Source organism: Sus scrofa, chromosome 13 (assembly GCF_054392235.1).
Source record: "Sus scrofa isolate SSC_HxYL_T2T_F1_AM1 chromosome 13, Sscrofa_HxYL_maternal_Yorkshire_Landrace_v2.0, whole genome shotgun sequence".
NCBI lineage: Eukaryota > Metazoa > Chordata > Mammalia > Artiodactyla > Suidae > Sus > Sus scrofa.
In genome coordinates, this window is record NC_139395.1 from 195,107,559 (window position 1) to 195,395,916 (window position 288,358).

At 37.6% G+C, this 288,358-nt stretch overlaps 2 protein-coding genes and 1 long non-coding RNA gene across 17 annotated transcripts; all 3 read right to left on the reverse strand.

Moving 5' to 3' along the window:
* Window positions 1-9,564: 9,564 nt before the first annotated feature.
* LOC146397825 (uncharacterized) lies at window positions 9,565-235,744 on the reverse strand. 15 transcript variants are annotated; one of them, XR_014825001.1, is made up of 6 exons: window positions 234,609-234,985; window positions 233,398-233,505; window positions 216,873-216,959; window positions 193,753-193,854; window positions 163,017-163,208; window positions 148,762-151,683 (listed from the first exon to the last, which is right to left on the reverse strand). XR_014825001.1 is itself a non-coding variant. In XM_084991725.1 (5 exons), exons 1-5 carry the CDS (start codon window positions 234,983-234,985, stop codon window positions 151,623-151,625), a joined length of 735 nt encoding a protein of 244 aa, XP_084847851.1. In that variant the 3' UTR covers window positions 148,762-151,622. The 15 variants fall into 15 exon arrangements, 9 of the variants coding, with proteins under 9 accessions (XP_084847857.1, XP_084847856.1, XP_084847853.1 ...); XR_014825003.1 differs by lacking the exon at window positions 233,398-233,505; XR_014825002.1 differs by lacking the exon at window positions 193,753-193,854 and having other exon boundaries at window positions 216,878-216,959.
* Window positions 144,426-151,596, reverse strand: NRIP1 (nuclear receptor interacting protein 1). The gene has a single exon (XM_084991723.1). It carries the CDS (start codon window positions 151,368-151,370, stop codon window positions 147,900-147,902), a length of 3,471 nt encoding a protein of 1,156 aa, XP_084847849.1. The 5' UTR covers window positions 151,371-151,596; the 3' UTR covers window positions 144,426-147,899.
* Window positions 175,575-181,265, reverse strand: LOC146397826 (uncharacterized). Its single transcript, XR_014825007.1, has 2 exons — window positions 178,836-181,265; window positions 175,575-178,619 (listed from the first exon to the last, which is right to left on the reverse strand). It is a non-coding gene; the product is annotated as an uncharacterized LOC146397826 (long non-coding RNA).
* Window positions 235,745-288,358: the final 52,614 nt, after the last annotated feature.

Sequence of the window (288,358 nt, forward strand, 5' to 3'; positions counted from 1 at the left end):
ATGTGATTCAACAAAAGCAGTTTTAAGAGAGAAGTTCATTGCTATATAGGCTGACTTCAAAAAATAGGAAAAATCTCAAATAAACAATCCAAGTTTATACCTAAAGGAACAGAAATAGAAGAACAAAAAAGTCCAAATTTAGTAGAAAGAAAGAAATAATAAAGTCAGATTGGAAATAAGTGAATTAGAGATGCACCTTCTATAATTTTAAGTCTATTTCCACGTCCATATTTTACTTTGCCTCCAGTGTTATCATTCCACATGTGTACCATCCTATGTTAAAGTCTACTCCTGGAGGCATTCCCATTGTGGCTCAATGGAAATGAATCTGACTAACATCCATGAGGATACAGGTTCAATCCCTGGCCTCACTCAGTCGGTTAAGGATCTGGAGTTGCTATGAATTGTGATGTAGACCACAGACACATGGCTTGGATTTCACATTGCCGTGGCTGTGGTGTAGACCAGCAGCTAAAACTCTGATTCAACTCCTATCCTGGGAACTTCCATATGCTGTGGGTGCAGCCCTAAAAAAATAAAAGACAAAAAAAAAGTAAAATAAAAAATATCTACTCCTGGAATGTCTTTATTATCCCAAGTAAATCCTACTAACACCTATTTCCCCCACTTTCCACCTTAGACAGAAGGCAAAATGATCTCCTCTAACCCTTTTTACTAAACATTCTCAACTGATCCTTGATACTACAAAATACAGTTCTCACTTTCCCGTTCCTTTATATTAAATAATGAATAATAAATTATAAATATATAATTTATATTTATATAAATTACATTTATATTTTGATAGAAACTATATTTATAATTTGTTTATATTTTATGAAGTATATTTATTATTTAAACTTACATTTTAAAATTATGCTTTTTTTGGTTCCAGATTATAAACATATTTTATCAGGTTTTTGCCTCTTAATTACTTGGAATCTAGATCATCACCATATACCAAGAGGCATTTAACAAGCAACATGCAAATCATTCATTATCTACTAAATTTAATAAACACAAATAGCCAAGCTGATTAAACAAAACACTAATGAATTATCTTCTTCAACATTGGTGCTTTCTTTAACTCTATGTTCTAAACTTTTTATTGTCTGTCTTTATTTGAGACACATCTCTGATTGATAAGTGAGCAATCCTTTATCTTTTGGTGACAAAATCAAATAAACTACATGACAACCTGAACAATAAGGCAAAAATTGATCTTTAAAGCTGCCAAAAAAACCCCAAATCAACAAGAAATGTTCAATTTAGTCATTAACAGTGGACAAGGCCATCACACCCAGGTCAAAAATTCAACTACATTTGATCTAATGACCAAGAGGTCATTTTTTTCCTTTTGCCATTTGCTAACTTCTATTCATTCAGCCTCCCTTAACTCAATTTTTAAGATTACTTTCAGACAGTGACAATGATAACATAGCACTTATTGATTTGGAAAATATTTCCAACTTAGAAAAGAGCTATAACACATTTTTATTTGCTTTGCTTTTAATAGACAAGGGGCTAAGACATAAAATCATATTTTACAAGTGTAAACTCCTCATATTTTCAGTAACAAATGAAAATATTGCCTCCTTATTTGCTGATAGCGTTAAAGGAGAAGGCAAATAAAATGGTTCGTACAAGCATCTGAGCTCATCATTCAATAGAATCCATAAGAATGATAGATCATGTGCTACAATGATTATTTTTGAAGAGCTGAACATGGTAATATTATAAGATCAGCCTTATTCAGACTTTGTGACTGATGATTCAAAAAAAGGCCAGAAACAAGCTTGGAATGACCTCTCAAAAGTTAGGTGCTCTGAGAATTTTGTAGCAACTGCAACTTTTTATTCTTAAAAAAATTTTTTTTCAAAGCCCGCATAAAGAAGTTTTGAAAAAAATATGAAAGTTCAAATGAATGCTTCCCCTGTAAAACCAAAATTAGACAAAACAACAAAATTAAAACCTGGAGAAAAGACATCATAGCACAAAGCTAAAACAGGATGGCTGAAGGTTGATTCTGACAGACTGCCACTGCCTGGGGTCAAATTGTAGCTCTATCTAGCTCCTGCTAGCTGAACAGCTAGGAAAAGTTTCATAACCACTTGTGCCTCCTTTCTCTTAAGTGACAAATAGGAATAATAGTACTACTTCAAAAACGTCTGTGTTAATATAAGTACAGCTATCTTAGAACAGGGCTGGGCACATAGGAAGTACTACATGTGATGATGTTGATGATGACAACAATGATGATGGCTGATGAGCCTTCCTGTCATTAGTGCGTTTTCTAAAAGCATCGCCACATTAGTTTTTGTTTCTTTCATTGAAGTTCTTAGCCCTTAAGCCAAAAGAGGTAAGTAGATGCTTGTTTTCTGATACTCCTAAGATGAGACCTATTTCAGTAAAGAATTCTTTTTAGAAGAGCAGTTGAAATTCCCAAAAAGATGACTCCTCCAGGAGAAAATAATGGTCTTCAACATAAAATTTAAATTAATAAAAAGGAAATCTCAAAATATTAAGTGTACTCTGATGATGTCTGAAAATTAAAATAATTGCTAAAGATATCCATCTCTAATATGGTAATTATTGTCTGAAATGAGTGCTAATTATAGATCAGAGGAGCCTAAAAAAGACAATAAGTATTCTATTATACATTACTAATTTGGTTGAATAGGGTTGGCAGTATTTGTATGCATATTGTGCAAAGGGAACACATTGCAAGTGTATTTCTATAGCTATGTTACCCATTTTGCTGTTGCATGTCTAATGAACAAGGGGGTTCCACTCTATTATTAGCCTGCAGGACTGGCATTTGCTTCACAAAATAATAAGATACCCACTCTACTAATCAGCTCATTTACTACCGGCACATATATTAAAATACTGCCAACATGGAATGACGTATTATAGCAGCCAGTATTACAGTATTTTAAACACTCTAGGTATGAGATATAAAATGGTCAATTAGCAGTGCCCTGGTAACAAATCTTTTTTGAACAAAAAACATTTCAAAACCATTTCCATGATGTTCTAATGTTTCAAGCACATTAGCCAAATACTCCTACCATGTAAGTATTCCTCCACTAGGATGGACTGGTTCAGGAAATTTCAAAACATCATTTTAAGGAAAACATTCCTGTTTTTCCCTAATCTTACATGCTTTGCTTTCAAAGATTTCTGGCAACAGGTGCTAATAAGATAGCTATTATCGCAATCAACTACAGTTTATATATATTTAATACTAGATATTAGAGAATATAGGATAGTATGTAGAACATACTCTCATTATTAGTAGTTTTCTATTATTTTCTTGAGGGTCTGTTGCCATTAGGAAAGATTAGTTGACAGAAATCACAATACTCTCTAACGTCATGTTTGCTATAGCTTTCCACACACATCAAATGCTACAAGCCTCCTGGGGATGAAAACATATTTGGAAACATGGATGAGTGCTTAATTTGGTGACTTTTCACTTAACACTCCTCAACAGAACCACTCTGCACTGATTATTTCTTTTTTTTTAATTTTTTATATAATGATTTTTATTTTTTCTATTATAGCAGATTTACAATGGTCTGTCGATTTTCCATTGTACAGCATGGTGACCCAGTTACACACACGTGTATATATTCTTTTTTCTCACATTATCATGCTCTATCAAAAGTGACTAGACAGAGTTCCCAGTGATACACCACAGGATCTCATTGCTAATCCATTTCAAAGGCAATAGTCTGCATCTATTAACCCCAAGCTCCCCATCCATCTGACTCCCTCCCCATCACTCTTGGCAACCACAAGTCTGTTTTGCAAGTCCATGATTTTCTTTTCTGTGGAAAGGTTCACTTGTGCCATGTATTAGATTCCAGATATAAGTGATATCATATGGTATTTGTCTTTCTCTTTCTGACTTTCTTCACTCAGTATGAGAGTCTCTAGTTCCATCCATGTTGCTGCAAATGGCATTTTTGTTCTTTTTATAGCTGAGTAGTATTCCATTGTGTATCTATACTACATCTTCATAATCTAATCATCTGTTGTTGGACATTTGGGTTTTTTCCTTGTCTTGGCTATTGTGAATAGCGCTGCAATGAACATGCAGGTGCATGTGTCTTTTTCAAGGAAAATTTTGTCTAGATGTATGCCCAAGAGTGGGATTGCTGGGTCATATTGTAGTTCTATGCAGCGTTTTCTAAGGTACCTCCATACTGTTCTCCACAGTGGTTGTACCATCTTACATTCCCACCAACAGTGCAGGAGGTTTCCCTTTTCTCCACACCCCCTCCAGCATTTATTTGTGGACTTATTAATAATGGTCATTCGGACTAGTGTAAGATGGTATCTCATGGTAGTTTTGATTTGCATTTCTCTAATAATCAATGATGTTGAGCATTGTTTCAAGTGCTTGTTGGCCATCTATATATCTTCCTTGGAGAAATGTCTATTCAGGTCTTTTGCCCATTTTTCAATTGGGTTGTTGGCTTTTTTGCTGTTGAGTTGTATAAGTTGTTTGTATGTTTTAGAGATTAAGCCCTTTTCAGTTGCATCATTTGGAACTATTTTCTCCCATTCTGTAAATTGTCTTTTTTTTTTTTTTTTTCTTTTTGGTTTCCTTTGCTGTGCAAAAGCTTGTCAGTTTGACTAGGTCCCATTGGTTTATTTTTGCTTTCATTTCTGTTGCTTTGGGTGACTGACCTGAGAGAATGTTTGTAAGGTTGATGTCAGAGAATGTTTTGCCTATGTTCCCTTCCAGGAGTTTGATGGTGCACTGATTATTTCTTATGTTATTCTATTTAGAAATGACTTCTCTACCACAATTTACATTGAAAAAAGATCATGACGACAAGGAAAATTTATGTGTTTCCAAAACACATTATTTAATCATTTTTCTCCAAGGTACAGGCTAATTATTGTTTCCTTCTGGAATAGTCTTCTTATTAAAAACAATTTTAGATATGTAGAAGTATTGTTTAATACATAAATTATGATAGGATTTCTGTGAAGATGTTAAGTTACCTGTATGAGAACCACTGTTTCAGGTTTTTCAGGGATCTGAGAATCCTACTTTGAAGAAAAATTCTGAATAAAACATGATGGCCAAGATCACTCCAGCTAAATAAAAACTGAAGCAATTATCTCCTACAGACAGCCTTTGAAAGAAATAATTTTTATTCCATTCTCCAGATGACTTATGTAAAAATGATGTTTGGAGTTTGATTCAACTAGAAAACCCTCACCTTTCCTTCAGCTATTTGATTATATAGACTTGACCTTAGATATAACATAAGAAATAAAGACTTCATACAAATGAAACCAAATTAACACGTGACCATCTAGTGTTTCCAATTCTAATAATGATTTCTTGGGCAACCAGATTTTACTTCACTTTACTTCATTGTTGATAAGGAAAATAGTTATCAGTAATATATTAATAAAATATCTTTAAAATCATATATCTGACTGTTTCAGGTAAAGTTTATGCTATGTAAGTTCAAATTTTACTGCCTTTTTAATAATTTGTAAATCATGTTGACACTTTTAAGAAAAATGTCCATATTATCTAAGTCCAAATTTTACTGCTTTATTATTTCTATTATGTATTTTGGAAATGGAAATCTTTTGACCTTAAGTAACCAAGTAATAAAATAAAGTAGTAAAAGAAATTGAAAAGCCATGCATGTGATTCTTTATTTCAAACTATTAAAATGAAAGTCAGAAAAAAAAATTGATGGCTTACATTCATAACAATTAGAAAAAGGAAAAAAATCCCTCTTTATAGTGAAAGTGTATAGCCAGATCAGTATGAATAAAAATGAATAACTTCTGTTTGGTCAAGGTAATGGGTAATATAGTTGTACTGATATTTTTAATAGCTTAGCCCAGATGGCACTACCTTTCTTTGTCTGTCTTATGTGAGAAATTACTTAGATATTTACTAAACTTATTTCCAAAAAGAGTGCTTATTATTCTGGAAACACCATTTTAAAAACACTGCATCATAAAGAAAAATAGGAAAAGATAATGTCTTCCACCTTTGAAATCTAGCATTTTAATGTTAAAATTATCTCCTTTTTCCTGTATTCATGGTAACACAAATACAGGCATATTTCAGAGATATTGTGGGTTTGGGTCCAGACCACTGCAACAAAATGGATATCAAAATAAAGTGAGTCACACAAATTTTGTGGTTTCCCAGTGCATATAAAAGTTATGTTTACACTACATTATAGTCTATTAAGTGTGCAAGAGCATTATGTATTAAAAATTGTTTATACCTTAATTAAAATCACTATTGATAAACAAATGCTAACCATCATCTGAACCTTCATAGGGTGTTAACATTTTGGTTGGTGGAGGGTCTTGCCTTAATGCTAATGATTGTTAACTGATCAGGGTGAAGGTTGCTGAAGGCTGGGGTGCCTGGGGTGACTTCTCAAAATACGATAACTATGAAGTTTGCCCATCAATTGACTCTTCCTTTTACAGGTGATCCTCTGTAGTATATAGTGTTGTTTGATAGCATCTTACACATAGTAGAACTTCTTTCAAAATTGGAGTCATTCTCAGAGAGATGGGATTAGGATGGCGGAATAGAAGGACTGGAGCTCAACTTCTCTCCTAAAAACAACAAAATTCACAACTGAAGGCTGAGCGTTCTTCACCCAAATGGACCAGAAACCTTAAAAAAGATATCGTACTCCAGAAGAAAAAGAGGAGGCCACATCAAGAGGTAGGGGGGCAGATTTCATGATATAAACAACACCATACCTCCTGGGTGGGGAGCCCCACAGACTGGAAACTGATTCACAAAGACACACCTACAAGAGTGAGAGTTCTGAGCCCCACATCAAACTCTCATGTGTGGGGATCTGGCACTGGGAGAAAAAGCCCCTGGAGCATCTGGATTTGAAGGCCAGTGGGGCTTGTGCACAGGTACTCCACGGGACTGGGGGAAACAGAGACCCCATTCTTAAAAGGCACACACAGACTTTCATGTGCACTGGTCCCAGGGCAAAGCAAAGTCTCCATAGGAATCTAGGTCAAACCTGACTACAGTTCTTGGAGGACATCCTGGGAACACAGGGGTGAACATGGCTTGTTGTGAGGGAAGGACATTGAAAGCAAAGCTCTCGGGAATATTCAGCAGCCTGCCTTTCTCTGGAGGTGGCCATTTGGGGAAAATCTGGCCCCACCCATCAGTCAGCACCGAGAAGCCCCAGGGCAAACAACAATCCAGGTAGGATCACAGCCCTGCCCATCAGTAAACAGGCTACCTAGAGACCCCTCAGGCACACAGCTGCCTCTAAACCCATCCAGAGACTAAGCCCCACCCACCAGAGGGATTAGAATCAGCTTCACCTACCAGTGGGCAGGCATCAGCCCCTCCCATCAAGAAGCCTACAGCAAGCCCCCCATAGCGACTTCAGCCACAGGGGGACAGACACCAGAAGTAAGAGAGGCTACACCTCTATTATCTGTAAAAAGTTCACCACACCAAAAACTTATAAAAATGAAAAGACAGAGGACTATAACTCAGATGAGGGAGAAAGGAAAAACCCCAGAAAATCAACTAAGCGATGAGGAGATTCTCAGCCTCTAGGAAAAAGACTTTAGCCTGTTGATGCTGAAGATGATGCAAGACATTGGAAATAAACTGGAGGCAAAGATGGATAACTTACAGGAAACACTGACCAAAGAGATACAAGATAGAAAACTTAAACAAGAAGAGGTGCAAAATACAATAACTGAAATAAAAAATTCACTAGAAGCAGCTAACAGCAGAATACTGGAGGCAGAAGAACAAATAAGCGAGGTGGAGGACAGATTAGTGGAAATTACAGATGCAGAACAGAAAAGAGAAAAAAGATTGAAAAGAAATGAAGAGAGTCTCAGAGAATTCTGGGATGTTAAATGCACCAACATCCGTATTATAGGGGTGCCGGAAGGAGAAGAGAGAGAGAAGGAGACACAAAATTGGAGTCATTCTCTTTCTGACTTACTTCACTCAGTGTGAGCGTCTCTAGTTCCATCCAGGTTGCAGAAAATGGCATTATTTCATTCTTTTTATGGCCTTGTAGTACTCCATTGTGTATATATACCACATTTTTCTAATCCAATCATCTGTTGATGGACAAATACCATATGATATCACTTATATCTGGAATCTAATATATGGCACAAATGAACCTTTCCACAGAAAAGAAAATCATGGACTTGCAGGATAGACTTGTTGCCAAGGGGAGCGGGAGGGAGTGGGGTGGATTGGGAGCTTGGGGTTAACAGATGCAGACTATTGCCTTTGGAATGGATTAGCAATGAGATCCTGCTATGTAGCACTGGGAGCTATGTCTACTCACTTTTGATGGAGCATGATAATGTGAGAAAATAGAATGTGTACATGTATGTGTACCTGGCTCACCATGCTGTATGTAGCAAAAAAAATTTTGTATTGGGGAAATAATTAAAAAAAAAAAAATTGGTGTCAATCCTCTCAAACCCTGACACTGCTTTATCAATTAAGTTTATGTAATATTTTAAATCCTTAGTTGTCATTTCAACAATCTTCACAGCACCTTCACCAACAGTAGATTCCAACTCAAGAAACCATTTTTTTTTGCTCACATATAAGAATAAAATCTGCATCTATTAAAGTTTTATCAAGAGATTGCAACAATTCACATCTCCAAACACCACTTCTCATTCTAGGTCTCTTGCTATTTCTACCACATCTGCAGTTACTTCTTCCACTGAAATTTTGAACTCCTTTAAGTCATACATGAGAGTTGGAGTTGACTTCTTTTAAACTCCTGTAAATTTAACTCTTTCCAATGAATTACAAATGCATTTAGTGACATTAGTATGGTGAATACTTTCCAGAAGATTTTTTAATTTACTTTGCTCATCAGAGGAAACACTATCTATAGCAGCCTTATGAAATGTATTTCTTAAATAACAACACTATTTCTTATAAATATATTAAGAAATGTATCTCTTAAATAATAAGACAATTATAATAAGAATGCATAATTTGATTTTCAAATCAAAATTATTCCTTGATCCATGGGCTGCAGAATGGATGTTGTGTTAGCAGACATGAAAACATTAATCTTATTGCACATCTCCATCAGAGCTCTTGCATGATCAGGTGCATTATCAATAAATAGTCATGTTTTTATTTTTATTTTTGTCCACACCACCAGTATGCATAAGTTCCTAGGCCAGAGATAAAATCTACACCACAGCAGCAACCCAAGCCACCGCAGTGTCTACAGAGTATCCTTAACCCACTGAGCCACATGGAAACTCCTCAATATTTTGAAAGGAACCTTTTAATTCTGAGCATTAGATCTCAACAGTAGGCTTAGAATATTCAGTAATCCATAATTGTAAAAAAAAAAAAAAGTTTTCTGTCATCCATGCTTTGTTATTCCACTAATAGAGCACAAGCACAGTAGACCTAGCTTTATTCTTAACAGCCTTAGGATTTTCAGAATCATAAATCAGCGCTGGCTTCAACTTAAAAGTCACAAGTTATATTAGCATCTAACCAGAGAGTCACCCTGTCTTTTGAAGCTTTATTTTTTTTTGTTTGCTTGTTTGTTTTCATCTTGAATGAGATGTTTATTTATTTTTTATTACTCAATTAATTCATTACATTTATAGTTGTACAATGATCATGAAAATCCAATTTTATAGAATTTACATCCCATAACCCCAGCACATCCCCCACCCCCCAAACTGTCTCCTTTGGAAACCATAGGTTTTTCAAAGTCTGTGAGTCAGTATCTGTTCTGCAAAGAAGTTTATTGTGTCCTTTTTTCAGATTCCACATATCAATGATAGCATTTGATATTGGTGTCTCATTGTCTGACTGACTTCAGTTAGCATGATAACTTCTAGGTTCATCCATGTTGCTAAAAATGCCAGTATTTTGCTCCTTTTAATGGCTGAGTAATATTCCATTGTGTATATGTACCACATCTTCTTTATCCACTACTCCGTCAATGGACATTTAGGTTGTTTCCATGTCTTGGCTATTGCAAATAGTGCTGCAATGAACATTGGAGTACATGTGTCTTTGCAGGTCATGATTTTCTCTGGATAGATGCCCAGGAGTGGGATTGCTGGATCAAATGGTGGTTCTATTTTTAGTTTTCTGAGGAATCTCCATACTGTTTCCCATCAGCCAATTTACATTCCCATCAACAATGTAATAATATTCCTTTTTCTCCACACCTTCTCCAGCACTTATTGTTTGTAGACTTTGATGATGATGGCCATTCTGGCTGGTGTAAGGTGGTGCCTCATAGTGGTTTTGATTTGCATTTCTCTAATGATGAGTGATGTTGAACATCTTTTCATGTGTTTTTTGGCCATCTGTATGTCTTCTTTGGAGAATTGTCTGTTTAGATCTTCTGCCCATTTTTTGATGGGGTTGTTTGCTTTTTAGGTATTGAGCAGTAGGAGGTGTTCATATATAGTCAGGCATTGACTCCTTCTCTCTGGCTATGAAAGTCCTAGATAACATCTTCTTCCAATAGAAAGCTGTTTCATTTACATTGAAAATCTATTGTTCAGTGTAGATGACTTTATTAATGATCTGAGCTAGATCTTCTAGAAACATGCCACAGCTTCTATATTGGCACTTGCTGATCACCTTGCACTTTTATGTTATGGAGATCACTTTCCTTGAACCTCATGAACCAATCTCTGATAGCTACAGGAAGTAACCTTTGCTTTACTTCTGCAGCTTCCTTATCTCTGTCAGTATTCAGAGAACTAAAAACAGTTAGGGCCTTGATTTAGATAAGGCTTTGGGTTAAGTGAATATTGTGGCTGATTTGATCTTCTATCCAGACACTTCAACTTTCTTACCATTTATGTGTTCATTAGAGCAGCACTTTTAATTTCCTTCAAGATCTTTTCCTTTGCATTCTCAACTTGGCTAACCATTTGGCGCAAAAGGCCTAGCTTTGGACTTATTTCAGCTTTTGAAATGCCTTTGTGACTAAGTTTAATTGTTTCTAGCTTTTGATTTAAAGTGAGAGACAGCAACCCTTCCTTTCCCTTGAATACTTAGAGGCCATGGTAGGGTTATTAAATGGCCTAATTTCAATATTGTTGTGTCTCAGGGAATAAGGAAGCCTGAGGAAAGAGAGAGAGACAGGGAAGAGCCAGTCAGTGAAGCAGTCAGAACATACACATTTGGCATTTAAGATCATCATCTTAAATAGGAGTTGTTGGTGATGTCCCCAGATAATTAAAACAGATCACCATAACACATAATAATAATAAAAAGACAAAAAAAATAAAAAGGTTTACAATATTGTGAGAATAACCAAAATGACACAGAGACATGAAGCAAGCAAATGCTGTTGGAAAAACATGACCCCAATAGCCTTTCTCAACACAAAGTTGCCACAAATTTTCAATTTATTTTTTTTTTAAAGTGATCATTGGTGATGCTCAGTAAAGAGAAGTGCAATAAAGTGAAGTAGGGTCTGCCCTAAAAAAATTTCATTTGACAGAAATCAAATAAGAACTTGAAGTAACATGCCAGACAGTGTCAAATAACATTTTGGAAAGAAAACAACAATTTAAAAAATGCAGAAACCTTTTACCCAATAAATTCTTAGCATTTTAACAAAAGACTTTGTTATTGGAATTCATACCTTATTTTAACAATTACCATGCTATCTGCTAATCACTGCTAAGGATAAAATTGGTAAGGACAAAAATGACACCTATTCCTATGAAAATACAGTTGGTCCTTGAATAACATGGGTTTGAATTGCATGGGTCCTCTTATACACAGTTTTTTTTTCAATAAGTATGTAGTGCAGTACTATACAGCCCAATGCTTGGTTGAATCCATGGATGTGGAAGCACAGATACAGAGGTTAATGCCTCTAAACCCCATGTTGTTCAAGGGGTTTAAAAGTATGATACTTTTGTTAATATTACTTATTACATGTTAAATCAAATAAAATAATACTTACCCTGAGAAATAGCCTCTAAAATATAAAACTATCTCCTCCAAATCTATTTGTGCTCTGTGCTGTTAGCTCTCTGTACAAGTCTAATCTATGTTCAAGCTTATTTAAACATATCAAACTTTTCAGAATTTAAATATGAAGTGGTAGTTTGGAGGTCACCTTCTTACTCAAGTTTTCCTACTAGCAAACCTAATTTCAAGCAGACAATAAAGGCAGGCCTGAAAGAGAAGCCTCCCAAAGAAAGAATTTCTAGCCTACCCTCTACCAAATCCTTCTCACTAGAGTAAACAAGCCACCAAAGAAAGGCAACACCCCTAAAATATTATTTAGCTTTTGTGTTGGATTCCAGGGTATTATTGATATTTGTTCAGAGTTGCAGGCCATATTTCCCCTGTATTGATTTCCATTATTACATCTATTTTATGCTATTATTTTAAAGCTTATATTTATAGAAGAAAATCTGAGGTACTTACTAGCAGACCAAACTCCTAAGCTCAATATATTTTTATCTTCTATGTATTTATGGTCAGAGACTGGTCTTCAGTTTAAAAGTAAAAGAGTCAAATAAGGCAAAGCATCAAAAAAATACTGCAACTCAATTTAGGCTTTAGTCTAGAAGGCCAAGGGAGAATTTTTGTCCTCTCAATAAAGTTTACTTTCTCTGACTATTTCCTTTACTGAATGAAAATGTAGTCTGGAGCATTCTTTGAACATACCTAAATAAATTAGTAAATTGAGTCAATCATCCATAAGAGATAAAACAAGCATTACTGTAATTGATATTAATCATATCTACTGCAATATGGAAATGTAGCTGGGAATGCCATTTGTCATTTGAGTTTGCTACTGGTGCTTTTAGAGAACCCATGAATTTCTAAACTTAAAGGCAGTAAGAATGCCTGAAAAATGTTGGCATTGCCATTAGCTACATTCTAGCTGACTTAGATATTACAAATCTTCTGAATTTAAGAAGGACCATATCCTATAAACCTATTCTAAGTTGAAACCATACTGAGTTGAAAATTCAACTTACCTAACCATCCAAATATTGCTTAGATTAACCTACCTTATATGTAGTCGAAACACATTAGCCTACAGTTGGGCAGTCACCTAACACAAAGCTTATTTTATAATAAAGTGTTGAATATCTCATGTACCTAACTGAAAACCATATTGAAAATTTAAAAAAGTTACAGAAGGCTGTCAATGTTGATCGTTTACCCTTGTGATCATGTGGCTGACTGGGAGCTGCAGCTCATCACCGCTGCTTAGCATCATGAGAAAGAATTGTACTGTATATCATTAGCCCAGGAAAAAAAAAATCAAAATTCAAACTTCAAAGTACAGTTTCTATTGAATTCATATCATTTTCATATTACTGTAAAGTTGAAAAATCTTAAGGTGAACCATTGTGGGTTAGGGACCATCTGCACAGGCTAAAAGCCATTCTTACCACATCTCATAAATAAAGCTGTGGGTGATTCCATCATAGCCCTTTGGTTAAGCACAATTAGATGAACTAGATGGATTTTTATGCCTTGTAGTACATTAACAACTGATGAATTGAGGTTCTTCATTTGCATATAAGTCTGTTTTTGTAGATGAGCCCTTTAAGATGCTTGAATAAAGACTCAAATTTTTTAAATGATTTTTATTTTTTCCATTATAGCTGGTTTATGGTGTTCTGTCAATTTTGTACTATACAGCAAGTTGACCCAGTCACACATACATATGTGAGAAAAAAGAATGTATATATGCACGTGGACTCAAATTTTTAAACCAAAACACAATTATCTATGTCAAAGAAAGTTTGACTATGTGAATGAGACAAAACAGAAACCACTGGGGGTTAAAGGAATGCTTTAAAACTAGAATAAGAGAACTGTGTATCTTTCACATATTATAAAAATATAACTTCAGGAACATCCATCTCTCTCTGGTTTTGCAATTTTAAGTTTTAGGTAAAAAAAACTCTGAGTCATATCTTTCTCTCTTTCTATCACAGAGATATAGCTCATGTGATGTGGCAAGATGAAGGCTGTTAAGGCAGCTGCTCAAAGTAAAAGATCTCTAAAAAGCAATAGCTTCAGCGGTATCAAGTCTTCCTTGTGAAGCCAGATTCAGACAGATGAGCCAAAGTCATAGATGCATCTTCTTCCTCTCATACAAATGAAAAGAAAAACACTGGGGGGAAAAACACAGTAAAATCAACATCAGGCCTTCCAAGTCAACTTAACTATTTCAGCACAAGTTATTAAATTTTATGTAATGGATTTATCCCCAAATTATATACTCCTATAAAGTGAGCATCTTTGATAACAGATATTGTTACTTAACTTATGCTTATCTTCAGTCTCAAATATATGGGTATTTAATGTCACCATTTTGTTCAATAAATGGATTCTCCTGTATAAGTACAAAGCATCAAATTATAACCTGCTTGCTTATATATATATATATATATATATATATATATGTTAGGGTTGCATCTACGGCAAATGGAAGTTCCTAGGCTAGGGGTCAAATCAGAGATACAGATACTGGCCTATGCCATAGGCACAGCAACGTGGGATCTAAGCCATGTCTGTAACCTATACCACAGCTCAGGGCAATGCTGGATCCTTAACCCTCTAAGTGAGGCCAGGGATTGAACCTGCATCCTCATGGATCCTAGTTGGGTTCATTACTGCTGAGCAATGGGAGCTCCCTGCTTGCTCTTCTCATCAGAGGCAGCTCTACTGTGAAGTGATCTAAATAGTTAGCCCCCAGGGACTCCATAGATGAAATTTCAAAGTAACACAGTCAATTTTACTCTCACCTTATAAAATTAAAAAAGAAATTTAGTTTTTCTAATGTTTGATAGAACGCATATTTTGTTCCTTCTACTAGAATTTAAAGTAACAAGATAAACAAGAGTATCACCCAAGCAAGAGTATTTTGTTGGGACTCTCACCAACTCTAGACTTACCTTTATTTCAAGTAGATAATTTTTGAGAAAAATGATTAGGCTAAACTCAAATGACTAGTATATCCAGATATATTTATCAGAGCTGTGAATTTCAGTTCAGAATTTTGTCATTTTTATTTCACTCATCAAATTCTTTATGACTGAATCAATTCACTTACATCATATGTATAAATGATGGCTTGAAAAAACCAAAAAAGACAAAAACACTCATATTATTCAACCCAATGATCCAATTCCTGAAAATTTATCCTATGGAAATAACATTAAAAACAGCAGCAAAATAAGCACATGTTTCTACATGTTTTCAAAAATTTTCTATATTCGCTATATGACATATTTTGTAGTAATTACAATTATGAAAAAGTGTATATTATTATATGCAGTAAGCAAAAGATAATATTTGAGGTTGCTGTTTATATTTGCTTATCTTTCAATGCTGCCCGGTGGTGTTCCCTTGACCTTTCTTAGGAACTGCTCACACATTAGTCACCAATAATTTCCTAATTGTTAAATTCCGTGCCACTATCAATCTGTTATTTTGATTAACTTCAAAGAGGGGAAGAATGAACTCAACCTTCTTTATCATCATCCTCCATTCTTCCACTTCCCCTCCCTACTACTTATACTTTGATCCCCTTCCAACACTAGTTGGAAATTTGGGATCCTTCCCTTTTCTACTAAAATTTATCTCCTAAATATTTGTTGGAATCCTTAGTTTCATCTCTTGCCTCCAGCTGCCTTGTTCAGGCCCTCATGATCTCCTCCCTACACTACTGCAATTGCCTCCTGACTCTTCTCTTTGCTCCCAGTTCATCCCCAGTCTACCTCATCCCCCACCTTCCTACCATGCCCTTTCGAAAGTGTATTTCTCATCATATTGCTTTCTCTTTAAAATCATTGATGCTTTCAAATTAAGATAAGCTCAAAAAGCTCATATAGCATGTAGAGACTTTCCTGCATCTTTCCTTTTCTCAACAGCCTTATTTCTCAGTTCTCTGGGCTCCCATTTATACTTGCATCTCCCCTCAGTTCTGTACCCATTGATCCCTGCCAGCAATGTCTTTCTAACCTCATCTGCCCCACTGACTCACTCAGGCCTCCTTTTACTATTCTAGAGCATTCTTCACATACTTCTAATTTAACTATTTACATATGCATCTCTTCCAGCATATCTTGACTCCTCTAATCAGGTATTGCATCATATTCATTTTTTATTCCCAACTATATTATAACCTGTGGTACTATATTATAGCCCTTGGTATTTACGCATACATGTAGGCAAAGATTAGAAGTAAATGTGGGAAAATAAAAGCTAATTTCTGATAACTGAATTTAAAGTATTTTTCCTCTTGTTAGTTATTTTATGAAAGTATTACTATAACAGAAATCTTTAAAATCCATAGTAAACAACCACTATAGAAATTTCCATTGATGAATAAATGCTGATAGCAATAGTCTCATTGCTTTCGGTACTGGTAAATTCTGCCTGTATTAGTGCAAAATAAGTACAGTTGTTTGAGAAAACTTTTAGGCCAAATAGAGTTCCTGTACAAAGAATGATTGGTCCAAAGTCACAATATTCAAAATCATCCCAGATAGTGGAATCTTGGGGGCTTATTCTTATTTAAAATGGACAAGCAATTTCTAAAAGGTTAGCTTAAGGTGTCAGTCCTAAGTGTGTATATGCAGTTCTGTCCACATGCAGAATATAAAATTGCAAATGGGAATGAAATGCTCATCAATCAAACATCAAATACCATCAGAATCCTGAAAACATTTTGCATTTCCAATTATGCTATATCACTTTACATATCCCAAGATCCCTAGCAGATAAAACAACTTTTTATGAGAGAGAATAAAATATCATGCTTTCTCAGACTATTTCTTAGGATATGAAGTAGAGAAGAAAAGCAAGAGTGTGCGATCGGAGATAATCTCTTTTTAATCTACCATGATTAGTCATGCATCTCAACTGATGCTACTTTAAGAATACTCTTTGTCCTTTATTTTTAGCTAAAGTTACAGTGGAAAAAATTCCATTATTATTGATACATCATAACATATAAGAGTAAGAATCTAAATATTTATAATGTTTTACTGCTTACTAGAAAAATTACATGATATCAGTAAATTCTCTCTATGCTGGCTGAAATTCTCCCATGGTAGCCTCAGAAGCTTAGAACTATATAAGACAACAGAGCTCATCTAGTGCTTCCAATGTTTTTTCATATCCTACTACTTAGAAAATGTAATATTTAAGCTGGATACCATGGGAAGAGAGTTACTACATGGTGGACCATCAGAGCACTACTCTTAAATCCTAGGCATCAAAATCTCAGGAGTTTACCAAAAGAGCTACAAATCTGGTAATGTAATTTCAACTGTAGTAAAAATTTTAGTGGTTTGGGGGGAGGATGGTGCTCAAATTTTTAAAAAAATTCTGCCTCAGAAACTATATAAAATTAATAACAAGTTTCAGCCCCACAGTACTTAAAATATCACCTTTCATTTCAAAAATTTTTTTTCTCATTTGTGTTTTCTCTTAATTTTTTTTTTTTTTATTATGGCTGTGAGGGTTTAAGCAGCCTGCAGCCTTGGTCTGGCCAGTGGTCCCTAGATTGGAGAATGTGTGCGGTTGTGCCTTAAGATTAGCACAAATCTGTCTGGGTTTCACCTCTTTCCCAATCCCTGCTCTCCTCTTCTTTCCTCCTTTGACCTTGGATCCAGGACAGGACTCAGAACCTGTATTATCATTCCTCAGTCCTCTCTCCAGATCTCTCTGTACCCCACAGGAAGCTGTCCCCTGCAGCAGCTGTCCTGGCACCCTCTAGACTCTAACTTCACCTTGGTACATTCATGGGAAACTAGAGTGTACTTCTCTTTTTAAATCTTGCCTCTGACTGGCAGGGAGGATGACTTCTTTGTTCCTCCTCATCCTTAAGACCTACAGCAGTCTTCTCTTTGATCTTCCTTCTTTTCTGTTTATCCTGTTGGTGCTATTCTGAGAGCGAGTCATCATTCAAGTTTTTAGATGATTTAGATGAGGGAGTCTGAGGCCCACAACTTTTCTCCCAGAGCTTTCTGGTGGCTTCATCCACGTTCTGTGAGGCCTGAGGGGGGCGGTAGCTGGAAACGTGGATCACTCAGATAGTTCTTCCCTTGACCCTAACCCTAAAAGTGGTCCACTCGGATAGATCTTCCCATTAAGATTGTCAATGGCCAAAACCATATTCCTCTGGTCCTCATAGCAGATAAAGCAGAATCCTTTAGACTTCGCTGTCTTCCTGTCCCACACGAGATTAATGTTAACAGTCTCACTCCCGGGAAGATCCAGGTGCTATCTTTGTACTGGGAATGCCATGATGCTTTAGCTATCCTAGCACCATCAGCATCCCATTCGTTCAGTTTGTTAACCAGCTGCACCTTGGTGAATGGGTTCATCTCCCAGGCCTGGGGCACCACAAAAGCATGCCCAGGTGCCTGGACAAAGCTCATTTCCGGTGGACCCAGGGGAGTGCAGCTTCCAGTGAAAAGCTTCAGGGCAAGGACCACATCCCTTCCCTGCTCTCCCCACATGCCCTCAGCTACCATTTAAGTTTGCACTTTTCATGGTACCTTATTCACCCTGAAGAAGTGTACTACTCCTCACTAGGCTGAAAGCTCGAATATAGTCCAGTTTAAAAACAGATGATTAGGTTGATACAAAGTCTTCTGCTCCAAAAAGATGTCTGAGTTTGGAAGACGTAAACTTCTATTTCATTGCTCTTTCCTTATAATAAATCCTTTCGAGAGCTGAAAGTACTAGCCTCACTTGGGCTAAATTATTTTTTAATGATTTTTATTTTTTTCCCTTAGAGCTGATTTAGTGTTCTGTAATTTTCTACAGCACAGCAATGTGACTCAGTCACAGAGACACATATACAATGCTTTTTCTCACATTACCATGCTCCATGATAAGTGACTAGATATAATTCCCAGTTCTATACAGCAGGATCTCACTGCTTATCCATTCCAAAGGCAATAGTTTGCATCTATTAACCCCAAATTCCCAGTCTATCTCACACCCTCCCCTGCTCCTATGGCAACCACAAGGCTATTCTCCATGTACTTAAATTTCTATTCTGTGGAAAGGTTCATTTGTACCATACATTAGATTCCAGATATAAGTGATATCATATGGTATTTGTCTTACATTGAAGTCTTTAAGCCATTTTGAGTTTATTTTTGTGCATGGTGTGAGGGTGTGTTCCACTTTCATTGATTTACATGTGGCTGTCCAGTTTTCCCAGCAACCCCTGCTGAAAAGACTGTCTTTTTCCCATTTTATATTCTTGCCTCCTTTGTCAAAGATTAAGTGAACATAGGTGTCTGGGTTAATTTCTGGGTTCTCTATTCTGCTCCATCAGTCTGTATGTCTGTTTTGGAACCAGTGCCACACTGTCTTGATGACTGTGGCTTTGTAATATTGCCTGAAGTCTGGGAGAGTTATGCCTCCTGCTTGGTTTTTGTTCCTCGGGATTGCTTTGGCAGTTCTGGGTCTTCTGTGGTTCCACATGCATTTTTTGGATTGTTTGTTCTAGTTCTGTGAAAAATGCCACGGGTAATTTGAGAGGGATTGCACTGAATCTGTAGATTGCTTTGGGTAGTATGGCCATCTTTATGATTTAATTCTTCCAACCCAGGAGCATGGAATAGCTTTCCATTTCTTTCAATCCTGTTTAATTGCCTTGATTAATGTTTTATAGTTCTCAACATACAAGTTTTTCACCTCCTTGGTCAGGTGTATTCCTAGCTATTTGATTTTTTGTGGTGCAATTTGCAAAGGTGTTGTATTTTTATATTCCTTTTCTAATATTTCATTGCCAGTATACAGAAATGCAACCAATTTCTGAATGTTAATCTTATATCCTGCTGCTTTGCTGAATTTGTTGATCAGTTTGAGCAGTTTTTGTGTTGAGTCCTTAGGGTTTTCTGCATATAGTATGATGTCATCTGCATGGTATGACAATTTTACCTCTTCTCTTCCAATTTAGATAGCTTTTATTTCCTGTGTTTGTCTGATTGCTGTGGCTAGTATTTCCAATACTATATTGAATAACCGTGGTGGGAGTGGGCATCTCTGTCTTGTTCCAGATTTCAGCTTTTCTCCATTGAGTATTATATTTGCTGTGGGTTTGTCATGAATGGCATTTATTATATTAAGGAATGTCCTTTTTTTTTTTTTTTTTTTTTTTTTTTTTTTGCTATTTCTTGGGCCGCTCCTGCGGCATATGGAAGTTCCCAGGCTAGGGGTCGAATCAGAGCTGTAGCCACCGGCCTATGCCAGAGCCACAGCAATGCGGGATCCAAGCCGTGTCTGCAACCTACACCACAGCTCATGGTAATGCTGGATCCTTAACCCACTGAGCAATGGCAGGGATCGAAACCACAACCTCATGGTTCCCAGTTGGCTTCGTTAACCACTGCGCCACGACAGGAATTCCAGGAATGTCCCTTTTAAACCCACTGTTGTAAGAGTTTTTATCATGAATGGATGCTGGATTTGTCAAAGGCTTTTCTGCATCTATTGAGATAATCATGTGGTTTTTGACTTTACTTTTTTTTAATGTGGTGTATGATGTTGATTGACTTGCCTATGTTGAAGCATCCTGTGAGCCTGGGATGAATCCCACCTGGTCGTGGTGTATGATCTTTTTTATGTTGTTGGATTTGGTCGGGTAAAATTTGGTTGAGAATTTTTGCATCTATATTCATCAATGATATTGGCCTATAGTTTTCTTTTTTGGTACTATCTCTACAGATACTGCAAAAATACAAAAAACCATAAGAGAATACTGTGAACAGTTACATGCGAACAAATTTGACAACCTAGAAGAAATGTACAACTTTCTAGAGACTTATAACCCACCAAAACTGAATCAAGAAGAAACAGATCAACTGAACAGACCAATCACTAGAAATGAAATTGAATATGTAATAAAAAACACTCCCTGCAAACAAAAGTCCAGGACCAGACAGCTTCACAGGTGAATTCTACCAAACATACAATGAAGAACTATACCCATCCTTCTTAAACTTTTCCAAAATTTTGAAGAAGGAGGAACACACCCAAAGACATTCCATGAAGCCACCATCACTCTAATACCAAAGCTCGGGCAACTTCTGATCATTTATTGGAGGACCTGGAAGAGGGTCTGAACATTTATCTCAGTGAAGAGGAATTTTTCCCAGGGTTCATCTGGCTTGTTGTATAAATAACCTATAGCTATAGATGGAAGGGTTGATGATGGTTTTGGATTTAATGTTTGTTCTAAATATGATTTCTGCTTTTCAATTTTATAAAGATGATATTCTAGACTAGTAATAATACTTTTGTCCTTCATTCAATTTGATTGTCCCATAGAACCAATAGGACATGTCCAGTAGGACATGATAGCTCTTTGCTCTATAAAAATCCTTTCAAATGTGAAAGCTTTTCCAAATCAAAAGATATGTCATCAGCCATTTGTTGATTTGGGGTGGCCAAAGATATATCTTCCAAAATGTGGCTCAAAACCTATGAGTCTTATGGCTTAACTATGGACAAGAGGCATCTGCTAAAAGGATGCAGAGAATGAAGCCCCCATTATCCAAAGTCACTTCCCAAAGACAGCCATAAAGAAAAAGACTTAGATAAACTCAAGAGCTGGAAATGGCTTGTAAGATACCAACTGCAAGTGGGATGCCCAGTCTACTCACATTTCTTTCCAGCCAACTACAAATTCTAAGAACCTCCCAATGTAATGGTTAGCCACCTCTTAGTGAAGACCCTGTAGATGGAAAGCCAGAGAGAGAATGCTCTCATTAGATCCAAGTGGAGCTATCAGGACACAAAATAGACAAATAGAACACACTAGCTTTCTCTGGAAGAAAAATGACTTATAGCAAGGGTACTCAAACCAAGACAAAAAATTCCAAAGTACTAGTCCTCCAAATTTTCTCCTGCTAATCTAAATTTTGTAAGAAGAAGACAAGAAGACACTCATTTCTTTTTCCTTATTTAAAATGAGAGTGATAATACTATTACTATAAATTTATTAAAGATAATGAGCTAAATGAGAATGAAAGAACTTGGGATAGTGTTCGATACATAGTAGGGATTCATTAAATTTCAGTTGAATTTAAATCTAGTTGAACTCAAGTTTTCATGACGGCCATGAACTAAACCCATTATATATTCTCCCTGTTTCCATCCATTTCTTGCCTTAATTTTAAGTTTTCTTTTTCATTATAGCAGGATGGAATAGTGTGCTCTTTTTTTTTTTTTGCTTAACATTATCTGATATGTATTTATACTACATTTATACCACGATACCCCTTTTAAGGTCACTATACCATGTTGTCACTAAAAATCAGTCAAGTGGAATCACATAGTCATTTGCAAGGGCTAGTTATTTGTTTGGCAAGGTGGAAGCTTATACTTTTAGACTGTAAATTAATGGCTGAGTTAATCTTCCTTTTTTAATTAGGAAAAGACAACTAAGCGTAAATGTTGATTAAACAGACAATGGTACTGAATGCAGTATATAGATAATGTATATTACACAAATTACTTAGCCTATGTCTCTTCATGATGAGTAAAGAGAAAATGAAGGTGATTATCTGAAATATATAGGCACAAAGTTTAACAAAACAAAGTTAAACTCAATTATATCTGTGAATTTTTGCAGGGATTATCTGTCTAATTGCTTCAATAATCTACTTAGCTTCTTAAAATTTCATAGTTGTTTCAGTCATTAAAAATGATTATTTTCCCCTTCATTATTTTATATGTGTAAATATTGAGATGATAAATGACGAAGGGTAACTACTAAGCTCTTCTTAGGAAGTACTGAGAATAAAGGCAAAATACAAAAACAAAGTTTAAAATACTCATTATTTTGGGTGGGACTTTTCTTGTTCTTTGTCATTATTTCTTATTCTTAGGACATATCTTAGAGAATCAGCATCCAAATTAATTACTATAGGGTGCAAATTCACCTGCTGTTCCTCCAAATAAGTTATTTTAGAGCAAAACCAATGTTGAAATCAAGACTTTATCAGGTTAAAAGGCAGCTTAAATCCAGTGATGAAAGTGTTGTCTCTCATTTGCACTTTCTATCAGCTCAAATTTAGGTATTTGTGAACCTCTAGAAATATTTGCTTTTTCCCTTATCTTCCTGCTGGTCGTATGGTCAAAGAAGAAAGGGGTATAATGTTTACTGTCTAAATGCCAAACATTAATTAAATCATTTAATGGGTACAGCCACTAAAGAACAGGAATAAAAAGGGGACATTTCATTCCTGGCCAAGAATAAGCTAGCTTGCACTCCATCCATTTGGTATTCTGCTCCATTTGGTATGGACTCTTCTCCTCTGGCTTTCACTGTTATGTTCAGATATCTAATGCATTTTTCAGTTTGCCTTTGGAGCCAGCCTGTGAGGGTATGGATTTACATTCATTTCCAAAGATCACAGCCTCTTGTTACAGAGAACACTGTTATTACTCTGAAAAGCAGCAGTCAATCCTAGAAATACACAAGTGTCACTTGAAATTTAAGCTCTTAAATAAGAAGGTGGACATCTGATCATATCTTTTGTTCACCTTATACTTCCACAATCTGGAAATTTGGAGAAAATTTTCTTAGCAAGTAATGAAACAATTACACAGTAAAATAAAACCTCATTAATTTACCCTCCATTGAATAAAAGATATAAAAAAAACTTAGCTGAACTGTTAAGTCATCAATGTGGTAAAATACAAACTTGTAAGAGTTTAGAAAGTATGACTAAAGTTTCCTTCCATGAACACTATCTTTGGAGGGATTTGGCAAAATTTCTAAGAAAATGAAATAGTGTACAATATTCTAAAGAATTTGTCATTCTTATCTGTTCATTACTTGTGGGTTGAAATTTCCAAGCCAGTCTTAATCAGTTCATATTATAAAGGAATTTATTGTACATTCCATTTTCGGCCAGGGACACTCTTTTCCCAGATACTCATGTGACCTGCTTCTTTATTTTTTTGATAACTCTCCACTCAAATATCTCTGGATCAAATAGTATCCATGCTCTTCCCAGGGCACATTCTAGCTTCCACCATATCTTATTTTTTTCTCCTTAGCGCCTACAACTTATTTTTCACATGGTGTATTTATTTGTTTATTGCCTCTTATTTTCCACTAAGATATAAACTTTATGAGATCAGGGACTTTACCGGTTTTCTTAATTCTTTGTTCCCAATGCCTATAGCAGTTCCTGGCACATAGAAAATACACAATAAATATTTGTGGAGTGAAGGAACAAATGGAATTTTCTTGACTCATGCAAGAAAAAAATGACTAAAGAAAAGACATAAATTGATAACTAACTGGTAGAATATTAGCACAGAAAAAGGCTCTTTCTATTTGTGCCTGATATTCTCAAATCTATCTGTTGTTTGTTTTTGCTGGGTTTGAAATGTAGGCATTCAGCCAGGAGGCTGCATGCTGACTAATGAGATAGAGATACAGATCGAGCCTAGCAATATTCATATACTCTATATGCATTCATTTTTCTCTGGTGACATTTTAATATATTTTGGTGAAGATATTCCCAAGATAATGAAGATATGTCAAGTGAGCATTGAAAGTGATGAGTCTTTTTTCCCATTTTCAAAGACAAATACAGGTATGTAATATATGCAGAGCGTTGAAAGTAAGGAAAGAAATGAAGGAATCTGAAGTAATGAAAAGAAATTAAAGCTCTCCAGTAATGAAAAGGAAGGCCAAACTGGAAACATAAATCTCTAGACTCATAGTGGATTTATACTTATGTGGAGTGAGTGGACCAATGGATTTCCTGATGGGATTAATTTTGAAAAAAAATTGTCATTTCCACTGCCAAATAGAGTTCAAGGTTTAGTGAAAATTTCATCTTCGGTCTAATCACAAGAGCCAAATTCTGGTCCTATACCTTCTGATATGAGGAGTTAACTAATTCTTGAGCTTATTTGTGAGATTCTAAGAATAATTTCAAGGAGGATGGTCTCAGTTAAGGTGAGATCTTTGTGTATTTGCATTAGGTCCTATGCTATACACTGGAACTTCTGTGTAAGATGACATTAACAGACTAAAGATAACTCAAGCCTGCTTTCAACTCTGTCCAAATGATCAAGAAAGATATCAACTCACTTATAATGCAGCCCCAATAATCAAACCCTAAGTTATGAGCTGGTTTTAGCAGAGACTCGGAATAGCAAGTCAAAGGAGAATCTAGACAGATCATTTTCAAGCAGCACCAAATATAAATCAGTTCAGAGAGGGATCACCAGTTTGGTGGACTGGGCTTTAAAGAACAACTATCATTAATCAATTTTTTTAAATTGTCCATGTTAAAGTAAATCAAATTAGAGTTTGATTTAATCCTCTAATATAGGCTATATAACACCAAACTTAGGGCAAATAGTTCACATAGTTTGTACCTGAGGGTACTGATCTTTCAAATGGATTCAGCTATTTCATTGGGAGGATGGGGGATCTTTCTGAATGGTAAGTTTGGCGGCATTAGCTAATACAAATAATGCTCACATGGTGTAGGTCATCCTACTTCGGTCTGCTATACATTGCATTCCATGTATTAGAGTAAAATTTGACTTCAGTCTTTTTACAAAAATTTAGGGGTTGGGCTGTTTAATTCCATCACTAATAAGCTGATTTCCAATTCTTCAGGTTGGAGTAGGTGAATATTCATAGCAGTAGAGAAATAAATATGGAAGTCAGGAGTCCCCATTGTGGCTCAGTGGGTTACAAACCCAACTAGCATCCATAAGAATGCAGGTTTGATCCCTGGCCTTGCTCAAAGGGTTAAGGATCTGGCATTGCCCTGAGCTGTGGTGTGGGTTGCAGATGTCGCTTGGATCTGGCATTGCTGTGGTTGTAGCTGGCAGCTCCAGCTCCAACTTGACCCCTAGCCTGGGAACATCCATATGCTGTGGGTGTGCCCATAAAAAGCAAAAAAAGAAAAAAAAGTAAGCCAAAGAATATATGTAAAGACAGATGTGCAGAACTACATAATGGTGGTTGTGAAACTGAGATTCAGATCAAGAAGGGGATCTCTTGGTGCTATTCCAGATGGCAACAGCCACTTAGATGGTCTTCTGTTGACAAATTGTCTATTCTATCCTCTGAGGGAAGGCACTAAAAACACACAGTTGAGTCAACAGGTTTTTTGAAACTCAGTAGATAAAGCTGTCACACTCAGGAGGAATATATTTTAAGTTTAACAAGATTGTTATAAATCATGTCACCTCCTTGAGAGAGCTTCTTTGTGTTTTTATGCCTGAAAGTTTTTCAGTCATTTTTGTAGCTGTACCCAGGCTTCAATATTTGTTTATAGAAACTAGTACAAATTGATGGAGGAAGATGTCTTGTTTCAAGTTCCAGCTAATATTTCCATTTGCTCTAGTCTGAATTCTCCCAAAGTGGTCCACTTTTAAAAGCAAATAGAGGGCATGAAGTAAAATAATAAATCATGATCTGAACTACAATATACATTCAAAGAGCTTATTATTTTATCAAAAGAGTGGAACTTTTGCCAAGATAAATAGAATGTGTTTTCCACATGACATTTGATCAGTACAATGCTGTTTCTTTTTTAAGTTAAAATTAATTTAGTTTCATTGTTATTAAAATGAAATATGCAGAATGCAGAATGGAAAACAAAATAGAATTAGGTCTCAATAAACTTCCAACATGTCTTTCTCTAACAGTTGCATATGAAAAGGGGGGAAAATGCAATATAAAGGCTTGTTTTCCAGAAATACATCTGTTATTTTTGTTTGAATTAAGCTCAATGTTCTAAAGGTTATAGATACTCTACAGTAATTAGCACCATCATGGGAAGTGTTGTCACTTTTGTGTATTAGACTCCCCCAATTATACAAGTATAGAATTTCAAAATGATCTCTTTTATCAGATCTGTGACTAAATTTCTTGCTTGTATTATAATATCAGCAAAGTAATATTGCATTGTCAATGTGCTTGCTCTGAAACACAGATAAAATAAGGGATTGGTTTTACTTATTTTACATCAAATTGCTATTTTTCCCTATGTCACATATATAGATTTTGGAGAGAGTGATCACCAAATTGTTACCAAATGTCTATAAACTCTATCAATTTATATACCTTAGGGAAATTAGTTTCCTTGTAATTAATAAGAAAATTAGATTCCCTTCCCCAAAGGTAGACCAACGAATTTTAAGTACTTTTAAATACTGCGTAAGTATCACAACATGTTTCATACATCATTTTCCCCTCTGTTCCTTAGAAACAGTGATCTAGAAATATTTAATTGCATGGCATAGGGTAAGAGGTATTTTACATTGAGGTTATAACTGTCCTTTAACTTACAATTAATGTGACAAATTTAAGATTCATGTTTTTCAAGCTTTGCTCTTGTAGCATTTCTAAAAACTAAGTTTGAAACAAACCAAAGAAGAAAACCAAGTGGTTTTTATACATGAACCAAAGCTACTCAAATTAGGCTCTTATACTGATTATAAATTCTGAATGAGTAAAGAGTATTTGAAAATTCACAAGATTCTCTAGGATCCAGGCTGTGAGCTTCATTAGCATCAGTGCTACTTCATTGGTGGTTCTGGTCACTGTCAGGGATTGCCATTGGTTCCTTCATCTTGTGGTAATGATGATAGCTAAAGTAAGTATACACTTGGTATGTGCTGAATGCTTTTCCTAAATTAACCTGTTCAATTATAACAATAAACTTTTTATAGTAGGCACCCTTATCTCCATCTGACAGATGAGAGTGAAGTAACATACTCTGCAATGCTGAGGAAGTAAGTGGCAGATCTGAACCCAGGCATGCTTACCTCTGAGCTTCTAACCTACCCCAGGAAGTCAGTCAGCAGATGAGGTTTGCTTTCTGACTGTCATAAAGGGCAAACTTCACAAAGGAAGGCCAGGGCTCAGGCTCTGCAGTAATAGTAGCAAGCCCTCAGATGGCACTCACCTTATACCAAGCACTTTACATATATCAATCAATCTCCCTAACACCCTTAAGAGTAAGGTGATCTTTTTGTTTTTACTTCATATTTATGGAAACTGAGATACAAAAAGATGAAACTGGTTGCCTATGACTTCACTATAGTGGCAGAGGAAGGCTTTGAACTCAGGTGGTCTGATTCTGGAGACCATTTTCTTTGCTATTACGGGATAACATATCAGGTTTTGGAAATTTAAAATCTTAAGTAATTTATAGGCAAAATTCAGTTTATGGCAGTCAAGTACAGGTGAAGGGGTAAGAAACATATAAAGTATATTTTAAAAATTCAAATTCAATAAAACAGAAGAAATGCATCAAAAACATCGATGACAGTAATTCATGGGTGCTCTACAGTTTAATCTACATCGACCCTCTTATTTTAGTACTTGTTACAGGTTAAGCTGTTTTCCCCATAAATTCATATGTTGAAGTCCTAACCCTAAATACCTCAAAATGTGATGTCCTAATGTGACCTACTTGGAGTTAGGAACTTAACAGAGATAATGATGTTAAAATGTGCTTATTAGGGTGGACCCTAATCCAAAATGACTGTTGTAAGACAAGGAAATTTGGACAGATACACACTTTGAGGGGAGATAACATGAAGAGATACAGAGAGCAGAGAACCATTTCCAAGCCATAGAGAGACTATGGAACACAGGTTTCCTCAAGCCTTCAGAAGGAACCAAGCTTGCTGGTAATATTATCTCTCCATTGTAGTCCCCAGAACTGTGATAAAATAAATTTCTGTTGTTTAGAAGTCCCTGTTGTGGTTTAACATGTTAAGAACCCAACATAGAGTCAGTGAGAATGTGGATTCAATCCCCAGACTCGCTCAGTGGGTTAAGGATCCAGCATTGCCACAAGCTGTGATATAGCTTGCAGATGTGGCTCGGCTCTGGTGTTCCCATGGCTGTGGTATAGGCAGGTAGTTACTGCTCTGATTCAACTCCTAGCCCAGGAAATTCCATATGCCGCAGGTGTGGCCATAAAAAAAAGGAAAAAAATAATTTAAAGCCACTAAGTTTGTAGTTCTTTGTTGCAGCAGCCTTAGCAAACTAATACAGTACTCAGATTATAATTAGCAGAAAAATATTTCAAAAAGCTTTAGCCAAAATACAGAATTTAAAGAAGGATACTGGGGCACTTCATAGATTCCTGGAAAGTCTGAACAACCAAGCCCCAGCCTACAGAGACCGGAGAGCTCCAGGAATTCAGGCAGCATCTCCCGTCTCATTCTTTCTGTCCTACTGGCTACATCACCTCTCATTCCTCTCTCTTTCTTTCAGACAGACCACTTTTTCACATACATGACTGCACTAAAGCCTACAAAGTATTCAGGTCCCACAAACTAACAAATTCTTATTAATATCAAGTATAAATCTCAATTCCAAACCCACAGGAGAATCTGAAAGATCTGATGTAGGTCAAGTGCCTATCCCTGCTTCAATCGGCTACAGTCAGGGAGGCAGGGATGCATAGTGTACACGTGGTTTTGAGGGAAGCAAGACCCTATTATGAATGTTACGGTCTTTAGGTATGTTTGCCTTTATGGACTCCATTATCCCTAAACAAAATTATTAAAAATTATGTTTTATAATTACATTGATGTAAAGATTTTTTTTTGGCCATACCCACAGCATATGGAAGTTCCCAGGCCAGGGATTGAACTTGTGCCACAGCAGTGACCCAAGTCACTGGACAATGCTGGATCCTTAACACACTGAGCCACAAGAGAACTCCTAAAGATGTTACTATACACTAAAGCATTTCTTTGACATGGAATTTATTTTTCTTCTGATTTTAAAGAACTAAGATATTTTCATAGGGCTCAAAAAGTATTGTGGCCCCAGGTTCTGGGCCTGCTGTTCCTAATATGACTTCTTTTGGTGAAGCAGACTTTGTAGACAAGAGGGAGTATGTATGGGAGTTCCCGTCGTGGCTCAGCGGTTAACGAATCCGACTAGGAACTATGAGGTGGCAGGTTCAATCCTTGGCCTTGCTCAGTGGGTTAGGGATCCGGCGTTGCAGTGAGCTGTGGTGTAGGCCGCAGATGCACCTCGGATCCTGCATTGATGTGGCTGTGGCGTAGACCAGTAGCTAACCGCTCCAATTGGACCCCTAGCCTGGGAACCTCCACATGCCGCGGAAGCAGCCCAAGAGATGGCAAAAAAAAAAAAAAAAAAAAAAAAGAGGGAATATGTATGTATAGCTACACATTCCTAATTAGCTAGGCTTTTCAAAGTCTTTTCCCTTCACTTTTTCAATGAGAACCTGTAATTTGTGTTGTTGTTAATGATGATGCAAGTAACATCAATGCTGGGAGGATATTTTTCCTTGTGTGTTCTTCCATTTAGTGCCACTCATATTTGTAATTGAAAGTTGTTGACTTCCAACTTCTGACTCCCATATGGTCTCAAGGGTATATAATAACCTGGATTCTTATGATAGAAAAGACTTCTGGTAAATTATTTAAGCTCCTGGACAGAGCTGAGTAAGTCTTTTCAAATCCCTTCTCCAATACACAGGGTTATATTTTATCAGCTCTATCCATGATAACATCTCACTGAAGCATATGCCATTAGTCCATCTTTCATAAGTAATATAAATCAAGAAGTCCACTTATTCACTAGAAATACATATATCTTGCCTTTTAGATGACATTTAATTATGGGTCAAGTTGGACAACCGTAGAATGTAAAGAAATTTGCTAGAGGCATGAAGGAGCTTCTAAGATTTATTCGACTTCTCTATTATGTGCCACTTTTGAGCCCTTTCATCTGTGCTAGCAATAATGATAGAAATGAAGTAACAAAAGCAATGTGACAAGTGTGTAATTATCTTCTGGGTTTCAAATCTAATAGGTTGGTCTTAGGACTGGGTCAAGTATAAGGATTATACCTAAGTGACTAATTCACAGAACTTTCAAGTGGGACTACCATCATCTGCCTGAAATACCCAGTGAAGCACAGCTTTGTGGGGAAAGTATCACAGTTCTTATAGACGTGTGGGTTACAGAATTAGTAGTAGTTTCACAGAAATTGGGTGGCCTATTTTGAGAAATCAAATCAAACTAAGACTCTGCAAAATGCCACAAGCCACTTACTGGAGTCATCGCATATGTTAGTTGGTATCAGTTACTCATTGACACTTTAGGCTGTACATATGCCTGTGATGCCATCACATTCATCCTGGGAACTGCCATCTTGGAGAGCAAAGGATCACTCTCTTCATCAACAAAATATATATGAAAAAGTAGAGCATTAGCATTGGCTTGGGAGTTTTTTCAATCTGGAAACCTGATGAGTAGATGATGGTTAATTTCCCCTGTCAACTTAACTACACTACGAGGTGCCCAGATATTTGGTCAAATGTTATTTGGGTGTGTCTATGAATGTGTCTTTCGATGAGAGTAAAAATTAAATTGGTAGAATAAATAAATCAGATTTCCTGCCTAATGTTGGTGGCCCTTATCCAATCCACTGAATATCTGAACAGACAAAAAGGATGACTCTCCTTCAGTAAGAGGGAACTCCTTCTGCCTGACTCATTTGAGGTGGAACATCAGTCTTTTCTGGTCTTCTGCCTGAACTGAAACATCACCTTGGGTCTTGAGCCTGTTAGCTTTCACACTGAACCTACACCAACTACACGATCAGCTCTTCTAAGTCTTCGGTTGCCAACTGCAGTTCTTGGAATTTAGCTTCTGTAACCACGGGAGCAAATTAAATATATAAATCCTTTACTATCTATCTATATAGTTACATCCTATTGGTTCTATTTCTCTGGAGAATCCTAATAAAATCCGTACATATTAAATTAAAGCTCAGTCTAAGTTTCTTCCTTGCAACATATCAAATATTTCCTCTTAATAATTTAGCGAGGGAAGGATCAAGATGGTGGAGGAGTAAGACATCATGCTTGCCTTCTCCCACAAACACATCAAAAAAACACATCTACATGTAAAACGATTCACACAGAACATCAACTGAATGCTGGCAGAAGAACTTCAACCTCCAAAAAGGGCAAGAAACTCTTGACATAACTGAGTAAAACAAAAGAGAGAGAAAGAGAGAAAAGGAATCAAGGGGGACTAGCATTCCTGAGAGGGAGCTGTGAAAAAGAAAAGGAACCCACATCCTGGGCAGCACCTAACCTATGGGGAGATCAGCCAAGATGGAGGGACCTCAAAGTCACTGAGAAAAGCACAGCAGCTGGACTGAGGAGGGCAAAGCAGAGTGAGAGATGCACAGATCATCTGAACCATGGGCCCAGACACCACAGCCTGAGATGCTTGGGTGGGGGCTAGGCACTGAGACTCAGGCTCCAGAGGTCAGTTCCAGGGAGAGGACTAGGGCTGACTGTGTGGGAATAGCCTGAGGGGCTAAGGAGTGGTGTGCCATTGTTGGGGGAATGGTGTGCTATGGGCTGGGGACTGGAATGCCACAGCATAGGGAAGTGGAGGGGAGGTCTGGGCCCATAGAAGCAAGGCATCATTTTTGGGGAGTGTGAGGGGAGGAGGGGAGGACTGCCATAGGAATCTCCCTATGCACCTTAGGCTCTCAGAGGGTGCTGCGCCTCTGGCGCAGTCTGTGGGTAGTGAGAAGCCACTAGCTCAGGCTACAGGAGACCAGGTGCTTCTTGTGTGGGCTAAGGGCAGCAGAAACTAAGTGCGACATAGTGCCTCTTGCATAATCTATAGGCAGCAGAGACACATTGCAGTGGTCATCTCAGAGGTCAGAGGGAGGCATGGCCTGCCACCACTGGGGACCAGTGAGTGGGTTCCACCTGTGGCCCAAATCACCTCAGGGATTGGCCAAAAAAGATAAGAGGGAACTGCAACTGAGCACCACCTGTTGTTGCTCTCACTCCACTGGGAACACACCCACCCTGTTGCCACCAATGCCAAATGCTCTGGGCACTGCCCAGACATTTGATCACTGTTCCTTCCCAAGACCCTGCAACTAGGGGCAGCTGGTGCAGCACCCCCTGCATGGGCTAAGTGGGACAGGGTGCTTCTTGCATGGTCTATAGTTGGCAGGGGCAAACCAAAGCAGTTGTCTCTGACTTCAGAGGTGGGTGTGGCCCACCACTACTAGGGAGTCCATGAACAGGCACCACTTACAGACCCAATCATCTCAGAGGGCAGCTCAGAGGAGGCCATTGAACCTGTTGTTGGTCTCGCACCCCTGGGAACACACCCACCCTATTGCTGCCATGGCCAAATTCTCCAGGCAGTGCCCATATGCTTGATTGCTGTTACTTCCCAGGACCCTGCAAAGAGGAGCAGCTTGTGCAACACCTACTGCATGGGCTAAGTGGTATGGGGTGCTTCTTGCATGGTCTGCAGGTGGCAGGGGCAAACCACCACAGTTATTTCTGATGCCAGAGGTGGACATGGCCTGCCACCACTAGGGGTCCCTGAACAGGCACCACTTGTGGCCCCAATCATCTCAGGGCACACAGAGGAGGGCATTTTGACTGAGCACCACCTGTTGTTGCTCTCACTGTCCTGGGAGCATACCTTCTCTGCTGCTGCCACTGCCAAATGCTCTGGGCAGTGCCCACATACTTGATCTCTGTCACTTCCCAGGATCTTGCAACTAGGAGCAGCCTGTTCATCACCTCCTGTGTGGGATAAGCAGGAGGAGGTGCTTCTTGAATGGTCTACAGGTGGTGGGGGCAAACTATCACAGTTATCACTGACCCTATAGGTAGGTGTGGCCCACTACAACTAGGGGTCCCTGAACAGGTACCACTTGTGACCCCAATCACCTCAGAGGTGGGCATTTAGATCGAACACTACTGTTGTTGCTCTCACTCCCCTGGGAACTTACACACCCGCTGCCACTGCCAAATGCTCTGGGCACCTTGTAACTCTGCCTAAGGCTCATTACAACTTCCGAGGGCTCTGCAACTGGGAGTAGTCTGCACCACCTTCCTGCAGGTCCTTGCTGCTGTTAAGAGTCCAGCAACCAGGCACTGACTACTAGACCTACCCATTGCCTCCTTCTCCCTGGAAACACACTCAGCACCCTGGAGATAACAGCCTGCTCACACAGAAGAAAGAGACAGCAAATATGCAAACTCCCATGCCAAAAATAAATAGATACACCTGACAAAACACAAAGGGGTGCTCTTGCATAGAAGTAGCCCTCCAGTACTACAGTTTGGCTTCTGTAAACTCACAGAAAAAGAAAAACATAAGCAAGATGAAGATGCTCAGGAATGATTCCCAGTTAAAAGAACAGAAGAATTTACCTGAAGCAGCAAACAATGAAAAAGACCACTGCAGTGTGACAGACACTGAGTCCAAAAGGGAGATAATGAAAATACTGAAGGAATTAAGAATGCATATCAGGGAATTAAAAATTGATTTGAACAAAATACAGATTCCTTTAGAAAGGAACTAGAAAATGTAAGGAGGAAGGTGGAAAAATTAGAAAATTAATTTTCAGGGACACAAACTGAAGGTAATAAAGAGCAGAAGGAATAATGCAGAAGAAAAAAATAGTGACCTGCAGGATAGAATAACGGAAATAACACAATCAGGAGAGAAGATAGAAAACCAAATGAAAAAACATGAAAGCAAAATAAGATATCTATGAGGTAATATAAAAGTAGGGCAATCTATGCATAATAGGAATTCCATAGAGAGAAGAAAAGAAAAGGTGATTGAAAATATATTTGAAGAAATTATGGCTGAAAACTTTCCAAATCTAAAGGAAACTTATATCAAGATACAGGAAGCACAGAGTTCCCCAAACATGTTGACCCCAAATAGGACCACACCAAAACATATTATAATAAAAATGCAAAAGTTAAAGATAAAGAGAGGATTCTAAAGGCAGCAAGAGAAAAACAAAGTATTAATTATAAGGGAACCCCCATAAGGCTATCAGCTGATTTCTCTACAGAAACACTACAAGTCAGAAGAGAGTGGCAAGATATATTTAAAGTTCTGAAAGGAAAAAAAAATGCAGGCTAGAATACTCTGTCCAGCAAGAATATCATTTAAAATAGAAAGGGAAATAAAGAATTTCTCCAACAAACAAAAGCTAACAACAATACTAAATCTATTCTAAAAGAAATACTGAAAGGGCTTCTCTAAGTAGAAAAAGAAGTGAGAAGAAACAGGATGAAGGAAACCACAATTGGAAAGCAATCACCTAAGTAAGCCAGCATACAGATCTAAGAGTGGAAAAAAAAAAAACAAAAAAAAACCAAAAACTACTATAATAGAGATGATAAACACAAGGAACAGTAAAAGGACAAACATGAAGATGTTGAAAAAGGACTTCAAAATCATAGAACGTGGGGAAGGAAAGTAAGAAAATCTAGACTTTTTTTTTTTTTTTTTTTTTTTTTTAATAATGTGTTCAAACCTATACAGCTATCAGGCTAAAGCAAGCAGATACAGGAAGGGATTAGCATACTTATAAAACAGGGCTACCACAAATCAAAACCAAACATTACATTCACAAAAACTAAAGAGAAAACTACACAAGCATAAAATAAATGGAAATCATCCAACATAACAAAGAAAGGCAGAAAGGACAAACAGAATCAACTGGAAAACCAGTTTAAAATGGCAATAAATACATATTTATCAATAAGTACATTAAAAGTCAATGGACTGAATGTCCCAATCAAAAGACACAGAGTGGGAGATTGGATAAAAAATCAAAAACTTACGATCTGCTGTCTACAAGAGACCCATCTTAGGGCAAAAGACACAAACAGATCAAAAGTGAGGGGATGGGAAAATATATTTCATGCCAATGGACAAGACAGGAAAGAGGGAGTTGCAATACTTATATCAGACAAATAGATTTTAAAATGAAGGCCATAAAGAAAAACAAAGGACGCTATTTAATGGTAAAAGGATCCATTCAAGAAGAGGATAGTACAATGGTCAATATATATATGCCCCTAATATAGAAGCACCCAGATAGCTACAACAAATACTAGTGGATATAAAAGGAGAAATTGATGGGAATATAATCAGAGTAGGAGACTTTAACACACCGTTCACATCAATGGACAGATCTTTTAAACAGAAAATCAATAAGGCAACAGAGATTCTAAATGACACAATAGAACATTTAGACTTAATTGATATTTTCAGGATGTTATATCCAAACAAAATTGGAATATACATTCTTCTCAAGTACACATGGAACATTCCCAAGAATTGATCACATACTGGGGCACAAAGCTAACCTCAACAAATTTAAGAGTACAGAAATTATTTCAAGTATCTTCTCTGACCACAATGGCATGAAACTAGAAATCAACCACAGGAAAGTAAATGAGAAAAAAACTAACTACATGAAGACTAAACAACATGCTACTAAAAAACCAATGGGTCAATGAGGAAATCAAGAAGGAAATTAAAAAATACTTTGAGACAAATAATAATGAAGACACAACAATTCAAAATCTATGGGATGCTGAAAAAGCAGTGCTTAGAGGGCAATTCATAGCTACAGAGGCCTTCCTCAAAAAAGAAGAAAAATCTCAAATCAATAACTTAATCCACCACCTAAATGAATTAGAAAAAGAAGAACAAACAAAACCTAAAATTGCAGAAGGAAGGAAATCAGAGAGAAGATCAATAAAATAGAGATTCAGGAAAAAAAAATAGAAAAAAAACTAATAAAATCCAGAGTTCTTTCTTTGAAAAGGTAAAGAAAATTCACAAGCTTCTGGCCAGACTCACCAAAAAGAGGAGAGAAAAAAACCTAAATAAACAAAATAAGGAGTGAAAAAGGAGAAATCACAGTGGATACTGCAGAAATACAAAAAATCATAGGAGAATACTATGAACAATTATATGCCAACCAATTTGACAACCTAGAAAAATGGACAATTTCTAGAGACTTAAAGCCTGCCAAAACTGAATCAAGAAGAAATAGATCAACTGGACAGACCAATCATTAGAAGTGAAATTGAATATGTAATAAAATCATTCCCTACAAATAAACATCCAGGACCAGATGGCTTCACAGGAGAATTCTACCAAACATACTAAGAGTTCACAAATAGCAAATGCTGGAGGGGTTGTGGAGAAAAGGGAACCCTCCTGCACTGTTGGTGGGAATAGAAGCTGGTACAAACACTGTTGAGAACATTATGGAGGTACCTTAGAAAACTATGCATAGAACTACCATATGACCCAGAAATCCCACTCTTGGGCATATATCCAGACAAAACTTTCCTTGAAAAAGACACATGCATCCGTATATTCATTACAGCACTATTCACAATAGCCAAGACATGTAAACAACCCAAATGTCCAAAAACATATGATTGGATTAAGAAGTTGCGGTATTTATACACAATGGAATACTACGCAGCCATAAAAAAGAACAAAATAATGCCATTTGCAGCAACATGGATGGAACTAGAGACTCTCATACTGAGTGAAGTAAGTCAGAAAGGGAAAGACAAATACCATATGATATCACCTATATCTGTAATTTAATATATGGCACAAGTGAAACTTTACACAGAAAAGAAAATCATGGACTTGTAGAATAGACTTGTGGTTGCTGAGGGGGAGGGAGTGGGATGGATTGGGACCTTGGGGTTAATAGATGCAGACTATTGCCTTTGGAATGGATTAGCAATGAGATCCTGCAGCATAGCACTGGGAACTCTGTCTAGTCACTTATGATGGAGCATTATAATGTGAGAAAAAAGAATGTATACATGTATGTTAATTGGGTCACCATGCTGTACAGTACGAAAAACACTCCCAAAGACATTTTATGGCACCACCATCACCCTAATACCAAAACCAGACAAAGATAGCACCAAAAAAGAAAACTATAGGCCAATATCTTTGATGAATATAGACGCAAAAATTCTCAACCAAATCCAACAACATATAAAAAAGATCATACACCACGACCAGGTGGGATTCATCCCACATTCACAAGGATGGTTCAACATGGGCAAATCAATCAACATCAGACACCACATTAAAAAAAGTAAAGTCAAAAACCACATGATCATCTCAATAGATGCAGAAAAAGCCTTTGACAAGTCCAGCATCCATTCATGTTAAAAACTCTTACCACAGTGGGTTTAAAAGGGACATTTCTTAACATAATAAGTCATTTAAGACAAGCCCACACCAAATATAATACTCAATGGAGAAAAGCTGAAAAAGCCTTCCCACTAAAATCTGGAACAAGACAGAGATGCCCACTCCCACCACGGTTATTCAATATAGTATTGGAAGTCCTAGCCACAGCAATCAGACAAACACAGGAAATAAAAAGTATCTAAATTGGAAGAGAAGAGGTAAAATTGTCACTCCACGCAGATGACATGATACTATATACAGAAAACCCTAAGGACTCAACACAAAAACTGCTCAAACTGATCAACAAATTCAGCAAAGTAGGAGTTCCCATCATGGTGCAGTGGTTAAGGAATACAACTAGGAACCATGAGATTGCGGGTTCAGCCCCTGGCCTTGCTCAGTGGGTTAAGGATCTGGGGTGCCATGAGCTGTGGTGTAGGTTGCAGACACGGCTTGGATCCCACATTACTGTGGTTCTGGTGTAGGCCAGCGGCTATAGCTTCAATTCGACCCCTAGCCTGGGAACCTCTGCATGCAGCGAGAGCGGCACAAGAAAAGGCCAAAAAAAAAAAAAAATTAGCAAAATAGCAGGATACAAAATTAACATTCAGAAATTGGTTGCATTTCTGTATACTGGCAATGAAATATTAGAAAAGGAATATAAAAATGCAACACCTTTGCAAATTGCACCCCAAAAAATCAAATAGCTAGGAATACACCTGACCAAGGAGGTGAAAAACTTGTATGTTGAGAACTATAAAACATTAATCAAGGCAATTAAACAGGATTGAAAGAAATGGAAAGCTATTCCATGCTCCTGGGTTGGAAGAATTAAATCATAAAGATGGCCATACTACCCAAAGCAATCTACAGATTCAGTGCAATCCCTCTCAAATTACCTGTGGCATTTTTCACAGAACTAGAACAAACAATCCAAAAAATGCATGTGGAACCACAGAAGACCCAGAACTGCCAAAGCAATCCCGAGGAACAAAAACCAAGCAGGAGGCATAACTCTCCCAGATTTCAGGCAATATTACAAAGCCACAGTCATCAAGACAGTGTGGCACTGGTTCCAAAACAGACATACAGACCGATGGAGCAGAATAGAGAACCCAGAAATTAACCCAGACACCTATGTTCACTTAATCTTTGACAAAGGAGGCAAGAATATAAAATGGGAAAAAGACAGTCTTTTCAGCAGGGGGTGCTGGGTAAACTGGACAGCCACATGTAAATCAATGAAAGTGGAACACACCCTCACACCATGCACAAAAATAAACTCAAATGGCTTAAAGACTTCAACATAAGACAAGACACCATCAAACTCCTAGAAGAGAGCATAGGCAAAACATTCTCTGACATCAACCTTACAAATGTTTTCTTAGGCCAGTCTCCCAAGGCAACAGAAATAAAAGTAAAAATAAACCAATTGGATCAAATCAAAATGACAAGCTTTTCACAGCAAAGGAAATCTTTAAAAAAATAAATAAATAAAAATAAAACCAAAAAGACAATCTATGGAATCAGAGAAAATAGTTTCAAATGATGCAACTAACAAGGGCTTAATCTCTAAAATATACAAGCAACTTATACAACTCAACAGCAAAAAAACCAACAACCCAATTGAAAAAGAAGAAAATGACCTAAATAGACATTTCTCCAAAGAAGATATAAAGATGGCCAACAGGCATATGAAAAAATTCTCAACATCACTAATTACTAGAGATACACAAATCAAAACTACTGTGAGTTACCACTTCACTCCAGTCAGAATTGCCACCATTAACAAGTCAACAAATAACAAATTCTAGAGAGGGTGTGGAGAAAAGGGTACCTCCTACACTGGGTGGGAATGTAAATTGGTATAACCACTATGGAAAGTACCTCAGAAATTGTATAACCATTATGGAAGTACCTCAGAAAACTAAATATAGAACTACCACATAACCCAGAAATCCCACTCTTGAGCATATATCCGGATAAAATTTTCATTGAAAAATATATTTGCACCCATATGTTCATTGCCAGCGCTATTCACAATAGCCAAGACATGTAAACAACCTAATTATCCATTGACGGATGAATGGATTAAGAAGATGTGGTATATATGCACAATGGAATACTACTTGGCCATAAAAAAGAACAAAATAATGCCATTTCCAGCAACATGGATAGAACTAGAGACTCTCATACTAAATGAAGTAAGTCAGAAAGAGAAAGACAAATACCATATGATATCACTTATATCTGGAATCTAATATATGGCACAAAGGAATATTTACACAGAAAAGAAACTCACAGATTGGAGAACTGGCTTGTGGTTGCCAAGGGGGTGGGGGGGAGTCTGGAGTTAGCAGATTCAAACTATTGCTTTTGGAGTGCATTGCATTGCTATACAATGATATCCTGCTGCATAGCACAGGGAACTATATCTAGTCACTTATGATGGAACATGATGGAGAATAATATGAGAAAAAGACTGTATGTATAGGTATGACTGGGTTACTTTGCTGTACAGTAGAAATTGACAGAACACTGTAAATCAACTATAACAGAAAAAATAAAAATCATATAAAAATTTTTAAAAATTGGCCAAATTTTAGCTTGATATTCAGAGGTTTATGGAAGATATTTTATAAGCTTTCCCTACAAATGCTAACTGGGCTAAGGTAGAACTATGTACTCAGAAGGAGGAAATACATCCTAAAATCTTCATCAAATGATTTATATAAACATTCCAAAGATACACAGTTCTAAATTCAGGAGTTCCAGAGAGTAGAAACAGTTTGATTTTTGCCTTAGTTGGAAATCTTCTTCCTGATGTGTGAAAGAAAAAAATTCAAATTAATACTATTTGATGGGCAGGTCAACCCCTTAGTTGAGGGGCTGACACCCAACTCTTTGAAAATAGCTTACAAGAAAGCAATAAAAAGAAGGAATTAAAATCAATCTTCATAGAAGTTGAGTCTTTGTGGGAACATAAATAATAACTCTTGAAGCAATAATGCTCACTCATATTTCTTAACAGCCACAAAGCCTTCCCCATATATCTGAAGATACTTGCAGATACTGTGAAAAGCCAGGACCTTGGAAAAAGGACTATCCTGAACTTAGGAGAAAGGAAAACTTAAAAAATAATTGCCTTGAACCTCAGCTTCCTCAATCAGGCTCCTCTGAGCCTTCTTCTCAACTAGGTCTCAATCTTAGCCTATAAAACTTCGGACTCCCAACAGAAAGGGTGTCTTCTCCCTCTTCTTCCGTGTTTACTTTTAAAAAATAACAAGTAGAGCTTATAAATTAAAGAAATATAGAAATATATTTAAAACTCTCAGAAATATAGAAACAAACTCAAATGTTTCTGAAGTTCACATGGTTTGGTGAAATATTTAAATAAGACAAGTTTGGTAGTATTGGTTTACTAAAAATATGTTCAGAACTGTCAGCACTAAATATATGCAGAAATACAATTCTTATTCTATTTAGATTTACTAGTCAAGTAGGCTTATGTTTTGTTTATTAGATGTTTAAGATTATAAAACTTACATATTTGATTTTAATCAAATTGAATAATTGTTCTGAAAGAGTACTTTTTCAGCAACAATTGTGTTTTATATGCTTTGAAGTAGTTTCCAAAATATTTTTGGTAAATCGAAACCTTAAAATTTATACTAAGGTAAATGATCCTAATATCCACTGAATATTTACAACATTGCTAATAAACATTAATTACTAAACATAAGATTGAGATTATGTATTTTTGACTTCTTATTTTTACAAAGACTAAATATACTTGGATCTATTAATAAATGTTTTCATTTTGTCATACTGAGATATTTTACTATAAAGAAGCATATGCCTCTAGGAATCATGAAATAGTATATTCAAAAATTTACCAATCTGTTAAACAATGCTGGTTTGTAACAGACAGTTCACATTGCCTACTTCCTCTTTTTCTCTTAAAATTGAGGTTACTAAGGGTTAAAAATTGTAATTAATATACATAGATAAAACTAAGAATAATAAGATAGGTGAAAAAAACTCTATGCAAAGTATTTAAAGGATGTAGAATATTTTTATTAGAGAAAAAAGGAGGGAGTTCCCATTGTGGCTCAGTGGGTTAAGAACCCGACTAGTATGCATGAGGATGTGGGTTTGATACTGGGCCTTGCTCAGTGGGTTAAGGATACAGCATTGCTCTGAACTGTGGTGTAGGTCATAGACATGGCTCAGAGGCAGCTGCAACTCTGATCTGACCCCTGGCCTGGGAACTTCCATATGCCCCAGGTGCATCCCTGAAAAACAAAAAACAAAAAAATATAAAATACAAAATAAAAAAAGGTGAGTAATCTTGCCCTAAAGTAGTTTTTTAGAGCTTTTTAAGCAGTCACTTCAGTGTGAGAAAAAGGAATAAAGGACAAAAACATGAATGGAAATAGAAAGTTATGAAAGTTTGGCAGAAAAGACTAAGAGAAAGAAGAAAGCAAGAGAGAATATCTCATGCAGTTAAACTGGCTAAAGATTTGAATGGATTTATTATAAGGAGCTTTACTATCAGTGTACCAGTGTATAACACGAGTTTGATTTCCTGTAGAAGTTAAAATGACAAAATTTTCTTGGATTACTGGTCTGCCCTTTATAAGAGGTTGTAAAAGGTTTTCCTTTACCATTTGAATCCTTCACCTAGGAGCAAAGATTCTGTGTCTTATCAGAATAATTTCTTGTGCTTTATGTTGTCTTTATCATATCGTAAATAAAGGGAATTAAATCTTCTCAAGATCTCTAAATGTAAAGAGAGCTAAGTTGTTTGTTTTAATAATCATATTGCCTCCTATACTTTGTTTAAAATTATTTTATTATTACTGTAATAGATTATTATTTCATATTGCTCTGTGATCCTCTTTAATCAAGTGTCCAAACTTTTTGACATTTTTGATAACTTTCCCAAATCAAATCCTAAATAAAGTCTTACTGACCTTGGATTGACTTTGAGATTTCCCAGAAGGCCTTTTGAAAAATTCAAAAGGATTTTTTTTCTTACCTTGTAAAAAGAGAGATGTTAAACTAATTAGGTTTATTTGATAAGCTAAATTGCATGGGAAGCATTATCAAATAAGTAGAGATACTTAAACTTCCTATGTTTTATTGATACGTATATACGTTATGACTGTATTTCAGAAATTATATAAAGTTTCTAGAAATTTGACAATATCCTTACTGTCCATGATATGTCTTGGTATCATGCCTCATACTTCCAGTTATCATCTTAAAAATTGTGTGTGACAAAGTCATTCAAAGTTCCTTTTCAATTGCATTATAACAAACTCTCATCAGATCTTTAGCCAGCCAGTCATTTTAAGCCTCTTGTGATTCACAGATAATTTTGTTGACTTTGATTCTTTTCTGAAAGCTTTTATATTCTCTACTGGCCAAAGTGCTTCATCAACATTTTTGTTGTCGGAGACTCATGGAAAGGGCTATGACAGGTACTCTGAGGTACAAATTTCTGATGGCATTACTTAAATAATTTTAAGATCATACAATGAACTAAGGATTTCCACAACTAATGGAAAAGCTAATGAGTTCGTAAAACCACTAACCCAAGATCAAGCAGAATAACGATTAATTGTGTGGAACAGAAAGAACTGATGAAGAAGGATTATGGTCTCTTTTAGGACTTTTTCTCAGAATATTATTGCTTCTTTAATGTTCTGTTTTCTTAATGTAAAGAATTTTGTCTTTTCTCTTAAGCTGTCTATCCACAATAATTTAATAGATTATACCTTTGTAAGTAAAAAGGAAGCATTTATCTTTTATCATTACCTAATCCCTCCAGAATGTAGAAACTCTGGCGATATTGTAATTTTCATAAGTTCAATAAGAATATTTTCTCCTTGTAATAGGACATAATTGAAAACATTGGCTATTTACTAAGGTTTTGACTGAAATATCATATTTGAGGCTGATGTACATAGTATCAGTTATAACCAGACAGTTTTAAGAAACTAGGTTGATTTTATAAAGCCAGTGCTTACAAAGTCCTCTTGGAAAACTCTGGTGTTGTACCTGATTTATTTACAAATAAGTAAGGATGGTCGCTTCCTGATAGGCTAAGGAAATGTAGAATATTTGGGGAAACTCAAGAAGAGATAAATTCATCCAACTGTATAGCTACTTCAAATGAAGTCTAACGGTAAGTTAGTGGCTTGACTTCCAAATTCAAGAGGTTTTCTAAGTTCAATCTGAAAATCCTTATAAAAATTCCAGCAAAGAAAACTTAAAAAGACCAATGTAGTCAATTTTCATTCTTACCACACTTATGTAAATGACCAGGCCAATTTTAGGAGACTAGACTTATTTCATAAATGAGTAATTTTTGCTTTGACCATCTTTGATCAAAATTGGGGTGACTATAGAGGAAAAAAATGTATGTGTCAATAAAATCTAAAATATATCCGTGTAGATTATCAGATTCTTGTAGGTTATCCAATTCATTATCATTGAGCAGTTTTTGCCTCTTTCTGAACTGGATCTTGCAATCTTGTATATTTTGTTGGCAATTAATGTTTACAGTTTTTCTCCTACCCACATTACTTGGCATCACTGAGGAATAAAACTGCCCATTCCCCTAAGTACTGCAAGCTGAAGCTGGATGACTTAATACAAAAGATTTATCATCATAATAGTGTGGATCACTTGTAAATTTTGCTAGAACACCTGTATCTTCCATACTCTGCTCCAGGAAGTAGCCGTGACTGTGACACTGCCAATGCCATCCTCACTATGCCATCTAAAGATGCTTTGAATGGAAAAACAAAAGGAAACAAAACCCCTAGGCTTATAGCATATTCTAATCATTGCTTTTATTTTTCTTTTGTCTCCATAAAAATATCCCGCATTAGGTGCATAGTATCTTACACCGTACAAAGGCCTAACTTTGGCAGGTGCTAATCCCCACTCGCACAACTACTTCTTGAAATGAGATACAACTATTTAACTGGATGAAGTACTCCCAGGTCTAGAAGACTGGTTTAATGGTATATGAGGCAATAAAACAATTCATTTGATTTATGAAACTTATGGGAAGTTTCAGACAGGGGACTGGACGGATCCAGAATATAACAATGTGTAGAATTTTTTTCTGAACTTCCCTTATCTGTGGAAAGAGATTTCTCCCCTAAAGAATTCAACTATCATATACTCCTTCTCTGGGGGTAGTTTTATGGCCATGGAGAAGACAGAAAATGACCACTCCCACCCGCATAAACAAACATTATTGCAAACTTTCTTATCTCCCATTTGTCTTCCTAAGACTCTATTTATCTTTCCTAAAGAAACCCAATTGTGGAAGTTCCCATTGTGGCTCAGTGGTTAATGAATCTGACTAGGAACCATGAGGTTGGGGGTTCCATCCCTGGCCTTGCTCAGTGGGTTAAGGATCCGGTTTTGCCATGAGCCATGGTATAGATCATAGACACAGTTTGGATCTGGCATTGCTGTGGCTATGGCGTAGCCCGGCGGCTCCTATTAGACCCCTAGCCTGGGAATATCCATATGCCACAGGTGTGGGCCTAGGAAAAAAAAAAGAAACCCAATTGTTCCTGCCATAGAAGTCTTTTCCCTTTTAAGTTAGAAATATAAGTACCTAACACTAGCCATTTACCTAAGTGAATAGAGAAAAATTCACCCCCACACACACCAACCCCTGCCACAGGCAACAAACATTTAGTTCTACAAAAGGAATAGGTCCAAAAGAGTTAAATGTAGTAAATGCATGAGAATGCCCACTGGAAGGGGACAAAGGGACAAAAGAACAGAAGAGAAAGGTCAGTAGAAACAAAGCACTCTTTGGTTTGTATTAAAACAAGCCCATAAACTAATTGTTACATAAATAAATATGGCAGGCTAGGACTCGGTAACCTAAAATCAATTCTTTTATCTTATATAGATCATTGAAAAGTAAACATTGGAATGAGAACTTATGTTAGCCCAAATAGTGTTTAGGAAATAGGATTCTCATTTATTAAACACAAGTAATTAATTTGTATTTAATTCCTTTCAAAAGAATAGAATGGAAAAAAAAGCATAAATGTTCCTTATCATCCTAACATGATCAGAATGAAATTCCCCATGCAAACTAGGACTTTATGATTTCATACTCAGACTAAATCTTATATGAAGATGACTATGACCTCTTGGAAAGAACTATGAACACGGAATAAGAAACCTTGGTCCTCATCTCCACAGTACATATCTACATCTTGTCCTATTTTTTAAGGCACATTGCCACTGTGAATGGCTTTGTAGAGCCCACCCAATGAAACGGACATGTTAGGCATCCAAAGCTGATAAATCAAAATCCCTGAAGAAAAAGCAATTACTGTGACCTAGAAGCCACAAAATATGGGTGTTTCACACATTCCTACCCCATTATTGCATCTACACACATACACAAATCACACTGAATATGTCGCTTCCTAAGGTTGGAAGACAGGCCAATTTACCTACAGGCCAAGAAGTAGCTCTGGATGGAGTAATTTGAAAAACCTCTGAGATATTTTCCTCCAAAAAATTTATCCCCAGATTTGCTTTACCACCTGTTAAACTTCTCTTTGGGGTCAAACACCTGTGTTCAGATTAAATGACAATGTAATTAAGAAAACATTTATCCTAGTGCTAATCACATTGCACATCCCAAGTAAATGTTTGCAGAAAAACTGAGCTATACTTTCAAATAAATGCCCTAAACAGTCACAGAGTCATCATTTTATGACCACTTCATAAGCAGTGTTAACTGTATAATTCTCTTCCCCATTCCTTTAGGCATGTGGAGAAGTTCAAGCTCTGTTACCATTCTCTCTACTTATCCTACTCCACTGCCACATAACGCTTGATCCATCAGTAATCCTGTCTTTATCTTGTATTTTCAATCCCTTGTTTTACACTGGCTTTTCTCTCAGGCCATAATTATGGTCAAGTCTCTTACATCCTAAAATGATCCACATTTGGCCCTGACTGATCTTTTAATGACTACCCTATCTTCACCCTTCAAGTCAAAGTATTCTTTAAAGAAGAGTCTGTACACAGAATCCTCCTTCTCTAAACAAGTCTCTCTTCCAATACTTTAATCTGACTTCACCCTTACAACTAACCAAAAAATGTAACCTAAAAAGCTACCACACACTTCTTAGTTGCTAATTTCAGGAGCCACTGTTAAAGTCATATTATTTTATTTCTTTTATTATTTTTGTTTAATAATATCTAGCATCCAAAAACTCACTTGGCTTCAATTACACAAAACCCTCCCTGTTTCCTCTTCTTTCTTATCTTTCTTTCCCAGATTGTCTTTCTGAATTTGCTTTCATCTTTCTCCCTTTAATTGTTGCTGTTCTTTGCTGGGTTGCTGTTCTTTGCTGGGTTACCTTCTCTTCTCGGTCTGCATACTTGCCTCGGTGATCTCAACCATCTTTATAGTTTCAATTTACCTGTGTTCTCAAATATCTCTCTCTAACACTAGCCACTCTCCTGACTTCCTGTAAAATAGCCACAACTGCTTCTTGACTGTCCATAGAAACTTCAAACTCAACATGCTCAATGTGGACCATTTATCTAAATATTCTCATCTGCTAGGAATTTAAGTTATGTCCATTACCAAAAAACTCCCCAAGATTTGTCCATTCTAAGTCATCAATGTCTTGAATATGTGTCCACCTCCATCTCCCCCACTCTCTCTTAGCTCTTGTCTTCGACAACTATGATGCCCTAAAATTCATTCTTTTGGCTCCTAAATCATCCTTCTCCTGACCACACCCCTTTACCCGTAGGAAAAAATTCAGAAACCTTGTCTTAGCAAACTCACTCAGACTTCTAGTTTGGCATAGTCAGCAAACCAGTAACATTTATAACCTAGTAGAAAAAAATAAATTTTAAATTTTTTGGAAAGTGGTAGAGACTATGTGTTTGGGGCATATATTCGGTACACAAGGAGCATGAAAAAAGGAGTAAATAATTTTTCTCAGTGATATATTAGGAAAAATTATATATTAGGAAAAGACTCATAGGCAAAATGATACTATACTCAAATCTTGAAAGAGAAAGAGAGTGAAGCAGAATACGTTTTGGAAAGCCCTGTGCTCTAGAGAAATCCAATTATTTGAATTTTCTTGTATGTTCCCTGCTCTCTCATACTTGTACCTACACATATTGCTCCTATGTCTTCTGCCTCAAATATATGACTCACTTTTCTAAACCATCTCAAATGTCACCTATCATGTGAACTCCTCTATGGTCTTCCTAAAGACTAAATCCCTTTCTTCTACCTGATCCACAGCTTGCTCATATCTCTATTCTGTGGTTATTTGCTCCCTCTTTAATTATTTGAAGATAGGAGTTATGCAGTTTTCATCTGCGCATCTTTATTTCTGGCATATAACAATCATAGGTTATTATCAGTTGACTGGTTATCATTTACAAAGTGTTTGATATATATTATCTTTAATTTTCACAAAGATCCTTAAGTGTAGACTATTATCATGCTAATAAGTGACAAAACTAAGGGTCAGAGGGCCACCTCTGCCCAACTGGATACATTTGGTAAGTTGTTAAGCCAAGGTTAATACTTAGATGTCAGTCAGTCTCCAAAGCTTATGTCCTTATAAATGAATTACAGTATTTTCTTAATGGGTCCTGAAGAAATGTCGAAAGAATAAATGGAGGAATTAATATGTGAATGGTTGAATGTATGATCTTCTGGAGTTAAAGCGATAAAAATTTAGGACAAGTCTCATACTTATCAGCTTCCTTTCTTATATGAGACATTGTCTAAACCCACAAAACTTCATTTGCAGTCTTGCTGCATATACCCTAATCATCTGTCCTGATCTGCTTGTATCTTGAACTGTAACTACTGCATAAAAAATCAGGATTTTTTTTTTAATGAGTGCCTTCCTATCATAAGATTTCACTTGATAAAAATTATATCATGGTAGCTGAGCATTACATTTATCTGCAGATTAAAAAGCTTTTTTTGTCCAGACAGGAAAAAAACCAAATAAATAAAATGTGGTTATTTCTATAATTCATCTTTAGAAATATACTCTTACTCATTAGAGATAATGTACATATTTTGTTATAATTCCTTCAGGTGAAGTTATACAATAAGTAGAGTGTATTATAAAAATACCCAAATAGGAAAATCTTATTTTGCAGTTATTCGATGTTTACCTTGTCTGGAAAATCTAGAAACCAGAAACTTGAGAATAAGACATAATTATCAGTTTTATGCATTTTGTACATATCTTTCATAAGCAAGTTCTGCAATTTGGTTTTTTTATTATTTTAAATTTTCTATTATAGTTGATTTACAATGTTCTATCAATGTATGCTGACAGCAAAGTGACCCAGTTATACATAAATGTACATTCTTTTTTCACATTATCCTCCATCATGTTTTTTAATTATCAGTTATTTATTGAGCATCTATTCTGTGTTCAGCCCTATACGCCAAAGAAGATTTAAGACAAAATAAGTCTTAAATAAGACAAATTAAGACAAAATAAGATTTAAGCAAAATAAGTCACACCACTTGCCCTAAGGACACAACAGAGTTTAAAAAAAAAAATCCCAAGCCCTTGGACAGAGTCTGAGAGTGGACAATATGCTAAGAGTTCAGGGCAGGTAGAGATACCTATGACCTGAGGTGACCATAATTGACAGAGAAATGTGTAAGAAAGTGACTTAGAGTATTTTCTCCAAAGAGAGTAGATGTTGCTAAAAACCAACTTGGATAAAGCCCCAGAATCACATGTGTTCACTGGGATGCACAGAAGAGTTGCTATTTCTGATTTCTCTGACTCCTGGGAACCCCTTCCCATGATTCAGAGAGGGTTGATTATGAAACAAATATACTCATAGTTCAAGGTCACAGGGCAAGCATGATCATCACTATAAGGGGAATTCCTTGAGAAAAAGCCACAGTTCAATCTCTCCATGACAGAACCAGCAGAGCTCTCTGTGCTTGAGACTCTTTTTAATTCCAAATATCTGAGCCACAATCAATAGCGGGAGCACAAGGGGCTTGTGGCTGGACTGGTTTATGTGACAGGTCACACATTAGATACCTAATTGATGTGGCTTCTTGGGATGTTGCGATGCCATTGACACATGCCACTTCCTGTTACTACTAGGCTTAATGGTTCATCTTTTGATTTCTGCCTCACTCCCAGCACAACAATTTTTATAGTTTATAACCTTATAAAGTTGAGACTAGTTGAACCTGCTAAATAGCTCATTTAAGATCCTCAAACCCCCATGTTAATGAACAATGATGTTCTGCTATTAGCTTCCAGTAGCTTCTTCATTACTCAGTATATACTAGGTTATTCTGTAGTAACACATAAACCCCTAAACCCAAGGATATGGTAAGTTACGTGTCCCCAATGATATCCATATTCTAATCCCCAGAACCTGTAAATGTGGCCTTGTATGCAAAAGAGATTTTGCAGATTGAGTTAAAATTTTTGAGATAGTGAAATTACACAGGATTATCTGGATGGGACTAATGTATTCACAACGGTTCCTTAAAATAAGTGAAGGCAGGAGGCTCAGAGTCAAAGAAGGGAATGGGAAGATGGAAGCAGAAAAGAGAGAGATAAAAAGAGAGAGAGAGACAGACAGAAACAGAGACAGATTTGAAGATGCCATGCTGATAACTTTGAAGATGAAGGACCCACAAGGCAAGGAATGTAGGCACTTTCTAGAATCTCGAAAAGATAAGGACACAGATTTTCCCCAAAAGCCTCTAGTAGGAATGCAGCCTTGACAAAACTGTGATTTTAGGACTTCTGACCTCTGGAAGTGTAAGATAATAAATTTTTATTGCTTTAAGACACTTAGTTTGAGGTAATTTGTTATCGATGCAATAGAAAAGTCAGACAAAGGGTCTTAATATTTTTAAAAAGTTATCAGTTCAGGCACCCTGCACATCCTTCAATGGGTAGTGCAGGGGCTTTTGTTTATTTCCTCAGTCAAGGATTCAGGTTGCTGGAGACTTCATCATTTGGAAGTCATCAGTTGCCTCAGCAAGGGGGAAGAGAGTGAAAATTTCAGACCCATTCTTTTACACTTTGGTCTAGAAAGTAACACATGGCACTTCTGTTTATGTTCCTTTGGCCAGAAAATCATATGATCCTACCTAACTGAAAATTAGTTGGGAAATGTAAGCTTTCATGAGCCTGGAGGGAAAGAATTGGTCACTGGTGGGCACTATGAAAGTCTGCCTCTGCCTTACATGAGGGAGTTGATGAAAATCCTGGTCAATAACAGTGAAGAGAAATTTTTCTAACCTGAGCCAATCTAGAGTCTACTCTTTCCTAGTTCAGAGTCTGCTCTTCTGTGACAGTTTGTGTTGGGATAACCAGCACCTTATATCATCAGAACCTATATTGCTAATTACAGAGAATTCTCAATATCTGAAATTGTTCACATGTTGATGTTACATTAAAAAAAAACTTTATTAACTCTCTGTAGCTCTAGCTATTGCAAAGCTATGCACAACTGAGAATCTGAGAAATTTATTTCTCCATATTGTATGAAATACCAGCTGCAAGGGCAAATCATGCTGGGCATGGCACCTATTTATTAGTGGTACTTTCTGTATCTTTATTTGACCTACGTTGGAGCAGAGCAATAAAATACAACCCATTCTTTCCTTTCATAGAAGAGAACAACTCACAGGTAGAATGAATCCTGAAAACAGAACCCTCGTGCAATATTGAACACCTCACATTTTCACTGATGCCGCTAGAGTTCTCTAGAACCGAATGCTTAATTACTTCATGCAAATTTTAGGTATATTATGTTCTTAATTGGTTGTGATATTAAATATGCATGAGTAAGTGTCATATATAAGAAAAACCATACACACACACACACACATATGAAAGGGAGGCAACATAAGACAGTAACAGCTGGGTCACTATATGATCAGCATTCTTCTAAGAAGCCTCTTAATAATCCCTCCCTTTTGTATAATTTCACATCTTTGTGTGAACTCCTCTCATTAAATGTGGACTAGACCTAGTGACTTGCTTCCTGTGAGCAGAATATAGCAAAAGTGATGGGATATCATTTGAATGATTAGATTACAACAGCCTGGCTTTCCTCCCACTCTGCAGATTCTCTCTCTGGCTGGCTTTGGTGAAGCAAGCTCCCCTGTTGAATGATTAGATTACAACAGCCTGGCTTTCCTCCCACTCTGCAGATTCTCTCTCTGGCTGGCTTTGGTGAAGCAAGCTCCCCTGTTGAAGAGGACCATTTCTCAAGGAACAGAGGCTGGCTTCTGGCCAGTAGTTAGTGCAGAAATTAAGACCTCTGTCCAAGTCTGCAAGGAATTGAACTCTGCCAACAACCACATGATGCACCTGGGAGTTGATCCTTCCTCAATTGAGCCTCAGGATTAGACCGCAGCCACGGATGACACCATGATAGAGCCTATGAGATATGTTGAGCAGAGAGCCTAGTTAACCTGCTCATAGATTCCTCACCCACAGAAATTATAAGATACTGGAGTCCCCATCATGGCGCAGCAGAAACGAATCCAACTAGGAACCATGAGGTTGCGGGTTCAATCCCTGGCCTCACTCAGTGGGTTAAGGAGCAGGCATTGCTGTGAGCTGTGGTGTAGGTCACAGACACGGCTCAGATCTGGTGTTGCTGTAGTTGTGGCATAGGCCGGCAGCTGTAGCTCTGATTAGACCCCTAGCCTGGGAACTTCCATATGCCGTGGGTGAGACCCTAAAAAGACAAAAAGACCAAAAAAAAGAAAAAGAAAAAAAGAAATTGTAAGATACTAAGTGTGTGTTGTCTTAAGCCATTAAGTTAGATAATGTAACATGAGGCTCTTGTTTGTTGGAAGAACTCAATAATTTATAACTAGGAACAGTGACATCAATATTGTCTCGTCTGAATTTTGGTGACAGAAAAGCATAGGTCTTTAAACTTTTAGGCATATTTCTTCTTTCCTCACACTATTTTTTTCACATATTTTTCTTTGAAACCCTTTGAACTTTGTCACAGACATAAAAAATAACTTAAACTCACAGAGAGGAGGACTAGAGAAATCAACTTATTTCAGAACATAAATATAGATTTATTGTGTCCAACTAATGACACTCTAATATTGGCAGAAAGGTGCACACTCAATAAGTAAATGAAAATCAGAGTGAATTAATTCCAGTGTTATATGTTTCCAGTGCTGGTTCTTAAAGGCAAGTCAGCATCAGAAGAAATAAAAATTCATTTAGGAAATAGTAATCATCTCCTATCTCCAAGATCAAAAAAAGAAAAAAATATTGGACATAATTACTAGATCAAGGTAAATAAAATAAGATATATGTTTAATTAAAGGAAATCTTATTAAAGAAGAGGAAACCATTCCAAATCAACACTTCTTAATCCAAATACATTGCCACTGGCAAGGTATAATTCAGTAAAAAGCTCTATTTTGGATCCAAAAATTTGACTTAAAATTGAAAAGAACCTTCCTGTCCCACATGGTGACACCCTTACTTGTATTCCAGAGTAGCATTTCCTCTAGTTCCAAAGTTTAGGATTTTATTTCCAAGAGTTTTTGGGAGGTCAAGAATTAAAATAATTGTTACATTTGAAAGTTATATATGAAAGACAGTAATTTGAAATGCAACTTGATATCAATTGGAAACTAGTCCAGTCTCTAGAGGACAGTTATAATGTTCTTCACAGTGCTAACCCCTTAAGCATCCAGTGCAACTTACAAATTCATCACACTATGTGAAGCTCTTCCATTGCATGAGAGAATCAATTCACATGAATGACAATTTCTGAAATACAATATATAGCTTAACCTTTACAAAAATCTTTAACTCTGAATATAATACTAATCAAGCCAATTCCAGGCAATACTTGTTTTTTGTTGCTGTTATTTTTGTTTGTTTTTCCTTTTTTGGCCATACGCGTGGCAGGCAGAATATCCCAAGCTAGGGATCAAACCCATACCAGAGAGCAACCCATGCTGCTGCAGTAAAAATACCAGACCCTTAATCCATTGAGCCACAAGAGAACTCCTAGGCAACATTTTTTATCGTGCTGTTATCTGGAACTATCTGGTAAGATCTGATGAGTTTGTCAATAACTAGGTGTTTGGGCTTTTACAGAAATGAGGATTAGAATTCTCAACTCTATAAATTCTGAGGAGGTTAGTTGCTTTATAAAGTTGGGAAAAATATAAATCCTCAACCTCAGTTGTCTTACCTCTGAAATGGGTAATCTGGAACAAATGATTCAGTATCAATTTGCTACTGCTGTAAACAAACTACCCCAAATTAATGGCTAAAGACAACAGCCTTTCTCAACCATTGGATTGGCTGATCTCAGCTAGTTCACTCAAGCATCTGCTGTCAGCTGGCTGATCAGTTGTGGTTAGCTTAGCTGATCTTGATGGCATCACTGGGAAAACTCAGCTCTCACTCATTGGTCCTTCTTTGGACTCCTCATCTATCTCTCACTCAGGCTAGCCAGGACATGTATTTCTGGGTACATAAAAGGGAGCAGAAATGTAGAAGGATGTACCAGATTTTTGCTTGCATCATTTTGTCTATTATCCCATTGACCAAAGAAAATCACAGAGCCGAGTTGGATAAAGATGGGAGGCTGCTACCAAAAGGCATGGGAACAATTGTCTACGGAAAATCGAAGCCATTAATAGAACCAATGTATCATATTCTCTAAGGTTCTTTTTCAGCATATAATTGATTGAGTATCCATCCTGGTGCAGTGGAAACAAATCCAACTAGTATCCATGACGACACAGGTTTGATCCCTGGCCTTCCTCCATGGGTTGGAGATCTGGCGTTGCCATGAGCTAGGATGTAGGTCACAGAGGCGGCTCAGACCCCAGCTGTGGCTGGGGTGTAGGCTGGCAGCTGCAGCTTCAATCTGACCCCTAGCCTGGGAATTTCCATATGCCATGAGTGTGGCCCTTTAAAAGAAAAAGGCTAATAAATAAATAAATAAACAAACAAATAAATAAATAATTGACTGAGTATAGGGTTTGGGGGGTATTTTTTTAAGAAGTCTCCAGCACAAAATACTGAGAAATATATTGAGGGTCAAGAGGGAATACAGAAGAAAGACAACCAGATACTGCTTCTTTGACAGTAAGTCTCTGTAATTAGACATGAGTGGCCTGTACCTGAAAAAAAGATTAGACACGTTTTAATTAAAAGTTAGTGCCATACTGATCTACCTTTCATTCATTTTCCTTTTAATATCTTTCCATCTAAGGTTTTCAAAACAATATAATAATTAGGCAAGAAAAATTCAAAGGATGACTAAGTTCAATGAACACATGATCCATACATTAACTTTCACTTCTCATTCATAGAAGTAAAAGAAATTTAAAAAAGGAAAAGTGAAAGAGTATTTTTTTAAAGAAAGAATATTAGGGGCTTTATTTTTGCACATTTCCTTTAATGCTCATCAGCGTCTCCTTTACAATATCAAAAGGCATCTTTTCCGTGGGGTAGTGGTACTGATAGATACTGAGGAGAAATTTTGACCGAGGAAGTGGCACTGTGATGTCATTCCCAGGGACTCTTTTATAAACCACAACTAGATAAAAGAAGTCTTCCCTTATTGACCTCTTCCTTTAGGACCAGAGAGAGAATCTGTTAAATTTCAGGCTCAAATTATGCCCATAGACAGTCCAAAAATCTAAGGTTATAAGTCATAATCTTGGCCACTGATTAAATCATCCAGTAATTAAAAAAAAATGCATTTCTTTCTTGTTTTGAAGGATAACCCTGAGAGCTAAGGTATGGTAGAGGACAAAACTATACACATCCATATAAATCACAGTTATGTTTTAATAATAGCCATGATATCTCTGCTTCCAATCCCTCTCTCTTCTTTCCTCTCAAGTAGATCCCAAGATTTTCAACAAACACAATTACAGCAGTGTTTAGACCTTACTCATACAAATGATGTAAGGCAATATCCAACTCTATAATCCCAATTTTCTAAGAATTCCTTAATCTGGTTAAAAGCTGTTACCAATTTTATTGATTCATAAAAAGTTAATTGAATCAATCACTATGTCATGATGAGAAATCTGAAGTTCCCCTGTGGCTCAGTGGGTTAAGAATCCAGCACTGTCACTAGCAGTGGCTCAGGTCACTGCTGTGGCATGGGATCAATTCCTGACCCAGGAACTTTTACATGCGGTGGGTACGGCTAAACAAAACAAAACAAAAGGTGAGAAATCTTATAATTTGGTTTTCAAAGAATTTATCTAACTAATCCTGTGGGTGAGGAAGGTATGATCAATCTATAGCTGGACTTTGCATGTTCAAAATATCTTGAAGTTTCATATTTTACCTTAGAAATCATTTGAATTTTATATTCTGCATTGTAACATGGCCCTAATAGGTTAGCATTTAAGTATTTGAAATTTTTTGACCGTGAAGTTACTTATCTTCTTTTATTCCAAACGCCCATGTAAATTGGCCCAGTAGGAGGAAGGTGAAAGCTCATCCTTTAGTTTTAGTAACCCATGTCCCAGTTTGAGAAACATGACACTAAGTCCGTCTGTTCTGCCTTATCTATGCTTATTACCCTGACAGTCGAAGTTTCATTTTCTCAAATTTAGAACAAAATCCTAACTAAATTTTGTATATTGGGTATTTAACTTGGAATAACTGACATCAAAGTCCTTATGGATATCTTTCTTGACTCCTCTGTCAGAACCCAATTCTTATTGGAAAAATTATGAGGCCAGTTTAAATTTATCTTGAGATTTCACTTGAATAACAGAAAATGCCACAGCTTTGCCTTCCAATTCATTATCTGGTGAATTGCTATACACTATCATTAAAGTTATTGAGCCTACATTTATTAAATGGGCCCAAAAAAAGATAAGGAGGAGGTAAAAACTTTATGCAAATCAAACAGGAGGAGAAGATAGTTTGGAGCTAGGTACCCAAGTGGGTCAGAAGCTGCTGGTTAGTTCTAGAGGTCTTTCATACACTCTCAAATTCCTGTGAAAACATAACACTCTCTTAAAATGTCATAGTACATGGCCACTCATTAACTTTTATACTGCTATTCAAACCCATCATTTCAGAAAATCCTTCCTAAATGGTTCAGGGTGAAACTAGGTTTTTCTAACTACCATTTAAATCATCAAACCAGAATATACTTTCTGGCTCTTAATTTAATTTTAATTTATATCGGGTGGGAAGCCTCATCATCCAAATCTCCCCACCCCACCAGGAGGTTTTCAAAGATAGAATTTTAATTGGGGGGGAGGGGGGAGAGGAGGAACCAGGAGTGGCCAATCCAGGCAGCAGGAATCACGTCATAGATGTTGAGAAAGAACAGTGGTGAGAAGGTAAATGGCAGAGGAAAATAAACTAAAGAGAAGAAAAGCATGCTTTGTTTATACTTTATTCCTTACTTATAAAACTTAAGAATAAACTATTTTCAGTTTAGGGCTTAATTTAAACGACGAAACTAAAAGAAGCCCCCTACTGGCCGCTCTAATTTCTACCCTATTTCCTCGGGGGCGCGCGGGGGGGGGGGGGGGAGCGTGAGAATGATCTCTTTCTTCTCTTTCTTTACCTATATTTAAGACATAATTTAACCTTCTGTCATAACTTTTGATGTATCATATCTCTCTCCAATTGAAATAAATGCACTCATACCAACATCAGTTCCCAAAAGCAATTTGGTAACTCGTCTCCTCGATCTTTGGGAAAAAATTAGTCTTTTAAAATACATATTTTGTTTTAAAATTGCACTTAAAACACATAGCAGATTTATATTTGTTATATGTACTTTATCAGAGCATAAAAGTTTGTGTTAATTATCTCAAATTCATAGAGGTCTAAAAATAAATCAGAATTTTATTCAAAATCACTTACAATAACAGTCTTTTGTCTTGTTCTAGAGAATTAAGGGTAGTATGCATAGCAAAAGTTCCAGGATATATTTGTTTCATTCTGTAACCTGAATCTATGATGAAGTCACCCCATAAACTTACTCTTTAGAAAATAGAACTACTTGGGGCAGCATGACCCAAGTTATACAGGAATGTAAATTAAAATGATTAAATATTTCTCTCTTTCCATAAAATATTTCTCTCTTTCCATAAAAAAATATTTTACTACGTTGCATACTATAATAACCTCTCATGTCCAACATAGGGATATTAACATCTATCATATATAATTAAGTACTCAAAGCCTATTTGTAAAGCAAAAGCAGCAGAAGAAATGACATCAACTTGCATTTAGTTACATTTTCTAAAGAAAGCATGATTAACAAAATAGAAGTATTCTCACAGAGAGTGTGTGCCCTATGTCAGGGACAGTTAGAACCAACTACATATAACAATTTATCTTCATTTTGCTCTAGTATCCACCAAATGGAATGTTTGGGGGGGGGTGTAAAGTGCAGAGAGATTGACAGCTTCTTTGGTATTGACTTGGCCTTTATCCAAGCTTTCTCTTACTTGATTGACCCCTTCCTCATTTCTGCTGTCACTGACTTTGAAGAGGTGCGTGACTGAGCCATTTCACATCCTCTCTGTTGGACCAGGGATAAGTCAGCTACTCAGAGCCCGGTTCATGAGTCAATTTTAAGAATGTTGCTCTTCTACATAGTACTTTGACCTCTCAGAGTTGGTGGTGTGAGCATAAATGTTGCCAGGACATGGTCTTTTCCTGAGATAGAGTCCAGTCAACAACTTTATGACAGTCTTTCTGGATTAAGCTTTGCCTAATAACCTGTAAGTTGGTCATGAGGCAGTCAGGGGGTTGGAAATGTATCGCTTGAGTAGGTTTTCAGATTGATAAAAAGAGGGTAAGCAACTGTGTCATCCAGAAGATTCCAAGGTCCAGGGGCCATGTAGGGGCAAGTACAGGAGTTCCCTTCCTAAGTCCAAGAGGCACTCCCACCAACCGAAGCCCAGTGGGGCAGCCTCCCTAAACTAAATCTAGAAGACCATAACCTGCTCAGCTAAAAGCCAAATGAAAAGGCAAGGTTGCCCAAGAGTCATGAGCCAACTGGATAATGTCTATGGCTGCAACACACTGTAATAGAAGATGCTTTGTGGCCTCATGGCCCAGTGGGAAAGGACATCAGGAGAAAGTGTGGGGGTCAACCAGAATCTGTGCATTAAATCAGGGAGGATTTGGTTGGACCTCCAGTTTAGATAGACTAATGACCTCTCTATGACTTTCGTTGTTTCGTTAATTTGTTTATAAAAACCAAAGTTCTTTCTCTGGCCTCACTGCACCCCTGCTCTTTAAACTGCTGGGCAGTCAATGCAACCTTCCATTGCATAGACGCTCCTGACGGGGGCAATATTGAACCTGGTCAGGGGATGGCTTTCCTCTCCCTGGCTGTGGCTTCCCAGTGCAGGACACCATGGCCTTCACAGACAGGACTTCACTGTCCTTAAAAGGAAAAAGGCCAGGACACTTGAAATTTAGCCTGAGCCAGTGAAGTGACCCCTGAGAAGCACTAGGTACGTCTTTAACGGTTCCTGTTTACTTTCCTGAGGAGAGATTATGAGAAGGAAATAAGCTAATATTTTGAAGTGTTTTCATAACACAAGTTATCACTGAAACCAAACACTGTTACGAATCAAACAACCCTAAAGTGAAGTACAATTCTGATATCCATTAAATGGATTAAAACCTTTCTTAATAAATAATAAAACGCATTCTATTTGTCTTTCAGAGGGTATATATACTGTACATACTGAGAAATATTTAATGTAGGCCGTTTGCTTGGCAGAGGAAACCTTAAACTTATCAGGTGTGTTCGTTATACTGGAAAGTTTTGAAGGGACATAGAATTTTAGTGAAACAGCTATTTACTTAATCGCAGGAAAAACAAATGATTTTCTAAACTCTGAAGGAAAAACAGATATATTAAGTTATAAAGTATAAATGCCTTTCTCACTTCAGATCTCATCTTACAGCACATTGGCTACCTTAGTCACTGTGTAATATTAGAAATCTTGGGAATAGAAAAAAATTTTTTTTATATACATGTATACAAATACATATGTACATATGTAAGACTGTATAAAAAAAATCTAATAAACCTCTATCAGGCTCAGTGTTTTAATATTGACTGGAATAGCTTAGGAGCTATAATAATTAGTATAATTATAATAAGAAATGCATCCTGATTTACTAAAATTTTAATAGCTATATATATACACACACATACATATATACATAAATAGGGAGAATGCCACATAACAATTGAATTATACAGCTGTAAGCCAAGGAATACCAATGATTGCCGGCAAACCATCAGAGCTAGGAAGATACAAGGAAGGGTTGCTATTTCTATTTCTATTTCTATTTATTTGTACATATATATATATATATTTCTATTTATTTATGGTTTCTTTTATGGTTGCTACGGTCTGAAAGTTTGTGTCTGCCCTCCAGCCCCCCAAACTCATATGTTGAAATCCTAACCACCTAAACTGATAGTGTTATTGTGAGTAGATGTGGACTTTAAGGGTTTGTTTTAGTGGGAAGCTACAAAGATACACAGATGTGACGTCTCAAAGTGTTTAATAGATTAAATACGATTCCAATAAACTTTTAAAAATGAATTAATCCAACAAACTGATTTTTTAAATTATATAGACGCGAATTGCTGAAATAGTTTTGAGTAATAGCTTTGAATAACGGGAGAGGACATTTTTCATAGTAGCAGATACATTCAAAAGATACAGTAGCTAAAATAGTATGCCAGAATAGATAGATAATTCAATGGAATGGAAAAAAATATCTCTGCAAAAGACTCAAATATTTATAAAACTATACTAAATAATAAAGTAGGAATTGCAAATTATTGGGGAAATGTGTTATTCAATAAATTGTGCTAGGAAAATTGGTTCAGTATTTTGGGACAAAGCATATAGTGAAATAAATGCCGAATGAACTCAATAGATAGATGTAGCAAAATGGCAAGATGAGAAAATAGTTATTTATGTAAAATTACCATGAGAGACCTTAAATATGAATCCAAAAAAAGAAATTGCAAGGCAATATTTTGCAGTGTGGTTTATTAACTATTTCATTTAGAATCAGCTGGGTAACTTGCTAAAAATCATTGCCAGGGCCACACCAAAGGATTATTGAATAATATTTCCTGATGGTGAGGCCCACAAATCTGTGTTTTAATGAACACGCTAGGAGATTCTAATGCACATTAAGTTCAAGAATCACTGCTAGGCAGGATAATATTGATAGATACAAAGGTGTGAAAATTTCTATAAAATAATAAGTACACAAAATCAGGAGTCAAAAGAAAATCTAGGAAAATAAATTTAAATGTCATATAGCAAAGAGTGAAATAATACTAAATAACAGAAAAACAAATGACTAAGAAAACTGTGACACCACCAAAAGAAAAGTGGGGAAAGGATGGGAACAGGCAATTCCAAATAGAAGAGGAAAAGCTGAATAAGCTCACACACACACACACACACACACACCCAGTCAATTCTCACTTTGCAAAATAAAACCAGATTCAGACTCCTTTACAAATTGAGAAAGATGTTTTTAAGGGTAATGACTAGTGTTGGCAAGTGAACTTGTCCCTCTTGAATATCATGTAAGAGTTTCGTGTGACACAATTTTGCTGGAGAGCTATTCAGCAATATAAATCAAGTATCTAAAAATTATTGACATCTTCTGACCCAGTAATTTTTCTCTTTGGGAATTATTCTGAGAAAATAATCAGATCTGGTACCAAATATTTATGCACAAGGATGAATAAATAAAAGCAAGGATTAACTGATGATCTTATGTACAGCAATGAAAAATGAAAACAAATCTCCTCAAAGTTATCTAACTTGGAAAATGTTCATGACATAATTTAAGGTACAAAAATAACAGGACACATAGCATTTATCAAATATATGATTCCAAGATTATAAAAAATATATATATAAATATACATTTTATATGAATTTAGAAAAGGTACTGGGAAAATATGATTCCCAGAAAATTTTAATAATAGATGATAATTTCAATTTTCTTCTCCATTTTCCAATTTTTCTGCAAAGGAAATATGTTACTTTATTGATTAAAAATTAAGGAAGAAATGCTTAATATATTTCCTCAAGCAATATTGACATATTAAAATATTTTTGAAGTTTTCATCTGGAAGTATATTCAGGACTGTTTAAGCCATAAACACACACATACATGAAACTGACCTCATTTTTTTAATTAGTGCCTTTGGGGGCTCAAACATTCAGGTAGTGCTATGACTAAATTGTGTCCTTCAAAAATTCGTATATTGAAATCCTAACCCCTACAGTTGCTGTGTTTGGAGACAGAGTCTTTAGGAAGAAATTAAGGTCAAATGAGGCCACAAGAGCAGGGACCTAATCTAAGAGGACAGGTGGCCTTTTAAGAAGAGGAATAGATCTCTCTCTCTCTTTCTCCACTGGAGCTCAAATACCAAGAGAAAGCCTTGTGAGCTCACAGTTAAATGGCAGCTCCTACAAGCCAAAAGAAGAGGCCTCAAAATGAAACCTACCTTAGTGGTACCTTGACCTTAGACTTTCCAGCTTCCAGATGGGTGAGAAATTCTATTGTTCAAGCCACTCAGTCTATCGCACTTTATTATGGCAGCCTGAGCAGACTAATACAAGTAGTTTTATCAATCTTATCATCCTGCTTATTTTAAAACAAGTCAGTTTGCAAGATTCAAATCTATTTACCAAGAAACATGATACAGTGCTTCTGTGGTGAGTAACAGAAATAGACTAAAAAAAAAAGGAAACTTTCATGAGAGAATCATCTTGCAAAGGGAGGGACTAATTAGAAGGGAACACCATTCCTTTGGGTATGTTCTATTTGCTTATTAAACAATCTTGTCACACTCCACATGGGAGCATATTTAAAGAGGATCAAAGTCACTGCTGGGTTTTAAATTTTTCCTAATGACTCCACTGATTTATTGAATCTTTGAATTCTGATTATTGGATTTAGGTTGATTCCAAATAAATTTAACAATTCTACATATATATTTAAACTTGCATTGGAGTAGGTAGAAGAAAAAAGATTTTAAACAGGTAAGTTTTATTTTTTATTTATTTATTTTTTTCTTTTTAGGGCCATACCCATGGCATATGGAGGTTCCCAGGCTAGGGGTCCAATCGCAGCTGTAGCTGCTAGTCTACACCACAGCCCACAGCAGTGCAAAATAGGAGCCAGGTCTGTGACCTACACCACCACTCATGGCAACCCACTCAGTGGATCCTTAACCCACTGAGCATGGCCAGGGATCAAACCTGTGCCCTCATGGATGCCAGTTAGGTTCGTTAATCACTGAGCCACGACAGGAACTCTAAACAGGTAAATTTTAGATCTAAGCTGTCTTTTAAAATTGCCATCACCAGAAAGAAATATCTCAGCATTTAAAATGTGCATTTTTAATGTATGTTTTTATTATTTTATTTTACAGAAAAGGGAAAGATTTTATTTCTACTGTATGATATACTTCATGTGAGAATAAATAAACTCCTCATCAGGCCTCCATCTACTCCTTAGGAGAAACATGAAAGACGTTTTAAAAGTTGGATGGCTACCTTCTCGCCTAACCTTTCCAAACAGTCCCTTTTTTTCTGACTGTTTCATTGAAAATGAAAACTGGACCAATGGATAAATATATGCACACAGAGATGCACATCTGCAGGTGCTTTATATGTATTAATATAAATTCATATTAGATATGTGTGTATATACTATGCCATACCTATATATATATGTATATATATATATATATATATATATATATATAATTTTTATCTGTTTGGTTTTGGGGACCAAGTATCTATTCACTTTTCAGAAAGCATTTATTTCTTTATTATATATATATATTTTTTTTAGAGTCATACCCACAACATATGGAAGTTCCCAGGCTAGGGGAAAAGTCGGAGCTACAGCTGCTGACCTAAACAATAGCCACTGAAGGCAGGATCCAAGCAGCCTCTGGGACCTACACCACAACTCACCGCAACAGTGGATCTTTAACCCACTGAGCAAGGCCAGGGATCAAACCCGCATCCTCATGGATCCTAGTCGGGTTCATTAACTGCTGAGCCACGAAGGGAACTCCAGGAAGCATTTATTTTTGGAAAAGCATGTAGAACAGCACAGCTCAGTTTGGACTAGCTACTTTACAAATGGCCAATAGCCACATATGCATAGCAGATACACTATTAGCACATATCTACAAGAAAGACATAAATGCATGTTTATTGTATTGTATTTGTAGTTTTCTGTAGGTTTTAAATTTTTCAAAATAAATAGTTGGAGGGAAAAGACATGTAGAAATACTTCCAGTCATGTTCATCCTGCTCCAGTCTACTCTTTCTAATCCCCATGGGAGCATGTTTAATGCACCAGCATTTTTGCTTTTTGAGCAGTGGTTATCCCCTCAGGACCATATTATGGTCTTTCTATTCTTTGCATAGTTTCACAGCACTTAAAAAAAATGATGTCACACGTAATAAGCAAACTAACCACTGGTGACACTAAAATGTGAAAGGGGTCCTTGGCATGGCTCAAAAAGTCCTGTGTGTAATTTTTAAATCAGTGCTGCAATTTGTGGTCCAGCAAGCAAGATGGCCTCTTGCTTGATTGCTCTGCCAATAAGAACTCGTCATTCTTGTCATGAACTAGAATCACGGCTTCCCCCTTCCAGTTCTGGGAGGCAGAGTTTTCTCTGACCTCGTCTGTCTCCTCTGACAAGGAGACAAATTTTAGCTTGTCCAAGAAAAGATAACCCCTGCTGCTCCTTGCTTGGAAGGGAAAACACATTCTCCTTCCTAGGAGAGATTGAAAGTAGAGTTGAGTACAAAAGAGTATGTAAAGAGTCTTCATTTTTAAATGATGTCCCTTTCATTTTTAGGACGAATGCAGCCTTGCCTTGAGGGATAGTGACAACAGGCTGAATTTCCCCTTCTTGCTCAATGGGTCACATATTTTGACAACAGCATCTTCTCAGTAATGAGAAATCAATTCTAATTTCCCCTATTTACTTAATAAAAATATAGGCTGCTTATTGATAGAACTGTCACTTTGTGTGTGTGTGTGTGCGTGTGCGTGATCCAGAATGCTGAAGTTTGAGGGATAGAAAGACACATAGAGAAACAGATTTTACTGGGGGGGGGGGGGAATCTATAGCGGTAATGCAGCTACCCTAATTTGAATGGAACAAAGCCATCTTGTACTTCTTGTTCTTTTCAAGTGCCTTTCTGGCAGACCTGAGTTCTCACAGTCCTGGAGAATCATTAGAGAAAACTTTGCGATTGTTTTAGAACTTTAAAACCTTTGCTAGATTTGCCTCTAAATATCACAGAGGTCCTTGTAGAAGAGGATGTGAGGATATCTTGTTAAGTCAGCTATCAGCTCCATAGCCAGACTTTTAAGACAAAAGTTAACAACGAAAACTTATTTTGGTTCCTCAAATGAAGGAAGGAAGAAAAGCACTTTGTTCCTGATTCATAAAAAATGTTGTTTAAATATAAAGAAAACTTTAATTTGGGGGTGGATATAAACAGTGTTACTGCGTCTTTAACTTGTATTCATATTCTCAACCAAGAATATGGAAAATGTATGTCTATATGTATATATTTAGTTCCAAACTTAGCATTTAAAGGCAGTCTTTGCACGCTATTTATATCTTTTTAAGTTGAATATAATATTTATTCAGATTTTTTTTTTCTTATTCAATCTTCAATGAAGAAAAATACCATTTTCTTCCTGGGGAAGCAGAGATTTCACAATGACTTTAATAAAATCAGTTTCACCACTAGATATAGAATATTTCCCTAAGGGTCACAGAAAGCTGAAGTTGATTTTTGTCTTCATCAAAGCAGACAAGTTGCTAAAGGAAAAAATAGGTATGAGAATACTTCCCACTAACTGAACCAGAAGAGAGGAATGAATGAGATGAACTTTACATACTAACACGCATAGAGTCCTTTTCTCCTCCTCTATCTCTTGCTCTGCTGTCTCCTCCACACCATCCGCTATTGCAGACACACTAAGTTACCACAGCTCTGATGAGAAATACTGAAACTTGAAGATAAAAAAATTTGAAACATGCAAACATAGTATTATTCAACATCTTTGCAGATGATTTTATTACCTTAAGGCTTCATGGTTTCTTTGTCTCCTCTCTCTTTTTCACTTATCTGCGTGCGTTTAGCTATGGGCTTGGATCTCTCTCGCACACATTCACCTAGAGAGGCATACACATGGATACCTGGTGTGGATGTCTTACTGAAGTGAGTAAAGTGAAAGGCCTGGATCCATTAAATCAATATCGTTTCCTGATATCGAAAATAAACAATAGGGGAGAGCAATTTAAATGAATATGAGGATTCTACCCAAACCTAGTACACTTGATCCTTGAACCACATGGGTTTGAACTGTATAGGTACACTCGTACTTGGATTTGTTTTTGTTTTTTTTTTTCTTCAGTAAATATGTACTACAGTGCTACACAAGCCACATTGGTTGAATCTGTGGATGCAGAACCTTGGGAAGGGGGACTGTGAAGTTATACTCAGAGTTTTACGGGAAGGAGTTCAGTCTCCCCTAACTCCACATAGGTTAAGGGTCACTGTAATGAGGAGACACATAAGAAGCTTTCTTTTATCACTTCCTCATGCCAAAAACAGAAATGGGAAGTATGGCACATGTGAAAAAAAAATTTTAAACATAATGGTTCCAGTTTCAAATTTCATCCCAATAAATGTAGATATAACAACTTTCATCTAGTTCTTTACTCTGGATACCAAATTCCAAAGATTCAAAGTCTTAAGTTTTTTCTGAATAAAAATATTTTTTCTCCCTTAGGGCTAAGCCCTATGGGTAAGTAAAGAACTTGTAAAACTGGTTTCACCAGCAGACTCTAAAACCTTCATGCCCTATTTACCACATTAGAAGAAAGCAATGTTCTCTTTTTTTCTCATTCTTGTTTTAGCCTGAACACATGGCTTTTTCTGAAGCCGTGCCAGGTTCAGGTCAGATACTGTTAGGGCAGTACGACTGTGGGTTACTGCATACACTCGCCCCATGGTTTCACCTGTGAGAGACTCTTAAAGTTTCTATCTGACCCTGTTTTCAAGTGAAGGTGTCTGTGTGAGCACTTCTGGAAGATATTAAGTAGTTGCATCATCAACAAGTGTTGGTGATGCTTATCTCTCTATTTCTCTGGATTCTAGCATCAAGACTTTTTGAGATGACCCACTAAGATAAAATCTAAGTGACAAGAGTTACAGAAAAAAAGGACACAATTTGATTAGAAAAGACTTAAAATGTGGAGGTTGCTTTCTGCAATATGTGTCCTTGGTGACTATTTGGGGGGTTTTTTGTTTGTTTTTTGTTTTTTGTCTTTTTAGAGTCATACCCGCAGCATATGGGTGTTCCCAAGTTAGAGGTCTAATCGGAGCTGTTGCTGCCAGCCTACACCACAGCCACAGCAACACCAGATCCGAGCCTCTTCTGCAACCTGCACCACAGCTCACGGCAATGCCAGATCCTTAACCCACTGAGCGAGGCCAGGGATCGAACCCGCAACGTCATGGTTCCTAGTCAGATTTGTTTCCCTGTGCCAAGACAGGAACTCCCAGGGTGACTGTTCTTACAGTGATTATTTTGGTCTCCTGGCTAAATTCTTGGTGTTTGACTCACTGTAGTGAATAGCGAATCAAACACAAAGAATTTAGAATTCATTAGCTGGTGCTAGCTAATGAGCTGAGAATATTCAATAAAGACTTTGTGTAAGGACTTCCTGTTGTGGCTCAGCAGGTTAAGAACCTGACAGAGTCTCCATGAGGATGAGGGTTCAATCCCTGGCCTCACTCAGTGTATTAAGAATCAGGCATTGCCAAAAGCTGAGCCGTGTAGGTCACAACTGTAAAAATAACTTGAGGAAAGATTAAATGATTGTCTTAAAAAAAAATTAAGTAAGAAAAAAAGGGAGGGTGTCCTCGTTCAATTTTTAAAATGTTTTTAATCTACTCTTATTTCTGAGGAAGTGAAGACATCTCTGTAGTTCAACCCTTGCCTCCACACTTCCTCCTCCACCCTTGGCCTACCTCTCTTTCATTCTTCTCTCCTGTCTCCTAAGCTTCTGCCTTGTCATCAAATAGATGACAGAAAGGAGGCACACAGTCAGGGCTTGATACTTTTCAGTCTCATCATCAGCCGCAACTTAAATGCTCTTAAAATTTTTTCCTAGTAAAATCAAGTGGCCGTCTATATTAAGTAAGTAGACTAAAGTACTGAATAAGTAGCCCTGAAAATGGAGTTGAAATAAAATACAAATGGATATATCTCTCAAGTAACAATCTGAGTGGGAAGGGAGATGGTGGGAAGGCTCTGCTCCACTCAGTCATGCAAAACTCCAATCCAGAATGAGGCCAGTCCTTCCCTCTTCAACATGTGTCCGTCTTGACATCACCCCTGGGAAACGAAAAAACAAGCAAACAAACAAAATCCAAATACTATAGAAGTGAACCTGCAGTGTTTCGAAGCAAGTCTCGAATGGCATCTTTAACTCTTGCTCATACTTCGTGGGAGAGAACTTAGTCATGGCCACAGCCAGCTGCAGAGGGAGCAGGAAAACAAAGTCCATGGTTGGGCAGCTTTGTCCCAGTAATGACACTTTCTTACGATGGAAGCAATGGGGCACAGATTTTGGTAGACAACTTGCAATTTGCACCACATACTTTTTGTTGTTGTTGTTTGTTTATATAATGATTTTTTTTTCCATTATAGCTGGTTTACAACGTTCTGTCAATTTTCTACTGTACAGCATGGTGACACAGTGATCCACACATGTATACATTCTTTTTTCTCACATTATCATGCTCCATCATAATGGAGACTAGACATAGTTCCCAGTGCTACACAGTAGGATCTCATTGCTAATCCATTCCAAGGCAATAATCCCACTCCCTCCCCCTCCCCCTTGGTAACCACAAGTCTATTCTCCAGGTCCATGATTTTCTTTTCTGTGGAAAGGTTCATTTGTGCCATATATTAGATTCCAGATATGTGATATCATATGGTATTTGTCTTTCTATTTCTGACTAACTTCACTCAGTATGAGAGTCTCTAGTTCCATCCATGTTACTACAAATGGCATTATTTTGTTTTTTTTTTTTTATTACCATTTCTGACACCCACCACTTACTTAATAAGAACATGAGGATAAGATGTGGGTTCAAGAATTGATTGTACTGGGTCCTTTTCAGAACAAATTATTCCTATGGCTTACATTAGTCATCTGCAATGGGAATGTACTTGCTTGATCAAGAGTTAGAGTCTTCTTCTGAATTAGTATATACTTCTATTTCATAGATGAGTTATGAAAGTAAAATGAGAAACCATATCTGAAAGCTCTTCGGAAAAGCTAAAAGTGTTTTACAGTTCTACAGTGTTAGAAATTTAATTGTTCCATCATTGTTCAAATCAAGAAGTTAGTTTGGACCTATGAATTCAGTGCCCAATATGTCCATAGTCAAATAAAACACAATGACTAACAGGTAAATGGAAAAAGCAATCAACCTTCAAGCAGAGTCCAAACAGAAAATATATAAGTAAGGTAGAAAATATTCAATAGCTAAGCTAGAACCCTTTTGTTGACAATGGGTCTGAAAAATAAAGGCAGATTTAACACTATAGACAGCCAATTTTATTTAATCATTCAGGGTCACACTCAATGAACACCAAAACTGACTACCATGGATGCAACTAGAGATTCTCCTACAACCTAAATATGGCACAAATGAACCTATCTACAAGTCAGAAACAGACTCACAGACATGGAGAACAGACATATGGTTGCCAAGGGGATTGGAGGAAGTGGGATGGACTAGGAGTTTGGGGTTAGTACATGCAAACTACGGCATTTTCAATAGGTAAGCAATAAGGTCCAACTGAAGAGCACAGGGAACTATATCCAATCTCCTGTGATAGCACATGATGGAAGATAACAAGAGAAAAAGAATGTGTAAACATATATGTTTGGGTCGCTTTGCTGCACAGCAGAAAAAAATTAAAAATTAAAAAATAAAATCAAAAAAATGACTGCTGGTAAGACTGAAGTTTGAAGGATCAATGAAATTTGAAGGCAAAATATAGTATAGAATCCTAGAGAATGTTAAACCTTCAGTGAATGAACCCTGGTTAGAAAGTGTTCAGAGAAGCCTTAAGTTTTGTTCAGGGAGTATGGACAAATCAAAGTAGGAGGATAAACAAGAGGCAGAGCAGATTCCTTCAGTGTGATCACACAAAAATGAAAGTCATGGCAGAATATAATATATTAGTTAGACCCAGTTTTTTAAAATGTTAAAATAAGAAGAGAGAACTCCATGCCCAATTCCACATAACAACTCGGATCAATATTCTGATATGTCATGGAAAGAGGCCAGCTAAGGTTAGGTAATGGCAGTGCCCTGACCCACTGACCTTAGTGTGGCCTTAGAGAGTCAACGTTTTGCCATTAAATGTCAGATCAATTCCCAATGATTTAAACATTACTCAGAAGTCTCTGGTTTCCTGGAATCTTTAATTTAAAAAAAAAAAAAAAAAAAAAAACAACTTCAAACACTACCATTTTCAAGAGCCTGAGGAATTATTACTTACAACATTAGCTTAACCATCTTGCTTGCTCAGTTGTTAACAGTCTTGTCTCAACGGCTTTCTCGCATTTATAAAGCAGTGCCTATATTATTTGTCTATATTATTATTATCTTAAATATATGTTTATCTCTATCTTTTTATGCTCAAGAAATAACTTTTCTCTTTGGGATTCTTACAAACAATCTACCATAGACTCAGATTTACTCTTATACTGCAATCACATATGAAAAGGTTTTTCTCCCTTTTGGTCAAGGACTGCCCATGTTTAATTTATCTTTTATCCATACAAGGCCTGATACCTTGCCTTTGGTAAGTATTCAGTGTTTACATAAATTAGTAAAATTTTAGCTCAACTCTACCTCCCTCAACTCAACAGAATTCCAGGGAGGTAAAAGGGAGCCCATTCCTATGTTCATAGGGGAACTTAATTTTCTTCTTAGGAGTAAAGTGGACCAGTCTCTAGCCCTCCACAAGGAGAATCAAATCTGGTTGTCAAGACTCCATAAAATGTCAGAGCTTCTCTGGGAGAAATGGCCTCTGCCTAGCAGTCCTGGATAAATAGGCATTTAGCAGTGATAATTCCAAACCTGCACTTTTATATAACAGGGATCACCAAAGATTCCTGTGTCCAGGGACTGACATATCTTTCTGATGGGCATGATACATGTTATTTGCATGACCGATTCAATGACTAAATGAGCCAACAATTGCCATCCCGAGATACCAACAAATTTCCACCTGGCTTCTGGCTGCTTGATGGTGTCACTTCCATTAGGTGTGACAAGTTGTAATCTAAAATAACACCTAATTTAGATCCTCATCCACTTTCAGAACTGCTGGGGAAAAAAAGGGGGGAGATTTCAGCTCCTTGCACTCCCAGCCTCCCCCTCCATCATACCTGCCTCATAATGATTGCTGACTTGTCTGCCAAAGTTCCATTAAGGGCTCTGGAGCTCCTGGCACTTGCCTGGTTACCCTACTAAAGGTAATCACCAAAGATGACCTATTCTTGCCATCTGGGTGCATCAAACCAAAGGACAAATATCAGACATATGAAGATATATTTTATCGAAATACATAAAGGAAGAAAACAGGGAATAGGGATTTTTCTGCTGGTGTGATTTTCCACTTTTTTTAAAGTTTTTCAGACAACTCAATTATGCCAAAAGAGTAATTGTTATATTAAAGTATGACTGATTTACAGTGTTGTGCCAATTTCTGCTATACAGCATGGTGACCCAGTCATACATATATATACATTCTTTTTCTCATACTATCTTCCATCATGTTCTATCCCAAGACATTGGATATAGTTCCCTGTGCTGTTACCTCTAGAATGGATAAACAATGAGGTCCTACTGTGCAAAAGAGGTACTGTTGCCATGGACAACAGACACCCAGAGAGAGTCCATCAGCCTTCAGCTGCCTCCTGAATCAAGCTCTTGTTTTGTTAGCTGAGTTGAGGTTGTGGGGTGTGGTTAGAATCAGCAAAGTGCCCACTCTCCTCCCTCTGACCTTGGGTGTGGCTGGGACAACTCAGAAATTTGGTGTGGGACTTGGCTAGACTCTCCTACCTGCAGGGAGGATTCTTGGGCCTGACTTTAGGAGCGTCCTCACTGCAGATAATTCACATACTGACTCATTTGGCACTGGTTCTCAGCACTGCTTAACTCTGTTTTTCTATTGCCTTAAGGTACAGATGCTTTAAAACAGGAAAAAAAAAAAAGGACAATGAAGTAAATTTTTTTAAGGAAGAATTATCATCATTGCCCTGAACTGAGCTACCTGTAATTTGCTGTAGCCCATCACTGAGAGTAATGGCATAAACTTCTTTTTTACATTTCTCAAGAGCAATATTTCTTATTTGCATTGTGTAGTTTTCCATTGTAGGTAGTAGCTGGCAGACAAAACCCAGTCCTTTATGTCTTTCCTTTCTAGATGTCGATTAAAGTGTCGGGGAGGCAATATGGCTTGTCTCATGGTGACAGTCCTGCTTTCCTGGGTGACCTGTGACCTCCTTTCTCAGGAGATCTTGAGGTTAACATCACCGCTCACTGGACAATCTACACAGGAAGGAATGTATTCAAGACTAGAAAACGTGGGAGGAATTTAGTGAAGGAACAGGGCTTACTGAGCACAGAAAAACCACTGGGTACTTTTGCCCACCAAAAACCCCAATAAATAGTTATTTGCAGCTCACTGGTCAGCAACTCCAATCACCTGTTCAGACATATTCACATTAGTGCAATCCCTTGCTCAAATAGTACTCACTTGCCTTGGCTGGCCCTCGGAGAAGGGAGAAGGACTAGAAAATGTTGTAAAGCAGAAGTAAATTAGTGTAAAGCAGCTGAGAATGGCTGAGGCGATGGGTGAGTAAACATCTGTGATGTGACAGCAGTCAATTACATCTATAGCCACTTTGACCAGGCAGTGACCCCAGACCCACTACTACCAGACCGAACAGACAGGCCTCCAGCCAGACCGCCATTGCATCTCCCCTCCCCTCCTGCTGCCTCTGCATGAAGGTTTGGGCCAAAGCCTCCAGTCACATCTCTCTTGTTTCTTGGGTCCAGGAAATGAGACCATCATTGCTCACCCCAGTCCAAACTTGCTTTATCTCAGAGTTCAGTATCAGCTCGGTCCTTTGTCACCACGCTGCTGGGAGGATCTCTTTTGTACAAGAAAAGAAGGACAGAATGTTGGAAGGGAACTCTCCTTGACAGATGGGAATGAGAGTGGTGTGAGTAACTAACTGGAGGCAATAAAGGTGTTAGCGAATCGCAGGAGGGAAGAGCGGACCAGGATGACTGACTCTTCCACACGCTGCGTGTTGCACCAGTGCCAGGGAGAGTTGCCTATCTCAGCTTCAGTGTTAAGAGCATGTGGCTCCCGCAGATTCACAATACATGCATCGGCTTTCTCAGCATCACAAGCACTGGCGGGGTCCTCATCCACCTGACGGGGCTACCATCTCTTTGCCACCCTCCTTTCCAAAGCCTGTTCTCCTGGTCATCCCTCCTTTCTTTGTCCTAGTTCTTTTGTTCTTCTCCCCTCTGTTCTTCACATCTCTCTACATGATTTCCTCCTCTTCCTTTGGGATTTTTGTCTTAAAGTAAGGAGAGTCTCATCATCACGGTCAAGCCAGTGTCATGTAACCAATTACCCTCAAATCTAGCTCTATCCTCCATGTTAAGAAAACCCAGCTGTTGCTAAGAATGGTGTATCTATACAGTGTTTGTGTATGAATCATAGCAAGAATTCTTAAGGCAAGAAGACTACTGAACCAAAAACTGTCATAACACAAAAGATCTTGGATGATTATTACCTCCCCCCAACTACATTCCATTTGACAACCAAGCAAATCACGACTTGGAAAAGTTAAATGTGTTCCTGAGGTTATACCAACCATCAGAGTGAAGGGGTCACTTAGGACCTAGGCTTCTGAATTCCCTATTTTATGAATTTTAACATAAAAGTAAAAGCTACGGATCCTCTAGACCTCTATGCTGCATCCCTCTACTACAGAAGCAAACACAGCGAAAGAATCAGGGATGCTCTTTTGTTCTCCTGTTAAGTGTCTAACCTCAAGGAAGTCACTCACCTCCCTGGTTCTTGGTACTCCCTTTCACAGCTGAGGAGCCTGGACAGATCATATAGTTACTTCTAGTTCCAAAATTCAATGACCCTTTAAGCTTAACTCCTTTCACCAGAATACCTGTCATTTCTAGGTAAATGGTGTTCTCAGTCCTTTCTGCTAAAAGAGGTTAAGTAAATAAAAAGGAAAGATCGGGCTCTGCTTTTGGCCTAAATTATAACTTCATGACCAAGGATGAAAGAAGTTAATAGCAATAAGAAAGCTTCCAGAGTCTACCATTTACAATTTAAATACTTTACTTGGGAGGTTAAAAGTTCAAAGTTGAGTCATAGTCTGAGGTGGCTCTGCTCTTTCTTTTTAATTATCTGAGGTCAGGAAGTTAATAATACCAGAAATCCCCAGTGGAGACCTCTTGTGCACTGTGTGAACTTTAAACTTGCTCATTTTTTTTTTAAGGGTAAAAAGTTCAGTAAAAACACAGTGGACTTTTCCTCTGAGCCTCCACCCATTCATCCCCCAAGGTCAAAAGTTGAACTGTAAAACAGAAACCCTTGTTCTCTGATCCACATTTAAACAGATCACTTATTAAAAGGTAAACATTCCAAATGCAAGCCAAGATCCAAAGTGAATCTGTTCAATAAAAATAAAAATATTGTAATAAAATGTCTTTGATCTTTATCACTTGACTTGGAATTGAACATCAGAACTTATTTTTTTGAATCTCAGAGAAAGAGCAGTCGGTAAAGCTTTTTCCTAACCTATCTCTGCCCTGAGATTGGCTTATCTGGAAAAGTTAGATCTAAGATATTTTTTAAATAATTGTGTTTACAGTCTCATCTTAAGGCAATTTTTACAATGAATTCTACATGATTTATATTTGTTTTTTTTGCTCAAAAACAGTTCAACGGTTTAAATCAGAAAGATTTAAAGGACTGTGGAATTAAGAGGTTTGCTGAAAATGAAGAGGGATGTGGAGAAAATAGAGAAATGGATGAATGAACACAATGAACCTCCTGGGAATAAGGAATGGACTATATTTGAAAACTTCAAATGTTAAAGTTCAAAAATGGAGCCATGAGAACAGTGGTAGAGCCCTAAATATGTACAGTTGACCCTCCATCTCTGCAGGTTCCACATCTTCAGATTCAACCAACCATAGATCAAAAATATTCAGAAAAAAAAAATTCCTGAAAGCCCCATAGATGCCAAGGGATGGCTACATTTAATAAGGATAAGACTAGCTTTCTTAAAATAAAAATGGCAAATTTAAGAAGTATGGAAGAGCCAACTAAATACTAACCTAATCCAATCAATTTGCTTAGAAAAACTCCCTGAATCACCATTAGACTGTTATGGTATGTACCCCCAAAGTGTCCTTTTCTAATAAAGTAAATAATATATGTGTCTACTTTTTTTCAATGTATACTCTTTGAGAATGCTTTTCCTTAAAAAAAAATAATAAATAAAAAGTCCATTCTGTGAATGAACGTTTGTTCCAAAAATCTTTTAAGAAATCACCTGTGTCATAATTTATCCAAATATTTTTCTACCTTAATAATTTTTGGACAGCTTAATGAGAAAAGTAGAGAAAATAGTGAGAACCTTGAAATAAAGGTTTACAATGAACACATGCATAATAAAGACTTTTCACTGATGTCAGTTAAGTTCTTCGACTTTCTGATTAATTTTAACACAAACTAAAACTAGAAGATACAGCTCTGAAGAAATTGTGACCTAGACCCATTTACACTTGAAGTAATTTTCACAACATCCTCTGGGACTCCTGGATGCAGCTGGATGACCCAGACCCAGGAATGACAAGCCAGGAAGGAAGCGGGGAGAACACATGGGGCTACTTCCTCTTCTTAGGACTCCCCTCTCAACAGCTGTAAAGAAGGGTGGAAATTCCTTATGAGTCAAATTGTGACTTCAAAGTCAAGGATGCAATCTGAGAGACGTGATCATATTGATTAGGATGTTGACCAAAAGGAAGTCACTGCATTTAGAAGAGTCTCCAGGGAAAATCAGGTATTACATCAGGAGGTGAATGGCATCTGGACACTGCTCAGACACTTAAGCTGTTATATTCATGAGAATGACTTCTGGTTTCAATTCATCTTGTGAATATATTCCCATGAATATTTATGTTTCTTTTTTTATTTTTAAGTCACCACATTATATTTGAGCTAGTTGTTTTCAACCTTCTGTCTGACTGAATTCTGTATTTTTTTTTTTTCCTTTCTTGAAAACCACTTCATTTCATAAGAGCCTATTATATGGCCAGCCCATATCGTGTTCTGGGCAGACCTACCCTCAATGTTCTCATATGATAGAAATCAAATTAGATCCACATAAAATCAACCATACACAACCCTGTGAGGCATGCATGACAAGTGGTATGAACAAAGTGCCACGAGAATCCTGGGTCTCTGCCAGGTTTTTTCAAGCCCCCTTGCCTAACACATTCCAATCCCTCTCTCTGAAACAACACACCTGTCCTGATCCCTGGACCCTGTATTCTGCCTCAATATGCTCTTCCTTCACACCTCATCTCCCTCTCCTTCTCTAAGTGCAAGTGTCCCTTCCACAGCAATCTGGGCAAGGAGTGACATCGGAGTAGCTATCTCACTATATTGTAATGTGTAGTTAATTTTGCTGCCTCCAACAATCAATTCCAATCAAATTGAGAGAGAGAACTCTTATGGAATTCCTTGGGAGATCCTTCTTTAAAAATACAGAATGAAACTTGACAGGAACAGGATTCAATGTATACCTTAATGGATGGCAAAGATGAGCTGAAACTCAACAAGGACTATGAAAGACTGAACTCACACAGTCCTTCCAGCTTTCTGGAGACCACAAGCATAGCAGATTTCAACTTTGACTGCGTTTCAGTATCATCTGGAAAATTTGAGGTATCCTTGACGTCTGGGTCTCAGCTTTAGAAATTTTGAATTAATGGACTGAGGTAATATAGGGTCATTAGGGTATTAAAATGCTCCTGGGGGATTCCTGTGACAATGAGAACTTAAGAATAAAGTCCATTGTTCAGGAAGATGCTATTAAATGCATCCAGAAACCACCAAAGGCATTGAGAGTCACAAATGGACTGTCAATTTAAGGATAAATTATTTTCATAATTCTCTTGAAGAGTAAGTTATTCTCCCATCTAAACTGATTTAGCAATCTTCTATTATGCTCAGGATAAAATCAAACATTTTGGGCAGCCAGTACATTACACCAGCCTCTCTATGAAATGGTTTCATTTTTTTTCTTTTTCCTGATTAATATTGTGTGTGCTTGAGTTAAGCAAAAGTACTTGCTGTTCCCTGAGTGTGCCATGCAAACCATTCCCATATCTCCCTATGCATCTGCTTTTAGGAATATTTTTCCACTTAGTCCTCCAGGTAATTCATATTTAAACTTTAAGAACTAACTAAGGCTAGTTCTTCCCTGAATGCCTTTACTAGTCCCACTGGTTTTATTAAGTTCTTCTGTTCTGTAATGTACACAACTTCATTCACTGCTCGGTTGTAGCAGTTAGTACATAGGCTGACACTAGCTCTCTATTTGCTACTGACATTGGATTGTTTTAGATTCCCAAGAGCAGAAAGCGTGTCATTTTTCTGGACCCACTTCCCCCAGGATCCAGCACAGTGTTTGACATATGGTAAGTGCTATGTGAGTGACTGCTGAATGAATGAATAGAAAGACAGAGGGACACTAGAAAGATGACCATATAAATAACTCTATCTATTTAACATCTGGAAAGACTCTCATGATACTCATCACTGAGGATAGAATAACTTCCTGTTAGATTTACTCCATATTCATCTTTCAAAGGTTGGAGGCCCACAAGGCTGAACCAGTTATAGAAGTAAAAGACTCTAGGCCAGGGCAAGCAGCCCCCCCCCCAAAAAAAGGATTACAATAATGATTTTCTTGGGTATGTCCAGATTTTCCAGATAAAGAAATGTAAGTGGGAGGTCCCATTGTGGCACAGCGGAAACGAATCTGAATAGTAACCCTGAGGTTTTGGGTTCGATCCCTGACCTGGCTCAGTGAGTTGGGGATCTGGCATTGCCTTGAGCTATGGTGTAGGTTGCATACATAGATCAGATCCTGAGTTGCTGTGGCTGTGGCTACACCAGCAGCTGTAGCTCCAATTTGACCCTTAGCTTGGGAACCTCCATATGTTGCAGGTATGGCCCTAAAAAAATAAAAAAGAAAGGAAGAAAAGAAACAAGCAAAATACTGAGTCATGTAGTCCTGTAGTATTTAAAAACTGTGACCTTTCTAGGAGGTTGCTTAGTCCTGAGCCACATCACTTTCCATTTTTTCTTTCCTCCCCTCATGTTGGCCTTGGGTTCTTCTTCATAGAATCTTAATTAGTATAGATGCATTTGCTCCTTCTCTTCCAAAGTGGGTTCCAACAGAAACTAAAGTATAAGTTCATAGCTTCCTAAAGCTAAAAGAAATTTTAGGGATCATCTCATGCAGCCTCTCCATTTTGCAGACTTAGAGGCATTTGGGAGAGCTTTAGGAAATGTCCAATCTATGGCAATTACCTGTGTAACTGGGTAGGTCTGAGCCTCGTTGGCATAGGAGGACCAGTGAGGTCAGATAAACCTGAACATTCAAATCATTTAGGAAATTGGGTCCCCTCTTAGAGCTTCTCTATTTCCACTAAGTTCCAGGGTATATGTTCTTTGTCCCTGGCCCCTTCCCTAAGGCCCCATGCTCACAGGGTCCTGCTCTGGTCCCCTCTCTGAGCATAGTCCTACCTGTGTACTACCCACTTCTATAGCAGTACTCCTAGGCTACCGCACAGGAGTCTTTTTTTTGGGGGGAAAGGGAGTGGTCGAGGAGGTAGGAGGAAAGGTGGGAGTGGGGGAAGGAAGCATGTTGAGAAACATAAAAATAAACTCTTCCCCAGCTTTGTTATTGGTAAGCCAGAGGACTATGATCCAGTGCTCTAGAATTTGACTCTAAAATCATATCTTGATTCCAAAACCTGTTTCTGCCACTAGCTATCTCTTTGCCATCAGCAAGATATGAAACCTTTTTTCTTCTTTAATAAGGTAGAAATTATAATTCCTTCTTCATAAGATTATTGTAAGGATTAAATAGAAAACTATCATAATATATCAAGTGCTTAGTATGATGCCAGAAGTTGGTAAGCACTCATCAAATGGTATAAATATTACTATACTCATCTTCATTATTCCTATCACCATCACATTATTTATTCATTGATGTCCTCTCCTTAGAGCACCAAGAGTGTTGTTCTCCTGATGTACCAAGTAGTGTCGTTTCTAAACATTGCAAGAAGAATTTCTACTCCCATGAAGTTTAGACATCAACCCAAGCCTAAAATACAATGTTTAATTAAAATATTAATACTAGTTACATTCCTACAAAAGGATTGAGGAAGCAAACATCTTCCCATTCCCAATATAGAAGCTTTCAAAGTTGGTACTGCAAAAGATTTCAAGGGCTCTGACCCAGCTAAGTATTAAGCATTCATGGTTACCCTCTTGTTATTAACTGAAAAAAGAAAAATAAATTTAAGACAGGGAACCTACCTGCTTTATATAAATAACTTGTATGAGCAATCATTCAAGTTGCCTTTTAATTGCAAATAGATAGGGATGAATTCATCCTCCAAGCAAATTAAGGGTCCTTAGATCAGATAAGGATGTCCTATATTGAAATAAGTGGTAAGATTGCCCCCAAAGTTATTAGTCTCATAGTCCCAATCACAGGGGAAAGATTTTACTAGCTCGGCCTTAGGATAAGATTTGGAAGGCCCAGCTTAGTTCAGACATCTTAAACCACTTGTGGGATTAGCCCAGACTGTAGCCCAGACTGGTAAAAAATCTGACTACTTGATTTACATATTTTTATATTATGTATACTTGATTATATATATATTTGACTGACTACTTATATAATTTATTAATCAGAGTCCATGAATTATCTTCGTAATGACCGGCCCATCCAGAAAATAAGTTTTAACAGTCAAATGAATACATTCGAAGCAGCTATAGACTCTCAAAGCCCTCATCCTTCACTCTACCCATGCTGAATGAGATCAACCTTCGAGACTGAGAACACCAGATATAACCAACAAGGAGTGAATATCCAAATTGTATAAAGAAATCACACAACTCAATATCAAAAAAACCCAAACAATCCCATTGAAAAACTGGCAGAGAACCTGGATAGACATTCTTCAAAGACGACATACAGATGGCCAACAGACACATGAAAAGATGCTCAAGTGATTAATCATCAGGGAAATGCAAATCAAAGCTATACTGAGATATTACCTTATGCCTGTCAGAATGGCTACTATCAACAAGTGAAGAAATAACAAGTACGGGGAAGGGCATGGAAAAAGGGAATACTTGTGCACCATTTGTGGGAATGTAAATGGGTACATCCTCTATAGAAAACAGTATGGAGATTCCTCAAGAAAAATGTGAAAATAAGACTACCATACAATCCAGCAGTTTCACTATTGGGTATTTATCCAAAGAAAACAAAAACACTAATTTGAAAAAATATATGCACCCCTTGGTCCATTGAAGCATTATTTGCAATAACCAAGACATAGGAGCAATCTAAATGCCTTCCATCCACAGATAAGTGGATAAAGAAGACACACATACACACACACACACACAGGAATATTACTCAGACAGAAAAAGAATAAAATTGTGCCATTTGCACCAATATCAACAGACTTGGAGGATATTAGGGCTAAGTGAAATAGATTAGACAGAAAAAGACAAGTATTGTATGATCTCATTTATATGAGGAATCTAAAAAATAAGCAATCAAATAAACAAAACAAAGCAGAAACAGGCTTATAGACAAAGAAAACAAATTTGTAGTTGCCAGATGAGAGATGGGTGAATGACTGGGTGAAATAGATGAAGGGAATTAAGAGAGACAAACTTATAAAATAAAGAAGTCACAAGCATGTAATATACAGCATAAGGAATACAGTCTATAATATTATAATAATTTTGTTTGGTGACAGATGGTTACTGGACAGGTTGTGGTGATTATTTTGTACTGTATTTGATTGTTAGATCACTATGTTATATACCTGAAACTAACATAATATTGTACATCAACTACAATAAAAAAAAAAAAAGAAAAGAAAAAAAAAGACTGAAGACACTATGCTCCATCTAATCAAAGACCTCATGCTAAGGGAGAGAGTTGAAAATGGACACAGGTTAAAATAAAATAGACATAGGTTAAAAAAAAAAAATGTGTAGTTCCTGTCATGGCTCAGTGGTTAATGAACCCAACTAGTATCCATGAGGACACGGGTTCAATACCTGGCTTCGATCAGTGGTTAGGATCCAGCATGACAGTGAGCTGTGGTGTAGGTTGCAGACATAGCTTATATCCTGTGTTGCTGTGACTGTGGCATAGGCCAGAGGCTACAGCTCCGATTAGACCCCTAGCCTGGTAACTTCCATATGCTGCAGGTGTGGCCTTAAAAAGAAAAAAAAAAAAAAACTATATCTATACCTAATCTATATCTATAGCTAGACACAGATAGCTATGTATGACTTCTTTTTGTGAGCTTCCAGGCCTCCATGGGGCAAAATTCTTGATTTGATGCCAAAATATTTGTCTTACCAGAAAGAACTACTAAGTAGAATGATTTGCCCAGGAGTATACATGATCACCATGGAGTGGAGAAGAAATGTCCTCTTATCATCCAAATAATTATTTAAACCTCTATCATTTTACTCAGGATATTAATGATGAAATTATTAGAAAAACTCTGTACCTATCAGTACCATAAATAATGGCTTTTCCATGCATTATTTTCTTTTTTTGTTGTTGTTGTCTTTTTGCTATTTCTTAGGCTGCTCCCGCGGCATATGGAGATTCCCAGGCCAGGGGTCTAATTGGAGCCTTAGCCACCGGCCTACGCCAGAACCACAGCAACACAGGATCCGAGCCTCATCTGCAACCTACACCACAGCTCACTGCAACGCCGGATCGTTAACCCACTGAGCAAGGGCAGGGACGGAACCCGCAACCTCATGGTTCCTAGTCGGATTTGTTAACCACTGTGCCACGACGGGAACTCCTCCATGCATTATTTTTGTCTTCTTTTAAGTTTAAATGTTTCTCCCAAGTTTTCTTTGATCAAAGCCTGTGTTTGATAATATTGTGAAATACATCTGATTTCCCATTCATATCTGTATTGTGTTTTTTCTTTCTCACTGTGACATTGCACTATCCTTTATCTCCTGACATCAGCTTTGTGACAGGTGGCATTTGATACTATGACTAATCTAACATCCACTGAGTCAAGGGTAATAATACAGTTCTAACAGTTGTTATACACTTACAATGTGTCAGGCACTTACTAGGCATATTACATTTATTAAGTCATAATGTAAAAGATGTATTAATTATACTAACAAACTTGAAGAAGAGATAACTTTATTATTCCCATTCTATAAATGAGAACACCACAGGGTACTACTGAGAAGTAACAGGACCAAAATCCAAAACCAGATAATCTAGCTTTGTGATACAAAATTGACCAGTCGTGGCTATTTGTATTTTTTTTAATTTTATTGAAGTACAGCTGATTTACAATGTTGTATTAATTTCTGCTATGCAGCAAAGTGATTCAGTTATACATGTGTATTCTTGTTCATATTCTTTTCCATTATGGTTTATCATAGGATATTGAATATAATTCCTTGTGCTATAAAGTAGGACCTTGTTGTTTACCCATCCAATATACAATAATTTGCATCCACTAATCCCAAACTCTCAATCCTTCGTATTTCACCAAGACTATTTGGAAAGAAGTAGTAAAAGTATGTGAATTGAAAAGTTACAGAATCATAGGGTCTGAGGGCCAAAGGGAGCTTAAATATCCTCCAGTTCTTCTCACCCAAAACATCGATCCAAGAATGTAATTGTTCATTAAAAACAGATAATCAGGAGAAAAGACCTGAATACATCAAACAAAATAGAAACAGACTCACGGACATAGAAAATAAACTTATCATTAACAAAAGGGAAAGGTGGGAGGAGGGATATATTAGGAGTTTGGGAGGAACATATACACGCTGCTATATATAAAATAATCAATAAAGACCTGCTGTATAACACAGGGAACTCTACTCAATATTCTGTAATGATCTATACGGGGGAAGAATCTCAGAAAGAATGGATATATGTATATGAATAATTGATTCACTTTCCTGTACACCTGAAACTAACTAACACAGCATTGGAAATCAACTTCAATATGAAATAATTGTTTTAAAAAGTAAAAAGAACAACAACAGAAAAAAAGAAAAAGAAAATAGCCCAAACAAATGATGGAATAGAATCACTTCCAAAAGAAAGTTAAAGTGTTGGAGAATAAAAAGCAGACTTCTGGAGCAGAAATCCAGCTTGGCCAGATACTAGACTCACCGGCATATAAACCACTGGATGATGTTGAAGGGGGTCAGGAGGTAATGATAACGTAAGAGAAACACAAGGGCCCAGAGGGGTTTTGTTTGGTTCTCTGGCAGCACTTGACTCTAGGAAACGATGGGGAAATTCTCATTTCTGAGAACAGTTTTCACAGGAAAGGCAGAGATTAGAGTTTCCAGTGAAGAAGGCATGCTGCAATCGAAGAAAGCAAAGTGCAATGAAGCACTCAGGCCAGATGGCATTTATCTGAAGGTTCTGAAGGAAATAAGGTGTAAAACAGAAGAGATGGATGAGGGTGCATATTATGTAAAAACAGCAACTGTTCTTGAAAATTGACCAGTTTCTAACACAGCGTCAATTTTTGTTGTTGTTGTTTTTAAAAAGGAACCAAGAGAGATGAACAAGTGGAATTTGGACAGGTGAACTTTGTCTTTGTGTTAGGATACCATTTGGGGGAAAAAAAAATCTGAAGATAGTACCAAATAACACCTGGGCGCTGAACTTGACCAGCTCCCATCAACTCTACAGTAATGGGGATTTCCATGTCTCTGACCTGAAAATGGCTAAAGACTGGTAGAGCAACCATGCATTTGCCATTTTAAAAGTTTTGAGAATGAAGAAACAAAGGCTTGCTTGGATCTAAAATTAGCTAAAAAAATTAGAATTGTTTGGAGTCTGTGCTTAGGTCAAAGAAGAGAGATGAGCTACAGCGTGCCTGGAATCTAGTGTTGAGAGAAAAATATAATTTCATATCCATTTTGTAAAAAAATTCGGAGGTCAGTGTGAGCCACAAGCAATCGACTATCACATGACCGACACTGTGTGGGACCAGCAGCAAAAACAGATATGGTAAGGACATGATTGTATGAGCATCTTCACTAACACTTATTGATTGAGTGCTCACTATGTGGCAGGCACACTGCTCAGTGTTCGAGATCCATTATCTCAATTATTTTTGGTCTGTGAGTGATAGCATAACCTACTTCAGAAACATCTGTTATCTCAGAAAGCAGAATGTCCTAAGGGTATCAACCATGGTTAGAGGTCAGCTGAGTTCCAAACAAAACTCATTTAAAATGTTCCAAAGAAAACGTGGTCTCCTTTTGGCAACCTGAGCGATGCCACCAGGATTGTAAAGGAAGCCAAGGATGGAATCTGTTCTCTGTCCTTCAATCCCTGGACCGGCCAGGAGCTTTTATCTTCTAAACCACCAGTTAGGTTGACATTGATTTCAAACTCCACCCGAATCACCAGCTCCAAGACTAGAGAGTTCATGCTGCTTTTTTATTTCCTGGTCCTTAAACCCACTTCCTTACCCGTCTGTCCCTTACTAATTATATCTGTCTTGTGTTTGTTTGTTTCCTGATTCCACTGGCTCAGTCTCTTCCCGTGGCCTTCATCTCTGTTGCCCATCTGGGATTTTAGACCCCTTGGGTCAAGCTTTGTCTGAAACACTCCCAGGCCTTGGTCTACAACCTCCTGCCACTCAACCCAGTGCTGACAGACAGCACAATCTGGAGCCCATAAAGATTAGAGCTGTTCTATTGGTCAATGACCCTTCCCAATTAAAATACTTAGTTCAGGGTTCTTCACACAATGCTTAAAGTTCAATAGTCTTGTTGACTGAATTTACAGCCTGTGCTGTAACATGAACTGCAGACCAAAGTCCAAATTACAACACATGACCTCTATGGCAAGAAAAAGTAAAAAAAAATAATAATAATAGAACAACCTTGGACAGACGCCAGATGATGCTGGACCCATGAGAAACTCCAGAGAGAGAAAAATGCACTAAACAGAAAGAGCAGTACACACACATTGAAGCCTTGCTCTCTGATCTTCTGTAAACTATGATTGCTCCCCTTCATAAAATTATAAGCCTATACAGAGCAGAGTACAATGAAAATGTCAAATGTGAGGTGCCTACCTTCCCCATCATTCCTGCCACCAAGGATCTTGCAGGAGTTGAGCTTTCATGTGAGCCTCCCTCTGTGGCCAAGCACTGATAATAGTCTTCAGTACCAAAAAGCCACGAGGAGCAAAGTATGAAGCTTTGCCAAATGCACGTCACATCTGGTCAGTTACTGGGAGATTCTTTCTGCATTTTGCATTTTATATATAAATTATGCTAAACAATCTCTCTTTTTCATCACCCAAGTCTGGTTTCTTCCCAGGCTAAGTCTGTCTCTAGCTTTTCAAGGCCCTTACTTTTCCTCTTGGTTTCTCTAAGCAACAGTTCTCTCTAATGCCTGGTGCAATGGTTAGTTTCTGCATCAGCTTGGCTAGACTAGAGTACCTTGTTATTCAAATGCCAATCTAGGTATTGCTCTGAAGGTATTTTGTAGATGTGGTTAATATCTATGATCAGTTGACATTAAGTAAAGGTGATTATCCTCAACAACTTGGAGTGGTGGGGAGAGTGTGAGGGGGGACCCCATCCAATCAGTTGAAAGGCCTTAAGGGCAAAACTAAGGTCTCCCTGAGGAAGAATAAATCCTGTCTCCTGACTGCAATTACTAGCTGCAGGCCAAAAGTTTTCAACCTGCCAACCTAGCCCACCCTACAGATTTTGAATTTACCAGCCCCTAAAATCACAAAAGCCAATCATTGAAATAAATCTCTTTAAAATAAAATCATATATATGATTCTATATATTTTTCTATGTATTATATGTTTCTACATATACATTTATAAGTTCCCTTATTTGTAAATATCAGAGTTCCAGCCGCAAAAATAAGTTATCCCCAATATTTCAATTGAATAGACTTTAATAAGAGAACCATGAAACAGAAGTGTGAGCAGGGTTAAGGAAACAATGCAGGGAAGGTTAGGCACAGAGACTAGCACCTGAGGCCGAAGGGGTAAAGGGAGGGCGAGCTTTGTCACAGCCCAGTGAAAGCTGGAGCCTTGAGCAGCGTCTCCTCAGAGCCTCCCTGTGTCTGGGAAGGAGGCAACAGGAAGGAGAGAAGGAGCAGGGAAGAAAGCTCTGATCTCTCTCTCTTCTTGCTCCCTAATCTCATTTCCAATGAGTCAGCCCCCAGGTGGTAGAACTCAAACAGAAGCCAGCCAGGAAGGGAGCCTGGGAAAAGCTGTTATCAGGAATCAGATTCCGGGCACAGACTGAGGAAAGAGGGGAGAATGTATCGTGGGTGGGGAGGAGGCCAAGCAGAAAAAAATCCATCATAGCCTGTTTCTCCTAAGGCTCAAACTAGAGGTTCATACCGGTTTCCAGCTTTCACCAAAGACTCTTTTTATTTTAACTTCTTACCTGATAATTTACCATATCCAATTAATCCTTGTTGTTTTTCTTTTTCAATCGTATTATTTTTCCCTGGCCCCAAGTCTCACTTTTATATTATTTAGTTACATTAGCAATAACCCAGAATTTAATTGCTTTCCCTACATTATTTATGTCTTCTATCAAGCCCTTCCTGAACAAGCAAACCCAATTTTAGTTGATTAATAAAGATATATATCTCCATTTACAGGGAAAATATAGACAAGGATGTTTTAAAAAATAATCTGTATATGTACAGTAGGCTTGGGGCTAAATATTTAATACTCATCAGATTATAACCCACCATAACTTGGAGCACATAAAGTGTGTATTCCAAAATATATGTGTTTAATGGAATAATATTCTTTCCTTTAGGAATGGTCATCTTTATAAGATACAAAAAAAGTTGATATCTCTCTCTCTCTCTCTTTTTTTTTTTTTTTTTTTTTTGGTCTTTTTTTGAGGGCTGCACCCACAGCATATGGAGACTCCCAGGCTAGGGGTCTAATTGGAGCTGTAGCAGCCAGCCTACACCAGAGCCACAGCAACACCAGATAGAAGCCACATCTGTGACCTACACCACAGCTCATGGTAACGCAGGATCCTGAACCCACTGAGCAAGGCCAGGGATTGAACCCACCCTCATAGTTCCTAGTCGGATTCCTTTCTGCTGCACCATGATGGGAACTCCAAAAGTTGATTTCTTATATCTCATTCATATGGTCAAAGAGAGAAAAGAGCCTATTATATATAATAAAGGGGTTAAATAGTAGACACTTTCAGGGCTCTCTATCCCACCTTCTCATGTGGAAATTGCCTTTCTTCTTCATCCTATGGGGTTATCATAGACTGTTCTAGGGCAACAGTGGATAAGCCCATAGTAAACACTAGACTCAAGATGACCTTGTCATAATCCTTACCCCAGACCTCATCTTCCTAGCCAAAAACTTATAAATCCAAGTTGGGTGTCTGATACAAATGGGAAACTGGAATACAACTTAGGGAATATTTCTTCTAGAACTGGCAGTCATTCTTTGGGTGCTTGAACTATGATGTGTAAAACTAAGAGGCCAACTATCAGTAACCACATTTCCAGTCATGGAGGATAGAAAAGAGGAGGCAGTAACAGAGAAAGGAAAAAAATAAAGCATAACACAGAAAATCAAAGAGGCAAGAGTCTCACAGAGTCCTGATGGTGCTCTGGCCTCTATTTCCAGTTCTGCATCAAGTCCAGCTACATTCCTACTCTTGGGTCTTCTAAATTCTCTACTTTGCCTAAAATAGTTTTAGTTAGATTCTGTCACATGTGAGCCAAAGATTTCTAATGAAAAAAAAAAAATCCCCACCATTTAAACTCATCAAATGGAATACTAAGCCTCAAAGAGATCAATAGACTTGCCTAGAACATGTAGAAAGTAACTTGTGAAAGAAAAGTTCAAACCACACTTACTCATTTCTTGCCAATGACTCTGACTGACTAATTTTCTATTTCTACAATGTTGTCTTCAGTGGCAGGAAAGCTTAAACCCATCTTTCCCATTGGGCTTTATTTACACTAAGAACAACAGTGAACTTTAAATGATTCTAAAGCATTGGAATCCTAGGTGGAACAGAACACAATTATATTAAATCCTCATTTTAAAAGCTAAGTGAGTCATATTTCTCCAACAACCCTTTGAAATGGGATGAACACATTATGAAATCTAAAAGAACATCCATTACTTAAGCAAACACAGCATGATCAGCCCCGTCACAAAACAACTAGTGTGATTGTTTCAGATGCTCTCAGCCATTGTAGGGACAGAAAGGATTGCTATCAACCCCAGTTTCCATTTCTCCTTTGAATTTTCTACAATCTGTAAAATGTCAGTATCTGCTCCATTTAAAGGAAACATAAATCTAGTAAATAAGAACATATATGGATTAAGAAAGAGTCCAACTCAATTAACAGAACACTGCAAATCAACTATAACAGAAAAAATAAAAATCTTAAAAAAATTTAGAAAAGAGTCTAACTCATCTGTTCCTTTTTTAGCACCTATAGGGGAAAGACCAAAGGACAAAGTACTGAGCACAATGGCCATAGATGAGTAAAGTGTACAAATACACTAAGATTACTAAGAAGGGACTCCCAATACTAAGAGCTTCTTCGTGTATAGAATAGTATATAGCATTATGCCTAAGAAGTTGAGTTTAGAGCCAGAATGCTAGATTTCCAGTGTCCAATCTGCCACTTACCATAGGTGATATTAGGCAAATGATTTCTCTGTGTGCCTCAGTTTCTTAAGCTGTAAAACAGAAATGAAAACAGGGCTCCCACAAGTTGTAGATGAGAATAGTAGATGAGTTAATAGATTTTATGCCCTTGGAACAAAACCTGCCAAATAGTAAGCACTTAATAGATGTTAGCATTTACTATTAAGAGGTCATGAATCACTTAGTTTTGTAGCTTCAAATAAAGCACGCACGCATACACACACACACACATAAAAACCCTGTTGGTTATTTAAATGAAAGAAAACATAAATTAACAGAGTAAATTTTAATTAAAGAAGCTAATGGCATAGTATAGATCAGCTGGGAAAATGAGTTTACGTCACACATTATTTCTAATATTGTTCCACATAAAACAGTAGGACCTCATTAGATACCCACATTTAAAGGGAACATTAAAAAATATGTAATGTAGTCTGCTTAACACTGCTCTTTAAAATTATTATTATTCAAAGTGATTGTTAGTTTAAGGGACCTGTGTGAATGATTTTCTCAAAGAAATCAATAACCTGTTTGTTCAGTCCCTGGAGATCACTGGGTCATAGCAACTACCAGTATTCAGATGTTTGGGAACTGTTCAGGGAAAAGGCAGCAGCTTTGAAGTATCCTCAAGTCTGAGAAGGGCATGTAGAAATAATTAATCATAAACAAGTCATTAAAATTATAAGTGTATTCTGAAATAGATTCTTGATTAAGAACAAATGCCTCATTAATCTGGAACATATTGACTCAAGAACACAAGTAAAGTCAAAGAGAGTAATGACTGACATGACATGGAATACAACATGCTGTGTGGTCCCATCTCAACAGCTTGAGAAGAACAGACTCCCCCAAAGGTCACTAGATGCCATGGACCGAATAGGAAACATGATGTCACCCAGTGATGCAAAGCTAAACTTTCAAAAATCTAGATAACAGAACATTGTGTGCCAGCATCACTGAAACTTTTCTATCTATAGATTCTGAGTGCATCCCATTGATTTCAGGATGAAAATAAGTCCAAACCCAAGATCTAAAAAATGTAAATAATAGATTATTTATTATTTATATAGTACATTATTTATAATTTATTTATTAATGTTTATATACATAAAATAATAAGGCATCTGATTTTAAAGAAACTTAGTGTTCTTCTCTACTTCCATCTCCCAAGATTTAGTTAAATATGTAAATAGAAGTTAAAAATAACACAAATAGGAGTTCCCGTCGTCGCTCAGTGGTTATCGAATCCCACTAGGAACCATGAGATTGCGGGCTCCATCCCTGGCCTTGCTCAGTGTGTTAAGGATCCGGCATTGCCGTGAGCTGTGGTGTAGGTTGCAGATGCGGCTGGGATCCTGTGTTGCTGTGGCTCTGGCATAGGCTGGCAGCTACAGCTCCAATTAGACCCTAGCCTGGGAACATCCCTACGCCACAAGAGTGGCCCAAGAAAATGGCAAAAAGACAAAAAAAATAACTAAATAAATAAAATAACACAAATAGTTGCATTTCTTAAAGGAGCACATGGTACTTATGAAATAAACCAATAGAACCTGATCAACATGAGACGCATATAAAAAATCACATACATAAGTTTAAAAAGAGATCAGGGAGTTCCCATTGTGGTGCAGTGGAAACGAATCCGACTAGTATCCATGAGGATGAGGGTTTGATCCCTGGACTTGTTCAGTGGGTCAGGGATCCAGTGTTGCCATGAGCTGTGGTGTACGTTGCAGGCATGGCTCAGGTCCTGAGTTGTTGCGGCTGTGGTGTAGGCCAGCAGCTACAGCTCCTATTGGACCCCTAGCCTGGGAACCTCCATAAGCCAAGGGTGCGGGCCTAAAAAGCAAAAAAAAAAATGAAATAAAATAAAATAAAAACAGTTCAGACGTTAACAGTCGTATGAGGACAACTGTGCCATTTTAAAAGACTAAATCTTGTTGGGAAACAATGGTTAAAATATACCACATATTCTTCTGTAAAGCTTTAGAATTTTATCTTCGAGTCCATGAAGAAAGGGACTTTTTTGGTCTCAATCACTACAATATTCTCAGAACAGTGCTTAGGCCATAATCAATATTCCATATGTGTTTGACGAATAAAGAACTTCAGACAAGGCTGAAACCGTAACTTGGATATGTATGCTGTGATCTGTACTTTTAACCATCAGCCTGAGGACCTTACCTTCTGCAACCAGCCACTTTACCCACGGCCTCTCACACCTTTCCCACACTCGGCATGATTTCCTCAGACATGTCTCCTTACAGTAAAGAGAAAGGAAATATCGTAAAGGACTATAGTAGTTTGAGGTGACTATTTTGTGCAAAAGGCTTCCCAAATGCCATTTTCTACAGTATGGTACAAAAAAGTTATGATAATTTTTCCAAGGCCAGAATAAACTCTTGTGAAGTCAATACAAATTTGCTATGATTTCCAGGTAGAATATTATTATTATCCTTATTTAAATCAGATACCTCATTTTTAGACTTCAAAACAAGGAACGACATTTTTTTAGAAAGCAAAAACAGTGGCATGACAAGAAGGAAGAGACTTACCACAGTAAGCGACTGGACTCAGACTTCATTTTTAGTGATATTTAAACTCCATCTTTCCCAAGGGTTTAATCTTGAAAGCAAGGTGGGTAGAGAGCCAGCACAAGAACGTTTCCTATTCAGTGCATGTACAGACATCTTGTGCTAGAGTATAAATTATGATAGTTCCTGTTCATGAGAAACCAACAATCCAGTTATAGGGACAAGTCTAGTAATCAGGAAACATGATTCTATACTGCCTTATATTCTCTTAAGTATTAAATTATGTAGACCAAATTCTAAATGGCCTAGAGATGAGGGATAATTCCAGGATCTTGCATGGCATCCAGCGTTTATTAGACACGAAATAAATACTCGATGAGTCACTGAAAGCTTGAATGAGTGAATGAATGAATAAATGCTTTTAGGAGTAAATCCTGTTTAGAATCCTGGCAGATGATCCAGCACTTGGTTGTGTTTTCACAAAGGACATTTCAATTTTTCCTACCTCTCCATCTTCTTGAACATGACAGAAACTATGTCACCCTTGTATTGAAATGACAGAAAAGTAGAAAATCCAATTGGCCTCCTGATAATATTGGTGGTCTTAAAGGCTCATGTTACCATGACTCCTGTGGCCTGACCAATCAGAATCTCCTGGTTAGGAGTTCATTCTAAGAGACTCAAAGGGTTGTGATCAATCAATGAACTGTTTGCACTGGAGCCCGAGGCAGTGCAAGATCAAGGCCAGGGCAGCCATCTGAGGCCCTGTGGAAAAATAAGCAAAAGAAGCCAGTAGAGATGAGAAAGAACTAGAATAAAAGCAGATTTAAAAGCAAAGTCCAGAAAAACATGGTCCTTGAAAGTGAGACAACTTGAGAGAGGAAAGCTCTGTTTTGAAAGAAGGGCTGACTCAGTCCTGTAGTTTCAGTGTCCAGTTTTTGCTGGATTCCTCTTTCCCTCATTTGAATTAAACTACTTTGGGTCAGTTTCTATTCCTTATGACTAAAGGAGCCCAATTTAAACACTTATCTTTCAGTCATGTATTCTTTTTTTCCCATTGCAATTTTCTAATATCGCCTTTCCCTAGCTTTAGATAAAATAAACATTACTTTGAAGTCTTCTTCTTAAAGTCTTTTTAACTATTTGGTTACACTATGAGAGTTCACATACTTTCATGAGATTTCACAGCAATTCCAAGAGAAAAGATGAATCAATTATTCCTGAGTTTATATTCTGCTAGAATTTTTTTTTGTTGCTGTTGTTTGCTTTTTTTTCAGGGCCACACCTGCAGCATATGGAAGTTCCCAGGCTACAGGTCAAATCAGAGCTACAGCTGGCAGCCTACACCACAGCCACAACAATGCCAGATCTGAGCTAAGTCTGTGATCTACAGCATAGCTCATGGCAATGCCATATCCTTAATCCACTGAGCAAGGCCAGGGATCAAACCAGCATCCTTATGGATACTAGCCAGGTTCATAACCTGATGAGCCATGACAGGAACTGCCTTGAATTTTTAAATTCAAAAATTTAAATTGTTATAAACCACACTAAGCATACAAGAATACTATCTATAGCTTTGAAAATGTTTGGGGCTGGCAACAGAAGTATTTATTAAAACCAAGTATTTCATCTGGCTTATAATGCTTTTGTGTGAATTTAGAAAATTTAGTATTTATCCAAGGCCCAAGCACCACCGGAAAAGTTTTTAAAAAGAATGTATTATCTAGGTGTTCATGTCCACAGTGATAGGGTGGGATTGAACAGAATTTTTTTCCACGTAGTTAATCAAACTGCCCACATTTTTTTTTAAAAGTGCTTTGTGAAAACAGCTTAGGGGCTTCACTGTTTGAAAGTTAACCCCTGGTATGCATTTGGCTGTCGGATGGTTTCAGAGAGCTGTTTTGTTTAATTTGTATATCTCAGTCCTCCGAATGATCTAAATGATCTGAAGCTATTTGCTGCAGGACACTCAAACCTTCATCCCCAGAGTGCTTGGAGCTAGACCTATCAGGGTAAGGCTGGTGTGGGAGGAGCCACCCTAAACTCTGCTGCTGGTGGCTTACTATACTTTGCTTCTGGAAGTTCTCATTCAGAAAAGGTGCCAGGTTACATGCTCAGTGAGAAGATAGAGCCTAGAGGACTTACTTACACCCAGAGTGTCTGGGTGAGAACAAGAAACCTCTGAGAGTGTGACCTATGACCAGTCAGGCTTAAGAGAAGCCCAGGCTAAAAGGAAGTGAAATTGTAAGTGATCTTTTGTAATTGTAAGTGACCTCACCACCTATAGGAGATAGAAGGCTAAAAGTCTTGTTCTTGGAACACTTGTTCTATGAGGATTTAGCAAAATAGCTGGAGAAGTAGCTTATTAGGTTTCCTGCTGGGACTGGAGCCGTAAGACAGAAAACAACCCCCTCCCGCCCCCTCTACCCCCTGCAAAGGAAAAGTAGATTGAGGGACTCATGCTATCCTTGAAATATTTATGTGCATAGACAGAACTCAAATCACATCTATAATTTTCCTTCTACCACATCAGATATGGCCTAGAAAGAGGTAAATTTGTAGGAGTTCCCGCTGTGGTACAGTGGGTTAAAAATCCGACTGCAGCCGCTTGATATGCATTCAGTCCCCACCCTGGTGCAGTGGGTTAAAGGATCCAGTGTTGCTACAGCTGCAGTGTAGGTCACAGGGGCACATCATTTTCAATCCCTGCTCTGGGAACTTCCATATGCTGTGGGTACAGACGTTTAAAAAAAAAAAGTAAATGTATAAAAGTTCTAGAAGAAAACATTGAAAAAAAGTTGAACTATGAAAAAGTATTGTGTCTGGAAATGCAAACCTAATTCCCAACTGAGACCAATGGATCTACCACATGTTTCTGGTTTCAAACCATATGTCACTGGAAGTGAAACAGGGAGATTTTAAAAAGCATCTTCCCTTGTCTTAAATATTTGCATTTTGACAGATTTGCAGTTTGTTCTTTTTTGTTCCCCATGTAATGGACCCAACATTCTCTTCCTCTTTCTTTATTTATCAAACCCCAATGTCCTCAGGTCTCACATTGCAGCTGGAATGAAGGTACATTAATATCTTCATACAATCTTACAGGCTTCGCTCTGCTACGTGCTTTTAAAGAACCTTAAGCCCTCAAGAGTTTTCCTACCACCCTAGAAATTTGGGCACTTTCCAGTGTCTTCAGTGTTGAGAAGACAACTGGCTGGGCTGGTTCAGACTCTCCTGGCTTTTTGTCAGGTCCATGGGTCATCTGGGTGCCTGCCTATCTGAGGCCACTGATCTTTAAGAAGAATATTGCTTTTTCCAGCACAGCTGCGGGTGTCCCTAATACTGCACAGCACTGGGGTGCCATCCCAGCAGTCTTTCCTTTGGTCTTCCCTGCTGGCATAAATTGGGAAGATATTTCTAATTCACAAGAGCACAGAGCAATCCATGGCCCCCACCCCATCCAGGAAAGAGAGGCCACATCATTCTCTATATTTTCTTCATTCTCATCTTCCAAAGCTTCTCAGGTCTTCAGACACAAAATTTCCTCCTTTCTGCTCCTTCCTCCAAATGTAAATCAGACTTGCAAATATACGCCTGCCAGGGGGGATTGCTGAACCCCAAATGTTGTCCTCAGTTTAGGCTTAGAAAAGACCACAAGCCATATCTCCATTTGCTCCTTTGGAACTCCAGACTGCAATAGTTAATAAGGATGAGATGCAGAGTCACCTTTACACCCTCATCTTTTGTATTTTCAGTAAGACGGATATCATGGTTCTTTCTGGCTAGCCAAAAAAATTTGAATGGAAATATCCTGAACTGAGGGCAAGACTTTGTGCCAGCTATGTAAAATGACAGGTGATATTGTTCACAGGAAGTAAGGACAAGCAAAGATTTTACGTCTTGTCCAATAGATGGAACAGGCAGGGATAGAAAGCAGGAAAACGATAGAACAAACTCCAGTTGTGACCTCCACGGAGAGAATTAATAGGTGTTGTACATTAAGGAGGTAGCCTGAAGTGGTTTATAACTGCAACAAGATGTAATCTATTTTACCAGTGTAATTTTATGTCACCCAGAATTACGCATGGAATATTCTGTACAGAACTTGAAAGTGGAAAAATTGAGTTTTCGACAGAAATGTTGAGTTGATCCACTGATTCCAAGTGTTCTACCCAATAGTGAGAAGACTTGGGAGTGACTCAGGACAAGGAGCGACTCAACGGCAGGCTTGCAAACTGGCAGCTAAAACAGGGAAAAAATGGAAGTAGATGTTTGAATGAAGGAATTACAATAGCCTAAAAGGAAAAATAAAAAAGGAAAATGATGACCCCCTCCCTGAATTAAGAAAAATTAAATTTAGAGCATGGTATGCATCCTCTATAAATCTGCAATTATCACAGCAAAGAGGAAAATAGTTTTTAAATTAGGCACTTAGAAAATATTTGGACTATTTTTTTCAAACTAGAGGCAAATCTCTCCTCTAAATATAGAATCTTCTGAGTGCATTCTGGTTTTCATCATGCTAGAAATGTGAGACTTACATATTATTTTTAGCTGCAAAGTTCTGCCCAATTGAATAGAGATTTGATTGACATCTTAAACACAAATGTGCACATCAGGCTCCATTGCTTTCACGGAGTCTGAATCAGTGCTGTTCCTTTTTTCAAAGTCAATACCTATGGATGTTTCACAATATTATCATGGCCAACTTACAAAAGAGAACATGTCTTTTCCAAATTCCGTGTGTGTGTGTGTGTGTGTGCATTTATGTTTCTGCACGCACGTGCATGTTCAAGTACACTAACTAGTAAGGTTAACCAGCAGTCTTTGCTCTACAAACATTCTCAAGAAAGAAATGTACTACTAGGAAAATTATAAGATATAAACTAGCATGAGGTTTAAAAAAAACAGAATTTACACATCCAAGTTTACATGCTGCTTTTAAAGTATCCATTTGGGAGGATGCATACTTACTCTAATAAGGTTGCCATTTCTCCAAACATTTTTTTAAGTTCCTTTTTGAAAATGGCTTTCACTGTCTGTGCCACATTTTCTGAATATTCAAATGGTAATGTATCTTCATCTCTGAGTATAAATTTGATTTAGAAATAAGCAAAAGTCAGAAGTAAATCCTAAAAACAGAACAAGCAATTAAATTAGGCAATATCGTAAAGATAAAGTGAAAATTGGAAAAACTTTTGTCTGGATATATCCTTTTGGATAGGTTTACCTTTGTGAGCTAGTTTTTTGAGAATTTTGTTGCCTTCCCTTTCAAAACCAGTAGTATCCCGAATCTGCCCCTGACAAATACACATACATTTGTGTATGTGCGTTTTATTACATCATGAAAGCAAAGAACCTACAGAGTTCAATCATTTACATTTAGCAGGGAAAAAAAGTGTTGCTCCAGATATGATCTACCACTGATAACTAAGTAAAATACTTACAACTAATGCAAACATACAGTTTTTTCAAAGATACATCAAAACATAAGCTTTCTTTTAGCTAAGTCTTTCCATCATTTATGTAAAGGTCCACTCTGCAAGATTTTTGACAGGAATTTTACCAATGTTTAGATGATCATATTATTTCTTAAGGATTTTTCTCCTTTGAAAATATTGTTTTATAACCACTCCTATGCTATTCAGCTCTAAGGCTATTAATCTTTGTATATTATTTTCCTATGATCTGTATGGGAAATTTTTGATACCAAATGCCATAAAATATTTTGGTTTAATTTTGTTTGTTTTTGCTTTTTAGGGCTATACCTGCAGCATATGTAAGTTCCTAGGCTAGGGGTCGAATCAGAGCTGTAGCTGCCAGCCTATGCCACAGCCAAGGCAACGTGGGATGCTAGCCGCATCTGTAAACTACACCACAGCTCATGGCAACACCAGATCCTTAACCCACTAAGCAAGGCCAGGGATCAAGCCCACATCCTCATGGATACTGGTCGGGTTTTTTACCACTGAGCCACAATGGGACCTCTCTGGTTTAAACTTTAGAACTTGAATTTATATAAAACTATTCTACTAACTTTTCTATTATATCAACTCAGCCAAACTTCTTTACTCAAAATGTTTCTCCCTCCCTGTGCTCAGAAGCAGAATGCGGATTTGGGTGTTTTGCAGCTTCTAAAATAATTATGCAATATGATATCAGGCTATAGAATGCAGGTTGCCAATCCTTAAGGCTAGAGAGACCCTAGGAGGTACATTCTACTGTCCTCCAACCCTACTGCTAAAGCTTGAGTCTTATGTCTCTCCTAAGTATTTAACTTGCTTTCTAAAACATAGACTGTGTTTCGAAAGTCAAATCATACCAATGCCAAAGATGGCAGGAGTGCTACAATTGTAATACATGAAAATGTGCAGTGGCGTGAGGGGTCAAAGGCTAACAGAAACTGTCATGGCTGCAATAAAGTGGTAGACTTATGAGCTAAGTTTTCCTTCTTTCATAATTATATTTAATTTACTTATTTTTGTCAAAAGACATAAAAGGAGATCATTTCTCTGAGATATAGTCTCTAGAGCCAGAGTTGCTTTACTTCAGCATTATTGGCATTTATGTCTGAATAATTCATGGCTGGCAGTGGGGTGTTTAGCAATAACCAGGCCTTTGCTCACTGGACACCATTAATAGCCCTTCCCCTACGTGTGATAGCCATAAATGATACCAGATATGGTTAAGTGCCCATGGGGAACAAAATCTTTCCTGCCCACCACTCCTCCTTCTCCTGAGAACATTGCTTTAGAGGAACCATTTCAACATTTACAGTAAGTTTCTGACAATAAGAAACTTTCAGAAGAGGGGTCACATCATATCACTTATTATTCGTATTAATTTAGTGTTTTCCTAAGCAGTTTAAGGCCAAAGCAATATATCCTAATCCATGTAACATAAATTCTTATCAACTATTTTCCTTTCTTACATTCTTTTAAAACTGATATTGGAGTTCCTGTTGTGGTTCAGCAGGTTATGAACCCAACTAGTATCCATGAGGACGCAGGTTCGATCCCTGGCCTCAATCAGTGGGTTAAGGATATGGCATTGCCTTGAGCTGTGGTGTAGGTCACAAACACAGCTTGGATCTGGTATTGTTGTGGCTCTATGGCATAGGCTGGCAGCTGCCCCTAACCTGGGAATTTCCATATGCTGCAGGTGTGGCTGTAAAACGAAAATTAAACTTAAAATTCAAAAAAAAAAAAAAATAGTGAAACTATGTTCCTATGATTGCCCAAAATGTTCACAAGAAAAACACAGTTTATAGACAATAAAAATGTTAATATGACCAAATATAGCACATACTAACATTATAAAGGATATTGTCTCAAATATCTGCAGCATTTCATGGCCGCAAAAGTTGCTGAAGAGTAAACGGGTCAAAATTACCTTCAGTGAAAGAGTACCCAAAATACTTAGGATTACCATAGGCCAGGCCAAAGCAAGCAAAGCTCATTAGATTTGTGAGCACTCCCTTGAAGTGGTTAAAGTATCACCAGTCAGATGGCATTTGCAAGAAACATAGGTCTGGGTTAACCAAGCGAGCACCTAGCAAGACTTCAAATGCTCCGAGAACAAGCCTGATTCTGTACATTATGCTAGCAAAAGTCTCAGGTCTATTCTTGCCCAGCCCTGGGATTTTGGCAGGCAAGCAACAAATAACACAAACTTCAAATTTCACTCTGAGAAGTAGCAGGCTTTACGGAACATAAAACTAAGTCCAGCGCAAAGCAAACCTTGAATAATAAACAAACTCTGATGGAAAAGAATAAAGGAGTCCAGCATCGCCTTCCAATTTCCTTGGCAACCGGATAAGCAAGCAGAAAGCATCAACCAGTTGAAAAACTCCCATATAGGCGCACTTGATGCTCACAAATTCCTGAATAATAAAGATGATAATCAGACTGAGTGACAAAGTACAGATAAACCCACTCCAGCTTTGCAAGTACAAAACCAGTTATTCTACTCTCGATGTTTCAATAAGTAGAATTTTCCATGTATCATCAAGGCCACAGTGAACTGTGCGAAAGTTTACAGAGTCTAAGGAAGGGGAAACTGCCCTAACAGCACGTGGGTCATCTAAGTTTGTGACCCCTGACAAACTCCAAGTCCCTGAGAAGATGGCAAAAGGAGAATGCGGCTTTAGAAATAGGAGCATACAGCACATGCATGTGAGTGTAAGCTATGCAGTTTTTGCATTCCGGCTACTTCCAAAGCTAGCTAGGAGAGGCTGGTAAATCACACTGAGCTGGGAAAGCATAGCAAAACTCAGGATGTTTTGTTTTGTTTTGTTTTTTAAGGCCACAGCTGTGGTATATGGAAATTACTGGGGATAGGGGTCCAATCAGAGCTGCAAGTGCCGGCCTACACCAGAGCCATGGCAACGCCAGGTCTGAGCTATATCTGTAGCCTACACCACAGCTCAGGGCAATTCCGGATCCTTAACCCACTGAGTGAGGTCAGGGATCGAACCTGCATCCTCATGGACACTATAATGGGTTCTTAAACCACTAGCCACAACAGGAACTCCAGGATATTTTGATCGCCACATCTCCATTTGCTTCAGCTGTTCTCTCTGCGCCATCTGAATCACAATCACATTTTATTTGCAGATGCGACATGGAAATCTTTCCTCCAAGTCCTAATACTTCTTTTCCAAATAGTATTTACTGTCATGTGGCATTCTTTTTTTTACTAATTGTCCTTGAGGGCAGCATATTTCATAACCCCCGAAGAACATGCTGATCCAAAACAGAACTTATAAGTAATGATGATCAGGCACATCAAAAAGCTGAAAGTTTGGAGTTCCCATTGTGGCTCAGTGGTGAGGACCCCAACTAGTATCCATGAGGATGCGGGTTCGATCCCTGCCCTCAGGCAGTAGGTTATGGATCCAGTATTGCTGGGAGCTGTGGTGCAGGCTGACACCTACAGCTCAGATTAGACCCCTAGCCTGGGAACCTTTATATGCCATGGGTGTGAGGATAGGGGAAAAAAAAAAAAAGCTGAAAGAGCAGGCTGAGGGAAGAGGTAGGAGTTAGAAAGAGAGAGTAATAGATTAGATAAAACAATTAAAACAAGGAGGAAAAGAAGTCATTTTTATGTATGAAGTAGGAGAGGGAAGTTATTTCCGCAGGCTTTGGGGGAAGCAGATTTCCCACACAAAAGACAGGGCAGAAGATTGAAAAACCCATCCAGATTGCTCTGCAATCCTCAGAGATTCTAAAACTGAAGGCATCAAAGGCAGTGTTAAAAGCTACTACCTCCCTCATATGTAGTTATGAGGTTCTTTTCCTCATAAGTAAATTACATTGTCTTTAGTCCTGCAGTGCGTGGCTAAAAAAGCAAGTCATTTTTAATGGCTGAGAAGAAATTAGCTCCACAATAAGGGACAACTTGATAAAAATAATGAAATAATAATCATCATGTAGCCAACAGCATGATGTTTCTTTGGGCTTGCACTGAGCATTAAATTCTAACACATACCCCAACCCCCAGAACCAGTCTGTGAATATTGCACTCCTCCTCTCGTCCATCCTTCCATCCTTACCACTATCACCCTTCACACAAAAGGCTTTTCACCCTCTTCCTCCAGGCACTTCAAATATCTCCAGGATAAGAAATTGGAAACAGATGCCTGTGGCCAAAAAGCACAGAACTTTGCCGATAAATTCTTCTGAAATCACACAAATGAAAGTCCAGGAAAGCAGGAATGCACATTTCATATTTTAACAGCCACAGCCTGAGATCTCAGGTTCGACATAAATTATTTTCTTATTAAGTCCTAATCTGGTCATTTTAAGCAACCAAAGACCCAGGCCCAGCTTGATAATCCCATCACCATCCCACTTTTGAAAAATGCCATTTCCTTATTTGAATGTTTTCTTAAAGTATTAACTGCTTTCTTTTTTTCTGAAAATTGTCACGTGTTGCTATTTCTCTAACATTTAATATATTTTATTGAAAATCCCTATCGTGTAAATGATATCGTTAAATAATGTATGCAGGAGTTCTTAATCGGTTTTCACAACTATCCATAAAAAGCATGGATATTCATTTTAAAACGCAGTTTGAACATGTGGGTGATAATTTGATAAGTAACAGCTATCAGACAATTGCAGAGAATAAACATTCACATATATAAGATTTCTTTTTGTGTTAGATTAAAAAAATTAAAATTTCATTCATGGTGGCTTCTTATATTAAATTTCTCAGGGTCATTAGACCTCAGGCTAAAAGGGCAGAGGAAAGAGATAGATGAGAAGCTCTGAAACGATACTGAAAACATATGGTGTCCATCTTGCAAGCATGAGGCTCACTGCTATTATTGCCGCTCTCCCTGTGTTCAGAAAAGCTGGAATAAGCCAGCAGGCAGTCTGGTGTCTAGTCATAAGAGTGCCAGAAACAGGTGGTGCCGACCTGACCTTTTCTTTCCACCACAGACACTCTTAGCAAATCCTACACCCATGGTATTACTTGAAAACACATGCATTAGATGAAAACCAAGCGTTTAAAAAGACAGTGCATAAGAAATCATGTTGCCTGAATATTTTTTTCTTTTACTTCGTAAAAATTGTGTAATTTTAAAACTCAAGTATCATATGCACATTTTAAGCATTCACTTGTGTGAGTTTTGACAATTGGTGTATACACCAATGTAACACCTCCCAAAACCAGACATAAAAAATTTCAATCACCCCAAGCTTTTTCTTCAAGCTCCTTTCCCATCAAACCCCACTGGACCAATTTCCATCGCTATGTATTACTTTTGCCTGTCCATGAAGCAACTTACCTTATGTATTTTTTTTATCTGGTTTCTTTTGCTCAGTATTATGTGTTTGAGATTCATCCATGTTTTTGCCTATATTACTGGCTCATTCTCCTTTATTGCCAACATTTCATTGTATGAATAAAACAATTAGCTCATCCATTTCCCTCAATAGAGATACTTAGATTGCTTCCAGGTTTTCTCTGATCATTCTTGTACCAGGCTCTTTGTAGACATATGTTTTCATATCACTTGGACAAATATCTAGGAGTGGAACTCCTATTACAGAAAATGTTTAACTTTTAAGAAACTGGCAAACCATTCTCCAAAATAGTTGTAACATTTTACACTACTAGCAACAATCTGTGAGTATTTTAGTTGCTCCTCATTCTCACCACTGTTTGGTATTGCCAGTTTTTAGCCATCCCAGTGGGTGTGAAGTGCTATCTTCTTATACCGAAATCGTCTCTCCCTGCCGACTTATGATGTTACTTGTCAAGTGCTCAACAACCACATTCCCATGTGAGATGGCTCAGTCCTATATTTTTTTTTTTTTTTTTGCCAAGTATCTGTTCAAGTTTTTTTTTTTCCCCCATTTTTTTAATTGGGGCTGTTTAACTTTTTATTGCTGACTTATAGAAGTTCTTTATATATTCCAGATATAAGTTATTCATGAAATGAAAATGATAAAACTATGTTTCCAGTCTGTCGCTTGTCTTTTTATGAGTAGAAATTTTTGATGAAATATAAATATTGTTTTTAGTAGTATGTTTAACAAATCTTAGTATATCCCAGGGTGGCAAAGATGTTTTTACTCGTTTTCTTCCAGAAGATTTTCTTTTCTTTTTTAAGGCCACAGGACCTGCCGCATATGGAAGTTCCCAGGCTAGGGGTCAAATCAGAGACCCCTAGCCTGCATTGCCACAGTAATGCAGGATCCACAGCCACAGTAATGTACGATCCAAGCTGCATCTGTGATCTACACCACAGCTCACAGAAATGAAGGATCCTTAACCCACTGAGCAAAGCCAAGGATTGAACCCACATCCTCATGGATACTAGTCAGGTTCGTAACCTGCTGAGTCACAACAGGAATTCCCAGATTTTTGTTTTATTATTAATATTATAGTAAATTCATGTAGGGGAGGTGAAATTTTACCTCTACCTCTTAGTATCTCAAGCTAGTTCTGACAATTAAATTGATATAAGGCATATTAAAAGAAGAAAGACATACAGACTTATTTATACATGTACATGGGAGTCCCATAGAAAAATGAAGACCTGAATTTCTCTAGTGGCACAGTGGGTTAAGGATCTGGTGTTGTCACTGATGCAGCTCTGGTCACTGCTGTGGCATAGGTTTGATCTCTGGCCCAGGAATTTCCACATGCCATGGGCATGGCCAAAAGAAAAAAAAGTGAAGACCCAAAGACGTGGCTAGCCCTAAGTATTTATGCACGAGGTTGAACAAAGAGACAGTTGCAGAAAAGTAAATGTATAGGGAGACTGAAGAAAGATAAGGGTTATTTTATCAAGGTCTGTTTGGTACTGATTTTTTTCGACCTTGACTCTCTATCTCTGGCAATAAGAACATTTCTTGCCTCATGGGAGAAGGACAACTTTCACATGGAAATTTTATCTCTTGCTTTCAGGAGGAAAAGGGAGGTCAGAATGTTCTTCTTATACCTGATATTTTTGAAGTGCCTTTAGCTCAAAATAGTCCTTTTGCCAATACGGCATATTTGGGCAAAGGCCGGGGGGGTCATATTCTACTACCTTTCATTCATGATCCATCTCCAAATAATTTTTTGTGTATTGAATGAGGTAGGGTCAAAGTTGAATTTTTTTCTAATGGATAGCCAGTTATTGCTGCATCATGATGGAAAGAATTTTCTCTTCCTCATTAATTCAATATGCCACTCTAGTCAGATATCCGTACACTCGTATATGTGTATATTATATATATGTGTATATGTAACTTATATGTGTGTATATGTCACATTTATGTGTATGTGCCTGTTTCTGGATTTTTAAAATTCTGTTCCCTCAATCTTTTTGTCTGTTATTATGCCAATACCACACTGTCTTGATTACTGTGATATTGTATCAAGTCCTGAAATCAAGTAGAGTAGACTTACCAAATTTGTTTTTCCTTATCAATATTGCTTTGGCTATTAGAAGTCCTTTGCATTTTTAGACCAAATTATAATTTCTTCAAAAAAGCCTGCTGATCTTTTTATTGAAATTGTATCAAATCTATTAATAATTTTGGGAAAGATGGACATTTTATCAATACTGAGCTTTCCAATTTATGAATATGGTATTTATTTAGGTACATTAAAATTTCTTTCAGTAATGTTTTATAATGTGCTGATCATTTGGTAGGTTTACTTCTAGATATTTTTGGGGTTTTGAGGCTATTTAAATGGTATTTTAAAATTTCATTTCGCAATTGTTAATAATTAGAAAATACAATTGATTTTTTAATATTAGACCTATATCTTCTGAAACATTGCTAAATTCTCTTATTGGTTCCAATAGCCATGATTTTTTATGTGTGGATTCCATGGAGTTTGTTGCATTTTTTGTGTTTTTTTTGTTTTTTTTTGTTTTTTTTTTTTAAAAGCTGGGCCTGCGGCATATGGAAGTTCCCAGGCTAGGGGTCAAATCAGAGATGAATCTGCAGACCTATGCCACAGCTGTGGCAACACCAGATCCAAACTCCATCTGTGACCTACACCACAGCTTACCGCAACGCCAGATCCTTAACCCACTAAGTGAGGCCAGGAATCAAACCCACATCCTCATAGACACTATGTCAGGTTCTTAACCTGCTGAGCCACAACAGGAACTCCTCCATGGAGTTTTTTACACACATAATTATGCCACCTGTGATTAATGATAAATTCACTTCTTCTTTTTGAATCTTTTGTCTGATTTCTTTTTCTGGCCTTATTATAGTAAATAAATTTTCTGGTCAGTGTGGAATAGAGGTGGTGACAGCGATATAAATTTTCTTTACATATTTTCTCTTTTTGGTGCTCTTTGTTCTTTCTTGCAGATCCTGGCTTCCATGTGCTATAGTTCTCTTTGGTGCAAAGAACCTCTTTGTTGTGGCACCAGTATTTGCTGTGGCACGGTTATACTGCAGATGAACTCTCAACTTTTTTCTCTCTGAAATTGTATTTTATCTTCATTTTTAAGTCTGTCTTCACAGGATATGAATTATAGGCTAAAAATTTTTTTCTTTTAGCATTTTAAAGATGTGGTTTTATTCTCTTCTAGCTTTCATTTCTGTGATAGAATTCTTACTATCATTCTGTTTACGGTTGTCTTCTTTGTCTGTTTTTAATAAATTCTTTTTTTTTTTTTTTTTTTGTCTTTTTTTTGCTATTTCTTTGGGCCGCTCCTGCGGCATATGGAGGTTCCCAGGCTAGGGGTCAAATCGAAGCTGTAGCCACTGGCCTACGCCAGAGCCATAGCAACGCGGGATCCGAGCCGCGTCTGCAACCTACACCACAGCTCACGGCAATGCCGGATCGTTAACCCACTGAGCAAGGGCAGGGACCGAACCTGCAACCTCATGGTTCCTAGTCGGATTAGTTAACCACTGCGCCACGACGGGAACTCCAAATTCTTTTATTTTTGATTTATGATACTTTGTGATGTATTAAAAAGGAGATTTCTTTGTATTATTCCACTTAAAATTTATTGTGATTCTTCAATGTCTTTCATTAATTTTGGAAAATTTTTATTCATTATCTTTTCAAATATTTCTTCTGCCTCATTCTTTCTTTCCTCTCCTTGGACACCAGTTACACATATGTTAAATCACCTGATTTTGTTCCACAGATCTCAAGATATTCTACTTCATTATTATTGTTTTTACAAATCCTTATGTATTTATTTATTTATTTATTTATTTATTTATTATTTCTCCACACCATCTCCAGCATTTATTGTTTGTAGAATTTTTGATGATGGCCATTCTGGCCAGTATAAGATCATACCTCAGAGTGGTTTGGATTTGCATTTCTCTAATAATTAGTGATGTTGAACATATTTTCATGTGTTGTTTGGCTATTTGTATGTCTTTGGAGAATTATCTGTTTAGATCTTCTGCCCATTTTTTGATAGGGTTATTTATTTTTTGGTATTGAGCTGTAGAAGGTATTTATAAATTTTGGAGATTAATCCCTTGTCAATTGCTTCATTTGAAAATATTTTTTCCAATTCTGTGGGTTGTCTTTTCGTTTTGTTTAGGGTTTCCTTTGCTGTGCAGAAACTTTTAAGTTTAATTAAGTCCCATTTGTTTATTTTTGTTTTTATTATCATTACTCTAGGAGGTGGATCTGAGAAGATATTGCTGTGTTTTATGTTGGAGAGTGTTCGGCCTATGTTTTCCTCTAAGAGTTTTATAGTATCTGGTCTTATATTTAGGTATTTAATCCATTTTGAGTTCATTTTTGTGTGTAGTATAAGGAAGTGTTCTAATTTCATTCTTTTACATATAGCTGTCCAGTTTTCCCAGTACCACTTATTGAAAGGTCTGTCTTTTCTCCATTGTATATTCTTGCCTCCTTTGTCACAGATTAGTTGACTGTAGGTGCAAGGGTTTAATTTCTGGCTTTTTATCCTATTCCACTGATCTATATTTGTATCTTTGTGCCAGTACCATACAGCTTTGATGACTGTAGCTTTGTATTATAGTCAGAAGCCAGGGAACCTGATTCCTCCAGCTCCCCTTTCTCAGGATGGCTTTGTCTATTCTGGCTTTTTCGTGCTTCCAAACAAACTCTAAAATATTTTGTTCCCAGAGTTCTGTGAAAAATGTCCTTGGTAATTTAATAGGGATTGCATCAAATCTGTATATTGCCTTGGGCAGTATAGTCATTTTGACAATATTGATTCTTCCAATCCAAGAGCATAGTACGTCTTTCCATCTGTTTGTGTCATCTTTGACTTCTTTCATCAGTGTCTTATAGTTTCAGAGCACAGGTCTTTTCTCTCTTTAGGTAGGTTTACTCCAAAGTATTTTATTCTTTTTTATGCAATGGTAAACAGGATTGCTTTCCTAATTTCTCTTTCTGATCTTTCATTGTTAGTATATAGAAATGCAGTCAATTTCTGTGTGTTAATTTTGTATCCTGTGACTTTGCCAAATTCATGGATGAGCTCTAACAGTTTTCTGGTAGCATCTTCAGGAATTTCTAGGTATAGTATCATGTCATCTGCAAATAGTAATAGTTTTACTTCTTCCTTTCCAATTTCGATTCCTTTTATTTTTTTCTTCTCTGATTGCCATGGCTAGGAATAGTAGTTGCAAGAGCAGACATCCTTGTCTTGTTCCTGATCTCAGTGGGAATTCTTTCAGCTTTTCACCATTGAGAATGATGTTAGCTTTGGCTTTGTCATATATGGCCTTTATTATGTTGAGATAGGTTCCCTCTATGCACACTTTCTGAAGGGTTTTTATCAGAAATAGGTGTTGGATTTTGTCAGAGTCTTTTTCTGCATCTATTGAGAGGATTGTATGGTTTTTATTCTTCAATTTATTAATGTGGTATATCACACTGATTTATTTGTGGGGTTTTTTTTGAGCATGTGGAGGTTCCCAGGCTAGGGGTATAATTGGAGCTGTAGCCACTGGCCTTCACCAGAGACACAGCAACATGGGATCCGAGCCACGACTGCAATCCTACACCACAGCTCACGGCAATGCCAGATCCTTAACCCACTGAGCAAAGCCAGGGATCAAACCCTCAATCTCATGGTTCCTAGTCAGATTCATTAACCACTGAGACACTACAGGAACTCCTGATTTGTGGATATTGAAGAATCCTTTCATCCCTGGGATAAATCCCACTTGATCATGATGTACAATCCTTTTAATGTATTGTTGGATTCAGTTTGCTAGTATTTTGTTGAGGATCTTTGCATCTATGTTCATTAGTGAAATTGGCCTGTAATTTTCTTTTTTTGTGGTATCTTTATCTTGTTTTGGTATCAGGGTGATGGTGGCCTCCTAGAATGAGTTTGGGCTTCATAATTTTCATTATTGGGGATGTTTTTTTTGTGTGTGTATCTCATTCTGTGTAATTTCTACTGACCTAACTTTAAGTTCATTTTTATTTTCTGTACTCAGTCCCACTGTCAATAAACTCATTGAATAAATTTTTTATTTCTTATAATATATATTTCATTTATTTTGTTTCTATTTGACTTTATAAAAAGGTCCATGTCTCTAATAAAATTTCTATCAATTCACACATGTAATCCATCTTTTCCACAAATTGATCACAGTTATTTTAAACTCTCTTGCAATTCCAAACCCCGAAACATCTTGGTATTCGCTTTTATTGACTATTTTTTCTCTTTAACATGGATTAGGTTTTCTTCTTTCATCATTGCTATATAATTTTTTTTGTTGTATTTTGGACATAGTGTGTAAAACAGTAATGGCTAAAGTAAAACATTATTTTCCCACAGAAAAAGCATGCCCTTTCTTCTGTCAGAGTGCAAGTTTGCTGAGCTGGGTCAATCTAAAGTATAATCAAGCTGTGTATGGACATTTTGCAGGTTTTGTTATATTCAGTGCACTGCTGACTTCAAATTATTTGATAATGAGATCAGGAATTTCCCTTTGGTTGTACTTGGGAATTTTAGCATTCCAGATAATTCTTTGTAATTTTCATCCAGCTTCCAGTTTTCTGAAACATGGGTCATATCTTTGTTGATTTACAGACTTGTTACTAAATTTTTTTTAGTTATTAGGGTGTTCTCTTTGCTTTTTTGCCAGAATTCCTGAATTTTAACCTTGGACCTATCAATGACTGATTGTATGACTTGGGTGAATTTTCTAAGCTTTTCCATCTCATTCCTACTGCCATGTTAATTAGAGAGAGACCTAGTATTGTAGAGCCAACATACATTTAGGAGCAGCACAAAATTGGACTGAATGTGAAAGTCAAAGTCAGATTTGTTACAGAAAATCAAATATTCTTTTCGGGTTGATCTATTCCATTATTGATATTTTGAGTCCACTAACTGCTAAATTAGTCTTCTGCTATAGTTCCACCTCCCTACAAATAAGAAATTATTAAGTCAGTCTGAGTTATTAAAATAAACATTAGGAGCACCTAATCAAATTAACACTGTATGGACTCTGGAAATTATTTTATTATTTTCAATTTTCTGATGACCTCCAGAACTTCAGAAGATATTAGATTTTCATGTAAAAATACGCTGAAAGACACTCAACATAGATATTTACAACCTGCCAAAAGAAAGAGGTAAACAGGAAGAGAGGGGATGATGATGACTCTGGAGTTAATATTCAGCATTACTTTGTCAACCATCTGCAATGGCCTCTCATTTACTACTCTAGGAGTATAGCAACATAGAATAGCACAGAGGGTTTCTGTGATTTCTGTCAGTAACTGCTGTTTAAAAAAAGAAGTTTGCATTGTTGAAATTAGCCCATATCCACTGCCAAAAGTACATGATCCAGTGTCTAACATGTAATGATGCTATTTCTGAAAACTCTGTTGTAATTAAATGTCACAGTCTTGCATATATTTCAGACAACTCAACACTGAAGTCAAGTTAGGTCACTGATAGAAAGTTATTGGTCAATTATCCCATTAAGCAAGTTAAGGAATGCTCTATATTCAAAATGACTTCATCTTCTCTAAGGATAAAACTACCACATGATCCCAAAGGATGTCTCCTTGTCCTCATGAGAACTGCATTAAAAATTAATATCTCAACCAATTACAATAAACTGTAAGGAGATTTCACATTTATTGTGGTGAAACTTCATTATAATGAGAACATTGCTAGGAAAAAAACCCAAATAGCAAGATGTAAGGTCAAAAAAAGAATTGAAAGAATCTTCTCTTTACCTTATTATCTCATTATAAGACCTAAGAAAATATTTGCAATACAAGATTGTTCGTGATACACAATTTACCATGCACATATTCGTAAAGTCCTGTACCGAAGGCCAAGTAAACTTTTGAACTGTTTCCTCTGAACTTGGGGAAAATAAATTCACTTTTGTAAGCTCTTCTTGTAAAGACAATTTCCAATGTAGGATGGATGGAGGACACATTTATAGTCTTGCTCTCAAAATAACACAAAATAAAAACAATAAAAAAGAATTTTTTAAAGCATAGAAGTGTTTTAGGGAGTCCCCTTGTGGCTCAGTGGGTTAAGGATCTGGTGTTGTCAGTGCTGTGGGTTTGATCCCTGGCCTGGTAACTTTGGTATACCAAGGGTGCAGCCAAAAAAAAAAAGTATTTTTTTAACTATAAATGTATTTTTTTAAGTATCAAAAGTAAAATCAGTGAACCACAAATGTTTGGAATTTCTGAGATATGGAAGCACATACAATCAGATATTTACCAAGACAAAACAGGAGGAAACTATTAGTTATATGTAGGAGATAAGAGATTATAATAGGCTGTGGTAGTAAAAGGCTTGAGGACCTCTAAGCCTTCAGTCAGTAATTCCAAGACTGAAGTGAAAACTCTGGAACATTTAGAAAGAATCCTAATTGATTCTTAGAGTGGGCTAGTCAATTTCTTCCTTTCTCCTTGTTTTGTGCTATGTGGGTTTAACAAGTGGTTAAAGAAGAATACTGGGGTTTGCGAGGTGTTTTATAGTGGTTAAGCAGCTACGGATTTCTGGGAGTGATGGGAACTCACACATTTTCCATTCCAAATGCTTCCTCCATACTTTGGAGCCAGGTTACAAAAGGCACATGAACTATGATTCTCCAAATCTAAGCTATGGACAGCCAAGAGGCACTAAACATTTTAAGAAAGTCAATAATATAGAAGCCAGGCAATAACAAAAAGAATGAACCCCGCAGAAAAAAAGTTAGTAAAGCTAACAAAAAGATTTAGAATAAGTATATAGTTAAATTTGAAAGAACATTGAATCTATGAAAATATATTGCCTAGAGCTCTTAGAATAAAAACAAAACAGAAATGAAAATTCAATAGGTAGGCAATAAGATAAGAGTCATGCATAATATATAGTGAATTAATGGGTTGAGAAATTAAATGGATATTTTCAAATGAAGCAGAACATATGAACCAAAGGAGGAAAAATATAAGTGTAGAGTTAACTGGTATGAAGAGCATATCCAGAAATTCCAAAATCTAGATTATAGAAATTACAGAATGAGAGAAAATGCAGAGAAGTGTATAATCAAATAAATACCAACCCCAAAATTCTCAGGTCTGAAGAAAGCATGAATCATCAAATTAAAAGTACCAAGTTAGACTCTAGATAAGCCAAACACCCTGAAAAATCAGCCTGCCATCAGCATAACTTCCCTTGAGCATAGTTCAATACTAGCAGGTAGAGATTACTATCTTCCAAATTAAAGGGGGGAAGTATTTCAAAACCTATAATTCTACACTCAGCCAAACCGGTATTAAAGTAAAAGATAATATAAAGGGTCAGAAAATCAAAGCCTGAGAATATTTACCAAGTTAAGCAAGCTCTGAAAGAATTAGTTGAGAATACACAACAACAAATAAGCAGTGAATCTCAAAAAAGGGCATGATGTAGTTAGCACCAAATACAAAAAAGCACAATAGCAGATTCAAAGTAATGCCTAAATAATTATTGATGGATAATAGAAAAACAAAAGCATAATAAACACTCGGAACAAAAATTCTAGTTAAACTCAACATAAAAGTTGGTAGCATTAATGGAGAAGAGGAAAATGAAAGTAAGGTAAGATTCTTACCCTATTTAAGGAGTCCATACAGATATTTTTAATCCTGATACAGATATTTTTAATCCTAAACATCAAAAATAAATAAATTTTTAAATATGTTTTAAATTTTAAGAATACATATTAGAAGAGTAAGTTCCACAGCTTCTCAACAGCACGGTAATAATAAATGGATCTTAGGAAAAAATGCTAATCTGGAAGTATGCTTTCAGTCTTTCTCTTGTACCTTTGAAGTTGACACCAAATGCAATCATTTTCTGGTAAGGATCTTTGCTGATATGTTTTCTAGCTATTTGTCTATTAATGTATTGTTTTACAATATATGCTACATCGTATCACAATGCCAAGAATTTTCAGACAATTTACAGTTCTCTGAAGCTAAAACTGATGATTAGATCTACCTAGTACAGTCTTCCATGTGTCTTCAACTTTCTTCAAGCTGACTCAGTTTAATCAGTGACTCCACGGCAATGCATTTGCAAAAGCTCTAAAAACTCCCAAGTCAACCATTACTGGAGTATTGGGCTCTAGCAGAGTCATCTGGATTTTGCAAATGTCTGATTCATGCATTTTGGTATAAACTCCAATCTGAAAAACATCTCGTGCTTTTCATAGATGGAGAATGTGCCTTGATGTGTAAAAATCAGTCTTCCCTTAAATCCATTTAGACATAAGAAAAAGAAATTCAGAAAAGGACCATCACAGGTAATTTTATTGGCATCGCATCATAAAATGCAGCCATTTACAAAATGAGCTTGTCTCTCCTTAGTTGGTCCAAAGGCAGGATCCTGCAGAGGGCAGAGCAAGAGTGGATTCAAATGAAAAATTAGACCATTGGGGTACCCAGAAATATTGCTTATTTAATATCTCCTTTTTGACACTCTTTAAGGGAGTTTCTTCAAAAGTTTTGAGACATGTTTTTTTTAATAGATGTGTACTTTTGAGTTATTGATTATTGGTGTTTCCATAAATTTAACTTGCTAATTAGCTGAATACACATAGATACCATTCATATATACAATGTGAATAGATACCATTTATACATACCATGTGGCTAGAAATGGGAATGATTTTTTCCTATTTCTCTATAATCTACATTATATTTTGAAATACATGTGGAGTAAAACAATGAAAGCTCCCCAATGAATTTAATCTAAACCATCTATAAAATCAGCTGTGATTTGTTAGACATATGTTGAAATCTACCTAACATTGAGTCCAAGCTATTCTTCTCCTATAGGGGCTTGAAATAATTTAAGTAAAATGGAGAATACAGAGTTTGCAAGAATGAGCAAATACTCAGTTTTATCAAACAGCACAAAGTCAGTGTAGAAGATTCTTCATGAATTGACTACAGTCCTTGGAAAAGAAGAGATAAGAAATAGAGTTATTAATACTTCAAGCAAGAAGCACTTCTTATGACCACTTATTCTACAACACCAAATAATTCCATCAGTAAATAAATGTATAGATAGTGTCAGTGCTTAATTGGGTGGGGTGAAATGGATTCTCAGTTTGAGAACCACAGAGACTGGAAGATCCTGCATTCTATATCTCATACAATATCAATCTTTGAGATCCCTTGCGGTGTAGAGAGAAGAATCAAACTGAAGATTTAGTAACACCACCTAAAGTGCTTGAAAGACCTTGGAATTTTGGTGGGTTTCTTTTTTGTATGGGGGTGGACTGTTTGTCTAATTTCTGTTTGGTTTTGATTTTGTCTTTTTATGTAAAGCAGAAAAATTAGATATGGTCTGCTAATTTATGGGAATAGGTCAATAGTACACAGTAAACCTTCACTTTTAAGAGCTCTCTGATGGAGAGGTGAGAGATTTAAACTGAGAAAAATGATTACTTTGGGGAGTCTCCTCTTTGGAGGACTTTCCTTTATCCCAAATGCTGAATCTGTCATGTGCTTACACACACACACACACACACACACACACACAGCATAATGTTGCCTTGATGGTATCTATGTGAAGTCCCAAATCCATATTGCACAAATGCTGGTGTTTACTGTAAAAATAATGATTATTTTTTAAAATATAAAATAAAGTTTAAAATAAATTTAAAATAATAACATTAAATTAAATAGCAATTATTTAGATCTTGCTATGTTCCAGACACCATTCTAAACAATTTTACATTTATTAACTCAATCTTTAAAACCACTATGTTATGATCTCTGTCTTTAATGCAAGAGAAGTTAAGTCACTAGGCCCAGAGAAGTTAAGTCATTTATTCAAGTGGAAAGCCAGACTTAAACTCAGAAAGCAGCTTCCAGATTTCACAATCTTGCCATTATACTATCTATCACCTAAATTTCTTCTCAGTAAGATTGTAAAAGTGAGGCAGACGATAGGCGGGCTCCAGGATAGACATTTATAACCAGCTACCTGTTTATACTTCAAAATAGAAATAACAGTAGGAACAAGGTAAACAAGTGGAATTTGTCTTTTGTGGACACTTTAAACAGTGATAATGGCAGCAGCAGAGAGGGGCTAAGTGCTGTTTGGGCAAAAAATCAAGAGGTCACATACTTCCTATCCTTGGGGTCAGGGAGACCCCAACTCCACATGCACAGAAAGATCCTTCTGGGTCAGAAAGGGAGGGACTGCCAAGCCATAATGTCAAGCTAATGTTCCCACAAGGCCTTGCTTTGGACTCCATCTTAGCCAGAAGACCCACACGCATATGGAGAGGGTCTGGCCCCCTGTGAGCAACAAAGCAAGATAATCAGCAAAAAGAAAACAAAGACCTGGAAGAACCGCCCCATGCAAGTGGTTTAAATCACCTCTCTTGCAGGCTCCTCATTCACGAGGACGCCTGGACCCGCACTCCTCCTTTGGGTGTGTATTACTGCTTTGCTTCTGCTTTAGATAAATAGACTCCTGAGTCCAGCTGTGGCTCAGTAGGTTAAGAATCCAACTGGTATCTATGAGGATGTGGGTTTGATCCCCCGCCTCATTCAGTGGGTTAAAGATCTGGGTGTTGCCCTGAGCTATAGCATAGGTTGAAGATGTGGCTCAGATCCCTCATTGCTCTGGCTGTGGTGTAGGCTGGCAGCTGCAGCTCAGATTTGACCCCTAGCCTGGGAATTTCCTTATGCCACAGGCGCAGCCCTAAAATAAGGGGGGCCGGGAGGTTGGGAATAGTCTACTTCTCTGTGTGCTCTCCACAAACTTTGTAACTGTTTTTGCAGTCTCCCTCCTGAAAACAGTCTTGCTTTCAGCCAGGGGGCAAGAATCAAGCCAATCCTGCTTTTAACCTCTAGCTAGTCTAGTGGCTAGGATTCCTGGTTTTCACTCAGGCTGCTCAGGTTCAATTCCTGAGCAGAGAATTGAGCTCTCACTTCAAGTCATCACTCACTACTGTCCCTTCAAAATGGAAAGGACAAGATACATATTCAGTAATCGCATCCCCTGAATATGGGCAAGAATTAAGACTGGGCTTTTCCCATAATGGGAACCACTTTAGTGCCACAAAGTAGCTATAACATGGATTTTTACTTTGCTTCTTAGAGGGGTTGACGACAGAGCCTCAGCTCTGCAATACAGGGACCAGTCTGGACAGGATTTGCATTATTTACGCTAGGTTGCACCACTAAAACAGGTTCTCAGAACAAGGTGGGTCAGTTCCAAGAGTCATTTCAGTTCTTATATATTCATTTGATTTCATCTTTAAAATTATATCTGTCCTGTTGGAAGTTTAACTAATTAACTTAAGAGATTCCATCCCACCCCACCCCCTGTATCTTCTTTTCCCAACCACCTGTAACTCTATGGTTGAGTGTGGAACATAGAAGGTTGAAAAACCTGACTTCCCTCCTTGACTCTGCTACTGCATAACCTAGGTCAAGTTATTTAACTCTTGTGTGCCTTGGTTTCATTATCTGTAAGTTGTAAGGGTTTCTTTCAGATTAAAACTCTGACATTCTAGCTCACGGCATTTTGTGTGAACATGTCCATAAACTTCATGACCATTCAAATAAAGTAAGAAAAAAACTTTGTGAGAAGAGGGGTCATGTCTATTTTCATTACTAATGCATATGCAGAACATGGTAGGCGCTCTTTCAATATTTGTTGAGCACTTAGAAATGTAAAAATATTCCATATGTGTAATAAACAAAAACAAAAGTAAAAATCAAGTACCTTAGACAAACATCCTACATTTGGATTAGTAAATGGGGAATGGTCAGGATGAAGTATTTAATTTACAATTTATGCATTTTCTGAGAAAGATCTGATGAGTTCAGGACAGGCTCTCCCAGAATATGATACCTTGACATATTGAATATTTTAAGCTGAAAGTGTTTGAGAAAATGACAGAAGCAGAATGGTCACTCTGACTATCCCCCTTCCCCTTCGTTTCTGAATCAGGTGAAAAAAACCCTCTCAGTATCAAGAGGAAGGAAGAGCGTCTTATCACCAGAAACAGGGAAATGAGGGCAGAGAAATCTGTACAAACAAACCCTGTTCAACTAACCCTTATCTTCCTAGTTACTTCTTCACCATTTACCACTCCTAGCCCAAACCCCTCTATCTTGCCAACTCTTCACAAACTTATTGTTTTTTCATTCTCCTATGACGACTTGTCTTTCCATGTGAACATTCAATAAAACTTGTATTTCTCTCCTAATCTGTCTTGATTAGTTTAATTTTCAAACCCAAGGTGTCAAGGAAAACTTTTTCTTCTCCTATAGATCTAATAATGAGTGCTTTTTCTCAGAGATTTAACTTTTAATAGCCTACAAATATCTTCGCTTCTGCTGTGGTGTTTATTTAATTCATCACAGCCTGAGAGTCATCAATAAATATATCTCACATACATAAGGAAAGTGCTATTTCATCACCGTCCTTACTCGTATAGCCCAAGCTCACAAGATGCAGTGAAAAAGTGAAATATCCTTTAGACTTACACATTGTCTTTTCACCAAGCATCCTTATCTCACCTGTACCTACACTTTGTAGCACCTCACCTAATTTTATTTGCTAACATTAAACGTGGGCACACATACTTTTTGGCAGATATTTTGAAGCTCTGTAGTTGATTGTGGAACATAGAAGTTTGAAAAACCTGGCTTCCCTCCCTGACTGCCACTGCATAACCTAGTTCAGGTTATGTAACTATTTTGTGCCTTGGTTTCATCATCTGTAAAACATAAGGATTTCTTCCAGATTTAAGACTCTGACATTCTGAAATTTCATTTAGTTTCCATCGAATTGTTTTAGGAACATAACAAAAGAGAACTGTGTTAGTTTTACACCGTTCTGATAATTAGTGAATTTTTCCTCGATAAACAAAGTCTTCTGCACATAAAATTCTTTCACTTACTCTTGAGGTAATTGATGGTATTGAAAGGAAATAATGGAACAACTTCTTAAAAATAAATAAACATTTGTTTGAATATAAGGTATTTCCTGCTACGTTACCATTCCATATTAGATGAAACATTGTCCAACAACTGAATGTTAAATTTCCATGCAATTTAGTTAGATTAGAATCTAAAATTTTGGAGTTCCCATCGTGGCTCAGTGGTTAATGAATCCGACTAGGAACCATGAGGTTGCAAGTTCGATCCTTGGCCTCGCTCAGTGGGTTAAGGATCCGGCATTGCCTCAAGCTGTGCTATAGGTCGCAGATGCTCCTCGGATCCAGCATTGCTGTGGCTGTGGTGTAGGCCAGCAGCTACAGCACTGATAGACCCCTAGCCTGGGAACCGCCATATGCCTTGGGTATGGCCCTAGAAAAGAAAAAAAGAAAGAAAGAAAGAACTAAATTTTATTTTATTATTTCTTTGTCTGCTCCAGCAACATGCTGAAATTCCTGGGCCAGGAATCAAACCCATGCCACAGCTGTGACAATGACAGATCTTTAACCCACTGAGCAACCAGGGAACTCTAGGAATTAGAATTTTACACTTAGTAATATTTATTTTGCTGTTAATGTGTATTTACTATCCAAAGTTGATAGAGCTTGATGGCTTTCACTCAAATCTATTAAAAAATCCTGTCTCCACCTTTAAAATACATTCCGAAGAAGAACACTTCTCCAACTTGTACTTCGATGGCTACCATTCCAATGCAAGCAAGCATCATTTTTTTTTTTTTCCTGGATTACTATAAAGGACTCCTAATCCTTCTCCCTTGTTCTACCTTTGCTTTTCCCTACATCTGCTTTTTAACAGAACAGGTCAGATAATCTTGTTAAATGAAAGTCGGGCCATATTATCATTCTGTACAACATCTTCAAACAGCTACTCACTTTCACTCAGGAGGAAAAAAAAAGTGACATCCTTATAATGACCTCAAAATTCTGCACCATCTGCCATACACATTCAGACACCTCTCCCTTGCTCACTTCCCTCCAGCCACATGTAGTCTCCCTGTGGTTCTTGGGGTAGACTGGACTTGCTCCTGGCTTAGAACTTTTGCACTGGTTGCACCCAGTGTCTGAACTTCTCTTCCTGGAGATAACCATAAGACCAAATCTCTCCCTCCTTCAAGTTGTTTCTCAAATGTCACTTTCTCAAACACATTCCTACTATCCTATTAGCAACCATATCTAACCCTTTAATCTGAACATTTGTTCCAAACCAAACTTAGATTCATCACCCAAGTACAGTAAAGCCAATCTACTGACAGAAGGTTATGGTGAGCGCACCAGGTTGTGCTGAGGGCTAGTGCAGCTTTTATTGTAAGACTCCAAACAAGGAGTCCTGGGCAGCTTGTAGGAAAAGAAAAAAGCCCTGGAGGGTTTCAGGGAAGCATTTTTAAAGGTCAGGTGAGGCAGGGGATTCACAGGGTATGTGATCAGCTCATCAGCCCATGCACAACCTTCTGACTGGTTGATGGTAAATATCACAGGGCAATGTTACAGGGTTAACATTATCAGTACTTAGGCTCCAGTAGTTCTGGGGGTTACATGCTTATGGTCACTGAGTAGTTAACATCTTCCATTTGGTGGGTGTTTTCACATCAGTGAAACGACTCAGGAAATGAGCATCAGATACTTTTATCTAGGTACTTCAGAGAGGAGCTAAAGCAGAGGAAACAGGGGATAGTCTGTCCCAGGAAGGCCTCATAATGTCCTGATCATTTTCACTTCCAAGTCCACATGTCCTGCTCTTTCTTTTCTCCATAACACTTAGCATTTTCTAATATTGTATATAACTTTCTTCTTTATTATGGGTATTGATAACTTTCTGTCTCTTTTCCCTACTAGAATGTAAACTATGAGGATAAGAAGTTTTTGTGCTTTGTTTCCCAATGTATTTCATGCTCTGTGTATGGGATATTATAGGTACCTCATAAGTATTTGTTAATGTGCAAGTGAATGTGAAATTCTAACCATTAGTTAAAATTTTCTCAACCAAGCAAAACTCCAAAAGTAAGTTGATGTCATTGATTTTGTCATTGAACAAAGTCAGGGCCCCAATTCTCTGAGTTTATCTTGGTCTTTTCCTTGTCTTGGTTGCCATTAGTTGCCACATGGCTGCTGTAATTCCAGGTATCCTACCTGTTGTCAAGGCAAAAAGAAGACAAAGGAAAAAGGGCAGCTTTCCCCAAAAGAATAAAAGTGTTTTTTCCCTTTATATTCTCTCTAGACTTCCACTGGCTTAAATATCACTGGCCAGCCTAGGACATTTCATAGGATCAAGTTCAGCTGTAGGGAACCTGAGAAAAAGGTTCAGGATTTCCACGATTTATTTAGACCAACTGTGAATCACCAGCTTTAGATGAGAACATAGCCAGTGGATCCAATAATTTGTGCCAAAGGGGAGGTGGGAAGGTAATTAAGAGGCTGCCCCTGTCATGCTCTCATGAAAACTTGCAGTTGACTTACTGAACCTGGAGTATCACAGAGAGAAAATAAAATTATGGATTAGAAGACACTTTATTTCAGCGACATTCAGAGAAAAGAAACAATTTACAAGAATTGGTAATAATAAAGGTAAGAGAGAAGAGAGTTCTTTAGTTTGTCCTTGGATGGGAGAAGACAAATCAGGAAGACTAGGTTGAGAGTGGGGATGGGTTTGGATGGGTTGTGTGATACATATTATACATAGTGATAAAATTCAAACCTATTGGTTATAAAGTAAAATTATGGCCAAGTTTTATACCAACTCTTAAAGAAACTTATACAACTGAAAAGACACAGAGTAAATGAGCCATGTCTTCATATCTCCTGAAAAGATTTGGTGCCTTTAGGAACACAGTTGAACATCAGTGATCTAATCTAATGTTTTCATTATAATTTTACTATTTATCCTATTACTATTTATTCAACTGTTCATTATAATGAAAACATTACATTATACATTCTTCATTATATTATGATGAAGAAACTGAGGCCCAGAGATGGTAATAGGTTGTTCTCAAGTCACATGGTAGATTTAATGGCCAAGAAAGGACTGGTACTGAGATCTTTCTATTCCATCACTACATTTCCCAAAATTCATTTTAGCATGAGTATGGGCCCTTGAAAAATATCACCCAATAGTAATCTGTTATCACCAAATAAAAAGATCCTTATTATTCTCATTCTGGCCCCATTGTGTCCAACTCTTTGCTAGTAACAAAAATGTGTTTAAGATTTGGATAGGCCATAGTAAAGAAGAGGCTGAGACATGTATCAACAAAAATCAAGGGGAACTTGGATAAGAAAAGGTCAGTGTTTACATAACTGAATATAGCTTTGACTCTTAACTGGACAGCTGTTAAATCTAGAGCTTTGCATCTGAGAAAAAATATTCAATTATCAAAAAAGCATTCATTCACCAGCTGCACCTTGTTAAGATTCTCTAATATTTAAAAGTCAAAAAGGTTACCACCCTGAAAAAGATATTATTGAATGTTACTGTTCCTTCCACAGAAATGGATTCTTTTACTATTTATTCAACTGTTCATTCAATTGAATTCACTGAGGAGAACTGTACTGCAAATATTGAAACGGCTCCTGTTGGAGGCAGAATGAATCAGCCTAAGTAGTCAGGGAGCTCCACTGGCACAGGCTGAAAACAAATATTCAGAATAAAGAGGCCAATTTTACATTCAGGACATCAGCATCAAGCAGTCCCCTTATCTACAAGTCTTCCTAAATTCATTGTTTGTACTTGAGACATATACATGTCCCATTCTAAACTTAACAACAACAACAAAATGTGCTAAGAAACTAGTGTAGGGAGAGCAGAGGAAAACCTTAAGTCTGAAGCCCTAGGAAATGAAGTCACAGCCCAGTTTTCCTTCCTGACCTCAGGCAAATGATTGACTTTGGAACTGACAATGGCTGGCTTAGAGCTATTCAGAGTGTCAAGTGCCACCTGGTTTCATGTCACTGAACACGTAACAAAGAACAGGAAAAGAGAGGTTGGGGTACTGGGGGAAAGGTACATATCAAATTACATCCTGAAATCTCAATCTTTCCCAAACAAATGTAAACAATCAGAAGCATCTGAATCATTCATTTTGAAAACCCAACAGAGCCTTTCCAGGGCAAGTAGGACAGATTAAAGCAACAATAACTCCTGCTTTGCTCAACTGACTTTCTAGATTGAGCTGACAAAACTGCTCTTGCAGAAACCTGGCCTTGCTCCCTTTCACCTGCAGAATTAAAATGTCGCTTTTGGTTATAATGTCAGAGAACCACAACAGAGTAGCCAGAGAAAGCCTAGTAGAGGGGAGCCATCCAGAGCCAAAAGGTCTGAGTTAGGACCATGTATTGACTGGTTTTATTTATAGGAGCCTGACGCTTTTCATAATAAGTTAATCTTCTGCTAAAGAACATATTACCTGTAACTGTGCCTCATCATTGCATTGTCACCAACCCACTCAGAGCTCACATAACTTCAGAACGAAAGGTCTCAGGTTTACTTCAATTGTATCCACTTACTCCATCCACTCAGTAGTTTAATGTCTTACTCCTCCTTTCCCCAGCTAACCTTTATGAGTAGAAGAGACAGGCATGATGCTAACTGATGGGCATGTGAAAGACAGAACACGTTCACAACCAGATAGCACATGCCCTTCCAGGTATAGAAATGGAGATGTTGGGGCAGACTGTGCTCACTGAAGCTCTGCCCAGGACAGCTGAGAAGGCTCTACTGGATCATTGACTTTGAGGCATCGTGGAGAGAAAGGTAAGAATTAACCAGGAAAAAAAGGACATTCCAAGCAGAGGGATTGTTGGTATAGAGGCAAATAAACATGGAAGGTTGGCATGCTCGGGGAAGAGTGGAAAAGCTCACTGTGCTTGGAAAGAAAGATGTGCAGGCAGGGATGAAGGGAAGAAATAAAGAACCACCAGGGAGTTAGAGGAAATGTACTGTCCAAACTGCTTCTCCATCTCTTGGTTTCCCAGCCCAATGTGATATGGCTTTACCCCAATCTCTCATTGGGAACTACAGATGTCCAGATCACCAGTGACCTTCTTATGACTAAATACATAGGTAATTTCAGGCCTTCTTTTACTTATCATCTTGGCCAGTGGTGTACCAAAGTCTGGGCAGTGAGAATGGTCGACCTTAAGTACGGCAAAGCTGGGGTGCCTTGACTATAAAGAATTTAAAAACAATAAGGAAACAAGTCAGGTCATTTTTTTATTAAAGCAGTGCACCAGCAATCCCAAACAATGTTAGTATAAAATACTCCTCCCCAAAACTCTTTTGTTGATCTACGTACAATTGCTTTGATTATTCTTACACTTTAATAATACATATAATTAGTATAGAAGTGTATTATATGTGTATATATGTATAATTCAAATAGGCACATTTTTATTATTTATTCTTTAACAAACATCATATCCTATCTGAAAGTTAATTTCAGAAGTCCACAGTTAAACAGTTCATCTCAGACCCACATGGACTCATTTCAAGAGTAAATCCATTATGATTCAGAATCATTCAGGCTTGCTCTGGTCATTGTTTGTGTCTGCCAACCCTACAATACATTCATTCCTACGTTTAATCAGTAGACTCCAAATAAACCATGGCAACACAGAGACTGCAAGGGCAAAGAAACAGAAATAGAGTTCATTCTGTCATTTTTATGTTACCCCATGTTAGGAGTTTGCATTTGTATTTAAAACTGAAATCAGCAAAACAGAGTGTGAACATCGAGGTGCTATTTATTCACTTGCTAAGTACAAATTTTTATTCGTACGTGAAATAATTTACTGAGTTTGAACAATATCTGTAAAATGAAAGTTTTAATAAATATGCTCATTTTAAAATTAAAGCACAAATCAAGAAAATGGAGGTAATTATTGATTGTTACATGATGATAACTGAAAATAATTTCACCATATGGAGGAGGGGCTCCGTCCTGGGTACCGAATAAACTCAATATTGATCAAGGCAATATTTTACACCTGTGACTACACCATCCTTCTTTAACAACTCTTTCCTTTTGATGTCTATGACACACACTCTCCCAATTTTTCTCCCACCTAGTAGTCCCTTTTGCAGGTTTTCTTCTTCTCATCCCTTAAACACCATAGTTCTCAGTGTTCTGCCCCAGGAGGTTATTGCTTCTTAAACATATAAGATTCTCTGGACAATTCCTTTGGCTCCAAAGTCTTCAACTGTCAACTGTGTGATAACAACTCCCAAATCTATACCTTTGGCCTAAATCTCTCTCTCTCTGGAAACAATTTATCCATCCAGTTCTATACTAAATATCTTCCCTGGAACATAGATGCCTCCACTCCATTTGTGTGACACTGAGCTCACTAACTTCATTAGGCACTTGGTGAATTTCTAGAAAGCTCTAACTTACTTCTACTTTTCCACTCATGCCTACTCAGTCACTAAGGCTGACAGACTGCTCTCCTAATACTTCGTGTTATCATCCACTTATCTGCTTCCTTGCTCTCCCTGCTGTTCCCTCTGTCACCAGCACCTGTTACTACTAGAGCTCCAACAGCCGCCTTGTGCATTGTAGGGAGCTCTCTCCAAAGGGTAAACTGGATTACGTCACTAAACTGCTTAACATCTTTAATAAATTCCATGTCTTTACTTACAAGATCCATATAAGGGGGTCTCTTTTACTTTCAGAATCTCATCTCTCAGGCACTGTGATTTGATTTCAGGTAATTTTTTTAATTGAAGTATAGTTGATTTACAATGTTGTGTTAGTTTCAGATGTGTGTGTGTGTGTATATATATATATATTTTATATCTATCTGTGTGTGTATGTATATATATATATATACACACACATATATGTGTGTGTGTATATCTATATATATCTATATATAGATATATATGTATCCTTTTCAGATTCTTTTCCCTTATAGATTACTTCAAACTACTGAATATAGTTCCCTGTGCTATACAGTATGTCCTTGTTGGTTACCTATTTTATACACATTAGTGTATATGTTAATTCCAAACTCCTAATTTATCTTCCCCTTCTTTCCTCTATGGTAACCATAAGTTTGTTTCCTATGTCTGTGGATTTATTCCCATTTCATAAATGAATTCATTTGTATCTTTTTTATAGTTTTGACATATAAGCATTATGATATTTGTCTTTCTCTGACTTCACTCATATGATAATCTGTAGGTCCATCCATGTTGTTGCAAATGGTATTATTTCATTCTTTTTTTATGGCTGAGTAATATTCCATTGTATAAATGTATGACTTTTTTTAAACCATTCTTCTGTCAGTGAACATTTCAGTTGCTTCCATGTCTTGACTATTGTAAATAGTGCTGCTATGAACATTGAGGTGCATGTATCTCTTTGAATAAGAGTTTTCACTGGATATATGCCCAGATGTGTGATTGCAGGATCATATGATAACTCTATTTTTAGTTTTTTAAGAAACTTCCATACCGTTCTCTATCTAAAAATTTACATTCCCACCAACATTGTTGGAGGGTTCCCTTTTCTCCATACCCTCTCCAGCATCTCTGCAAACCACCGCTTATGCTATTTCTATCTACATTCCAAGGAAAGAGTCATTTCCTCTGTCAAGGCTGACTGCCACTCAGGTCTGGGTTAGAGGCTTTCTTACTGCACCCTAATCATAGCACCAAGTCTGTCTCTCCTGCTAGTCTTTAAACTAATTAGACTTTACATTCCTCAAGGGTAGACACAGATCTGTCTTACTCCTCACTATATTTCTAGAACCTTACACAATGCTGTTAAAGAGTGGGCACTAATAAATATTTTGTTAAATGAATGAATATATACATGAATTGCTTTTCCCCTCATGAGAATTTCTCTACACCACGGATCATGGCTGCTTTGTCAATGGTTTCCAGCATCAATTGCTCCAATTTGACTTATTTTGTTCCTAGAAAACTTTTCCTATGCTTTATTATTTATAATCACATTAATGATTTATTTCAGAATCTATGTAGCATAAAAAATGATACATGCTAAATGAAATCTGGCAAGTCTTTTTTTTTTTTTTCACCCTCAGGAAGGAAATGAGGATGATAAATACATTTAAAATCCACCCTGTGGGGATGGAATGAAGAACTTTCAGCCAGTGTTAGAATTGTCCTTTTGATTTTAAATCCCCGTATCAACAGAGATGATCATTTTAAGTCTCCCTTGGTTCTGAGCTTCAGGGGAGAGTGCGTAGAGGAGAACTTTTCTGATTCCAAATGAAAAGATACACAAACACTACCAACGTCAAGGCACTTCAGAAATAAAAGAATGAAGCTTTCACCACAGAAGAGTAATGCCAAGGAAGAAAAAGAAAGGCCAAGTCATATTTTCTAGCCAGCGTGACCTTCCCTTCATGTTTGTACCAACAACAAGAGCTGCCTCCTGGTCCAGAGTTTACATAAAGATGAGAGACAACTAGACTGACACCAGGGCTCGGTGCTGGCCCCACACAGGCCTGACAGCCAGCAGGTAACCGGCACCTGGACAGGGCTCCCCACAGGCCACTGGGGGTTATAATCAGCTTCTCTCAGCCGGCAGATTTTGAACAGTGGGTATGTTCCAAATGTGTCAGGGCCTATTTTTCAAACATCACTGCAGATTCATTTGTTATGTCTTGCCTTTTTTTAGACCTTGACAATAAAGGGACATTTTTAACCAAGGAAGGGAAAAGAGAATCTCGTGTACACTGATGTTTTATGACATGCTAGGATCCACAGTGAGATTAACCTATTTCTTTGAGATCTTTGGGGTGATGTTATCTGCGACTCCTTCTTCTTTTCCTTTCTGGGACTGCAATTATATCTCCAAAGGGGGAGGATTCAAACTAACCTTTCATGTTTATGTGCTCTGAATTCTGACATATTTCAAAGTGTGTACCTTAAGGTGGATATTGAGGAACTACAGGGATCTGTACTCTGCTCCAGATGTTTGTGTGTGTGTGTGTCTGTCCAACTTAGACTATAAATACCACAAGCATGAGAATCTTATCTTTGCTTTATTATTCTCCACAGGACAGTGAATGCTTGATACTTAACAGATTTTCACACACACATTAAAAAAAAAAAAAAAAAAAAACTCTAATGTATTTCTTGCGTGTTTACTGGAGCCTATACTTCCCCATGGAAGATAGTTAAGGAACAGAGTTTGGGGCATTAACAGAAACTCTTTTGTGTTTCATGTATTTCCTAGGCAGCAACTAGTGATATATAATTTTCCCAGAGCTGCTGTAACAAATCACCACAAACTTTGTGGTCTGAATTTGCAGTAATTTACTTTCTCACTGTTCTGGAAACCAGAAGTCCAAAATCAGTTTCACTGGGCCAGAATTAGGGTGGGAGAACCACAGTCCCTTCAGAGGCTTGAGGGGAGAATCTGCTCCTTGCTCCTTCCAGCACCCAGTAGCTGCTGGCATACCTTGGCTTGTGGCTCCATCACTCTAAATCCTGCCTCCTCAGTCACATTGCCTTTTCTTCTTTCTGCATCAAGTTTCGCCTCAGGCTCTCACTTGTAAGCACTCTTGTGATTGTATTTCATATCCCTCTGGATAATCTGTGATAATCTTCCCATCTCAAATACCTCAATTTGGCTGTATCTGAAAATTCTATTTTTGCCAGATAAGTTAACATTCATAGTTTCCAGGGATTAAAATAGATGGATATAGGGGGCTATATTTAGCCTACCATAAGTGGTGAATGCATTGCTTTCCTGGAAACACATTTCTTCTGGTGTACAGGGGAAATCAAAGGTGAGAGGCGTAAACTGTGACAGAAAGAACCATTCTAAAAAAAAAAAAAAAAAAAAAAAAAAACTTATGCTGACTCTGTGATTCAGAAGTCAAGGCAGAAAGAGGCGGTTCTGTTAAGTTTGGATCTTGGAACACTTTTCCATAAAAACAATGAAGCTTAAGACAGTCTTGATAGCAGTGAACGACATAAAGATAATTCAGTGTAACTGAGGCAACTTGAGGTTTACTTTTATCTTTTTAAAATCTATTCTATGGAAATCATAAGAAAAGCAAAACTCAAAATATGTGTGCAAAGATGTTTTTGGCAACATTATATATCATAGCATGACAAAAAGTTTTGAGGATGAGTTCTCTTGTAGCACAGTGGGTTAAGAATCCAGCACTGTCATTGCCCTGGCTTGGGTTGCTGCTGTGGGGCTGGTTTGACTCCTGCAGCCACCAGAAAAAAAAAAAAAAAAAGAGGTTTGGAGAAAGAACCTTAAATAAGCAACAATATAGATGGATTTTTGTAAGTTAGAGAATAGCTACATAACGGAATGCCATTTAGCCATATTATGTTGATGTAAAAATTGGTAAAGACATGAGAAAATGTGCATATGGAATTTAAGCAAAATAAATCATGACAACCCATGTTTTGCTTGTGCATCTGTAATCTGTGCAGGTCTCATTGCGGAAAGCTTCCCTCTATTCCACTTGGCATCGGCTGTAGCAGCTCAGAGACGGGAATCATCCAAGGGTTCACTTACTCATATGTTCAGCAATCGATGCAGTTGGTCAGAACACCTACACATACGCTCTCCGTGTGACTGAGGCTTCCCCTCCTGGGTTCCCAGGGCCAGTGTCCTAAAAATGAGAGCCAGGCAGAAGCTGTATCATCATTTATAACCTACTCCTAGAAGCCATGTGACATCCTTTTCACCACAGTCTATTGATCAAGGCAGTTGTAAGCCCTGGCCCATGATAGGTGGAGGGAGAATAAGACTCTATGTGTTGATGGAGAGGCAAGGTTCTGGCGCTAGAAAATATTTGGGACCATTTAGGGAAATATAGTCTGCCACATAAAGACATAAACTCTGTACAGAACCTAATCCCAACAATGTTAAATGTTAAGCACAGATACATAATTATTAGCAGATTAGAAGACAGTACTAATAGCATTTCATGTTCATAGAGATAACTAAGTATTTACATCTTGGTGGTAGAATTACAGGTGATTTTTTTTCTTTGTGTATTTTGAGTTCCCCATAAATTGTATGAGTAGGTATAATTGTTATGATTGAAAATATCAACAGATGTACATTTTAGAAAAGAGAGTTTGTGAATAGCACTTTACACACTATTTTCATATATAATAAATCATGCAATTCTAGCAATAATCCAGTGGGCAAGGAGTACTAAACAAATTTTCAGGCCAAAAATAGGAGACTAATACAAATTCATGCTAGTTGGTGGTGGATCTGTATTTCATATTCTAGGCTTTTGACTCCAAAGTCTTGTTTCCACTGTACCATAGTACCCATGGTTTCTCCTTTAAAATAAGTTCAAAATTGGAGTTCCCGTCGTGGCACAATGGTTAATGAATCTGACTAGGAACAATGAGGTTGCGGGTTCCATCCCTGGCCTTGCCCAGTGGGTTGGGGATCCGGCGTTGCCGTGAGCTGTGGTGTGGGTTGCAGACGCGGCTTGGATCCCGAGTTGCTGTGGCTCTGGCAAAGGCCAGCAGCTACAGCTCCGATTCAGCCCCTAGCCTGGGAACCTCTATATGCCGAGGGTGCAGCCCTAGAAAAGGCAAAAAGACAAAAATAAATAAATAAACAAAATAAAATAAAATGAGTTCAAAATTGCAGTTAGTATACTTATAACCTCTAGAGGAGGATCTCTTGGACCATTTTCGGGCCTCTCATGGCCACAGTGATAAAAAGATGGTTCCTCCTTGTCCTCTCTAGGCCATTTTTTTTTTTTTTCCTTCTTGTTCGGCCATGTTTATGTCATGCAGAAGTTCCTGGTCCAGGGATCAAAGCCATGCCACAGCAGTGACAATGCTGGATCCTTAACTACTGAGCCACCAGGGAACTCCTGTTTGCCATCTCTTATGCTCTAGAGGTAAGTATTGGGAAGAGGCAAATTTTTTTTTTAAGTATTAGGAAGAGACTTTTTTTTTTTTAATGTAATGTGGTCATTATTTTACTTAATCATTGATTTTAAAGTTGGTGGTAAGTTTAAATTCATATTGCATGGGAGTTCCCATTGTGGCTCAATGGTTAACAAACCTGACTAGGATCCATGAGGATGCAGGTTCAATCCCTGGCCTCGCTCAGTGGGTTAAGGATCCGGCTTTGCCATGAGCTGTGGTGTAGATCTCAGACACGGCTTGGATCCTGCCTTGTTGTGGCTGTGGTGTAGCCTGGCAGCTATAGCTCCTATTCAGACCCTAGCTTGGGAACTTCCATATGCCACAGGTGTGGCTCTAAAAAGCAAAATAAACAAATAAATAAAAATAAATTTACATTGTAAATATACCATTTTTAACTTTCATTTGAATTATAGTAAATAAATCTATAAGGGCCCAGATACCAGTATTATAATGAACACATTTACATGTGTGGATGGTGACATATCTGCAAGTTAACTTGACCACAGAGTCCCTGGAATACATAGGCAGAAGTATATTTTCTTACATTAGAAGATAGTAAACTGTGGTCCTGGAAAGATGGATGCATATGCCAGGCCTCTGAGACTCTTGCTACCCACCCAAATTATTTGCCCTATGAAAGAGGCCTGGCTATCACATTGGCATGCATTGACCACACAAATTTATCCCAGTGGGGCTGTGCACAGCAGGCCCTTTTTCAGTACAGAAGGCTAATATTATCTCATTGTTAACGGTCAGGAAGAGGTAAAATTAAAAGCCCTTGAGAAGCTTCTGAAAACTTTAAGAGAAAAAAGAAAGGGGAAGGCAGGGGTTGGGATGGGGACTTGCAAGAATTCTCCTGCAGTGGGAAACATAAGCAGGACTACAGGGAAGATTTTGGATCCTGTTGCCTGCAGGCTCAGCACAGATAGAGACTGGCTGTGTCTTGATCTTCACCGTGGTGATGCGGAAACCAGACAGATGAGAGGAAAAGAAGCCGGAATGACTTTTCCAAGGACATCAGTCTCTGAAAGGAAGAGGAGGAGTTCCTGGGGATGGACGAATAAAGGAATACCTGGTTCTAAGAGCAGGTCATAAATAACCAAAGGATTTTAATAAAGTGGGCGCTGCTAACCCAAATCTGGGGAAGGAAGGTGTCCATTTAGCAAAGAATTCAAGAGCGATTAAATCAATTTGGAATGATCTAAACCAAAATTGTCTTCTCAGTTGAAATTTGTTTTAGGATGTGTTTAGGAGTTCCCTGCTTAGCTCAGTGGTTAACAAACTTGACTAGTATTCGTGAGGACGCAGGTTCGATCCCTGCCCTTGGTCAGTGGATTAAGGATCCTCTTTGCCATGAGCAGTGGTATAGGTTCCAGATACGGCTCAGATCCTGCACTATTGTGGCTGTGGCATAGGCCAGCAGCTACAGCTCCCATTAGATCCCTAGCCTGGGAATGTCCAAATGCCACAGGTGGGGCCCTAAAAAGACAAAGAAAAAAATGTGTTTAGGTTCAAATGGAATAATCAATTTTGGTAAGAGAAAAGCTTTAAACATATAAACAAACTAAAACAATGAAAGTCAATAAATATTACATGGATAGTTGTTACTTAACACCACAAGTGAACATCTCCCTGTTGTTATACTGAGCTGATGTGAAAAAAATCTCACCCTTTTTTTCTTTGTCTTTTTTTTTGTCTTTTCTGGGGCTGCACCCATGGCATGTGGAGGTTCCCAGGCTAGGGGTCGAATTGGAGCTGTAGCTGCTGGCCTATGCCAGCAACACAGGATCCGAGCCTCATCTGAGACCTACACCACAGATCACAGCAATGCCAGATCCTTAACCCACTGAGCAAGGCCAGGGATTGAACCCACAACCTCATGGTTCCTAGTCAGACTTGTTTCCACTGCACCAGGATGGGAACTCCTCATCCTTTTTCTTTTTGAATCCTTCAGGATCAGCAATGCCAACTCTACCAGCACATATTAGGCTTCATGTTCAGACTCCAATCATCTTCCTAGAGTAAGCTTGTAGAGCTTGTTGTAAATCTAAACCTTTCTCCTCAGACTAGTAAATATTGTTTGAGCCCTTAAGGTTTCATTAATTTTAGCTTCTAGCCTATGGTCCATAGTCTGAGGAGGAAAAGAAAACATTAAAATATAATCAAATTAAAGTTAGTGATCAGAAGATCTATGCTTAGGCAAATTGAATATTAAAAGTAGATAATACTGGAGTTCCCCTTGTGGCTCAGTGGTTAACGAACCTGACTAGTAACCATGAGGACACAGGTTTGATTCCTGGCCTTGTTCAGTAGGTTAAGGATCTGGCGTTGCCCTGAAGTGTGGTGTAGGTCACATAGGGGGCTTAGATCCAGCATTGCTGAGGCTGTGGTGTAGGCCGGCAATTGTAGCTCCAATTCCACCCCTAGCCTGGGAACCTCCATATGCTTCAGGTGTGGCCCTAAAAGCACAAAGGACCACAAAAACAAAGTAAATATTACTGAATGTTCATCAATGATTCTGATTCTTTTTTTCCTAGGTATACCATACACGTAGTTAAATTTCTCACTCTCTTGAGACTCTCTTGAAGTTAAGCAGACCAATGCTTTTGTGGTTTTAATGTAAGGAGGCATTAAGTCTTTTAAAAGCCAGTGTTGGAGTTCCCGTCGTGGCTCAGTGGAAACAAATCTGACTAGTATCCACGAGGATGCAGGTTCAATCCCTGGCCTTGCTCAGTGGGTTAAGGATCTGGCGTTGCTGTGAGCTGTGGCATAGGTCACAGATGAGGCTCAGATCTGGTGTTGCTGTGGCTGTGGTGTAGGCAAGCAGCTCCAGCTCCAATTCGACCCATAGCCTGGGAAGGTCCATATGCCACGAGTGTGGCCCTAAAAAGCAAAAAAAAAAAAAAAGCCAGTGTTCAACTCACCATGTTCTTTCCCCTCTCCCAAGGAGACCAGTGACACTGCCAGGTAGTAGAGGCACCAGCACTCTGGATGAGCAATGACCATGAACACAGCCCACTGCCAAGTGAAGCTGGATATATAGCAAGAATACGAAACAAACCTCTGTGGTTTTCGGTCATTGAGAGTTTAGGGTTGTTTGATAACTGCAACATAAGGTGACCTAACCTGTTTAATACATCCAATGAAATTGATGGGCTTGAAATTGATGATAAAGAATTTCTTAAGCACGAGAGTTGTGAGAAACATAAGTTACTAGAAGAGTAAGCTCTGCCCTCTGAAAAAAATATATCCAAAAAAAAAAAAAAAAGAAAGAAAGAAAGGGAGTTCTCACTGTGGCTCAGTGGATTACGAACCTGACTAGGATCCAAGAGAATGCAAGTTTGATCCCTGGCCTCACTCAATGGGTTAAGGATCTGGCGTTGCTATGAGCTGTGGTGTAGGTCACAGACATGGCTTGGATCTGGCGTTGCTGTGGCTCTGGTGTAGGCTGGCAGCTGTAACTCCAACCCCTCGCTTGGGAACTTCCATATGCAACAGGTGCAGCCCTAAAAAGAAAAAATAAAAAAAGAAGTAAGAAATAAAATGAAAAGGATCATATAAAAGTATATCCAAATCCAGAGTTCCTGCCGTTGGCACAGTGGGTTAAGAATCCAACTGCAGCAGCTGGTTTGTGTTCTTGGGGAGCTGCAGGTTCGATCCCCAGCTTGGTGCAGTGGGGCAGTAGGTTAAAGGATCCGGCATTACTGCAGCTGCGGCTCAGGACACAACTATGGCTCAGACTCAGTTTCTGGCCTGGGAACTTCCATCTGCTACAGGTGTGACCTTAAAAAAAAATCAAAATTGTAGTTCCCCTATAATTCAGAAGGTTAAGGATCCAGTATTGTCACTGCCGTGGCACCAGTTCAATCCCTGGTCCAGGAGCTTCCACATGCTGCAGATGGTCCCCCCAAATTAAAATTAATTGAAATATATATCCAAATTTTAAAAATTTTAATAAAAGAAAAAAATGAAAAGAAAAAGTTCACATAAAAACCATCACACTGAGTTCCCATTGTGGCTCACTGGTTAACGAACCCTACTAGTATCCACGGGGACGCAGGTTCGATCCCTGGCCTTGCTCCGTGGGTTAAGGATCCTGCATGGCCGTGAGCTGTGATGTAGGTTGTAGATGCAGCTTGGATGCAGCTCATATCCTGCCTTGCTGTGGCTGTGGCATAGGCTGGTGGCTACAGCTCAGATTTGACCCCTAGCCCGGGAACCTCCATGTGCTGCCAGTGTGCCCCTAAAAATACAAAAAGACAAGAAAAAAAACCCTCACGCGAATGTTTATAGCAGCTTTATTCATAATAATCAAAACCTGAAAGCAACCAAGATGTCTTTCAATAGGTGACTTGATAAACAAAATGTGATACATACACACACAATGGACTATTACTTAGTGATAAAAAGAAATTCGCTATCAAGCTTCAGAGAGATATAAACCTTAAATTTTTATTGCTAAGTGAAAGAAGCCAATCCGAAAAGACTACAAACATGCCTTATGGTTCCAATTATGTGACATTTTGGAAAGGGAAAAACTGTGGCAACAAACTGATCAGTGGTTGCCAGGAGCTGGAAAGAGGTAGGGGTGAGAGCAGAGCTGGACGAAAGGGATGAATAGGAACTCAGGGAATTTTTAGGGCAGTAAATCTATTATGAGATTCTCATTGTGGATACATGTTATTACACATTTGCCAAAACTCATATAGTGCAAAGAACGAAGCTCCATATAAACTAGGGACTTTAGTTAAAATAATGTATCAATATTGGTTCTTCAAGTGTAAGAAATGTACTGCACTAATGCAAGATGCTAATAATGTGGGAGGAGAGTGGGGTGCTGTGGAGATGTATGGGGGAGCTCTGTTCTTTCTACTCAATTTTTCTATAAATCTGAAGCTAATCAAAAAATTAATTAAAAAAAGCATAAGAAAAAACAAAGAATAATTTTCCTAGGTTAAATACCAAAGAGCCATTTCAAATTTTACAAACTGAATAAGTGGTGGCAAGTTTTGCATTGAGATTGGTCTGTCTGTTGTGTTAACTGTGAAGCATTTGATGGCAAGAGGGGATGTGGGTCAAAATATTATCCCAGGGAGGATATGAAAAAAAATTACACAATACTCCTGGAGAAAAGAAAATAGGTTACAGAGTTCCCATCATGGCTCAGCTGTTAATGTAACTGATTAATATCCATGAGGACATGGGTTTGATCGCTGGCCTTGCTCAGTGGGTTAAGGATCTGGTATTGCCATGAGCTGTAGTGAAGGTCACAGAAGGGGCTGGGATCTTGTATTGCTGTGGCTGTGGTGTAGACTGGTGGATGGCAGCTGCAGATCTGATTCAGCCCCTAGCCTGGGAAGCTTCATATGCTGCAGGTGCAGCCCTTAAAAAAAAAAAAAAGAGAGAGAGAGAGAGAAAGAAAAGAAAATAGATTTAGGTAAATTAAGTTGTATAGGAAGGAAGAAAAGAGTCTTTCAAAATAGCATGAAATTTAGTTTACAGGGCCAAAAATATGTCATCTGATGGTTAGAAATGATGCAGCACACTGTTACTTAAGCAGGTGGGCCTGAAGGAATGTGGCTTTGAGTCCATTTATTTGTTGATCAGAAATAAGTAGGAGGGATCCATTTTGGGAATGGCAGCATGAATCTCAGCAGAACCACTCCCCGGCAGAACAACTAACTAGCAAAATTATTTTAAAAAATACTCTGAAAATATTCCTCAAGGCACACAGCAAATGAAGAAAGACTATGTAAGAAAACCTATTAAATCTTGCTAGGAAGAGGGAGAGTCTGTGGCATTTGAGGCATGGCCCACTTACTCCTTCTCCTACCACCAAAGCTTAGTATGAGGGAAGGTCCATTCAGGTTGGATGTGGCTGAGAAAATGAGGATCCCTGTTCCCAGAATCCACTTCAGGGTGTCAGTATCTCCTTGGAAGGACCAAATCAGCAGCTTTTCTCATCCTCTGCAAAGCCTGTGCAACAGAGGCTACAGTTGACTGAAAAATATGCACAACCTAAAAACTGAGAATTATGTCTTATTCAGTGGGCTTGCTGAGGACATGGGCCTGGGAGGCAGCCCCTCAGATAGCTCTGAGGAACTGGTCTGAAGAGGTAAGGGAGTGGATATATAGGTGTTTTTGCAAAAAGACCAGGGAGTTGGAACATTAAAAAGGTTAGTGTTGATGAAAGAAAACTAGATATCTCAAGGTAATGAATTTAGTGATTTGCTAGGAATAGGAAGATGCAAGAATCTGGGCTCATTTAAATTGTTCCTTTGATATATCCCTTAATTCTCTAGGGCAGGATCCTGTTTTTCTCCATCCTGAATCCCCCCAGCAGTGGCTGCCAGCTTGATGGCTGCAGGCTGCAAAATCCTTTGATTACCGAAATGGCAGGCAATATTTTTTGTCCACATTACACTCCAGGAGAGTGCCACAGAAAGACAAGGGCTTTCTTCCTTTACTGAGCTTCCTGTCTAAGGGAAGATAATCCATCGATCCCAAGTGTGGCAGAGAATATTGGGCTTTGATTACTCTGGCCCCAGCTCATTCACACGGTAGAGTTTCTCCACTGGGAATGATAAACTGAGAAGACCCAAATCTATCACCCCACCCAGTACTTGGCTTGTAGGGAAAAAAAAAAAAAAGAAAGAAAGAAAAACAGGGGCTAGAGCAATGCAGCAGTGGCTCAGAAATTTTGCCCAGAGGATGAGACAGTCCATAACAACAGAGAGCTCTGAAGCTTTGCCTTCTTTTAGAACAAGGTGTGAGGAATTTTAAAGCTAGAATGTTCTTGGAAACAACAAAGATCTTGGTGAGAAGCATGTGAGTGGAGGATGGTAACCCCATGAGAACAGTATGCTAAACCACAGGTCAGCTAGTTTACTAGAGGAACCCAAAAAAGAGCTAAGGGCCCTCCTGGGAACAGAGCAAATCTCAATGACTGGCCTCAAAAACTACTCTTGCAAAAGGGTCCAAATTATTGGGTCAGACTGTGGGAATATTTATGTCCAGGGCATTATTAAAAAAAAAAAAAGGTAACGAGCAGACGATTAGTGGAGCCTAAGAGCTGGGTGTGACACCAAAACAGGCAGACAGCTTACCAGAAAATCAAGGAAAGAGAAAGCCGAAGAGGGCCCTGCTAAAACCAATGCTGTCCCAGGGTGACTGTGTTGGAAGAAATTAAAGAAGACCTAACTACAAGGAAAGACACTACATTCACAGATTGGAAGATTTCTTTTTGTTGAAATGGCAATACCCAGCCCCAGCAAATCTACACAAATTCAACATAATCCCAATCAAGATCCTAGCAATCATTTCTGCAGAAACTGATGACCTTACTCTAAAAGTAAATTTAAGAAACAATATACAAACCAATCTTGAAAAAGAAAAAGAAATTTAGAAGACTACACTTCCTGATTTCAAAAATGTCTACAAAGCTATAGTAATCAAGATGGTATGGTATTGGCTAGGATAATCATATATATCTAGGGGAGAAAATTGACAGTCCGGAAATGAATCCTCTTACCTACAATCAATTGACTTTATATCCTCATAATGCAGGTGTAGCAATATCCAAACCAAATTTTATTTTATTTTTTTATTTTTTATTTTTATTTTTTTGTCTTTTTGCCTTTTCTAGGCCCGCTCCCACAGCATATGGAGGTTCCCAGGCTAGGGGTCTAATCGGAGCTGTAGTCGCCGGCCTACGCCAGAGCCACAGCAACGCGGGATCCGAGCCATTTCTGCAACCTACACCACAGCTCATGGCAACGCCGGATTCTTAACCCACTGAGTAAGGCCAGGGATCGAACCCACAACCTCATGGTTCCTCGTCGGATTCGTTAACCACTGAGCCATGACGGGAACTCCCAAACCAAATTTTAATTGGCTGTCCATCCTGTTTTTGCTGAATGATCACAACTACAGAGTTCATAGCACAATTATTCGTAACAGTGAAGAACGAAAGCAACCCAAATATCCATCAACTGGGAAAACATGTTGTACAAAAATGATGGGAAATTATTCAGCAAAAAGAAAGAAATGGTCCATGCTACAACATGGATGAACCTTGAAAACATTAAGGTAAAATAAATAAAACCATTCCCCAAAAATGACATATTGCAAGATTTTATTATATTAAATGTCCAGAATATGTAAATCTATAAACAGAAACAATATTAGTTATCCAGTGACTCCATGAATAAGTTGAGAAATAAAATACTTCCAGCCACCTTTGAAGGTGAGCTGACCTGATGAGCCCTGAGGGAACCCAGGAAGGAAACAAGGAACACTTACCATCCTGTAGCCATCCGACTGCAACTGCAACCACTGCCTATGAGCCCTAAGGATGTGAAAGCACAGGATACTGGGCCCAGATAGCTAAGGTGCATATCACAGAATGATTTCAGTGAGCCCAGACCTTGGCATCTTACCGTACATAGAAAAGCACTGAATTCCTTAACTTGAGATAACCTCTGCTGCAAAACTCCTATATATCCTAGCTCCCTCCTCTTGCCTCCCTGGAGAAGTTTCCTTGGAATTACTTCAGATGCCACCTCCAGGGCTTGAAGTCCTAAAAATGTCTGCCAATTAAAACATAACTCTCAACTTTTAGGTTGTGAATATTTTTTTTAGTCCACAATACTAAAAACCACTGCATTTGTACACCTTAGATAAGTTTTACATTATGTGAATTATTACTCCATAAATCTATTTTGTTAAGAAAAAGAAAGAATGAAAGAGAGAGAGAAGAAAGAGGAAAAGGACGATGGAAGGAAGGGAGGGAGGATGAAATAAAGGAAGAAAGAGGAGAGAAAGCCAGCAATCTTGTAAGCAGGGTAATGTGTTTGTGCCCTGATTTCACTCAGTGGTGACCCGAAACAGCCACGAAGTACTATATGGTCCCATTCGCCTAATGGCATCAGTGCCACTGCTATTTCGGAAAGTTATGCTTTGACTATTCAAGACCCTTGGCTTCTGGAAACTTTTCTTGCATTACTATCAGTTACAATTTGGAGCAGAAGCGAGTCCTGGAATACAACTCTAGCATGATCAGCTCAGCATTAATACTGTTGTGTTCATTTAAGGCCAGTGGGTAAATGAGCATGACGTTTTGATGGTGTGTGAGGTTGCTATTTGTTTAGGTTTTAGGGGAAATGGCGTCTCATCACTCTGTCTTCAATGTTTCATATCCCAGATCTATAAGTCTACAACCTTCCCCACAGAGAAAGAGATGCTAGAAAACAAACAAACAAACACAAACCTCATTTTAAATGTCCAGACGATGGAGTTCTCATTGTGGCTCAGCGGTAACAGCCTAACTAGTATTCATGAGGATGCAGGTTCAGTCCCTGGCTGCACTCAGTAGGTTAAGGATCCAGCATTGCATTGTGGTGTTGGTCGCAGATATGGCTGGGATTCTGCGTTGCTGTGGCTGTGGCTGTGGCCAGTAGCTATAGCCCTGATTTGAACCCTAGCTTGGGAACTTTCAGATGTCACAGGTGAGGCCCTAAAAAGCAAAATATAAAAATAAAAAATCCAGACTTACAAGAAACTCCTTACCTGTGATGAGGGTACTGTGTATGATTATTTTCTATTAATGTATCTAAGGTTAGAAGCCTTGATTTGCTTAGGCTAGAAAGGAGCTCATTGGAAGAGAACAGCTTAGGGAGGGCTCTCTCTTCCCTTGCAAAACTAGGGACACTGTGCTTCAGACTTCTCGGTCTTCCTTGTGTATATATCTAGCTCTTTCCACCATCTCTCTAATTACATGTTTTATGTGATTAAATGTCCCCTTTATTTGAGAAAGACAGCCTTGAAGCCAGAGGCTTCCATCTGTTTCTTCCCCATGGCCTTAGATCAGGCAGAAATCATGAGTCATGTTTATCAGTCTTACTTGGCTGGAGAAAGGAACCATTCCTTCCCCACTGAAATTAATCTCCTCATCCTGAATATGCTCTATATTTGGTTTTTCCACTGCCATTTGGGCATACAATAAGAGCAATCTCATCTAAGACTTTATTCTTTCCCTTGGGGGTTGGGAACAGGAAATGTGTTTTTTTCTGGACAAAAAAAAAAAAAATGCAATGGTTAAAAAAAGGTTTATTAGATTATTTTTGTTATCAGATTAAAATGAAATTATATCTCTCAGCCCAGTTCCACACATATGAGATGAGCTTCTGTAATCATATCGATTGAACACACTTCTATTATGTACCAGTTGAATCCCTGAACATTTGTATTACTTTTCTGATACTCTTAGAAACTGGTGATTTAGTCTTCTGAATAAGTAGCCACTCTTCAAAACCCGCTGATGAAAGTGACTACACGTGCCAGTGGACTAGTTCGTATGCAGCACTGGTCTCTTGCAATCCCACAGAGACCCAGATTTCCTTAAGGATTGAAATAGCCTAATGCTAATCCTGCTCCTACCCTGGTGAGGGTCTTATCATCAAGGAGTTGTGCCATACTCACCAAAAGAACATGTTCTGCCTGGCTTTGAATCTAGCTGGTTGAGAAGAACATATTCCTGATGGGCAGGAGAGGCCATGGGTTCTTGCCTCCAGCCTATCTCTGCCAGGTAGTGTTTGGGAAGGTTGGTATCTTCCTTCCAAAGGCAAAAGTTCTAAGATGCTCCTTGTATTTGTAGGAAGATATGGTACAAGTAATCAGACCTTCATTGGCAAAACCCATAAAGTTTCTTGTCATTCTGAAGAACTAGCTCCTCTTATCAGGAATTTCTCAGTTGATAGCATCTCTGTAGGAGATTAGTGATACAAACAGATGGGAGAATGCCTGGGTTGGTCTACAGAGAACCCTAGGGCTAGAGGTGGCCTGGGAGAATGGGGATTGCCTCAGGGAAATGGATGTGTCCCTAACCTTGTAAGCTACTTTATTTCCCAGACCAGGAAAAGGGAGGCAGCCTTTCATTTTTTGTGTATGGAGAAATCACCTTTCATTTATTCCTTGATTGGGTGTACCTGTACTGAGTAACTGCACACACACACACACACCCCCGTGTGTGTGTGTGTGTGTGTGTGTATCAGGGTTTGGACACACATTTCTCAGCTTTAGAAGGAATACAAGGTATGTTGTTAACCACTTTAAAGAGTGCAATAACAGAGGTCTATGCAAAGCATGGTGGGCCTGGCCGAGGACTGAAGAACACACTGCCTGGAGGAATCCAGGAGAGAGGGTTTCTTTGAGAAGGTGATACTTGTTAGGTTTGAAAGATAAATACAAGTTTACAAGGCTAAGAATGGGCATGAGAGGGCACGAGAAGGAAGAAGTATTTAAGGCAGAGAGTGTCACATGGTTGAAGGCACCGATGCCAAGAAGGCAGATGTGCTCAGGAGACTGTGAATTCTTACTGGGAAGATGTGAACACTAGAATGATCGGTGGTGATGGGCAGAAAGGTGTTAGATGGTGGGAGAACACGTCAAAAATGGGAGAATGCTTCAAAAATGTGAAAACGCAGGAAGGGCCAGAAATCAAAGGGTACACTACAAGATGTAGCAAGGCTAGCTGCCATATCCAACCCCGTGCTCTGAGGATTTGCAGCTTATGGAAGGATTAGCTACAATGGCTGCTAGAGGAAACTTCTCAGACTTCAGGGAAATCTGTAGTTTTCTAATTACAAGAAAGTCATCTCACTGTTCTATCCTTCCCATTTCAAATCAATTAGCTAAGGGAAAGTACCATCTCAGACGATACACCTACACTGAAGGTCTATTCTGGGGCCCTCTCGGTGTAGCTTTCAAAAACTACAGGCTATGAAACCCACAGTGCTAGGCCGTTTCTTCTTCCAGATGTGATCTCAGAAAGTGAGCACGTTATCAGCAAAAGGTTGCAAAATGGACAGTACAAAAAGATTGCAAACTTTTCTTAGAGTTGAGAGGACCTACCGAACGATGTTTGCTAAAAGCAAGGGCTGGAAAATAGGTTGTCGAGGTCTTTGTTAGTAAAAAGGCTGTAAAAAGACTGGAATGACTACAGAAGTGCACTATTTTAAAATTTGGTTGTTGCTAGAAAGGTTTATGTAGTCACTTTTAGACACAAATGTGGGCATCACAGGTACAGCAGGACTTCTCAAGTTATGGGATTTTAGTTTTATTTCCAATTATTCTGCTATCAACTAAAGAGTACAGTAACTCTGTTTTTTTCAGGGCAGGGTTCTTTGACTTACTTATGAAGATGGCTTCTTTTAAAATGTTGTAAATATAATTGTGCCACCCATTTAGAGAAAAGTTGTAGTAAATTAATGTTAAATGATGCCAATAGATTCCTCTACCCAACATTTAAAAGCTGCATCAGAAACTTCTCCAAGTTCGATGGAACAAATGAAAATGGCATGCTTAACTTTTAAAAACTATTTTCTATAACCAAACATATCACAGTTTACTGATAGCAGTGGCAGGAATTTTTTTTTTTTTCAAAATTCTTTGTAAAGGAGATTCCCACATTAACACACTTGAAATAGGACTTGGCATAGCATAGGTGATCATAATCTGACTTGATTAAAGACTTTCCATATTAAAGACATTGGCATTAACTTAGAGTCAGGAAGAATTACTAACTGGTGGTTTTCTTCTTAAAAGTCCCTCAGACAATTTATTACATGATATGCTTGCTATGCTATTTTTCACCATATAAATGACAAACAAAACACAATGTGGCTGTGCCTTACGGTTCTGATAAGGGTCTATACAGACAGCACGGCATAGCTTTTCAATATTTTCATCATGTAGAACAGCTGTATGTATTTCTATCACCTGGAATTTTTTTAGACAATGTTTATAAACTTGTTAGGAGAGAAACTGCAAAGATTTCAGATTTTAATTTGAAATGTTAACAGGCCTATTTTATTATTTATTTACTTATTTTCTTTGTAGTGCACCCACGGCTCATGGAGGTTCCCAGACTAGGCGTCGAATCAGAGCTATAGTGCCGGCCTATACCACAGTCACAGCAACGCCAGATCCTTAACCCACTGAGTGAGGCCAGGGATCGAACCTGCGTCCTCATGGATGCTAGTCAGATTTGTTTCCTCTGGGCCACAACGGGAACTCCAACAGGCCTGTTTTAATAGCAGAAAACAGAAACTGATCTTCCCACTAAATTACTATTCATATATATTTGTAAAAATAAAATCCCCCAGGCCATCAGTTCACAAGGATGGAGTTTTTTTTGTTTTTTTTTTTTTCCTTTTTCTAAATAAATTGGTCTCTATTACTTATTACGTATGCTCATTGCTTATCCTTCTCAACTACTCATTACCTACACGTGTTTAGCATATATTTACACACACATTCATTTTTGCAAAATGATTGAAGATCTTTGTTCCTTTATTTAAAAGAAATTTAATACGCATTGAAACTTGGATTAAAACCTAATAAAATCTTATCTTAAAACAAGTTTATATCAAACCGACTTTATTTTTGAACACTGTACAAACTTTTTCCCATTTAAAAAATCCGTAATTATTAACGAAATGCAAATTAAAACTACAATGAGGTATCACCTCACACGGGTCAGAATGGCCATCATCAAAAGGTCTATGAACAATAAATGCTGGAGAGGGTGTGGAGAAAAGGCAATCCTCCTACACTGTTGGTGGGAATGTAAATTGGTACAATCACTATGGGAAACAGTATGGAGGTTCCTCAAAAAACTAAAAACAGAACTACTATATGATCCAGCAATCCCAACCCTGGGCATATATCCTGAAAAAAAAACCATAATTTGAAAAGATACATGCACCCCCATGTTCACTGCAGCACTATTTACAACAGCCAAGACATGGAAGCTACCTAAATGTCCATCCACAGAGGAATGGATAAAGATGAGGTGTATATATATATGAATACTAGCCCAAAAAAGAAATAATGCCATTTGTAGCAACATAGACTTAAGAGATTATCACACTAAATCAGTCAGACTGAAGGACAAATATCACATGGTATCACTTGTATGTGGAATCTAAAAAAAAAAAAAATGATACAAATAAACTTATTTACAAAACAGAAACAGACTCACAGACTTTTTTAAAGACAACCTTATAGTTACCAAAGGGAAAGGCTGGGGCGAGAGGAATGGATTGGGAGTTTGGGATTGGCACATGCACAGTATTGCCTATTGAATGGAGGGATGGCCAACAGGGACCTGTGTACAGCATAGGAAACTGTACTTAATATTCAATAATAACCTACATCTGAAAAAGAATGGATACGTGCTTATTTATAAGTGAATTACTTTGTTGTACAACAGAAACCAACACAACATTGCAGATCAACTATACTTCAACAAAATTTTTAAAAAAGAAAAAAAAAAAAAAAAACCCATGAGGACCACAGCATCATGTATCCATGTGTAAAAATCCATGTTACACACCAAGCAACAGAATCAGGGCTACGTAAGACAGGCTGTCTTTGAGCCAGGTGTCAGTTGCCCTGCTCCATGAAACACTAACGCACTAGCCACCTTCTTTTTTCATCTTTTTGAGAAGGGCAAGGCACTCTTGAAGACTTGTTATTTGCATGACCAGAGGCTTTTATGTTTATGAAAACCTGAAAACAGGAGGCCCACAAAATAACAGTCATTTCAAACCAGAGATGATGCATTTTTTTTCCTCATTTATTCAAATTCACTGCAGGAAGTAAACACTAAAAGATTAAAAAACAAAACAAAAAATTCACACTGCAGTATGTACAGTTTCATGACATCACATGAAGAAATTAAATTTCTAATAAAAATGACAAATTATATTACTGAGCAGATCGCATCAAAATTGGTTGTGTAAACCCCAGAATTCATACCATGAATGGTAATGCGCCTCTATTCCAGGATACTGGAATACTCCTGGTATATTATTATGTTTCCAATGGGAGTAAAAAATTCATGAAAGTAGTTGTGTGAACCCTTTATGTTGAAAAGTGGTTGACTTGATTTAAAAAGTTTTAAGACCCTTGAATTCAAAGCACATTCTTTCACAAAGCTTAAACCACAGAAGTCATGTCCAGAAATGGAATACTGTTGTGTTGGGATGAACATCTGATCTGACTTAAGACATTTTGCCAAATGCACAGATGCACAGGGTCCCCCATGCACTTTTCATGCAGCAGGTAATCACAACTTAAATAAAAGGTTTATTCTATACATTTGTCCAGACTTGCAACTGTATACATACATGCACAATTTTTAAACCTGTCCGATTATATTTACACTTATACATGGAATATACACAAACCAAAGAGATTAAAAGGCTTTTCTGTTGTATTAGAACAATACAAAATATGTGTTTTTTTTCATTAAGGAAATCACTATTTACATCACCTTTAAAAACCAATTTTAACATCTTCATGTAACAAGTCAATATATATATATATACATATTATATATATATATATATATATAAAATATATACTCTCACCAGTTTACTCCTCTGTAAGATGCAGCAGAGAATAAACAGGTAATGCTACCTTACTGATGTCAATGAGAGCTGTAGTACCCTTTCACAAATGACTTTCTTAGGAAGAAATTGTCTAGATATCTAAAATAGTCTTGAAAATGTGTATATGTGCATCCTTGTATCTACATACGCATAAATGAAGTGAATTTATGGATGTATCCCTTTCTCACCGCTCTTCTTTAAAACTGTACTAAATCCAAATTGGGGACACTCTCTAGTAAGTCAGAACAGCTGTCTTTGTGGTCATGTTTATTTACGTATGGCATAGCTTCATTTCTTTAACGGTGGACAACAATAACAACAAAAACAACCAACTGACCAAAGAAACAAAAAGATAGTAATGCTGGCCCTTAATGTTCTTTTTCCTGACCTAAAGTTCACTTCCATGTAAAGGCCCATAATCCCCTAACTGAGGGGGAGATATCACTACTTTTAACCTAGGATATTCCTAAGACTCCAGACCTTTCACAATGGCAGAAAAAAAAAAAAATGCCTTGTTTAAAAGCTTCTTTATTTAGTGTAGACAGTAAGATTGTCACAGAGTAAAGATGAGAGGGAGGTGAATTTCTTCACTGGCCAGTGGAATTTTCATTTCAAAATCAGCATATGCCTTCATCTCTTCAGGATGTAGCATGATATTCACTCCTATTATTTTATAATATGTCCAGTCACTATTTACAAATCATTTTGAGAAAAAATAATGATTCCGGGTTTTAGATCATATTAGGAAATAACACCCATTTTCAATATAAAAATCTTAGAAACAACTTCAAGTAGAACAATTTCAAATAGATTTCCTTCTAATTAATAGTTGATTATACAACAATTTTTTGATAGGTCAGTTGCTAACCTGGTTTACAGTTAAAACCAAAAACATCTGGTGAATGAACTGTGGATTGTAAAAACTGAACTGAAAAACTTGATCTTGTTTCAACATAAAAACATCATGTGGCTCAATAGCATATTAAGTTTTTCCAAGAAAAACCAATGGTTATTTTTAATCACTATTTCAAAATCACAGATCCGATGGAGTGACTGTGTATAATTCTGTCATGTATATGTGCCCTCTGTATTTGTTTGTTTAGTTGAGTTTAGTGTCTTTCTTGGGTTTGAAATAAATGTTTTCATCTTTGTCAGCACTGTTCTGAGGACAAGGATTTTAATAGAAGTTAAGGATGTATTCGGGAGGAGTTTCCAAACCATCCTGGAATCACCTGAGTTTGGTAAGTGGCCCTGTTAGTCCATCCCTAAGGCTAATTAAGTAGATGTTACTCATTAGAACACATAAATAATCACAGATTTTCCTGAGATGTTGAGCCAGGTATGAAAGTTGTCCCCTTCACCCAATTTTTTTTTTTGTCATAAAAAGTATTCTGAACCCGATTTCCAAAGACATAACAGTAATATACGAAGTACAATATTGCAAATTTTGAGTTGATGTGTGACTATACTGGGGAAAATATAGGCATCAAATAGTTTGTTTACAATCCTGTGTTCTGAGAAAAGTCAGGCAATGGTTTTCAAATTTCAGAGTGCAGAAGAAACACCTAGGGAGTGTTAAGATGCAGAAGGAAGATTCCCAGGTCCACTTAGCAGAGATTCTTGTTCTGTGTAGATCTGAGATGCTGCCTAGGAATCTGCATTTTAAAACTAGTGCTCCAGATGATTCTAACGCAGGTAGTCTGAGTCCAGCTTTAAGAAACCCTGGTCACAAGACTCACAGGTACCACAGAAATGGTGAGAAGTAGCTTTTATAAGAGATGGTGAAAACTGTCCAAAGAAAAGCCATTTTGCTTCTGTTAAAAACAACTTATTTCTACTATTCAGGAAACCACCTGAAGATAAATGCTAACTCTCCTAATTCTGCAAAAGGAGGAATATTAATTTAGTAAAGTAGTTAAAATACAAAAATGGAAATCTGCCTTTTTTTAAGATCTATCAAACTTCCATCAATTGTAATCAATTTTTTACTAAGTAGTACAAGGTTTAAAGAAATATAGTGTATTGAAAAGGACTGGGGTGGAGCAGACACATTAGGGAATCATAAAACCCCTTCAAAGAGTTAAAAATAATTTTTTTTTAGCAAAAGTGAAAAATTTAAGCATATTTTTCCTAATTTATGTTTGAACTGAATTGAGAAATAAATCCGAACTAGGTTTTTTAATTGAACTAGGTTCAACAATTATCTTTAAAGAGTTATTATTTAACAAATTGGACTTAAAAAAAAATGTGTTGTGTAGGCTGACTTCTGAAAAGCAAAATAAAATACCCTAATAAAGGCAGCAATGCATTAATCCACTGTGGATGAAGATTTACATTTTAATGTATGCCTGTTATCTGTGATTAAAAAAAGGATATCATTCATAGGCTACTCACAGTTGTTGTCTGATGCATACAAAGTGTTAAACAACCACTGGCTAGTTCAGCAGCTTCCTCATGACATCTAACGTAAAGCAAAAAGTAGTATGCATATTTAAACATCACCAGGAACCAAGACTTTTCAAAATGAGAAAGTTTCAATTATACCATGCTTTTCTCAAATCATGCGCTTATTTATACAGATCTCAAGTTCAAACTCATTTAGTTTTTAAAAAGATCCAAAGATGGATGGCAGGTACATTTTATTCTGATTCCTTTTTTATTGTTAGCATGTTTCCCAGTAGTCCATAAACTTCTCCATTTGCGCTGTGTGGGCGAGAGGCATTATTTCCCATATGGCTATTATAAGGGCTTCTTAAATTAAAGAAAGAAGCTTTAGTTTCTGCAGCAGGGAGTAACTCTTCTTTGATTGTAACCTGTGAGATGTTTTCAGCAGAGGAAGGCTCCCTCCAAACGTCCTTGTCTTGTGTTTCTCGACTGGTAACAGAATTGCCTCCTTTCTGGAGCATGTAATACAGTATTGGGTTAGTTTTGGTCAGTCTTGGAGAGTCTTTTTCATACTCAGTCTTTTCCGCATCTGTGATAACCCACTTAATGGGTCTCTTCTCACTGGGCATGGAACACCCGTTCACAAGCCCAGATTCTGGTCTGGACCCTGTGCAGCCCAAGTGCTCAGGGAAAGGAGGACTCAGGGGAGTTTTGACTCCTCCTGGGTATGGAAATGTCCTGCTGTCCATGCAACTGCTGGGCTGAGCGGCACTGTACATCAGTCCATTTAAAGAAGAAATGCTGAATTCAGGCTTGCTGTTGGTCACACTGTTTTTGCATCCTTTCTTTTTACTGTCACCGACAGAGTTACTCCGATGCTGGGACAAATCTCTCACACAGTTTTCTGAGAGAAGCAGCTGTTTCAAAACGTTGAAGCTTTTGCTCTCTCTGGCCCAACTCCTGTGTTCACTTTCGCTGGCTGAACTATGACTGCCAGGGTATTTCAAGTCAAGCTCATTTCTGTTAAGCTTCAGCTCTTGCTGGTTAAGCAAGGACCCATACAGCACCTCCGGAGCACTGTGACTGCCTGCAGCATCGACTATGTTATTTTTCATCTTTTTAAATGGATTTTCTAACGGCTCAGCATAAAGCTTCCTTTTCTTAGGGACCATGCAAAGATTCTTTGATTCCAAAAGTGTCAGTTCACTGTTTCTGTGACTGCCGTCCAGGTCATCAGCCGGGTAGCTCTCTTGATTTTGTCTCAGCAAGCGACTTAGCAGACCGTTCTTTGAGAAAGAAAAATCCTGAGGTGAAGCGGGCTCCGATTTCAAGTCCTCGGGAGCTGGTAAGGCAGCTGCGCCTCTCTGCACGGGAGGAGCCATCCCTAAGAATGGGGCGCCCTGAGCATCGGGGCTCGAGCGCACATCCGGGGTGTGCGCGTGGAAGTCGTCGCAAGGCTCAGATTTTATTTTCACCATCAATATTTGTTCACTTAAAGCTCGGTCTGTATGTTCCTGAGTACTTCCCTCCCTTAAGGGAATCTTCTCTTTCTTCTCCATCTTCCCTTTGTTGGAGTTTCCCAGCAGCAACTGGAGGACAGTGCGCCTTTCAAGCAGATTTTCTATTTCGGAACCAGAAAGTCCGGGCTCAGGGCCGGCTGAGTGGCTGCCGAATGCTTTATTTTCTTCAGCTGGGTTTGTTTTATTTGCGAGCAGAGGGCTACCGAGTCTCTCCATCACACCTGTAGGTTTATCCGTGTTGACGCTTAGCAGCTGTTTACTGGGTCTCTGCTCTTCCCCTGACATGGAAGACTGCATGCCACACTGCGCTAAATTTTTTAACAGCTTGCTGGCACTGAACGTGGCAGAGTTTTGTGCACCTTCGTTTTGGACTGGTTTCTCTCCTTGCAAGTCTTTGCTCTTTGTAAGGTCCATCAAGCGGTTGGAGGTGGCATTTGTTGGCTTTTCAGACGGAGGGCCACAGGCATACGGTGGGGAATTCCATCTAATGACCAAAGAATGCTGGGAAAGGTTGATGGGAGACTCGGCTTTAGCCGATGCAAGTAGGGGTGGAGTGCTCACTGGCGTCGTCCTGTTGGTACCCGGGCTTTCAATGACAGAGGTCCGAGCATAGTTCTGTGTGCTGAACTTTGTCACATCACTGTGGACTTCCTGAGGGCTGTTGTTTCTTTCTGCATTTTCTTCATTCTTATGGCCAAGGAGCAGCTGAAGAAGGGTCACTTTCTGGTGTGAATTTAGCCTAGAATTCTTTGAGGTATCTTGATCTTCTTTGTTATCTACTTCGGGGACTTTGGGATCCCAAGTGTTTAGTAAGGACTGAGTTAAGTTATCTAGAGAAACAGGCTGGTCAGGTTCTGGCTTTTCGGTTCGGTGCTTGCAAGACAAGTCTATGGGCACACAGTTGGAATAAGAGCTTTCATCACCACTGCTATCATCTGTAAAACTGGGATTGTTATCTGAGTAGTCATCAATAGTTGTAGGTGTACTGCTCTCCTCAAAAATGCTTCCTCTCTCACTGTGACTGTGTCCGTTCATTGGCTTAGGTATGGTCTGGCTTTTAAGAAGATGTAAAAGCAAACTATTATTAGCAGCTTGTTTGATATTGTTTCTTTCCAGTGAATTCTTATAGCCTGCATTTTTGGGGGAAGAAGGAACGAGACCCATTGGACTTTGAAATGTTGTACTTTTGCTAGCCATTAATTTGTTTGATGATGTTCTTGCCTGGCCATTAAGATGGCCTGACACTCCTTTGGAGACCTGGAAACTGCCCACATCCTTCTGGCCATTTTCCTGTAATCTGGCCATAGCAGCAAGTCTTTCACTCGCTGCCTGATTTGCATTTTGTGTTTTTAAAGCATGTTCTCGAGAATACTGCTGTAAATGGGCTTCGCTTGAAAGGAGTAATGCTAATTGGCTACAAGCAACACTGGGTTTGGGTGAAGTGGCAGGACTAGCCCTTTTTTCCACCATGCTTGCAACAGCTTGTAATCTTGCAGCGCATGACAAGGGTTCACTCAGGACCTTTGTTCCACTTTGTCCAACATGATGAGGTGACTCTACGAACCTCTCTCTGATGAGGTTTTTCGTTACGTCAGGGAGATTGGTATCAGGCTTTTGATCTTTAGCTTTACTTTTCTTCAACAATGTTTTTAAGTGACTTGATGCAACACCGTAGCACCTTAAATCTTTCTCCACTTTTAAAGAATCATGACTGAGGGCATACCCTTGCTCCTTGAGGCTCTGCCTAATTTGTTGTGACAGAGCAACAGTCTGCAGCCTAGAGCTGAATGACTGAAGCAAAGAGGCCAGTAATGTGCTATCCTGTTTGCCTTTAGGCACATTGTCAACCATGCCAGCCAGCAAAGCCTCCTTCTTTACGTTTAAATTGACGATGGAATCAGACAGCCTCTTCCGCTTCGCTGCATTCCAGTCCTCAGAAGACTGCAATAGCCTGGCTTTTTTGAGATGCAGCATGCCAGATCCCTGATATGTGTGTGTATTGAGAACTGGACCATTACTTTGACAGGTGGGAAATGCATTACCGGAAATGTTAAAGTTCTGATCTTCTTCATTACGCCCAGCAGACTTTTTGTCGACGGCAGTACCTGATCCCTCTGCTGCCTGATGCATTAGTAATCCTTCTAGGTAAGTTAAAACAATAGAATCCTGGTGCACATCAGAGCCAAGCTCTTCTCCATGAGTCATGTTCAATAGAAGTGTTCACAAGGGCTTGGTTTCTATTCACTTTGAAGAGTGGTTTTTTTTTTTGGGTGAATGAGATGTAATGTTAATAAGTGAGTGTCAGTTTATCACCTTCCATAGTAATTAGACAGAGGTGTACTGTTACATTCCGACCAGGATTCCTGCTGGCAGTGGCGAGATAAATGGCAGGCCGACCCCAGTGCAGTCCGACCATAGAGCTGATCAACTCCCAAGTAAGAAGCAGCAGCAGAATCCTTAGTGAATACACTGCTTCTTCTTCATCTTTTGTTCCCCAATAAATGCAAATATCAGTGTTCTAGAAAAATTAAAGAAAAAAATAGTTAAGGAGGTGAAGAATTAGAATTGTACTCTGATATGTGAAAGCAAAACAATCTAGCGCTTGTAAGCTGATATGCGTATATATACCCACATGCAATGTACATATTTATGCATTATAGATGCTTCTTCAGTAATTTATTTTATTGCCATTCCTATTAAATTGGAAATCTCTACTGGAAATCTTATGGATTAATTAATTTCATATCGTGAAAAGGATCCAATCAGAGAAAATACTTTAATGTTATACAACTGTCTTCCAAAGCCCATCAAGTTTTTGAATTTTCATAAACATCTTTCTGCAAAGTGATGTGATGCTAAGTCGTCTCCCTATAGCACTGCAGCTGTACAAGGGGCTAGTTCTAGCTTCCTTACATTACTCAGAGCTTATGAAGGAACAAGAGGAAAAAGGAGAAGAGATCCATGTGACATGGACTCATCTAATGAGTTGGATGTGAGGTTGAGGCCGACACAACGCTTCTGACATCATCCTCTAAACATCAGCCATCCCCAAAAGAATTTGGAGAATTTCTGTTTTCAAAGAATTGGAAGCCCTAACAAGTGTAAGATTCTTCTGAAGGGGCATGCAAACTGTGATAGTCTTAGTTAATACACATTTACATAAAATCACAGGCTTATTCACCCATAGTTCTTACCCAGACTTATTAAAAACAGAACCCATTTAGGTCGAGCAAAGTTTGAATGTGTCTGTCTTAAAATTCTTACATCTGTGCTCCATGTAGAACTTGTAAAATAAGGTGCACTCCTAGCAGATGCAGAATACAGGTTACAGATAAGCCTACCATCCTAAGTTTCTAGAATGTTCCTAATATAAAATACTCCTCCCCCTGCCCATGCTATTTCTTTGAGTATGACCTTGTTATTAATAATTACAGATAAATTAAAATATTATGTGATTTGAAAAAAATTTAAAGGATTTAAAAATAAAAGTCATTATTTAAAAAATGTTTTTGGGTACTTGCATTAATTTTTGGTTTAGAAAATGTGGTTAGTATAGAGCACATAAAACTATAACAGCAGAAACTGACAGAACATTATAAATCAACTATAATAGAAGTAAAATCTTAAAAAAACCTATAACTATACATATATATATATATATACACACACACATACTAAGTCATCATATCATCCTGTAGAAAAGTTGGCAAGAAACAAATTTAGAAGAGATTTGAAGAGAAATTCAAAGTTCAAATGGTTATTTCTCATTAACCTCTTTGAAAAGAATATTCTATAAACAAAACCAATTATATGAGGCAAGAAAGAGCTTTTCATAGAAACTCTTTTTTTTTTTTTGTCTTTTTGCCTTTTCTAGGGCTGCTCCTATAGCATATGGAGGTTCTGAGGCTAGGGGTCTAATCAGAGCTGTAGGTGCCAGCCTACACCAGAGCCACAGCAACTCGGGCTACGAGCTTCGTCTGCAACCTACACCACAGCTCACGGCAATGCTGGATCCTCAACCCCCTGAGCAAGGCCAGGGATCGAACCCAAAACCTCATGGTTCCTCGTCGGGTTCGTTAACCACTGAGCCACGACGGGAACTCCGAAACTCATTTTTTAATAAGATCAACCTGTAACTCAAAGATAGTAGTTACTGAAAAGCTATTCTAGGTGCACTCCCCTGGGGTGCAGGTAGGCAACACCTACCACCATTCTAGCAGAAAATTGGAATACCGCAGAAATTCCGAGACTACTTAAGGCTGGAATTCACTCAGACTCTACTATTACAAACTCTTCAGGGAACTAGGTGTGCCAAATTTCCTCAGGTAACTTCCTTTACTGTTTCTTAAACAACTAATGTGGGAGAAATCACTAACAATCCTTCCTATCTCTCTTGCTTTTTCAGTTCTATAGTACAGAATTTAACTGAGAGATTTAGGGGGGGGGGAAGAAAAGAGAAAGAGACATAATACTTGGATATGGTACAGCTCACTGGAACCTACAGGTATTAGTGCATAATGTAAAATGTTATTTACCATTGCTTAATAGAGGCTTTTTAGGGTTAAACTCATTTGATTTAAAGCTAGTATTAACCTGACTCATTTTCTTTTAGTGGAAAGACAACCACATTATTTTTGAATCACCAACATATAGTTGGCTGACTTAATTTTAAATACTTACTACTTAAGAATGTTATCGGGCGTTGCCTACTACCTGAGCATAGTCCATTACAAATCCTAAATGCCAACATACAGTTAAGAATTAGGCTTCTTATCTATACATAGAACATCCATATGACCCCATAATTCCACTCTTGGGCATATATCCGGACAAAACTCTACTTAAAAGAGACACATGCACCTGCATGTTCATTGCAGCACTATTCACAATAGCCAGGACATGGAAACAATCCAAATGTCCATCAACAGATGATTGGATTCGGAAGATGTGGTATATATACACAATGGAATACTACTCAGCCATAAAAAGAATGACATAATGCCATTTGCAGCAACATGAATGGAACTAGAGACTTTCATACTGAGTGAAATGAGCCAGAAAGACAAAGACAAATACCATATGATAACACTTATAACTGGAATCTAATATCCAGCACAAATGAACATCTCCACAGAAAAGGAAATCATGGACTTGGAAAATAGACTTGAGGATGCCTGATGGGAGAGGGAGGGAGTGGGAGGGATCAGGAGCTTGGGGTTATCAGATACAACTTAGAATAGATTTACAAGGAGATCCTGCTGAGTAGCATTGAGAACTATGTCTAGATACTCATGTTGCAAGAGAACAAAGGGTGGGAAAAAAAAAATGTAATGTATACATGTAAGGATAACTTGATCCCCTTGCTGTACAGTGGGAAAATAAAAAAAGAAAAAAAAAGGGTGGTAACAACAATAAAAAAAAAAAGAATTAGGCTTCTTTAGAGATCTGCAAGCAATATATTTAAAAACTGGAATATTTTATAAAATACTCTGGTTCACTGGCTTGTCAGTGAATTTACTGGTTTATTTGTAACCTCAACAATGATTTTGTTAGAGCTTGTATATACATGTCTATTTAAACATACTCAACATTCTCTTCAAAAACAAAATAAGGAAGAGACTTGACTTGTATGCAAATACTTATTAAGTGACTTATATGGAAAGAGAACAGAATTATACCAAAATATGTAAGAGGAACCAAAGGGGAGGTAAAAGTACTGAGGAGGAAGGGAAAAAAAAAAAAAAAAAAAAAAAAGGAAAGAAAAAAAACGCAAGTGAACGCCTTACAAATTTTACAACTCTCATGAGGTTTAGAAGCAAAAATTTGGTTTAGAAACTAAAATACATTATATTAGGAGATTCTGCTGTGGTGCAGCAGGTTAAGGAGTCAGTTGCCTCTGCAGTAGCTCAGGATCAATCATTGGCCCAGTGAAATGGGTTAAGGATCTGGTGCTGCTGCAGCTGTGGGTCAGAAGTAAGCCCTGGCCCAGGAACTTCCATATAAATATGAATGAATGAATGGGGGAAAAAAAAAAAAAACCTACCCAGTGATAAAATAAAAACTGAGCAACGTTTATTTCCAGTTAGTTGTCATTTTTATAGGGTGATTCCGCAAAATTCTTAGAAAAAAATTTTCTGATTTGAACAAAAATTTAGTGTAACATTTATTATACCAAGAAATGACTTGAATTTGCTTTTGATATTATCATTCTAATTCAAAATCAGCTCTTTATAATTTTAATGAATTCACTTAACTCTCAGTATACCAAGAAAAACAGCCACCATCATTTACCACCTGGGTCCAATGAACATTTATTATCATTTAAGTCAACTTATTCATACATAATAATTTATGAATAATAACAATTTGCAGAATAATAAAGGGATAATGTAAAATATCTTCACTAGAATTTTTAGTAAGAATTTACACATAGCAAACCCAATTCTTTCTTTTCTTTTCTTTTTTTTGGCTTTTTAGGGCTGCACCTGCGGCTTATGGAGGTTCTCAGTTCTCAGGCTAAGGGTTGAATCAGAGCTGTAGCTGCTGGCCTAGTGGGATCCGAGCCAAGCCCTGTCTGCGACCTACACCACAGCTCACGGCAACACCGGATCCTTAAACTCACTGAGCAAGGCCAGGGATGGAACCTGCATCCTCATGGATACTAGTCAGATTCAGTTCTTCAGCACCACAACAGGAACTCTGCAAACCCAATTCTGAATTCCATATTTCCCTGGTTTTGAAGGACAACACACCTGAAATTGTCAGGGCACTCTGGAACTGAGAGTTTAACTACTGGAAATACCTTGTAAATACCAATTCCAGATTTCAAGTACATATCTAAGAGGGTCTAGCTTAATCATCACTTTTGAGTTTTCTTTTTGCGGCTGTAGAAATCAAAATGTATTACTTTGCAAAACTTTGACAGCTCAAAATTATATTGAAGAAAGAAGGACAGAAATCTTCCTTGTTACATAACTACAAAGTATTTTTTACTTTTAGATTTATTAATACCCATTACAGTGATCAATCTAATGAATTATTTCCATGTCATCTGTTTTCTTCTAATGCCTTCTATTACACACCAGCATACAGTATTCTGTCCACTTATGAACTGTTTCAAAAAAATTGGGGGGTGTCAACATCATAAAAGAAGAAAGAACACTGTCATATATTCTTTGAGCAAAACAGGGCAGGCAAATTTCTTGTCACAAAATACTGAGTGATAAAGTACTTCCTATTAAGCAACTGGAGCAAAATAGTCTATCTCCTTCGTGCCTTTAAAACTATAAAGTTACGATAACTATATGAAGTGATGGATATGTGAAATAACCTTACCTTGGTAATCATTTTGCAAATCACATCATCATATTATACATTGTAAACTTAGTGTTACATGTCAATTACATCTCAATTAGGCTGGGTGAAAAAGAACTATGTTTTCCGATTACTGGTTCTTGAGCTTGAAAAATTCATCTAGGATATTGTCATCTGAAGACAATGGTCTGAGGTGTTGCTTGTACAATCAATGTCATCATCATCAATCCTATCTAGAATGCTACTATCAGTCTCTGCATTTATCTGCTGATTCATCTAACTGAAGCATCTTCCAATGCCAACTTTCTTCTCTTTATTTTTATGGATGCACCTGTGGCATATGGAAGTTCCTGGGTCAGGGACTGAATCCAAGCCACAGCTGTGACCTATCCCACAGCTGCGGCAACATAAGATCCTTTTTAATCCACTGTACTGGGTATGGACCCCTTGCCTCCTCGGTGACCCAAGCTGCTCCAGTGGGATTCTTATCCCACTGTGTCACAGCGGGAACTCTGTCTTCTCTTTAACATTAGGGGTGGAAAATAAAAAATACTGAATTCTCTACCATGTTTACTAAAAACTTAAAACAAAATAGAAAGACTATTGTCTCCAGACATTTTTTTTTTTACATTCTTGAAAGATAATACCAGTATTTATGGGTTATGATATTAGCAAACTGAAGATGATACAATAATGATGACTTATTTCACTACTGCATTATCCTCCTAGGCACTTTCATTATCTTCCTCTGGCTTATTCTTTTCATCTTTAATTTACGCAGTTGGAAATAAATGATTAATTAATTCCAAAAAAGTGATAAAGGGCAAAATGGTGAAAAGATACAGAAAAATAAGATCACTAAGATTCCATAATGTATGTTTGATTTATAAAAAGTTCCAATGAGCACATATGGTAATAGCAAGACACAATGCTTTTTTCAATTAAAAATACATTCATTGAAACTTTAAAAAAGAATAAAAGTCATGTAACATCCTTTCTAAAAAACAAAACTGGGTCCAAAGAATCCTGACAGTATATCAAGGATCAATGCATTTCAGGTTAATTTAATAAAATTCATGGACAAACACTTTACAGTTAATTATAGATGAAGTCTTCCTTTTATTAATTTAAAATTGTTTATAACCATAAAATTACTGTTTAAATTTGATAAAATTGAGATTTTCCTTGTCTAATACCATGTAATAAAAAATTATTGCTGTGGCAGGAAAGAATTATTAAAAATAATAATAAAATTAAATTAAACCATAAAAGAATTCTGTGGAATCTTGACCATATGCATAGATTTGGGCTAAGATTCAAGTTTCAATACACAATCTAGTTTAATATCTGGTAAAATGCTTGAATTAGAATATATATATTAGAATATATATTCTAATAATATATATATTCATATAATATAAATACATAAAACATTTTCCAAGAATTTATAAAATAAAAATATCAACATAACTTCATAACTTTAATTTAGAGCTTTAATCATAAAAGACAGTTGTGAATAATTCACATTATTAACACAGTTCCCAACCAGGTGTTCCTATTTCCATTGCATTGTGTTTTACACTCCCTAGATGGTAATAGTTTATTAAGCAAAGGGAAAGTTCATTGAATTTTTAAACACTTAAAAATTTTTAGCTGTGCCTGGGGTATGCGGATATTCCCGGGCCAGGGATTGAACCCACATCACAGCAGCGACCTGAGGCACAGCAGTGACAACACAGGATCCTTAACCTGCTGTGCCATCAGGGAACTTCCTTTAAATGCTTTTGAAAATGGTAAAATCTTGGATAAATGAAGGATGTATCTAACAGGATTCTTATATGTAGGATTACATCTGGTTGAAAATAGATAAATAATGAGAAGGTCTTGGCTGTTTTTAAGGAAAAGATCTTAAAAATCAAATTCTCCATTAAAAACATTTCAATGACTAAACATTATTAAGTCCCTTTGTATGCCATTTAAATGATGTCTAATGAATACCTCATGACTTCCAACTGCTTCCATGAAATTCCCAATTTCTCCTGCATTATCAAGTAACGCTTGAGTACCAAATTTAAATTAAATGTATTTCTGAATCGGCACTTTGGATTCTTGGCTCTGGTCAGTCAAAACAGCAGAAGTTAACTGAAAGGCTACTCCTATTGGACAATATTATCTGCATTTTTCTGTAGATGACTGGGGGGGGGTGCTTTTCATGCAAAAGGAAAGACAAACATTTAAGATGTTTCAGTAAGCATGCAAAGAAAATTCCAAAGTCCTAATTATTGAACCTTTTACTTAAGCAATACAAATCCAAGTAAATAATTCAGAGAACTTGTTGTTCTCTTAGGTGAGACTCTGAAAGCTTTAAGAGTTGAAAAGGGAATAAAAACCCAAGAAAAATTTATCAAGAAAATATAACATCAAACATTTATGCAAATGGATGAGATTAGCTTTCGAAACCAAGGGCCAGCGAAAAATTAGAATATATAAAACCCAATGCTTAATGTCACAGAACAAGAAAGAAAAAGTGAAATTTCAGGTAACAGTCCTGGGGCTTCATTGAAAAGTGAAGACTACAATGATTCCTCCATTAAAAGTTACTTTTTGAAAAAAAATTAACCATTCAATTGTTGCCACTTCATAGCTGGGAATAATATAAGCACAGTAAAGGAGGAGCCTTAGGATTTCATTTATTAGAAAATATTTCCAACTACTTGAAAAAAAATAAGTATATGTACTTTGATATAATTTAAATTCCAAGATATTAATTTTCTTTGCAGTTTTATCTATCAAAAGATGGATGTATGGTTGTATCATTTGATGGGTGCCAAGAAAATAAACTTACCTAAAAAAACAATGCTCAATGGAGAGCCTCAACATTTAAAATTAGACCACAAGAGCTTCTTGCTCTCTCCCAAGGGTTCTCATTTTAGATGTAAATACTCTTAAGAGATGGGTAGCAGAAGCTACTGACATTGCAGCAAGTAAAACAGCTGCCCAGACTGTTCTCCCTGCGACCTGAGGGACTTACACATTTTTGCCCAAGGCCAAATTTTCTCCTACCTTCCAGGTCCATCAGCTTTAACTTGCTGTCAGCTGCTTCCACAGGAGTAAGAGTTTCACTCACATTCCCAAGCAAGAGACTCACTAGGAGACACTAGTGCTTGACGGACTGAGTGTTCAACAGAAGGACATAGGTATCTGAGGATCTCTTCAACTCTAACACTTTATTTCTATGATTCCAAGTAACTTATAAAATTGTAGTTGATAAAAACGACAAGCATTTTAACCAAAAAGATGATATGCTGTCACAAAGGTGTGGAGATATCCCTGACCAATATATTTTATAGTCTTCTTACTGAATTCTAGGGGAAGGAAATTATTTTTAAACAGCCATACAACCTACCCATCCATTCCCCCAAAGTTATTTTATCTTCACTACTTTCATTACTGGAGTCACAAAATTTCAAACAGATGTTTACTTAAAAGCTAAATAGGAGCTTATATTCAAACTGGAGCTTTTGCTTATCTCTTGATGACTGTATACCAAACACAATGGGAGAGTAAAGACTTCAAACCCTTGATAACACAGATCAATGCATGAGAAAGGTAAAATAATTGTCCCCTATAAATGATTCAGGGAAGTGAAGAGCCCCTCTGTTCTGAATTATCCTCACGAGGCTTATGTCTATGAATCAGATTCAACAAATCCACTATTCATTTTCTTCTGTCTCCATAGTTTATATAAAAATTTAATTTATAATCAAAATTAAGATTATAACTTAAGAGATTTTAAATTAAAAACATTCACCAAATCAAAGCAGCTAGAGAAAGAGCTTAACTGACAATATCTGTTCCAAAATAGAAGCCCTCCATGGACGCTGTACTGTATTATCTTGAAAACATAGAAACTAGAATTTTTTTTTTTTTGTCTTTTTTGTCTTTTCTAGAGCCACACCCACAGCATATGGAGGTTCCCAGGCTAGGGGTCTAATTGGAGCTATAGCCGCCAGCCTACACCAGAGCCACAGCAACGTGGGATCCGAGACGCATCTGCGACCTACACCACAGGTCATGTCAACGCCAGATCCTTAACCCCCAATTGAGGCCAGGGATCAAACCTGCAACCCCATGGATCCTAGTCGGACTTGCTAACCACTAAGCCACGATGGGAACTCTTTGAAACTAGAATATTTTTAAGTAAAATTAATTCTAACTAATTTTTTAAAATTCAGGAAGATAGTTATTATATGTTAAAGAGTACATGTGATATTTATTGAACATTAATATTAATGTCTGCTCACTCTTTCAGTTAAACAATAGTTTCTCTGGAGAAACATAAAACTAACATTATTTGGTGGCACATAAGTGTGGAAAGAAAGGTCTAAGTATAAAACCCACAGTATAGCTTCTCCTAACTTTTCCAATAGCTCTTCAAAGTAACTGGTGCTTTCTATCAGTCTTGAGAAGCATAATATTTTCCAATCTCCATATATTTTCATATTCCAAACTATGAAATATAATGGAGAATGGCACTTTCTTCTCCTGGAATTGTTGGAATATCTATAGTACGTGTGTGTGTGTGTGTGTGTGTGTGTGTGTATGCATATATATATATATGAACATCCTTTGAGACTGGAGCATAAATCCTATTAAATCCAACTACGTTTTTCCCATCCCCAAAATAGATTTGACATACAGACCTAAGCACAAGGTCAAGGTCACAGATCACTAAAAAAGATTACCAACAGAACTGATGAAACAGCTGGCATTAGATCAAAGCTCCTGGGGTTTTTAGTATACTTACTAGACACACTGCATTTACTCACAGGGTACACCCTGTTCTTAAAATGTTCCCCATCTTTGAGGACAAGATCTTCATGTACTTTTTTTTACAAAGTACGTTCTATTAAGAATGTTGCATTAGATCAAAGAGTAGGATAGAAAATCAGTGTATATATGTTTCAGAATCATGAGTTGTGTATGTCTGTAGGCCTGCACATTTATTTATTCATTTGTTCTAACTGATCCTTGCCAAGTGACAATTCTGAAATCAATTTAACTTGCAGGTTCCTGACTCAACCATGCTCCCCAACACTTCCAAGCCTTTGTACCACTTAAAACAGGAATTGTCTATTTTTTAGTATCTTGGGTCACTTCTTCCCAAATCCATAGATTTAAGTGCTAAAAATAGGTTGAATCAGAAAAATTTTACAATGCATCCTAATCTTCCGCAATAATTTTCAAATTATACATATAGGAAGAAACTCTGCTTATCAATAAGAGCAACAAAGTGATTCTTAATGGAGTTTATTATTCAACAGTGTAATTATCTAACAAAACCATGCCTTTTGTTTCAGCTGTTCAAACAATATATTGAATTTATCTTAAATTAATTTATAAAGTCAAGAGTTATGTGGTGAATGTCCTTACTGAAGCATTCTGACCAAGAAATTATTTTTAAGGATACATAAAATACTGTTGGGGTAAATTTGTAATATAAAAGCTTTCCTTGTTAAATCAAGCATCACCTGCTGTAGCTTTATATAATTTTCAAATTATGATACATGTATATGCACCCATTATCAGTTTTTCATTTTGCAAAATTATTTTTGATCACTTAAATAGGTTTGAATGAAATACCAGAATTGTCCTATCCTAGAATGTCCACTAATTTCTCAATTACCAAGGAAAAGGGAAAAACAAATAAATTAAGTATCAGTGAAAACTGAACTTCCACAATTCTCTGGTGGTCTGGTGGGTTAAGGATCTGGCATCAGTGCTGTGGCTTGGGTCAGTGCTGTGGCTTGGGTCAGTGCTGTGGTGGGACTTAGATCTCTGGCCTGGTAAACTTGCACATGCTGTGGGCGTGCCTCCCCCTCCCCCAGCCAAAAAAAAAAGGGGGAAGAAAAGGAACTTTTTTTACCAGGCAGAAGCAGACCATGAGTATAACAAAATTATCAGTAATGGGCATCAATTCATACATCAAACTTTGATCACAAAACCTATAGATATATTTTCTATTTTAAACAGAATTACTTATAAAATATATTTTATATACAAAGTCTATTTAGAGGAATCATTTATCACTTAATTAATAATTATGTTCTTTAGGTGCTGCCTAGGTAAAAGTGCTGCCTTGCTTTGTGAACTCTGACTTGACTTGCCAAAAATGGTAAAATTATCATGACATCATGCTTCCTGGAACAGCCCAGAACACAAAGCTTTCTAGATTGAGGATTTTAGTCAGTCTGTGGCAGAGAATATCACTTACAGACCCTATCCATGGACAGAGAGAAGAGTGGCCACAGTGTAAAGGGAAGAAGCCAAGGAACCCCATTGGTTCCCACCCCAAGGGATTAATGAGCAAAACAATAAGAAAATGCACACTGTACCTGAAGAATTTCTATGTCTTCAAATAGTAACATGTAACATTAAAATACATTTTTCAACTAGGGAGATGAAGCTACTGGCACACCACTGGTAGGCTACTCACTTTAAATGGTTTCATTTTGACTGTGAAACTGCCACCCATACCTCTCTATAACGTCTCCTTTGCTCATCAGTATACACGGCAAATGTCTGAAGTAAAAACCTCAGGAACTGTAGCCAGTAACTGCCCATCTGAGACAGGCTGTGCTGCTGTCCAGGTCTCGGGCATACTCAGTCCAGGAGCAGGGAGAGTCCGCGTGATTTGCCTCGGCACCTGATACTCAGATACAGATTAGGCTGCGGGGTAGAAAGGAGGCTTTAGAAGAGGCTCTACGGGCTGGAGAAGAAGCAGGAAGAACAGTGCTGGTAACATAGGTCAGTGTCTTTCTGACTTCACTTTACTGGACTAAAAATGCTTCCGGGTAATTTTTACTTTGGCAACTGAGATCATTAGAAACAACTACTACTACCTACTATGAATGTTATTTAATAAAATTAAAACATTTTAACATCAAAAATTTAAATACTTTAGCTTTGTGAGAATCTCCGTTATATACATCATTCCTTCTCTCCTTCTCTCTCCCTTTCTCTCTTTCTCTCCTTTTCTCTCCCTTCTCTCTCCCTTCTTCTCTTCCTTTCTTTCTGTCTTTCTTTCTTTCTGTTTTTCTTTCTTTCTTTCTTTCTTTCTTTCTTTCTTTCTTTCTTTCTTTCTTTCTTTCTTCCTTCCTTCCTTCCTTCCTTTCCTTTCTTTCTCTTTTCCTTCCCTTTCCTCTTTCCTTTCCTTTTTAGATAAAAAAGATATAGAGACTGGCACATATATGCCATACCTCTCTGTTTGTTCAATTCCACCATCACTTAAGTTCTTATATCAATATTTACTCTATATTTTGCTTTATTATTTTGGTACTTACTGTGCTTTCAATTATAGCATTTATATAAAATGAATAATGTGTTTTATATTTAAATCCTTGCCATTACACATGAGGATATGACTAAGACATAACCATGGGAAAAATAATGTGACGTAGAATAAAAAGAATAAAAAGTTCTTGACAGAACTTTCTGCTCAGTGTCCTTCTCCCCTTTCACCCACACAATCCTTACCATCATCATCACTTGATAAAATATATCAGAGTTAAAAATGCATCATATAACAATGCTCCATTTGCTGATAATCAAGCTCAAGGAATAAAATCTTTTACAGTCTGTAAGTCTCAGCTGAGGACTCACCCCTTCCCTCCTTGGGCAGCCTTCCCTGAACTATGCAGGCTGGGGACCTGCAGGACTCCCCAGCACTACTCAGTACATCTTTCAATCATCTCATTACAAAACTGCATTTTGCGCCATTTATGTGTGGCCCTCAACTAAAGTGTAAAGCTCTTCTGGGCAAGGAGTCCACCTCTGTTGTCTTATATCCCAGCACCTGGCAGGGATCACATTCCCAGTAAAACATGCAACAAGTCAAACACTTAGAGGTTCAGACTGTAAAATGAGGGGTAAGCTGTCATAATTCTAAGGTACCTTAAGATTTAAAACAATATGATAGTGCCATTTGTAATGTTTGGTTTCAAATCTAAGACCTCCTTTGTCCCTCTAAATATAAACTCACAAAAAAATTACAAAATCAAAGAGTAATAAAGTATTTTATCCTACACAGGAAGTTCTCTGGATTTGAAAAACATGTGACTAGTATTCCCGTTAGAAAAACACAAGATTTTATAGCATTCTTGCATTTTTCTAACAGAATACCTGTCACACATGCAATAAAATTGGGTCATGATGATTGTTGTACAACTATAAATTTTGTAATAAAATTCATTGAGTAATAAAAAAAGAAAAACACAAGATTTAAATACTTTCAAGAAGATCTTTATTTTAACATCTCTTTGTTAAAACGTGATCATTTTTCACTTAATTTCCTCTGATCAGTGTCTTCCTGGCCAAGGTTTTAAGATGTAATATGCTTATGGACTACAGATAAGAATGAGCAAAGGTTTCAAAATGCTGGTATCATAAAGCTTTCCACCATATCCCTCTCTCAAACTACTCACTCTATAGGAAGTTGAATAAAACCTATTTAACATTAAAATATTTCATTGTTAAATTTTCTTATGATGGAGCTGTATTTAAGAAATGAGGTAGCACATTGAAAGATTTAATCCCTAAGATCAGACAAATCAAATTCATCCTTAAAAGGCTTTAGGAATTAACTTTGAAATGTACAGTAATCACAGCTGAGAAATTATTTCTCAATGTCCACTTGAAAAAAAAAAAAAAAGTCAATCACTGAAGTAGATAATAATCATTTACCAAGCAACTTGAACCCTTTAAGTTGTGTGATAAAGATGAAAGCAAATTGGTCAAAGCTATCCTTAGGGTGATCTTTTTCCTGTGAACCTCTATTTGCTGAAGAGCGTCAAGTATGAGCTTTCACTGTGTTTGGCTAAATAAAAACAATCTCCTGCCATAAAGTGATTCTATTAGAATGTGTAAAAGTGATCAAATTACTTTTAAAAGCCTTTAAACCTGAAAATCTGAAAACCAATTCAACAAAAACAAACATTATCCAAGCAGGTCTTGAATACTGATGTGGAAGAGTCAGCATGCCATTGTCCTGGCTGTCCTGCTTCCACGTCTGCAGCCGCTGTTTGGAGCAATAATATCAAGGAGATGTACTCCTCTGACCTGCACTGAACTGAAAGCTAAGCTTCAGGTTCCCTCTTGTTTTACAGCAGGGTATCAAACCTAAATAATGTTTCTCAGGTCTGAGGGGCTAAGAGGTCATGTGGGTCCAGAAAATAGCTAACTTTGATAAAATTTTTAAAACATTTTTCTAAAATATACAGTAAGACACTCTTCAACATTTGTTAAAAACACATCATACTATACTCCAAAAGCTATTCAGGCATTTATTTTAAAGGTATTACACTACCAAATCGAATGTCCTTGTCTTTCATAAAATGTTGTGGGGTTTTGGGACATTTTATTCACTTGGACTAATGACTTTTTTTGAAAGCAAAACTAACAAATATTCTTGCCTCCATCATACTGGGAAGGTAAATTTATAGAACTTATGTAAAAGTGGTAAAGCAGCTGGTTTTTATGAAGGGAAACTTATTTTTCTATAATAATTCTATGACTAGCTATCACTTTCCTAATAGCAAATAGAGTCTATAAACATAATAGGACCAATTTAAGGTTAGGAGAGAGTTGAAAGGTCATCTGCCTAACCAATCATCCCATCTGATGCTTAAACGTCTTTAATAACCTATTTGCTAACACTGGTTGTCTAGTTTATTTCTCAAAACCTCTGGTAACTATGTATTATAGGAATCAGATGGCTCTGGGTTCAATTTCTGGCTCTTTCACTTACCAACCGTTTGACTTTGGGCAAGTTAACCACTTTTGAAAGTTTTATTCGTAAATGTTCAAGAACCAATACCTAGTTCACAGAGCCACTGTGAGGAATAACAATGAAAATGTCACAGTCCTCATATGGCACTCGGCACAAAGCAGGTGCTCAAGAAAGATTAGTCGTTATTCAGATAATCATTCTGTGTTTACACAACTGCAATAGTAAGAAATTCTTCCCAGCACTGGGCTATAATCTGTCTCCTTTATTCTGATCATTTGTCTTTTTGGGGGGGCCAAAAAAAACAAGGCTAATCCCTCAACTATCCTTCAAACACTAGAAACATTATTCCACTAAGTCTATCACCTTGTTAAGGTCTGGATAAGACAGTGACCTTCCATGGTTGAAGGAGTCTAGCGAAGGGCAAACAAAGGAAGACACATGCATGTGGGTGCCAGTCTACAAAGAGGCAGTTCTTTACATATTCTTGACTGGCCAAGGTAGTGTATGTAAGCTCCTGGGAGCTCTCCACCACAGACCGTTGACTGCTACTGAGTTTACTACACGTTAAAAATGGCCAGCTTTTCCCCAGGTGCTTTCAGCCATATGTCCTCCTCAAATGAAATATCACTATATATTTTTTTTTGTTGCTTTTTTTTTTTTTCTTTTTGATTCTCCTTCTGGGGTTGGCTAATACTCTATTACCTCACAAAGGTTCACATTTTAACAAACAAGCAATTGAGCGACTGGTTAACTGGCCAGTTAAGTGGCTCATCTGAAACCAATTTAGGGTCTTCCGAGTTCCAGCCATTCCTATTAGTTTAAATAACAGGTAAGCAAACACTTCTGTAGCACCTGGAGAACTTTGGCTTACTTTGCCTACTCTAAAAACCTCTATCTGTTGTCTTTTATTTTTCCTAGAAAGGTCACAGAGCATACTAGTTAGAAGAACAGTCTTTGGATTCCTGACTCTGCAATCTGTCAGTGGGTGACTCTGATCAAGCTACATTTTCTGGGGCTCTGTTTCTTTAGCTGCAAACTTGAAATCATAATTGTATCTACCTCATCAAGCTATTGTATTAAATGAATTATGCCTGGCATTTTCTTAATGTTAACTATTCTATAGACAGAGAACCAGACTAGAGGAGTTTCTCAAAAAATTTTTCTTCACTTCAGTCACTCTGCATAAAGCTCCTTGAGAGCAGGGATTGTCTTTGGTTTTTGTGTCTCTATACCTGATAGTTTAGAGGCACTCAAAATTATCTGTTAAATGTTCAACGTGTTCTATATATAGCCTGAAAAACTAAACAAACAAACAAAAAACAAAAAAAAACCCTCTGGATCTGCAGTTTAATAACTTAGCTAATTATTGAATTTTCTAAGATATGTTTACTTAAACCAAAGAGTAATTTCATGTACAAAAGATGCCCATCATTTTTTCCTTCCTTAGACTTTCTTCATAAAGAATCTGTTCCCTGATCACTAGCCTAAGGGGAATGGAGCACTTCAGGAATTTGACCAAACTGGACCAATTCATTTCCTCTCCTGGAGTATGTGATTCAAAGAGACTGAAAACCTTCATTTCCGGGTTGTCTTAATGAGGCCACATTTCACAGATTAATATACAGAGGAGTGAGTATCCTGAGAGGAAGGAATGAAGTAGGTGCAGAGAGAGAGGCAGTGATGAGAAAGGCAAAAAAGGAAGAGAGAGAGGAGACAGCAAAGGGCTGATGAATGGTTTTCCAGTTTCAAGGAAATGCAATGCACTCCTACCACTGGGTCCTGAAGCACCTGCTACATGCCTCTAATAAATCTTCCTGCACTTGAGCTTTGTGGAATAGGCTTATAACCTATGCAACTGTAGCATCGATAAGATACTGCATAAACACCCTGTAAGACAAACTATACCTTTAAATCCCAGTTTAAAGACCTCTGCAAATATCAACACTTTTTCGTCACTTTTCCTACAGTACCTCCACCTCATACATGGTCCACGTCCAACACATACCTCCAATTTTCAAATGGGCAAAGCTAATGACACAGAGGTAAAGACAACGTTCAAGGTCATGCCCAGAGTTTGCAGGGGATGAGCTGATAAGAGAATTTCAGATTTCTTATTCCCAGGAGCCTGAACTAACCAATAAACCGGCCACCTCCCTTGATGGAACTCAAGTATGCCAATTATCCAAACTGTGTAGGAAACACTGACCAAAACAGGGGTTAATTGGATGTTGGTTGTTTTAATTCCATAATCAGCTCTTTCCCTGAGCTACCCTGGGAGTGAATAACATCTTTTGCAGGAATGGGAAGGAGGCCAGCACAGGCCATCTGGCTGAACGCGTCCTTTCGTCAAGTCATCCCTGCAGCTGTGTGAAACTTACTGATGTTGAAGAACTTTACAGTTTAATTTGTGTTATCATTTTCCCTACTCCTTTGAATTTAAAAGAAGACAAATCTTTATTTTCATATTAGGCCAAGCGGTTTAACTCATCCTGAAGTGGCTGAACCTACCTGAACGTATATATTCTATAGGTATGTGTAGGCAGAGGAGACTGAAATTGTCTGATGTTAAGAACAATTTCTCATACTCAAGAAGAGAGCAATTCATTTAGACAAAGACTGATGGAAAAGAAATAAAGATTCAGTTTCCTTTTCACATGAAAAGCAAAAAAAAATATTGATCTTCTTCTCAACCAAGGAAAGAAGAAACCAGGTAAGAGCACAGGTGGTCCATTTCCTTGTCCGTCTCCTGACTTCTTCCACTTTGTAATTTTGCTAAGATGAGAACAAATCTGGGAGTTCCCATTATGGCTCAGTGGAATTGAACCCAACTAGTATCCATGAGGATGCAGGTTCGATCCTTGGCCTCGATCAGTGGGTCAATGATCTGGCATTGCCGTGAGCTGTGGTGTAGGTCACAGATGTGGCTCAGATCCCGCGTTGCTGTGGCTGTGGCGTAGTTCGGCAGCTGTAGCTGTTTCAACCTCTAGTCTGGGAACTTCCATGTGCCTCACCCGTGGCCCTGAAAGAAAAAAAAAGACAACAAATCTGGACTATTAAATTCAAAAGCACTTCCTACGACTGCAGAGTGAGAACCTACCAACTGGGTTCAACTCAGGACTCCAGTCCCACTAGCCAAGGGCAACAGTCGAGAGTTGTTTCACCCCTTAAGCATGTTTTTCCTCCTGTCTTTTCTTTCTTCCTGCCTTCCTCTCCCTCTCCCAACCTCTCAAATGGTTTACTTCGTCTAATTCTTCTTTCCATCTTTTAATTCTCAAATCTTAAGCTAATTCTACCTGACTTATGATGCTGCTGGCATTCAGAACTACAAAGGCTCCTGATACTGACATGAAGACTGTATTCCCTATTTTGGGAAATGTGATTAAGGTGGAATGGAGTGGATTATTAATACTTAATAATACAGGTATTAATGCTCAACTGTGGGTCAGACTAGGATTGTCCCAGCCCTAGAGGAAGAGCCTTGAGCAAGGTTCAAGACCTTGAGAATATAGGGATGAAAGAAAAGTGAGCTTAGAGGGAATACCTTTACCAAATATACAGCCTAGGTACTATGCCTGTTAATCTGAAGAGAGTAAGGCTCCATGCCAGTGAGCTATATAGCAGGAACCAGATAAGAGACAAGAAAATCTTAAGGGATATGTTGGTATTCAAGCTCTATGTACGAGCAGACTGGAAAATGAATCCTTGAAGTGGAACCTAGCACAGAGGCAGGTGGATGGGTTATACCGAAGTTGGCAAGGAAATAAAGACCAGATGGCTCTGGCTCAGAGGGCCAAATAGCAAAATATCACATAAAGGGGATCATAATTCAGCTACCTCTACTCATCTCTAGCAAAATATGTCCCTAAATGGGCATGGCAGCTAAAATCAAGCATCTTTACACTCTTCTAGTGCCTGCAGTCAGAGCCTATTAGTGAAGTGGGGTGGGTGGGAAGCAGGGTTACCCTGCGTCAGATAAGGCCAGGTAAGACCTAAGGGTTCCAGGTGCTTCTTTTATTTCATTTGCTGCTGTAAACTACTGGGTTTCCATCTGCCTCCAATTCTTCTTAAATAAACTCTGGCGGCTCCTGGTTCTAGATAACAGCCTTGGCCCCAAATGTTCCACCAAGTGCCCGAAGGAAGGAATCAGAAATAACAATTACTCCAAGGTGGAATAAACAACAAAAAGAGGCAGAAGGTTCCACGGCTACAGTTCTCCAACTACGTCTCACTCAATGCCTTCCTTCATAAGATGTAAAATGCTTCTGCCTTTCAATAGGATGTGGGTGGGACCAACAAAGGGAAGATCTGAATCAGGCCATATGGACCAAGTCCCAGAGTTCTGGGGCTAGGAGAGATACTGAAAAAAGAAAAAAAGTGACCATGTGTTACCATCTTTTTGGGGGCCTCACTTTACTGATTTAAAAGCATGAGGCGCAACAAGGTCCTCTTTAAGATTCTACTGCACCTCCCCTACTCTGGCTTTTTTAGCTCTTTCCTTCTTGAGAATGTCCTTAGTACAGCTAAGTGTAATCACTCTGCCTCTCTCTTCATCATTTAGGACTGATGCTCCTTTCAGGAGGAAGTATACAGTCCCACTCTAGATAGAATAAAAGGCCTTCTTTCATCCTCTCTCTTACCCACAAAAAGAAGACTTTTTAAAAGCGTCACTCCAAATTTCTTGCAGTTGAGCTTTAGAGATAATTTCATGGAAATCAAAAGGAAGTAAAAATACTTGCATGAATGGTACCACATTTTCAAAAAGGAAACAGAATAAAGAAATTAATATACTCTTTATGAGAAGGAAGAAATCAGAGAAAACATGGTACTCACTGTTCCATTTACTTTCCCACAGTAACTGTAGAGCCCAAGCATATGACAGAGTTGCCAAAACACTCCCAGTATTAAAGTTGCAGATGACTAATACCATTGTCCCTTTACATATGAGATGGTCAGATTAAAAGCTGGCTTTTCCTTTAAGAATTTTCCCCTTTTCTCTGACCAATGTTTTCTCCTCTGTTCTGAATATCTTATAGAGCTAAAGGAATTCAGCCTATTTTGAAATAAATTACAGTTGGCAAAGATACCACTTAAACATTGAACCTACAAATCTGAGTGAGTTTTGAGGTTCTTGATATACTGATGCGGTTTATAAACTTCTGTATTCTATGTGCATAGAAGAACAGCATTCAAATGTCCTAAGTCAAAAACTTGGCATCTTCCCCCCAAAAGTCTAACTGTAAACATAGGTTTGCTACAACAAAATTATTACTGAAGTTGATTTACCGAGTAAGGTGTCTCTTCCACCCACTCCCCCCAAAATAATAAACACACTGAAGGAATATTCAGAAGGAGTGACACAAAGGGGAGAAGAAAACTCCTTCAATCTATTAAAAACGTCTATAGTGTACTAAAAAAAAAAAAAAATCCCCAAATTTAGCAATAAATTGTCCTAGATCTATTATTCAGTAGCATAAACACTGTGAAGTAGAAATGGTTAGAATACCTGTTTGGAAATAAAAGAGCCAGGTGGAGTTCTGTATAACTAGCAAAATGGAAGAACAAAATTATACACTGAAAACTGCATATTGGAACAAAACAAAGGATGTACTTTGAATCTCTACTTTTAAGAAAAATGGGCACCAAGAAGTTGCTACTAGTCAATCTTATTTGTAAAATTCTGTCTGAGAAGGGATAAAAATGGTTAAACCTTCTTAAAATCTGCTCAATAGTCAGTTTTGGTTATCTAAAAGGACTGCCAATAGGAAAAGCACTTGTACAATTACAGGGGGTAATCTTTGCATTTGCCATGTTAAGACCTTTAGCCTTTGTGTTATCAGTGATGGGCCTGGGGATAAAAGATGACTGGAAGTAACCAACTAAAATCGAGACCAGTAACAACAAAAAAACTAGGACTGAGAAACTTGACTTCACAAACTATTTTATGGTACTGTATTGGCTACGCACAGGACTAGACACAACTTCAATCTGCCAGCTGTCAATCGCCAACAATTTAAGATGAAAAAAACCTGATTCAGATTTTCCACAGCTCACTTCTAAAGGATCTTTTTTTTACACCTTCCAACAATCTGTATAGTAAAAAATTCCTGCCAGTTTCCATTTCCAAAGGATACCATGAAATTTAAAAATAAAAACACTGGGGCTCATCTACTAGCTCTATAACTGGGTAAATCTGTATGAGCCTCAGTTTAATGTATATGATACCAACTTATCTGATAGGGCAGTTGAGAAGATTAAATTATATACATAAAACATCCAATAGAGCAAGTCCTCAAGAAATGCTACTATTTCACCTTTTATGCTCCTTATAACTCTAGTAGATATTGATAATAATTTACATAATTGTTTTAATATTATTTTAAACTAATTAGGCAAAATCTATCCAAAATCAAATGCTATAATGGAATCTAAAGTTAAATAGTACTTCAAGGCAAATGTTTTGGATACTCAGGTATTTTAAACAATCTTTTATAACATAATATTACAAACCAAGTAGATTCCTGGTTCTAATTCCTAACTAGCAGAATCTGCAATTTAAAGAAAACTGTAAGTATTTTACTATGACTTGATACTCTAAATTACATGACAACTCTTAGTAGTAATATGCCTACTGATTCCACTATCCTATCGTACATAAGATCATCCAGTAAAAGAAAACTGCCAGATTTTTATGCTGCACAGCAAGCTTCCTTGAGTGCTACATATCATTTTTTTTTCCACTTCTTTTCTTTTTTTTTTTTTTTTAGGGCCACACCCATGGCATATGGAGGTTCCCAGGCTAGGGGTCTAATTGGAGCAGCAGCTGCCAACCTAAGCCACAGCCACAGCGACACAGGATCTGAGCCATGTCTGTGATCTACACCACAGCTCACGGCAATGCCCGATCCTTAACCCTCGGATTTGAGGCCAGGGATCGAACCCGAAATCTTATGGTTACTAGTCGGAGTCGCTTCTGCTGCACCACAACAGGAACTCCATTTTTCACTTATTTTCATTAACCAGGGGAAATAAAACTATTAGTTTATCAAAAAGTATCAGTCTTGTCAGTGATGACATATCGATTTCAATTCTGCTAAAGAAATATGATTTTTAAAAATCTCAAAAATTTTCACTTGAATTCAAATGATCTTTGGTTTTTACAGGAAAAATACTGTTGATAGTGTAAATGGTCATAAGAGGGATACTGTGAAGATACTTAATTTCAAAGATACCTAAAAAGTGGGTAACACACTAAAGCGAAGAGTTCAGACTTTGAATCTCAGTTCAGATACTAACTTAATTTTTGGGAGATTCTGGGTATAATGTTACCTCACCCACAGAGGTGTAAAAAAGATTTAATGATTTAATGATTTATTACCCTAAGTACTCATAAGTGGAAGCAGATTCTATAGCAAATAAATTTCCCTCTAAAGCAAAAAACCGAGAACGATTCAGAAAAATAACCCACTAAACTATATTGCCATGTCTTGCATTTTTTTTACTACTATGAAAAATAACCCTAAACCTACACCATCGGAGTAATATAAATTACAGTAAAAAGCCAAAGACTAAGAATTATTCCAATATTATATAAATTAAACTGTGGTACTACAATGATAGTTTCTGAGCCAAATAAAATATGGCAAATCGAATTCACCAAATACAACATGGCCAATCTAATTCATAGTCATGCATACAAACACCCCCCCCCACTACATAAAAGGAGCACTTAGGTAAGAGGAAATCACAACATATACACGGGAGAGCTAAGTTTTAGAATAGCCTGTCACTTACTCCCCTATAACCTTAACAACTTGCTTAATTTCTCTAAGTCTCTCAGGCTTACTTACAAAAGAAGAACGAGCCGTATCACAGAGAATTATAGACCTGTGATATCAGTAGCTTCCATCAAACCATTCAACAATTACTCCAAATACAAAATACTAAGAAACATTATGGGTTTGCCAAAGTTTTCGAAAATCTTTAAAGCCATAAATGACTTTAAAGAATTACTATTTCCATAAATTACAGTGTTCTGGTAGGGTGGTAGAAATTTAATTTTGCAAGAATTTTAATGTTTCATGAACATGGATGAAAGATTATTCTTCCTATACATGTAAACCCTAAACCAATACACTGATAGCTTAAGAAAATCCATCAGACTGAAAAACTCATGGATGATTAGAGATACTATTTTTTTGCTTTTTAGGGCCACACCTGCAGCAGCACATGGAGGTTCCCAGGCCAGCAGTCAAAAGGAGGTGCAGCTGCCAGCCTACACCACAGCCACAGCAACACCAACATGGGATCCGAGCCTTATCTGCAATCTACACCACAGCTCACAGCAACGCTGGATCCTTAACCCACTGAGTGAGGTCAGGGATAGAATCCTCCTTTTCATGGATACTGGTCAGTTTCGTAACCCACTGAGCCACGATGGGAACTCCTAGAGATACTATTTTTTTTTATATAACACTATCTGAGAGCTGTTGTGATAACGGTTTAGCTCTGAGTGTCTGTGTATTAGCTTCCTAATTGGCCCTCCTCCAATACATTCTCCACACTGTAGCCAATGCTCTTTGTAAAAGATAAATCCCTTTGACTAAAAACCCATAATGGTTTCCTGTTTCACTTCAAATAAAGTCTGAATTCCTCTCTATGGTGCATAATCTGGCTCCAGAGAATCTAACCAGTCTTACCTCATGCCATTTAGTCCCTTGCTCATTACACTTGAGTCAGGCGCTGTCCAGCAGAAACGTAATGTGAACCACAAATGTAATTTTACATTTTCTAGTGGCCATAATTTTTAGAGTTTAAAAAAAGGTAAAATTAATTCGAATTTTATTTAACCCAATATATGCAAAATAATATTGGGTTAATCAATATGAGAGCAATACAAAATTCTTATGATATTTCACATCATTTTTGTCATACTAAGCCTTCTAAATTGGTGTGTAATTTGCTCTTAGAGTACACCTCAATTTGCACAAGTCACTTGTGACCCAAGGCTACCAAAGTGGAGAGCATAACTCCAACCACATGGGCTTCCTTCCATCTCAGAACAGACATCTCTTTCTGGCCCTTCAGAATCTCCATGCGTGGGTCCCTCTTCCAGGGAGACACTTTCTTCCTACAGCTGCTCCTTTGCCGTGCTCTACAACATGGCTTAAATGTCACATCCTAAGACAATATTTTCCCAGTGGCTTTAGGTAAAAAGGTATCCCATTCATTCCCTAGTAGAGCACCCAGGAGATCAGCTGTCTTAGGACTTCTCTCATTTTGTAATATTTTTTAGCTTGCTTTTCCTTATCTTTCTAATACTTGTTTGTTGCTTGTCTTCTACCACTACACTGTAATCACTGCTCCATGAGGATAAGGATTGGTTTTACTCTGTTCGCCAAAGGCATGTCTGAGACACTGAGTTTTTGCTGAGTAAGAGATGCCTGTACATATTCTTAGTTTCTTCTGATCACTTAATTGTATACGTAATACTGAAAAGCAACTGGCAGCATAGGAAATACATATATACATATTTATCTATTTTATATATGTTTTATATATTTATATATAATTACTTAAATTTCTCAGGTAAGCCAAGTAAAGATGATTACAAGGTTTAGCTTTAAAAAATCCTTCTGATTTTCAAGTAATACACTTTTATAAAAATCAAAAGAAAGAATTCATTTAAAATTACAAGTATTATCTAATGAAAAAGTAAAATTTTATTTAAACTGAGATCAAATCTTGAGCAATTTCTAATATTCCTCTATTCTGTGCATTCCAGAGAAAAGTAACGTAAGTTGCTTTTTATTTGGCACTTAACATTTGTTGACTCAGATCACCCTAGTCTCCTAAAGATCTACAAAAGTCTATAATTGCTAAGTAATTTCTATAATTAAAGAGGGTAAATAGAAGTCTAGAAACTATGAATGGCACTTGAAGAAAGCTAAACATTTTAGCTAAGATTTAAACAAATTAAACTTTACCTTATCTGCTCTGGGTTCTCATTTTCCAAATTATTTCTGTAATTCTAAATTGAGATCCATGATTCACTTATATATCTTACATGGTTAGAGGGAAAGACGGTCACTGAAAATTATGCACAGTTTTTGATACATATTTTGATAAAGTCAATACAAATAAAAATCACGTAACTGATCAAGACAAAATATATAATTTGTGGGAGTGAATCACATTAAAATTATAGGCTATTTTTTCTTTTAGTTTGAAATATGAAATAATAGTTTACAGTCAGCTTCATCACGCTGCATACTGAAGATAAAAAGACTGTATCTTTGATTTTGAGATACCCAAGTAGCTCTACTATATCATATTAAGGTTACCTAGTCAAGTCCTCTGTTATTAACAGTTGTGTAAAGCATACATATGGCTATCTTATACTTAGACACAAACATCCACAAACAAATAATTATCAGATGTATATAATGGTCCAGGTATACAAATGTCTTCTCATTTAATCTTCCCTACAACTTAAAGAGGTTGATATGATAATAATCCTTATTTTGAAAATGGGCAAACTGAAGTTTTGAGAGGTTAAACAGTATGTCTCTAAACCTTGCTCTGCCCAATCATTGAAGGGAAAAGCTAGGTGTGAAGTTTAGTTTAGTTTCATTAATTAATTTATAATCTACTAAGGGGATGGAAAGGCTTAGAAACAGTGGCCATCCTTGCCACTTACACGCTTTATATAAACTTACTTGTGAGCATGGGATAGCCAAGTGCCTAAATCCCACCTCCACTACCTTCTACTCTCCCCACTACCCCTACGTGTGGTCAATTTGATTTTCTGACAGCACCTCTAGTTGCTTGTTCCTTGTTCATTTCTGCACTGGAAATAAAACCGGTTCAGGTAGAGGAAGGCAGGTCTAGTCTTGCCAGGCACTGATTTTGGGAAGGACCTTCTGTCTTTAACTTGGAGACCCATCTGACAGGTACAGCAGGGACCTATTTGCAAACCTCAACTCTACCCCCTGGAGTCTAATCTTTCCATGAACAATCTGAACTGGAATGTTTCTTGAATTTGGCAATTCGACATTTAATTGTGCTTGAAGGAGGCCATGCCTGACTAGTATCCCTCCTCGGAGGTTCCTGCCCAGCAAGAGTCTCAGGTGGCTGCCTACTTTCTCTGCCCAGCCTTATTACACTATTAAAATGTTAAATATTAATAGACTCTATGGCTCAGGTCATTGCTGTGGTACAGGTTTGATCCCTGGCTCAGGAACCTCTCCGCACTGTGGGCAGGGCCAAAAAATTAATAGACTAGAATGTATTATTTAAAATTATACTCTTCACAAATTTATTCTAATACAGATATTATAATTGTATATATTTTCTTAGTTTTTAATATCTTTATTAAGTGATACTCATTCTTTATGGTATAAGAGTACTGGTAGAAAAAAAAAAAAAAAAGGAAAAAAGACCACACTGGATCCAAACTTATTGGGGACAATAAATAAGTGTGTATGTGTATAATTCATAACCAAATAGATTGTAAATTAAAGCAAATTGAACCTATATCACTATAAATATATATAATGATTCGGTGTCAGTTTGCTTTAATTTATAGTCCATTTTATTATGAATTAAACTTTACTGTGGTTACAGGTATAAGACTTGGCGAGTATCAACATATCAATTATTATTTTAGAAGGATAAAATCAAAGAGTTGATATCATGTCAAAAAGTCATCACTTTTGGAGTTCCCGTCGTGGCACAGTGGTTAACGAATCCAACTAGGAACCATGAGGTTGCGAGTTCGATCCCTGCCCTTGCTCAGTGGGTTAACGATCCGGAGTTGCCGTGAGCTGTGGTGAAGGTTGCAGACGCGGCTCGGATCCCGCGTTGCTGTGGCTCTGGCATAGGCCGGTGGCTATGGCTCCGATTCGACTCCTAGCCTGGGAACCTCCATATGCCGCAGGAGTGGCCCAAGAAATAGCAAAAAAGACAAAAAAAAAAAAAAAAAAAAAAAGTCATCACTTTTTATAAAAAGATAGGCAATTTGTATTTTAGCCACAGTTCAGCTACTATTTTTATAAGAGTGACCAAGCCTAAAAGAGACTTGCCTAAAAGTGACGTGACTAAAAGCCCAGTTTCCTCATCTGTTAAATCTACTCTTTATATTAACTGATTTGTAAGGTTCTACTATTCAAAAACTGCGGTCTAAGCCTAGCTAATGTTGAACACCTTACAATAAAAACATCTGCTCATTAACTGAGCTTAGAGAAGTTATCACCCACATATTAAAGCTGTCTTCATGACTGACTTTCATTTCATGGCTTAGAGTAGTGATCATAATAACAAGCCCAAGGTTTGTTTTCTCCACAGATTTAATGTACCTAGATCTGTCTGACCACTGTTACCATGTAGTTTTCTCGGATGTTTCAAAATAATGTTGATATTGGTTAGCAGACCTAACGTTTGTTTTCTCCACAGATTTAATGTACCTAGATCTGTCTGACCACTGTTACCATGTAGTTTTCTCGGATGTTTCAAAATAATGTTGATATTGGTTAGCAGACCTAACGTTTGTTTTCTCCACAGATTTAATGTACCTAGATCTGTCTGACCACTGTTACCATGTAGTTTTCTCGGATGTTTCACAATAATGTTGATATTGGTTAGCAGACCTAACGTACCTTAGACTCATGAATGAATCTAAGAAGAAACAGATTTCACCATTTAAAAACTTCTACATCCCAGCAAGCCAGCATAGGAGGAAAAAGGATGGAGGCACTCTGAGGTGAAGAAGATCTCTAAGCATGTTTGTCTACAGGTGCCTTTTTATGTTCTGAGGAGGAACAATTGAGGGGGCAGTCAGTCACCTGAGCCACTAGGACTGCCAACAATTCTGCAAACACGGTTCCTAGTCTGGTTCTGAAACACTGAATTCCCCTTCCTTCAACACCTAGAATGCTTTCAGAAGAGAAGCAGATGCTAAAAATTACTACCAGGAGAACCCTTGAAACTGTTAACAGAGGGGAGGGACAACAAAGGGTGCATGTAGAGGGGAAGGGAGACTGACTGAGTGTTCTTTATTCATTTGACTAACAAGTATTTATTGAGCAGATACTAGGTGCCAGAAGAAGTGTTAAGCATTGTGGATATTTTGGTAAACAAAGAATGCAGCTTCTGTCTGTAAAAAACAATCTCCTACTCCATCAAAAAGAACAACAACCACCACGACAAGAAAACATCAATTTCCTCTACTTGGTATTCCCTCCATTATCTTCCCAATCTGAGTTGCTTGAATATTAAATACATGTATTTCATGCCTTTCTTCTGTAGGGGTAAAAACAAAGTTTTCAACATTTCTAAGGTAATTACAAAGTTAAAAACTAAAATTAGACCTAGAAAGAGTTTAGAATGTGTTTTATTCGGGAAAATAAAATATTCTGCTTCTTAGTTCTAAGGTTTATTTTCCTCTACATTTTCTCAATGAACCCTTTTTCAAAAAAAAAACAAAAAACCTTTCACAAAACAAAGTGTATAAGAATACAATACTAATAATTTTGATGGCTGTTATCCAACTGAAAACATATTTAATAGCCGTAATTTTGCCACTCAGTTAAAAAGTTATTTCAAAACGTCTCTTCCTTAATAAATAACAGGACTGTGAAGAATTAATTTTAATCAATGTTTTATGCTAGAATCTAGTATTTGCTATTTAACAAATAATTTAAAATGCTTCTCTATTCCCACATTTCTGGGAATAAATGGAGACCAACATCCACAGCCTCTGATTACACAAACCTTCAGTATCAGAGTGTTTTTACAATGTATAATTAGCAAATATAGAACAACTATTCACATATTTAAAGGGAAGTGAAATGCAATCTAAAAAATGTAAAGCTACTTACTAATTGTAAGAACATAAAAGTAAACAACAGAAAAACCACCTTAATTCCATCAGTGAACTAGTTTGCTTCCTCGCTCTCCTAAAGCGAGCACTATGATTATAACGGAAAGATCAGGACAGGGCCAGAGGAGGCAAAGGGCAGTTGCAGTTCACATGTGGCAAGAATCTTAGACAAGAGGAACTTGTCCTCTCCCCCCACAGTACAGATTTTCACATAATGTAAAGAGTGCAGCTCCGGCAATAGCTCAAGAATGCCTGAGAATGGCAAGGGATCAAATCCCAGCTATTTCCGTCATTTTGTGAAATACTAAAACATTCATTCAACTCATATTAAGCAATCTCAAATTTTACACGATAAGTGTCTACCTGAAAAACAGTCACAGAATTAATATACATTTTAAAAGACTGGAAGAAACCTTGCAGTTTCCTTTCCCACAGCAGAATCAAGCAGTGCAATGTCTATACAAATGAAATGGGTAAAAGAATAAAGTAAATATATTTCTTAATTTCCTTAACACGGTTTCAGGTGGTATGGTGGCTACCTCTTTTTTATTTTTAATGAAAATCTCCGTCCGACTCTTTGCATCATGTTATGTAGGTCCTTTAACAATATAATGTACTGGAAAATAATTAAAAATCATCTCTTAAACTAATTAGGTCCATAACCACCTCCCTGACTTCTCCCATTTATCTTGTGTTGAAAATCCTCCAATATTAGCTTGAATTTCATCTCTGCCTTACACGTTGCAAGCAGTGAAACAGATTAGTGCCTCAGAACACTTTATAGGGTTTCGTTATCAATCAGGTTATGTTCCCAGTGACGCTTTCAGCAAAATTATTTTATTCGAATGAACTCTCATGGGCTGAAGTAAACAAAGCTGTAGCCCACTGTTCTTGCATACTTTCCATTCATTTATTTCCTTTTTTTTGTTTGTTTGTTTTTACTTAGACTTATAGCACGTGTCATAGAAAGAGCGCGAGTTAAATATTCCTGGAGTGTCACAATATGTAATACAATAAAACAGATTACAACCCTACCTTTCTCTCACAGCAGTGGTGCCAAGCACAGGTACAACGGAGCAATCAATTTGTTCTGCAGACAGTAAGGCTTTCATGGAATACTAATGTAAAATCTCTTTTCTCTCTCCTCTGCCTTGACTCCCCAATGCCCAGGTCCCGACCAATTCAAGGAGGGGGCGGTGTGTCTTCTGCTGAGATAACCACAACTACTAATCAAGTCTACGTGTACAAGGACACAGGATTAAACCTCCACCAAGCTTGAGTTAGGGGTTTGAGAGCAGCTAAACACATGCACAGCACAGGCAAAATTAAACACACACACACACACACACACACACACACACACACTCATACGCATGCACAAGCCATGAAAATACAGATGTATCTACTTCAGTGAACTAATTCATCACACTTTTTCCCACTGATAGTCTTCTATCTCAGGGGCATAAAATTTTCTCCTGTTGAACTAAGGGCTTAGATCTCTAACAGTACTCAACAACAATTAATTTTCTCCAGAAAATGAGAATCATGATCATTATTCTTTGCATTAAACTGTTCACTGTTCTTAAAACGAGGCATTTTTCTAAACTGGACTATTCAGTACCGTGTACATGGGCTACTCTTTCAAGTGTTCATATAGGGTTAATAGACTCAGCAAGGATTGTTAAGATTTTGCACTTAAAAAGGGTACTATACTAGCTCACAACCACTTCTCCAAGAAAAGCATGTGTACTCCTAATAACAAAAAGCTATCTGAAAGATTTTCATTTATCTTTTATTTTTACATTAAATACAATCCCAAGGCATTTAAAAAATATTTTCAGGTCTCAAAAATTATTTAAAAGATGTCTTGAGCACTTTATAATAATTATGATAGCATGGTGGTATTTCTGAGCTCGTAAATCCAGAGTTTGAGGTTCCTTTCAATTAAGCATTTTCACTTAGCTTATTATTTTTTTTTCAAAATATGACAAGGTATGCCAATCATTGAATAGGGTGATGACAGAAATTGTTAAATATTTTTTAACAACATACATTACCTCATTTTAATCTGCCTGCCTTAATTTTCAAGTAACTCCTGAAAAGTACTGACAGCCAAGAGACTGTAAACTAAACAATAATTACAAGCAAAATACTCTAGATGGCTGGAAAAACTTAGGAGGAGGCTTTCTAAACCAGCTCTATTTTCATGTCAACAATTGCTTTTAACCCTGCTAAAATACCTGTGTCTTATTCTGCACTCTTCCTTTTTCTTAAAAAAAAAAAAAAAATCAGCAGAACAATTAAGAAATACTAGGCCTTCCATGAAGTATTGCAATAATGTTTAACCAATACTGATGCATTTGTCCTTGACACACTGACCGTGTCATCAGGCTACTGTCATGTGATATCATGTCATTTCCCCACCTGGCTAGTGACCTTGTCCTCTAAATGACCTAAAGCTTCCCTCAAGTAGCAGGAGGCCCCTCCCCGCTGTCTCAGCAAGGTCGAATGGGTCAGCGTGTCCTCATCTATAATCCACCACCATTTGTCAGCAGGGAGGCTGGAGGAGGCAGGCTTGCTACAAGGGGAGAATGCCCAATTAGGCAGCTGTCACACAAAGCATAGGCTGCAAAATTATCCCCTGTCAAAAGAAAGAGCAGCTGCGGGTGCCAATTACAGCAACCTTTCAACCCTTTAGGTACTGGAAACTACACAGAAGTAAATGAAGAACAATTAGTGATAACAAATCGATGAATTAGGACAGTAAATTAGAAATTACTAGCAGGTGAGCATGGGTCATACATGACATAAGGGCACAGCAGACTCCAGGCAAGGGCAGGGCTGCACAGAATCACACTACCCAGTTCCTCGCATAGAGATTTCCCCTCCAGAATTTTCTTTTTGCAAACCTAAAATCCTTTACAACAGCCATAACCTAAAAGTGTGCATACCTTTTTACTCTTCCTGGAAGACTCAAATACATTGTGTCTAGTTGGAGGAAAATCATCCAGAATATATCTAGTTAACTCTAAATTGTTTTTCTTATACAATCCATCACATTGTATCCCTTCAAACTTAGTCAACTTGTGGCCCACAAAGTCCAAGATACCAATTCAAATAATCACACTTAAAATATTATGCCCATCTTCCTAAAGCATGTGTCCTGGTTCTACTTTAGTCACACTTATAGGAAAATATCTTCATTAAGAAGGCAACAACCGAGTTCTGAGAAAACTTACATTAGTATCATAAAGCTGAAGTTTTATGATGCTATTTTATATATAAACAACTTCAAGATGTGCTTCTCTACATGATATACACAAAAAAGCATCAAGTATAAAGTTACTCTCAGATTATTCTGCTCTAATGCTAAAGAGGTGATAGGCATCAAGTCTCAAGCTTAGAAAACCAATTCACTTGGACTCTATATACTTCTGACTACTGTCTGGTACTTAGCACTCACAGGAAACAAAGGAGAAACAAAACAAAGAAACAAGGCCCACGAAGGAGGAGTCCAATATGGCTATTGAGTGCAATGGACAAGGTTTCATTGCGCCTTGAAAAGGTCATGCATGTTCACAAGCAACTTTCTTAAAGTCCATTTTAAACTGAAATTACTTTTTGTCCCCTAAGGAAAAACACATGTGTCTTTTCACACCAATTCTTTGAAAGCTGTGAAACATGAATGCTATGCGCTATATTTTCTAAAGACTCAGGGTAAACTGATTTACTAAAATTCCAAATCACAAATGGGTCAAAGTGAGGAAGAAAAGGTGAGATAATAAAGAAGCATTTTATTCATCCCTCTCCAGCATATTACAAATACATCACAGCTGCCAGCAGAAAAAGTTTGTAATTCCTAGTTCCTAAATTGAGTCATTTGATAAAAATTCCAGGAGACAAATGTCGTGGGGAGGAAACTTCTCCACTTAAAGTTTATCCGAGAATTTGATTTATAAATCATGTTTCACCCTTTAAAAAAAATGGTCATTTATAAATTTTCTTAAGTTTAGAATGCAACCTTCTAAAGCCAGACATAAGAAATTCAAAGTGAGGGCAAGTGGACAGGAACGAAGGAGTTAATGCCTTTAGAATTCAGCTTCCATCATACATGGGTGACTATCTCTTTAAATAATTTAAATCCTCTCCATCAACTACAAAGCTGTTTTGAAGCCATTTAGCTTTGTTCTTTACATGTGTTCTAATTAAGAAATGACCTTGTCATCACACACATCAGAAATCCAGGATTATTTCCTACAGCAAAAATTTTGAGCCCCCAAAAAAAGAAAAAGAGGGGAAAAAAAAAGACTTCTTCCTCAGTTCCTCACTAAAGGAAGTTGTTGGTTGGCTGAACGCTGAAGCAGTTTCACCACATAATTTTTTGTTGTTGTTGAATGTCATAGGGCGGGTTAGTGTGACCTTGAGCTGCATCAGCAGCACAGCAAGGGTCGAGATGCCTGCAGGCGCCCTTGTACTGGATTTGCAAGACAAAAACCTTCAAACTGGCTGAAGGACATCTTAAATCTCTTCAAAGGTTTTCCGAACTAATCTGGGCTGCTCTTAGCAGGATCTGTGCCAGTGTGAGAAGCAAAATTAAAAACAAGGTCTCTGACAGGATGTTGTCTCCTCTTAACCCTTCCCAAGCAGAAGAGAACAAATCACAAATATTCTGGAGAGATGGTTTCCCTAAAAGCTTTCTTTCATAACAAATTATGTAAGCGAGCAATCACCAAGGATGAGGCAGCTATTAGTCCTTAAAACTAAACCCTCCCATTGTGATTAAATAATTTGGCTCCTTTTTTTTTTTTTCCCTAGATCATGTTTTAGCGTAGCAAATATAAAACTTAAAGCTCTATTTGTTATCTTTCAGATTTGGAGCAAGTGATAGGTTAAGATTTAGGAGGTATTTCCATCAACATTAATTTCTCGAATTTTTTTTTAAAGAAAAAGCTTTTAGCTGGTAAAGTCATAAACTTTGTGCATATTGCATATAGTTACTAGAATTAAAACAGGTTAAAAATTATATCATATATTTTCTAAATTCCTTACTCCTAACATGATGAATACACAGGTAAGAGGAAGAAAACAAATCAGAAGAGTGAAAGTGAACATAAGTAAAACAAGATAAGGCAATCTCAGTCTTGTTGTAAGAAATTAGCCTGACATATTTTTATTGTAACATTGTAGTATTTCCAGTGTAGGCCAAAAAAGAAGGTATTATTACCAGCAGAGCATGTGAGTCTTGTCTGGAATACCCTTTAAGTTTAATTTAGTAGCTATAGCTCTTAAGAAATAATCTGGGGGAACAAATAGTTATAATAAAAATCAGTGTACTTCCATCTATGACACATTAGTTTCTCACTGGCAGATATACCTCGATTAGTTGTATAGAATATTTAGTGTAGGGTATAAAATGTATTGAGGTCTAATAGATTGCAAATGATGCCCTAAAAAAAAAAAAGAAACAGACTGAGTTCAAGATTATGCTGAATGACAGCTGCACTTTCACTCACTTGAATTCAGATATGCTTTTACAAATGGGGTAGGAAAAGGTTAAAGTAATTCGTAGAAGTATATAACACGAGAGTGAACAGTACATGTGAATTTTCCTTTAGTCACTATGCAAAAGAAAGACAGAGTATATGTGCTAAATGCTATGGCTGCGGTTTATAAAAAGTGCTCTGGGAACAAAGTGGGCTATAACTAAGTTTTCACTTTATGTGTGTCTGCACCCTAAGTGGTGGTCGGTGATGGTTAAAAAAATGAATAAAGGCTTGCCAGGCAGAAGAGAGTGGCAGCCACACTAGGTTACCAAAAGAGCACTCAAAAGGAGTTTCCGTTGGGGCTCAGTGGTAACGAACTTGACTAGTATCAAAGAGGACTCAGGTTCAAATCTCACCAAGGACTAGTATCTATGAGGATCCCTGACCTCACTCAGTGGCTTAAGGATCTGGTGCTGCCTTGAGCTGCAGTGTAGGTTGCAGACGTGGCTGGAAATTGGTGTTGCTCTGGCTGTGGTGTAGGTCAGCGGCTTCAGCTCCCAATTTGACTTGACCCCTAGCCTGGGAACCTCCATGTGCCATGGATGCGGCCCTTAAAAAAAAAAAAAAAGAAAAACCAAAACAAAACAAAAACACAGCACTCAAAGGAAGGGAACTGCTGAGTGTGATACAGGAAGAAGTGGTCCAATGTGACTAGAGATTAGGCTGAAAACACAACTGGGACCAAGGACTCTGAATCAAGGTCATGCCAAGGAGCTGGCCTTTATCTGGCAAGCACTGGAAGGTTTACAGGCAATGGTATGATTTAAATTCATGTTAAAATGCAACAACAAAAACAGAAGCAGGAGAGTTGTTGATGGCTTACAGGGAAAAAAAAATTAAAATTAGTGCAGAGAAGAAAACATAGTCAAAATAAGGCAGGGGCAGGAGAATTAAAGAGAAAAGATAGCTCTGAAAAACAATGAAGCCTGGTTTAAGTATTTAGATAGCAATGTGTATAACAAAACAGACCTATAAAATAGAGTAACTTTAATATCAAGTTCATTAAATCAAAAAAAGAAGAAAATAATTAAGGTGTCTCAAGCCTAGGTTTGCAAAATACCTTGGTAGTATGACCTATACAAAGTTTCAAGAAAACTAAGAACTTCTGCAGAGGTGTTTAACAAAGAGTCAGAAGTAGATTCTGTTGAGATTTGAATTTGTACATTTCAAATAACCATCTTCATTAAGTATCAGTAAGGATTTTGCTTATTAAGGCAGCAACATGTACTTTTTCAGAACAGTGTGAGGGCATAGTTTCCTTGGGTATAAGAGAGAGAGGCCTGGCTTAAAGCGTAATGTCGTTGGAGCTCACAGTTTCATCAACACTAATGAAAATAAAATTAACTCGGCAAACATTTATTGACTGCCTACTATGTTTAGGACACAGAATTAAAAAATAAAACGTCCCTAACATTCTATCAGCTTTGTGCTTCTAGTTTATCACTGACAACGATAAATCCCCAAATTGCAGCTCACGCCATGACACCATCACACAATAAAAAGATAAGTAAACAGAATATTGCGCTGTCAGTGAATTAATGAGTCTAAACCAGCAGCCCTCTTGGTATTCCCATGCAGCTGACAGGTACATATGACGCATTCTCAGAACTCTCAGGAAGACCCAGTACCCATTTAATTTGAAGAGAGTCGTCAAATACTCTAGGAGACTGACTGTCCTACTAAGACCTCAGAAAGAATTTAACAGAGTATCAGCCAAGGTAAGAGGGTAGGAGTGAAAAAACACAGGAGTCACTGGGGCCAAGTAACTATCTGCCAGAGAGCAGACTGTACTCTCAGAAAAGGAGAGCCAGCATCAGGGATCAGGTTGAGGCAAGTGGAGGGAAAGGTCAGACAAAGGAGAGAAGGGAAGATTTTGAAGGTAGAGACTTCTCACTCCCTCAAAGAAGTATAAATTTGACTTTGTGGAATAATTAAGAAAGTGACCAAACCCTCTGGAGTACGGAGAACCACCACAGAAGTATTTGGTGGTTTATACATCATAAAAAGGGCTAGAACTTGAAAGCCAGGGTACTGACAGGGCATAACTAGGAATGACCTTACTGAGTATCCACAAATAAAATGACATCTCCTTGAGTAAGCGTCTCCGTCTTAGAGCTGCCAAGCCAACACTGGTAATAGGTTCCAGCACATTCTATGTCTAGACATTAATAGAAGAGTGGGTAATATGATAGACCCTGCAGATATTAAAAAAAAAAAATTCTAATCCACAAACACAAAAGCTAGGTTACAACTTTATTGAAATAAAAATACAGATTATTCTGTTGGCAATTAGACAAGTGAATTGTCTATCAAGCAGCTGTTCTCCAAGTGTGGTCCAGGGACTCCAGGGTACCCATGCTTGATTCAGGAGGCACATGAGGTCAAAATTACTTTTCATGAAACTGAACTGTTATCTGCTTTCCGTTTCTTTCTCCCACAAGTCGACAGTGGAGCTGTCGGTGGCTACGTGCTGTGTGGCACTGTGTTGATGGCTACTGGAATGCATCCTTGTGTATACTTGTGCTTTAGAATTTTTCTCAGTTTAAATTTCTCATATGGTAAATACTGGTTGATACAGATCTCATAAACAAAAACTCCCTGGGGTCTTCAGTATTTTAAGAGTACAAAAGGGTCCTGAGACCAAGAAATTTGAGAACTGCTGCTAGTCTACTAAAGAAGTACTTCTTAAGAAGTACAATCTTGATTTTAATCTTCAAATGAAGTCTCTGCTTTCTAATTTTCACGAATTTACATTATAACTATGTCAGATAAATACCGTTCTCTGTACAGAAATGTTTCCAAAATTCTGGTGGGAAAAGAAAAGAATGGCCTTTTCAAAAAGAAGATTAGTAGGCTAACAGGGATATGAAATATCTCCCATCTTTGGACAGTCACTGCTGTTCTGAATTTACCATACAAGAAGTAACAACTCCACAAATATATATAGAGAAGTTGTTGTGCGTTGAGAATTGAAGAAGGATAACTAATCGATAAACCAGCCTTAAGTAGACCCACAACTTGTCAGGAAAAGTACAATTAGCAACATAATGAGATACTACTATAAGAGAAGGCATGAACAAAGTGGGAAAAAAGCATGAAGGGCAAATATGGACTTTTTTTTTTAGTGAAGCCACTCCCTAGAGATGGCATCTGAATTGCTTTTTTTTTTAGGTCCGCACCTGAGGCATATGAATTAAAGCTACAGCTGCTGGCCATAGCCACAGCCACAGCCAGATGGGATCCAAGCCGAGTCTGTGACCTACACCACAGCTCTTGGCAACGCTGGATCCCTGACTCACTGAGCGAGGCAGGGATCAAGGATCAAACCCAAATCCTCATGGATACTAGTTGGATCCACTGAACCACAACGGGATCTCAGCAAATTGATTCTAACAAGTAAGACTTTGCCAATTAGGCTAAAAGCATCCTTTGGGCAGTGGGAGGAGCATCAGTCCCAGCAGGGAAGTACACAGTATGTTCTAGAAAGTAGGTAATCCACTTAAAGAGAAAAATTTGCAAGTAATTAGGAAACTTTTACACAACTAGACAGATATCTTGAATTTAATGATGAAAGATTTGGACTAAAATTTGTATGTTTGTTTCTTAATTTCCAATATGCCACAGAAGAAGCTTTTAAAAAATACAATAAAAATGATTTAGTAGGAATTCCCACTGTGGTGCAGTGGATTAAGGATCTGGTATTGTCTCCCTGGCAATGTGGGTTCAAACCCTGGCCCAGTTCAGTGGGTTAAGGATTTGGCATTGCTGCAACCGTGACACAGGTCACAGCTGCTTGGTTGGATTCGCTCCCAGGCCCAGGAACATTTTCATATGCTGCAGGTGTGGCCAAAAAAAAAAAAAAATTTGACTACAATAATTCAGTGATGACAACCGAAGGAAAACTGGTCCTTCACCACAAATATTTTGAGAAATTCAGCATACAAGCTGCAAGATGACAAGGATGAGTAGTAGTAATAGCAGGAGATAAAAGCTTCAAGCTAGGAACTTGCATAGATTATACTATCAACAATCTCTCTATAAGAAAATAAAAAAAAATAGGGTTTGAAAATTACCAGTGAATCTTTAGAATGAGGAAATTTTAATTATCTAAATAAAGTGCATAATAAGCTCTACTGCTACAATCACATCAATTTCAGATGTGCAAACCACAGGTGGCATGGCTAAAGGGCAAATGTACCAGAGATTCCAGGCAAATATCAGGTTCAAAACAGTTAATTTAAGCAAAAAAGACCAGGGTCTGTGTAAGAAGAGAAAATGAATTGATACTTTAATCAACACATTTTAAAATTATTTTAATTACTTCATTTGAAACCTTTCATGGGAGAGGGAAAAAACCTTAGCTGACACAGAGGCTTGGGAATTTTCCTCCCAAAATTGATGTTAGTTATATCAATTAAAGTATTAAGTAAAAGACTTATGGAAAATCAATTCTTTAAAGACATCAAATTTAGAAAAATGCTAATTATATTAATGTCTCCCACTGTAACGGTAAATTAGGACTGATTAAAGAGGTCTGTTACTTTTCTCTGGTCATTTACTACTGGGATGGTTGAATTATTTTGATGAAAGAGTAACAAAGCAAAGTGGAATTTGGGAATATGTAGCAGCTGTGAGATGGGGCAAGGACATCAGTATGGAGGTTTAATAGCATAAGAGCTCCATGTGAGAAAAGAACTCTGAACCACGATGCTGGCCATGGAAAAGGAAAGAGTGGGTGGAAGCTGTGTGAGAACCTAACGATGCTTCATTTGAGCTGAACATCCAAATTGTCTTGCTCAGTTGTCCACGAAACAAAGGAAATATCAGTAAGATAGCCAAGTTAGTTTATGGCAATTAATCCAAACTAAAATGACTCAGCCAGACTCTGGATTGATCTTGGTTTCACAGGACCATGTTCTCACTGATATGTAGAAGTTTAAAACTTTTCTAAAATACTATTTCTTAAATTAAAAGCCTTATTTTGAGGGGAGTTTATAAAGACTTCCCATGTTGACAATTAGCCTCACTTTATCAATCTGGTAACTTAGTCTGTTGTTAGAACCAGCTAAATCACTGGCCCATATTTTCAACTCTTCATATAGACACTATATCTGACATAAAACTTTTCAACACTTAAGGCATTTGTTGATATAATGATCAACAATTTAACTGAACTAGGGAAGAAAAAGGTACAAAAAAGACTCTTCCCATTGAGAAATCATGGGACACAACAATAAAAACTCCACTTAGTGGGAAAAAGATATTGAAGTGTTTTAAACTATACTGATTTACAGCTGATTATCTAATTTTACCCAAGATACTTTCTGTATTATCAATACTTGTCAAAATTAGCTAATAAATGTTACACAACTGAGATAAACAGAGCACAGAAAGTACATGAGGCCCTTTAAAATACAAGAACGGGTGATTTTATTTTGTTACTTATAGGGGGTGACTATTCCTTTCCAAAAAGGGAGCAATCAAGTGAGTAAGGGAAATCTTGGTCTAAGACACTGAGAAGCTTTATAAGTACTTCATGTTTCATATGGTTTTCAATTTCTTATTTTTTTATTTTTTAAATTTTTTTGTCGTTTTAGGGCTGCACCACAGCTCACGGCAACACTGGATCCTTAACCTACTAAGTGAGGCCAGGGATCGAACCTGCGTCCTCATGGATACTGGTCAGATTTTTTCCCACTGAGCCACAATAGGAACTCCCTGGTTTGCAAATTCAATTAATGAAAATCTTTTCCTTTTTTCCGAATCATGTTCTTTGGCCTCTCATTTAAGACATTACTCTACTTAAAAATATAACATGACTGGTTTCAAAGTGTAGCTGTACGACAGGCAAACTATAGTAAGACCTCATGAAATACATTAGTTTAGAGTCTTCAACTGTATTCTGTCATGTACTAGTCATATTCAAGATTTTCCTTTTGGAGACTGACGGTCCAATGCTAATGGAAGGCCTAGTGAGCAGTCTGTAGGACCATGATTCGACATCTCCCAAACTTACTTGACCATCAGTTCCACATTCAAATGGAAAAACTATTTAACAACATACACTTTAGGAAAAGCACACTTGACATATTCGTTTTTAAATTCTTAAAAATTTAAATATATGTAAATGATAATCACTAATAATTCAACTTCAATTGCTGTCAGAGTTGTTCACTGTGTATTCTAAGTAATCTGCCTTCTCTCTGAAAGATCTAAATTTGATCATTTTTCAAGGACAACTTACTGGCTATGTATATTTACCATCTGGCTGTCTGCAATTGATTTACCAACTGTCAAAAGTAGTTGCTGCTTACCACAAAAGAAGGGCGATGACAACCTAAGTATAACAACAGACAAGATATAGTTATATCTTGTGCGTCACAAGAATAAACATGGTTATGATTTTAACAAAATTAAAAATTGGGGTTCAATATCAACCATGATTCAACAAAAATAAAAACAGATTTAAGACTATTCAACTGACATTAACACAGAATTATACCTGAGTAAAAGAAATTTTAATATGTACAAAAAAAATTTTGGTTGATTTAAAAATCTCAATTTAGAGGAAAAAAAATAGTATGTGAATATTTGAAGAATGACTAGAAAGCAGTGATTACTGATTTTATCATCTGTTTAATAACATAATGTTTTAAAGGTTTTTTTGGCTGAAATTCTAAGAATAAAAAAATAATTAAAAGGTAAGGAGAATGATTAAAATAAAAAAATCATCACTAGGTTTTCTGAATTATAATCAGAACAGTGAAGGAAAAGGAGTCAGTATTATTGCTGAGCCAAGCGTATTAGGCAGCCCAGTAAAGAACAAATTTGGTTGAGAATTGCCGCCTCCCCTTCTGAAATATCATGACCTATTAAAACATCATAAATTTTAGGATAGTTTATTTGCTTTCTCTTCTGACTGGAGTTTTCAGTTAACTGAACTCTTCATAACTAATTATGAGCACAATAATCAATCACTGCGCCTTTTCTCAGTTTACTTGTAGTTCTGTGCAGGTATATGCAGCATAAGGCTTATGGCATGACAAATGCAGTTAGGATGTTGCTGCACTAGAAAACAAAAACACTAATCTAAGTAGAATTAGCTACTCATCTCTTTCTGTCACACTGCCCACCTGCCTATGATAATTTAATAGGATTTTTAGATCATTTCTCAGAAATGCTGATATACCGTTTGCCTTTTAAGGGGGAACCATTTTATATAATTCAAAAGTAATCACTGACTTATACTACTTACACTATAGTAAACCCACAATACCAAACATACTTCTACTTTTCCTCCAAACAACAATTAACTTTTTATCTTGGATCAGATAGCTATTTTAAGTTTTGAATTAACTGTCCATTTCCCTGGTTTTTGGTAAACAAATTAAGTATCATCGACAAAAATATTACCCTTCTTTCAAGCATCTCAATCCCTCTCTCCAAAAGTAATCTACCCTTCTAAATTCTCAAGAATGTCATTTGTGTCTTGCTTATGGCATTTAACTTCTTCCTCCTGTTTGACTGTATTTATCTATACTTATTCTTTCTCTGTAAGTTTCTTAGCTGTCAGAGAGATTTGCATTTTATTCACTTAAAAAAAATACAAAAAACCACACTGCCTAATGAAATAATTTGCACAGATAAAGCATAAAATACAAATATGGTGATTATAAGCTAATTTATAATTAAGAAAGGATTATCTGAAATATATTTTTTGTAGAGCTCTTTCACCATTTTGTTTTCTTTATTCATCTTTATTTTAAAAATATTTTTTTAGTTTTGATTTTTATTTTTTCCATTATAGTTGGTTAACAATATTGTCAATTTTCTACTGTACAGCAAAGTGACCCAGTCACACACACACACACACACACACACACACATATATACGTATACCTTCTTTTTCTCATACTATCCTCCATCGTGCTTCATCATAAGTGACCTGATATAGTTCCCAGTGCTATACAGCAAGATCTCATTGCTTATCAATTCAAAAGGCAATAGGTTGAAATATATTAAAGTCACAATGGTTAAGCCTTATGAACTCAGGATAAATATTCTCACCGTCCACCTCCAAGGCTTGAATCTCTGCTTTTTGAGAAAGGAAACGGAGGAGGCTGTTGAAAAGTAGCTCTGATGATGTCAGATTCCCACTCCTCCTTCAATCTTAAGAATAGGAAAAAGGTAGTTTGGCATCTATTCTAAACTAGATTCTAGAATATCTTTAGTGGAAGTTCTGTAAACTTTTCTCAATATCTTTTCTTGTTCAAGTTCAATGCAGAGTCATTGACAGGGAAATACGGATTGTTTATGAAATATAAATTGATCACTAAAGGAAAAGCAATAGATTTTTGCTTTCTAAACAATATGATTACTTGATAAAAGCAGATGCTTCAAGAAAATAAATTGTGAAACAGGTTTATAAGTTGTTAGGATGCACTTATGAAACTCTGTTAATTTCAAATTTCTATCAAATTAATTCAATTCAGTTACATCTAAAGATTCTAAATCCTCCTAAGGTATACTTCCAAAACCTTAAAAAAAGAAGAAAAAATGAGCTGTTTTCTTTCATATTAAGTGTTTTCTGTTTTAAAACACTATCTATGTAACCTTCCCAGCACAAAATTTGATAATAAATATCATACATTTTATGTCCACAGAAAGACTTGTACACCAATGTCCAAAGCAGTTTTATTTTTGATAGCAAAAAACTGAAAACAATTCATATGCATATCAATAGGCGAATAAATTATGATACACCCATACAATGGAATATTTACTGCCCATAAACAAAAAAAGGATATTAATCTTGATATAAACATGGATGAATTTCAAAATAATTATGCTAAATGCAAGAAAACCCAGCCTAAAAGAAATACATGGTGTGTGATTCCATTTGCATAAAAATGTAGAAAATGCAAATTAATCTACAGGGAGATTAAACAGAACAGTGGTTGCCTGGGGATAGTCAAGTGGGATGGTACAAAAAGGAAGGACTAGAGAACAGTGTTATCTTAATTGTGGTGATGGTTCCATGGGTGTATACATATGTCAAAACTTATCATCAAACTGTACACCTTGAATATATGTAGTTTATTATATGTCAACTGAATCTCAATAAAGTTAAAAAAAATCATTTCTTAAAATGTTGTATGCTCCCTGATGTAGCAATTTCAGGTACAGGATGCACCCTGATGAAAAAAAAAAATGAGACTATGTACAAATATTTAGCCATGAGCATGTCATTACATACTATGTAGCCATTAAAATATTATATAAATTTCACGGAATAACATACTATATTATATATTAAGTGATAAAAACAGGAAATAGAACATTATGTCCAGTATAAATGAATTTTTGTTTTAAAATTATATAAAAATAAATATAATAATGATTTCTGTAGTTAGAGGTAATCTTTATTTTTCCTTTTTGCTCGTATGTTTTCTAGTTTCTTTACAATAAACTTGTATTACTTTTGTAATAAGTAAAACAAGTTAAAGGATGAAAACAGCACTTGTCTACCACTGTCCTCTCCCTCGTACATGTACCAAACAAGCACTCCTAAGAGGTACCGCGCATTATAGAGTTCTGGGTTATCATGTCACCCCGGGTTTTCACGTCACCCTCACTAGTGACCTACCAAACAGTAGGGAGAAAATGGCAGGTCTGACAGGATGAACTGGAGTCACAGTTAGTAAGCTACATGCTTTACCAGTTACAAAGCCCTTTCAGGGACATGACCTCATTTGAGCTTCATAACTCAGTGAAACAAGCAGAGAAAGCATTATCCCATTTTATGGAGGAGAAACAAACTATGAGCAGGGCTGTTTAAGTGTCATGCCCCAAATTATAGATCTTGGACTCAAACTGAGCCTTGACTATAAATTCTGATAGGAATTCTAGAGAGTAGGGAAAGATCACTTCTGATAATTCATAACTACAAGGCAGTACTTCACACACGAACTTAAAATGATATATTTACAATCAATTTAGTATTCCTATTAGAATGCACCAGGGGCCTTGGAAATATCCTAAATTCTTAATCTCCAACCTCAGAAGCCATACCCAAGACAACCCCATCTTGCCACTTACCAACATTATCTACTATGCTCAATTTTTAGTCTCATTTCTTTCCTTCTTGGGGAAAAAAAATGTATTGTCTTTTGTTTTAAAGTTGGAAAAGAAAGTAACCATAACTATATTTATGAATGCTGAGAACAGCAGCCTACAGGTTGATGTCAAAAGGTCTAACCTAATGGTACTTTAAAACACCTCTTACCGGCTATATCTTTTTTTGGCACGTGGGCAGATAAGAAATAGTCTCTAAACCAGCATGTTTGGTGAAGAAAATGACCAATTCCTGGCAAGTGTAAAAGTAAACACCTTCAGAGGAACATTATTAAGGAGCTGGCTGGTATCTGCTGACAAGGCATAGGGAAATCTTCCAGCTACCACTCTTACCAGCACCCCCAGGACCATGAGACTTAGGTAATGACAGCTTTCATTCACTGGACAGTTACTATGTATCAGACTCTGCACTAAGCCCTTTTATACAACTCTATGACATGATCATCATCCTCATTTTATAGATAAGGGAACGGAGTTTAAGTTATCCCAAATCATAAAACTAGTAAGACCTTTTAAAATGGAATTCAAACTCTGGTATATTTTACTTGAAAACAAGACAGGGCCTTGGCAGTTCTTTAGAACATAATTCCTGACTTCTTTCTAGCACTACTCACTTCCCAGGGTCTCAATTCGGGTAGTGCAAAGCACCTGGTAACAGTGCACCAAGTTTATGAGTCTACATTTTTCCATGTAGAAAGGAAAAAATATTTAGACCCACCGTTTATGCCTGCTATTTCGCCACATTCTAGAATTGTTTGTTTTAATGTTTGGTCTCTATTAAAGCATTATCATAATCCTTTTGAGCTGAACATACGACCACATAAAGGATAAATTAAAAGAATATTTAAATAAAAATTAGCAAAAATGACAGAAAATAAACCACTATCATATATTATTAATAAATGGGAAAATTAGGCTTAAATCTAAATCAGTGCAACAATATGCCCATGTGTATGAAGAAAGCACATCTATGAATAATAAAACATTCAAGTAACTTTCTTATGATTCTATTACAGAATATTATGCAATTATTAAAATATGTTTCCCAAGAATACTTAATGACATGGTAAAATGATTGGAATATGACAACTGCCAAGAAAGCAAGATACTAAACTATCTCTTTGTTATGTGAACAAGTTTCGGGACGAGGCACTGTGCAAGGCATTGGAATTACAAAGTGAACATGACAAGTGCAAGCCCGAGTGCTGGAGGACCCTTCATTCTCGATGTGATTAGGGTCTTCAAGTTGTTTGGATATTAGCTTATATGTCATTTCCTCAGAGAAGCTTTTCCTCATCACTAAAAAGTAGATTCCTTCTTCTCTCTTAGTTTGTTTAAATTCCTTATTTTGCTTTCTGTTTCCTTGATTTCTTTTTTGTCTGCATCTATTGAGGTAATCATGCAGTTCTGTCCTACATTCTATTAATAAGGTGTATTACATTAGTTGATTGTTTCAATGTGAAACTACTCTTCCTTTCTGGTACAAAGGCCTAAAACCGATACCTACTTATTGGTAAAAGACTGAATGCCTTCCCTCTGTAACACAGGGGAAAAGTCAAGGATGACTGCTTCGGCTACTACTATTCAACACTCTACCAGAGAATCTACTCTGGGCAATCAGGCAAGAAACATAAAGACATACAGATTGGCAAAGAAGAAGATGAAACTGTCTTTATTTATAGGCAACATGATCCTATAGCTAATTAATATCCTAAGGAATCAAAAAAAAGCTATTAAAGTTAAGAAAGTTTTGAAAGATTATAGGATACAAGATTCATATATAAAAATTAATTGCAGGAGTTCCTGTTTTGTTGTAATGGCATCGGTGGTGTCTTGGGAGCTCTGGGAAACAGGTTCAATCGCTGGCCCAGCACAGTGGGTTAAGGATCCAGCGTTGCCACAGCTGTGGCTTAAGTTGCGACTGTGGCTTGGATCTGATCCCTGGCCCAGGAACTCCATATGCTTTGGGGTGGCCAAAAATAAAAAAAGAAAATAATACATTTAATTGGATTTTTTTACATACTAGCAACAAAAAATTCATAAATGAAATTTTAAAACTCCACTCACAATAATAGCAGAAAGAAGGAAAGACTTAAGAATACATTTACGTAAATAAATGCAAAACCTGTACATTTAAAATATAAAATACTGCTAAGAGAAATTAAAGATATAAATAAACAGAAATCCATTCCATGTTCATGGATTGGAAGACTCAATATTATTAGTATGGCAATTCCCTCCAAATTGATCTATTAAAATCCTATCATGCTTTCTATTTTGTAGAAATCCATCCTAAAATATGTATGATAGTATAAAGGATTGAAAATATCCAAATGCTATCAAAAAAGAAAACTAAGGTTGCCTGATTTAAACCACCTAATTTCAAAACTTACATAAAGCTCTAATAACTAATACAGTGCAATACCAGCATGGAAATAGACATTTGGACAATGAAAACAGGATAGACAGACAAATCAGAATAAACTCTCACACTCTCAACAAATGTGTCATGCGAATTCAATGGGGAAAAGTCTTTTTAATAAATAGTGCAAGAACAGCTGAATATTCACATACAAAAATAAATGGATAGTAAGTATAAGCATTTACCTTACAACATACAAAAACAGTACCTCAAAATAGATCACAGTTCAAATTCAAAGCCCTAAAACTATAAAACTTTTAGGAAAAAATAGGGGGAAAAAATCTTGTGATCTTAGGTCAGGGAAAGATTTCTTGAATATGACAATAAAAGTTTAATCCATTAAAAAATGTACTGAATCAAATTACTCAAAAGACGTAGTTTAGATAAAAGACAAGCCCCATAATGGGAAAAAATATTTGTAAACAGTACAGATAATAAAGACATGATATCTAGCATAATCATACTAAAGCCCTTACACCTCAAGAATAAAATGCTAAATCAATTTTTAAAAATAGACTAGCGATTTGAAGATATTTCACCAAAGATATGTGAACATTTAATAAACACATAAAAAGATGCTCATTATCATTACCCTTCAGAGGAAGGCAAATAAAACTGCAATGAGATTTCATTATATACCCACTATAATGATAGATATATATTTTAAAAAGACTGGAAAATTCAAAGGTTGGGGAGGACAGGGAGGAACTGACATCTTCATACAGTGCTGATGAGATGTCAAATAGCACAGCCTCTTAAGAAAACAGTTTGGCAGCTCCCTAAAAAGTTAAACATAGAGTACTACATAACCCAGAAATTCTTACTCCTAGGTATAGAGAGAAGGGAAAAGAAAACGTATGTCCACACAATGACCTATTTATGCATGCTTACAACAACATTATTCAAAACAGCCTGAAATTTTAAACAATCTATGTGTCTACCAACCAATGAATGATAAAATGTGATATATTCAAGACAAAGGAATATTATTCAACCATAAAAAGGAATAAACTACTGATTCATGCCACAATATAGATCAATCTTGGAAATTACTATGCTTAGTGAAAGAAGATAGTCACACAAAAAAACACCCATGTATTATACGATTCCATTTATGTGAAATGTCCAGAGAACAGGCAAATTCAAAGACAGGAAATGGATTCATAATTACCTAGGGCTGGGAACAGGGGAGGATAAGAATGAGAGTAACTGTTAATGGGTATAGGATTCCTTTTAGGGTCACGAAAATGTTTGAAAATTCGCTAGTGGTGTTGGTTGGACACCTTCATGGCCATAAAGAACACTTTGAATAGGTGAATTTTATGCTGTTTAAAAAAAAAAAAAAAAAAGATCTATCGACCTAGTACTTATTAAAACATCAAAACTTATTTTAGAGTAAAAACTTGGACTTCTAAACTTACTTATTTGCTTTTGAGCATGTCTGACATTTAATCCGAACAGGTTTTAGTATTCAATTCATTGCAACTAAATATTAATCACATAAAAAAAATCAACTGTGTTTTTAAATACCAGTAACCCACAGAAAATAACATTTAAAAAATATCCAACAAGAAATGTACCTAAATAATAAAAGTAACTTGCAAACATTGCAAGTTCTACATGGAGAAAATACTGAAAGACATTAAAAACAACCTAAATAAACAGAATGACATACCATGTTCCTGACAGAAAGATTTAACATAAAATAACAATTCTTCTCAAACTCAACCAACACACTGAATGCAATGACAAGCGAAATCCAAAGGATTTATAAGTTGACTCTAAAATTTACAATAGGACAGCAAAAGCCCGTAACAGACAAGCCATCCAACCAGAAAAAGAATACAGTAGGGAACTTGTTCTACCAATACAGAGACATTATTACAAAGCTCTACCCATTAAGTCAGTGTGCTTCTGGGAGAGACAAACTGAACACTGGAGAAGAAACAGACCTTCACACATCAGGAAAATATTTAATGCAAGTTGCCCTGAAGATCACTGAAGTACGGATGAATCATTTAACAGTGCTGAAACAGCTGGTTATTTATTTGGGGGAGAAAAGGAAATTGGATCCCTACTATATAACATATAAAAAATTCCAGAGGGATTAAAGTTTTGAGTAGAGAAGAGGCAAGTCTCTAATATTTTAAAAATAAAATATAAGAGAATATCTTTATGAACTCAGAGTAGGGAAGGTTTTCTTAAGACATAAAAAGAGTTAACTCTGTATGATCAATAAATTCTACATTATAATAAAAAATTTCCGTTCATCATTAAATACAATAAAGAAATGTGAAGAGATGAACTACACCACCACAAAACACATCGCCAAAAAAAGATGCTGGTATCCCAGAATATGCATCTATGTTTGTAGGTACGTATTTGTCTCTGTGTATATTTTATAAAATTTGAATTTAAAATGGGCAAAATGCAAAGGGGTTATCCCTAATAAGGGGTGTCCAAGCCCAAGTAGGGTGAGGCAGGTGTCCATGGTGGAATGAAGAGAACAATGTGGTACAGGAGTCAGAGCCCAAGCTCTGGACGGGTGGTTTGGGGTGAGCAGAACCTTGTAGGACATGGTCCAATACTGAGTGTCAATGCCTGAGCTGGGTGTTCATAAAAAGATGCACCATGCTAGGCAATGTAGTAACTCAAGTAGGGGTCTTCCACATAGGTGCCTCTGATGCTCAAAGAGAATTGCAGGCTGGCAGAGGGTTGATGGAAATAGCAGATTTATCACATACAGGGAGACTGATCGAATCAGCAAATAAATTTAGGAAAAGAGGCAAGTTTCTCACTGAAACTTAGAAGGTACAAAAAAGGGAGAAAATGTGATTTAACTCTATAAAATGGGAATGAAATTGGAGGTAGCAGTATGGTTGAGGAATGACATGTCAAAAAGACACAGAAGCCAACTGGAAGGGGATCCCACTGGCTAAATAAGGGTGAGATAAGCTTCAAAATAAGTAACAACAGTAATGGATTATAGCTCACTGAATAAAATACAGAATCATAAACTCATAGCGATACAAATAAGGTTTGACCAAGAAAGGGATATTTATAGTTTCAAAGCACCTCCACACAAAATAATTATTAAGGACAGAGGAAAAATGAGTAATTTCAAAGTAGAGACACCTGGCCAAGACTCTGAGTCAAGTAATCCACATGAACTTCAAGAGTAGGTCAAAATGAAACCATGAGCCACCTTACAAGAGGAAGAGAGAAGACACAGAGTAAACATATGCGATCTTCCTGCCAAATATTCACAGCCTACATCTAATCATGAGGTAACAGTGGACAAACCTAAAGAAAAAGACATTCTACAAAATAACCGGCCTACATGGTCTTTAAAAGTGCCAAGGTCTTGAAAGTCAAACAAAGACGGAAGAACTCTTTCTGATTGAAAAAGGCTAAAGAAATGTGACAAGTAAAATGTAAGGTGTGAATCTAAACTGGATCCTTTTACTATAAAGGACATTACTGGGACAACTTGAGAAAATTGAATGAGATCTGAGGATTAGCTAGTAGTAATGCATCAATGTTAATTTCCTGATTTTGACGGCTTTATTGTGGTTTCTAAGACACTCCTCTTGTTTGTAGGAAAGACACACTCATTTATTTAGTGGTGATGGAACATCAAAACAAATCTTCAGGGGAAAAAATTATCTTTTTTGTACTTGCAACTTTTCCATAAGTGTGCTATTATTTCAAAAATTTAAAAGGTAAAAAAATAAATGCAATTTAATGCACAGCTTTAAGAATGTAATGGACAAAAGATACGAACAAACATCCTACGTAAGAAGAATACCAATGGTATTTTCACATGACAAGATGTTCAGCCTCACTATCAATCAGAGAAAAGCAAATTAGGACCATAATAAGATACCACTTTGTAGCCACAAAGTTAAGAATCCTGAGAATTCAAAGTTTTGGCAATGATTTGGCCCAATGTGGGGTTCTGATATATTACTGGTGGAATATAATTTGACCCGAAGACTTCAGAAAACAATTCAGCATTATTTCATATAACTGAACATTCTCTATCCTTCTACTCTTGGATACATATTCTCAAGTCTTGCACATGTACACCAGTACACATAAAAATGATCACTGATATTAGCAATGCTTATAATATACATACCTACACATACATCTGTATCAAGGTACAGACACATGAATATAGATATATCAAAAACAAACAAAACAAGTAAACAAGACTCCCAACAACAATAACCCAGATGTCCACCAACAGGATAATAAATAAATTCATACAATAAAATATTACTCAGCAGTGAAATAAACGAACTACAACTACATTCAACGATACAGGTTTCGAATAAACAAAATAAATTTTAAAAAGTCTCCTAAGACTATATACAGAATGCTACCAATTTTTCAAAACTTAACAAAACGTAAAATTTAACAGTATATTATTTAAGGATAAAACCAGTATTATTAAAAGAAGTAAAAGATTAACACAAAGATGAAGAGTAGCTGGGGGTCGGGGAGGGAAGTAAGGGTCAAGGCAGAGGCAAGGAGAGGCACAAGTTGATAAAATTTTTTTTTTCTTTTTTTCTTCTGTCTTTTTAGGGCTATGCTCGCAGCATCTGGAAGTACCCAGGCTAGGAGTGAAATCAGAGCTATAGCTGCCAGCCTATACCACAGCCACAGCAATGTGGGATCTGAGCCGCATCTGTGACCTACACCACAGCTCAAGACATTTCTGGATCCTTAACCCTCTGAGCGAGACCAGGGATCGAACCTGCATCTTCATGGATACTAGTCAGGTGCATTACCACTGAGCTATGACAGGAACTCCCAAGTAAAGTTCTGATCCCACTGGGTCCTCACAAAATCATTCTGATACTGTGCTTCATGATTTAAATATATTCCTTGTTTACCTCATTCATGTTCACATAATAAAAAAGCAAGCTGCTATATCTGGCAAATCAGAGTTTGATAAGAATCTTGTTTAGGTAAGCACCTTAGTAATTTGCACACATGAACAAATGCTAACTAACAGGCAATGGATTTTCCTAACTCTCCTTTAAAAAAAAAAAAAAAGGAATATATAAAGAAATACACTCCAAAGAACTTACAGGCAAATATGCAGATAAAAATTGATGGTGTGCTCAATGAAACAACGAGGATAATTCATATCTACTGTCAATTTGGTTTCAAATAAAAGTAACATAAATGCTTGCTTAATTGCTAGAGATCTGCAGAACTCTCTCACGAGATAGCCTCATGGGTCACAGAGGCCAACATTCGCCATGACTGGCCAAAAGTGCAATGAGAAAAGCCTAATTAATCTTAAAGAGCAAAATTTCTTTGCCTAATAAATAATTTTTTATATTTATTACATTGTACTTTTATCTGACAAAATTATAATTCAGTTTTCTCAACTACCTTACATTATAGCTAGGACACATTTTATCAAATAATATCTACTTCTTGGACAATTTTTAAAAGCTTTTAAATAAATTAGAAATAGTGTTCTAAATCAAATTTTCTACCAACGTATTTCGTGAGTACGTATAATATGAAGGGTACTTCACAAGGTACTTCTCAGCATTTTATGTGATACACATAGACTGAAAATCTTAGCTATGTGTAGCATTCTGTTAAATACAAATAAGTGCAATAATCTGGTTAAAAGACATCTTGGACTCATTCCTTTTCAAAAGAAAAGCCACAGCATCCCGATAAACTCACCTAGAATATACTGTACTGATCTTTCTCCTGACCTGGATCACCACTGAATGATATGCCTGAGCATTAACTATCGGCTGCACAAGACTGACGAAGCTGGGGGAGGATAACCTATTTATTAATAACACGTCTTTAGCCTTTAGAAGGATAACTAACCACATCATGTTCAGAGGAAAGAGACATGCACTAAATCCATTATCAATGGATTCTGTGGTGTATTTCTTTTTTTAATGTCTATTTTTAATAAAACATAGAGCTTCAAAATTCAGGCACTAACTCAAAGAATAAATATATTTAATATGCAATTTTTGAAACTAAAATACAGTGGGCATTAATATGTAATTTTTGAAACTAAAATACAGTGGGCATTAATATGTAATTTTTGAAACTAAAATACAGTGGGCATTACATCAATGTATAAATGCTTCTTTGAATACTCTCTTAAAATTTATTCCAGTCTTTTGCCATATTTGTTCAATGGAACACAAAATATCCACTCCCCTCCCAAAATAAACTTTGTTTCCACATTTTGTATTCTCTCCTTGTTGTTTTCTGAATGTATGTATTAAAAAAGCCATTATTTTTATATTTCCTGTTATTAATGGCCAAAGTAATCCTTTAAAAATATATATACTGATCTGTCTTCAAGAACTATTTATATACATGTTTATCTGACATCTCAAATTTAATATGGGAATAACTGAGTCCCTGTTCTTGCAAATCTCAAATAAATCAACTCCATTCTTTTAATTGTTCAGGTCCAAAATCCTGGTTGCCATCCTAGATGCCTCTCCTCCTCTCATATCCAATTCTTCAGCACATGCTGTGGGCTTTGCCTTAGAAATATCCAGAATCCTACTACTTGTTGCTGCTCCCGTTCACGTCACCATCATTTCTCCTCAATTATTACAACAGCTTCCTAACCTAGACCTCTCTGCCTGTTAGGTCCATTTGACACAACTGTCAAAGTGATTCTGTGCCAATATTACATAGAGACATTGTAAAAAACTGTCTGGTGGCTTCTTCCCCTTCTGACCTCACTTCCTGTGACCCTGCCTTATTGACCCCACTCCAGCCACAGGGTCTTGGACTAGAATACTCTTCTCCCCAGCGAGCTGCAACACCAGCTCCACACCAACAAAGCCTTTACTCAAGGCACCTTCTAGATGAGACCTTCCCAGGACATAATCTGAAATTTCATGCACAGCCTAACCCAGAATTGCCATGCTCCAATCTTTGTTTTAATTTTTATTTAGCACTTGCTAATAAGATATCATCAAATTGAACTTTATATTTTTGTTTCTCTCACCAATAAAGTGTAAGGTTCTTCTCTCTCGGTTACTGCTCTATCCTCAGGGCCAAGATGAACTGGAATACAGTAGGCATGCATTAAACATATATTGAATCAATCAAGGCACAACTGACCTATATTTTGTGATCTCATAAGAAAACTTACAGCAATTAACAAAACCGTGAACTCCCTTAGCTGTGTCAGTTACGTGGCGACCTTCTGAAAGACAAACCTCCCTCTTTCTTACTTGATGGCAGAATGTTCATGCTTTTTATACCCTTAGGAGGTGAATGTCCATTAGGTCAAAACACTTAAGACAAATAATGTTTATTTGGCCAGAAAGGGGTTTAGGCACAGGCATATGATGAAATTAAAGCCAATGAAGTTTAGTAGAAAATGTTTTCCCCACTTAAAAAAAAAAAAGGCATGGAAAAATAGCTATCTTACAATCACAAAGTGACATTGTCAAAACACTCGGATGGCAGAGAATATGGAAAATACTGTATGGGTCCTTGATAACATCATTATGACAATTAATTAACCACCAGTACTCTAAATTCCCTGTTGGGTGAGATACACTCTTTATTGATATACTCTTTATTGTTTAAGCTATTTTAGTAATGCTTTCTATTACTTATATCTTGATAACACAGGAACATTTTTCAACTATTCAGTTTCATGAAATGTGTTAAGTCAAATTAAAATGAAGATAGATGTCCGGTGGTTTCCCCTTTTTCTATCCTGAATGCTTAGAGAACACATCATATGACAATAAACAAGATCTTTCAATGTGATCAGTTTTTCTCATAGGAATAACTATATAAACACTGCGTTTGTTCTTAACTAAGAACTGAAAATAAATATATGACCAAAGCCAAGGCATTCCAAACACAGAGCTTCAAAATACTTCAAATAATAAAATGATATGCCTAAAAAGATTCTGCAAAATGATCGGTAGTCACCCAAAGAAGGAGAGAGAGAAAATTAGGTGGTAAGAAGGGAGGTGGGGAGGTTTTCAAGGTCAAGTCAAATCAGATGGAGATGTAAGTAAAATAATTCTGTTTGCTTTGTGTGGGTACAAGGCAGTTGTGGGACACCTCCATTCCTCCCATTCATCGGGACGGACTGGAAGGGAAGGGGGTTGGGAGTCAGTAATGGTTTGAGTCCAAGGGCTAAGAGTCATCATGTTTTGATTTTTAACTATAAGCTAATCCATTAGTCCGTAAAAAAGTCAAAACTATTTGAAACTTAACTCTTCATGTTCTCAATATAACAACCTACGAAACCACAGTGCCTTTTTATAAAAGTCTTTTACAGTGAAAATTCCTATAAAGTCAAGTCCCTCTGCCATTAAACATTTACTTCAGAACTAGTGGAACCAAAACAGAGGATATAAAAAACGAACTTTATATAGGATAAACTTTTCCCTATTCTTAATATAATACTTATAGTATATAATAACTATATGGTTAGCAATCTTTTATTAGTTGTCATTTTGATGAATTGCAGCTCTTTAAAAAAATTATAGAAAGCTATTGAGAAAAGTAGAGATTTCTTTTAAAATCCTCTCACCCTGTTCCACAACAGTGAACAAAAGAGGTAAAAATGATTCTGTTGGTCAAACTTCAAAAAAGTAGTCATGAATCAACTTAACTGAAAGCTTCAGTCCAGAAAATAGATCCCATCATCCTAAGGCTGACTGCCTTTTGACCTCTGGTACAATCCTTGCCTCTCCCTACTCAACCCTGCTTCTTCTTTGGGTCACTCTACATACAGGAAATGAAGCAGGAAGGAAAGCAGATGCATGAATAAAGACTGGATTAAAAGTACAAAGCCCTGGGAAGATCAGGAAAATGAGCGTTGTCTTAAGCCATTCAGCCTGCCATAACAGAATACCATGGGGTAGGAGGATTAAAAGCAATAGAAATTTATTATAGTTTTGGAGTCTGGGAAGCCCAAGATCAAAGTGAGGGTAGATTGTCTGGGGAGGGCCTGCTACCTGGTTCACAGACAGCCAGCTTTTCACTATAACTTACTGGCAGAAGGGAAAAGGAATTTCTCTTGGGCCTTTTTATAAAAGCATTAAATCCATTCACAAGGGTTCCTCCTTCATGATCTAATTATCTCCTAGAGGCTCCACCTCGTAATACCATCATCTTGGTGGTAGTGGGGAGGTTAGAAGTTCTTTGGGGGGGGGGACATACATCAGGCAGGTGCAATGTAAACATCTATTTTTACAAAATATAAATTAGATGTTACTTTTACTACAAGAGATTCCAAGTATTTCAGTATTTTAATGTAAGTCAATTAGACATACATTATACAAATGAGGAGAAAAAAGCCTTTCCTCCCCAAATTCCACCATTAATCACTACATGAAAAAAATTCAGAACTATATTTCCCACAAGTACTCAAGTCCATGTGTAAAAGTTATCTATAAACCAAAAAAAAGAACTAAAAATTACTACAAACCCTGTGCCAGGAGCTGCACTGTACTTTCCACAGTTTAATTCCTTTAATTCTCAGAACAACCCTATAAAATCATCCCCATTTTACAGATGGGAACACTGAGCCTTAGGAAGCAAGATTGTTAGCCCAACATCCAGTCACTAATAAGTGGCAGAGTTAGGATTCGCACTTGTTCAAAACCACCATACCACAGTGCCTCAATCCCGTTAAATTCAATCCCACTTACATGGAAACACTGATTTGAACATGGTTTCCTAAAGATTTGTTAAAAGCCTTAAATATATTTCTATACTTTAATGACTCTCAACGTGGCATGTACATTTTAATTTTTATTTATTTATTTAATTTTTTGGCTGCCTTGTGTCATGTGGAAGTTTTCAGGCCAGGGTTCAAACCTGCACCTCAGCAGAGACCCAAGCCGCTACAGTGACAATGCCAGATTCTTAACCCACCGCACCACACAAGAACTCTGGAATGCAAGTTTTTAAAGCAACTGTGGCATAAGGTGAGCGATATTTAACATGAAATTAATACTGTGTTAGTTTTCTTCCTGTTTTATAAGGTTTCAAAGAATTATACACCTGTCCACAAACATGAGTGTAATACTATATGCCATAAAGATTTTATAATGATTTATTCCTTAGTGTATAGGTTGGGCTACCGTGAAGCAATCATATTGATCACACTTGGCTACCATAAGGCAATCACGCTGCTGCATCTTTGTTATCAATGCATGAACTGTTATACTAGTAAATAAGTATGAATTTTTCACTCTCTTTTCACATTTGATATCTAATGTTAATAATGCATATAATATCCACAGTGTTTTACCTCATATATGAGAATATTGATGTATGTACTGACAGACATAAATAATGTAAATGGATGATGTAAACTTATCATATGGATGAAGATAGTACAGTACAGTGCATTTTTGCTTCCTTATAATTTTCTTAATAGCATTTTCTTTTCCCTAGCTTCCCTTAATATAAGAATATAGTATATAATACATATAACTTACACAACGTGTTAATCGACTGTTTTAACAGTAAGGCTTCTGGTCAACTGTAGGCTCTTAAGTTCTGAGGAAGTCAAAAGTAATACACAAATTTTCAAATGCAAGAGGCTGGGGGTTGGTGCCCCAACTTCCATCTTGTTCAAGAGTCAACTGTGCATTGCTTTTGTCATAAGCATCCTGAATTTTCCTTCCTGGAATAATGCCCATTAAACCCTTCTGCAGGAAAATCTGTATGACTTTTTATCAAAAAGCTGAGGAATTGTTGATACTTTAAAATAAATCTTGACCCAGTAAGAACTGGCACTAGGCCTTTTATTTTCTTACAGTCAGCAAAACTACAAATCTATAAAAATTCAAATAGTTAAGGGCATGCATTTTAAAGTACTTACATATGTAGTGTGTCACTCCACAAACTCACACTTTTATACTAAAAAAATGTTTTTGTTATGTGAGCAGAAATCACTTTTTAAAACCTGTAATTGCTATGCAAGGAAAGAAAAAGCAAGTCCACATGGGGTTTAACTAAAGTTATTACTGGGTCTATGCACCTTGCTTACAGTTCAGATGCATTCAGAAGCTGCTGTTTCTAACCCTGTACTAATCTAGATCTTTGGAAAAAAATCAAATGAAGGCTGATTTAATCACCTATCAAAGACAAGCAACTACGTAGGTGGAAGGCAGGGTTAGAGGAAGTAGAAAGAATGGGGTCGGTAGATAGCAGATGTTAACTAATTCAAACTTGAAAGATGTTCAAAAGTATAGACCAGAGTTTATGAAAACTCCTAAAGTAGAAAAGAAACAAAGAAAGGAAAATGTGAAGTGTGTGGAAGAAAAGGTCCTAATTTAGAGGGCATTCTGTTGAGTAAACAGTGGTCACTCCAAAATTTATTTTAAACTTTTGAAAAATAGAGAAATAACACTATTGTCAATAACATGTTATCTTTCTAAAATGTCACACTTGGTGACAACGAATTTTACTCTCTTTTATTTTCTGGAATAGTTCTGTGATGTAGGTCGTATCCTCATTTTACAGATCAGGAAACTGAGGCTTACATTAAGCAATTTGCTAACAGTCTGCATGGAGAGCTGTGGCTCAAATATAAATCTTACGATTCTAAGACCAGCATTTCCCTCATCATATATTGAACTGTGGCTGTAACTGTGGCTACTCTTAAGTGTCTGCACAAGGTGTGAAAGAGAAATATACCTTTTGGGTTAATTTTTTTTTTTTAAATAAAACAACTACTTCTGCCTTTTTTCAGGGGAAAGCAGGAATCCTCATCTTAATAAATGTTTTCTTTGAAAATACAAGCTTATAAGCTAATGACTAGTGAACATGTGATAAGCCTACCAGAAAAAAATCTAAATGCTAACACGAATGTTTTAAACAGTTCAGTATATTCATTTCAGACAATTCCGGTGATGAAAAAAGCATGATAATCCACATTTCACATTAATGACCAAGAGGAAGAGAGGTTACACAATTTTGCAGAAGGCTTTAAAGCTAAAATAATAGCATCCTGTGGTCACCAGACTAGATTTAAATTGTATGTGACTTTCTAATAAATACAGTAATGACGTTTTTTAACCCGTAATAGAAACTCCTGGGAGTACTTAAATAAAATGAAAATGTTACCCATTTCTTATTTCTTGAAGTTACTGTGAAAATGGCAAATTAGCATGAACTCAGTATTAACACAAAGCTCCACGCACATATTTTCAATTCACCTGTCAAAGTAACTTGAACAATATTCACTGTCAGGTTACATCCATTTCTATTAGAATAAACAGACTTTCTTTCAGAATTTTTGTCTATAATATAATAAAAGCAAAGAATTATTTAACCAAAAAAAAAGACTTAATATTTTCTAAACGTTATAACCTCGGTAACAAAGTAAGGGTTCTCTGTACTGACGGCCTAAATACATCTGGGCAGCCAGATGGGTTAACTTCCCAAACCTATTTAATTGCCAAAAGAGTATTATCCAAATTCTTATGAGTAAGGAAGACCCAGAAAGTACAATCATTCCCTCCTCCTCACAAATTCAGTCTCTGCCACCACTTTGTGTCACCAGCATCTGAGCATTTAAATACACAAGACCATAATGGGCCCATTATGTTCAGGGCCTATTTTACGCATGATGACAATATTCCTGGTTTAAGATGCTGGTCTTATGAAATTCATTTCTCCCTGAATCTCGACCTATCTCTTTCTTTAACTTACAGCTACCATTCAGGGATACGTGACACTCAGATTTTGTTCTTGAAGGGAGAAAGAAAAAATCTCTGAAAGTCAGAAATTTGTTCTATTCCCAAACACTGTTCTTAGCCCTAGAACTGTACCCTAATCAAATTAAAAAACTTTGTCATCTTAAATTCAGTCCTGTTTAAAACCTGCACTAGCCAGGTAAGCTATTTAGTTTTAAATACTCCAAGGAAACAGAATTGACAGGGATGGGGTCACCTTTAAGAAATGAATGGAAATCTGTGAAATGATGCCCTTCAAAAAATGTAATTAACTCCAATGTAATTCAACATGAGGAATTAAGGATCGATTTTAAAAGTTAACAAAACTTTTAAATTCATTCACCTCCGAAACTGTTACATTTCCAACAGGAAATTCATGACTTTCACCAAAAGCCTCTGTATTTTCTTTCTTGTTTTAGATGAATAGTAAAGAGACTTACGAGAATAAACATTCAGCTACCATTAAATCAATCTTGCCATTATTCAGGTAAGAAACACTAAAACAACATTCTATATATTTCACATTAAGTTAAACCAAAGAAACTTATATACTCAACAAAATATAGTCTGGGTCTTATCACAAATGTGTGCAAAACTTTGGAACATACAAATTGCTGACACACACGCTACCATTTCACCTTCACGCAAATCACAAGCAACAGCTATTGCACATAAGTTTAAAAAACTTGCATAATATAAAACAGGATGAAACTTTAAATCCTTTGTTTCTCAAGTTCTCAAATATAGCCTGGAGTTATTTTTTCATCAACATTTCAATTTATCACTCTGCAAATGGGAGGCATCAGGCTGGGTGCTTTATAAGGTGTAATTTTGTAAAAGATATGATCCTTTCCCTTCAGAAGTTTACAATCCTGCTGAAAAGATCAATAAAATAACACTATGTGAATGGTACTCATCACCTACTAAGATTGAGTAGAAGAGGGCATATGTCCTTTGCTTTAGGGTGACCATTCAAATCACAGGATGGGTAGCATTTTGGTAGCATTTTGGTAAAAGAAAACTAGAAGAAGATCACAACACATCTGAGATGAAGATGGCGAAAACTGGCAGTAAAAGAAACGTGCAGTTAACATGCTCAAGGATGAGGCAAATGCAATATGATGCAAGAACCAGATGGAAATAGGACTTGGCCTTTATCTTGTGGGCAAAGGTCTTTGTGTTCAGGGTAATGATTCTTTCCTCAGAAAGTTTTACTGTGCTGTAGTGTGTGGAACATATTGGATAATAAAAACTAAAGGTAAAAGACCAATTAGAAAACTACTATAGTAACTGCCTAACAGTCATGAAGTACTAAGGCTTGAATGTGGAAGATGGCAGTGGAAAAAGAAAGAAACTAAATCTCATATTTGCTCCTGTTCTAATGAAAATGATTATAGAAAGAGTCTTGCATATGGTTGCCTACTACCATGTGTTGAATATATAAAGGCATAAGATAAGGCCAAAAATTTGCAAATAGACTTGCAGAAAAGACTTTGCTTAAATCATCTCATGAAGTTACCTATTCTCCTTTGAATGCATTCCAGTATATCATATATCATTTCTTAATACTGTAAGTCTTTGATTACTATCATAGGTGACCTAAAATTTCAAAAAACTATAATTAGAAAATATCTGTATAAAATGGAAAGACAACCTATACTTTTATAGAAACTACTTCTTAAAAATGATCAAGGTCTGCCTGATTTCATACTGATTTTAAGATACCAAAATACAATGACTGTCTTTATATTTTATAAAAAAACATTGTATCTCTTATAAACATACTTCTCAAACTGATTACCAAAATGTTACGACCCAAATGGAAAAATACACACACACACACACACACACACACATATACTCCAAAGATAAATTACCTGACCATAATAATACACCCTATTTTTAAAAACCTCATGACTACATATTACTTTTAATAGCGGTGTATATATACATATATGTGTGTATGTGTATATATATATGTTCAATGAATAAACTTTCAACTAATTCAAATCACCAAAATGTATTATTAGAAATGTAACTGAAGACTTTTTTCTTTTACAGCTGCACCTACAGCATATGGAAGTTCCCAGGCTAGGGGTCAAATCAGAGCTGCAGCTGCAGGCCTATGCCACAGCTTGTAGCACTGCCGGATCCTTAACCCACACAGCGAGGCAAGGGATCAAACTGGCATCCTCACAGAGACAATGTCGGATCCTTAATCTGCTGAGCCACAGTGGGAACTCCTAACTGAAGATTTTTGTTTTCTCTTCCTTTAAATATTTCCTGCCCCATAAAGTCCATAAAGGCAGATTTTCAAGAGCAAAAAATACTGTATCTTCTCCATACAGTCAAGACATATTTAGTCAATAACTACTTATGAGCAGCTTCTAGATGTCCAGAATTTTCTTAAACCACTTCATTGAGATATGATTTATAGCCAAAAAGCTGTACATATTCAATGTATACAACTTGCTGTGTTTGGAGGTAAGTATACACTCAGGAAAACATCACCATAACCTATGCCATAAACATATACATCATGTTCAAGTTTCCACCCGCCTTTTTATTTTTGGTGTGATAAGAACACTTAACATGACTCTTAGCAAAATTTTAAGTATAAAATATGGTATTGCTAACTACAGGTACTATGATATATAGTAGATCTCTAGGATTTATTCATCATGAATAAGAGAAAGTCTGTACCTTTTGACCAACAGCTGACTCCCCCTCCCCCACTTCTTGGTAACCATGGTTCTACTCTTAGCTTCTATGAGTCTGATTCCCTTAGATTCCATCTGTTATTCTGCATCTTGCTTATTTCACTTTAGGTAATCTTCTTGGGGTTCATCTGTGTTGTCACAAATGACAGAATTTCTTTTTTTAAGGTTGAATACTATTCCAATGTATGTAAATACCACACTTTCTTTATCCATTCATATGTTATTGGACATGCTGTGCTGCTTTCAAGCCTTGGTTACTGTAAATAATGGTGCAAAAAAACAGAACAATGCAAATAGCTATTCAAGATCCTGATTTTCACTTTCTTTGGATATATATACCTAGAACTAGAATTCCCAGTTCACAGGGTGTTTCATTTTTAAGTTTTTGAGGAAACTTCATACAGTTTTACACAGTGGTTATACCAGCTGATGCCCAGAATTATGCTAAGTTCTTCCCAACATATCAGTGACAAACACGACAGAAGATTCTTGATCTCAGAGAGCTTTCATTTCGGAACGAGAAAACGATCAATACAAAATTAATTTTAAAAACATTCATAGTATTTTAAAAGTGGAAAGTGTTGTGGAAAAAGAAATCAGAGCAACCTAAGGAGGAAGGAGAGAGGAGGCTCCCAATTTGAGTGGAGTGGTCACCAGCACAGACCATGGAGAAAATGCCATGGCCTTATCAGCTGATGCAAGAACTTTAGCTTTACTGCAACTGAGGTGAAGGCTTTTAAGCAGAGGAATGATTTCTCTCTTTCTCCAATGGCTAATAACATATGCTATTATAACTGAGTGTCAAAGAGTAGAGCTGATTCATTTAAAAGGGAGGAAGGAGTACTATTAAAACGTGTCAGTGAGGATGGCTATAAAACTACTACCTTATATCAGAAAACAAGAATAAGAGCAAACACAAGTGATTATGGCCAGTCTTGCTTAATAGGCTTTACCCCTCCTGGCAACCCTCTGGACATGACCATTTTCATACCGTATCCATATTCCAAATTCTGAACACAAAAAAGTTTAAAACAAACCAATCTGGTAGCAAAATCTGACCCAAGTTCATGTGACACTTGGCAAATATATACATAAAATATATACATAAAATATATACATAAAGAACATTAACCACCCAAATCTAGGTAACCAAATCTAGGTAACCTTTAAATATACTAATTAATGGAAAGTCATAGGTACATCTATTTGTATACATACAATCTTTTTTTAACTGCCCTATTTTACTCAGAAGATAGTGGAGTTACATCATATGTCACTTTATCACATTAAAATTAAACCAGCCACGCTTAAAAAAAAAAAAAGAAAAAGAAAAAACAACTAAAATTCTATCTAGCATATAACCTAGATTACAATAGATGACATGGATCTGCTGTTACAGATTCTGATTTTACAGTTTAAAGATAATGTACTTTTCATACAAAATGCCCCCTAAATACTGGCTAATTGCTTTATGTGGTGTTCAACCAAAACCAAAAAATGCTATTTATTTCAACACTGAAGGAGAAAAAGCCTGTTTGAGACCTACTGAAACATACTATATTAGCATCTGCATGGCATCTTTCCATCGACTTTTTTAGGATAATTTTAAATAGATATGAATTTGACTAAGGCACTGTCTTTAAAAAACTCAAGGTGTAACTTTATAACTATGCTGGCTAATACACACATGGCTACCGAGTAGTTTAAAACTGAGCAGTCTGAACTGTGATGGACTGTAAAGTAAAAATACATGCTGAATTTCAAAACCTTAGTATGAGAGAAAAGAATGTAAAATATCTCATAATTTTATACCAATTAAGCAATGGAATAATATTTTGCAGATATTCAGATAAATAAAATATTTTATTAACTTCCCCGGTTTACTTTTCTGTTTTAAATGCGCCTACTAGAAAATTTAAAATTTGAGCAGCTCACCTTACACTTCTACAGAATAACTCTGCTCTCTACTAAAGACTGAGAAAAAGATTAATACAAAATTTCACAAGTACTTATGTTGTAGAATGAATAATTTCACTTTAAATCACTAGACTACTACGAACACAGATAAAAGTAGCAATAAATATTCATCAGAAATGCAGAAGTACTACTTGTGTTACTCATCCACATCCATGATTTTAGATATTCAAAGAGGTATCCAAACATCCAATAATAAAGCAAAAGTCTTCCTTATATGATAAGTCTCATTTGTTTTAAAACCCATTTTAAGATCATGACTATCCAGTTAATACAGAAATATGTATTAAAGAGGTTGACCTATTCACTACAACTTTAACAAATACATTATTAAATGCATTGTGCATCCTTCCTTTATCTGTTTCTTTTCCAAGCAAGACAACTGGCAAGTTTTTAAAAAAGACAAACATGAGACTTAGGGAAGGTATAAAAGTGGACACCAAGAAGGAAAGGGTAGATTTGGCTGAAGGAACTGTGTTCGCCACTGACTTCAGCCAAATAGGCTGGTATATCCTCATGGGGTCTTGGGGTTGTAAAGAACAAAAACACAAGGCAGGGAAGTCTCACAAATGATGATCCTAATATCCTTCCTTCCTGGTAAGAGATCACATGTGCTGAGACGCAGGGTCTACAAGCAGATGAACTGTTATGCTGCATCAGTCTAGACAGATGTGATAATGCAGGGGGAACTCAGCAGATGATGTTCAGAGGCAGAGTCAGGTGACCCAGTTAAATGTGTCCACGGACCCTGACGAAAGACCGATGGAATCACAGAAGGCAGCTGGCTCCTACAATGGGAGGCAGAACTGCCATGGGCAGGAAGAACTTCAAGACTGCCTGAATGTTTAATGTATATTTCACATGGTCTTAGATTAATAGAAATTTTTTATAACTCATTTTCAAATTACAACATTCTTTAAAATCATACTATACTGAAATGGTAAAATGTAAATACCTCAGATGTTTAATAAAGACAAAACTGGTTCAGTCTAAACCAGATTTCTTTTTCCCATACAAAATTCAGAATTTACCAACACTAAAATATGTACCTCTTCTCTGTTACAAATGTCAAACAACTAGTTTATCAATCTCTGAAACTTAAGAAAAATAAACAATTAAAAATAGCATAATATTCTTTCTTTCATACAACTGAAAAGGCTTAACTTTATTTTTTAAAAGTGGAGCAATGAGACAAAATACAATACCTTCTGGATGTGTTTCTCCCAAATGTTAAAATAATGGGTCCTGAGAACTGAGTCCTTAAATCGCTCACAATCCAAACACTCTCTGAAAATTAACAGAAATAAGTGTTACTTCAAGTGCATCTTAAAGAATTTCAATAGCATGTTTTACAATGAAATCTTAACTACAACTAAAATAAAATATTTGAAAAAAAATTCTTAATTATATATGTTTTCCTTGGGCATAGCTGTTGACCACATCTGATATAAATATGCTTTAGAAAATTATTTATACTAAAGCACACTACCTGTCTTTACACTGAATAAAGACTCTATCACCAGTTCTTAAATGTGTGAGAAGTTAATGTCAATAACCAAGAGGAATTCTGATCAAGGATCTTGGGAGAAAGTGTTAGAATCACTTGACAGTTAACATAAGAGTTGAAATACCTAATTTTTTCCCCAGCTCATTAGAAACAAAAAATGTTAATAGAACCATCCTAGATATAGAATGACATCAACATGCAGGAAAGTTTATACCTTCAAGAACAAAAGAGTGGGTGAAATGTTTTTTGGCCAGCAAGAGACATGCCCACACTTTAATACTGTGGTGGCTGAGGAAACTGTATACTGATCAATAGGCCAGTGGACAGTGCAACTAGCTGCTGATAAGGAAGGTATAGTACAAACTCCGAGATTTCACCACAGCAGCATTCCACTGTGTTTATGTCTGGGTTACATCTCTAGAATTCTCAATTCCCCCATCCCACAGACTATGATCAGTTCTCAAGGATAATAGCTGAGCCTTCAGATAAACCCATCCATCTAAACTTAAACTCCCAAAATAAAGTATTCTTCATTATCACTTCATTTTACCTGATACCCTTCAGTCTCCTTAAAACCCATACATAGATTATAAATGTCTGCGGGAGAGGTTCCCTTAACATCCTAGGGAAGTAGGCTCTTCAACCACTCTGCCTCTGGGTCACTTTCTTTGTATCCTGCTTACCGTTACTCTCCCTGCAACTGAGAGCCTTTCATTCATCTCTGAATCCCCCAGTACCTAGTAAGGTGCAAGGCATAGAGCTGATGCTGAGCGAATGTCTGCTCATGTAAGACTTTATCAACTAATATTCTAAAGTTAAAAAAAAAAAAAAGAAATACAAATAAAGGAAAGAAGGTTGGTCATAAGCCAACCACAATGAAGAATACCTGCCTTTCTTTTAACTTCATGTCTCATACACCACACACTCAATTCTCAGTCTTTCTCCATAACCCCCACCTTTTCTCTCTCAGTTCTTCATTAGCAAGACTCTCCTACTATCTATGTCAACACTCCCTTAACCCCTAGAGACAGTCAGCTGGGCTGGGTGGCAGATCTCTTTTCTGCCCAGGTGAATTGGGGACTCTAGTCCTGCTGTCTGAGGTCCCGCCTCAGTTGGCATGGTGACTGGGCAAATCCTTTACACACATGCATCAGCAGCTCCTGAGCTATCCTCCAGCAGCAGCAGAGAATGCCACCTATATGTGTAAATGAAAGATACTTAGAACCACAACTAACGGCAGAATGTTCCTAAAATTGTATTAGTAGACAGTAGGCATCACCTTAAAACAGAAAACAAATGAAAAACCCTGAAGATACCGCCTAGTGATTAAAAAGAGAGAGAGAAAAAAAGAAAAGCATTATCATTTCCTACTAGGACACCATTTTTCAGCAGCTAAATAAAAACATTACCAAATCATTTTATATAATAAAATTTAACCTTATTTTGACCTTCCTCATAAAGCAAACAAACCTCTCTATCCAATAAAGTTCCATCTGAACTATGTAAGATGATAAGCAATACCTTAATTGCATTCATTTACATGACTTTGAAACTATTCTGGGCTGAAGTCACTGACTGCAAGGTCACAGAATACAAAAAAGTAAAATGTATGCAATTCACCAAGGAGGAATGGTGTACTCAGACACTGGGGTAGACCGTCCCCCTCCCTCATTAGGAGACACCAAATGCTTCATGCAATCAACAGGTGCAGCCATCCCTAACATCTCTATCTGATATCTAATATATCACACATATACACAATGATTTTATAAATATACATATAAAATGTCGTAAGAATATATATTTGATAAATCCATCATATATTACGGTTTTCTTACTAAAACCAATCTCCCTGAATAGAGGCAAAGGACAATCTATGCTTTAACTGCATTTAAAATCAAAACATGAAATAAGGGCTATTATTTTTTCCATTGTCTCACAAAAATTTATAACAACTAAAATTCAGATTATAAAGCTGTAACAATTTTTAGGACAAGCATTGCCACACAGGATGCTAAGTATATTAAGTGCTTCTGCTTTCAGTTTTCATAACCTAAACATTTATTCAACTGATTTGCTTAGAGGAGAGACTTTGACATGTCTTAGAGTCAATAATACCACATTAATAAAAGTAAAGGAATACAACTGATTGACAGAAATTGACTACCATAAATTATAAGGGACCATGTGTATTCTTCAAAACTTCAGATTGTATCCTAACACAAGAACAAGTTAGTCCTACAAGGTATTTCCCTTCAGTAATATTCTAATACAAACTAGATATAATTAGTCTTTGAACTTGCTGAAGAGAAGGAAACTAAAAGAATAGGATCTAGGGACCTTTAAAAATGTTTGTAACATTCGTATGAATGTAGAGCCTCACATATCTGTTCTAGGTTTAATACAACATCACCAGGAGCTTCATTTAAGAAGTTTCTGTCCATTAAATGAGATAAATCTCTCATATTTAATTTGCTACCAAAGCACTTTGATACTGCTCAAACCAAACTTTGGCAAGTTAAATATGATTTAGTGAATGAAAAGTAATGATATAAAATTTGGTCTTCTTCACCTTCTCTCCCTACACAGAAGGGCAGGAGTATTGCATGTAAATCTGTATTAGATCCAAATCATTTCAACTGATGCTACTCCACAAAGAATATAAGGATGAAAAAATTTATTTAAATACTATATTCCTAAATAAATCCCAATACCTTGATGTCACTTTGTCCTTTTTAAATGAGAAAAAAGACATCTCAATTTCTCTCTATAAGTTAGGCCAATTTGTTGTGGAATAGCTTAGTAGTAAAATAAATGCATACATATATTTTAAAAAGTACTAGCACTTTTTATGATCCACACATAACTCTCAGTGACCCTATTTTCTTTAGATATTTTAATTCTTTCTATAAGCAGTAATCCAGGGTTTAACATGATATAGATAATACGCATGATTGTATAATAAGCAATTTATGGTTCACATAGTTTGATAAGGACAAAAGGATTGAGCCCATCAGCGTCTTCTAATATTGCTTCCAGTGTTCTTGGCCACATTTTTATTTGATTTCAAACCTCGGGCTCATGATAATTTTCTGATAAATAGGATAACTTTCTGCTATTTCTCAAATACTTCCCTCGGTCCATCCAAAAGACTGAGTACAGCTTTATGTCCCTAAAGCTCATTAATCATGATCACAATACCTAAAGTTCTATTTCATATACATAAAATTAGGACTCTCCTTTCCTTGGATATTAGAATATGTTAAAAGCAATTTTTAAAACCACAATCTAGCCTTTGTATCTTTATATGAACTACTTACAACCTTGAACTGAAAACGAAGTATATTAATGGCATCATTCTTACAGGTCTCAAAGTTGAAGAAAAAAGTCCAAGCCTGGGTTCTGACACGTGCATCTGAACAGCATGCAGCAATCTCAGGCGAGCTCAGTAAACACTACCCACGTAGCAGGTATGCGTGTGTGTGTGTGTGTGTGTGTGTGTGCGCGCGCACGTGTGCACACACACGTGCCCTCCTCTTTCCATCTTCTCTTTTCCTTTCCCCTTCCTTCCCCAGGGAGGCCAATGATCAAAATATTACACTTAATATGGTATGGTATAGCATGGAGGTAAAAGATTCATCTTGTCTGAAAAAGAGGTGCCTAAAGAAATGTATCCATTCTGAATGCAAAGTTAAATCCTAGACGGACAGGATGCTCCTTAACCCAGAAAAGAACTTGACTCGAGTATAAGGAATAGACCAAAAACACTGCACAAGATGAAGTGTATCTAGGAGGCCATATCTCCATTGGAAACACTGGCTACAGCATATGTTAATTGACAATTCCTTCTAGGAAATATTTCTCTTCCTCTCTCACCTGTTCCCCCACCCATCTTGCCTTCAACTCCATAAACAGCAGTTATCCCCCATTATAAAACAGTTGACGGTTAAAACAATGAGCCAACGAAGAAAGTACAATATTCTATAACTGACATTTACTGCACTGGCCTTGGACTTCTAATCTTTACCAGACGGGCACACAAATCAATCCATCAGCTCATAAAGGTGTGCTTTTTTAACCTCTAAAACAGATGGGATTGGCCAGAAGTGTCTGGCATGTCAAACTGCTAATCACTGCTGCCCTTTGCACAAAATAACCCACTTAAGTTGAGGCATGGTTGCACTGTAACCGACATTAGTCTGTGGGAAACCCATTTAACTGTCACACACTCCTGCCACTCCTGCTCTCCCTTAATTAAGCCTAATGCCTTATGCTTTGACCTTTTGTTCTAGCCTATTAACCCTATCTAGTACAAGTTCAATTATGTTAAACTAAAAACTTTGCCATAAAATATTAAATGCCAAGCTCAAAAAATCATAAGGGACAGCCTCACAGCCCTTAGTTCTATGCACCCTGGAACTCCAACAGGAAAACCTGACTTTTGAAGTGATACTGATTACGATAGAGTCAAGAAGAAGCCAAATAATCATTCGGGTCCACCCCTCTTATTTTACAAACTGAGGCCAGAAAATATTAAATGACACACCCATTTCATAGCTGCAGCCCAATCTCACTGAAAAGAACCCAATCTCTGGCTCTGATCCTTTATTCTTCATGGTGTCTCTGATTAATAGTCAAACCACCTGGGAGTGTACTAAGGCGACTAATATTTTCACCACATTATTACTGTCACCACCTATGAAAACATATTACACAAACAGGCCTAAAGCAAAATGAATGAGGACGTCAACAGAATTTCGAGGTAAATTTTCCTTTCCTCCCTACACCAAAACTTGCCATCCACTCACTACTTCTTCTTTTTAAAGGAACGTATTGAGAAGTGCTAAATTCTGTAACGCTCACAAGGCAACAGGTACACATTTTTTTCTTTATTGATATTTTGTTTAGGTATTCAGCAGAGCAAGTGACTTAAGTTACAGAAAGCAACTACAACTTGCTACTCATCCGCAATAGAAAAAGCTGGCTATCTTTACAAATATCTTTTTACACCTAGATATACGTGGATTGCTGTTCACAGTTACCAGAATCCCCCAAAATAAAAACAAAAAAGTTTAAAATTCACCATAAAATAAAATCAAACATAGTCTAAACTAACATGCTATCATCACAGGGGTATTTTAGTTGTGGTATATACAATAATGTGTGCTAATATTCCTCTTTCCACTTATTTCACACAACTAGAAAAACTGACCACTCCCACGGTGACACATGAAAACAAAGATCAATAACATCAAACAAAACTTGGATTTCTACCAATGACTCATGTGAGGAAACACAGATTAATTTTAGATTTTTGGAAGATTTAAGGTCAGATTTTAATCTTTTTTGTTGACTGCCCAAAGGCCTGCTTTTGTCTATTTTCAGTATTAAACAATCCTGTCATTTTTTGCCTTTAGCAACCTGGAACCTTATAGGTTAGCATAATATGCCAGTAAGTGGAACACAGAGTGATTTTCAAAAGAAAGATCACTCAAATTGTGGGAAAATGATAAATAACTCTAGTAACAGAACTTACTATTTTTCTTAAGGGGTAAAAAATAGAATGTGTACAAGAGTATAAAACTCAAAGGGAATGTGTTTATGGTATTAGAATAGTACCTTCAAAGGAAAGCATCTCTTGGCATCATCAGAAGGAATACACACAAGGATGGATGAGCAGGCAAAGGGAAAACAAACACTGGTAGCAGGAACAACCAGCAGAAAAATAATGATTCAGAGTCTCATGCACCTTTTTTACTGTAAAGGGTATTAAAGTTAATTTAAATGAGACATCGCACCTTAGCTGTAAGAGTTGGTTCATAAAGATAGAAACTAAGTTTGGGTCTCAGACACTGCAGAATTCAAAAGTGGGCAATTTACACTAATGCATAGAACCCAAGCACTCTATAACATACTGACTGACAGTAACAACGAAAAGAGAGAGCAGTTAGATACTCAGAATCAGCAAATGTGAAAATACAAAGTAGAATCTATCACATTAATAGTAAATGTGCTAATGTTTCTACTCTCCCTTTGGACAATAGCCCATTATCCTGCATATCTTCTTTTACTATGATTTATAAGCTTGTGAATAGAAATATATGTGAGCCATGAGAGATTACTTTTTTGCTGTTTACAAAAGACATCCACTTCCAAGTATGCACAAAGTTTAGTAAAAACATGTCTTCACAAGCAAGAAACTATGTTAAAGTTACTTTAAGAGCATTAGTTATATCTCAATGCTTTATATGTATACCCAAATAATCTACACATTTTCTTGAAGCACTTGCATATTTACTGCTAGTCTAGAAATTTATGTGCTCCATTTTAAAATAGTATTCTCTTCTGCCTTAGCATTGTTAATCTAGTTGAAAATAATAATTCTCTAACAGTTAGAAAATTCACCTCTAGTGAAGAACAAATTCTAATTTTTAAAAAATAGCACAAAACTAAAGTCTTATAATTTACTAGGTTTTGAACCATCAAGTCATTTTTGATGCCTTCTAACTTTTAAGATTACTGAACACCAAAATTAATACTGGACATGAGATTCTAAGATGCCTCCAGTGTCCCAAGCGGTCAAATTCAATGCAATTAATTAAATGCGTCGTCGACCTGGTGGATCCTTATGACTACTGCAAGGGAAGCTAAGGAAACTGTCCATAAGGCTCTAAAAATATTGTTTCATTTCTTTAAAAATAACTAAATGCAGAGTTCCCATCGTGGCTCAGTTGTTAACAAACCCCCGACTAGTATCCATGAGGACGTGGGTTCGATCCCTGGCCTCGCTCAGTGGGTTAAGGTTCTGGCATTGCCGTGAGCTGTGGTGTAGGTCACAGACACGGCTCGGACCCCGAATTGCTGTGGCTGTGGTGTAGGCCAGCAGCTGTAGCTCAGATTCAACCCCTAACCTGGGAACCTCCATGTGCCATAAGTTTGGCCCTAAAAAGACAAAAGATGAAATAAATAAATAAATAAAAATAATTAAATGTTGCCCCCAAAGATTTTGCTGTACATATTTTCTAATGTATTGTAAACTGTGTATTTTTGAAGAAACTTAGCATTACAAAACAATTTCAAGTGCCAAGTAATTATAATGTCACCAACAGTTAGTTTCACTTATTCCTTCATAATTAATATGCCTGGAAAGAAGATGATAAATTTTAAGGCAGAAAGATTACTCCTTTTAGAAGTTCTAATTTAAAGAGACTAAAGAAAAAGTGTACAACAGCAGCTATTATGCATAAGTTATTCAGAATAATTAGCAGCTGCGAGGTTTAAATACACAAAGGCTACATTCCTAACCACCAAACAGCCAGATTTTACCAATACTCAGGATGGCCTCCTAGGTGCCAGCCACCTACAATACTGACAGTACACTCACGAATATGCTCCTATTCACGGCACTTACAGTCCACTGAGGAGGACAGACATTTAACAAGTGTGACTTGTTACAATCAGGGGTACAAAGAACTGAGAAACACATCTGCTCTTGTTAGAGGCTTGGAGACAGTAATGCACATCTACACTCTCTTGCCCACTGCCCCGTGAGTGAGAATATTCCTTTCCAATTTGTTTCACTGAGGTCAGAAGTGTGGCCGCTCGGTGGGTCTGTGGCCCACATCAATGGCTACTATTAGGTTTCTTTTCTCTTGCTGTCTTTCTAGAGGGGTGGACATGGATGTGCTTGGTGCAGGGCACTGAGCACCACGGGTCTTACACAGTGCCCTCTTGTCTGAGCTGGTACCTTTTCACAGCTGAATACAGAAATGGGGTCCATAACCTCTGTATGATGTTTCCAGTTGAACCAACAGATCTAACCACGTCTACTGATGGTTTTACACTATTACTCTCGGGTAGTCGTAGGGCTGGCCTGTGAGTGTTCTGATCATACTAGTCAACTAAAGCTACCTGACTCTGTTAATCTACAAATAGTAGTTCCCCTCCTGAGTTTTATATAGGCTTCAAGTGTACATAACATGTAGAAACAAAGTACTGCATGAACAGATGTGCACCTGCTCTGTAAAGCTCTGTAAAGCTTTTCTTTTTAAACTCTCACCCTAGTTCCAAGTTCAAGAATATCAACTGAATCATAAGACTGTTCTGAAGACCATATTTTAAGAGCATGAGAAGAAAACAGGCTACAAAAGACAAGGGTTATGACATAGCTGGCCCTGCTCACACCACTTCTCAAGACCCAGACCTTCTGATTACCACAGATCCTTCCATGAGGTTGGCTAAGACCTAGGTACTCTGCTGAGCCCATCACCAAAGGTTAACAACCACCCATTAACACCTAGTACAAAAGCTCCTCTTTCTGAGACTGCCTTAGCACAAACAAGTGTGAAAGAAATCAAGACTTAATGGCTCACCCTGGGTTTACCCAGCTGTGACCTACTGGTTCAAGTTCTTAGGTGCTCAGCGTCCTCCTCTGTAAAATGTGGACAAGAAATATTTTGGAAATTTTAAATTAACAACAATGCCAAAGATGTTGGGAAAAGAGTAATCATTTACTCTATTGCAGCACATGATTCCCCTAGCAATTAAAAAAAAAAAAAAAAGGAAATTAGGGAAAAAAGGGGGGGGGGGACGAGAAAAAAGGAAACAAACAAAAAAAACAGAGGAGAATCCAGAGAAAAAGAAAAAGTGTATACGAGTTAAACAGTAGCACTTATCACTGATTAGCAGTCCACGCCAACCACCTATCCAATGCGCTGTTCTATTCAGCAAGGTGTCTCTATAGACACCTTGTTTGAAAATGAGGAAGTAGAACAGGGACCTCTGGGACAAGTGCACTTAAACCCAGAAATTCCACAGCTTCTATCAAACTCCCTTCCCACCTGAAAATCTCAGGATTCTATGAAATTACCTCAATTTGTGAAAGCCCAAGCAAAAGAAATTAAAAACAAACAAACAAAAAACCCAGATGAAAACACTGATTCGGGTCAATCGAGGATTATCAGGATAGATAAGAGTAATGTTTTACTAACAGAGTGAACAATGCATCGCTTTGAGGCTTGCCTCAATAACATGGAACCTCCAGATACTGGGAAAAAACCAGGTGGTGAATAAAAAACTTCCATCTTCAATCTCTGGCTTTGCGCACAGTCTATTTCAATTGTTTTAAAAAGGCGTAGATGGATTAGGGAAATAATATAAATCCGTAAGTGAACTCCAGAAAGATTTTCTTCCCCAGACTGTCCACTTACACTGGTTCTCTCTTATTTGGCCAGATAACCCTGTATCATCTTAATAAAAGATCACAGTAAAACATTTCTTTGCAGCTTTTATACAGGCCCTTTTGTTTATCCAACACTTCCTTGGCAACTTAAAATCCAAAGCATGCTAGAAAATATTACGTATATGAGCCTTATTACTCATCCTTGTGTCTCCAATACAGTTTCAACGTGACTACCTTCTAGTGGAGAGGGAACCACTTGGCTTGATTCTTTTGGGTTCAAAATTCCATAAATTTTAAATGAGGCGAGTAAAAAGAGGTGGAGAGGTTTATAACTCCATTTCTCACGGCTCCAACAATAAAAGAACATGCCTGATATGTACTTAAAAATACATGACGTGCCACAAACCTCCCTAAGTCTAAAATTTTTCTCCTGACCATGGTCTATTCCCAAAATGAAGCCAAATGCCCTCCACCTCTGGATTCCTGTCTCCTTCTAGTCAATTCATAAACACACTGTCAATTTCCTCTTCGTATTAGGGAGACTAGATGACTAGCATCGCATAGTCTTTAAAATTACTGGGGATGAACAGAGCACAATAAAAATAAAAACTGTGTTAAAAAGTGAAAGTCAAGAGTTTAACTTTTCAACAGGAAAAACTATGGCTCTGAATTTGCTACAGCTGCTTCTTGAAGTGGACAAACATAATGAGCCTTAGGAATACCTGAATTAAGACCATGACAAGCTATTTTAATAAATCATATCAAGGAACACAGTGGCTTTCTCCACCTCAAAGGACACTGGTAATTCTGTGGTCCACCTTACAGGAGCTAGGAGCCCACACGCTGCCCTGAGTGACCCCATCCCCTCCTGAAAGCACAGGGAGCAGGACATCAGCTGAGAACCAAGAGCAAAGGCTGCAGGAACATCTCCTGGAAACAGTGCACCTTACCAGGCTGACTGGTCTTCCAGAAGCCAGACTGGGTGGCTACTGCCTGAGTCCTGCGGCTATCAGGGATTTTTTTTGTTTTTTAGGTTTTTTGTATGGCTTTCTAAAAATCAGATGGAGACTGGTTTTCTCTTCAAAAGATGGCATATTCTCATGGACAAGCAAATTATTATCGATGAAATTAGCTGTGTGACCTCAGGCAAGTTACTCAGGTATCTCTTAGAATAGGGCTCTTTAAAATTTCTCTGTAAAATAGAGAAAAAGATACCTACCTGCCGCAGGGGGACTGTAAAGCAGCCAGCACTGGGCCTGGCATGAGCAGGAGCAGGTGCCCCCCAAATCCTCTCCCTTTCTCTGTTCCTCTCCCCAGTGAAAAAGTAAAAGGCAGAAAGACAAGTAACTAGATAAGTGTTTTATATTTCAAGTTTTGACCCAATCAACCCTACTCTTCTCCCAACTACAACCTTAAAATCTTTACTATTTACTGGCAACAACAGCATATATTGATGTATAATCAGAATTGCAGAATTCAGACATGCAATCTAACCTTCTTGTTCTACAGATGTTGCCCAGGGAGACAAAAGGACTTTCCTTTTATCAGTACCATACATTGATGTAGTAGAAGAACCCTAAGCTGGAAAATAATAAAACAGGAACACTTCTTTAAAAATATGCTTTGCAAAAATCAAACCTGAGCCTACATGACCCACTGTACAAATATTCCCTTTAGGGGAAAAACTGCAACTGTGATTAATTCCATTTTGAGGGTCTTTCTTACATCCCATTTGGGAGTGTTTCACGTGTTTTCAAATTCATTTTCTTTAGGTTCTCACCCTTCTTCTGGCCTCCTTCCTCCCTTTGATTTGTTTCTTTTTCAGGGTATAAATCTGTTGTACTCTACTGTAGATTACTACAAATTCATAAATGCAAGAATCAAAAAAACTTCTTAAAAAGTGTGCTTTGCCAAAACCACTTATCCCTTAAACACTTCTCAATTTCTAGACAGAGTCTTCAAAACAGAAGTCTCTTTTTTATTTTAAACTTCTAAACTTTGTGTCCTGTTACATGTCAGGCTTTCTTATCCACGTTATGTCATTAAATCACCACAATTAAAATACTACTCTTATTCTAAGACTGCATATAAACAATTTCCTCTTACCATCACAATACAAAATTACCTTTTTAAACACAGTAATATAGTTAACGTGTTCACATGTTATGTACAATACAATATAGGCAAATTCAACAACTGAAAGCACACAACTACAAGGAGGAGCTAGCTTAGCCACTAAGTGACTTGGGTGACTTAGCTTTTCTCTTATTTAAAGCCAAGCACCTTACTTTTACCCTCACATACCCGGTCAAGTGGTGTAAAAGTAAAATGATCAAAGTAGCTGCCAAAAAAAAAAAAAAAAAAAAGTTGCAAACTCCTTAGTTCCTGAGCTATCCTCGATCCATTAGCCAAGTATAGATCTGAAAACAAGGAGCAGCCCTGTTATTTAAGAGATGACTGAAAAATGACTTTGTTAATTAGAAGTTCAAGGGTGAGAGACTCCTCTCCACCAAAGCTCTACATAAACACAACTTCAGGTCAATCAGGCAGCAGTCCTGGTCCGAGTGGTGTCTTAAGCTGATGACTCAAATTCCCAGCAGGCTTCTAGTTTAATATTTCTTGAAACTCTAGGCTTAGTCACACAGAGACCTGGAATTTAAAGCAAATAAGGGTCTTTGCCTTCCATCCTTAAGGATATTTTTGCTAAATGACACCAAGGTAAAGAGGCAGGATGGGTTTTAATTTAGAGTTTTTACTCTCTAAGGTTTTACCAAGTTAAAAAATTTTCTGAGGTGCGTGAACCATGCAAGCTTTGAATTTCAAACACAACTATGAACCCTGCCCGGGGAACAAGTCCATTTCCAAGTTCTTAACAAAATGCTTTTTTTTATTTTTTAACCCCAGCCCCATTTATATAAGAGGAAGGAAAGAAGGATGGAGGGTGGGAGGGAAGATGGAAGGTGGAGAGGGAGAGTGGGAGAGGATGGCTGGTTGGATGGATGGATGGACAGACAGACGGATGGAGGGACGTGATAAGCACCTTCAGACATCCTGGAGTTCTTGAATTTATTTTGACCAAAAAACATATAATTTAACAGGTAATTATCCATACATTGTCTTCAATAACTATCTTAAAATCTGACGTAACCATAAAAAAAAACCTTAGTACTATTAAACAGAGTGGAGTCATTTTTTTTTTTTTCATAGCTCCAGAGTAATTTTTTCTACATTCTGAGCTACCAGTCTTCTAAATTCCTCAGCTCTGCTTCTCATTACAATACTTTTAGAGTTCTAGGCTAAATGTTATCCGTAGCATGGTTCAATGTATTAATTTTCACAAAATCCTAATATAATGGTAAAATGTATCACAGGCATTTTTCTCCTCGTTCTTGTTCTCAATGTTTCATGAATTTAAGAAAAACTACCTGTTTCAGGTGTACTGAAATCCTAAAACACCATGAGTTTTGTAATTCTTTATTTGTAATATTTGCAAGGTAATGTAGAATCTGAATTCTAAGGTCCATAATGCACAGTATGCAATATAACACACACAGTGACGACAATTAGTCTATCTTCCTACTCATCTCAATACCTATATTTACTATGAAAAATCAAAATTACTCTTCATACCTGGAGCAAAACAAATGTTTATTTATTCTAAATAAATTCTCACTTTTAGAATCCTAAATATTCAATATTCATCAAATTGAACATTAAACTTCAAGGAACAACAACGACAAAAAAAAAAAAAAAAACCCAGAGGGGCATCTATATTACAGCTTGCAAAGAAACTCTGATAAGATTTCAGACATCTCATTGGTCCCAATTTTCCCCCACCCTTGAATCGAAAGATAATGTGCTTAAAGAAAGCATTCTTTCATGGTTATTTACATCAAGTTATCAGAAATCTCATGAAAGAGTTCTTCAGTTCACCACCAAAAACCTCAGCACTCTGTTTTCCATGTTCAATAAGACCCTGGGAAAACACCAGGTCTCAAGAGAATAAAGAAAAGATGGACTAATATAAATTCATTTCCTCCCAAATAAACTGTAACTCCCTATCTCCCAGTTCTATGCTGGTACCCAATTATGACCTTCCACCTTAAATTTAGGAGATATTCAAAAACAGTACACATGCACAAGTGGGGAACTTGTCATTTCTCTCCCTCAAACCATCTCTATATAACACTGCTGCCTTCATAAGAGGGACTCCATTACCATCAGCAATTCATGTCTCTGCTTCAGCATCAGATGCAAACAAGATACGGAAACTAGATCTCTCTCCTCCATTTACTTTTTGTTCATTCCAACCTCTGGATATAATCCTCAGGTCCATTCCATTGGCCTGCTTCATCACCTGACACTCTTGATTTTTACCTTCTCAAGTCTTAGTGAGCATCCTGGTGTTATATTTCTCTGACTGTTGTGTTCATTTAAATATTACAGACTGAGTTTGTTTATTTCTCCCCTAGACAGTGCCCACCTGCCCCCATATTCTGTTCAAAGTGTTTCTTTGACTTTCCAATAGTAAGCAAAAGTTGCTTTTCATAAAAATATTTCTCTAGTTGCAAAGGCGGGTACAAAAGGCTTTGTTAGAACAGCAAATGCTTTTTTTCCCTCAGTCTTCATCCATGTAACAGTAAATCACTATTTAAAGCAAACCAAAACAAAACCCACCCTCATTATGTCAGCCACGTGAAGGGACATATGGAAAAGGCACAAGAGTACAGAACCTTCATCCCAGCACAGCCAAGGGAAGCTATAAATGAAGGCAATTTTCATGAAAGAAAACATCCAAAGATATAGAAGCTGTTTATTTTAGAAAAGGGGACAAAAGAGCAGTAAGGAAAGAGAGAGGTGGAGTGTAGACAGAAAAAACTGAAACTCCTCTTTTTCTCTGTTAAGCTACACTTTTGAAAACTGTCTCCAGCAATCTAAAGTTTGAAAAGCAAAACTAACTGTATCAGTGTAAACAATTTTTTCTTGATAAAAATGAGATGTTATGAATATATTTGCAGCAGAATTATTTTTAACCTGATACACAGAGCTATCATCGCTTATTCAGAACATTTAAAAATGAGCCTTTAAGTTTCTTACAATCTTAAAGTTTTAAAATGAAAAACCTCATCCTTGTAACATCATATATCCTAAGCTACTCTGATTTAAATTTACTTCTCTGCCACCCTCTTCTAGCACTGGTTTGCAGTGGAACCTGTACAATTAATAACCTTCTTCCTTCTCATCTTTCTAAGGAGCCAAGAATGACATATCCCCTTATCTCCCTATTTGTGCCTTTAGATTGACATATTTTGCCTCATCTGTCACCTTCCATAAAACTCTGCTTTCAGATATGAGTTAATTCATTTTTAGTTGTCCTCGATGTTCTAAAATAGTGACGTTTGACAGAATTAATACAGTGCTCTAGTTCTCTCTGTGCAACCAGTATTTAATTAAAGGATCTTGGAGGCCATCTTTCTCTCGGGTTACACCATTTAAAGAAGGATGTTACTTCCTCCCTGGACAATGTGCTAAGCCACATGGCAACAAAGCTGCCATCCTAAGGTCTCCCATTGAACAGATTACTCTGTGTAAACTACCGGCAAGACATTACCACTTTATTTCACATTGCCTTTACTTTTCACATCTCTGAACCAGAACATTCTCTTACCTGCAGAGTTTCCAAAATTTCTCAAGTAGTAATGCTCCCTTATATTTTTATTTGATCATTCTTTTGTTTCACCTGGACCTCAAACACTCCTAATGGTATTTAATTTGAAGATTTTTTTGAACCTCTAGTAACAATGCAGAAAATCTTTAAGCAATTAGAGCTACCTTGGAGCACAAACTGAAACTGTCTTAAGTTCTTTTGAATTAATGTTTTTTGGCCAACAGCCCACTCAACTTGGTATGTCATAATTTTCAATTCTAAAGGTAGCATGGATGGATTTAAATTGGCACTTGCCATTTATGACACAAAGAATTGTTCTCCTGGATGGCCTTTTAAAAGCTAGACCTTCTTAATAATTTTTTGGCTATACTGGAACCACAGGAGACATGTCAATTTAAGGAAACTTCAGGAGCAATAAACTAACAAACAGACTCTAGGTGGTGGTATAGGTTATTTTTTATCATGATGTTTTCCTCTTAAAACTTCAAGAGTCAGAGAAGCCGTTAGCCTCTTATAGACACTTTTTTAAAATTGCAAACTTAAAATATTTTAGAGTGTCAAATTAATAGAATCCAAGTTCTACAGAGTTTCGAGATGCATGCAGGACATGGGTCCAGGCATTAAACCTGCTTCTCAAAGACCTCAAAGGCACTGTAGAGAGCGCACCGGGGTAAAACCAACAATGAGTAGTCCTCTTTTTCGTTTGTTTTTAATAAATATTTTACTCACACTCCTAGGGCCTTTTCAGGATAAGTATGGAAAGAGGTCTCTCCCCACCAGAGTGGAGGAAACAGGCTAAAGTAACACTCACATAAGCATGAAGGACAGTGGCTGTTCCATTGACTGAATCTTCTTCTTTGTCTCTAGAAACTAATTCTAGGCAGAGAAAAGTTACTACCGGTGATGAAGGCACTACTCTCTGAACCAGTTCAACTCGATGCACGTTACCAAACCGCTGGGCAAAACCAGACCAACTTACTTCAAAGGTGAAAGACATTTCAAGAAACTCCAGACAGCAACCCACACTTAGGTGCCAGGCAGCTGAAGCACCCTTTGTGCAAAAAGTCCACTAATTTCAGTGTCTCTTCAACAAAGGTGGCAAACTAGTGACTAAACATTGAATAATCACATCAGGAAGATGCCACCCACTCGCTAAATCCATGATTCACTAATAAGCAGGTTCAATGCAATTCATAACTTTAAAGAATGAATTACCAAAGCTTCACAACCCCCCCCAGATGTAAAGCTGCAATGTAAAAAGCAAACATTACTTATAACCCGACAAGCATTTTTACTTTGGACACCTATGGATAGTCAGTCTCTCTTCCTCTAAAATCAATCCCCCACCCCCACCCCCGCACAATCTCACCTTGAATCATTTACATGCCCGAAGACAAACTCCAACTCAGTTCCACAAACTGAGTGAAAAGTCCTTGGAGCTAGGAACGTCTTAATTCTTTTCCAATGTAAAAATGCGCTATTAAAAAAAAAAAAAAAAAAGCAAACAAACAAAAACTTCAAACGCTAAAGTACTTCTCCTTCTGTTCTTCTAACATCTCCAAAACTCAATTCAATCCCCAATGAGATAGAAGGTAGAAACTCGAATAATGCTTCAGAGAAAGATCAACATGTGTCACAGATTCCCTCCCAGCTTGTTCGCCTCTAAGGCAGTTGATTCCTTTGTTCCTTCAGACTGAACACCAACTCTTGATTAAAATTTGGAAACTACTTTGGAAAGGATGTGATGGTCTGTAAATATTTCCAGGGCAACCCTTCATAAAATAACAACATTCACTAGTAGTAGGAAGAGGACGCAGGTAGAAGAGAAAAAAGAAGCCTCCTAAAGCTTCCCAGGACCTGCACCGGGCTCCCCCTAAATGCGAACCCCGTTTCTGACCCAGAGGTAAAGTGATGGTTGAGGCCTGGGGTCCAAGGGGCCTCGCCCTCTGCAGGGGAAGGACAAGCACCGACGGGCCGGGCCCTGGGGTCTGCCTGGAGCCAGGGCGCTCCGGCACCTTTTCCTTTTCACTTTCCCCGGTCCGGGATCCAGCGAGCACCGAGCAGGGAGGCACCCGAGCGAGAGGCGGGGAGCTGCGCCCGGCGCCGCCCAGAACGCCCGGGGCGGCGAGACCCAGAGCTGCAAGGCGAGAAGGGCTCCGGGCCGAGAGAGCAGCCGAGCAGGGCACGACCCTGGCCCGGACCCCCAGTATCCGGCCCGGCTCCGGGGCCACCAGGCGGCCGCCCCACGGCCCAGGACCCGCACGGACCCGCCAGTGAGCCCGGAGCCAACTCCCCAACTTGCGGCCCCGCTGCCCGGGCCCCCCGAGTTCCCGGGGAGATTCGAACACCGCAGGAGAGGCAGGATTTCCCCGGAAACCACCCCCACACATCGCCCGGCCGCCGAGCCCACCGTGCTGTCCGCGTCCGTTCCCGCAGCAGGCAGCCCCGGCCCGACGCCCCGACGCCCCCGCGGCCCTGCCTGCCAACGCCGCCGCCGCCGCCGCGGGCCGCGCTCCCGGGTCGTTTCCGGCGGCGCCAGCGGCCGCTCCTCTGAGCCCCCCGGCCGCGGCCGCCACTCACCCGAGGCCGCCGCGGCTCCAAGCCCCGGGCTCCGGCAAGCTCACTCCGCCTAGGCGCCCCGCCGCCCGGTCCTCCCCCGGCGCCCCGGCGAGCTCTTTCCTCCGACCAGCAGCGCTGCTGAGCGCAGCAGCAGACGCGAGGCCACTGGCTGGCGCGCGGGCGTGGGGCCGGATCGTCCCTCCGCCTCGGCCGCCTTCTCCTCCTCCTCCTCCTCCTCCTCCGCCACGGCCGCCGCCGCCTCCCGAGTTCGGGGCTCTGCTGCAATGTCTGCGAGGCTGACTTTGAGCGCCTCGCTCGCCGCCCGCCCGCAGCCGCGCTCCTCCCTCCGCCGCCGAGTCCGCCGCGGCCCAGTCCCTCCCCTCGCCGCTCCACGCCATTCAGCTCTTCAGCCAAGTTTCTTAACCCTTTTCTCCCCCTCTTTCCCATTGTGGCCGGGGCGGGAGGCAGGAGCCCGGGTCCCGGCAGCACGCGGGAGCCGAAAACAGCCCCCCTCGGTTGGCTGTTTTTCTCCTAGCCCGCCCTTCGGACTGTCGGGCGGGGGCTGCGGGGACCCGCGGCTGCGGGAGGATCGCGGTGGCGGGGAGAGGTAGCTGCTCCACGCGCTCGCGCAGTCCCCCGCGGCTCCCGGCTCTGTCCAGCCGCCCCCACCGCCGAAGGCGCCGGGACAGCTCGTCCCAGGGGCCCGGGGCATCGAGCTCATTCCACAGGGCAAATGCTCGCCTTGGGGGGCACAGCCCGGGGACCCGAACGCCCGGGGTCCCCTCCTGGGTGCTGACGCCTCAGGAGCCCCCTCCTTCCATTTCACCCCAGGACACGCGTCCCCTTGGCCCCTTCTCGCCACCCCCAACTTCCACCACCTTGTAATCTGTGTGTCTTGCTTTAATCTTGGGGGACAGGGGCACTAACTGCAGGTCACTTGGACCCCACGCCCAGCACGTAGGAGGCACCCAGGGATTAAATGCGGAGTGACTCCCAGAGGAAAACTGGGAAGGAGACCTGAGGAGTGCTCCGTTCGGCTCCCCAGACGGACGGAGGACCCAGGAGCAGGGTTTTTCTTCAGCTGCTTTGTCACTGCGAAGTCTCCAGCGGAGTCCGTCAGCGAATCTACATCATCCCCGGGAAGAATCTGACCCGACCAGACAAGGCAAAAGGCACAGGGCTGCCACTTCTTCAGCAGCTCTCCCCGGTTCAGGCTCCGAATAAGAAATAACAATTACATCACGAGGCTGGGGCGGCAGCGCGGTGGAGCCTCTTGGTTTCCTGCAGCCAGATCTCGCTGAACCCGCCTCTAAATTGAGGGGGATAAGGATTGGTGAAGAGAGAAAGTGGAGGGAGGAGAGAGTCATACGAAACCGTAATTTCCCCTTTCTCCCTGTATTTGCTGTTTTAAAATCTTATCCTCAGCGCTCCCCAGACATCTAACTAGAACTATTAACACCCCCTCAACACCTCCCCAGATGTCAGGTTTCTTTTTGACTACTAGCATCTAGCATTTAGTAACTCGCCATGAAAAACAAAATTACCGGGGGAAATGAGTACCGTTGCTGAAATTGTTTTTGCTTGCTCCGAAACGCTAAAGTGCAGCTTAGCCTCCCTTTAAACTCCGAAATGGCATGCCTGTTTTAAAACACTTATTACACAAAACAAGTGAGTGGATGAGGCATTCCATTCTTCTATGTAGGAAACCTTGTGAATTCCATAGCATTTGAAAATAGAGTTGCTGGTGCACTTAAAAAAAAAGAACTATCCAAGTCATAAACAGTATTCTATGCCTGTTATGTAATGGCTGTGCTGTGCATTTAAAATGTCATTTAACCTTTACAAATATGAATGAGAGTTCTGGAATACCTTCACAATCTGAAAAGTGAAAGCAATTTTTCAAATTAATTCTTAAATCCAGCCCGTAGCACAGTGCTGGGTACATGGTAGGTTTATTTTGCTCCATGGTGATACTGCATTTTAGAACAATTCTTTTACATCACTCTGGTGGTTGATTCAACTGTGCAGTCTGTCGCCCTCTTATACAGTTTAGACCTCTTATGATAGTTTGTTATTTGCATATACCACCGTTTGAAATCTGTTCAAGACAACTTGGTAAAGTCTGCTGTTCTATAGCATAACATTAACCCAGGATTGATGCAAAGCCAAGTCTTCCAATTAAGTGATGATCAGCATAATTGGAGCTTGGCTCTTTAAGGAGTCAAACTTGTTTAAAAATAAAAAAAGTCAAACTTGTTTTAACTCTTGTACAAATGTTTTCTATGTATTATAAATATTTCTGTTTTCTAAAACAGTTTGGCTTTTTGTCGAAATTCTGGGTTAATTTTATTTAAAATGTTTATTATATAGTAGGTTATAGTGGATTTAGCAACTACGTCCAGTTCCTGTTCTTTATCAGGCTTCTTCCAAGGTGTTAAGGCTGCTCCCAGGAGGTATATAAGCCATCAGTCTCTGCCCTGAAAGACTCTGGGATACTGGGACTGAGTGATTATCTCTGCCCGTTGTAGTTTCTCTCCCCCTTCTCTAACTGACAATCTGGTGTCTTTTCTCTCTTTTGCCAGCATGCCTGCCTCCAACATTCTCCTCCTCTTCTGATTGGCAGCTGCTAGTCTGGTGAGGTCTGAGAATCCAGATAGCCTCACTTGTCACAATACAGTCTAAAGTAAAACTGAGTGGGTTCCCTGGAAGGAACTAATGTGCTCACCAAGGAGTAAAGCACATGAACCTTAGTGCATAGATTCTGTGACACATTTGGACCGCTCAACTGTTGCTCTGAAAATATTCTTTTTGCTTCTTGGCAAGAGTTTTAGATGATTGCAGTTGGTAGATAAACAACTTCCTAAGTCAGGTTATATCAAGTTTTGGTCTTGCCCTCCAACACTAGTGTTAAAAAAGTCTGCTGCAATATGTTAGGTGACTTAACAAAGCTGCTCACCTCATTATTAAGCTCTCTTCTCAACCTCACAGAACTCCAATCATTGAAATCCTGAACTCTTTTTGGTAGTGCATTAGTGTTAAGTAAATTGCACACCTTTTGCAGAATTCATTTTTACTTAATCATTCTAATTGTGTTGGGGCTATTTTGTTGTTCTTTGTTTTTTTTTTGAAAAAATCAATACCTAAGTTTCCTGGCTAAGAGAGTCATTGCAAGGGTACTGGGGCATATATGTAATATAAGAATGCCTATTCAGTAATTTGTGTAGTGAAGACAACTCTCATATAACCAATCGTGATGTGAAAAAGACACCCTTGAGCTTATATACTTAAACACACAAGTAGGTTTACAAACCCCGGGGTTCCTGTGGGCTCAGAGACTTACAGTTCGGGCTCAATATGTTCATCCTCCACAAAGAAGGCATCTGGGAGAGGCGTGCTTATGATGTGCTCCCTGAGTCTGTCCTGCTAGAGCATTGTTCACACCAGTTGGTGACTGGATGTTTAACCATTCTAAGTTCAAGTACTACAGCCCCAGGGGCCATATCCCTCTCGTTCACATTTGGGTACCTCCATCACTTATCCCTGGCACACTGTGTGTGCCAGCGGTAGCCATCCGGTAGATATTGGACAAGATACTGTCATAGCCACAGGACAGAGTCTTTAATTCTACTTGGGGTTCAGGTGTGGGGTAAGGCAATTCAGGGAAAGTTTTACAGAGAACAGAGTGCTTCAGCTGGCCATTCATAGGTAAGAAGAATTTGCCAAGTAGGCAAAGTGGAAAGCGGTTCTCAGAAAAGGAAAAGACTCTTTAAGTAGCAAAGTGTGAAGAAAACAAAAATGGACATTGAGAAGTATTGAGCCCACTTTCTACACTATGAACTAGTGACTAGTGGACTATGACAGCTGACAAAAACATTCAAATGGGATCTCAATGTAGTTAGGTTGTTATCGTCTCTCAGTCTCTTAGAGAAGCACTGTCCAATAAAAATACAAAGCTAGCCATAAATGTGAGTTACAAAGGTACTTTAAAATTTTCTGATAGCCAATTTTTTTAAATACAAAGAAACAGGTAAAATTAATTTTAATAATATATTTCACCTATAATATCAAAAATATCATTCTGTGTGTACACACATAAAATTATTCATTAGATATTTTACATTCTTTCACGCTAAGTTTTTAATATCCAGTGTGGTTTTTACACTCCTAACCTATCTGGATTTGGACTAGTCACCCTCAAGTGCTTAACAGCCACATGTGGCCAGTGGCTACCACGTGGACAGTGCAGCTCTAGGGGACAAATGAAGTCTTTAATAGTACAGTTAAAGGAAGATTTAAGATGAAAATCTAAATCTTGTGAAATCTGTGATTTTATTTGTGTTGATTACAGGTGTTTAGCTATGTTACAAAGATCACTTTCTTGTGTCTAAGCTTTTATGCCAATTAGAGAATCAGCAAAGTTTACATTTTATGTACTGTGTCTTCATTAACCATACTGTAGTTACAGCTACTTCTAGTTCTAATAACTCTGGTGGTAGACTGTCAGTGTAAACTGGCTTTATAGCAGGAATAAAACTCTATAAATTTGGGGTTGAATAAACTTTAAAAAAATCTTCCTTAGAACACAGAACTACCCCTACGCTCTTACTGTCAAGCATCTTCCTGGCAATAGAAGCCTAAGATTTTGCCCTTCAATTCTTCCATTCCCAGTTACTTGTAGAGTATAAATGTACCCCAGTCTTTGTTTGAGGCAGTGACCTGCTGGAAGCTGCAGCAGTAAGGATGTGCTGCAGTGCCCTGAGTATTGAGAAAGGTCTGAAGAGCTAAGATGAAGATGTTTAAACACCCTGTCTGCAGGTTACTGTGCAGTTTTCCCTAATGAGCCTGGAGCCCTTTTACTTTCAGTGGGGCATGAGTGCCAAGGACTGGCAAAATGAGGACACTCAGATTCTACAATAAAATGAATCCTGAAAGCTGGATCTTTTTTTTTTTTTTTTTGGCTTTTTAGGGCTGTACCTGCGGCATATGAAAGTTCCCAGGCCAGGGGTCAAATTGGAGCTGCAGCTGCTGGCCACAGCCACAGCCACAGCAATGCAGGATCTGTGACCTACACCACAGCTCCTGGCAACACCAGATCCTTAACTCACTGAGCAAGGTCAGGGTTCAAATCTGCATCCTCATGGATTCTAGTTGGGTTCGTTAACTGTTGAGCCACGAAGGGAACTCCAAAAAGCTAGATCTTAAAAACAAAACAAAACAAAAAACCCTGACAGTGATTGCATACAAGCATTTAAAAGTGTGTAAGGAAAGGGCAGATACTTTAATGGAAGGCAAACATGGATGCTCCCCAAACAAGAAATGTCTGGTATAGTTAAGCAGTCCAAAAAGCTAATAAATCCCAATGAAACTAAGAAAAACCTGCCAATTTTGATGCCATAGCAACTTAATAAAATTTACAACTGAAAGTAAATATTGCTATAACTGGATCACCTTGCTCTATACCTGAAATTAACACAACATTGTAAATCAAATGTATTTCAATTAAAAAAATAAAAATTAAGAAAAGAAAGCAAATATAACATGGAATCCTATCCTTTCACATAGAAATGGGTCAAGTAGATCTCATTAAGCATTCTTACCATAAATGAACACAAAATTTATTTTTGGGATTTCACAAATATACATTTGTATAATAATAAATCATTTGGGTAAAACATAATCTCATCCCTTTTAAGTAATTTTATTCAGATAACCTTCAACTAAAGCAGAGTACATAAATTCAGCCCTCCATATCTATAGATTCAACTAACCACGGAAGGAAAATATTCTTTAAAAAATTCCAGCAATTTTCAAAAACCAAAAGCCAGCATCTATTTACACAGCACTTAACATTGTGTTTACAACTATTTACATAGTATTTACTTTGTATTAGCTGTTATAAGTAATCTAGAGATTAAAGTATATGGGAGAATGTTTCTCAGTTATATGCAAACACTACTGCCAATTTATATAAGAGACTTGAGCATCTAAGGATTTTGGTTTTTGTGGGAGGTCCTGGAACCAATCCCCTGCAGATACCAGGGACAACTATATGTGTTTTTCCAAATTATTAAGGATTCTCTAGGAAAGAAAGTGATAAAACATGATATAACTGAGAATAACCAGGAAAAAAAAAAAGAAAACATGATTTATCCTTACCATTTATGCAGATGTTTGACCCTCAAAAGACATAGACATAGACTGACCAATATGTTTTAGATTTGTTTAGTTTGAGAAACATGAAATTCTTTTTTTTTTTTTTTTTTTGTCTTTTTGCCTTTTCTAGGGCTGCTCCTGTGGCATATGGAGGTTCCCAGGCTAGGGGTCTAATCAGAGCTGTACCAGAGCCACAGCAATGCAGGATCTGTGACCCACACCACAGCTCACGGCAACGCCAGATCCTTAACCCACTGAGCAAGGCCAGGGATTGAACCCACAACCTCATGGTTCCTAGTCAGATTCTTTAACCACTGAGCCATGATAGGAACTCCCATAAAATTCTTATATAGTTTATTTTTCCACAAAACCAAACTAAAATTACCCTCACCCTCAAATATACACACACATGCACACATACACCCACACTCCCTAAGATTTCACACAATTCAATGCAAAAAGAATAGTCTTTTCAATAAAAGGGGTTGGGACAACTGGATGTCCATATAGGAGAGAATTAAATCTGACCATTTATTTACACCATACACAAAAATAAACTCAAAATGGATCATAGACCTAAATGTAAGAACTAAACTACAAAACTCTTAGAAGGAAATATAGCAATAAATCTTCATGAATTTAGTTGGGCAAAGCCTTCTTAGATATGACACAAAAAAAAACATAAGTTACAAAAGGAAAAAGAAGGATATTAGATTTAAATCAAATTAAAATCCTTTGTGCTTCAATGGACACTATCTGGAAAAAAAAAAATGAAAAGAAAGCCCACAGAATAGGCAAAAAATTTTGCAAATCATATATCCGTAAGAGACTTCTATCTAGAATATGTAAATAACACTTACAACTCAATAATAAGACTAACACCTTCATAGTTTTAAAAGAATGAAGGCCTTGAATGGACATTTCTTCAAAGAATATATACATTAAGCACATGGGAAAATGCTCCATATGGTTAGCCATCAGGGAAATGCAAATCAAAACCACAGATTGATATCTTTTCGCACTCACTAAGAATGGCTGTAATAATATTTTAAAAAACAACAGATAAGAACAAGAGTTCATGAGACTGTAAAATAATTGAAACCCTCAGACACTGCTGGTGAAAATTTTAAATGTTGCAAGCACTTTGGAAGTAAGTCAGGCTGTTCATCAAAAGGTTAAACGTAGAATTACGTATGATCCAGCACTTCTACCCCTAATTATATACTCTAGAGAAATGAAAACTTTATACCCACACAAATACTTGTACATTAATGTTTATACCAGTACTCTTCATTATATAAAAAACAGGAAACACCCAAATATCCATCAACTAATGAACAGATAAATAAAGTGTAGTACAGCCTTATGATGAAATGTTACTCTGCAATAAAAAGGGAGTGAAGGACCAATATATGCTTCAACATGAATGAACTTGAAAAGATTATGCTGAGTAAAAGAATCCAGGAACAAAAGGCCATATGCTGCATGATTCCACTTATATGAAATATTCATAATATGCAAACCTATAGAGACGAAAAGTAGAGTAGTGATTACCTAGATCTAGGGAGGGATTTGGGAAGAAATGGGGATTAACTGCCAATAGAATATCTTTTTAGAGTGACAAAAGTGTTCAAAATTGGCTGTCATGATGTTTGTACAACTCTGTTGACATACTAAAAATCATTGAATTATACACTTTAAATGGGTAAGTTGCATGGTATGTAAATGATATCTAAATAAAGTTTTTAAAATATTTTTTTAAAACCAAAATAAACATTTAGTTCCCATCGTGGCTCAGTGGTTAACGAATCCAACTAGGAACCAAGAGATTGAGGGTTCGCTAAGTGGGTTAAGGATCTGGCATTACTGTGAGCTGTGGTGTAGGTCACAGATGAAGCTCAGATCTGGGGTTGCTGTGGCTGTGGCGTAGGCAGGCAGCTGTAGCTCCAATTAGACCCCTAGCCTAGGAACCTCCATATGCCTTGGGAGCAACCCTAGAAAAGACAAAAAACAAATAAACCAAAAAAACCCACTAAAGAACCTATCTTCTCATTTTGAAAAAAAGAACTTTGATGTTATCAAAAAATTAGTCTGCAAATGTTTTTTAAAAATACTACAATTCAAGGTAACTTTGCTTGATATGATTTGCCGAAAATCGGGAAAATTACTTGTTGGAAATTAACTTTGTGGCTGCTTTATGACTCTTAAATGACTTAGTATAGTAAGGGTGAAAGATGTTTTATCTGGACAACTTAAGTGTCAGTAATTTCTTATGCCCCATACAAGAGGTGTGTGAGTGTGTTCGTCCATCAGTGCTAATATGGAATTCCAGATGTGAACTAGGAAGAGAATCCTGGATAAACAGCATATACCATCCATGTCCCAGGAAGGTGGACTTATACCAGCTACATAGCTCAATAATTTACAGTAGTAACTACTCTTACAAAGCTAAATGATTTATCCTGTTAGGTAGTTCAGTGTATTATATTTCCTAAAAGCCAGATATATGAGAAATCTAATTCCAATTTCTATCCACTTGTAACCATATATGGCTGATAGTTAGAGAGACAAGAGCTAACAGTTAACTTCTAGAAGCTGATTTTTCACCAATGTAAGAAAAGTCCCCAAATGCATTCTGGGGGGATGGTTTGATGATACCAATATCACTAAGCACCCAGATTACTTCTATGCTGTCATTGTTAGCTCTTGACTTTCATCCTAAAGGTTGCCTCCTGATGTTAGCTGGCTACTGGTGTTCTAGCCATCAAATCTGCATTCCAGGTAGGAAGAATGTAGATGGTTTACCTCCTTTTAAAGGAATTTTCCTGAAAGGTCCATCCAACGACTCCTGCTAACATCTCATTGGATGTATCCATTGGGAGTGCATGGTATACAGCATTTTAGCTAAAAGTAATGGTCAAATAAAATCAAGATATTTTTCCGAGGAAGAAGATGAGAATTGCTATTGAGTGGGTATAGTAGTTACCTCATGCTGCATAAGAAATCACCACAAAAATTAATAACTTAAAACAAGAAACACTATAACCTCAAAGTTTCTTGTAGGTAAAGAATTCAGGAACAGCTTAGCTGGATTGTTTTGAGCCAAGGTATCTCATGTGGTTGCCATCAGGATATTGGCAGGGTCTGCAGTCATCTGAAGTCTTGCCTGGAGGTGGAAGATCCAATTTCAAGAAGACTCCCTCACAAGGCTGTTGGCAGGAGGCCTCAGCTCCTCACATGGCTGTTGGCTGGAGGCCTCAGGTCGGCCACATGAACCTCTCTACAAGCTGCTTGAGTAGCCCAATGATGTGGCGGCTACCTCCCCCCAGAGCGAGCTATCCAGGAGAAAGCAATGATGAAGTCAGTGTCCTTTATGACCTGATTTCCTAAGTGACACCGAATACTTCCACTTTATTCTATTAATTAGAAGTGAGTCACTAAGTTAATTCCATGCATAAGGGGAAAGTCATCTTGACGGGACAAGTATCAAATAATTGCAGACAAAGTTTAGAACCTCCATAGTAGGCTGTTAGCAATTTTATGTCATAGTCTGCCTTTTGGGTTTTTCAACCCACCATGGACCCCTTTGTTTTCATAAATAGAATGATCTTAGTTTCTCTCCAAGGGATTGAAACACAAGTCTCTTTCTGTTACTAGTGTTTCAGAAACAGATATGCAACTGTCTCTAAGAGGCTCAGAGGTGACTCAAAGACTGGCAACCAATAAACTAAAGACATGTTTTCAGCTACCAGCATACATAAGTTTTCAGTGATGGAGGAGAGATGGATCATTGAATAAATGTCTCTATTTGTAAAAGGGAGGAATGAGAACCATACATTAATCACATTCCATAGTAATAATCAAAACCTTCTGAGCTGGAATAACCAGGACTCTCTGCCCTAGCACTGCAGGAAGTTCTTTTGTTGACCAACCGGGAAACTCTTAGTTCTTTCTTTTGAATGTTATCCTTCGTGCTTTGTCCTCTGTTGCTCCTGGATCTGCCCCTGGGAGGTTCATCCTTGTTAATTCTCTTCAACATATATATTTTTGGAGGGCAAAGGGGAGGATGCCCCTCTTGAGGTTTTGTGAACTTTGAAATATTAGAGCACAGGGATTATTTTAAAGTTTTAACAATCACAGACTGTTGTAGACCAAGTTTGGGGTTTCTTTGAGAAGATAATTCCTCCAAACACTTAGCAGACTTGATTTGTTTCCATTCTATTCCATGTACAAACTGCCATAGCCAAAAGTCTTGTCCATACATGGTTTTTGAGCCTATAGACTCTCATCTTTTATTTACTGGGCTCTGTTCTCTCCCCATCACTTTGGCCCTTAAATTAATGGTAGCTACCTTGAAAGCCTCTGAAATAATAGGCTTAGATGGGGAAGCAATGCAATTTATCATCTCTTGCCAGCAATATCGCTGCTGCTTTATGACAAAGCGAGAGACTTACCTCCTGCTAAGACTATAGCTTCATGGCTACAACTTAAAATTTCTTCAAGTTCAGATATAAAAGTAGATGAGTTTTTCAACATTGCAAGTTCTAAATCACTGGACTCTCCATCAATGTGGTTAGTGGGCATGGGCAGAGAATGCCTCCCTTAGCAAATCTTTTCTTCATTCTACCTCTCCTTCCAAAAGAAGGTTCTAGTTTGAGCTCATCTAACTCATAAGATTTTGCTAAAAATAGCAAAAACAAACCACCTACCAATACTACCAATTAGTTCTACTATTTGCCTGAACGTATAGCCTCAGTCACTAGACATCCTGCTTTTTAAGGTAAGCAGATGATTGATAGATTAACCAAATATTTGGCTCCCAGATTCAAACTAGACCCTCACCATTCATCCATTACCCAATTGCTTCTACTAAATCGGTGTTACTTGTAGTTTTCGGCACCTTGTTTCTGGTACCAGTTACTACTTAGGCCATGGTTCTTGGTTTCAGAAAACAAAATTAACTTTTTCTCATTTAAGCAGAAAAGGATTTATTACAATGTAATAGACAATTTACAATGTTTTTGCTGGGATCTAGGACCAGGTTTGGATGATCGTAGAAGAGATGTCCAGCTGTACAAAGGGATGGCCAAATGGAAATTCCACTCATCATCTGCCACTTAAAAACTAATGAAGATACAGACTAAATCCTAGATCCTCCATTACAGTTCTGTAGAAGAACCAAACACTTCAAACCTTTTAGTTGCTAAAACAGCCCCATAGATTCTGTCTCGTGATGTTCATATTCACCTTTCTTGTCTTATAGAGGTGCATCTGGTTGCTGGAAACCAGGTCGCATGTGAAACTCTAGCTTCACCTGAGCCTGAGAAATGTCTATAACATTTAGCTTTCCAGAATTTGGTAACCAGGAAAGCATGCTAGAAAGAGATGGAGAAGTATTTAGGGTCATTCTGCAGTATTTACCAGTAGACAAAGGGCTATTTCTGAGTTTCGAGTACATTTTAATTAACAAACTTAAATTTGAGGAAATTCTTAACCATATACACAATAAACAACATGAATTATGTTGACCCAGTATGGTTTCCATTTGTTTTAGGGTTCTTTCCTTGTTTGCTTTGTTTTTGTTTTTGTTTTTTTGTTATTGTACATTGACCTACCTTTCTACTTTAAAGTCAGTAATAACATTTCAAAAGTATTTGATATACATCCCTTTATGCAGATGAATCAATAACTGCTCACTCTCCCACCCTTTTATATTTTAATAATGTGCACTTCTTTGTTACCCCAGTGGGGTAACAGCAAAGCTGATATGAATGCCTGAGGAATAGGACTGTGTGGTGGTAAGAAAAAAAATCTCACCTGGAGCTGAAAATGAGTTCAAATCAAGGGAGAAGGCGAAGTGAAGTATCCAGTAGAGAGCAAGACCCAAAGTTTCTGAAGCACAGAAGTATTCTAGGTTGTTAAAATCAATGATAACATCCAATGATCATTAAATTAGGGTGAATTTTGTATTAATTATATGTCATTGTACAGTTGATCACCACTATTAACCAGTATACTATATCAAGTTTATGTTGGGATACAGAAAATGTACTTGCTCTTGGAAAGAGCATTTTTGGTTTTAAGGAAGAAGGATCTATGCAATTAACCTGAGAGAAAAGGAACTTCTAAGGTGTAACTGTGGAATCTAAGAAGATGTCCCCCCAACAATCCTCGGGAGAACAGTACCTTTGATCCTGATGCTCCACCCATAATGTGCTTTTGTTCTCCACTTGTTCAGACTCTCTATTGGTTCAGTTCTCCAAAGAGAAAGATTAAGTTTCGACCCCACCAGAGGATCCCTCCTGTTATGGACAAGTTTCCACCCCTGGTCTATCAGCCAGAGCTAAGAAATGAAGGTGAGGGAAAAGTTCACCTTGTTCAAAGGATTGACATTCCCAAGACTGTGAATAGGGCTGATAAAACTAGAAGGGGGAAATGGGGTGTGGTAGATCAATAAACTGATGTTTCTAGGGCAGTCATTATCTTTTACACCTTGTAAATTAAAACTCGTAGCATTGTAATAGCATCATTAATCTTATTTACAAACTGTGTTCACAAATTAATGTGTATGATTCTTATATACGAAATACATTAAACATATTCAGTCTTTCACCAATAATTTATTGATTTCCTCGTTAGTACCCAGTGTTACACTATATCAAGTTCTCTTGATACCAGTTGAGCAAACCATAGTTACTAGCTTTGTGATACTCAAAGCAGGAAACAGCTAACTTTTAGTTTGATATGTTCTTTAATAAAGGTATGGTTAAGATGTGTGTTATAGGGAAAAGAGGCAGTCATTCATAGTTTGGGGGTTCAAGGAAAAGTTTCTTCCTTTGAGAAGTGATTCTTGAACTTGATCTTGAGTGATGAATTTACAGACATGCTCCCCCCTCCCATGGTCATTAACTGATTAGATTTTATAAAGCTACTTACTCTATGATCCTGTCATCAAATCCTATTTTGTAGGTGTTGTTGCCCTTCAGGGAGCTTCACTGATTGTCAATGTGTCAATATTTAGGGCTAAAATGGTATTTTATCAATTAGAAGCAGATTCAGATTCCTCCCATGGGGTAAAATTTGTTTTGCTAATGCCAGATGGCTTGCATGCACATCAGAACTTTTCAGGTCTCTTTGTAGCGGTTGTCATTTCCATGATCTCTTCCTTGGTATCAAGCCAGCTTTAAACAAAGTCATAAAATATGTCAACCTTACCTTTGGTACCAATAAATGTTCTTTTTCTAACTCAATTCCAGTGCAACTTCATTGTAACATTGAATATTTACCTACCAATTTTCTTTCCAATATACCATCAATTGTCTCATGTGCTACTAAGACAGAAGATTGCAAATGAATAATAACACAATGTTTTCTTACAGCATGGAATTTTAATCTTCTATTTATTGGAAGAACGATTTTAAACTTAATTATACATGGATTTCAAGAATCTTTTATCATTCTTTTTTACAGATAAAAGCGAAATATAAGTGAAATACATTCTTCAAGATATTCCTAAAATGTTTTCACATTGAATCTGTCTCCTGAGAGTCACTCTGGGACTCAAATCACTCAATCAGTGATTGATACATCACTCAATCACTGATGTCTATTTTTTTTTTTTAATGCGGTTTAACGTCATTTTACAAGTGAAGTACTGGATGTCCCCAAAATTTAATAACTTGTCCCAATGACAGAAGGCTAATAAGGAGTAGAGTTGGTACTATGTCTGGTAGAGTTGGGGCATTTTATTCATAATCCAAGTCTTTTTCCACTATTTCATGCTGCTTATCATCATGTTTCTTAGATATTCATAGACCTATTCCATTATTCTCAGTCTGCTACCTATCACTTATTCTTAACTGTCAAAAAGTTTAACCCAACAGTTCACAAACTTTTCTCTAGAAAAATACCATATCAAGATTTTCTACCTTTCAAAATCAAATAATAGTCTTTTCCCTGTATTCAAGTGAAAAAAAAATCAGCTATCAGATAGTGTTCTAAATAAAAATTTTCTGATTTTTTTCTTTAAACCTAGTTTCTGCTACCATTTAACCATATTAGAATCTTGTTTCATAGGGTATTGAATTTGCACAAAACATAGTCATTTTCAGTTTACTATAGCAACATTTCAGGGTGTTATAAAAATATCTTTGCCACGAGTGTTTCATTCCTTGAACAAATATAAAAACCTCCAGTTTCATTCATTCTCCTAAAAGTCTGCCCTCTTCCAGAGACATAGATATACCAATGGCTCAGATACACTAATTCCTATCAATACATTGGCAAATTATTTGTTGAACTCCTTAGAGGAGCTCTTAGAAAATTCGCAAGTAGTGAATTGAAAAACAGGAATTCGAGACACTCCATAGGGCAAGGAAGGGGTTATTTTTTTTTGCGAGTTCAGCCATTTTCAGATTTCTTCAATTATGTAATGTGAACAAGGCATTCTAATTTTAGGATAGCCTTACCTGTGATCAACACTTTTTTCCAGCCCCTTTCGAGAGAAGTAGCTCAATCCTGCATCAAAGAACCAAATTTACAGTTTCTTTCTACCCAGGAAAAAGCTGATGCACTTAATTAATCTTTCCAGGAAGCCAGGCAGACTCTCACTACTTCATTGCATTGTATGTTCAAAGCATGTATAATTTAATCCTGTTTGAATGATGTGTGAAAGAGAATTGACATAAAATAGCAAGAAAGCTCTGAAGTGAACTGAGCTATATAATTTGGGCAGCAGCATTCTTAATATCACCTTTAAAGAAACTTGAAATATATTTGATGGTGGGAGAAATTTTAGTATAGGTTTGAAAACTATCAAACAGCATCTGTTGCCGTCTCCATTTTGATTAAAACATGCTCACAGGGAAAATAGTGGTTTGTCTGTTGAGTCAAACACTAATGAAACATTTGCTACAATAATCTCTTTAATTTGGACAACATTTGGCAATAAAATGCACTCATTGGATCATTTGCCTGTATTTTGATCCTCTGGAGTTAACTGAGCACAGCTAAGTCTAATATGGTAATGGGCTTTTTGTTAAAACCTGGGCATATGCATTTCTCATGCTCTATTGTGTTCTACTCTGGTGAAGAGAGATAAGAAATGTTATTGTGATGGCATTAAAGGTTTCTCATTGGCATATCTAAATACCATGAGCCTGAACTGTCTCATTTGGTCACGGCCTATTTCCATATATCTTATGGATCAAAGGCACCATGACTATAAAGCTCAGGTGAGTAATAAGGATTATCGATATTAATCAAGCCATCACAAAAAGAGTTGATCATTAATATTCAAATACAAGGTACATGCTTTTTGAATTAGCCTATGGTAGTTAAAGTGAAAACACAAAACTTATGGCATGTGAAACAAAATAAATCCAGTTGCAGTTACTAGTAGAAAATAGAAATAACACACATTGGTACTAACACAGTGATTTTATAGAAATTTGACTGATCGTTTTAGAATTTGAGTTGGTTCTTGTTTCTAAATCATTGTTTTACATGTGATGCATATGCGTGTTTGAATATACATATGCATACTCATCACCCCCCCCTCACACACACACACACAAATACACAAACATATTATGATGGGCTTTGGGTTAACATCTACCATTGCAATAAACTGGGTAAGTAACTAATGAACAAAAATAAAAACAAAATGGCTATCCTTTCAGCTTCCGGCCCCTTGAGAAACCAGAAGTGCCATTCACATATGCATACTTGAAAATACTGACCTGTCCATGCCCTTCCAGAAGATAAAAGTGGCTAGATCCTAATGTTGAAAGCCTTTGTTGGTTTCGGGGTTTTGTACTATTAAAAGAACAGCAAAGTGATGACCTTTTTAGTGGCTTATGCCATTACTATAGCCTGAGATGGTCTTCCTTTTATTTTTGTTTATCAAAAAACAGAGTCAGCTCAAATACATACTCTCTACATAAAACTTTCCTTTCTCTGTAAGGTATTTCTTATACTTCTTTGTTAGTATTGACTTCATCCAGGCTTGAATATGGCCAAATTTCCAAATGCCCTATACCCTGTTAGACTGTGAGCTCCTGGAAGGCAGAGACTTTGTCAGATCTGGGAGCAGCTAGAGGTAATGTCATTGGGAATAATGAAGATGACACGATATGTGGCAAGGGTGGCAAAGAAAAAGTTGTCGGCAGCTGTGACAGTGGCAGTTGTTGAAGAATCAGAGAAGATGTGATGGAAGTGGAGCCAGAGGAGAAGTCAGTGAGATTGGCCTTTGGTCTGTCCATCAAGAGCAGACTCAGATGCTGGGATGTTATTCCCATGTCGCTTCGCACATCACGGCTACCACTTAGAATTATTATCATTTTTTTGTCTTCTTTTTTTAGGGCTGCACCCTTGGCATATGGAGGTTCCCAGGCTAGGGGTGGAGTTGGAGCTGTAGCTGCTGGCCTATGCCACAGCCAGGACAACACAGGATCCAAGCCGTGTCTGCTATCTACAATGCAGTTCACAGTGATGCTAGATTCTTAACCCACTGAGAAAGGCCAGGGATTGAACCTGCATACTCATGGAAGCTACTCAAATTCGTTTCCGCTGAGCCACGACAGGAGCTCCTAGAATTCAATTTTTGTTAGTAACATGTAATTACATATTTTTAGAACACATTCTTTTATGTTGCACAAGTTATTAAAACTTACCTCTTAATATTATTTCTCTGGAGGAACCTTTATCATTCTAACACTGGGTGCCAGATACACGGCTTCCCAAGGATCATCTTAGCTGTGGGTCAGCAACTGAAGCACACTAGTTTTAGACAATTAACTTGTCAGAGATGCTACTTGTACAGCAGTTGATTGTTAAGAATCTAATTCTCTCTTTTTAGCCACCTATTCCTAGGGATTAGCACAGTACCTGCACATATGTAGGGCTCAAAAATTTTTGTTAATTGAGTGAATAACAATAAATAATATTTATTTGGGGTTTATGTATGTCAGACATGGTGCAAAATACTATACAAACACCATGTACCATTTAATGGTAGTTCCTGTTATTCCTATTTTACGGCTGAGCAAACTGAAACTTGAGAGATTAAATAACTTGTTCAAAGTTATGCAACTAGTAAGAGGTGAAATTGGGTCTGAACCAAAGAAACCTACAGACAATATATTACACTTCCCTATGCTAAGAGCATGCATAGATGAATGACTGTTCCACATAAGAGACATAAGACATCACCATCATTCTCTTGGTTAGTGATGATCCAAGAGTACCAAATTGCTTATCGCAACTGCAAAGGCTTAGGACATAAGAGTTTGCTTATGAAACCATGACTAATTTTTGCTTATTTTTTACATGAACTTGGATGGAATGCTCAATCAAAAACTTCCAACTTTATTTTTAAACTTAACACATCTACATGATAAAAAGAAACTTAAGATGACAACTATTTCAGCAAAGAATGATAAGCGAAAGACCAGATGCTACATATTTTCAGCTGCAAAAATATCACGAGAAGCCAGCTGTATCTTCTAAAATTTCATGATGTCATCATATGGCTTCGGGATCTATTTAGTTGGTTCGTAATCTTATTAGCTTATCTCTGTTTCCAGTCATGGCCTAGGATTTAATTGCATAGGTTTGTTTATAACATTGTTAGAATTAGAGTTCTGGTCTCATATTTCATGCAGGAAGCATCTTCCAGGATGGCGCACTAAAACTTGCCACCCTGCACAGCACCTAGCGACCCGCTGCAAACTGATGTCACTGCCCCATTTTTCTGGAGAGGTCATCGCTTCCTGGCATCAAGATATCACACAAATGACTCAGAGTTTTGATCTTGTTCAACTTTTCCCAAAAGTCCAAGTCCAGGGTGATGATTTCAAAGTATGATGGAAGCAAAGTGTTTCAGTTCAGCAAGTTTCAATGTCACAGTGAAATTTACCATATATTCCAGCCATCAGTTACACTGCCAGGTTCAGGGAGATTTCAGTTACATCAGGGATGGAAATAACTTTGCACTCCCACACCCCTACTGTAAGTTTCACTATCCCATCTCCTTGTCCCTCAGTTTTATTCATTTTTTTTTTTATGCAGTCTCCAAACTACATTCTTTCACAGGTCCATATTTTCCTATTAGATAAACCAATGTTGGATATTTTCTGAGACTCCACATTGGGGTTAACTACTTTCAAAATGTTTGAATGTGAAATCACTAGCATTTATTATTGTCTATTAGAAAAGCCTGCCTCTCATGGCCCCACTAGAGCTTGGTTTCTAGGGAATGAATGGCAAGTTAGCTCTATTAGACCAGACCCACCTGTGTCTTACTGGTTAGTCAGACAAAAATGACACCATCTTTCTTTCCTTCAGCAACTTATATGAGTAAAACCAATTATTTAGGACTCTTTTCTCTACAATGAAAACTCAATTCAAACCTATATATGGGGGAAAACTGAAATTGATTAGCTTTCATGTAACTGAGCAGCCCAGGAGTAGGGATGTGTTCAGGTCAGGCTGGTTTAGGCAAGAGCTCAAGCAATGTCCCGTGGGTCCTGATTTCTTTCTATCCTCAGGGCAGGATGCGGCTATCCACTCCTGGTATGTTTGCTTCATTCTCATCTTCATTCTCATCTTCATTCACAGACACAAGATGGTAAAAACATCTTCTAACCTTCAAATTCCCCAAATTCCTAGTCCAGTAGAAAAGGACAAGTCTGACTCCTCAAAAGAGTAATTTGAATTCCCCCAAATCAGTGTTTTTGGCTTTGATTGGCCCAGCTGGGGCCATGGGATCACTGGGAACAAATGACTGTTGCCAGGAAGATGAGGTGCTTTGATTGGCCCATCCTGGATCACTTGCCACCTCTAGAGTCAAGGTAGCATTTTTCTGATTAGAGACCATAAGGAAGACTGGAGAGAGAACAGATTAAATGGAAAATAGTTACCAAAATAGGATGGACAGATATTGGGCTTCTACGAAATGGTATCCACTCATGATAGTACCATTTCAGTTTTCCATTCTACTACTTCTTATCTTTGCATGTTTTTCATTTCTTTCTTTTCCCAGTTCTTTTAACAAACACATTAAACAGTTGGTGTCTGATTTTTAGGGGGTGCTCTTTGCTTCTGAGCAGTCATCTTATATCAGGCCTTTCTGTATTCATTCTTTGGTCATGCACACTCCCCTTGACTTTGTTTTATGTATTACTACATTTTTGTTGTTTTTTTCTTTGCTTACTATTCTGAAACATCTTATTTCAATACCTGCTACTGTATTTGTTTCTGGACATTATAATGCTCAGATTTGGGGATAAATTGTGGATGTTGAATAAGTGGCCAGCAGATTTTTATGCAGACAATATCTTTTGATATCAAAAGAGAAAAAAAAACACTGCTTCATAGTGAGTAGACTGCAAAGATGTGAAAGAATTAAGAATAACAAGAAAAAATAAATTAAAATGACTAAAATATCTCATTTTAATCACTAAACTCAACCTTTGCCTCATAAAGCCTTTTCATATGTACAATTAAGAATAACAAATAAATTTATTGGAGTTTTGCCTCCCCTTTATGACTATGCCCACTCGAGCTGTTAATGAGCAGGAAAATAATTAAGAGGCAGGTGGCAGAGGAGCTAAGGATATGAATCAAAGAGACTAGATAATGCACAAGCTCAACAGTGAGTGCTAAATAATTGATACCTGGGTGGAGACAATGCATAAACAGAGGACATGGACATACAGAGCAAAATATGATCGTTATTAAAGGTCTTTGGTTGCCAACTACCATACAGCAAGAATGACTTTTTATATGCAATTCTTACAATGACGCAATACATGCTTTTGAGCAGATTCTAAACAAAATCTCCTAGAGGCCCTTGAATACATCTTTTTCATTGGGTAAAATAGCCATGAGATTGTAGGTTGGGTACTAAAGTCTGCCATGTATTTACTTCCACAAGGCCATCATATATTCCTATTTATTGACTATTTTCTTTCTTCCTTTCTTTCCTTCTTTCTTTCTTTCTTTGTTTCTTCCTTCCTTCCTTCCTTTCATCTTTTTAGGGCCACACCCACAGCACACGGAAGTTCCCAGGCTAGGGGTCCAATCAGACCTGTAGCCACTGGTCTATACCACAGTCACAGCATTGTCAGATCCGAGCTGTGTCTGTGACCTACACCTCAGCTCACAGCAATGCCAGATCCTTAACCTGCTGAGCAAGGCCAGGGATCGAACCCTTGGCCTCATGGATACTAGTCATGGCTGAGCCACAATGGGAACTCCCCTAATGACTTCTTAGTAGAGGTGCAATGTTTAAAACTGATAATATTTGCCTAAGGAACTAAATTCAAAAGATAAAGGATTCAGGAAAAGTAAGTGTCTCCCTGTCCCTCAGATGCCCAGTTCCTCTCCGGTAAAACCCATTATTACCAGTTTCTTATGTATTTTACTACAGACCATCTAAGCATCTGCAAACACAGGTACCTCTCCAAACATAAATGTATTATTATGCATACATTTATAAACATATTACTATGTACCTTACTTTTCCCCTTATAAATATATGTTACAAATTTCTGATGATTAAATTACTAACAAAGATGTTGAAGACCAAGTTTCTAATATGAATTCTTCCATTTGGAAAAATAGTATAACTGCCATGATAGTAGGCATGAAATAACTAAACCAAAATACCTTGACCAATAAGCACATGAAAATAAATACAAAATATGAGGCAAATGAGAAAATCCTCTTACCTGTTTGAGTAAACAAATAATAATAACAACCAGGAGTTCCTGTCATGGCACAGCAGAAACAAATCTGACTAGGAACCATGAGGTTTTGGGTTTGATCCCTGGCCTCACTCAGTGTGTTAAGGATCCTGCATTGCCGTGAGCTATGGTGTAGGTTGCAGACGCGGCTCGGGTCTGGCGTTGCTGTGGCTGTGGTGTAGGCCGGCAGCTGGAGATCTGGTTAGATCCCTAGCCTGGGAACCTCCATATGCTGCAGATGCGGCCCTCAGAAGACAAAAAAGACAAAAAAAAAACAAAAACAAAACAAAACCATAATTTATAGTAATAATAAGGTATTATTACTTACAGTAATAATAAAGTCTATAATGCCTATTGTCAATTGCTGAAGCCAGAAACCTGGGAATGTTTTCTGATTTCTTTCTCTACTTCATCCATATTTAATCTTTTACTAAGGCCTGCCTTGTCATCCTCTAAGATATACATATTAAATATCTTCAGGATATAACTAAATTGTAAACAGATTCTTGACCCACATAAACCGTAAGATAATAAATATCTGTTGTTTTCTTTAAACATTTTTTTTTTTTTTTGTCTTTTGTCTTTTTAGGGCCACACCTGTGGCATATAGAGGTTCTCAGGCTAGGGGTCTAACCAGATCTACAGCTGCCGGCCTACGCCAGAGCCACAGCAATGACAGATCCGAGCCGCATCTGTGACCTACACCACAGCTCACAGCAACGAAGGATCCTTAACCCACTGAGTGAGGCCAGGGATCGAACCCAAAACTTCATGGTTCTTAGTCAGATTCGTTTCCGCTGTGCCACTACAGGAACTCCAATGTCTGTTGTTTTAAACCATGATGGTTTGGGGATAATTTGTTCGACATGAATATTTAACCAATACACATCTAATAGCACCTTGTTTTTATAGTCATGGTGCTTTTTAAACTTTGTAATTGATTATTGTGATTTTTTTTAAGTTTATTATCTTCTCTTTTAAACTGCATAACCAGGATAGTAAGGTCTTTGTATGTTTGGTCCCAAAAGTTTGATAAAGTGGCATTTATCATAGTTCATGAAATTTATTTGTTGAACAAAAGAATGAATACATGCATTGACATTCCATTGTGCTGCTGAAGGGGGAGTGCAAACTGGTATATGCCTGTAATCAGTAGGTGAGTTTATCATGTTACATCAAATGTCTTAGCTATGCAAATTCTTTGACCCAGTATTCTAATGTTAGGAATTTATCTTGGAATATAAAAATTTAACTGGAAGGAGTTTCCATCGTGGCTCAGTGGTTAACGAACATGACTAGGAACCTTGAGGATGCTGGTTTGATCCTTGGCCTTGCTCAGGGGGTTAAGGATCTGGCATTGCCATGAGCTGCAGTGTAGGTCACAGATATGGCTGGATTCTGCATTGCTGTGGCTCTTGCATAGGCCAGCAGCTATAGCTCCAACTGGATCCCTAGCCTGGGAACCTCCTTATGCCACAAGTGCAGCCCTAAAAAAGACAAAAGGCAAAAAAAAATTTTTTAACTGGAATAATGTCTATTGTAGCTGGGATTCTAACAGCAAAATAGTGTAAATAAAAGATTACAGTAGGGCACATCCCCTGTATCTATTAAAAATGACATATAGAGAAAGATTATAAACATGGAGCATATTCATGATAGTTTGATGAATGATACAAATCAGAGATATAATGCCAGTTTGTGTTTATTGGATGTTTAGTATGTGCCAACCATTATGATATACACCTTTCATGTATGATCTAATACGAGCATATATATGCAGAATGTGTGTGTGTGTGTGTGTGTGTACTAACAGACCTGGAAAACATCTGGAAGGACATACCACTAAAATGCTTATAGTGGTCAAGTCTGAAAGGAAAGATGGGGCTCTTATTTTTGCTTCTTGTTTCTTTCTCTTGTTTTTCTATAATGAAAAGTAAATCACGGCCAAAAAAACCACCAAAAGGACAATTGCCAAATGATAAGGGTCACAGAGACCAAAACTCAAAAATGCAGCCAGATAGACAAAGAGCAGAGCTCTAGATCAGGGTTTAGGCAGGGATCCAGGATGTGCCTAGAATAAGGAGCTATTGTTAATAGTGCTGCTGGACTATGCTGCCACTTTCCCAGGATAATAGGGATCCTGTAAATTCTGGGAAAGACTCTGGGTAGTGCCTGGGCTAGGTGCTGACCTGATCAGGCATTTGCATTCTGTCCAAACTGAGCTGACTTGGTCAATTATATTTTGGTGTCAATGCACAGAAGGTTCCCAGGTCAGAGGGGCTTTAAGTGAGATGTCTAATCTAAGTCCTGCTGGTTTATGTAACCTGTATCTGCTTGGTGCCAACTGCCCAAGTTTTAGATGTTGTACAGGTTGAAACATCTAAGAAGATAGCCATGTCACCTGTCTATTCTGATTGCCTCAGCTTTTCTAGGCTGCAGTGTTCAGACGTCTTGTCATCATTTGCCAGGAGACCAAACTCAAACTTGGCATCCATGGCCAGAATTTTCTTTTCCATAAGCAGTGTGGATTTCAGGCAGGACTAGGATTCTAAAGATATGAGCATTGAGAGTCCTCTTGCTAGGATACTCTTAGCTGCAGTGATGGTGGAAGGTTAGGGGGTATTTGGATAAGGGTCATAGCTTTTGACTGCTGGTTTGCAGAAGGCTCATCCATGGGCCAGATCACCCATTTCAGTTCCTGAGGAGGTCTTTGTTAGGATGGTCAGAGTAAAAAGGTAGGGCACGAACAACTGTATCTGGAAAACCGCAGGGATGATTGGACATTCCTGATTGTCCTTCCCCTTCATAATTAATGATATTTGTGAGGTTCTGTTCTACTTCCAAACTTCTCAGGATGTTATTGGTATTAATACAGAGATGGTATGTTCACATTATAATTAGAACCTTCTTAATTGAGAACCGGTAGAAAGGATCTCAAAGATACATATCAGGATGTCAACATTTATAATTTCGTCTGGTCCAGAATCCTTAGAATTGACTATTGGGACACTTAATGGGAATAACAGTACATTACAGTTTGGAAAACTGTCTTCCATTTGCCATCCTCTCAGATCGAAGATTCAGCTTGCCGACCTAGGAGTCAGTGGCATGAGATGATTCCCACCTTTATAGAGTTGGCTTAAGTACAGGTAAGTATTCCAAAAGGCAGTCACGCTAAGCCTATGACAGATGCTTATCCGTGAGGGGGAAACCCCAGACTTTTCCTCTTCTTTTCCGAAAGGGATGCCATGGGGTTTAATGAGCTTTAAATACATGTCTCTGTCTATGTGACTTTGAATACGTACCAAGTGAATGTACTTGCTGAGCAGAAATTTGCATGATGGACAGAAGCAGCTGCACAAAATAGTCTCCCACGCCTAGTTTGCGCAACCACATTTCCCAGCTTGGAGTCCCCGTGGCACTGCCTGGTTCCTTGGGAATAAGTTTGTTTTAGGAATTACTGGTCCACTGGATCAGTGTGTAGATTAAATGACTGTCTGATGCCTCTGCATCTATCAAGGATTACAATTAGATGTGGCTCCTTTCCAGCTTTAAATCTAAGAGGTACAGAACCTTTGCCTCTCCTCCCTACCCAGGGTGTGATGAGGGTATGAAACCAGGCCTGCCCTGCTTCCTTCTTCAGTGGGTTGGTGACACTGGGAATGGGCACTTGCACATGAACTAGTCCATTATCACAGCTTTATCACTTCCAGCCTAGGCAGTAAATGCAGCCTATGGGCACTCTCTAGCTTTTAAATCCTGTCCTCTTGTAACATAGTCCCTAGGTACCAGACAGGAAGATTGGCTCCAACCTCAGGCAACTTGCTTGTAGAATGGGAAGGAGAAGGAAAGGGTAAGTCAGCAAGTTTCCGTGGCCTTGAACAGACAGGGTAATGATGCTCACACAGGACTGGCAAAGATATTTAACCAAATGGCCCATAGAAGTGTTGCTTATATCAACAGGAAGTTGCTCATTAATCCATTCAGTACAAGTCTTTCAACTCATTCAGGAGAAAGTGTTAATCTCATGTATGGACTAAAGACCCACACATACAATTTATATGGGTCAACAGATGCCCTGGATAATTGATTTTAATCCAAGCACAAACTAGGAGTAAAAAAAAAATGTATAAATACAAGTCTTTTTTAAAGGAAGTGTAACTTTTTTCGTAAACATAATTGGTATCTAAAAATAGTTTATTTGTAAAGCAATTAAAATTAAATGATTATTCCACAGAAAATCAGTGTATGAGAATTAGACCTGAAACTAAATCCCCAAATATCTAATATTGAGACTTCTACCTGGCTAAATTATTGAACACAACATAGTTTAAATTTGTATTATTGATCTAGCAAGATGAAAAGAGATGAGATTTCCTGGAAAAAGGATGGCTACTTCTTTAGTATCAATATTTTTATTTGACATCTGTCAAGTTAAACCCACATCTGTTTTTAGTCATGCAAAGTTAAAAAAAACTATTGTTTTATGCTAACCTTTTGGAATGCAATACCATCAATCTTTCTGGAAAAATTACAATATAGCATATGTGATCACCCTTCCCCATGATCCAACTCTATCCATCTTGGGGAAAAAAATTCCTATAAAAAAGATCTAGGTCATTATCAAGAAAAATGGTTCTTCAAAGCTCTATTGATTGCCAAAAAAACTATTACTGTGAAAAAAGAAATCTTCAACTACTCCTAAAATAATTGACTGGACATATGTTATGTGTGACCCAATGGCACTAAGAAGAATTTCATTTAATCAACAAAATAGATCTTTCACATAAAAATTGGCCTCCTATAATGACATACAATAATCACCAATTTTATAGTGGACTCCAATATTAAAAAAAGCCCTTCTGAAAGCAATTGGCTTTTAAGTCATCTTTTTTTTTTTTTTACATCATCAGATTCACCTGCTGTCCAAACTAAATTGTCTTGGTCAGCTGCAGTATGGTCTATATGGGCACAAGGTCCCCAGGTCAGAGGAGCTTTCAAAGAGGCATCTGTTCCACTAAACCCTGCTGGTTTATGTGACATGGCACTGCTTGGTGCTGACTGCCCAGGATTAAGACAGTGTGCAACTTGAACTAAAGGATGACCACATGCAACTATTCAGAATTTTATTTATTTATTTTTTAAGTAGATTGAGATTTAGGAAACTTTGGCTACAATCTTAGTAGGTCACCTTTTAATTCTGGCTCTAGTTTTCCTATCTAAAAAAAAATGAGTGAATTGAATTGGATAATGTCTAATTCCCTTTCACCCCTAAGATGCTGGGATTTTATTAACGCAAGCTAATGCTTGTTAATGTCAGTGGATGTCAGTATGTTTATATGTGTCCTTTTGTTGAAGCATTTTCATTTTCACCCAAGGTGAGATCCTTCTTATTATGTCTTTTGACCTGTTTTATTTTATGAATAACTCTTTCCATTTGGTCTTAGCTGGCCTAGTCTTTCATTTAAAGTGATCGGAAATTGAAATTTTGTGAGCAAAAATGATTTAAACAGCAATAATAGTAAAGAGATATGGGAAAATCACGTCCCTCCTGTTCACAGAACATTTTCTAAGAACATGGCATTCCTGACCCAGCTGAGATTTCTGGTCGTTTGGGAAGTGAGAGAGGAAGAAGGGATGGATGCTGTGTCCTCTGAAGGGATGGGCAGTCTGAAACCATTCAGAAGTGAAGAAATGAAATTAAAACCACAAAAGCTGCCAAAACGGAAACTATAAATACATGTCTGCCATCAAGCACTATAAATAAATAGTCAGTTGAAAATAATTAGAGTAATTTCTGTATTGAAAATCAGGATTATCTATTATTCTTCCCGAGCATATTTGAGTAAGTTTTACAAAACATGTTTACTTTGATTTTCTCATTATCTTGACCCTGAAATTGCTTCTGTGTTTACATGTGGCTATTAGATCAATTACTTTTAGTTGAATCTCCTTTTTTTTTCCTCCTCCCCATGTTGGAGACTCAGTTATGCTCAGTTGATCACGTTGGTAACTTATTCAACCTGATTCAGTGAAAAGACCATGGAAATCATGAAATCAGCTGTTCTACAAATAGCTCTTCCTTCATAAGAACAAGGACAAAAGTTCATGTTGCTTCTAGTCATTTAATTTATCAACATTTTTTTGAGTTACACGATGGCAGACCATGGAGCTCTCAGGTAAGTGGGTCTCTTCACAGATTGTCAAAGGAATACATAATTGCCTTTACTATTGAATTAAGCTCAACCTATCTCTGATTTCACTTCTTTTTTACATAGACACATGTTATATAAAGAAATACTTGCATGACTTACTAGAAAATTTGGAAAAATGAAAGAAAAACAAAATTTATTGCCCCCAACAAAATCCTATTACCCCCAAACTATAAATATTTTCATTTGTTTTGTTTCTAAGACAAACACAAACACACACAACACAACTATATGTATCCTAGTCTTGTTTCCAAGACAAACACAAATACACACACAAAAATATAATATTATCTCTATATATCCGTGTCTATCTCTTTACGTTTATGGATATGTTAGTACAGACGTATGGATCATACTATACATGCAATTATTGTTTTCCTTTTTTATTCCTTTTCAAAAAATTCAACACTGTGTTGTGAGCATGTCCCCATTAAGTAGTCTTCAAAAACACAATTTTATAGCCTGCATAATATGTCTTCAAAATAGTGGCCATATTTAATTTACATATTTATTATTATTATTTTTTTTTTTTAGGGCCACTCCCATGGCATATGAAGATTCCCAGGCTAGGGGTCCAATTGGAGCTGTGGCCACCAGCCTACGCCACAGCCATAGCAACGCCAGATCCAAGCCACATCTGCGACCTACACTACAGCTCAAGGCAACACCACAGCTCACGGCAATGCCAGAGCCTTAACCCACTGAGCAAGGCCAGGGATCGAACCCACAACCTCGTGGTTCCTAGTCAGATGCGTTTCTGCTGTGCCATGATAGGAACTCCCATATTTATTATTACTGAACTTATCACTTCATTCAGAATTTATTTCATTTTTGAGGCCTGTTCCAGATTCGCATTTCTGTTAAGTCTGCTGCCTTAACCAACAGCTTCTGTCCCAATCTTCATATTTATTATATCAAATGGCTGTACTGTCTTTGACCATAGTCACCTGGTCAGGATCAGGGTGAAGGTGTTTCCTACTGTCATTTCCTTTGCTGATGCCACATGTCAGTAAAAAGATGACTCTTCTAAATAAACAGTTCTTTTCTCTTTAGTAGCCAACTGACTGTCTTCGACTCTATAAATGAGAAGAAATCTGATTGACCCAGAAAAGGAAAAAAAAAAAAAAAACCTTAGTTTCCTTTGACTCTTACTTGGTTTCTAGAAGGCCTACACCAACTCAAGACTGTGCTTATCTCCGAGGAGGAAGGGAGGGAAGGGAATAAAATGAGGAGTGATATAAAGGGGTTTTAATAATGTCTCTAAAATTCTGTTTCTTAAAAAAAATATATCAGAAGCACATACATTCAGCAAAAATTACTCTTTGCTATACCTGGGTGGTGGGTAGAAGAGCATTTGATATATTAACCTCAGTACTTCTCCGTACTTTTCAAATGTTTCATAATTTTAAAACTCCTTAAAAATATGCTCTAAAGTCTTGCAGTAAAATGTCATCCAGGGGAGAATGAAGTGTTTGCTTTGGGGTAGGGATGGGGTTTGGGGGTGGGGACTGAGAAGACTTGATGAATAGATGGTTGGGGAGGCTGGGTAAATCTGATTGAAGGTCATAGGAAACTGCCCTGGAAGGGAGGGGCAGCTGCCCAGGAGTGCTGAGTGGGTGGCTAGCCATGGGATGCTGGGAGGGCACTGGGTCAATGTCAGCCTCTTGCCGTGCAATGATCCCTTGAAAGAGAACTTCCTGTTGCCTGCCTCACGCCATATGACAAGTGATACTCTTCCTAGGACTAGAGAGGACTTATGCTCTGACGCTTTCCTTGTGATAAGCCAGGAGTGAATTACACAGACTTTGCGTGGTCCTGTATGATCATGCCAGATGGACATCTCCCACAGTGGCCCGGATGGCCAGAAATAGAAGGGCCTTGTCATTGAATGAAAATGTGATTGGAAAGTACATACATCCACCCCACTCTCTTTTCCCCATTCTTCCTCCAATTCCCCTTGCACCCTAATGTTCTTATCTTAAACCTGCTACCTCTGAGATGCATGTCTTCCAAACTTAGCAAATAATCCAATACAAGAGCTATTTGTTAGCAAAAAGAAGTTGTTTATCTGATGCACAGTGTTGGCACTGATAGTGAACCTGGCATTTTTCTCACTGCTGGTGGGGTTGCAATTTGGGATGATTTGCCAGTAAGTGTCATGAGCCTTAAAAGCAGTATGCTTTCTGACATAGTGATTCCATACCCTAAAAAAAAATGAGAAACGTGAACAAGTTTTTTCTCAGCAGTGCAGTTCATAACATAAACTGCTAGAAACTGCTGAAATGTCCAATAATAGTGAAATGGAGAAATTAGTGTCATTAGATTCACACAATGGAACATTCCTCAACCATTAAAACTAACAGAATTAAAATCATTCATAAAAATGATGTAAAACGATAGTAAGGAAGCATATTTATTTGCAAGAGAAAAAGATTCACAGTATATTTTTCTCAAGGAAGAGAACAGGATGCAACACAAGATGTACATATTAATTCCAATTTTATAAAATATATATGCATATTTATATATATAAATGACAGAGGAAATTTTCAAAATATTATTACCTAATGATTTTAACTGATTCTTCATTTGTTCCCATTTTGTGAATGCCCTACAATAAACACATTTTAATTTCCATGATAAGAAATAAACTTTAGAGAAAAACATAAGCATATTCTACATTTTCCAATTCACTTTTATAATAGACATTTCATACAGAAAGAAAATTGCTTTAGGTATCAAAAGACTAGAAGTTAACTTGTAATATTTGCTTCATGTGTCTCTCTGGTGCCAGATTTGCCACCTGTAAAGCTGGGTGATGATACAAACCTCAGCTAGTGAGTCTGTCTGCAGAATCAATGCTCAGCATTTGGGGCCTCAAAATCTGTCCCCCTTTTTTCGGTTTTAGTTTTCTTTCCTTTCACTCCCTGATAGCACCCTATTGGCCCTTCTCCTTTGAACCTCACTCACACACCCATCCTTACCAACCCTCCTCTCATTCAGTTTAGAAAGTGTGGCTTCCGGAGTTCCCGTCGTGGCGCAGTGGTTAAGGAATCCGACTAGGAACCATGAGGTTGCGGGTTCCGTCCCTGCCCTTGCTCAGTGGGTTAACGATCCGGCGTTGCCGTGAGCTGTGGTGTAGGTTGCAGATGTGGCTCGGATCCCGCGTTGCTGTGGCTCTGGCGTAGGCCGGTGGCTACAGCTCTGATTCAACCCCTAGGCTGGGAACCTCCATATGCCGCGGGAGCGGCCCAAGAAATAGCAACAACAACAACAACAAAAGACAAAAAGACAAAAGACAAAAAAAAAAAAAAAAAAGAAAGTGTGGCTTCCTCTTCCTGCATTTCCACATGGTCCTGCCATTATTTCTATCACCCCAGAGTCTGTGAGCATCTTGAGGTCAGTTCTAATGTTGGTATTCGCCTTTATCATTAGTGCCCAGCACAAGGCCTGACATACTGTCAAGAAATACGTGTCTGGAGTGGATAAAGGAGAATATCTATTGTTGAAGCAACTTGCAAACTGCCAAGCTATAAAGTATGCTCTACTTTATATATGCAGAATTCTTAACATTAAGTGTCTATTAGCGAAACAATGCAAGAGGTAGAAATTGAATAACAAACTCAAGATGATATTGGCCAAGATAAATTTGACTGAATACTCTGGAGCTTTTAAAATGAACGAGAACTTCTGCTAGCCCAAACCAGAAGAAAAAGTCAAAACAAAGTTTATATATATACATATATATAGTCTTTTTATGGCCGAACCTGTGGCATATGTAGGTTCCCAGGCTAGGGAGTCAAATCACAGCTGTAGCTGCTGGCCTACACCACAGCCACAGCAATGCAGGATCCGAGCCTCGTCTGTGATCTACACCTCAGCTCCCAGCAATGCCGGATCCATAACCCACTGAGCGAAGCCAGGGATTGAACCCGAAACCTCATGGTTCCTAGTCAGATTCATTTCCACTGTGCCATGATGGGAACTCCACAAAATTAATATTTTTGAGATGCAGTTGAAAAGAAACCACAGGATCCACTAGAAATAGCATATAATGGGAAACACGTGACAGAAAAAAAAATGAGCAATATTAATACTTGGTGAGAAAAGTTTAGCTGATGCCATGCTCACAAGATCATGGTTGTTAGACACATTCACAATTCAGGAGTGCTAATTAGAGTGAGCCACAGAGGGGGTCATTGGTGCCCATCTATTTTTATGAAAGTTATTATAACATGGGGACATACTTGCATATACCACAAAGCATAAAATGCTGTGGTGGCCAGCAAACCATCTAGAAGCTCAGACTAAGCCAGACCCACAGAAGGCTTTGTCCCATTTGGGGCATTATATTTTTTAAGTGATTGGGAAAGTTGGAAATGAACCAGAGAAGAGCAACAAAAATAATTAGTGTTGGCAAATGGACCTACGGGGAACAAAAGGGAAAAGAACTTGGAATTATTTGAGCTGGAGAAGAAATTGCTGCAGGGTGACCTCATAATCATTTTCAACTGATGAAAGGGTATTATAAGGATAATAGGTGTTGGGGATGGAGGATGCCAATGAATTATTTTCCTTTTCACTTCCGGTTTCCAAATTTCCATAACCAAATTGAGAACAGACGCAGCAGTCAAGTGAGCATTCAAGGGTAGAATGAGCTTTATTACCCTGAACTGTCAGGGTTCTTTTTATTGGAACGTGTAGCTTGAACCTGAGATCCAAGCAAGGTGTTCTATCACTTTGCTTCTCACTCAATTTCCATGACTCAACTCCACAAATCTAAACTCAAGACACAGTCAAGGTCTGAGTTGGGACTGCAAAGCAAGATGCTTACCCACAGGTCCATACCCACAGGTCCATGGAGGTTTACAGTCTACCTCACCTTTAGTTCAAGGAAAGGAGAGACCCAAGAGACCAGGCTATACCAGAGCAATGATTCTGCCCCAATTTCACCAAAAAGAAAAACCGTAACTGAGATGGAGAGAGATAGAAAATGTCTTCCTCCCGTGCTTCTTCCAGGGGGAGGGCTCGAGTGGTCTCCCTGCTAGAGACAGTGAGGAGCTGAGTAACAAGCATTATTTCCCCCTTAACAATAGAAGCCAAGGACCCAATTTTGAATACAGAGACCCACTTACCAAAAGAAGATTCCTCTTGACTCAAGAAAAATGCTGGATATTTCTGAATGATGTGGCTCTCTAAAGGACAGTTTAAAATTTCTCTGGAGATCTTCTGGCAGTTGTAATCATCTGATCAAGGTTATCCAAAGTGTGTTTCCTTCCGTGTAACAGTGGTTTCATGAGGTGTTAACAGGGAGGGATTATAAGAAAAATGTTTACAATCAAATCCATTTGAGAAATACTAGGTTGAACCAAATTAAATCATATTTTATACTGAAGGTCATAAGAAAGCTGTTAACTTTTAATAGTATAATATTTACTGTGAATCTCTGTTTTCCAGAATCTTTCTTTGTCTTTCTCTCTCTTTTTTGGCAGAGTATATAGCTTGGCTTGTGTTTCATGAAATGTGCTTCAGAAAATGTAGCCTTAGATTGTTTCATTAACTTAACGTGGAGACAGACAAAAAAGTTGGATCTTGTCTACGAGCCTCTTCTAGCTCTACTATTTCATGACTAAGTTTGGTGCCGTGACTCATCTTATTACAAACTGTAATCACAGCCTTTCACCAAGCTTAAACCTACGAGTGATTGGTGCAGCGTTTTCATGGAGATGGGACTTGGACCAGACCTGGCTGACTATCTCTTATTGGTAGACAATACGGCTTTGTATCAACATTGTATATGGACAAGCATGGAAAAACACATAACCCCAATTCATGTACAAATGTTTTCTTTGTTTATCTGTATTTAGCAGCAACACGTTGTTGTTCAGATGTTGCAGTAAGGTGCTAATGAGCTTAAGTGCAATACTGGACAGTGTAATTTTATTTCATTGCCTTTAACAATTGTATTATGCCTTGACTTAGGAGAGGCCCAGCAACAGTGCAGCTAGAACAGGGAAAATTCTTGGTTACTTCTGCCTAATAAATCATGATGTGGCTTTCCCTATAGTCACATCATTCCGCTCTAGAGAAGGGAAGAAAATTTCCCAGAGCTCCCGCCTAGCTCAGGGGAAACTAATCTAACTAGTATCCATGAGGATGCAGGTTTGTTCGATCCCTGGCTTTGCTCAGTGGGTAAAGGATCTGGCATTGCCGTGAGCTGTGGTGTAGGTCACAGACGTGGCTCAGATCTGGTGTTGCTGTGGCGTAGGCTGTGGTGTAGGCTGGTAGTTACAGCTCTGATTCAACCCCTAGTCTGGGAAACTCCATATGCCGTGGGTGAGGCCCTAAGAAGACCAAAAAAAAAAAAAATCCCCTCACAAGGAAAGATTATTAACCCCAAAGGGCCTGTGGAATCTTTTGTTTTCAGAAGAACTTGTGACAATTTTGAGATCCTGAAAATATTCCCTTTCAAGTTTTCTGTTCTTCTGGGTAATGAAGTGGCATCTGAAACAACATACTCCATTCAGATGGGTGCTTTGGCAGGAAGTGGAGGACAGAAATTGCTTCCATAGGCAGGGAATTCCGCTGAGGCTGCAGGACAGCAGTGGAAGGAAGGCTCTCTCAGCTGCTTTCAGGGTTTTGCAGCTTGGTTGGTTAGTCCAGAGGATGGTAATTAAAAGATCCCTTCAAGGGAAAGAATTGCTTCAAGAAAAGCAAGATTTATGAGTAAATTAGGAGAGCTCCACAACTGGGGAGCCACACGCTCCCTGTAGCCTGGAGTGCAGACTGTTCCCTGACTCCGGAGCCTACCTGAGCACCGCTGAGGGGACCCAGAATCTCATTTTATTTCTCACACAGAGCTCCAAGTTTCTGAAAAGTTGCCCTGCTGTCAGCATATGTGTGTACCACCTTTTATAAGAGAGCAGCGAGAGAAAGCATATTATATTTCCAGCTCTGACGTCCTTGTCCTGGCTATATTGTTTGGAATCTGCCATTTAGACGGAAGATTTATCAGCCACTTGGTTAGTTCTGTCAGTAAGGAACTGGATCTGAGGCCCGTCTTGGATGAAGTGATGAGAATGAGGTATCTGACAGGTAAATAAAAAGTCAAATATGATTCTGAGCCTAGGTAAAAGCTGGCCACACGTTTGTAGGAGCCAAGACGGCCAGGTCTGTGCTCTGAAGTTGGCCAGAACTAACAGAGCAAAATGTACACATATTTCTGTTGTCTACTAACCCTCAAGCCTTCACCTACTTTGCTGAGAAACTTAATGCTTTCAAACAAAGCTACAGTCCTGAAGCATAAGCCATATCTACGCAAAGACTAGACCTTCTACAGAACTAGAATTCATCTGGTTACCAATGACCTGGAATAAATGAAAGGAACTGGGTCATGCAATGTCCTCTTCGCAGCATATTTGCAAATAACAGCACCGAAGACCACCAACCAGCCCAGGCAGGGGATGTTTCAAAGAAATATTTACAGTCTATTCTGGGACTTTAGGGAAAGAAATAATTTTTTTTTATGTTGTGCTATAAATAGATACCCAGAGAACTAAGAAATAAAATGTTTTTTTAAAAAATCACAAATTATTATTTTCTTCCCCTCCCTGAAAACTTATAATCTATTCATAACAATTGGTACATAGCAATATTCTCCAAATCCAAGGAGCATATAAATCATTTTCACCCAAACAAGCTCTCCCAAGAGGAAGGTCTTCAGGAGTCTCGGAGAAAGAGTAGACATGGTTAAGCAGACAGCAGTTGTCCAACTGTGCCACATGTAAGGAGAAATGAGAATGCAGGGTAATGTCAGGAAGGACAAACATGGGGATCACAGTATCTTCTGGGCTCTTCAAACAAATATCATTGTGATTTTTAAGGGTTATGTAAAATAAAGACAGCTTAGGGAGTTCCCGTTGTGGCTCAGTGGTAACAAGCTCGACTAGGAACTATGAGGATGTGGGTTTGATTCCTGGCCTCACTCAGTGGGTTAAGGATCAGGCCTTGTAGGTGACAGACGCTGGATTGTAGGGAAAAAGGACATCCTTAGGCATTGCTGTAAACATCTGTGCTGTCTAGGCTATCTTGGGATGTGCTTTGGCAAAATCTACTAACATCGAATATATATACCTGTGTATACTACCCATTTGATCTTCTGGATCAACAATCCTACTTTGAAACACTATTCTATGAAAATAAAAGCACCAACATATAAAGATGTGCATAACATCATTGTCTGTGATAGCAACAAAACTTGGAACAGGAGTTCCCTTTGTGGCTCAGCAGGTTAAGGACTCAACGTAGTCTCTTTGGGGACGTGGGCTCGATTGCTGGTCTCCCTCAGTGGGTTAAGGATCCAGCGCTGTTTTAAGCTGTGGCATAGGACTTACCTGCAGCTCCGACTGGACCCCTAGCCTGGGAACTTCCATATGCCACAGGTACGGCTGGAAACAAACAAACAAAAAACCTTGAAACAATCTGAATATTCATAAATAGGTGAATAACTGGGTAAATGGCGACATGTTTATTCTAGGGTTTATTGCATAACCATTAAAAAGAAAAGTGTTTAGGAGTTCCCATCGTGGCTCAGTAGGTTAAGGACCTGATTGTCTCTGTGAGGATGCTGATTCTATCCCTGGCCTCACTCTGTGCGTTAAGGATCTGGTGTTGCCACAGCTGTGGCACAGGTTGCAGATGCATCTTGGATCTGCTGTTGCCCTGGCTGTGGTGTAGCTGCAGCTTCAGCTCTGATTTGACACCTGACCCAGGAACTTCCATATACTTCAGTGCAGCCATAAAAAGAAAAGAAATGTGTTCATTTTATCCCAGTTGCTTTTGAAAGATTTTGACAATATGTGGCTAGGTGGGAAAAGCAACACACAGGAAAGTATACGGAATATGAGTTCATTTTGGCATAAAATATCAAATACTTTTTGTAATACATTTGCATATGATTGATTAGAGGAAACATGTGGGTGGAAGGAGGAAAGAAAAAAAAGTGGAGGTAAATAGTTTATAAAAAATAAAGTGTGAGGAGTTCCCGTTGTGGCTCAGTGGTTAATGAATCTGACTAGGAACCATGAGGTTGTGGGTTCAATCCCTGGCCTTGCTCAGTGCGTGAAGGATCAGGCGTTGCCGTGAGCTGTGGTGTGGGTCGCAGACGCGGCTCGGATCCCCCATTGCTGTGGCTGTGGTGTAGGCCAGTGGCTACAGCTCCGATTAGACCCCTGGCTGGGAACCTCCATATGCCACGGGAACGGCCCTAGAAAAAGACAATAAATAAAAATAAAAATAAAAATAAATATAAATATATTTGTATATATACATATGCAGAGATGTTAAATGATGGTCACTGAAATGTTAACGGGTTTCTAAGAGGTGGGACTTCCGGTAAATTTTAGTCTTTTCCTTATATGTGTCTGTATTTTTTTACAATGAGCATGTATTATTTTTTATTAGAAAAATAAACATTTTCAATCTGATAAAAACTTTAGCATAAAATCCCACTATTGTTTCCAGAAAATGTCTCATCAAGATTAGCATGAATTCTGCAAGTGACCAATATAGGTGGTGGGAGAGAAGCATGGAGAAAGGAGCATTTGAGCCAAAATGTGCATTCTTTTTATTTCCTGCACTCTGGATCTATTCAAATCTTGTCTCCTGCCGAGGGATTCAGTGCAGAACTAAAATATGATGACTTACTTGGCAACAGCAAAAAAAAGAGCATTTACTCAAATGCAATAAAGATAAGCAATAAGTTTCAGTGATGCATATAGTATGTTCTCTGCTCGCCTGCTTGTTCTGTCTTCTCTCAGCAGAACTTCAACTGAAAATAAGCTCAAACAGCAATTTGCCAAATTAGCTAGTCACCTCACTTGTGACCAAATCACATCCTACAGAGAGATGCTGAACCCCAAGCTTTCGCTTCCTGCAATATATGTAGTTTGAAGAGACTTCACTTAGCAAGTGAAAGGATAGCCTAGTCCATTCGCATTATCTGGAAACAAGATGCAGGAATAATATTTATGCAGGATATTCACACATAATTCCAAATTAACTCTCCCCAAACTACCCACCTCCCAAAAAATGGCAATGCAAAAAACATGCATTTTCTTTTTTTCTTGTTCCTTCTTGGCCTCAAAAGAAGGTATCTGCTTGGTGAAATCCTAAAAAGCCAGCTATAGGAAGAAATAAAAAGACTACAACTTTGATAAAGCAGTGGCAGAAACATCAAGAATGTTTGACATTGCTTTGACAGTGCTTTGGTACCATGAACAGTTCTGAACCAATCCTTACCTGCATAAGGCACTATGTGTGGTTTGAGGTATTCTGATTGGCTAATATGAAGCAAGAGCCAACCCCCTGGAAGAAGAGATAGTGTCATGTGAACTGACCCCTTAAGAAGATGGGCAGTTATACAAAAGAGAAAAATTGATAAGCAAACCAAAAAGCATCAGCTGTTCACTTAGCAGGAGTATCCCAGGTAACATCTAGGACACTTTTTTTTTTTTTTTTTTTTTGGTCATTTTAGAGTTGCACCTGTGGCATATGGAAGTTCCCAAGCTAGGGGTTGCATCAGAGCTGTAGCTACCAGCCTACACCATAGCCACAGTGATGTGGGATCAGAGCAGTGTCTGTGATCTACACCACAGCTCACGGCAACACAGGACCCTTAACACACTGAGCCAGGTCAGGGATCTAACCCGAGTCCTCATGGATGCTAGTCAGATTTGTTTCCACTGAACCACGAAGGGAACTCCCAGGAGACTTTTTCCTACTCTGTCTTTTAACATATTTGACAGTTTAAGCAATATATAAATGCAAAAGAATTGATTCTCTCCGTAGGGATCCAGGTCTAGAAATTATTTCTAGAAGTAATTCATTTTGTTTTGTTTTGTTTTGTTTTGTTTTCCTTGTTGGTCACTGATGGCAAAGCCATCTGCTCTCAGAAAGGTTACACTTGATTCCTTATAGTAAATCATTTTTGTATGCTATTAGGAAAATCAAAATATTACCTTTTGTACTTCATTTTATTCATTAAAATTCTCCTGCAAGATTTGTCTCCAAGCAAATACAAACACGTCTTTTTTGGAAATACACCCTAACAATTCAAAGGGGTATCCTTTCTGGAAGCCAAACCATTCCTGGATTAGTATTCTACTGCTTTTTAACAAATTACTATTATCTCAGCAGCTGAAAGCAACAACGTTTTCTCACAGCTGTAAAGGTCAGCAGACCAGGTAGACTCAGCCACACTCCCTGCTCAGAGTTGCCCTATGCTGACATCAAGGTGTTGGCCTGGCTGGGGTGTATTGTGGAGCCTCTGGGAAAGAAGCCCCCTCCAAACTTATTCAAGCTGTCAGCCGAATCTTCTTCTTGTGGTTGGAGGACTGAAGTCACCATTTCTTTGCTGGCTGTTAGCAGGCAGCTGCTCTTATTTCCTAGAGATCATTCCGCACACCTCCTTGGGTGGTCCCCTCCGTCTTGGAGCCAGCGATGGGGCACAGATTCCCTCTCCTGCTGTGAATCTTTCTGTTGACCTCTTCTGCCACCATTTGGAGAAAGCTCTCTGTTTTTAGGCGCTCACTGCATTCAATCATGCCCACGGGGACAATCGCCCTCTCCTGGTGTCAGCTGTACCATATAACATAACATAGTCATAAGAGTGATAACTCATCAAAGTCATAGATTCTGGGGATTAAGGATTAAGGTAAGATGACTTTGGAGACCACTTTAGAAATTCTGCCTACCACCCTGTCCCCTCTTCCTCCTCCCACTCCACTCCCCCAGCCAACATTTATTCAGTGCTTATAATGTGCCTGACAGGTGCTCTGCTCTGCACTTTATATGAATTGTCTTGTTTAACACTGGCAATATCTCTGTGAGGTGGGTACTATTGTCAGCTCCATTTTTGGGTAAGGAAACAAGATTAGGTAGCTAAGTCCTTGCTCAGGGTTATAAGCTAGGAAGTGGTTGTCCCAACCTATGAACCACATGACTCTGGGGATTTTATGCTGTAGCTGTCTTCCTAGTTTGTCTACATCTCTGATGTCCCAACAGTAATCTTTTACAATAACAACTTATAAACTTACCTACGAATATCAAGATTTCAAAATTTATTTTAGTTAACATTTTAATGTTAGCTTCAGCTATATTATTTCATGTGGATATATATATATATATAATAGACTCTTAAGTATGTTGTAAACATAAATAACATTTAATTTTTAATTAATTTTCAAAAATAAGTGCAACTTACCATATTTTATCTTTGTTTGTTTTAGGGCTGCACTCACGGCATATGGAGGTTCCCAGGCTAGGGGTCGAATTGGAGCTACAGCAGCTGACCTACATCAGAGCCACAGCAACACCAGATCCGAGCCACATCTACACCAGAGCTCACAGCAACGCTGGAGCCTTAACCCACTGAAAGAGGCCAGGGATCGAACCCACAACCTCATGGTTCCTAGTCAAATTTGTTTCCATTGCATCACGATGGGAACTTCACTTACCATATTTTAAATGCAAAAGAGGAGTTATTGGTCATTTTCATGAAATGCACTTTGAATTGTGTTTCTAGTGGAAACACAACTTTTGAATTGTTTCTAGTTATTTGTACCCAGCCAAAATCATGATTGGTAGAATGTCTTTGTATGTACATTATTAAATGCACCGCTTCTGACCTCTGGGTTGACCATTTAGAAAAAGGGGGCTCTTCGGGGTGGATGATTTGGAATAATCACCCTGCCTTCTGGGCTGACACATGGGTAGTGAAATGCAGACTGGCTTTCACCACCAACCATACGCTTGGAAGGCTGCCCTGAGCACACACAGCCTTAGCCTGAGGCCTGGTCTGAGCCCAGTGCATTCTCCAAGCCCCACCTTGCAAACCACAGCATCCATTTACAAAATTCTGCATGCATTATGCAATCTCCTGCTGTGGGTCTAAGTTGCTGGCCTGGGCAGGATCAAATATCTGTCCAGTGCCTTCCATTAGATCAAATAATGAAGAGACTGGCCCAAGATACCAATGGAAATGTCCCACAAGTTACACTGCTGCTAATGAAATAAATTTTATGGGTATCAACTTATAGAGATTTTTGCACTATATCTTTGATTAGACTTTTCACATGAATCTTTTCCATTTTATGATTTAGCTATAGAAACACAGAGAGGTGGAAAAAGTCAGAAAAATAATCTTTTGGATATTTCTAAATTGCCCAATTTTAGATTTATAACCAAGTCTAAGAGTTAAAACCCAAAAGACAGGAATAAAGAATTTACTGTGTTTACAAGTCAACAATTATAAACACTGTCATTCAAAAGTTGAGCTGTTTTCTTGCATTTAATGTAGAATTTATGAATTCCCATAAACCATTCATGTTTCACTTAGCACTCTTTTAAGTCTTTAGTACTAAAACCTTTGTGTTAATGCAGCACATTAGTGTCAGGATTTCCCAAATAAGAGGCTAAATTATTCATTGTCTTGAAAGGACATAATATATATTTTTTCCACTTTTATGGCATAAGAAGTAATACACACACACGCACACACACAAACCTTTAAAAAATTGTAGCATCAGAAAACACACCTCTTTTCTGTAACATTCACAGTTTGTGATTTTCATGTACCATGTTTTACTTCTAATCTCAAACTTTAATATAAGAGTCAAACATTTGGAATATGAGTCCCCATGGGCCTGGGTCAAAGTCCAGACCAACAGGTTGGTACTGTGGCTCACGGGGCAGCAATAAAAACTCAGTGCCTTGTCATAACATTCAGGACTTCAATCTGTTTAAAGGTCTGATATATTGTTTGATTAAGTCTTTTTCCAAATTAAACTTCCAGTGACACACAAAATGTCCAATTTGACTTTGAAATTCTATTTATTTTGGAATTTCTGTTTAGAAGCAAGTGGTCATTATTTCTCTTTTGATAAAATAATTTAAAAACTACTGCAGTGCTCACCATAGATGACATTGTCAGCCAAAGTGATTTCGCTACTTAATCATGAAACAGATCCAACATTGAAACAATTCATTCACTGAAACAGAGGCCATGCAACATGTCATTCTAGGGTGAAGAAGCATAAAGTGGATTAATCAGCAATCTTAGTTGAGAGGAATTTGTATCTCACACTTGACAAATAAAACAAACCGTAATTGTGGGTTTATTTTTAAGCCCCTCCACTGAAGCCGTTGAAGTCATACACTGTGATCAGCCCAAAGTTAGATTCATCTTCTGCACCTTCTTCATTTGCTGCAGTGGGTGTTCAATAAATATTGATGCTCTGAATACTGATGCAGAAACGCTGCCAGCTAAGCACCATCAAAGAAAGGCTCAAGAATCCATGAGTTCACAGAGTAAATAAAGTAGAATAACCCATTATATTGGCATCCCACTTGATTAAGGGGTCTAATTCTTTGATTGTTTTCTTTTAGAATGGGTGAAGTGAAGATAGTGCAAATTTCCAGATGATAAACATCCTAACTAAAAGCCACTGGCTTCCTCTAGATTATGTATCTATACTGATTTAATTCATCAACTAAATGCCAAATATCCATATGGTACTATGGGTCCTTTTAGCCTTAGTCTTTGGGCTTAAGATGCATTCCTTATGTCTTTCTGTGACCTTTAAGTAGAAGGTAGTGAAAAGAAGGCATGATACAATATTCTTTTTTTCCTTTTCTTAGCATGGCTTTTCCTTTCCTGTTTTTATCCTGGAAGGTGTTTTAGTACATTTTCTCCAGTTTATACACTACATTTTCTTTTCTTTTTTCCTTCTTTTTTCCCCCCTATGGCTGAACCTGCAGCATACAGAAGTTCCCAGGCTAGGTGTCAAGTTGGAGCCACAGCTGTGACCTATGCCACAGCTTGTGGGAACAATGGATCCTTAACCCACTAAGAAAGGCCAGGGATGAAACCCAAATACTCATGGAGACTGATGTCAGGTTCTTAACCCACTGAGCCACGGTGGGAACTCCTATACTACATTTTCTAAAGCTAAAGAGAAGGGCTGCATTCTCTTTCTTGACAGTTCTAGTTTTCATACTACATTGGCAAAAAGAAATGAGAGATGAGGCTGTCCAATGCAAGTGGAAGATCCCTCTAGTAATTGGTAACTCGAGAGTGAGCACTGAATGCAGGAAGGAATTATGCAATCTGTTATGTTCTTTAACTCCATGAACTTGGGGTCACACAGCATTATGCAAGGTTATCATTACTCTAATGAATCTCATTCTCTCTCTCTCTCTCTCTCTTTTTTTTTTTTTTTCCTGTGCTGCACCCGAGGCATATGGAGATTCCCAGGCTGGGGGTCTAATTGGAGCTACAGCTGCTGGCCTACACCACAGCCACAGCAAGGCCAGATCTTTAACCCACTGAGCAAGGCCAGGGATCGAACCCGAAACCTCATGGTTCCTAGTCGGATTTGTTTCTGCTGCGCCATGCCGGGAACTCCTTACGAATCTCTTTTTTGTTTACTGTTGCCTTTTGGGATGGTTTAAAAAATCCACAAGTTGATTTATTTCATGACATTAAAAAAAAAAGTTAAACGCTAAAAAAGAAAATCAGCAACTCAGTAAGAAACTCTCAGGAGAAAAAAGTGTGATATGAAATTGAGTTGTAACTTGAAAAAGTATCTAGCATGCACAGAAACTACTTAATGTACCAAAAGATAGAGCAAGTTCCAAAATGACTGATGAGTTCTTTTTAAACAGCAAAAAAAGTATACTGAGTAGAAAACTATTTGAGCTTGAGTAGATAGCTATTTTTCTTTCCTTTCCTTTTCTTTTCTTTCTTTCTTTCTCTTTTTTTTTTTAGCCACACCTGTGGCATATAGGATTTCCCTGGTCAGGGATTGACCTGAGCTGCTGCTTCAGTGACATCAGATCCTTAACCTGCTGCACCACAAGGGGACACCTAAATTTTTTTAATAGAGAAAGTAGAACACACACACACACACACACAGACATAACTAGCAGCAAGAGCATCATGGACATTCCAAAAATTTTATTGAAACGTTGACTTAGCTGATATGTGGTGATTTAGATAACACAAAAGAATTTATTGCAAAAAACCAAATAGCTTTCATGGTTTCTAGTTTTAGAAACAAAATGAATTTATTTTTAGGGGATATCTCACCATAAACTCTTACTCAGTTTTATCAGGTAGCATACCAGAGACCAGAGTAAAATAAGAGAAAAAAAAAAAAAGTGTAGGCAATATACAGTAATACAAGATGCAAGTTTGGTTGTTTTGACAGCCTTTAAGTTGAAAACTAACCAGTTTTCTCAGTGTTAGTCCAGGAATGGGGATATACCTGGTAAGGAGGAAAGTCAACTAGAGCCATCCTGCCAAATAAGCTTTTTTTTTTTTTCTTTTTCCCTAGGCTAGGGTTGAAACGGAGCCACAGCTGCTGGCCTATACCACAGCCACAGCCACGAGCGATCCAAGCCGCGTCTGTGACCTACACCATAGCTCATGGCAACACCAGATCCTTAATCCACTGAGCGAGGCCAGGGATCAAACCCACATCCTCATGGATACTAGTTGTGTTCATTTCCGCTGAGCCACAGTGGGAACTCCCCAAGTTGCTTGCTTTGATGATACCAAAATTGGCAATATGAAAAAGACCACTTAAAAAATTCCTATATCGATTATCACTCCTGCAGGCTAAAATTGTCAATTCTATTTAGAGTTTAGACAAATGTCAAGAAATCTAAAACAATGTGTCAGAGCTCCTTTTGCACACAACTCTGTCTCTTCCTTCTTTCTCCTGTTGTCTTTGGGATTGTGCATGTACAGTAGTGTCACCACCACTGACTCTGACGAAAAGAACACAACCTATTTATCTGGGATGATCTCTTCTCATTAAAGAACTTTTGTGTCAGGCATAGATAATGGCAAAAGGAAAAGGAGACCAGACCATGCAAAGCTTGGAGCCCAGACTTGAGCCTGCCGGCTAAGCAGGGCAGCTGTGCAATTTGCGGAAGCTGATAACACTCTGCCTTATTTTGCTCATCTCTAAAGTGGGAATAAAGTAGTACATGCCTCCAGGGTTAGTGAGAGGATTAAATAAGTTAAGATATGAGAAGTACTTAGCAAAGGCCCTGAATCACAGCAAGTGCTATACCTGCAACTTATTATTATTGCTGTTGTTATAGTTATTATTATAATTTGAGGAAGCCACCAGGTTTCACTTTAAGCTATGGATAATTGAATGACTTTTTATACCAGCTTCCTACAATGCAGTGAGAACAAAATTAATTATGGATGAATTTCAACAAAACAAAGGACTCCAAACCAATGCAAATATAGGTTCTCCCTAATTTGGAAAATTTCTCCTTCACATGGTGTTGATATCAGCTATACCTCATTCAATTATTCACTCAACAAATATTTATTGACCACCTAATGTATGCCAGGCATTAGTCTAGATGTGGGGGATATAATAATGAACAAATATTACCTGAAGGAATGGACCCTTTTGTCAGATGATGGGTCAATTTTCACCATGGAGCACGTGGTTCAAGGGGACAGGTCTGCCTAGATTTCTATAATGTGGGTCTTAGGGAAGTGTAAATGTACAAATACCTGGAAACCAAAAACTAAAGTTACTAATGGGCGTGATGGGGTCCCCCAAAAGACTGCGGAGAAGGCCAAAGGTGAACCTGATGGTTTTAAAAATGTGCTCATGTCTGTACAATGGAGGGAATAAACTTTTCCTCTCCTATTCTCCTTCCTTATTCATCCTTTTTTTTTTAATTAACATGTGAACTTTTATTTATTTATTTATTTTTGCTTTTTAGGGCTGCACACACAGCATATGGAAGTTCTCAGGCTAGAGGTCGACTTCTACAGCTGCCAGCCTACACCACAGCCACACGACACGGGATCTGAGCTGTATCCGCAGCCTACACCACAGCTCATGGCAATGCCAGATCCTTAACCTATAGAGCGAGGCCAGGAATTGAACCCGCAACCTCATGGATACTAGTCAGGTTCATAATCCACTGAGCCACAATGGAAACTTCATCCTTATTCATCTTGAGACCCATTTCCTACTGATTTCCATGGTTCTGGACTCAATAGGCATTCACAGAATACCTGTGGGTCCTGACTGTGATGTAGAACATTATTTCTATTATAAGTATTAATGATTTAAACAACCTACTTGGAAATCAAATTGGGGGGAGCACAATCCTTTTGCCTGTTGGAGTCTACATATTTATTATTGTTGTGATACTTTTCTGGTTCCGATAATGAGTGTCATGAATATAGGAGAATAAATGTTGATGTTTTCATTTTCTTTATGTGTCCTACTTTCATTTTTTTCCTGTACAGTTATTACATAGGTTAAAGATATTAACTTTTTCTTTCAATAGTGAATTCCGAAATGACTCATGGATGAACAAAAGGGACAGATGGGTGGTTTATACTTGAAAAGAGATTAATTTACTTGTGTGGTACGTGGCTTCAAATTGGAGTGAAGAGATTTTTGCACATATACTAAACCAGAGAATCAAAGAGAAGAACATAGCCTATTCTTGTCTCCCTAATTTGCTACCACTATGGGTCAGTACATGGCAGTACTATCAAATATAATCCTTTTTGCATTTAAAAGAAAAATGTCAAGTGAAAAATGAAATACAAAAGGCAGTTTTTATTGCAGGAGAAAAAGTTTTGTGGAAAAATTCTAATTAGCAAAACCATTTTGATTTTTTCTTTTCCATATTAATCTACTGTGATTATTTCAGTGTTAGCTGTTACCTGGTTCTACCAGTGTCTGAAAGGATGATTCAAGTAACTGACAATAGAAATACTGTGTAATTTTCACAAACACATCAAAAACACATTACAAAATGCTCAATTTCTGACATTGAAATAATTTTGGCTGGGGAGTTCCCATCATGGCTCAGTGGTTAACGAACCCGACTAGCGACCATGAGGATGCAGGTTCAATCCCTGGCATCACTAAGTGGGTTAAGGATGGGTGTTGTTGTGGTTGTGGCATAGGCTGGCGGCTACAACTCCGATTAGACCCCTAGCCTGGAAACCTCCATATGCTGCGGCCCACAAAAGACAAAAATAAATATAAATAAATATTTAAAATAATTTTGGCTGAGAAAGCAATAGTACATAATGGCCATTGTCATCTTGCTACTTTAAACCACCAAGGAATTAAAGTCAAGTTTTCTTACATAAGAACTTATTTTAGACATATTTCTTTGCCCAGAATTTCCCTAGTGCTGTTTGGCATTTTGTTTCTGCCACTAGCCTTCTACTCATCATGTAGCTCTGAACTAATTTTGTGAAAGAGACTAAGATCTCATACGTGTCTTTTTGTGTACTTGCTTTCAGAACACACAGATTAGCATTGCAAAATTTTGGATGGCCAGATGTCTCTTACTCTTTTCACTTGATTTAAAACTTAAGGGTTGGAAAACTTCCACAAGTAAGCTGCCATGTTCTCAAGCCAATCCCTGGTCTTCTGGTGTCCGATGGGGAAACTGGCAAAAGTGAGCTGGATTAGACAACTACCACTTCTGTTCAAAAACATCTTCTCTTCGCTGTTTTTGAGATTTATGCTTGTTCAGATTCTTTCCTCCTATGGGTTGACCTGAACACTGAAGAAATGAGATTTGGGGGAGAAAATGAGGGGAGAAGAAGGAAAGACAATTTGTGTGTGTGTGTGTGTGTACATGTGTGTCTTTGTGTGTGCGTGTGCACATGCGTGTGTGGGTGCATGCCACACTGGAGGTATTTAACAGCTAGAAAATGGTATGAAGGAATGAGATAATTTGAATCAAAAGAAGCTTGCTTGGTATCTGAAAATAGGAGAAGGCCTTAGAAAAGGAATTGTCAGAGTGTCAATGGCCAGTTGCTTCCTTGATGTTTTGTCTGGGTCCTAGGACAGTAACAGCTTTGAAAGCCACTCAACAGCAGGAATAGCCTCACTAACAGAATTTGTTCTAACTTGTTTTGTTGGAAAAATACTCCAGAGGATGGAGAATATGGATGGAGACTATATTTGACCAATGGCAAAGACGATAGTCAAAATGTTCTTGATAACACAGAAATAATCAAATAACCATATTTGTTTGGTTATAGATGAATGGAGATTTTGCAGTGTGTGCATTAATATTTATACTCTTTCCGATACTAGAAATCTTTTTTTTTCTTTTTACGGCTGCACCTGCATCATATGGATGTTCCCGTGCTAGGGGTTGAATTGGAGATATAGCTGCCAACTACGCCACAGCCACAGCAACGTGGGATCCGAATGCATCTATGACCTACACCACAGCTCATGGCAATGCCAGGTCCCCAACCCACAGAGCGAGGCCAGGGATCATTCCCACATCCTCATAGATACCAATCAGGTTCGTTAGCCGCTGAGCCACGAAGGGAACCCCCCAGAAATCTTTATAAAATGTAATGAACTATTGTTACCTATGTACTGACTTTCTCCGTGATTTCATCTTCATATTCAGACTGAAATTCCCCAGCTGTGACTTACAGAAATCCTTGCTCATGTGCTGTGTCATTCTCACTCCTATTTCAACAAACATTGACTAAGCACCCACAGCATTTTAAGGAATAGATCAAGTACTAAAGTTGCAGTAGTGAACTTGATTCCTTTTTAAAATTTATAGTCTGTGGTAGGCAGGTATTAAACACTCTGTTACACTAATGGAATTATTTAATAGCCATTGTGCTAGGCCCACAGAAGAAATATGAAGTGTCATGAGAACATATAACAATGAGAAACATACCTAGTCTGGAGAGCTAAGAAAGACTTTCCTGGCAGGGGTCAAAAAGTTAGGAGTTCAAGGATCAAAGGCACAGCACTGCTGGTTCCAGCAAAGGGAAAACATGAGTGAGGACCCTGATGCTTTTTTTTTTTTTTGGTTTGTTTTAAACATTAAAATCGTAATTATAGACTCACAGGAAGTTGCAAAAGGAATACATAGAATACTATGGAACTTTCACTAGTTTCTTCTGATGGTGACACTTGTATGTCTGTAGCATGATATCCAAACCAAAAAATTGATATTGACCCAATGGTATAACACTAGTAAGTCGACTATAGTCCTTACTCAGTCGTCACCAGTTTTTACACACCCTCATTTGTGTGCGTGTGCACCTGTGTGTATAGTTCTACACAGTTTGGTCCCATGTAAATTTTGATGTAACTGCCACCATAATCAGGGTACAGAAGTGTTCCATCACCACAGAGATCTCCTTTTTACTTATTTTTTTTTTCTTTCTTTGGCTGCACCTGTGGCATATGGAGGTTCCCAGGCTAGAGGTCCAATTGGAGCTGCAGCTGCCAGCCTACACCACAGCCATAGCAACAGGGGATCCAAGCCTCATCTTCGACCTATACTGTAGCTTGCAGCAATGTTGGATCCTTAACCACCAAGCGAGGCCAGGGATCAAACCTGCATCCTCATGGACAATATGTTGGGTTCTTAACCTGCTGAGCCACAACAGAACTCCTCCCTGTTACTTTTTCTTTAGAGCTTCATCAATACTTTATCCCTGTCTCTATCCCCTGGGAACCTTTCATTTGTCCTTTGTCTCTATAGTTTTCTCATTTAGAAAATGTCGTATAAATGGAATCAGACAGTATTCAACCTTTCTGGGATTGGCTTTTTCTCTATTCATGATGCTCTTGAGACCTATTCAGGTAGTTGAATGTATCACTAATTTATTCCTTTTCATTTCTGAGTAGTATTCCATTGCATAGATGTATCGGAGCTTAACTATTAACTCATTGAAGGACACCTGGGTTATTTTCAGTTTGGGACTATTACAAATAGAGCCTCTATGGACATTTGTGTATCCTAATGCATTTTAAGGAGTGAGAAAAAGGCTTCGTTGTTCAGCACACAATGAAGCTTATTGAGGATCCTATCATGCAAAGCCACAAACCTTTCTTGACATAGACCGTAGAAGTACAAAAATGGACAACTAAGTAAGAGGAAACAATGTACACACAGAGTGGTTTAAGGACTCTCTGACTTTTACTGTTATATCAGATATCCAGATGGTTGCCTTTTATTTTTCATTTTTTATCTTACTGTTTGCACATAATGAGGTGGTCAGACTTGAATACTAGTTTACAGATGGATAGGGGTATTCTATATTTGAGATAGCTAATTAAGACATAATCTCTAAAAACAGTCTTGTAAAAACTTTTCTTCCCTCTGTTCACTGAGAGAAAAACTTATATTTAGCCAGCGAATTTTATTGGAAGCACCAAATTGAAAACTGTCAGCTCAGATTCTGCAGCCTAAGGAAGATTCTGCCTAGTGGTGTGTTGATTAAGGGTGCAAAAAAAAAAAAAAATTGGGAAAGCATGAGTATACTGGGTTTTTAAATCAGCAGGCATGACAAAACAGGCTATGAGAATTCTAATCAAGCCAAAGGTCAGCAGAGAACAGGTAATCTCTCTGGTAGATTTTGAAAATTTAAAAAAATTTACCGACTTCATCGACATTGACTTTCTTGATAATATTTAATTCAATAATTTTGAGGGAGGAGGTTGGTGCCACTCAAAAGGTGTGCGTTCCATTTTCAGTGAGTTGAGAAGAGGAAACCACTAAGGAAATTTTAGAGTCAAACCAGCCCTATCTAATTTAATTCAGTTTATCAAGAATTGTTGTTCCTAAAGGGTGTATGTTCATTTGAACCCGGGGGTTTTTTGTGCTTTTCTCATGTCTAGATGCAACCTCACCTCCTCTTTGCCAAATTAGATTCTACCAATCCTTCACAGTATAGTCTAAGCTCATCTTTCCCTAAAGCCTGCCAGGGAACTGATAACCTTCTCTCGCTGATTCCTCATTATAGTTACAGGATCATGCAGGCTTATATTTAATGGCTGTCATGTTGTCACACATATCTTAGTCATATACATCCAACCACATTTAAACCACTTAAGTATAAAAGTAAAATAACAACATACAAAGTTTGGAAAAGGAGGGAGGAGAGTGTTATGGGAAGATCCACAACGCCCTTTCTTTCCTTTTTAAAAATCTTTCAACGTAATGCTAAGGCTCAATATTGGAGGGGTAAAATGAAATATACATGCTAATACTCCTGACAGATATTTTCACTGGGACTAGGTTTTTCAGGAAAGACAAGTGGACTCTTAAAATTTTATATCCTTGGATCCAATACACCCACTTCTCTGAATGTTTGCCAAGGTAATCATTAGAATACAGACAAAAACTTACTTATAAGATTGTTCTTTGCAGTAATAGTAGATTAAGACAAATAGTAATAATCTGAAAGGAATTTGATAAATTAATAAATTTCTTTGCAGACATAAAGAATTCTTAATGACACGAGAAAGTGCTGTTGTGATAAAAAATGGGAATAGAGAGGACATACAACTGCACGTACTCTGCTCAAATCAGTCCCAATCTGGGCTCCTTTCTGTTTCTCCTCTTTTATTTCTTCTTTCAGCAGTTTTGCAATAAACTCTCTGCATTGGGGAAAATTGGAGATTGCTTGGGAAATTCATATTTTGGTTTCCAAATCCTACACACATCTATGGTTAATTTCAAATAATTGCAACAAGATACATTCAACACTAAACACATCAGTGTAACACTACAGAGAACAAAAGTTAATCTTTTGTCAGTTATTCATCGTAAATGTCGGCTATTATTGTACTGGTTAGAAGAAACTTCCACCAATAAAATGACAAATCAACTAGCTTTATTATAGTGTGTTCCACACTATACAGTATGTAAAGATACATAATACTTGCATGTTGCCTTGGAGAGATCATCTTGTGCCTGCAGTCTTGCCATGGCTCTTGTTTTGTGGGAATGTATTTGTGTGACCTTGGAAAGTCTTTTTTTTCTTTCTGAATCTCAGTCTTCTTATCTGTGAAATGAGTGTAAGTGGTTTGTCATCCTCCCAAAGATATTTGTGTGTGTGTGTGTGTGTGTGTGTGCGTGTGTGTGTGTGTGCGTGTGTGTGCATGCACCTGTGAGTTTGTGTGGAGTTAAGATGTATATTTTTGCTAGTGAAAAATTTGAAGCATACCACCTCTAATAACTCTTCAAGATGCATAATTTTTTTGACTGTGTGATTTTACAATATATATTTGTGGCTTATCTCTTTGAAAGTAGTGATGTGTCTCTGGTTCAGACAGCTTAATGAACATAAATATTTGAGGATAAAAGAAGGACTTATTATGTTAGCAAGCGTTTAAAAGTTTGGATATGCACAGTATTGTTAAGGATGTGAGGAAACAGACATGGTCAAATACTGTTTTTAGGAATGTAGATTGATTTTGGAAGACAATTAGGAATAACCTACCTAAAATGCATATACCCTCTACTTAGCCACATTTAGCTAAAAATATCCCATATATTTTTATTCTTAGAAGTGTGGAAAGATTTATGTACAGTGATGTCCTTTGCCATATTCGTTATAGCAGAAAAATACATACAACTCAAAATGAGTACTAGATGCATAAAGTGTGGTGTGGTCACACAATGGGAAACTAGCTATTCAACAGAATGAGTTGGGTCTGTATGTACTGAAATGGAAAGATGTCTAAGATATTACAGTAAGTGAAACTAGCAAATCGAAGAGCAATTTGTATGGTGTAAGTTTGTGTTAAAAGAAATATGCGTTCACATAAACTTGAATAGAAACATTTTGGAAGGTGGCAAAGAAGCGATTAGAAGCTCTTGTCTCTAGGGAAGGGAACTAGGGGGTTATTTTTTCTTCTTACATATTGTTTAAATTGTTTACCATGAATATGTATTGTTCTTGTACTAATAAAGGAATAATTTTCACTTAAGATTAGAACTAATAAATACATTAATAAAGTTGCAATGCTCATTTTTCTACCAGATATAGTTCCCTTTTTTTTGCACTACTTTATTTGGGGAGACTCCCAAAAATGTAGTGCTTGATCACTGGGTATAAAAAGTTATACATCAGTTTGTTTTCCAAAGAGTTGTGATATTTTAAGATATTACCAGCACTGCATGAGAGTAACAGAGTAATAGTTTTACTAATATTATTCCTAGAACAATTTTTTAAATTTATAATACAAATATAAACTTAATTACTGTTTTTATTTTATTAGCATTTGTACTGCTCCATTTCCCATTGATTTTACTATTGACAATTTATGCTAAGAAAAGAACTAAATAAAAACGTTAGGAGGTCCCTTGTGACTTAGTATGTTTAGGATCTGGTTGTCACTGTAGTGGCTCTGGTTAAAGCCGTGGTGCAGGTTAAACCCCTGGCCCAGGAACTTCCAACATGCTATAGGCATGGTAAAAGCAACAACAACAACAACAGAAACTTTATGACAAAGATTTTTATTCTAAAAATATCTATAATAGTAACAACTTAAAATCCACGAGAAGCAGTTAATTATGGCATATCCACTCTACACCAAGGGATTATTTGATTCTTACTTAGTTATTACCTGCATATGCCAATAATATAATAATGCAGAAGTAGGTTGTTCTTACTACCTAAGAATTTACTGAGTAAATTTAAAAAAAAGTTAGTGTATGTAATTACAAGTTATTTGAACTACATACAAATTATATACCCATTCATAGAAAAGCAATGGAAGGAAAGTCATTAAAATGGCAAATAAGGGGAAATTTCATTAATATGGCAACATTTTTCACCTCTATTCAATATTTGCAGTTAGAATTAAATAATAAAACTATGTAAGTGTCTATTGGTACAAGGTCAAGGTTAGTGCTCAATAAAGATTAGCATCCTTTTCACCCATATTATAAAGTAGAGAATTAAAAATCCCATGCTCTGCCTCTTTCCTATGTTGGGAAAACCAAAATTTTCTGTCATAAAAGTGAAGATATACTCCTTTATCTCCTTCTTAATCTTTTTCTCAGTTGTGCCTAATAGGATTGTGGATCCGCAGATAGGACTTTTATGTGAAATTACAATAAAATATAAAATAAACAAAAATGTCTTCTCAAAAGAATGCAGAAAAATGTAAGGTAGAGTCTGTGTTGCTCCAAAACATTGTAAACTTTTGAAAAGGGAAGTTTCTGTTGATAGTCCCACCGCATTTGAGGAGAAATAGCAGTGGTACGAATGCCTGATATTTTGATGGATAATTGAAAACACGATTTCCCTTTCCACTGTAAGAAGCTGTGACTGGTGATGTTTGAATGATTGCCACATACTGACTCACAGAAATGAGAATTGTACCAAAAATTAAGAACAAGCTAGCTTCAGGTTTTCCTTTACTTCTCAAAATTGGCAAGAAGAAATTTTTAAGATTTAAGATTTTAACAATCTAGTTTTTTGTCTTTTTGTCTTTTCTAGGGTTGCACCTGTGGCACGTGGAGGTTTCCAGGCTAGGGGTCTAATCAGAGCTGTAGCCGGTGGCCTACACCAGAGCCAGAGCAATGTGGGATCCTAGCCACATCTGCAACCTACACCATAGCTCATGGCAATGCTGGATCTTTAATCCACTGAGCAAGGCCAGGGATTGAACCCGCAACCTCATGGTTCCTAGTCAGATTTGTTAACCACTGAGCCACGAAGGGAACTCCATAGTTTGGGGATTATTTTGCCTCAGAAATTTGCAGTTATTTTTCCTAATATATATGAGAGTGTCAAAAGGAAGAAAAA

Coding starts and splice junctions, on each gene's coding strand:
- NRIP1 (XM_084991723.1), bottom strand. CDS start 151,370: ATGACTCATGGAGAAGAGCTTGGCTCTGATGTGCACCAGGATTCTATT.
- LOC146397825 (XM_084991724.1), bottom strand. CDS start 234,985: ATGGCGTGGAGCGGCGAGGGGAGGGACTGGGCCGCGGCGGACTCGGCG. Junction 216,960..233,397: donor GGGCATGTAAATGATTCAAG/GTGAGATTGTGC, acceptor GTTAATTTTCAG/AGAGTGTTTGGATTGTGAGC. Junction 151,684..216,877: donor GGGAGAAACACATCCAGAAG/GTATTGTATTTT, acceptor TAATTTTTCTAG/AACACTGATATTTGCATTTA.